At 40.1% G+C, this 288,358-nt stretch overlaps 5 protein-coding genes, 1 long non-coding RNA gene, 2 other non-coding genes and 3 pseudogenes across 18 annotated transcripts in view; 4 read left to right on the top strand and 7 right to left on the bottom strand.

The window, feature by feature from the left end:
• The first annotated feature begins 4,609 nt into the window (after positions 1-4,609).
• SH3D19 (SH3 domain containing 19) lies at positions 4,610-184,401 on the top strand. Of its 8 annotated transcripts, none has more exons than XM_059175561.1 (22): positions 85,679-85,752; positions 96,119-96,158; positions 130,058-130,098; positions 134,608-134,648; positions 135,988-136,030; positions 138,496-138,634; positions 138,773-138,935; positions 139,864-140,856; positions 149,655-149,774; positions 154,440-154,552; positions 160,519-160,580; positions 161,962-162,226; positions 164,492-164,560; positions 164,731-164,871; positions 168,814-168,886; positions 169,889-170,019; positions 172,052-172,110; positions 174,380-174,582; positions 175,053-175,105; positions 178,087-178,273; positions 178,669-178,766; positions 182,467-184,401. In XM_059175561.1, exons 4-22 carry the CDS (start codon positions 134,633-134,635, stop codon positions 182,581-182,583), a joined length of 3,045 nt encoding a protein of 1,014 aa, XP_059031544.1. In that variant the 5' UTR covers positions 85,679-85,752; positions 96,119-96,158; positions 130,058-130,098; positions 134,608-134,632; the 3' UTR covers positions 182,584-184,401. The 8 variants fall into 8 exon arrangements, with proteins under 8 accessions (XP_059031491.1, XP_059031499.1, XP_059031508.1 ...); XM_059175553.1 differs by lacking the exon at positions 85,679-85,752 and adding an exon at positions 94,252-94,410; XM_059175570.1 differs by lacking the exon at positions 85,679-85,752 and adding an exon at positions 94,253-94,410 and having other exon boundaries at positions 138,773-138,926.
• PRSS48 (serine protease 48) lies at positions 36,687-42,892 on the bottom strand. Its single transcript, XM_059153349.1, is given in 6 exon segments — positions 36,687-36,896; positions 36,899-37,159; positions 39,940-40,109; positions 40,828-41,093; positions 42,500-42,662; positions 42,832-42,892. Coding segments are annotated over 6 exon segments (1,131 nt in total).
• Positions 59,694-60,644, bottom strand: LOC131832504 (uncharacterized). The gene is made up of 3 exons (XR_009354074.1): positions 60,486-60,644; positions 60,033-60,287; positions 59,694-59,940 (listed from the first exon to the last, which is right to left on the bottom strand). It is a non-coding gene; the product is annotated as an uncharacterized LOC131832504 (long non-coding RNA).
• Positions 184,402-184,539: 138 nt separating the features above from the next.
• Positions 184,540-190,384, top strand: LOC131832501 (small ribosomal subunit protein eS4-like; annotated as a pseudogene).
• A 12,178-nt stretch (positions 190,385-202,562) lies between these two features.
• RPS3A (ribosomal protein S3A) lies at positions 202,563-206,612 on the bottom strand. The gene is made up of 6 exons (XM_059175606.1): positions 206,458-206,612; positions 205,643-205,746; positions 205,109-205,296; positions 203,599-203,807; positions 202,905-203,014; positions 202,563-202,735 (listed from the first exon to the last, which is right to left on the bottom strand). Exons 1-6 carry the CDS (start codon positions 206,517-206,519, stop codon positions 202,614-202,616), a joined length of 795 nt encoding a protein of 264 aa, XP_059031589.1. The 5' UTR covers positions 206,520-206,612; the 3' UTR covers positions 202,563-202,613.
• LOC131822992 (small nucleolar RNA SNORD73) lies at positions 203,238-203,309 on the bottom strand. Its single transcript, XR_009350444.1, has one exon. It is a non-coding gene; the product is annotated as a small nucleolar RNA SNORD73 (small nucleolar RNA).
• LOC131822991 (small nucleolar RNA SNORD73) lies at positions 204,449-204,521 on the bottom strand. The gene has a single exon (XR_009350443.1). It is a non-coding gene; the product is annotated as a small nucleolar RNA SNORD73 (small nucleolar RNA).
• Positions 206,613-210,331: 3,719 nt separating the features above from the next.
• LOC131819935 (10 kDa heat shock protein, mitochondrial-like) lies at positions 210,332-210,799 on the bottom strand. The gene has a single exon (XM_059155360.1). The coding sequence runs from the start codon at positions 210,765-210,767 to the stop codon at positions 210,459-210,461; it is 309 nt and encodes a 102-aa protein (XP_059011343.1). The 5' UTR covers positions 210,768-210,799; the 3' UTR covers positions 210,332-210,458.
• Positions 210,800-210,939: 140 nt separating this feature from the next.
• LOC131826052 (tropomyosin beta chain-like) lies at positions 210,940-212,545 on the bottom strand (annotated as a pseudogene).
• A 48,897-nt stretch (positions 212,546-261,442) lies between these two features.
• Positions 261,443-261,636, top strand: LOC131819942 (large ribosomal subunit protein eL38-like; annotated as a pseudogene).
• A 15,743-nt stretch (positions 261,637-277,379) lies between these two features.
• Positions 277,380-288,358, top strand: part of LRBA (LPS responsive beige-like anchor protein) — a 742,234-nt gene continuing 731,255 nt past the window's right edge. For 3 of the 4 annotated variants that reach the window (XM_059175618.1, XM_059175627.1, XM_059175636.1), the window contains exons 1-2: positions 277,380-277,851; positions 278,197-278,636. In XM_059175618.1, coding sequence (XP_059031601.1) covers positions 278,421-278,636 — 216 coding nt within the window. In that variant the 5' untranslated portion in view covers positions 277,380-277,851; positions 278,197-278,420. The remainder of the gene's footprint in view (positions 277,852-278,196; positions 278,637-288,358) is intronic. The other variant, XM_059175643.1, reaches the window with a different exon arrangement.

Below are 288,358 nucleotides of genomic sequence, written 5' to 3' on the forward strand. Positions count from 1 at the left end.
AGAGAGGGAAGCAGGCTCTCTGCTGAGCAGAGAGCCCGATGCGGGACTCGATCCCAGAACTCTGAGATCATGACCTGAGCCGAAGGCAGCGGCTTAACCCACTGAGCCACCCAGGCGCCCTCAGCTATGCATTTTAAATTCCAAATACTTTCTTTTTATCCAAGCTAAAGGACTTGAGACTCATGCCTTCTGGAGATTCAGCAGGAAAAAAAGAAATTATATTCATTTAGTCATTAAACAAGTACTTATTGTGTTATCTATTTGCCAAGAATTTTATGACATATTTATTGATATATTATATTCTTCTTTCTTTTGGTAGCATTTTTTTTTTTTTTAATTTATTTCACAGAAGAGAGAGAGATCACAAGTAGGCAGAGGCAGGCAGAGAGAGAGAGAGGGAAGCAGGCTCCCTGCCGAGCAGAGAGTCCGATGCGGGGCTCGATCCCAGGACTCTGGGATCATGACCTGAGACGAAGGCAGAGGCTTTAACCCACTGAGCCACCCAGGCGCCCCTTTTGGTAGCATTTTATTCAATATACCAGTTTATTACAGGCTGTATATCTAAAGTGAGAAGCAATGAACATTTTTTTTTAGGAAATGTTTCAGGGCTCTCTTCCGAAAAAAAAATTTTTAATACCTTAAAGCTTTGATGGTGAATCTTGTTATCTTAGTCTGTAAATTTTCATTCCAAGTTTCTTAACATCTTCCTTCTATGGGTTTGGCCTTTGTGTCACTTGGGTGGGTAGGATGTTTCACTATGTTTATTTAGTTGCTAGTTGGCCACACCTTTGGTTTTCTTTCATATGAGTAAATTGTCACTGCTTGTTACTCCCATCTGGTTTCTCTGCTTTAATATGATGACTTCAGAGTCCTCTTACTGGTCTTTGTTTCTTGTGTTTTTATGGTGATTTAGATACATATACTTATACATAAATATTTCAATAAATAGCCTTATTGACATATAATTTACATACCATAAAATTCATCTCTTAGTACATTCACAGAGTTGTGCAATTTTTGCCACTATCTAATTTTACAGTATTATCATGACCTCAGAAAGAAATCCTGTACCTATTAGCTGCAACTTCCCGTTCTCCTCTGCCCCCAGGAACCCCTAATATACTTTCTGTCTCTGGCTTAACCTACTCTGCACATTTTATATAAACAGAATCAGACATCATAGCAGTCTTTTTGTCTCTGATTTCTTTAACTCAGTATAATGTTTTCAAGGTTCATCTAAGCTGTAGCATGTAGCAGCATTTCATTCCTCATCATCACTAAATAATACTGCATTAATCGGGTATTCCACACTTTGCTTATCTATTCATCAAATGATGGACATTTGTATTCACTTTTGCGCTGTGAACATTCATGCGCAAATATTTGTATGGACATGTTCTCATTTCTTTTGGGTATCTACCTACAAGTAGAATGGCTGCATTAAATGATAACCCCATGTTTAACTTTTTGAAGCCACTCTGTTTTGCAAAGTGACTGTACCGTTTTACATTCTCATCAGCTACATATGAGGGTTGTAATTTCTCCACATCCTTAACAACACTTATTATTGTCTATATTTTTATCTTAGCCATCCAGGGAGGTGTGAAGTGATGCCTCAGTAATTTTTGACTTACATTTCCCTAATGACTAATGATGTTGAACATCTTTCATGTTCTTATTGGCCATTTATTTATATATCTTCTTTGAAGAATGTCCATTTATTTATTTTAACTAGGCTCCATGCCCAGTGTGAAGCCCAATGCAGGGCTTGAACTCACAACCCTGAGATCAAGATCTGAGCTGAGATCAACAAGACCTGGCTGCTCAACTGACTGAGCCACCCAGGCACCTTGAGAATGCCCATTTTAAAGTTGGGCTATTTTTTTTTTTAATGTTGAGTTGTAAGTTCTTTATATATTCTGAATACAAGTTCCTTATTATATATATGATCTTCAAACATTTTCCCACATTCTGAGGTTTGGCTTCTTAGTTTCTTAATGATGTCCTTTGAAGCACATAAGCTTTTAATTTTGGAGAGATCCAATTTACTTTTACTTTTGTTGCTTACACATTTTGATGTCATCCTAAGAAATGATTGTCCAAGCCAAGGTCACAGAGATTCAATCCTGTGTTTTCTTTGAGGAGCTTTATAGTTCTAGTGTTATGGAATCTGCATTGGATCCTGGAAGAACCTTGGAATCTTGGAAGAACCAAGCGGCACTCGGAGACCTTGGCGGATCAGAGGTTTAACACCAGTGGTCTCAGAGGAGAGTGATCTTCAAAGGTCTGATCCCTGAGCACAAACAAAGGGGGTAATTTATATCCTTCTGCTTCTGCATACTTGGTACTTTTGGCACCACTGGGAAGCAGAGCAGTGAGAAGAACCTGGAAGAGCCCTGGGATAGGGGCTGGAACTACTTTGCTCACTGGGTTGGCCATCTTAGAGCACAGATTTTCCTCATCACTAGGTCTTAAAATATAGATCTATGATCCTGTTTAAGTTTATTTTTGATACAGTATGAAATACGGATTCAAATTCATTTTTTAAAAAACATTTTATTTATTTATTTGACACAGAGAGAGATCACAAGTAGACAGAGAGGCAGGCAAAGGGAGAGGAGGAAGCAGGCTCCCTGCCGAGCAGAGAGCCTGATGCAGGGCTCCATCCCAGGACCCTGAGATCATGACCCGGCCAAAGGCAGAGGCTTAATCCACTGAGTCAACCAAAGGCCCCTCAAATTCATTCTTTTGCATATGAATATCATTTGTAAAGAAAATTCCTTCTCCAATGAATTATCTTGGCACTCTTTTCTGAGGTTATATCTCTATTATAAGATTTACCAAAGTTAGCCTTGTTTTGTGGTAAACTGGACAAATCTTTCTTTGTCTTTGGAGAATAGGGAGCATGTTTTGCTCATTTAAAAATGAGCAAATTGGGGCACCTGGTCGGCTTTGTCAGGGGAGCATGCAACTCTTGATCTCAGAGTCATGAGTTCAAGCCCCAAGTTGGGTGTGGAGCCTACTGAAAAACAAAAAATGGTTAAGATAGTAAATTTTATGTTAAAAATTGAAAAAAATGGGAAAACCTATATGAAGAACACCTACCATAGGGCCTGAAAGTAAATATTTCCTTCCCTCTTTTGAGTCTCCCCACAGCACTTAGTGTGGTATTTGGCACAAAATAGTTCCCATAAATGTTTGCTGAATGTAAAGTGGTCTTGAGCATGCACTCCAAAAGAAGCAGGTGGCTTCTGAAAACTCTGACTGGATGGGAGATCCAGAGCACCTTCAAGCCTCTTCAAACTAAGAATTTGAATAATACCAGAGACTGACTCCCAACAGCTCAGTGAAGTTGTGAAGTTGTCAGAGTAGGAGCCTTCAAGTGATTTCTCATCCTTGAAGGTAAGTTACAAACAGGCTTTCACTTAAAGTGAACCCAAGCACTTAGAATGACCTGACAGGTCCAGAACACTTTTTTCCCTAGTTCAATTTCAAATTCTCCAGATGTCTACTTATTTAACTGCTTATGCAATAATAACATTTTAACTGGTGGATTTGACCTCATTTCCACAAAATCGATTATGGTTCTTATCTGCCTAAAAGCAGAATGATTTTTTCAGGCAGCAACAACCACTATTGAAAAGGCAAAGAAATGGCACTCAGGTACAGCAGGCAATTCTATTTTCAGTGACCCTTTTCTCCCTTTCTTTTTCTCTCACATGCTGACATCAGGAACTCTCTCAATCTCTCAGAAATAGAGCACCAAGCTGGAGATAAAGGCCTGTTCATTCCACCAGGGAGTTTCCTACAGGTTCATGTCCAGACAGTGTCCCTGCCAAAAATATCGCTTGGATATTTTTCTGAGATTCTAGGATCTGCCCCTCTCTGTGAGAATGTTTGCATATGCAAGTCCTGAACTTAAGATGTGTACTATACAGATACACTTAATAACTTTCTCTCACCTTCTTTTCACCTTTGAAAAATGGAGGAGGTCTCATAGCTAAGTGCTTCAAATTACAGTTTCTCACTCCAGCGCCAAATCATTTCTTTGCAATTACTCAGGTACATGGTTCTTAAACACATTTTCTTCTAGGGCTTGTGGCCACTTCCTAACCCTAAGGTATATAGAATACAGCGAGGCTGGGAAAAAAAAAAAAAAAAACCAACCAACAACCAATTTTTAAAAATTATACTATATATTTTAGGTTCACAGCAAAATTGAGCTAAGACTGAGATTTCACATGTAACCTTCTTGCACAGCCTCCCGCATTATCAACATCTGGGAGAGAGGGATCCATCCATTTGTTATAACTGAGGAACACATCATAATCTTGACACATCACAATCACCCAGAGCCCACAGTTTACACTGGGGTTCCGTGAATGTTGTACGTGCTATGAATTTGGACAAATGTATACTGACATGTATTCACCGTTACAATATACAAAATCATTCCACTGCCCTAGAAATCCTGTGTTCTGGCGAGAGTCCATTTAAAAGGGTGCTATGAGAGGAAAAGAAGAAAAGCGTGCAGCCCAGAGGCTTGACCAAACTCCACGTTTGTTCCCAAGTTGAGGGCTCCCAGCCCACGGGCTCTCCAAGTCCAGCCAAGGGAAGGTTGCCCCTCCCCCCTCTTTGTGTAAGTGTCAAGCAAATGGGTTTCCTGTTGACACCCGAACGTCGTGAAAGGGCAGGAAGAGGCCAAGCCGCCTCCTCTTTCCCGGCTTCCTATCCCATTTATTTATTTTGTACACGTTTGTTTTGGTCGGGCGGGCGCTTCCAGCGTGTGGCTGTGGGGCGGCCCCAGCGGCGGGAACCCCTCCCCCGGGAGGCGAGGCCAGGCCACCCCCCGCCCCATCCCGGCTCCAACTCTGCGGGGCGGGGAAGGGAAGGAGGAAGGGGGGAAGAGTGGGAGACAGAAAGCGGGAGAAGGAGGCCGCTGGGGCGCCGCGAGGAGGCGGGGAAAGCGGCCCGCCCGAGCCAGGCCGCTCCCCCGCGGGCTGCAGGTGGAGTCCGCCGAGGTAGCCGCCGCCGCCGCCACCCCCGGGCCGGAGGGCGCTGGCGTGGAGCGCGCGGTGCTTGCGGACCCGGCGCCGAGGCCCACGGCTCGCCCGCCGTTCCCGGGCTGCGCCTCTGCGCCTTGTCCATGGCTGAGGGCCGGCGGCGGGAGGACGAGGAGGAAGAGCTGCGCGAGCGCCGCGAGTTCGGGGGTCCGCGCCGCGCCCGCGGCCGTGCGCTGTCGGGCCACTCGGCCGCAGGTGAGGGGCGCGGCCGTCGCGAGGGGCTACGGGGGAGGAGGGGACCGGGGGCCGGGCGCCCCGGGGCCGCGCAGGTCCTGCCCGGGACGGCGGCGGCCGCTCACCCGCCCGGCTGCGACCGGTATCTTTCACTCTGCGCCGGGAGACGCAGGAAGAGTGGCTTTTCCATCCTCGTCCTCACTTTGGGGCCGAGCCCCCGGGAAATCCAAAACTGGTCGGTACCTGCTCGTGGTGCTGGCGGCGAAACCACGGACGTTTCGTGCGCGCTAGTCTGGGAGCTGCTGGCTTGAACTGGGCGGCCCGGGTGACTGATGGCTTGTCTCTAGATGAGTCAGGGCCGGTGCAGAATTCTCTGGGTCCGGCAGTCTCGGGGGACGACCCCGCCCGATGGGTTGGCCTGCTCGGCGGCTACCAGGTGGAACCGTGTGCTGATAGTCGAAGTCTGGTTTCGTGTCTCTTGAACTTCGGACCTTTGATTCTGCCCAGCCCCCACCGCCCGAGTTCACCAGCTATGTCTCGCACTTGCTTTAGTTCCTCTGCGAGCCCTCCAGTCCAGCATGGGGCATGCCAGAAGGCAGTTCGTTTGGACCGAGACTCATTTCTGGGCCTCTAGTTACTTTTATGGTCTTGTGCTTTTGGGTGCACAAAGGCGGCTTGGCTCGATAGTTTGGAACTTAAGTGGAAGAGTAGGTAGATCCACACACCCCTTCTGTGTTCCTGGGGCAGCTTTTCAATCAAACGTAATGGAGAGGAAATTCTTTGGCCTTTGTTTAAAATGGCATTAGCCGCGTATCTGCACGCTGGAGGGAAGAACAAACTTAGGGAGATGACAACAGGAGGGAGATAGAGAAGTGAGAAAGATTTAGATGAGAACGAGTTTGTAGAGCTTCTTTAGAAAATGGACCATAGTAAACATTCCATCAAGTCATGGTGAAGCTTTTCTGTGTGGCTTAACCTGAGGGAAAATCGGAGAATTAAGAGAAAAGAACAGGTCTGAGGGGAACCAATGAGGGATAAAAAATGGGATGATGGGAAAGAATTTAGTGGAACATAAAGAAATAGTTAATTTGATGCCCTTGGTAGGATCTTGGAACCTTAAAAATAATTCTTGATGCCCATTACAGGGGCTTTTCATCAAAATAAAGCGTTTGACTTTCTTCATGGACACTAGACGTTTTGATAGTTTTGTTCGATATCATCCAGACTAATGAAATCATGGGCAGTTGTTAGATATGAATTAATATTTCTTGCAAGAATACAATGAAAAAACTTCACAAAGATGAACCTCCATTGATTTGCTGATTTAAACAGTGTAGGCTGCCTTGGATTCCTGTTATCTTCAGCAAAAAGCTTCACTTTCTCTTACAATGGACTGTAGTGTGAAGAATATTGGAGGTCGGACTAGATATGATCCAGATACATGTTCATCATTTAGTTGCAATATTTGTGTTTATTCCAAGGCTGGCAGAAGCTTTTCTAGGTTCTGTGATATTACTTTGCTGGACCTGACATTGTGTACGTTTTCACTCAGAAATTGGTGTTTGCGGTTTCTAACCATGTAATATGTCCTATTTCCATTAGGAAGTGAGGGATGGAAATACCATGGAGCAGGCAGAAGGTTAAACTTGCAACAATTGGTCTTCTCTGTTTTGCGATACATTATTTAATAGCTCACATTCCTTTACAAACTCTGCTCATTAGTTCACGTGTTTTTTAGACACCATTGCATTCCTTACCAAGCTTGGGCATTTGTTAGTTCTGTTTGTGTTAGATGCTGTTCTCTATCCAAGTGAGAATGTGAACTGACCCAGAGGCTTAGTGTTTCTTCTGCTTATCGTCTGTCTTTCTAATCTTTGACCTCTCCGGTTCTCACTGCTTCCTTCTTCCCCCACGATTTTACAATCTAAATTTTCTCTTTGATCTCACATAACTTGACACCATACATTTGGGGTTTATGGACTGGGGGAGTCTGTGAACTCCTTCTCTTCCTGCTAACCGTAGGTGTGGTTAAAAGGTGTGTTTATTTTTGCAATATACATTCAGAAGAGTGTATAAAGCCTATAAACTATAAAGTGAAACTCTTGTAACCTGTGTCCAAATCAAGAAATAGAATATTATCAGTTCCCCAGAAGCAGACTCTGATGCCTCCAGGTCATGGCCTCTTCTCTCCTCTTTTTTTTTTTTTTTTTTTTTTTAAAGATTTTATTTATTTATTTGTCAGAGAGAGAGAGAGAAAGCGAGCACAGGCAGACAGAGTGGAAGGCAGAGGCAGAGGGAGAAGCAGGCTCCCTGCGGAGCAAGGAGCCCGATGTGGGACTCGATCCCAGGACGCTGGGATCATGACCTGAGCCGAAGGCAGCTGCTTAACCAACTGAGCCACCCAGGCGTCCCCTCTTCTCTCCTCTTGAGGAAACTACTTTTTTGACTTTTGCAATTATTATTTCTTGCCTTTCTGTACAGTCTTACCTGTATGCATATGCATCCCTATACAGTATTATTATTTTACCTATTTTAAAACTTAATATGAGTGGAACCATGCTGTCTGTATTCTTTAGTGTTATGCTTTTTTCACTCAATATTGTTTGTAAGATTTATCCATATTGTTATATGCTGATGTAGTTTATTTTCATTGCATAAATATATCACCCTTTTTGTCTGTCATTTTTTATTGATTTACTGGAGTTCTTACAAAGGAATCTGAAGTTTTGTTGGTTCCATATGTTGCAAATATCTTCTTCCACTCAGGCTTATTTTTAAAAATTTTCTTTATGGTTTCTTTTGATGTGGAAATTCTGAATTTTAATGTAGGTGTATTTATGAGTCTTTCTTGATAGTTTGTGTACCTCTTCCCCCTACTGTATTGCTTGGTTAATAATGCTTTTCCTGGGCGCCTGGGTGGCTGAGTCAATTAAGTGTCTGCCCTGGGCTCAGGCTACTGTGCCCTGCTCAGCTGAGAGCCTGGTCGCCCCTCCCCTGCCCCCTTCGTGGTCTGCATGTGCACTCTCTTGCTCACTCTGGTTCTATCTCAAATAAATAAAAAAAATCTTGAAAAGAAATAAAGACAAGTAAATTGAAACTCAGAAATGTGAGAAGACTTAGTCTAAAATAATACAGGTGGAAGGTACAGCCTCACTTCAGTTACCTCTCTTTTTGTGTTCTAAGTCATAAACTACAGTTTTTTTGAGTTGATTCATGGGACATTCCAGGTCATATGGCCCAGTTTGCAGTTGTCTAAAAAGTTGAAGAAACTTATTTTAAGTCTCCTGGAAACTATGGACACATTTATATTATATATATATTATATATATATAATATATATATATTAAAGACCTGCATTCTCCAAATTCTTTAAGAAGACCTGTCTAGGGGTGCCTGGGTGGCTTAGTTGGTTAAGTGGTTAAGCGTCTGAATTCGGCTAGTCTCATGATCTCAGGGTCCTGGGATCAAGCCCTGTGTGGGGCTCCCCCCTCAGTGGGGAGTCTGCTTATCCCCTTTTCTCTCCCTCTGCCCCTCCACCCCCACTTATGCATGTGCTCTCTCTCTTTCTCTCTCTCTCAATTAAAAAGATAATTCTTTAAAAAAATATGTCTAGTTATCCTCTTTAGGATAATATATGCAAAATGGTATCGAAAATACAGGGAACACCAAGATTTATAAATAGGATCCCTGTTTTTAAAAGAACATGTCATAGAATTAAGGAAGGTAAGGCTAATACCCTTTATTTATTTTTGTTTTGTTTAAAAATAATTCTAGTATAATTAATGTAGTGTGATGTTAGCTTCAGGTGTACAGCATAGTGAATCGACAGTTCTGTACATTACTCAGTGCTCATTGTGACTTGTGTACTTCTTACTCCCCATCATCTATTTCACCTGCCCCCCCTTCCCCTCTGGTAACCACCAGTTTGTCACTATTTTTTTTGTTGTTCTGTATGTTTAAGAGTCTTTTTTTGTCTGTCTTCTTTGTTCACTTGTTTGGTTTCTTAAATTCCACACATGAGTGAAATCATATGGTATTTGTCTTTCTCTGACTGACTAACTTGATTTGGCATTATACTCTCTAGCTCCATCCATGTCATTGCAAATGGCAAGATTTCATTCTTTTGATGACTGATTAATATTCCACTATATATATATCTCACATCTTCTTTATCCAGTTATCATTGGTGGTCACTTGGGCTCCTTCCATATCTTGACTATTGTAAATAATGCTGGTACAAACACTAGGGTGCAGGCATCCTTTTGAATTAGTGTTCTAGTATCCTTTGGATGAATACCTAGTAGTGGAATTACTGAATCATGTGGTAATTCTACTTTTACTTTTTTCAAAAGATCTTTTTTTATTTATTTGACAGACGGAGACACAGAGAGAGAAGGAACACAAGCAGGGTGGGCAGGAGAAGGAGAAGCAGGCTTCCTGATGAGCAGGGAGCCTGTTGTGGGGCTCCATCCCAGGACCCTGGGATCATGACCTGAGCCAAAGGCAGCTGCTTAACGACTGAGACATCCAGGCACCCTATTTTTAATTTTTTTAAGTAACCTCCCTACTGTTTCCCACAGTGGCTCTACCAGTTTGCATTCCTACCAATAGTGCAAGAGGGTTCCTTTTTCTCCACTTCCTCGCCAACACTTGTTTCTTGTGCTGTTGAGTTTAGCCATTTCTGACATGTGTGAGGTGATATCTCATTGTGATTTAGATACACATTTCCCCGATTTTTAGTGATATTGAGCATTTTTTCATACGTCTGTTGGCCATCTATAGGTCTTCTTGGAGAAATGTTTATTCATGTCTTCTGCCCATTTTCAATCAGATTATTTTTGCTTTTTGGTGTTAAGTTATTAGAGTTCTTTATATATTTTGGATGCTAACATTGGATTGGTCATTTGCAAATATCTTCTCCCATTCAGTAGGTTGCCTTTCAGTTTTGTTGATTGTTTCTTTGCTGTGCAGAAGCTTTTTATTTTGTTGCAGTTCCGTTAGTTTTTTTGGGGGGGTCCTTTTGTGTGTGTGTGTGTGTGTGTGTGTGTGTGTGGGTTTATTTGCTTTTGTTTCCCTTACCCCAGGAGGCATATCTAGAAAAATGATGCTATGGCCCATGTCAGAGAAATTACTGTCTGCTCTCTTCTAGGATTTTTATGGCTTCAGTTCTTACATTAGGTCTTCAATCTACTTTGAGGGTTTTTTTTTGTGTATTGTATAAGAAAGTGATCCAGTTTCACTTTTTTGCATATAGCTATCCAGTTTCTCTAGCACCATTTGTTGAAGAGACTGTCTTTTTCCCACTGCATATTCTTGCCTCCTTTGTTGCAGATTAATTGACCGTGTAATCATGGGTTTATATCTGAGCTCCCTTTTCTGTTGCATTGACCTGTGTGTCTCTTTTTGTGCTAAACCATACTGGTTTGATTACTACAGCTTTGGTAGTGTATACTGAAATCTGGGATTGGGATTGTGATATCTCCAGTTTTGTTCTTTTTCTGAGTTTGCTTTGGCTATTTGGGTACTTCTGTGGTTCAATACAAATTTTAGGATCATTTGTTCTAGTTCTGTGAAAAATGCTCTTGGTATTTTGATAGAGATCACATTAAATCTGTATATTGCTTTGAGTAATATGGACTTTTTTTTTTTTTCTAAAGATTTTATTTATTTAACAGAGAGAGACACAGCGAGAGGGGAACACAAGCAGGTTAGCGGACAGAGGGAGAAGCAGGCTCCCCACTGAGCAGGGAATCTGATGTGGGGCTCCATCCCAGGACCCTGGGATCATGACCTGAGCCAAAGGCAGACACTTCACTGACTGAGCCACCCAGGCACCCTGGACTTTTTTTTTTTTTTTTTTTTTAAGATTTATTTATTTGAGGGAGAGAGCAAGAACCTGCAATCATGAGGGGCGGGGCAGAGGGAGAGAGAGAATCCCAAGCAGCCACCCCACTGAGCATGGAGCCTGCTGCAAGGCTGGATCGCAGCCCTGAGATTATGACCTGATCGAAATCAGGAGTCAGACGCTTAACCCAGTGAACCACTCATGTCAGACGCTTAACCCAGTGAACCATTCATGTGCCCCATAATAGGGACATTTTAACAGTATTTGTTCTTCTGGTCCATGAGCATGGAATACCTTTCCATTTGTCTGTGTCATCTTCAGTTTCCTTCTTCAGTGTTTTGTAGTTCTCAGAGGACAGGTCTTTTACCTCTTTCATTAAATTTTTACCTACTTTATTATTTCTGGTGTAATTGTAAATAGAATTGTTTTCTTAATTTTCTGCTACTTCATTATTACTGTATAGAAATACAACAGATTCCTGTGTTTTGATTTTATATCCTGTGACCTTACTGAATTCATTTATCCGTTCTAGTAGTTTTTTGGTGGCGTCTTAGGGTTTTCTATTTATAGTATCATGTCCTGTGTAAGTAGTGAAAGTCTTATGTCTCCCTTACCAATTTGGATGCCTTTTATTCTTTTTTGCTGTCTGACTACTGTGGCTAGGACTTCCAGTGCTATGTTGAATGAAAGTGGTGAGAGTGGACATCCTTAATTGTTCCTAATCTTGGGGGGAAAGCTCTGTTTTTCCCCTATTAAATATGATTTTAGCTGTGGGTTTTTCATATATGGCCTTTATTATGTTGAGGTATGTTCCTTCTAAACGTACTTTGTTGAGGGTTTTTATCATGAGTGGCTGTTGTACTTTGTCAAATGCTTTTTCTGCATCTGTCGAAATGACTATATGCTTTTTATCCTTTCTCATGTGGATGTGATGTATCAGGTTGATTGATTTGTGAATATTGAACCATCCTTGTATCCCGGGAATAAATTCCACTTGATGATAGTGAGTGATATTTTTTTTTCTTTTTTTTTTTTAAAATTATTTGACAGTCAGAGATCACAAGTAGGCAGAGAGGCAGGCAGAGAGAGGGAGGGGGAAGCAGGCTCCCCGCCGAGCAGAGAGCCCGATGTGGGGCTCGATCCCAGGACCCTGAGATCATGACCTGAACCGAAGGCAGAGGCTTAACCCACTGAGCCACCCAGGTGCCCCTTGTTGAGGATTTTTGCATCTAGGTTCATCATAGATACTGGCCTATAGTTTTTTTTTGTTTGTTTCTGTTTTGTTTGTTTTTTTTTTAAATAGTTGTCTTGATGTGGTTTTGGTATCAGGGTAATGGCTGCCCTCATAGAATGAATTTGGAGGCTTTCCTTCCTCCTCTGTTTTTCTTGAAACGTTTGAGAACAATAGGTATTAACTCCTCTTTATCTGTTTGGTAGAATTCATCTGTGGAATCATCTGGTCCTGCACTTTGGTTTATTGGGAGTTTTTTGACTACTGATTTAATTTCATTGCTGGTAATCAGTCTGTTCAAATCTTCTGTTTCTTCCTGCTTCAGTTTTGAGAGGTCACATGTTTCTAGGAATTTATCCCTGTCTTATTTTTTTAGGAATTTATCCATGCTTTTAGGCTAATGCACTTTATAATAAATAAGGTAAATAAGAATATAAAGTAGTCTATGATGCTTACCAAAGAGACTTTAGCAAAAGAACCAAAACTGTCATGGTTGATTTTTTTTTTTTTTTTTTTTTTTTTTTGGCTTACTCTCACAAAGTGTGTGACCTTGAACAGGTTACCTAACCTCTGTTTCCATTCCTTATTTGTGATTTAAATGGGAATATTAATAAAGTCTACTGCATAGAATTTTTTTTTTAAGATTTAAAGATTTTTATTTATTCATTTATTTGATAGACAGAGAGAGATCACAAGTAGGCAGAAGGCAGGCAGAGAAAGAGGGGGAAGCAGGCTCCCCGCTGAGCAGAGAGCCCAATGTGGGGCTCGATCCCAGGACCCTGAGATCATGACCTGAACTGAAGGCAGAGGCTTAAACCACTGAGCCACCCAGGCGCCCTACTGCACAGAATTTGAGGATTAAATGAGTTAGTATAGTTAATACTCTTAGAACATGGCAAGGAACGTAGTAAATACCTATAAAGTTACTTGTGTTTATTTATTTATACTTACGTTTTTGTTAAAATAGCTGACACTTAACTGAATCCACATTTTTCTTCATTTGGGAGAAGTTAATGGGATTTCACTTGGTGGAGAAGAAGGAGGTAAACCTGCATCTTCAGCATATTGTAATCTAATATAGTTGCTTTGCTTTGGAGTTCATGCATTTTTTAGAAATGCATCAATTTTACAAGACCTCCAAAGACTGAGCGGAGTTCTTCATTTGGCATTTCTTGTTCCATACAGAATTTCAGCATGTCTTGTATAGACCTTTACCTTTTATTTATCATTAAAAATGAAAAGCTCATTTTTGCTTTTCATTTAGTTCAAAGTTAACCATGGTGCATCTCTTTATTCTTCTTTTTGTTAAATTTTGACACGATTCATTGGTGCTTCCAACTTCATTGGCACATTATATTCTGAGGGCAACATACTCTGTTTTCCCTTAGATCATTTCAGCTTTTTTGCATTCAGTGGTACTTTGGAACTAATCCTCTGAACACTTGGGTTTTAATCAAGTCTCTCTCAATTAGCTTTGCTTAGCCTCTAGCAATTTACAGCATCTCTCTGGGCCTTGGTTTTTGCTTTATTAATTGAAAGGATGAGGCTTCCAACTTTACACTTGAAGATTCTAGGAGATGAGAAGAAAAGTAACTTTTGACTTGGTTTATAGATGTTTGCCAAAATGTGAGATAAGATTTTGGGCAATTTTCTTAGGGCTCTTTGTGAAGTGCTCTATTGATGAGGGAGAATCCAAAAGTGCAAAGCTCAAGAAATTGCCTCACCTGGAGAGAACAGTTACATTAGCTTCAGTTGTCCTGCATGCTTAAGACAGCGGCTCCAGGGTCACTTGGCTGGCTCAGTGGGTTAAGCCTGTGCCTTCGGCTCAGGTCATGATCCTCAGGGTCCTGGGATCGAGTCCTGCATCGGGCTCTCTGCTCAGTGGGGAGCCTGCTTCCCCCTTTCTCTCTCTCTGCCTGCCTCTCTGCCTACTTGTGATCTCTGTCAAATAAATAAATAAATAAAATCTTAAAAAAAAAAAAAGACAGGATCTCTACTGATGAAGTGATGATCTACTTTGACAATGGAAAACACGAGATGTGTTTTAAGGAATTTATAGTAAGGAGGGTCGGTATGATGGGAATATTATCAATTAAGTACAAGTTGCAAATATATGTTTAGTAGCTTTGGAGTATAGAGGGGGTTAAGGTTGGGGAGGAAGTGGAAAGAGCCTGACACAAAGCAGGAAGGTAGCCTACCTTCTGGTTTACAAGGAGGTGGAAATCAGTTCTGTTCTCTCATTAACTATAGGCCTCATCTTTAGGAGCTCTAAGCTTGCCTTTGGGTTGGAAATGGGTATATGGGGGATTGTTGGGGGGTACAGGCTGTAGACCATCTTATTTATTTATTTATTTAAAGATTTATTTATTTGAGAGAGAGAGCATGCATGAGCGAGAGAAAGGGGAAGGAAGGGCAGAGGGAGAGAATCTCAGACTCCACATTGAGCACGGAGCCTGAGGTAGGGCTCCATCCTACAACCCTGAGATCAGGACCTGAGGTGAAATCAAGAGTCTCAATCAACTGAGCCACCCAGGTCCTCCCCTCTTTCTTAAATAAATTTTGTTTTTAATTTTTTTAATTTTAATTTTTTATTTTATTTTATTTTACTTATTTGACAGACAGATTGCAAGTAGGCAGAGAGGCAGAGGCAGGCAGAAAGAGAGGGGGAAGCAGGCTCCCTCCTGAGCAGAGAGCCCAATGTGGGCTCTTGATTCCAGGACCCCGGGATCATGACCCGAACCGAAGGCAGAGGCTTTATTTTTATTTTTATTTTTTTCTAAAGATTTTATTTATTTACTTGACAGGCAGAGGTCACAAGCAGGCAGAGAGAGGAAGGAAGCAGGCTCCCTGCTGAGCAGAGTGCCCCATTCGGGGCTCGATCCCAGGACCCTGAGATCATGACCTGAGCCGAAGGCAGAGGCTTTAACCCACTGAGCCACCCAGGCGCCCCAAAGGCAGAGGCTTTAACCCAACTGTGCCACCCAGGCGCCCCTAATATTTAAAAATTTAAAAAAAGATTTTATTTTTTATTTGTCAGAGAGAGAGAGAGAGAAAGTGCATAAGCAGGGGGAGTGGCGGGCAGAGGAAGAAGCAGACTCCCCGCCAAGCAAAGAGCCCACCCGATGTAGTACTTGATCCCAAGACCCTGGGATCGTGACCTGACTTGAAAGCAGACACTTAACTGACTGATCCACCCAGGTGTCCCACAACTTTGTTTTTTAGGATAGTTTTAGATTTGTAGAAAAGTTGTGAAGATAGTACATAGAGTTCCCATATACTTATATCCAGTTTCCCTAATTATTTACATCTTAACCAGTGTTGATACATTATTAACTAAAATCCATACTTTATTCAGATTTTCTTAGCATTTACTTAATTCCTTTTTGTTTTGCAGGATCCTGTCTAAAATATCATATTACATGTAGTTATGGTATCTCCTTAGGTTCCCCTTGGCTCTGATAGTTTCCAAAGATTTTCGTTGTTTTTGATGATCTTGACAGTGTTGAGGGTTACTGGCCAGATATTTTTGTAGGATGTCACTCTTGGGATTTGTCTGATACGTTTTCTCATGTTTAGAGTGGAGCTTTGGGTGTTTGGGAAGTATGAATGTTTGCCACATGTTTATTGTATATTAAGTGTACATAATATTAACATCATTTATCACTGTTGATGTTGACCTTGATCATTCAGCTGAGTTAGTATATTTCAGGTTTCTCAACTTCAGGGTTACGCTATCCACCCCCAAACCCCTTTCTATCCTGTAGGAAGTGAAGGAAATCACTGTGCATGGCCCACACTTAAGGAGGCAGGAGTTACGCTCTTACTTCTTGAGGACAGAGTATCTACATCATTTTTTTTTTAATCCCTCTGCGTCAGAAATACCATTCTTTTTTTTTTTTTTTTTTACTGTTTCCTTCATTTCTTGAGGTTCTCTAAACATCTGCATTGGGGTTGTCTTTAGACCCTGCCTTGGGAGGAGAATGTAAGCTCAGTTCCTGAACCCTAATTCTGTCCAGAATATCTGGTATGTCCTGATGTCAGGCACATAATTTCATTTCATAATTAGAAAGGAAAGGCATAAAATACATATGTCTCATTGAGGTGTCCTGTGATTAAAAGTCATTCCTACTAGAGTATCAGCATGTACAAGGGGCTAATATGAGTTGTGTTTCAGTTTTGGATATGGAGAGGAAGTTAGAGTAGGAGAGAAATTTGGAAAAGCAGTGGACTCAGATAACCAAATAATAACCAGTTAATATTTATTGTGCATTGGGTGCCAGGTAATATTGTAGTTGTTTTACGTTTAGTCCTTGTGCCAATTCTATGTGGTAGATGTGATTTCCTTCACTTCTACAGATAGAGGAACATGAGACCTAGGAGGGGTAAGTTATCTACTCAAGGTCACACAGCTAGGAAGTGACAGAGACTCCTGTTGCCTACCCAGTATTCATCTCCTTCTTCCCTTAGTCAGTGGAACCCTGTATTGCCAAATGTGGCAGTGTGCCCACCTTGAAACTACTTCTACTAGCTTACTAATGAGATGCAAGTAAAAGTTGAGTGGGGTTTCTAGGAAAGTACTTTATTTATTTATTTATTAAAGATTTTGTTTATTTATTTGACAGAGATCACAAGTAGGCAGAGAGGCAGGCAGAGAGAGAGAGGAGGAAGCAGGCTCCCTGCTGAGCAGAGAGACCAGTGTGGGGCTCCATCCCAGGACTCTGAGACCATGACCTGAGCCGAAGGCAGATGCTTTAACCCACTGAGCCACCCAGATGCCCATAGGAAAGTACTTTAAAGAGGGGACTCAGGGGGACACCTGGATGGCTCAGTTGGTTAAGCCTCTCTGCCTTTTCTCAGGTCAGATCAAGCCCCACCTCTGACTCCCTTTATTTGAGAAAACATAAACTATTTGGTTAAAGCCACTGTTATCTTCGGCCTGTACAACTAGCAGCTGAATGCAATTCCTCACTGATACAAATTCTAATTTGATCTTATTTTCTCTCCTTATCACCAGGGTTAATGCATGGTAACATGGTAACAAGAATCTAGGTAACCTGAAGATACCTAGATTCTTGTTGCTGTTTTGTTCTTTATTGTCATGTGACCACTGAAAAATCACTTAGAGCAGCCCCCCCCCACAATCTTTTGAAAAGGAAATACTCATTTTTTTGTTTTAAGATTTTATTTATTTATTTGACAGACAGAGATCACAAGTAGGCAGAGAGGCAGAGAGAGAGAGAGGAGGAAGCAGGCTCCCTGCTGAGCAGAGAGCCCAATGCAGGACTCGATCCCAGGACCCTGAGATCATGACCCGAGCCGAAGGCAGCGGCTTAACCCACTGAGCCACCCAGGCACCCCAGGAAATACTCATTCTTAAACTGCTTTACAAGTGTATTCCAGGGAGGGTGCTAGTTCCCTTTTGTGATGTAGAGTTCTTCAAGAGGGTGCCAGTCCTCCTAGGACAAGTTGAAGGGAGCTGAAAAGGAAACCTGTAGGATCTGAAAACAGTTTTCTGATGTTGTCATTTTGCTTATTGCCAGGTCAGAATATTTCTTGGGGAATAAGTAAATGGAAGCTGTGATGGGAGGTGATTTTGTCCCTCCTTTGCTGCATTTGAGCAGGTTCACAATTGCATTGCTGATGAGCCCTACAATGCATGCCAGGCCTGCCACTTAGGATTCAGAGTTCATTTGAGTTTGATAGGGCTGCCTTCATTGTTCTGGAGCATTGTTTCCTGAAAATACATTAATCAAGGAATCACTATACTGGAAGATAACTTAAATGCTTTTTCTCTGAGAGCTGGCCAAGAACAAGGGGCACACAAGACAAGGTTTGCATAACCTGTGGAGAATTAGCTTTTCTCACAATAAGAATCATCATTTCCATACAGTCCTTTGAAACTAATAGAGAGATGTTCACAAAAAACTGGAAGGACCCCCAGCATGGGGCCACTCCTGTAGATGATCCCTTGTCACTACACCCCTTATTTCTTTATTTCCCTACAAGGACTCCTCCTTTAGACACACTACTAGCTCAGTGGAGATAACTAGAACTCTGGGATTATAAAGTACAGTTGTGTTACCCAGTTGAGGTATAACTCTTGCCAGTGGAAGGTGGAAGTGGAAGGTGGTTTGTAAGTAGAATTCATTTGGAATAGGGATTGCATTTGAATGTTCCTCTTAATAAGATGCCTAATAATGTGAAATGCCTAATACCACAAACATTTTTAGGTCTTACCCTGTTCTATTCCTATTTTTTCTTAGAATATTTTCTTGAGGAATTAAACTTTATAACACGGCATGGGTATTTTTCACAGTTCTGTAGCAATGGGTGCTCTAAACAGTGTTTCTCAAACTTTAATATGCCTATATAAATCACCTGGAGATCTTATAAAAATGTGATCCCTAATTTACTAGGTTTGGGGTGGTTCCTGATACTCTGCACTTCTGACAAGCTCCAGCTGCTGCTGCTGCTGCTCCCTGGACCACATTGTACCAGTGCCTACCTACAGTTACCTCTACACCTCAGTGCCAAGGTTCTCAACACTGGCTAGCATCAGAACAGGGGCAGAACTTTAAAAAAGAGATGTATGCTCCTGACCCCATCTTCAGATTTCCTCATTAATTACTTCTGGAATAGTTGCTGGGGAGCTGGGATTTTGAACTTTCTCAGTGTGAAGTGAGAGTCACTGCTCTAGTGTCCTATTAAAAAATGTGAGGCTGATCGGGGCACCTGGGTGGCTCAGTGGGTTGGAGCCTCTGCCTTCGGCTCAGGTCATGATCCCCGGGTCTTGGGATTGAGCCCCGCATCAGGCTCTCTGCTCAGCAGGGAGCCTGCATCCCCCCCCCCCTCTGCCTGCCTCTCTGACTACTTGTGATCTCTGTCAAATAAATAAATAAAATATTTTTTAAAAAAAAAGGTGAGGTTGGGTGGTATCAGCATGCTCTCTTGTAATTTGAACTGTTCGGTTTTTCCATCCTAAGTAATTCATATTGTGATGACTTGTAGTCAAACAGAAGAAATAATCAGAATCCATCATGTATTTTATACAGGGATTTTATTTAATCCCTTTATTATCTTGTAGCATAACGGGGCTGAACATAAATAATGTTGTAAGACACTATCATTGAAGTAACTGGAAAGCGATGTACGTGATAGTTATGTATTTTCAGAGTGCAAGAAATAGAGTCCTGTTTGGCTAACCTCAGCTGATGGAGGCTTATTACAGGGATAACACGGGTAAGCTGGAAGACACTAGAAATAGCCTCAGAAGTCATTTGGAAATACAGTGTACTCTGGGAAACTGATAGCAAATAGCGACTCCAGAGAATATTTCTTTCAAAGTTGGGATAACTGTTACTTGTATGTAGTGATACCACAATTTTTGTGATTTAGTTTACTTTTGTCTGCTTCCATGGCTTCTACAGGTACTGAAGAATTGGCTTTCTTGTTTTTCTTATAGTCAGCTTCTTCAAGAAAGAGGCTTTAAGTATGTTGGCCAGCTACTGTCCTGTACGCTTTTGGGCAGTTTACCTTACCTTTGGGCAGTTCTCAGGCCAGTTTACCTTAGAGGCTCAGGACAAACTATAGATAGCTACCTTTTTGGACCCATCTCAGATCCCTTTTCCTAGGGGAGTGTGGTACCTGCGTAGGACAGTTGAGAATCACCTACAGCTGTTTCTGTCACATAGGAGTTCAGATCTCGGGGATGTTATGAGGCTTATTAGAATGTGGAGGATAAAAATCGGTCAACTCCACGCATGACCTGAATGCTCTTGACTTCTGGCTATGAGTTCCGTAAGGGGAGAGACTTACTTTTTTTTATTTTTCCCTGGTGTTGTAGCCTCATAACTCAGAACAGTGTCTGGTACTTATGGTCAATACATATCTGCCAAAATAGAATAGAATTGAACTATTAAGAAGTGATTTAATGTGGTCTTTATTATTTTTGTTTTATTTTGACCCAGAACCTTATGTACACCATGATGGAAAGCAAATTCCTACTTTGTTCATGGATGAGAAGAAAGGATGTGCTCTGGCACTCAGAAACTTCACAGTTTTCCTCTTTCCTTTTCTTTGGTGACTCAGTTAAGTAAGCGTCTGCCTTCAGCTCAAGTCATGATCCCAGCATCCTGGAATCAAGCCCAGCATTGGGCTCCCTGCTCACTCCGTGAAGTCTCCCTCTGCCTCTACTCTCCCCCCGCCCCCACCCTTTCTCAAATCAATAAATTAAAATCTTTTTTTTTTTTTAAAGATTTTTATTTATTTATTTGACAGAGAGAAATCACAAGTACACTGAGAGGCAGGCAGAGAGAGAGGAGGAAGCAGGCTCCCCGCTGAGCCGACCCGATGCGGGACTCGATCCCAAGACCCTGAGATCATGACCTGAGCCGAACGCAGCGGCTTAACCCACCAAGCCACCCAGGCGCCCAATAAATAAAATCTTAAAAAAAAAAAAAAAAAAAGAGAAGAAGAAGAACTTTAGGTCGTTTGCCGCTTGGTGTCGTCAATACAGCTAGTGCCGGGCTCGGGTCTGAAAGGGCAGCAGATGGATGTCAAGTCCAGGGCTGGGAGTCCTTCCCCCATGGCCTCCCTTTGGGGTCTTCTTAGCCTGGGGCGGCAAAGCAGCTCCGTGGGGGCCTTGAAGTCGCGGGCGCCTTGGGCCTGCGGGCAGCGCAGCGCGGCCACCTCAGACGGTTGCGCGTCTTCTGCGGGCCAGGGCGCCGCCATCTTGGGTCCCCCTTGAACCTGCTTTTAACGTTCAAATGTGGATTTGGATACTTGGCCATGGAAAGGAGGCTGATTTTCAGGATACTTGGCCATGGAAAGGAGGCTGATTTTCAGGTAAGAAGAGTGACCCTGGGAAAATAGGAGTCACCCTTACTTGCAGCCGCCGCTGCTGCCTGAAAGCCACAGGCCCCTAGAGGGAGGTGTGGCCGGGCAAGTGACGGAGGGCGTGCAGGGCGTCAACGCAAGCAGCAGGTTCAGCGCCGCACAAGCTACCTGACTGACGTGGGAGGAGGAGTTTGCGTTCGACAGCCTCGCAGGAGAGGGGCGGTGGTAAGGGAAGTTTGGTAGGAAGTCTTAATCAGAGCATTTTGTAAGTGTAGAATGATGAGTTCTTTTTTTTTTTTTATAAGATTTTATTTATTTCTTGAGAGAGAGAGACAGTGAGAGAGAGCATGAGCGAGGAGAAGGTCAGAGCGAAGCAGATTCCCCATGGAGCTGGGAGCCTGATGTGGGACTCGATCCCGGGACTCCGGGATCATGACCTGAGCCGAAGGCAGTCGTCCAACTGAGCCACCCAGGCGTCCCTAGAATGATGAGTTCTTAATGTAGTACTTGGAACATACCTTTCAGTAGCTCATTGAGCAGAAGGATTCTGTGAACTTTTGTTCACTGAGGAGAGGGGAAGCACCGAAATAAAACAAAAGCATATATCTGGGGTCTTAGAATTGCAGTTCAAGGGAACACAGATTCGGGTAGCAACCCAAACTGTGCCCTGTTGACGTTTAAGAGCCAGGGGTTTTTATTAGCAGTTTGGGGAAATAGCAGGGAATTGAAGTGTTTTCCTAAAAATGATGATCGGGAGATGTAATTATATTTTACATTACAATAAATATTTTGAGTACAATTATTAAGAAACTATTTTCTGCAGTGTCCCATTTTTTATCAAGAAGGTAGGTATAATAATCTTGTGTCCGGTCATCTGCTTTTGCCCAGTTCAGTAGTGCAGTGTAGTTACTGTTTCAGAAAACAGGACAAAGTTTGAGTCCCTAAAGTAGAGCTGCTCATGTTCAGAGGTTTTACACAGGTTCACACTTTGCAGAAGGTGATTTGGTATTAATCACTTCGTAGGTTTCCAGAGAATGTTTAATGATAATGTGGAATTGTGAGTTTTTAATTCCAATATTCTTTAGTTCTTCGCTCATTTAATTGAAAACTAGATTTCTTAACTCCTGTAGTAGGTCTTTAAAAAGTATCAACTTTTTGGCATGTTTGAACAAAATATTTTATTTATCAGTCATTGTTTGATGCTTAATATATGCCAAGAACTCATAATCCCCCTAATAACACAAAGTCAGATTCTGTTTTTCAGATGAGAAAATTGAGGCAAAGAGAAATTAAGGGGAGCTAAGTTTTGAACCCCTGCAGTCTTCTTTTCTCTTTTAATTTAAGAATTTATATATGGGGGTGCCTGGGTGGCTCAGTCAATTAAGAGTCTACTTTTGGCTCAGCTAATGATCCTGGGGCCCAATCTCCAGTAGGTCTGGTCTGACTCCCCGCTCAGCAGGGTGTCTGCTTCTCACTCTGCCCTTCTCCCTGCTTGTGCTTGCTCTGGCTTGTGCTCTCTCTGGCTCATGTTCTCTCTCTCTCTCTCTCTCAAATAAAATCTTAAAAAAAAAATTATATACAAAAATTGACTTTTTGGGGGTACATACTTCTATGAATTTGAATACATGTTTAGATTCATGAGACTACCCCCATTGTCAAGATAGAGAATGCTTTCATCACCTTGAAATGCCTGTGCTTCCCCTTACATTCAGACTTTCCCTACACTCTTAGCCTCTGGCAACCACTGATCTGTTTTTCTGTGTCTGTAGTTTTAACTTCTCTAGAATATGGTATAATAGAAGCATAATGAATCTGACCTTTGAGATTGGCTCCTTTCACCCAACACAATGTCCTGGAAATTCATTTGTATTGTTATATTGTATCAGTAGTCTGTTCCCTGTTACTACTGAGTAGAATTCTGTGAATGTACCACAGTTTATTTATCCATTTACCTAATGAAGGATATTTAAGTTGTTTTCAGTTTTTGGAGATTTTGAGTAAGCTGCTATAAATATTCATGCATAGTTTTTTGTGTAGAAATTTTTATTTTCCTAGTATAAGTACCTAGATACCAGTTTGCTGGCTCATAGGGTAAATGTACGTTTACTTTTTTTTTTTAAATTTTTTTACTCTTTATTTATTTGACAGAGAGAGAGATCATAGGTAGGCAGAGAGGCAGGCAGAGAGGAGGAAGCAAGCTCCCTGCTGAGCAGAGAGCATGATGCGGGGCTTGATATCAGGACCCCGAGATCATGAACTGAGCTGAAGGCAGAGGCTTAACCCACTGAGCCACCCAGCGCCCCTGTTTAACTTTATATGAAACTGCCAAGCTGTTTTCCAGAGTGGGGCTGTACCATTTTGCATTATTGCTGTATGTATGGGAATTACATGTGTTCCACATCCTCATCAGCACTTGGTATTGGCAAGTTTTTCTTACTTGTTTTTGGTCTTCAGGTAGACGTATAGTAGTACTTCATTGTGGCTTTAATGTGCATTTGCTTAATGGATAATGATGTTGAGCATCTTTTCATGTGGTTAGTTGATATCCATATATCGTCTTTGCACATTTTAAAATTAGGTTGGAGTTTTTAAGAGTTCTTCATATATTTTGCATTCAAATCTTTTGCTGCATGTGAGATTTGAAGATAGTTCTCCTAGTCTGTAGCTAATTTTTTCATTCTGTTAGTAGTATCTTTAGCCCTTTGAACATCTTGAAAATAGCTGGTTTAAAGTGTCTAGTGAGTTCAGTGTCTGTGCTTCCACAGGAACCATTTATATTCTAGATTGTTGTCCACCCCCCACCCCCCGCCCTGTGTGTGGGCCATGTTTTCTTGTTTCTTTGTATTTCTTGTAATTTTTTTGTGGAAAACTGGACATTTTGAATATTACAATGTTGCAGTGCTGGAAATCAGATTCTTCTCTCGCCACAAAGTTTATTATTACTGCTTCTTTTGGGTATTGTTTGTTTAGTGACTTTTTGAACTCATTTTGTAAAGTATGTATTCTTTGTGATGTGTGGCACTGAAGTATCAGTTTCATTACCTTAGTGGTCAGTTAGTGATTGGATAATTTCCCTTAAATATCTAGAGTGCCCCCGCCTCCATCTCCCAGTCTTTGCAGTGGGCTCTGTGGGTGTATCAAGCATACCCTCAAGGCCCAGCCAGGCAGTGTGCAACTTGCTGTAGCCTTCACTTCCTGCTGGTGTAGAGCCTGAAGATCAGCTTGAGATGGGAGTTTAGGGCCTTCTCAGATCTTTTCTGAGACTGTCCTCTCCTCCCCCCTAGCCTCGGGGAATGCACAGGGCTTTCTAGATTCCCAGGAATATGGGGGAGCTTTTCAAAGTCCTTATTCCCCAAAGCTTTTTATTCTCCAGGCTTTCCTCCCAATGTCTTTGGTTAGTCTGTTTCCCCAACTGTTATCCATTGTCCCATATAGCAGCAACTAATATATTTATTTACCTGTAAATATTTTCAACAGACTTCTCTAGCTAGCCACCTTTTAGCACTTGGAGAGTTCTGAGTTAAGCAAGATAAAGGCAAGTCTTTTGTGCTGGTCTTTCAAGGCACCCATTTTACAGTTGACCGTTGAACAACACAGTTGTTTTTTGATCAGTGCAGTACTATAAATGTATTTTCTCAGTAACATTCCTTAGTTTATTGTAAGAATACAGTATGTAGTACATGTAACATACAATATATATATTAATAGGCTTATCAGTAAGGATTCTAGTCAACAGTAGGCTTTTAATAGTTAAGTTTTGGGGGAGTCAGAAGTTTTGTGTGGATTTTTGACTGCACGGAGGGTTGGCATCCTAAACCCTCATGTTGTTCAAGGGTCCACTGCCTTACAATTTGTGAATGAGGGTCTATTCTAGCCCCCCCCCTTTTTTTAAACTCTGTTTGATACTGGTACCAGGAAGACAAGCTATTTTTCAAGGCTACCCATTGAGTTGGAGAGTAGAGGATGGAGCCAGGGTAAGTTAAAGTGTTACAAAGCTTGTTACTTTAACCAAAGTTCAGATTGTTTTTAAGTGTTTCACTGGACTTAGGTGCAATAAGATGTTGTTGCAAGTTTTTGGTTAGTTTCCAGAGTTCCCAAAGAGTTGGTTCTGCCAGTTTCTGCCAGGTTTTTTAAATTGATTTTACAGAGGACAGACTTTTGGAGCTCCTTCCTCTGCCATTTTCACTGACATTACTCAAGTATGAATTTTTTAAGAATCTCATTGTCAGGTACGCCTGGGTGGCTCAGGTGGTTGGGTAGCTGCCTTCGGCTTGGGTTATGATCCCAGCGTCCTGGGATCGAGTCCCACATCGGGCTCCTTGCTCGGCGGGGAGCCTGCTTCTCCCTCTGCCTCTGCCCTGCCATTCTGTCTGCCTGTGCTCGCTCTCTCTCCCCCTCTCTCTGACAAATAAATAAAATCTTCAAAAAAAAAAAAATCTCATTGTCAATCTTTTTATCAGCAAGTTAGCCAAGTTTTCCCAATTAATACCAAAAGAGAAGGTGTGGACATTGTTACTCGTTTTGAAGTGTTGTGTATTGTACACATTATCAAAATATTTCAGGAGTCTCACTCATTGGGTTACTGTGCTGGGGTCAAGACCCTCCATTTAAACCCTGCATAGGCAGCATGCTTTTCTCAGTTTCAGGCCATAGACAACCCTTCATCTCTCTGTTGCTTTTTTTTAAAAAAGATTTTATTTATTTATTTGACAGACAGAGATCACAAGTAGGCAGAGAGGCAGGCAGAGAGGGGGAAGCAGGCTCCCCGCCGAGCAGAGAGCCCGATGCGGGGGCTCCATCCCAGGACCCTGGGATCATGACCCGAGCTGAAGGCAGAGGCTTTAACTCCCTGAGCCACCCAGGTGCCCCTCTCTGTTGCTTTTTTTAAAAACATGATTTCTAAGGTATATCTGGCCAAGGGAACTCTATATTCCTTCTGTTATTGAAAGAGAAAGTAGCTTTTTTTTTTCTTTTTTAAGATTTTATTTATTTATTTGAGAGAGAGAGAAAGACAGACAGAACATAAACAGGGGGAGCAGCAAGCAGAGGGAGAAGCAGGCTCCCCACTGATCAAGGAGCTGGATGTGGGACTCTATCCCAGGACCCAGTCCCAGGACCCTGGGATCATGACCTGAGAGCCAAAGGCAGATACTTAACTGACTGAGTCACCCAGGTGTCCCAAGAGAAAGTTTGATTGCACAGTTGGCACTGTTGGGATTGATATAAATCAGTCGTGTTAAAACTCTGGGGAGTGGAATTGATGAGGGCATAGAGTGTGTCATTATATATATTTCTGTATTGTTTGAGTTTCCTCCAATGAGTATTACTTTAAGAAATAAATTTAAAATACCATGTAAAATAATTGCCTACTGGTCTAGTGTATTTGTTGCTTATATTATGCCCTTAAAAAAAAATCCTTAAGATGAGTTGGATTGCAATGATCATAGCAATTGTTGTCCTGTTGTTAAGTGATTGATAAAGTGAGGACATGATAATAGGAAGGAGGTATATAATTGTGTTTCCTGTGAAGATCATTTTTCAGGCATTGGCTAATTTATCATTTGTTCACCTATTCAATCTTGTGATTTTCACTTGTTTATTGAAAGCCTTAAGTACTTGAAAGGCAAATCCTCATTTGTAACTAAACTGTTGAAAGCTACTTAATATAATCAAAACCCACCCTTAGCATTCTCTGCCTTATCCTTTCCTGTATATGTCATTTCCATCTTGTGACCCAGCAGAACCTTTTCTAGAGGACTAGATTTAGGAGACTGCATTCTGATGCTCATATTGCAGCTAGTCAATTGTATGACCTTGATTTAATCTCTCTGGGTCTCAGATTCATCATTGACAGTATGAAGGATTTAGGCCAGTGCTCTGGAAACTATATTTCTGTGGGCCAAATCTGACTCAGTGTTTTTATAAATAAAGTTTTATTGCAACACAGCCATGCTCATTCATTTGCATATTGTCTGTGGCTGCTTTTGTGCTCTATCTTCAGAGCTGAGTAGTTCTGACAGTCATGTGGTCCACGAACCTAACATACTTGCTTTCTAGACCTTTATGGAAAAAGTTTACTGTAACAGACTATCAAGTTTTCCTTCCAGTTTAAAAGTTCTTTTATTTTTGGAGTACTTGGGCCAACTTTTTTCTTTTTTTAAAACTATCCGCTGATTTCTTAGCAAATCAACAGAAAAATTCAGCTGGAAGAGGGGAAATAAGTCTTATATTGTTACTTGTTAGACAAATCTGTCATATTTTGTTGTTAATGCTGTGGTTATCAACAATCTCAAAGCTCAGTATCTTGTAACAATTATATTCAGTTGGTGAGGTATAGCTTAGCCTCACTTGTCTTCTTCATTCTGGGATCCTGGCTGAAGGAGCAATTCCTACCTGGGAAAAAGAACAATGGATAAATCATGTGCCACCTCTTAAAACTTTTATTCAGAAGTAGCTTCGTTTCTTTGGCCAACAATGTTAGTGGTATAGGGAAGTGTAATCTTTCTGCAGAAGGCCCCCGCAAGTTACCTGGCACCTTCAATGGGTGGATAATCCTTCTCCAGGGAGGGCTGTGAGTCCTTAGGAACAACATCGTTTACCACACCTTCTTTAAAATGTTTGCTAGTGAGGAGACTGGAACCATGGCAGAAACTTGGATTTTAGGATTCTTTGTGTGTTATTTTTTCATGAACTTTCTGTAACTAATAAGTAACTAGAAATTGGCCTATTGAGCTTTTGGAATATATTCTGATTCTCTCAACTGGCTTATTTAGTAAATGAACAATGTAAAAATATAATGTGTCTGTTTGGATTTCTTTTTTTTTTTTTAAATAGACTCTTGATGTTTTTAATCTATATTTCTCACCCTGAAACCTAGGTAAAGTTCTTAACTTCCTCCCCCACCACGATAACTTATATTTTTAAATAATCTCTTACCAAATTCTATTGAACATAAATTCCTATGTAGTCCTTGACTTGGTCCTCTTCTCTCTGTCCTCGCAGCTGCTACCCTGGTCCAGGTATTTTTCACCATTCGCAACAGCCTAGTAGCTAGCTTCTCTGCCTCCATACTTGCATTTTTGTAATTAATTCATTAAACATCCATCAAAGTGATTTTTCTTTTTTTTTTTTTTAATATCTTATTTATTTATTTGACAGAGAGAGATCACAAGTAGACAGAGAGGCAGGCAGAGAGAGAGAGAGAGGGAAGCAGGCCCCCCGCTGAGCCGAGAGCCCGATGTGGGACTCGATCCCAGGACCCTGAAATCATGACCTGAGCCGAAGGCAGCGGCCTAACCCACTGAGCCACCCAGGCATCCCCCAAGTGATTTTTCTAAAATGTAAATTGACCTTGTTATTCCCCAGCACTTTGTACCTTGTATCCTCCCCTTAAAGCTCAGATTTCTTAATGGGGCCTCGGACCTTTTTTTCCTGGGAATTCCCAGATATATCCTGTATGCTTAGCTTATTTCCATGACTGGAAAAACAGTGTTTGTCCAAGACAGATTTTTCTAGAGTCTATTTTATGAATTCACACAGTATTTGGTAGATGTTTTCCACTTACAGAGATTCAAACACTTGATGAAAAATATTGTGCAAAGTTGACTGGTGCAGGTTTTTTAAAAAAGATTCGAGAGCATCACGTGAATGGGGGAGGAGCAGAGAGGAGGGGAAAGGGGACAAGTAGAGCTCCACGAGGGGCTTGATCTCACAACCCTGAGATCATGACCTGAGCCAAAAACAAGAGTCGGAAGCCTAACGGACTAAGCCACCCAGGCGCCCCATTGACTGTGCACAGTTTTCAGCATGATCCAACAGCAAGGGTGCTCCTATTGTGATGCTCAAGAGACCATTCTTTCTTGGAAGAGCTTGGTTAGGCCTGATGAGCTGCAAAGAAAGGTAGATTGACATTCATTTTGTTTTGCTTTCTCTGTGACCTGCTTTCAGAAGTTTTAACATGTATCCATTTTAGATCTATCCATTTATTTGGCCTCTTTTAGTGACCTAACATATTTTTCCTTATGACCAACTCAGCAGCTTCTGAACAAAAGAATGTGGAAAAAAATACATTTTTAAAATACTGTCTCTGCAAGGTCCTTCATGTTAGGTCTCTATTTCAGAAGTAAAAATAGCTTCATTGAACTCACAGGGGGATAGGAGATTTCTCCTGACATTGAAATACTTGCCTTTGAAGATGAACTGGTGATTTTAGTTTTTAAAGCTAAATGTTTTCATTATTTTAAAAAATTCACTTTCAGAAAATTTCTTTGATCAACTGTTATCATGTCTTTTTATCTAGCCTAATTACATGGTATTATTAATAAAATGAATCCAATATCTCTCAACTCTGAGGCTTTGCAGGTTGTAACCACAACTTTGTGTTATTGTAAGCTAATTTTGAAAAGTAAGCTCAATTTTTTTTGTTTTGTTTTTTTAAAGATTTTATTTATTTATTTGATAGAGAGAGAGAGAGAGATCACAAATAGGCAGAGAGGCAGGGCAGACAGAGGGGGAGGGGGAAGCAGGCTCCCCACTGAGCAGAGAGCCCGATATGGGGCTTGATCTCAGGATTCTGGAATCATGACCTGAGCTGAAGGCGGAGGCTTAACCCACTGAGCCATCCAGGTGCCCCTCAATTTTTTTTAAAGCAAGGTTAAAAAAAAAACACAACTGTACATCTGAGTAAACAGTTAAAAAGAAGTCAGAGGCATCTTGACCACATCCTTAAGCATGAGGAGTATAAAAGGTGGTAGTGATGAATACAGTGGTTTACAGTGGTTACATGGAGGATTTGAACTTTCTCTGTTAGATATTTCTGTAATATTTCTATTGCTGGGGCCAGAACTCACAACCCTGAGATCAAGATCTGAGGGGAGATCAAGAGGTAGCTACCCAGGTGCCTCTCTCTCTTTAAATAAACAGTATTGGGAAACAAATTTTTAAAGTTTTTTTTTTGTTTTGTTTTGTTTTTAAATGAAGAGTTACTTGGTTTCCTCCTCCTTAGGGAGGAAACAGTCTTCTTATCAGGGTTAGAATAAGCTTCCTTCTGGCTACTTAAAATATTCTGCAGATTCTTTTTTTTTTTTTTTTTAAAGATTTTATTTATTTATTTGACAGAGAGAAATCACAAGTAGTCGGAGAAGCAGGCAGAGAGAGAGAGAGGGAAGCAGGCTCTCTGCTGAGCAGAGAGCCCGATGCGGGACTCGATCCCAGGACCCTGAGATCATGACCTGAGCCGAAGGCAGCGGCTTAACCCACTGAGCCACCCAGGCGCCCCAATATTCTGCAGATTCTATGAATAAATCTAGGAATGCCTGAACAGCTTGAATTTTCTTTGGGGTGTAGGGTTAGAGGGGTGTGGATAAGAGGGTCCGTATTTTAAACATTCTTGTGTGTCTATTTCTCTAGTCTTGCCCTCTCTGAGCTCCAGACTGCCTGCTTGGTATTGGTAGTTGGGTTATCTAATAGGCTTCTCAAGTCTGAGATGAATGTATTCCTTTCCTGTTGCTGCTGTAACAAATTAGTAAAACTTTAGTGCCTTCAAACAACATGAATCTTTTGTCCCACAGTTCTGGAGGTCACAAGTCTGAAATCAGTTTCACTGGGCTAAAATCAAGGTGTTATAAGTCTGCGTTCGGTCTTCAGGCTCTAGGGGAGAATCGTTCTTTTGCCTTTTTTAACTTCTGGAGGCTGATCACACTCCTTGACTTGTAGCCCCTGGCTCTATCCTCAGTTCCAGCAGCATAGCATCTTTGCTCCTCCTTTCCTTCTGCTTCAGTCCTTTTGTCTTCTGCGTAGTGGAGTAAACACCTCTGACTCTGACTCTCCTGCATTTGGTTTACAAGAAAATTTGTGATTCTGTGCGGCTTACCCAGATAATCCAGCATAAATTCTCCATCTCAAAATGTTTAACTTTGGGGCGCCTGGGTGACTCAGTGGGTTGGGCCGCTGCCTTCGGCTCGGGTCATGATCTCAGGGTCCTGGGATCAAGTCCCATGTCGGGCTCTCTGCTCAGCGGGGAGCCTGCTTCCTCCTCTCTCTCTCTCTGCCTGCCTCTCTGCCTACTTGTGATCTCTCTCTGTCAAATAAATAAATAAAATCTTAAAAAAAAAAGTTAATTATGTATGGAAAGTCTTTCTTTCTTTCTTTTTTTAACCAGGTAAGGTCACATAGTCAAAGATTCTGGGCATTACAACATTGACATCCTTGGGGAAATTCAGCCTACCACTGGATTAGGTAGCCCCTCAAATCTATTCCTCTTCCATCCTTCCTTATTTCATTGAATAGTATGACCATTCTGAGGCCAGTAAGCTAAGAGTCATTCTTGATTTCTCTTTTTAGGTCCTTCTCTTTCCTATCTTTGTATCCTAGTTACCATTCTCATCATCATCCACATCCAGTCCATCACATCATATCTAAATCCAATCAAAGTATTATCTCATTTTTACCCAACTGCATCTAGAATCTATCCTCTTCTCACTAATTTTCACGAAAATCAGAAGCTTTTAGCATTTTGGAGCCCTAGGCCCTAATCCTGTCTTACTCTTTTCACTCCTGGGTTTTCATAGTTAATTATGGAACAAGGTAGTGTGGGCGAGGTGTCATGTGCCACAGGACCAGACCCCAGTCACTTTCTTCCAACCAGTGGAGAGAGGAAGTGAACACTTATATGGTAGACGATGCCATGGAGAGAATTTGCGTCAGTCAAGGGTGATTATCCTGAATGACAATTAGAATTTCTTATTAAATATTTCAGTCTTTTTTATTCTTATGACAGATAATGTTTTTTCTCTTAATGTTGACAGTAGGGAATATAATCAGTCTAACCTCTGGTTATTCTGAGTGACTCCTTCCTCTTCCTCCCTTTCCTGAAGAAGGCATTTGTTTAATGAAATTCTCAGGTAGCTGATTTCCAGTATATAAATAAACTATGCATAATCAAATGTGGTGGGGAGAATAGTACAGCTTCAGAATTAAGTCAAACATCTGAAAAGATAAAAGAGTCACTGTCGAAATAATCTCAAAGTGGGGCGCCTGGGTGGCTCAGTGGTTAAAGCCTCTGCCTTCGGCTCAGGTCATGATCCCAGGGTCCTGGGATCGACCCCCGTATCGGGTTCTGCTCAGGGGGGAGCCTGCTTTCCTCCTCTCTCTCTGCCTGCCTCTCTGCCTACTTGTGATCTCTGTCTGTCAAATAAATAAATAAAATCTTAAAAAAAAGGAAAAGAAAAAGAAGAAAGAAATCATCTCAAAGTTCAGCCTCCACATTTTATTATTTTGAATTCTTTTTCCATAATGTCCCTAGATTTTGAGGGTGACTTCACAATTCAGTGAAATAAAGGAAAAATGGGTGATTACTTGAACTAGTCCATTTGTCATTAATAGAAGATCTGGAAATAGCTATATAATTTTTCCCCCACTTTTAGGGGGAAAATTGCTGATTGGATTTTCAGCAGCCTCATTGTACAGCTTTATTTGTTAAATGGGACCTTAAATCCCACCTTAGTTAAATTCCTCAAGATGTGAGAGTGAAAATTTGAGCATAAGTCAGATATTCCAAGGAATAAAGTATTCTACAAATTAAAATTGATTTTTAGAGCAGAAATGCTGCTGAGCCCCCCTCCAAAATAGAGTGTAAAGATGTCCCTGTTTATTTCTTCCCCATTTAGTCACTTGTGGTGTCATTGACTAAATTTGTTACCAGTAAGTACTTGACATTTTAGTTGTGTGAATACAAATGTTTATTGATTCCCCCCACCCCCACCCCGTAATGTATACCAGTTGCTGTTTCGTACTGGGTTAAGCTTTACATTTTGTGTGTTAGCATTTGAAACAAAAAATCTATGTAGTTAGTTTGAACTTTTTAAAAAAAAAAATACAGTTAAAGAATTATTTAGAAGATCCTAGAGTCCCAAATACATTACAGATGAATCATTTTTGTTTAATTTAAACAGAAGAAAAATTTCCCTGTTTTTTTAAAAATAGCATTGAGATATATTTCACACATCATATAGTTCACCCATTTTCAGTTAATTTTTAAAACCATTTCCTAGGGTCCTTTCAGTCTGCTTTTTAGATAATTACTGCCTCTTTTTCTTAATCAGTAGACAAAAATAAGTGGGTTGAGGTTTATGAGAGAAGGGTATATCAGAATAGAAGGCAGATAAATCAAGGGCTCAAGATAAAAGTGAGATGAAGGGAGGAGAAGAACATTGGTCAGGGTAAGAAGGGAAAAAGACAAATGGGAAGTTAGATTGGTGTCTTAATGATGAATTACAAAGTAGATGGTAAGAAACCTGGGCTTGTGCTTTTCTTCACCCTGGTTTGTGGGGCCCTATTGTAAGGGTAGTGCATATGGGGACTAGGGTAGACAACAACACACAGCCTTATGGAATCCAACCTTCCTCACTGATGCTCCAGGATACTGTATGCAGCCCTCGTGTTTTGCTCAATAGTACTTTGGTATAAGATTCTTATTCCCTCTGCTTTTTGAACCCCCTCTCTGTTACCCTATCCCCTCATAGCCTCCGCATACTCCCATGTGCTGCGGTATGGGATTTTCTGTTCTTCTCTTCTTTCATCACTCCCCTTGTCTTAGCCCTCCAGTGCCTTCTTGTTGCACTGAGAATAAAATTCAGAGTCCTTACCGGGGTCTTCCAGACTCCATAGGACCTGCCTTTGACACCCTCTCTGGTCACAGTTCGTCCCCTTCTCCCTCTTTGCCCACAGTGTTCCAGCATTGCGCTGACCTCTCTGTTCTTCCTCACATACACACCTTGCATACTTCAAACTCAGAACCTTTTACTCTATTCGATCTACCTGGAATGCTCTTTCTCAGGTTTGTCTGTTTGTTTGTTTCTTTCTTTCCTCCTTTATGCAGGCCTCTATATAAGGTCGACACCCCAGGGAAATTTCCCTGACCACCCTATCTAAAATGGAATCCCCCACTGTGATCCTCTATCTGCTGCTTCTCTTTTATTTTTATCAGACTTTCCCATACATGACATTATAATAAACATTTATTTTCCATTTGATTATTGTCCTTCTCCCCCACTGGAATGTAAGCTCCTTGAAGGCAGGCTTGATGTGTTGAACATACTGCATCTTCAGTGGCCAAAATGGTGCCTGGAACACCGGGGGCACTCAGTACTGTTGAGTGCATGCTGAATCCTATACGATGCATATTCACACTTCCCAGGAGAAGGGATCTGTTGGCTTGTCCAATGCTGAGTGCATCTGTCAGGTAAGGTTTTAGGCCACCTGCCCTATCATCTCTGGGCAGCTGTTTAAGCAGGGGCTTGCTTATCCCTGGTACATCCAACCAGTAGTGGCCAGGACAGTGAGGTCATGTGGTCCTCTTCTTTCATTATCTTATTCTTTCCCCCTTGAATGGTCTGGTCCCTCCAGAAGTTTTAAGTTTCACCTCTTGGTTCATGAGAAGAATTTTGCCAGATCCCAAGCTGCAGAACAGGTCTCCTTGAGAGTCTGGAGAAATGATAGGAAGCAGTGTTTTGGCCTTCTTGACCTTCTTTATGTCCTTGTGCTGTGTTGTCCTGGCCCATACTTTTGTGTGCTTTCTCTTCCTGTTTGTTTTGATTTTAGTCTGTGCTTTCTCCTCTACTTCCTTTCTTGCCCCTTTTTTCTCTTTTGTTCTTTTTTCTCAGTTGCCATTTTGCTTTGCCCTCTATGTCTTTCCAGCGGTTGCCTAATTTAAATTCTTGCCTACAGAAACCTTCCAGTTGGCCTGTTGTACGTGCTCTTTGCTCTCCTTCGTTTGCTATGACTGGAGAGAGACGAGAAAAGGAATGAGACTGAAATGTTCTTTTCTTCTTTTATTTAACTAATATTTGAAGGTCTATTTTGTGTAAGAGCTTGTGTCAGGTTCTGGGCCACCTTCTTGAACAAAATACCCATGTTCTTAATTGGGGAAACAAAGAGGTTGAATATTATTCATTCATTTGTTCAACAAGTATTTACTGCAACTAGGAGACAGTGGTTGGCAAAAACAAAAATTCTTCCATTTTGGTAAGTCAAATGTACTTCAACTAGACAATTACACAGACGAATACTCTATTAACAGCTGTGTTGCGTCCTACAAAAGAGGGCTCCATAATGCTATGAGGATATATACTGGGGGATTTGATCTGCTCGGGAGAGTTGGGCACAGCTTCCTTGAGGAAGTAAAGGGTGAGTTGAGATCCGAGGCACAGTAGGAATTAACTAGGCAAAGGCAGTAGGGGAGTGGGAATAGCAGATGCAGAAGCCCTGCGCTGAGAGGGGATTTGAAACACTTGAAGAATTGAAAACGTGGAGAGCGGGGTGCCTGGAGGCTGAAGAAGTAGGCGGATGCCCGCAGGGCTTTGTCAGTCCTCTTAAGGACTTTGGTCCTTACCCTCTGAGCAAGGAGATGTCTTTGAAGTGCTGAAGCAGGGAAAATGGGGGGGGAGAAATGTATTAAAAAACCTTTATTATTTTTTTAATCTTTATTTTTAAAAACCACTCATCTGAATGCTGTGGAGAGTAAGTGGCATTGAGCATAGGTGTGAGTGAGGGAAAGGGCGTGGGTGGCAGTGGCAGTCCAGAAGAGAGATGGGGTTAACAGCTAGCAAGGATTTTAAGTTTCCAAACCTACCCTCATTTCCTATTAAAGGTGTCTGTTTATCCAAAAAGTTGTTTTTTGAAAGTTGACTTACTCCGAAAGACACAGATGCAATAAAACTTAACGTTCACTCAAATGAGAAATGAAGGATGATTTAAATTAAAAGGGATGTGAATGAAATTGCACTCAATTATCTAGGATAAAGATAATGACTGAAATTGAGTATTTAACTTAGCTCTGAGCTCCTGGAAGCCTAGGTAAAGTAGGAAATAGTAGGTCATGGGATGGATTAGCAAAAAGAAGCATGCTAGTTAAGCAAGGGACGTTATCCTGTCCTTATTAAACATTTGAATATTTTATTATTGGAATAACATTAAACAACCTGGGAAGGTCTGGATTATTGAAACTTGAGATCATGGCATTAATCCATCTCTTGGTAGTAGGTCACATTGGTATTTCAAAAAGTTAAAATTTCAGAAAAACACAGAGCTGAATTATACATACACATTTTTTATTTGATCCCTTGCAGAGGCAAAATAGTAGAGGAAGTGAGGAATATAGACAATGAAGCCGATAATGAAAACCTTGGACCCAAAGTAAACTCTTTTTTTTCGTAAATTTGTTTCTTTTTGAGAGAGAGAGCATGCAAGCGCACAAGCGTGGGGGTAGCAGCAAGGAGAGGGAAGGGAGAAGCAGACTCCCCTCTGAGCAGGGAGCCCAATGTGGGACTGAATCCCAGGTGCCCCCAAAGTCAGCTCTTAATATATTTCCTTGAGGACTAACCCCCTTTGCCTTCACAGATACTTCCTTTCTTGCCTGCTTCTCCAGTAGCCATTTTATCTGTGTCCATAATTACTTATTCATAGAAGGCACCTTTCTTGCCTTGTAAGATTCATAGTCAGGGACAAAGAATGCCATGTACAAAACCGGCAGTCTCATTTCTCAGCTATTCACATTCCAACCACTAAAACATACTTTCAGAATAAAGAGCCTTGAAACAAAGGAATTTCTAATTCTTTTAATGAAGTGCTCTAGGGTTCCCAGTGACTCTCCTGTGAGTTCTCTGCTCCTGGGGCTTAATCTCTCTGTGTTCCAACCCCGACCCTATACTTGGCCAGTGGCTTTAGCTATACTGTCTACTACTCTCCTGGTAAAATGTTAGGCCCAAAGGCACAGAAGGGTCCCAGGAGAGCCAGAAAGAGCAGTACAGTAAGGTTCAGGAAGTCAGAGAAGTCCAAAATATTGGCATCTAAGACCTCTGCTCTTGAGATAGTGGTCTCAATCCATTTTTGATAGTAGATAATACTGGTGTAGACTCCAGGGAGAGATTTAGCACAGCCTAATCCCCAGCTTACCAGTCCTAGTTGGGTCCATACACCGTTAATATGACATGACAGAGGTCCTCCAGAATCACCCTGAGGAAAGATAAGGGTCATGAGGGTAGTGAGAAGGGACCTTGAAGAGGAAAGTGGCCACAAGAGGTGGAGAGTTCCTTAAATGGGGCAATGGAACCCATGGTGCAGGAGTACCCTAGAGGGAGCTAGGCTTCTTACTGCATTAGGGGAAGATCATGGGAATTCTAGAATCATAGAATTTGAAATTGGCAGAGATCTTAGCTAAATATATCAGTAGTTTCAAAATACTCACCTGTGATAAAGAAGAAAAATTAATGTGATGAATGTTTTCCCTAAAGGTAAATTTATTTCAATTTAATGAACAGTCCTTATTTTTCTATACTTAGGTTCTTATTGCCTTTTTAAATGTTAAAATAATCCTTTCTTATATAAAATAATAGTGATAGTAGTTGATGGTTTATCTCTCAATCTTGCTGTCTCTTTTCCTAACACCTTATTGAGATATGATTCATATACTATACAATTCACCCATTTAAAGTGTACAGTTCAGTGTTTTTTAGTATATTCACAATGTTGTTCAACCATCACCACATTTCCGTCACCCTTACAAGAAACCCCATACCCATTAATAGTCGCCCTCCTTTCTTCTCAGCCCTAGGCCAGCTGGTAATCTGCTTTCTACCTCTATGGATTTGCATATTCTGGACATATGAATCATAGGATATATGATCTTTTGTGTTTGACTTATTTCACTTAGAATACTTTTTTCAGGGGTGCCTGGGTGGCTCAGTGGGTTAAAGCCTCTGCCTTCAGCTCAGGTCATGATCTCAGAGTCCTGGGATCAAGCCCCGCATCGGGCTCTCTGCTCAAGCAGGGAGCCTGCTTCCTCCTCTCTTTCTCTGCCTGTCTCTCTGCCTACTTGTGATCTCTGTCTGTCAAATAAATGAATATAAATCTTTAAAAAAAAAAAAAGAATACTTTTTTCAAGGTTCATCCTTGTAGCATCTATCAGTGCTCCCTTCCTTTTTATGGCTGAGTACTATTTCATTATTTGGATAGACCATATTTTGTTTGTCTAGTTATCAGTTGGTGGGCATTTGGATTATTTTCACTTTTTGACTATTATGAATAATGCTGCTATGACTATTCATATGTAATTTTTTTCTGTGGACCTGTTTTTATTTCTCTTGGGTGTATACCTAAAATGGAATTCCTTGGTAATATGGTAACTCTGTATACAACCTTTTGAAGAATAGTAATTCCAAAGCAGCTGTACCATTTTTCATTCCCAGTGGGAGTATGAAGTTTCTAATTGATCCACATCCTTATCAACTCTTGTTATTGTCTGCTTTGATAATAGCCATCTGCTTTGATAATAGCCATCTTAGTGGATATGAAACCGTGTTCCACTGTTGTTTTATTGCATTAATGAATATACAGATAGGACATCTTGGCAGAATTAGAGAAAAGTATGTGCGTGCGTGTGTGTATGTGTGTGTGTGTGAGAGAGAAGAAGAAGAAGAAGAGGGAGAGAGGGAGGAAAGGGGAGAGAGAAAGAGAAAGAGAGAGAGGGAGGGAGGAAAAGGAAATAAAATCCAAGTGGTCATTCTAGGACTAAAAAATAAAATACGTGAAAATATGTAAAGAAAACTTTCACTAGATGACCCTAACAATAAAACATAGATGACAGGAGAGAGGCAATGATCTTGAATATAGATTAATTTATAAGTATCTAATTTAAAGAGGAGAGAAAGGTAAAAAACAAAACAAAACAAAAAAACAGTATCAGACAGTGTGAAAATATCAAAAGATGTAACCTACACTTTCTGTTTCAACTAGACAGAGAAATGAGACAATATTTGAAGAAGTCATGAATGAAAAAATTCTTAAGTTTTGGTAAAAAATAAAAGAACAGATTAAAAAAACAAAAACAGGGGCGCCTGGGTGGCTCAGTGGGTTAAAGCCTCTGCCTTTGGCTCAGGTCATGATCCCAGGTCCTAGGATCGAGCCTCGCATCGGGCTCCCTGCTCAGCCAGGAGCCTGCTTCCTCCTCTCTCTCTGCCTGACTCTCTGCTGACTTGTGATCTCTGTCAAATAAATAAATAAATAAAATCTTTTAAAAAAAACAAAAACCAAAAAAGCAAAAACAACGAATCCTAAATAGGATAGATGCAAAGAAAATCACTCCTAGCACATCATATTTAAACTCCTTTTTTTTTTTTTAAAAGATTTATTTATTTTAGAGAGCGAGCGCATGCACATATGCAAGGGAGGGGCAGAAGGAGAGAGAGAGAGAGAGAGAGAGAGAATCCCAAGCTGACTTCCCCTGACCTCAGCCAAAACCAAGAGTTGGATGCTTAACTTAACTGAGCCACCCAGGTGCCCTATCACATTCAACTTTCTGACAATCAAATGTGAAGGTAATTGTATTGAAAACAATCAGAGCAAAACAACACATCACACTCAGTGGAAGAAGACATTCTTCATTGGACAGTTATGATCAGGAGACAGTGGAATGACATCTTTTGAGTGTAGAATGCAATGTTCTTTTTTTTTTAGAATGCAGTGTTCTTACTTAAAAATAAAGTTGGCAGTTCTATGTCAACTTCTAAATATATTTGTAAAAATATACAAGTCCGTGAAAACCCCAGTAACCAATGATTAGCATTTCTCTAGATCAAAAGTGGAAGAGAATTAAATTCATCAGTAATTCAGCATAACACAAGAATTATTGTCAGAACCTTTGTCTCCTGATTCCCAATCTACTGTTGTTTACAAACTGGAAAACCCAGATCAAAATTAAAGTCTCATATTAAAAAAAATTCAGAGCAAACCCTAACCTTGCAACTGTCCTTCATTTTAGCTATATCACCAGCACATATTTCATCGTCTTGGATGACTGGCATTGATTCTGGCAGCATGGAACCAATTGGGTTGTAGAGTCGTTCACAGACCTGACGGTCAAAGACGGGTACTTCTGCTTCCTGGAGAATGGAGGGAGAATCAGGATCTGTAAAGACAGACAGGAATGAAAGGAAAAGCAATCTGGAAAGTTGCAAGGGTGACTTTCATTCATGATTAGCAGAAATGTCTGTGGGAATCCAAAAGCAGAATATAGTCACTTTGCAGTCATATTTGCTAATGCAAGAATATTTTTGGTAAATTTAATCTTAACACAATGGGTAGTTCAAAATTATTTCAGTTTGTCCTAAGGTTTTTCTGATGTGCCAAAGTGGGGCATTCCTCGTGTTCTAAATAAAGAGAAATTGGGATACAGTTTGATTCAGTAAAGATAAGAGTATTTGAAGTCCTTCTTTTCCTATTTTTCTGCTCCCAGATCATTTCTTGTCTTGCGTTCACGCCTTCTGGGAAAGAGCTGACCCAACACTTTAAAAACAGATTTTCAAAACCACTAGACTCTTCCAGGCTTTAGATCAAGTTTGTTAACCTTTGTTTCAAAGAAGTAATTATGTGTTCAAATTGTTAGTATCTGCTCTTGCAGCTGTAGCTAGACTCTAGGCAGGATCTAAAAGTAAATAAAATAAACGTAGTAAATGTGAAAAAAGATATTTTATTTGAAGACTTATAGATAATATCAATGGTTGGGTTTTATTAAAAAATATTTGCCATAGTAGTGGTATGCATAGAATGCAAATGTTCTGGAGCGGGTACAAAAAGAGGAGGATGGATAAAACAACCCCCCCCTTTTTTTTTTAACCCATTCTCACCTTCATCGTCCTTAACATTTCCCCATCCAGTCACCCAGCAAGAGGCTGGAATTTTCAACTGCTTTGTGATCTGGGGCAAGCAGATGGGCAGGATGGAAGAAGTAAAGGTGACTCTAGAGACCAGTTTCAGCAAGGCGATGTCTGCAGTAGTACGTTGAGTTTGGGGATGGGTGATAATTTTGAACACACGATGGTTCACACTTTGACTTGTCTGGTCTAGCTGAATGGATCCCAGCCGTACAGTATAAAACAAAGGAATCCAGCTCCTAAGGGGAATAGAAAAGGGAGAATAAAAATGGAGCATCCTAGGTGCTACAGTTGGGTGAGAACAAGTCTCTAGGGAAGAAAGGGTGGTAATAGACCTAGAATGAACCAGGCTTCTTTCAGCTTGGACTAGGGTTGATTTGTTGCTGTTTCTCCTTTCCTCTCTTCCTAATCACTCTTTCTTTTGTTGTCTCCTGTCTCCATGGTCTCCTCTTACATGCTTTATGGCCAGAGTTTTGTCCAGTATTCTCTTCCATTTTCTTGGGAATTCTCTTCTGTGTTGCGTCCCCTTTCCCCCCCTTGATTCCATGTTCTTTTTCTCTCCTTGATTTTACTGAAGCACATTCTCCCAAGGCTTCCTGAGAAAATGTGCATGAGAGGTAATATTTTTGCTGCTTTGTATATTTGAAAATGTCTTGTTTCTATCCCACAGTTGATCAATAATTTGTGTGAGGGTAGAATTCTGGGTTGGAAATAATTTTCTCCCAGCATTCTGAAGTTCTTGCTCTATCTCCTTTGAGCTTTTGGTATTGTTCTTGAAAAGTCCTGCCGTTTTGGTTTCTATATATATTACTTATCTGTTGCATAACAAGTTATCACAAATTAGAGGCTTAAAAAAATAAACATTTATCTCACAGTTTCTGTGGGTCAAGAATCAGGTGTGACTTAGGTGGGTGCCTCCAACTCCTCTCTTACGAGGCTACAGTTGAGCTGGGCTGCATTCATCTCAAGGCTTGATTCTGGGAGGATCTGTTTCCAAATGCCCTTATGGTGGCAGGTCTCAAGTCTTCACTAGCTGTTACAGGCTGGAGATGTCAGTTTCACATGAGCCTCTCCCTAGAACTACTTTCCACATGGCACCTTTCTTCTCTTACAGCAGTAGCCCTGAGCGAGAGAGCTCAGATTGTGTTTGTGATCCAGAAAAGCTTAAGACAGTTCCCTGGCTGATGTTTAGGAAATAATTTGGCACAAAGTAAGAGAAGTTTCTAATATAGTGCCTATCTCTGTCATTTCTTTTTCTACCTCTATGTCCTGTCCCTCGTCCAAGGTGATGTAGGGTTTCCTTCTGCCTCCTTCTCACTTTCTGTGTTTTGTATTTGTTTTTTCTTTGTTTTTTTAAAAGATTTTATTTATTTATTTTAGAGAAAGGGGAGGAGCAGTGAGAGAGAGAGAGAGAGAGAGAATCTCAAGCGGACGGAACAGAACGCTGAGCACAGAGCCCAACTTGGGCCTCAATCTCACGATCATGACCTGAGCCTAAATCAGGAGTCAGACGCTTAACTGACTGAGCCACCCAGCTGCCCCAGCCTGTCTTACCACTTTCATTTGTCTGTTGGTTCATTCATGAAGTCATTCAAGTATTTACTGAGAACCTGTCTTCATGCTAGTCACCAGAACTAGGACTCACATTTTTATGCAGTGTGCTGCTGTCAATATCCACCTGTCACTGACGAGAGACCCTCCACAGACATGGTTCTCGCCCACGCGCACGCTGACTTGCCAAGGCCAGTGCCCTTCAACAGCATCCTGGCCACCCACAATACGGCCTGAGTATACAGGTCGTCCACACACTAGAGAGAGAAGAGAGATGGACATGTAGAACCTCAGTGTCCTGCTCCTCAGGTCCTCATCTTATCATCCTCAAACTCCCATCTGTTCCTAGGACCTGAGTCCTCTCTTGGCTCCAGCCTCCATCCTATCCCAGTTCCAAACCCAGCAGTCCAGGTTGAGACCACTCACCTGATTGCAGATCTTTCTTTTCAGGGGAAGAGCTTGGGCAAGACCCTAAGACAAACACCATATTGTTAATATACAATAATACATTTTATGTCTAGATTCATTGAATGATGAAGCTTTCCACACATTTTAATTTCTCAGATTTATATTAAAGGCCAGATTTTTTTTTTTTTTTTTAAAGATTTTATTTATTTATCAGAGAGAGAGAAGGGGAGAGAGCAAGCACAGGCAGACAGAATGGCAGGCAGAGGCAGAGGGAGAAGCAGGCTCCCCGCTGAGCAAGGAGCCCGACGTGGGACTCGATCCCAGGACGCTGGGATCATGACCTGAGCCGAAGGCAGCTGCTTAACCAACTGAGCCACCCAGGTGTCCCAAAGGCCAGATTTTTATAAATGTCTGCCCATTAGTGAGAATCTCGAAAATTATATACTTAACCTGCCTTCTTTAGCAGCATACACAGAACGTAATTTAACTTTTACTGGAAGATTCAGGATTGTCATCAGGAATATCAGACATATTAGGTTTAAACACAATGATGTCTTCAGGTGCTTTTGAGGTTAATGAGCTGTTTTCTTTATCTGAATTGGCATTTTACAGTATCTGTGTATCTTTTCTGCTACCTGTTACCTTTCTCCTGCTCTCAGCCTACCCTGATTTTAAATCATCGTGGGCCAGAAAAATAAGTGAACAAGCTTATGCCTGAAATTGCTCAGAATTCCTGTTCCCTCTGCTTAAAATGCTCTTTTCCTAGATGCTCCTCGCTAAGTCACTCAGCTCCTTCAGGGCTTTGCTCAAATGATTCCACAGTGAAACTTCCTTGACTACTCTATTTAAAATTACACCACACCTCCTGCCCTGCACCCCTGCTGCCCCTTTCATTTCATAACATTTAGGACTTTCTAACCTGCTTTAAAATATATGTATTTAATAAATACCGTGATTACAAGCCCCACGAGGGCAGGGGTCTTTGTTTACTGCTTCGTGAATAATATCCCCTCAGGATTTCCCCAGGACACACTCTTCGTAAGTAATGTCCCATAGTGAAGTGTCCTATTATTTTATATGATAACTTTTTCAGCCGAAAACTTCTACCCTCAACCCCCCATCCCCCCGCTCGTGTCCCCCTACCCCTCAGAGGCTCACCCAGTAGTAGAGACAGTAGGAAGGTGCTGGCAGCAGGGCCCATGTCTTGGTCCTCAGAATGAACACTTTTTGTTTCCAAGGAGAGGCCAGCTGGGGGGTAGCCAGAGAAGGGGGACGGGACAGCTTCTGCTCTTGGATGTATTTCTCTGGTCCACCCTCTGCTCGTCTTTGGTTTTCACCGCAGAGCCAGGCAGTGAAGGGGTCAGACTTCAGAAATGCGTAGCAGGACCCAGGGGGAGGAGCTGGGGCCTGAGGCGCCCCCTACTGTCCAGGGAGAGCAGGATGTCTGGGGATCCTGCTTGTGGATTGGAGGATGCTTGTGGATTGACATAGATGTCTGCACAGGGCAAGTCAGAGGGCATCAGAAGGAACGGGACCCTTTCTCTAGCAAGAAAGTGGAAGATGGACAGGATTCTTCAAAAGCAAGAAACGGAAACGAGGAAATTACCTAGTACCTGGCTAATTTTTCCCAAATTTTTTTGGTGGTTTTGTTTTGTTTTCTTCTTTGTCATGGTGTTATCAGTTCTTGGCCTTTAGGCTAAGATCAAGGGTAGCATCTTTGTCACAGTGTTAGCCATTGAATATAGGGCAAGTCAGATTTTCTGGGAAGTAGATTAAGAGATTTGTGTGCAGAAGTTTATTAGGGAGTAGTCTAAGGATCAACACCTTGAGGGGTGAGTGGGGACAGAAGCAGGAAGGAAGCAGGATTGGGCAGAGGGAGAGTTGGACTGTAATTCACTTGCATAAGGGCCACAGCCAATCTCACAAGTTGCTCTTGAGCTGGGGTGGCTCTTCAGAGATGTCCTGAGTGGAGAAAAGAAGGCTGGGCCTTTGGACTTTAGTATGATTGGATGTAGGCTGCTGGAAAGGAACGGGCATTACCTTGGGTGAAGTGACTCTGTTGACAATTCTTGGGATAGAACTTAGCCGTGAGCTAAAAGCAGCCAACACTCCTGGTTGCTAAGAGAATGAATACTTTAGTCCTGAAAGGGGATCTTGGGTGCCATGGCACAGCATCTTCTACAGAATTCTCTGTGCCTTTTATGTTTCTGGTACCACCTGTTTATAGGGTACTAGGTCTGTGGAGATAGAATTCACTGAACTTTTAAAGCATGTTATTACTCTCTCATAGCTCAAACTCTTGGGAAGTTTGAAAGAAACACATGAATAATTAAATAATAGAAGACCAAAAAAGGTAGCGATTTTGGTAAGGTTTATTCAGTTGCAACCAACAAGACTCAGACTAGCATAAGTAAAGAGGGGATCGCTTTAAAGATACTGTTATGGGCTGAAATGTGCATCCCCCAGAATTCATGCACAGAAGTCCTAACCACAGAATGTGGGGTACCTAGAATGTGACCATTGAAGACAGTGTCTTTAAAGAAGTAATTCAGGTAAATGAGGTCATTAGGTGTAGGCCTTAACCCAATATAACTGGCGTCCTTACACAAAGAGGAAATTTGAACGCAGACATATACGAAAGGGAAATATGGCTATGTGCAAGCCAAGGAATGTCTTTTAGGAGGATCCAGCCCTGCTGACACCTTGATCTCAGACTCATCTTTAGAACCGTGAGAAAAAAACTTTTGTTTCTTAAGCCACCCAGTTTGTGGTACTTTGTTAAGGCATCTCTAGCAAACAAATGCAGCTATCTATGGAACAATAGGGAGATCAGAGTAACAAAGACATCTGGAGCTATCATAGGACAGATCTGGATGGAGACCAGAGTAGGAAGGTAGCTCGAGATTCACGATAACTCAGAAGCTCATCACGAGAGTTCAGGATCTTCATTCAGGTCCTCTGCCAGTTGTATGGCTCAACCATAGTCCATGACTTTTCTTTCTCTCCACTATACTCTGCCCAAGTTTTTCCTTATTTTCATTTCAAATTCCCAAGAATTTGAACAGATGGTCTTATCTTGTCAGGGCATAGTTCCTTGGCTATGAACTTCTTGTGTTCGGTGTGAGTGCTCTTTTGCATGTAGCGGGGAAGATGAGGATGCAGAAATGTGGCCAGCTTAGCAGAAGGGACTGTTGTAGTGGGACACAAGCCAGATTCACTGTATCTCAGGGTATTCCAGTTTATGTATGGTATCCACAGAAAATGGTACTATTTAGTCAACTCATGTAAGTATAGCTTTTTAAGAAGATCTCGGGATGAGATTTGCCTTCAAAGTCATGTTTGGAATAAAGGTAGTCCTTTGGCAAAGACACCAAAGCTCTGGACAGGTCTTTCTGTTGATTTATCAAGGGAACAAGAATTTGACCAGACCCTTTTTTTTCTTCTGGGAGACTTAGATCTAGCTGTCCTAGATCTTCGGACTTTTATATCCCCGGATAAATCTGAAGTCGCTGGTTAACTCTTTAGAATTAGTAGATTGCTTACGCATCTCTTCTTTTCCCTTTTGTTTAAATGTCTTACAAAAAATACATAGTTTATTTTGGTTCCAGTTTAGTTAGAAATAAGCTTTACTGGAAGTAGCTAAGACACCAGCTCCTTCCTCTGAAAACTGGAAGTGAAAGGAAAGTATTAAGTAGTTATCTTGCTTTTCCTGTCCAAATGGTGGTTCAGAGTAAAAAACAAACAAACAAAAAACAAAAACCAACAACAACAAAAAAAACAACCAGGGTGCTTAGTTGATGAGAGGGAAGAATTTCAGTTAATAAATGTGCTTGGACTGATGGAATTTGAAAATCACTGCTTGCAGCCCATCATAAGATCCTTGATTCGGGGGATGATTATCAGAAGTGGATAGTTTCAGATGAGAACTTGATAGAGTCTTCAGTCCGCTACCATTTGAATCCTCTGATCAATCTGAGCATCATGAAAAATAGAAAAAAGGCAGATGTGTGTCTCCTGATACGACAAAGTATGAAGCAATATTCAGTGACGTATTCAGATAAAAAAAGGTGAAACCCAAGTCTCTAAAGCTGCTTCTACTCATAGCACACAGAGAGGATAAAGAGTAAGTTTAATAATCAAATACAGAATGCAGGACATTATATAAAACAACAAACTGATGATTTCTTTATAATAAGCAAATGGTATGAGAGTAAAAAGGGATGGAAGTTCCTTTGGATGAAAAGAAACTTAAGAGACATATGTGTGGCCCTTGTTTGGTTTGTAACAAACCAACTTTATTTACTTGTCAGAGAGAGCTCAAGCAAGGAGAAGTGGAAGGTAGAGAGAGAAACAGACTTCTTGTTGGGCAGAGATCCCGATGCAGGACTTGATCCCATGACCCTGGGATCATGACCTGAGCTGAAAGCAGACGCTTAATCAAATGAGCCACCCAGGTGTGTAACAAACCCAACTTTAAAACGACATTTTGATACAGTCAAGGATATTTGATAATGAACTGGGTATTAGATAGTATCAAGGAATTATTCTTAGTCTTGATAGGTGTGATAATGGCATCGAGTTATTGAAGAAAATGTCCTCTTTTTCATTTCTTCTCTTTGTTGTTATTTTTTAAAGTTCAGGCATAATTGACATATGCTGTTATATTAGTTTCAGGTGTACAACAGAGTGATGTGACATTTTTACATCATGCAGAATGGTCACCACAGTAAGTCTGATTATTATCTGTCACCTTACAAAGTTAACACAATATTATCGACTGCATTTCCTGTGCTTTATGTTATATCCCCATGACTTTTTCATAGCTGGAAGTTTGTACATCTTGTTTTTCACTCGTTTTGCCCCCTACCTACCCAAATCCTCCTCCTCTCTGGCTACCACCAATTTGTTTTATATCTTTGAGTCTGGATTTAGTTCTGTTTTGTTTGTATGTTTATCTTTTATTTTCCACATATGAGTGAAGTCTTGTGGTATATGTCTTTGACTTACAATTAGCATAATGCCTTCAGAGTTTATCCAAGTTGTCATGGATAAAATTTCACTCTTTTTATGGCTGCATAGTATTCCATTAGATAGATAGATAGACAGACAGATAATCACATCTTCTTTATCCATTTATCCATCAATGAACACTTAGATTATTTCCATATTTTGGCTGCTGTAAATAATGCTGCAGTGAACATAGGAGTACATATGTCTTTTCAAGTTAGTGTTTTTGTTTTCTTCAAAATACCCAGTAGCAGAATTGCTGGATCATACGGTAGCTCTTATTTTTAATTTTTTTGAGGAACCTCCATACTGTTTTCCATAGTGGCTGCACCAGTTTACATTCTTACCAACAGTCCACAAGAGTTCCCTTTTCATATCCTCACCAGCAGTTGTTATTTTTTTCTCTTTTTGATATTAGTCATTCTGATAGGTATGAGGTGGTAGTTCACTGTGGTTGTCATTTGCATTTCCCTGATCATGAATGATGTTGAGCATGTTTTTATGTGCCCATTGGCTAGCTGCATGTTTTCTTTGGAAAAATGTCTGTTCAGGTTCTCTGCCAATTTTTAAATTGGATTGTTAGGTTTTTGTTGTTGTTGTTGGAGTTCTTTATATATTTTGGATATTGACCCCTTATCAGATATGTGATTTGCAAGTATCTTTTCCCTTTCAGTAGGTTGCTTTTTTTGTTTTTTTGATGGTTTCCCTTATTGTGGACAAGCATTTTTTAAAAAAATGTAGTCCTATTTGTTTTGTTTTTGTTTCCCTTGCCTTTGAATTGAGGTCCAAAAAAATATTGCTAAAACTGATGTCAAGGAGCTTACTGTCCATGTTTTCTTCTAGGAGTTTTATGGTTTGGGGTCTTACTCAAGTCTCTAAACCATTTTGTGTTAATTTTTAGATATGGTATAAGATAATGGTTCAGTTTCATTCTTTTGCTTGTAGTTGTCCAGTTTTCCCAGCACCATGTATTGAAGAAATTGTTCTTTTCTCATTGTCTATTTGGGCCTCCTTTATTGTAAATGACTATACATACGTGGGTTTATTTCTGGACTCTCTGTTCTGTTCCATTGATCTATGTGTCTGTTTTATACCAATACCATGCTGTTTTGATTACCTTAGCTTTGTGGTATGGTGTGAAATCAGAAAGTGTGATACCTCTGGTTTTGTTCTTTTTTCTCAAGATTGTTTTGGTTATTTGGGGGATCTTTTGTGATTCCATACCTATTTTAGAATTACACTATTTTTTCAAGGAATGACGTTGGGATTTTGTTAGGGATTGCATTGAATCTGTAGATTGGTTCGGGTAGTACGAACATTTTAGTAACATTAATTCTTTCAATTCATGAGCACAGAATATCTCATTTCTTTGTGTCTTCAGTTTCTTTAATCAGTGTCTTACAGTTTTCAGGTTATAGGCTTTCACCTACTTCAGTTAAATTTATTTTATACTTTCTGATGGGATTGTAAATGGGATTGTTTTCTTGAATTGTTTGTGATAGTTTGCTATTAGTTATAAGGAACAAATTTTTATATATTAATTTTGTACTCTTAATTTTATTGCATTCATTTATTAGTTCTAGCAGGTTTTTAGTGGAGTCTTTAGGGTTTTCTATAGATAGGATCACATCATCTGCAAATAGTGGCAGTTTTACTTCTTTACTAATTTGGATGCCTTTTATTTCTTTTTCTTGTTGGATTGCTGTGGCTAGGACTTCCAGTACAATGTTAAATGAAGTGGGGAGAGAGTCTGTTAATAATTTGCTTTATGTATTTTGGTGCTCTTGTTTTATTTGCATATATATTTATAAATGTTATATCTTCTAGCTGGGTATCATTATGTAGTGCTCCTCTTTCTCCTGTTATAGTATTTGTTTCAAAGTCTTTTTTGTCTGAAATGAGTATAGCTACATCCGTTTTCTCTTGGTTTCCATATCCATTGAATATCTTTTTTCATACCTTTACTTTTAGTCTGTGTGTGTCCTAACTTTTGAAGTGAGTCACTTGTAGGCAGTATATGAATGCATCTTGTTTTATTTTTTTTTAGTGCACTCAGCCATTCTCTGTCTTTTGATTGAAGATTTTAGTCCACTCACATTTACATTACATTACATTACAATAAGTATAAATACTTATTGCCATTTTGTTAACTGTTTTCTGGATGTTTTTATAGTTTCTCTGTTTCTTTATTCTTTTCTTTCTGTCTTCCCTCTGGCTTGACAACTCTCTTTAGTGTTATATTTATATGATTCCTTTCTAATTTTCTTCTGTGCATCTACTCTAAGTTTCTGCTTGGTGGTTAGGTTCACATATGTAATCATTTGTGTGTAAAAATCTATTTTAAATTGGTAATAACTTAAATTTGGACACATTCTAAAACTACATTTTTAAACTCCCCATCCCCCCTAGATTTTGCTTTTTGTTTGTTTATTTTGTTTTTAAGATTTTATTTATTTATTTGACAGAGATCACAAGTAGGTGGAGAGTCAGGGATTGGTGGGGGGGGGAGCAGGCTCCCTGCTGAGCAGAGAGCCAGATTCAAGGCTTGATCCCAGGACCCTGAGACCATGACCTGAGCCAAAGGCAGAGGCTTAACCCACTGAGCCACCCAGGACCCCTGCATTTTGTTTTTGATGTCTCTTTTTACATCTTTTTATTTTATGTATTCCTTAATTATTGTAGTTTTTGTTAATTTTACAATTTCTGCCTTTCAACCTTATTAGTAGCTTTGTAAGTGAATAATCCACTACCTTTACTACGTATTTACCTTTTCAGTAATTTTTTTTTTGTATGTTTCTTGTTATTAATTAGTGCTATATCTGTTTAGTTTAAGCCTTTTACTATTTCTTCTAAGAGTAGTTTACTAGCCTTTGGCTTTTGCTTATCTGGAAGATTCTTTATCTCCAAATCTGAGAGATAACCTTGCCTGGTAGAGTATTCTCAGGGTATTCGTGGAAATTTTTTCCTTTCAGCACTTTGAATATGTCATGCTACCCTCTTTTGACTTGCAAAGTTTTTGCTGAGAAATCTGCTGATAGGATTATGGAATTTCCCTATATGTAACAGTTTGTTTTTGTGCTTTTAATATTCTCTCTTTACCTTTAACTTCTGACATTTTAATTATAATGTATTTTGGTTTGGTTTTCTTTGGTTTCATCTTATTTGTAACTCTGGACTTCCTGGACCTGCATTGCCTGTTTTTTGTTTTCTTTAGGGACGTTTTTAGCCATTATTTTCTTCAAATAAGTTTTCTGTCCCTTTATCTCCCTGTTTTCCTTTTGGGACTCCTATAATGTGGATTTTGAGAGAGAGAGAGAGAGAGTTTAAGCAGGGGGAGGGCCAGAGGGAGAGGAAGAGAGAGAATCCCAAGCAGACTTTGTACTGAGTGCAGAGCCTGATGTGGGACTTGATCCCAAGACCCTGATATCATGAACTGAACCAATCTTGTTAAAATTCTCACTGTGTTCACCCATTCTCTTGAGTTAGGCAAGCATCTTTATGACCATTACATTAAATTATTTTATCAGATAGTTTACTTACTCAGTATCAGCAAGGCCTTTTTCTGAAGTATTGTCTTATTCTCTCATTTGGAACATATTTCTGTTTCCTCACTTTATTTGACTCTCTGTGTTTGTTTCTGTATAGTAGGCAAACATCTACCTCTCTCAGTCTCGAAGGAATGGCCTTATATAAGTATCCTTTTCATTCAACCTTGCTTTAGCTATCGGTTGTCTCTGAGCCTTTATGATTGCCTAAGCTACCTGAATTGTTTTTGATGTTCTTCCATTGTAGAGAGTGTGCCAAGACCTGTTTGTAATCAAAGCACCTGCTGATTGGAATCTAGACTCTCAGGCAGCTGCTTCAAGTATGCAAATATGTATAGTCCTGTGGGACCTCAGCTGTAATCCTAGCTGATCTTTAGATTAGTAGATTGGTGAGGGGGGGGGGGTCCCCTGGGTGACAGTTGCAAAAATTGGGGCTTCAGATGAGTATATAGGCTCCTTTCTGGGAAATCTCCTTGACTCTAGTGAAGCTAACAGGGTGTACAAGGATGATGTCTCCCTGCTTGTGTTCCCTGGGACCACTCCTTCGGGAAACCTGCCTACCCTGCAGGCTGAAGCTTCAGGCTAAGTGAATGGGTTTTATTCACGGAGAGACTGGAGTTGTGTTTCAGTGTGCTGTCTGTGTAGTGCCCTGGGGGTCGGAGCCTGCCCAGAACCACCTTTCCAGTTGTTATACAGTTCTATGGAGCTTTAGAACACCAGTCCTCTTGGTCACCAGGGCCAATCAAGGGTGTCTCTTGTGTGAATTGCATGTATCTGCTGGCTTTATTGAGTCAGTTGGAGAGTGTAGGGGCAGGGCACGGTCACTGGCTTCAGAAAGGCAGTGGGGAAAATGCCTTAACGGCATTTTGCATCTGTGGGCTTCAGTGATTCACTGGAAGTGCCTTTTCAGTTTGCCCCCTTTGGCTTTGGGCTGGCAGCAGGAGAATGCCACGACTGTTCACAGTCACCAGCCCCAATCAGGGCAGGAGAGTGTTGCGTTTGCCCACACTCACAGTCTTAGAGAGTGGGAGAGCTCTGTGATCTTGCCTGCCCCAGGCAGGGAGCCAACGGAACATTTCTCCTGCCCTCACTTGCCAGCCTTAGCAAGTGCTGTGACTTCTTGCCCTGACCTGTGCCAGCAAAGCAGCAGGAGGATACTGCATCCATTCTCACCTGCCTGTGCTAGCAGTAGTGGCCAGTAGTGCTCTGGTGAGCATCTCTGCTGTCTCCCACTCCTCCAGCCAATGCCCCGAGATTAGCAAATGAATCTCTGTCACATATAGCATAGGCACTTTTCAGATTTGTGTCTCAGGGCCCCCAAGATTACATGTGAGCCCTCTGAGAGGGGAATCTAAGTTTCCTCTAACACTTTGGGAACCCCAGCCATACCCTCACTGGTTTTCCAAGGCAGATGTTTTGGAGGCTTTTGTCTTCCTGTGGATAGCAGGGGTAGATTGCCAGGTATGGGGCACCAACCTCTCCCTTGCCCTGAGAGGAGTGCCTGTTTGGCGAGATCCCTCCCTGTTGTCTATCACCATGCCAGGGGTGGGGTTGTTTATGAGACCATATCTCTATCTCTCCTGCATATCTTGATTGCTCCTTTTATCCATTTTTGAGAGCAGTTCATCTAGTTTTCAGGTCTTCTGTAGAGGGAAGTGATTTGTATGTTGTAGCTTTAGATTTGTTGTGTCCATGGGAGGAGGGGAGTTTAGGATCTTTCAGTGCTGCTGTCTTGGACACTCTCCAGAAAATGTTCCTTTTTAAAGAGTTGGAACTTATGAGTCCTTTTTAAATCTAAGCTAATTTTTATTTTCACTTTTTATTATTACTATTTTTAAAAAGATATTTATGTATTTATTTATTTATTTGACAGAGAGAGGGAGAGAACAGCAAGAGAGGGAATACAAGCAGGGGGAGTGGGAGTGGGAGAGGGAGAAGCAGGTTACCCTCTTCTACACCCCCCTCTCCGCCAGTCAGGGAGCCTGATGTGGGGCTCTATCCCAGGATCTTGGGACCATGACCTGAGCCAAAGGCAGACGCTTAATGACTGATACACTCAGGTGCCCCTGATTTTTTTTTTTTTTTTAGATTATACTGGACAGATGCACTCTGGTTCTCAACCCACAATGACTATTCTTTGGTTTTCATGGGGACGGCTTTAAGATCTTAAGCAAGTCACTTTGTTCCTAAGGCCTGTGTTTTCCTATTCTGTGAAGGCATTGCAATCAGTTGATCTCAGGTTCTTTACAGATGTAACACTGAATTATACATGGCTAATTTATCTGTTTATTTATTTACCTTTGTCTATGCCCCAGCTGTCCCTCTACAATTATTTTCTTATTTTTGGTGTAGCAGTCAGCGGACATGTTGGTGTGCCATTTTACTGCTCCCTTTCTTCTCAGGTAAGGAAGTGCCAAGGACTTGGAAGCCTCTAGAGACTAGATGCCAGTGGCACTCCAGAGACTTCCTGAGATGGCTCTGGGAGCTTTCTTCCTTTCTCATTCTGCTCTGTTTCCAGGTCTTAGATTCTGTATTCCCAGATCATTACCCTAGTAACATTAGAATGCTCTTTAAGTACCTGTGCTCTGCACGCTAACTGCTGGTTTGGAAAAGGGGCAGTGTGATGGTAGTGATAGGAGCTTTATCACTTGCACGTAGCTGTGGCCAACTTAGAACTTTTACATCTTTGCAAAATAAAAATAATGATACCCTACAAGATTTTTGTAAAAATTAAATGAGATAAAGTCAGAGTTCTTAGGGGGTGCCTGGGTGGCTTAGTCAGCTAAGTGGCTGTCTTTGGTCTGGGTCGTGATCCCCAGGGTCCTGGGATCGAACCCCACAGTGGGGAGTCTGCTTGTCCCTCTCCCTCTGTCTTCTCCCCCTGCTTGTGTGATTGAGAGCTCGCTCTCTTTCTTTCTCTCTCAAATAAATAGAGTCTTTTATTTAAAAAAAAAAAAAAAAAAAAAAAAAAAAAAGAAAGTACTTAGCTTGGGTTTGGCCTATTTAAGGATGCAATAATAAATAGTAGCTGCAGTTTTTATTGTTGTTATTAAACTAATATCTCCCTTTTAAGTGCTAACTTAATTCTGGACAAACAACTCATCTCTGTGATGGCTTAGATTAATGTTGATGGTACCTGTGGATAAGAATGTCTCAGCATTGGCTCTATTGGCATTTTGGGCTGGATGATTTTTTATTGTGGGGTGCTGTCCTGGGTATTGTAGGATGTTAAGAAGCATCTCTGGCCTTTATTTTACTGGCGGTCAGGAGTACTACCACCTCCTGTCGTGAGTATTGCCAGATGTCCCCTGGGGGGCTGAATCACCTTCAGTTGGAAACCACTGTGGAAAGTGGGGATGCCACTTCAGGGATACAGTCTTCTCTTGAGCATCTGAGAATAAAACAGGGACAGCAGTAGATTTGCAAGTATTTGTAGCTTTTTGTCTGTATTTCCAGGAAGAGCAAATGGATTCTGTTGTCTCTTTTATAATTCAACCCATGAGATTGATGTATTATATTGGAAAATGAATAAATCCCCTTACAAAACTATCTTTTAAAGAATCATTGCTTACTCTGGCATTTTGCCTTTTCTGTCACCGCCACAATAGACCCTAGGCCTGTTAAAAGTTCTTGAACTTGTACAAGACATTTTTAGTCCACCTTTAGTTCCACTAACCAGTGTGTTCTAGCATTAGTCCATAAACTTGGCATCCATTATTTCAGGGCTAAGCCCTGGACAACTTTTTAGAGACCCCTTTTCCTCTTCCCAGCATACTCTATATAGTTTCCCTCTTCCGTAGTCACCTTTTCCACGGGACTGATCCTGTTCTGAGCGCCATCCTACTTGGCCAGGGCCCTGCAGCCTGCGCATCAGTCAGTCCCTCTTTGCAAGAGCTGTTGGTCTTGTTCTTTTGATCGCTAAGAGAAAAAATATTTCCCTTTTTCTGTTGTTTACTTGTTCTCATGCTAAAGGAATTCTTGCTGTGGTTTTGACAAATGGTTTTCTATCGTCTATAGCTCTCATTTTTTTTTTCAGAAAATAAGATTTGATGCTTTCTGTTTGCAAGTCTCTATATTATGCTGCTAGAAGGTCAAGAACATGAATAGGATAACTGGGTATTTTCTCAAGGATGTTCTTATCTATTCAGGAAAAGTAAAGTTGGATATACCTAAATAATTACAAGTGGAGCTAGGAGTATAGTAAGTGCAAATAACCAGGAAAAAGGGCAGTGTTATGTTGGCATAGTATAAAGACGAACCTTTAGTAGAGCCTTCTAACAGTGAGTGGAGGTAATCTGGTATAGTGAAAAGGGCCAGATCTTTGGAGTCAGACGGTCAAATGTTAGCTATGTGATCTTTGGCAAGAGATCTGAGCCTCAGTTGTGTTTATTGTGTGTGTGTGTGTGTGTGTGTGTGTGTGTGTTTTGATTGGTGAAAGCAGAATTAGTAATCCCTTCTTGAATTGTTAGGAACTAAGTAAGATAATATATAAAGTGATAACAGGATACCTGGGTGGCACAGTCAGTTAAGCATTTGAGTCTTGGTTTTGGTTCAGGTTGTCATTTCAGGGTGATGAGGTTGAGCCCTGCATTGGGCTTCGTGCTCAGCACAGAGTCTGCTTGGGACTCTTTCTCCCTCTTCCTCTGCCTCTCCCCTTTACCCCACTCTCATGGATGTACTTATACTCTTTCTCTAAAATAAAGAAATCCCTTTTTTTTTTTTTTAAAGGTTTTATTTATTCATTTGACAGAGAGACAGAGCACACAGCAGGGAGAGTGACAGGCAGAGGGAGAGGGAGAAGCAGGCTCCCCACTGAGCAGGGACCCCAGTGCGAGGCTCCAGGACATGAGGATCATGACCTGAGCTGAAGGCAGATGCTTCAGCTGAGCACTGAGCCACCCAGGTGCCCTAAAATAAATAAATCTTTAAAAAGAGAAATAAATAAAGTGATCAGTGTACTAGCTAATACGGAGGAGGCATAAAGTAAATATAAATTCCTGCTACAGAGATGAGGTAAAGATGCCATGTCACCCAGAGAGTCCCCCTTAGGCAGGTATTTCACAGGCAATGTGACTTTGCACAAGTCCTCTCAATTTGGGGCCTTAGTTTTTTAGCTTCAGAAATTCAAGGTTTGTCAGATCACCTAGAATACATCAAGTTCAAGAGACGGATTCACTAAATTTTAAGAGACCTGTGTATGAGCCAGAATGTTTATTTGCATTGAGGGCTATTCCTTTCTGTTATTTGGAATTTTCCTTTTTCCTAACCAGGACACATCTTGTTGATTTGAGTAGGGACAAATTAGTAAGTGGGTGGTGGTTTGAAGAGACTTAGATCTGAATAAATGGAAGTGGTTAATCTCATCTCATGAGCATTTCACTTATGAGGATGAAATATCCCTTCTTTATGAAAACTAGGTGAAAGAGTGCTTCTCCACAACAGAACGTATTTTTCTAAATAAATGTGACGTTTATATTCATCAAACTCAGAGTCTTTTTCCCCTTAATGGCCTAGGGTCTGATGAACTTGTATAGTTATCCGGCTTTTGCTGCCTTGGATTCCATGCTGACCTTTCCCTTCGGATTATGGTCAGGGCCTTGTGCTGTTGATTAGATTTAAGCTTTTCACTTAACGATTTCACGCCTCTTACGTTGCTTTGACCTTATACCCAGATCTCCAAGTTCAGCTTATTAAAACACAGAGGCATGTATTTCCTAACATTTTGGGAGGTTCTTTTTACAGACACTTACCTCATTCCATCTCGTGCATTATGTGTCAATTTTTCTGCTAAGTGTCCATTTTTTTGGAGCGTCCTGGTGGGAAAGGGGGACGGTGCCTTGTAGTGGAAATAGGTGCATTTTACGTTCCCAGCAGTTACTCACTTAGTTGATTTTCCAGTGCTGCTGTGTGAAGAAGGGTAAGGATTATCTACTGGATCTGTTCAATATAAGTAGACCTAGGCCTTGATTTGAGAGTTCTGTCAGGGAACTTGGAAGGTGCCTTTCAACAATTTATTTCCTGATCCTAAAACCTTTGCTCTCCTTGTTGGATTTCTTGGCTCTAGTATCTAGATCCATTGTCTTTTCTCACAACGTTATCTTTTATACTTAGAATCTCACATGTTTAGTGAGTTTATCTTTTGTCAGTTTTGTTAGTTATGTTCATGTGTCCCTGCTTGCCATTCTGTAGTGTTGTTGTCTGAAAAAAAATCCTGAGGAAAGTTATTAGCATGAATAGTGTCCCTTTGAGAATAAATTGTTATCATTCTTTGAATCCTGCTGGTACTTTGTATCATTTTTTCATTTAGAGAATTAATTTTTTTTCAAAGTTATCATTTTCATATGTACGGAAAGCTTTTTAATGGCCCAGATTTAATTTACGTATCTTTAAGTAATTATCTTCACAGTTATTAATGAAAATTTTCCATTTAAAGCAATGATTTTATTGGTATTTAATGAAATTTGAGCAAGGATTGTATGTCCACTTTTTGTTGTGCTTTCCACTGTCTTGCCAAACTTCTACCAATTATATTTTTAACTATCATTTGCCTAGTAATACAGAGAATCCTGTTTTTATTTTAATCAGCTTGTTATGAAATCCATAAATTAAGTCAGCATTGGCCAGTGTCTGATCCCACGTTTGTTCGTTCTTTTTTTTTTTTAAGATTTTATTTATTGCAACAGAGAGAGCACAGCAGGGTGAGCAGCAGGTAGAGGGAGAAGCAGGCTCCCCACTGATCTGAGAAGGGAGCCCAATTTGTGTCTCAGTCCCAGGACACCGAAATCATGAGCGGAAGGCAGGGGCTTAACAAATTAAACCACTCACGCTCCCCTCAGATCCCATGTTCTTAACCACTCTTTGTATACCTGCCGAGGAAAAGGACACAGGTAAAGCACCCATAGATTTCTTACATGAAGACATATTCTTAGACCACTCTTCAGTCAGGAAATTGTGAGTTGGAGATGTCTTTAATAAACACCTTCCCTTAACCCCAGGACACCTGAGAGTACAACCATGAAGTGCTTTCAGTGGGTGGGGGAAAGGCTCAGAGGGCATTCTTCTCTGAATATCTCTATTTAAACTCCTCCTCCCTCCATTTAATCCTCAACTACTAAATGCTGGTGAGTTTTAGCTTTCTAGCTCCTTAGGCCACACCCTTCCCTGACTCTATAGAAGGTACCCTTTAAAATCCGAGGCCCCAGCCATCCTTGCCTCCTGAAACTCAAACCTCGTTGATTCACTGTTTTAAAGACTAGAATACAGCAGGAGTGCCTGGGTGGCTTGGTTGGTTGAGCATCTGACCCTTGATGATTTCAGCTCAGGTCTTGATCTCAGGGTCATGAGTTCAAGCCCTGCTTTGGCCTCCATGCTGGGCATGGAGAAAGAAAAAATAAATAAATAAATGAATGAAGACTAGAATACAGTAGAAGTCATGAGATGTCAGTTATGAGATTAGGTTATGAAAAGACTGTGGCTTCCATCTTGAATGCTCTCTTTTACTTTATCTTGGTTCATTCACTCTAGGGAAAGGTAGTTGCCATGAGACAGCCCTACGGAGATGTGTGAGTGACCTTAGAAGCAGATCCTCTGGAGCCAGCGCAGACCTATGAATGAGCTTGACAGCACTCCTTTTCTAGTTGAACTTTGAGATGACTGTGGCTGATACAGCAGCAGCCCCTTGAAAAAACCTTGAGCCGGAACTACCTGGCTAAGCCCTCCCTAGTTATGGACCCCAGACGCTGTGAGAGAATCAGTGTTGGGAGTTTTCTCAGCTGTTAAGTTTTGGGGTGATTTGTTGCACAGGAATAACTAACACACTGCCCTCGGCTCTTCTTTCCTGCTGTGCTTCCACTGAAACCTCATCTTTTGACTCCTTGCTCATTCTTCAGAACCCAGTCTAGGCCCATATCGGATGATTTTCTTTTCTTTTTTTTTTAAAGATTTTATTTATTTATTTGACAGATCACAAGTAGATGGAGAGGCAGGCAGAGAGAGAGAGAGAGGGAAGCAGGCTCCCTGCTGAGCAGAGAGCCCGATATGGGACTCTATCCCAGGACCCCGGGATCACAACCCAAGCTGAAGGCAGGGGCGTTACCCACTGAACCACCCAGGTGCCCCCCATATTGGATGATTTTCATCTGGAATTCAGCAAGGGAAAACCTACTAATTTCTTTGGACTCCAGTTTCTTTCTCTGTGGAGTATGGGATTGGTTGGGCCAGGTGATCTCCAGATCTTTTTCAGCCCTAAAGTTCTGTGCTTTGGGATTTCCCCAGGCACTGTCTCCAGTTTCATCAAAAGAATGAATATAAGAAATAACAGTTGGAATCAACCAAACTTTATTAACACTGGGGATCTTGTTTTCCAGGTTGACTTGGGGATAAAAGGCAACAGACACGTTAGGCTTATGGTGACTAGCAGAAATAGCAGAACTGCATCTGTCTTGGTGACTCCTCAAAATCTCTAATCAAAACTATCAACTTCTAGGAGCACCTAGGTGGCTCAGTCGGTTAGGAATTCGACGTGATCTCCCCTCAGGTCTTGCTCGGTCATTGGGCTTCACACTGGGCATGGAGCCTATTTAAAAAACAAACAAAAGCCATCAACTTATTAGAATTTCCCGCCTTTTTTCCTCATTCTTAATTGTCACTTACTGTGGTTGTACTAACCTCAGCCACTTAAGGTAGCCCCAGGAAAATGAGAGGTAGAAGCATTACAGGGAGGAGCCCAGAGAAGTACAGACTGATGACAGCAGAAAAGTCAGTATGTGAAATGACTGACTTCTCAATCCAAGATTTATAGAAACTGATGTTTGTATATATTCCAGGATCATTGTTTTGGATGCAGTTTGACTCCCAGCTGACCACTCCTGCCAGGACCCAGAAATCCTCCACTCTACACGTCAGGGGATCACCTCTACTGCCCTGGGGAGAGAAGCAAGATGACTAAGCCTTGCACAGGGTAGACATAACTCTCTCGGTTGGTTAGTCAAGAACTGTGGAGTTAGGACCTCTCCAGGCACTGCTGGATTCACCCAGAGATTCTGAAGATAAGAGACATGGAAGATAAGAGATATGGGAAAGGGGAGGGTTCTAGAAGGTACCTACAGGATGGATTCTTACTATACACTGATCCGTCTGCCCCACTGGGAGCTTGGAGCAGATCATGGCTTCACTGATGATGGGCTTGATTCCACGCAGGTTTGCTTTCTGATAGTAGTCACTGCATGTCTGGAGATCCATAAGGGGCACTTCCAGCTCCTTCAGTATATAAGACGGCTTCATATCTGTGAGAACAAAAACAATCAGAGCTGTCTTAAAAATGCAGGAAGCAACTTTCAGCTAGGGATAGAGATTTCATGCCTCTGTTTATCAGGGATTTCAGCTCTGCTTTTAAATATTCTGCCTCCATATCAGATGGCATTCTGCTTTCCAGTTCGGGAAATAGCTGAAGGGCTGAGTTCCCTGGGTCTGAACAGGGCAGAAGGCATTTGTTCCCACTCAGATGCCACAAATAACAGAAAATCTTGTGACTCAGGAAAACCCAAAACAATAACACAGAATGACCTCATTTGGCCTTGGAATATATTGTTATATTCCATAGAATACGAAGAGGTAGTAGATCTAGCAGACTCTGAAGAATGAAGACCGTTGATTCAGTCATGAAGTTCTACTCTCCTCTCCTGACTTGAGACTTGCTGAGGAGCCTTACTTTTTTTTAATACATCTTCATGCCCGCTTCCCCTCTCCACCTAACCACATATACCACCCAGGTGCAGAGGGAAAGCTCTATTACATCTCAGACTGAGAGCTACCCTCTCCGTAAGCTCATTGTCTTGTCTTTATCACTTTGAAGGTCTTAGCACTACTGCTAAACAAGAGCAGAGGCAGACACGAATAAGCAAGAGAGATTGCAGCAGAAGTATGAAAGCAAAGGGGAGGGAACAAGGTCAAGGACAATTTGAAGTCTGTGGCGGAACAGATTAATTGCCTTGGAGAGTGCAGTATATGTGGAGCTAGGGCTGGGATAGGGAGCAGGGGTTAGAGAATGTCAGCTGAGGAAAGAGAGCTCAGAAAATCCACTTACCCTCATGTTGGTGCATTCCAGAATAGCCCCATCCAGTCACCCAGCAGGAGGTTGAGTTCTTGAGCTGTACTGCAGATGAGGGGAGGCAGATGGGCAGGACAACAGGGGTAAAAGAAACTGGGTAGGCCAGTTTTGCCACAGCGATGGCACTAGTTGTGTTTCCCTGGAGGTGAGGGTAGGGGATAATCCTGGACACAGGGATTGTCGTTGTTTTGGAGCTTGGGCGGTCAGAGACCTGAAGTGACCCTACCAACACATGGTATTTTCTGGTGTCCTTAGACCTGAAAAGAGAAGCAGAGTGGGGGGACCATGAGTTTCTTGTGACTCTGTCATGGGGTGTCCCTGAAAACCCCAGTTCTGGAGGTTGCATTTTTCCTCTGATTCTTCGTAAGCTTTTGTTCCTTCACTAAGTATTGAGCATTTCCTGAGGATATGAATGAGACTTAGACATGATCTGGCCCTCACAGGACTGGTGGATTGTGTGCATGCGTGCGTGTCTGCGCACTGCGAGTGTGTGTGAGAGAGGGGAGTGAGGAAGGGAGGGAAAGAAGATGGCCAAGCAACAGGCTAACAAGTACAGCCTTTTAAAGTGTGATAAATACTATGAAGAAAACGGGATTTTAAGTTAGAGAATAAAGGACAGGGGAAGAGTCTTTGGATTGGGCAATCAGGAAAGGTCTCACTGAAGAGATAAGTTCTCAACAGGGTCCCAAAAGACACGAGTTTCAGCCTTGAGGAGAGCTATCAGGAGAAGCATGTGAGACAGAGGGAATATAATGCAGACTGTGCAAAGACCTGGAGGGTGAGAAAGAACTTGGCAGTTTCTAGGAATCGAGGTGAACCTGGAGTAGAATGAGATGAGGTTGGGAAAATGAGCAGCTATCTGGTGATCCACAGCTTATTGGCCACAGTGAGGCAGCTGGCTTTTATTCTCTTGCCTGGGCATCCACTGAAGGATTTGAAGGAGGGAGTGACGAGATCTTACCTCTGACTTTTTGAAAAATCACTTTGTTATGTATATGAATCAAATAGCAAAACCTGTTATACTACTGCAGTGGTCTGGGGCCAGCTATACTGGAGTCAAAGTGTATTTTGGAAATAAAACTGACAGAATTGGCATATGGAGGGTGGGGGAGAGTGAGTTCATATTTCTGAGTATGGCTTGAGCAACAGGTTATGTTGTTGAATGAGACAGGGAAGATAGAAGTTGGTTTGGGGATGATGGTGGTGGTGAAATTGGAGCTCTGTCCTGCTCGTGTGACCTTTGAGGTACCAGTGAGACTTCCAGATGGAATTGGGGCAGAGCTAGAGCTTGGGGCTATTGATGTCCATGTGGGTGTTGCCAGCCAATATATGATATTTTTTTTTTTTTAAGATTTTATTTATTTATTTGACAGAGAGAGATTACAAGTAGTCAGAGAGGCAGGCAGAGAGAGAGAGGAGGAAGCAGGCTCCCTGCCGAGCAGAGAGCCCAATGCGGGACTCGATCCCAGGACCCTGAGATCATGACCTGAGCCGAAGGCAGCAGCTTAACCCACTGAGCCACCCAGGCGCCCCAATATATGATATTTTAAACCATAGGAGAGAATGAGGTCACCTGGGGTGAGTGAAGAGGGCTCAAGATTGTGCGTGCAGAGTGGTGTGAACACGTGGCATGCTGGACAGGGAGGATTCCCCCCTCAGGGAGTATCTCCTTGGGTAGCTGCTGAGTTGGGGGCACAGGGGATAACTGTTATTAGGCATTCATTTCAGTCAAAGTGATTGTCAAATATGAAGATGCCTGAAATCTTAAGAGTAGTTGTATTGACTAGAGACCTAGGGCAGGAAACATTTGGACCCTCTTCTAAGGCACAGGGTACCATATCGGGCAGTGCAAGGTAAACTCCTGTCTGCCCGTATCCCAGGACCTCCAGTCACCCGAGTCCTCTGACAGGTCTCTCTGAAGCAAGGCCCGCACTCACCGGAAGCAGCTTGCCATGGTCAGCACCCACTGCTTTGAGATGAGGGTGGCTGCACAGATGTGAAGCAGGCCCTGGCGGACGCTGACCTGCCAGGGCCACTGGCCCACGTTGGCCTCCCTGCCCGAGGCAATGCCAGATGAGACAGCAGGGCGCCCGCAGACTGCCAACAAAGAGGAGAAAGGCATGGGAGATCTGCCCAGAGACCTGCTCTTCTGCCCCCACCCCTCTCCCTCTGCACTCCTTTCCCAAACCGGTGTCCTCTCTTCAGCTTGGCACAAATGCCTGTCACTTGGTCCACCCAGTCCTGCTGCACTGGCTGGGGCCTCTTACTTGACTTCAGGAGATTCTCTGGTTCCTCCTCACTGGCGCCTAGGGAGAGAAAAGGGAGACACCCATGATGAATTCTTGTTGCCATAGGAGGTCCACAGCCCATGCCCTGAGCAGCTGTCCTGGGCTGAGCCCCTACCACTGCCTCGGACTCTCGTCACCCCAGGAACACTCCTGGGATCCCCAGCAGAAGGGGCAGCAGGAAGACACAACCAGCTGGGCCCATGTCTTTTTTTTCCCTCAGAATCAGCACTTCCTTCTTTCCGGACTCGGGCTCCCAGGGAGAGGCCAACTGGGGAGCCGCCAGAGAAGGGGGTCAACACCAGCTTCTCCTGCTTCACCTCCTCCTCTCCTTTGGTTTTCACAACACTCAGGCACTGACAGGACCAGACTTGGATGAAAGTAGAGTTTCAGGACCCAAGGGGAGGAGCTGGGGCCTGAGGCGCCCCCTGCTGTGCAGGAGAGCAGGATGTCTGGGGTTCTGCCAATAGGAAGAGGGGCAAGTTGGGGTGGGCACCAGAGGGAGCTGGGCTCAGTAAGTGCAGTGATCCTGGTGTGGAGCAAGGCCAGGCTCCCAGTCCTCCTTCTGTCCAGCCTGCCACATCTCAGGGACTTGCCCTACTTGCTCTCATGTAATTACCCTCTGGCCAAAGGTGAACCAACCTGGGGCGGATCCCTGTGCCCTAAGTCCTTGGCCTCCTGACCCGTTACAGAACTGACAAGAGAAAATAAAGAAAAGGAAATAAGCCAGTCAGATAGCTGACCAGTATTTTCTGCTTTGTCTCTTTCCCCTTTTTGTGTCGGTTTACCTGTTGTAATTTGTCCTTGGCCTTCCTAAAGCAGCAAATATTTATTAGATCTGTATGATGCACAAGGTAATATGCTAAATGTGGCAGAATGTATAAAGAAGCATGAATTATGGGGGCTCCTTGCCTTCAAGGTGCTGGCAATCTAGTTGGAGAGAAGTGGAATAAGGATGTAACTCAGGAGGTTTTTATTTATAATTGATCTCCTATTCATTAAAAAAAAGAGAGCCAGGGGCTCTAAAATCTGAATGGGCTTGGATATGGCACATAACCAACATACTGAGCAAATGTTGGTTGCTGTTTTCAAAACCATGGTGAGGAGGTTGAGGATGATGTTGACACAGTAATTTAGGCTCTTTAATTCCAGAGCTGGTGCTTGGCACAGGAGGGCAGTGTGGGTACAGTAAAAATTAGTGCAATTAGAAGGCCTACAGAAATCGGGGGTGGGAGGAATTTTTACTTATAAAAAATCAAGCATGGGATTATTAAAATTGAGAATTAATTTAACTTGAGACCAAAGGAGAAAAGGATGAGCTATATAGTTCACATCACCTGAAGCATATCAATGAGCATAATCAGACCCTGTAGTCAGGAGGTGACTTTCTCCGCCTTGGCAATAAATTCAGTGAGTTTGTTAGAATATTATAAAAAGTGCAGGGGTTAATGTAACAAGAAGTTTTCTAGAGGACTGAGAAACACACCTTGGTTTTTATATTCCCTTAATACACGCTAATGCCATCATTCTGAATCACGATTAAGGGATTTCTGTGAAGAACTAAACTAACTGAAATGAAGTATTTATTTTTCTTGTTATGTAACTTGAAACAAAAGTAGAATTTAGAGTAGATGCCTCTTTCCTCTTTCAAGTACCAATTTTTCCAGCTGTGCTTTGGCGAGGTCTGTATTTTCTAGACACCCTTCAGACTGTCTTGACATTTTATTGACATTTTATTTAATTGACTAAGGAACCTGGCTTGTATTTCTGTCTCTATGAGAGCCTCTCTCAGCTTTGTTTGGTTATGGGCTGCAGGAAGACAGGTGAGGAGGACAGTTACGGGACCAAATAAAAGTACCAAAGATCTCAACACACAAAGTTTCATCTCCCCTATTCAGAAGGGAATGGATAAGGTATGTCCTCCCCAACGCCAGACAAAAGCCCCAGACACCCTCTCTCCCTGGACAGCCAAGGGCATCTCAGGCCCCAGCTCCCCCCTGGGTCTTGCAGCCATACTTCTGAAGTCTGGTCCTTCAGTGCCTGGCCCTGGGTGAAATGGATAGAAAGCAAAAATTATTTTAGCCGTGATGCCCAGAAGTTTGACACTAGTATTAGGATACTAATGTGTATAATTAATAATGTAGGCACATTACAAATTGGAGAGAGGGAGAAGGGCAGTTTAAAGTCTTTGTTTATAGTTCAGGTTGTCCTTCTAGTTTACAAAGAGAATAAACTTTTTTTTTTTTTTAAGATTTTATTTATTTATTTGACAGAGAGAAGTCACAAGTAGGCAGAGAGGCAGGCAGAGAGAGAGAGGAAGCAGGCTCCCTGCTGAGCAGAGAGCCTGATGCGGGGCTCGATCCCAGAACCCTGAGATCATGACCCGAGCCAAAGGCAGAGGCTTAACCCACTGAGCCACCCAGGTGCCCAAGAATAAACTTTTGTCTAGCAGTGTTAACATTGATTTCTCAGTAGGTTAGCATGTGATCAGTTACTGGAGCTCGACACTATTTTCCATTTGCATAACATTTTCCTCCACATGGTGATTGGGAAGGTTTTCATTTCTGTTTTATAGATGAGCAAACAGAGGACCTTAGAGGTTAACTGATTTAAGTAGCTGTATTACTGTGCACTACAAACCTGGGAATTGCTTTCATTTCCTAGTGTACAATAGTAGTCCCCCTTCTTATCCCTGGGGCATGTTTTCTGAGACCCCCAGTGGAGGCCCAAAACCACAGATAGTACCAAACCCTATATGTACTGTTTTTCCTACATGTACATTCCTGGGATAAAGTTTAATTAATACGTTAGGCATAGTAGGAGATTACCCACAATACCTAATAGTAACTAAAACTGTTATAACACAACGCTCTAATAAAAGTTATGTGAATGTGGCCTCTTTCAAAATGTCTTACTGTACTATATCCACCTTTTTCTTGTGATGCTGTGAGATGATAAAATGCCTGTGTGCTGAGGTAAAGTGAGGTGAGTGATGTAGGATTTGGGACCTAGTAGGTTAGACTAGTACAGACCTTCTGATGACATCTGCTTCTGGACCACGGTGGACCAGGGGTGACTGAAACTGTGGAAAGCGAAAATGTGGCTAAGCGGGGGACTACTGTAATCAGATTCACATCCAAATCTCCTGATTCCTTGTCTGGTAATCTTTCCCTCCATGCTACGGCAGCCTCCCAAGTCCAGGAGACATTGTTTATTTATTCAGTGATCATTTTTTCATTGTCCATGCCAGACAGTGTTCTGGAATAGGAGGAGTAACAACATGGAAAAAGCCTCTGTCCTCATGGAGCTTATATTGCAGTTTTAGATCATGACAAATGCTTTGGGCAGAAAAATAGAATAGGAAAGGGATGCTGTGGTGGAGCTGTGGTGACTTTTAAATAATGGTGGTCAGGGAAGACATCACTGAGGTAATTTCTGAGCAGGTGTTGGAGGAAAGAGAGGCATTGAGCCAGTGGTCACCTGAGGGAAGAGGAGTTGAAGCACGAATGATAGCAGTACAAAGCCCCCCGAGGCAGGGGTGTATTTGGGCGTTTGAGAAACACTAAAGCTAGAGCAGAGTGCGTGAGGGGTGCCAGCAGTAGGAAATGAGGTCAGACAGGGAGTGAGCCAGACTGAGTAGGTCCTCATGGGGTGAGGACTTTGGCTTTTATTCTTGGTACAATGGGAAGATTTTGGTCTGACTTAAAGTTTTAAATGGATCACAGTGACTACTAGGTTGAGAATGGTGAGGTGTAGAAGCAGGGAAACAGTTAGAAAACTGTTGCAATAAATTGGGCAGGAGGTAATGATGACTTTGGACCAGAGCTGTGAGGGCAAAGTGGTAAAAAGTGGTAGATCCTGGGGGCACCTGCGTGGCTCTGTCAGTTACATGTCTGCCTCCAGTGTAGGTCGTGATCAAGCCCCACATTGACTCCCTCCTCAGCAGGGAGCCTGCTTCTCACTCTCCTGCTCCCCCTGCTTATGATCTCTTTCTCTCTATCAAACAGATAAACAAAATCTTTAATTTTTCGACCTGGGCCCCTGGAACTGTGGAATAACCACTTACTAAGATGGAGTACACTGTAAGACCTGGTTTTTAGGGGGTAGATAGGAAATTCATTTATGGGCAGGTTGAGGGATGTCCAGCTGGAAATGTCTGCTAGGCTATTGAATATATGAATGTGGAATCAGGAGATTGCCACAAACTGAAGGGCTGGATTAGGGTGTCACCAGCCCGTCAAAGTATTTAAAGCCTTAGAATGAGATAAGGTCACCTAGGGAATGAGTAGAAATGGAGCCCACTATGAGTTTCAAGGATTGACCACACCAAAGTTCAGATGAGATAAACAGGAACCAGTAAGAGACTTGAGAGGATCGCATGAGTTAGGCAGAGAACTGCTAGTAGTCTTCTGGTTGGCAGGTGAAGAATGTGTTTCAGGGAGGAGGAGGTGATTGGCTGCCAAGTGCTGCAGACAATGAAGAACTGACCATTGGATTTAGCCTCATGGACGGATTCTGTTGAAGGAGGTTATCAAGTAGACATGACTGTCCGTTGACCCATGAACTGGACCTGGGCATTCAGAGGTTCCTTACCCCCTCCTCTGTTCTTGGAATGTGGGTTCCATTTGCCTTTCATATTCCTAGAGGCTTTCCAAAGACACATCCCTGAGACAGTGATGTGGTGCTAAGACTGTCCAGACAGTATATGTGACTAGCCCAGTTAAGGCCTCTGTGTAGTTCTAATATTTGGCAGGTGAGGATAGATATCTGATTGTCTTGGTGATTGCCCAAAACAAGCCTTGTGTAAATTCCCTTCCTTATTAAACTACCAGTCTGGAAGTGGCCTGCTTCTTTCTTTGGTCTCTCCCTACCCTCTGTTTCAGATCACCGCTGGGAAGCTCCCAGGGTGCTTGCAACCCAACAGATTCAAGACAGAAAGGGGAAGAATTTGAGACAGCAAATAAGGCAATTTTTTAAGTTGTTTTACTGTTAAGAGAAATTGGGACGCCTGGGTGGCTCAGTTGGTTAAGCATCATGATTCCAGGGTCCTGGGGTGGAGTCCCATATCAGGCTTCCTGCTCAGCAGGGAGCCTGCTTCTCCCTCTGTCTCTGCCGCTCCCCCTGCTTGTATGTGCTTGCTCGCTCACTCTCTGACAAATAAATAAAATCTTTGGGAAAAAAGAGAAATTGAGAAACAGCTGGCAGAAGAGCCTAGGTGGTACAATTTTTTGTTCTTGCTCTAAGATGGGAGAAATTATTTCATGTTTGTGTGCTAATGGAATTACCTAGAAGAGGGAGAAATTGATGCAGGAGAGAAAGCAGGAGAATCGCTGCAGTGTCCTTGAGCAGACAGGAGGGGACTGAACCTAACCCTCAGCTGGGGCGTGAGGATGCTTAGATTGGAGCACAGACAGGTCTTTTGTACAACAGGAAGAACAGTAAGTATGTGCATACAGATGCTGTTTGGTAGGAGATGTGGTGGTAGAAGTTCTCTGCTGATGGTTTCCATTTCCTCAGTGGGAGAGAAATCATCTGTTGAGAGTGAGGATGGGAAGGGAAGTATTGAGGACCCAAGAAGAGGGAGTGAACTAGTCATCCACAAGTGTGGGAGATGAATGGGCCAGAGAAAGAATAGTGTGACTGCTGGACAGCAGAAAGCGTCCACTGGCATTTGAAGTGAAATTGCCAGACTTACGTTGTTCATGGGTAGTGTTTGGCAACATGGGTGGAGGCATAGAGAGGCAGAGTGGTGGCGGTACCCAGGCCAAGGTTCTCTAAGTGGGTACAATGACGGGGCCAGGAAAGGGAGTAATTATAATGAGAAATCATGAACTTAAGCTGGGAAGCAGGGAAATAAGGAATGAGGGGACTGTAGAGAGGAAAACAAGGCAAAAATCAGTGAGTTATATATCTTAATGGGGTTGAAAATGATTGGAATTGGCTTTCTTGCTCTCAGGAGTGCGGGAAAGACAGTTAAGTGTGCTGGGAAGTGAGATGCTTGAGGTTGAGGTCACAGAGAAGATGCAGTTATTGGTGATAACAAGGCTGGGGAAGATCACGGAGGTAGCATCTGAGGTCGGGTGATAGATCATTTAGTCCTGATGGTAGAGTATGGCGGGAGAGGCCCTAGACATCAGAGAGAACTGTCAGAAGCACAGAGAGGCCTCTGGCTGTCCTTTCTTTCACTTTTCTGAGACTTTCCAAGTACGGATCTGAACACCAAGACCCCAGGCTTAAGGACCACTGAAACTTGAGGCTGGGATGCGTCCCTCAGTCGTCCTCTTTGTTGACTGAGCCTCGCCTAGCGATTCAGCTCAAAAACCACTGTTTTCTTTGGCCACAGTTCCCCATTTGGTTCCCAAAACCATCATGGGAGACTTGACGTTAGATCTGGTGCTCCTGTGACCAGAGCAGAACGCCCTTTTTCTCCAGGCTGTCAGATGGAAAGAAATCTAGAGTTAACAATTATTATTAAAATCCTACTAAGTCTGGCTCCCTCTTCTGTTGCATGCGAGGCATAATATATAGTTGGTTTTTTTCTTTACAATTATTGAAAAAATTTGAACTGTCGAGAAATGAAGATATGGAGTAAAATAGAAAGTTTGCCTCCTCGCCCTCTTTACTTCTAGCACCTCTTGGGTGCTTTTCTGAGCATCGCTCCAGATGTCTTTCCTTCTTTTTCTGCCTGTGCATGTATATTTGTGCGGCTTCTGTGTATACATATCTCTGTGTATGTGTGTGTGTGAGTACATCACAGAAAAGTGGAAGTATTCTACATGCAATTCACCTTTCTCCCTCAGGTCCTTCCATACCAACATATACTGAGCTGAAGACTTTTCTTTAGCTCAGCTGCATAACATTACACAATGCAGAAGTAGAGCATGACTTTAAATTCATATGCACTGATGGGAACTTAGTGTTTATTTTTTGCTATTATAAATTATGCTGTAGACTATGCTAAGGAAATCTGTGTTCTTGGGTACCTCTGTACTTGCTTCGGTGTGAATTGCTCTTACATGGAATTACTAAAGAAATTACCTAGCTTTTTGTTTTTTGATTTTTAAATTTATTTATTTGAGAGAGAGTCAGTGAGAGAGCGTGAGAGGGGAAAAGGTCAGAGGGAGAAGCAGACTCCCCGTGGAGCTGGGAGCCCGATGCAGGACTCCGTGGATCATGACTTGAACCGAAGGCAATTGCTTAACCAACTGAGCCACCCAGGTGCCCAGAAAATACCTAGCATTTTAAGTCTGATCTCTGTTGCTAAATTGTCTTTCACAAAGATGGTACCGAGTTCTAGTGACTGAGAGCATCCCTTTTCCTGCCTCCTCATTCATACTCATTGTTGATTTCCTCAACTCCTCCACAGTAGCTCATCTGATGGGACTGTTAGGAGAAAACATTTTCACTAAACAATACTGTACTAATTTGGAGGGAGTAACTGAAATTGGGAATAAGAAAAATAAGAAGATATTTTATTCTTATTCCTTATGCAGGGGATGGAATATTAATACTTCTCCAAATTCTAAGGCTGAGCTTAAACAGAGAGGTCCTTAACTGAATTTTTAAAGAGGAAAGTGATCAGAGGCAAGGCTGGAGAGTAATGGAAGCTATCATAATAAAAGAGCAGACTTGATTTCTGTTTTGTCCTTGAAAATGTTGTTTTCAAAAATCTTTTTTTTTTTTTTAAGTTTATAAAGATTTCTAGTTCTCTGGTAAACCCTTATAAATCATTGATTCCAGGTTTTATCGGAGTTGAATTCTGAGTTTGTGGTGACTGAATTGGAAAGAAATTTTATATGAAGTTTTATTTATTCTACTTGATCGTGTTTTCAAAGTTTTGGCCTTTTTTGGAAGGAGAAACCTCTAATGGTTCATATTTAAGATTTAGTACTGCTTTTTCATTTTCTCATGCTTATTATTCTGTATAGAAATTCATATTTATGATCTCCCTCCAGTTAAAAGATATTTATTATTGATGCCTTATAACTGATAATTTCTTCAGAGAAACATTTGAAAACAAGTTTTAGGTATGAAACTAGAAGAGCTAAGTAAATTCTTTTTCTTTTATTTAACCAAGAAAATATTTTTAAATGTTATGGATGTAATGAGTGTATACCTAGGACAAAGCATATGTATAGACTCTGAAAATATGCCTGAGTGTATGTAGGTTTCGGATAACTTGATTGTGAATTCAAACCTGTCAGCAAAATAATTACATACTCTTGAGTGCTCTATAGTTGGGCTTTCACATAAGTACACATCTGTTTAAAACTCGAAACAATCTTTTAATACCCACTTAACTGTTTTTGAGGCTTACTTTATGTCTTTGATGAGAAGACAATAGAAAAGTAACAGATGGCCAACAAGGATATTAAATTGACAGGGAAGCAACTTAGTTTAGTTACTTTAGTTCCTGAGTTAAAGATAGATATATATAGATATATATATATATCTATATATATCTATATATCTATCTTTAAAACAGTATAAAGTCACTTTAAGAAAGTCCTGGGACTTTGTTTCCCCTGAAGTCTTTTGCTTGTGATTTGTCTCCATTTGTTTTGTTGTTGTTGTTGTTTGTTTGTTTGTTTTGTTTTTATAAGCCCTGGTGGTGGGTGGAGTGGGGTAAAAAAGGGAAGAAGAAAAAGATGGATTTGAACCCCTCTTTATACCAAAGTCAATGCTATTTCTGCTTCTCTGAGTCTGTTCCCCACGCCCCCAAGATTTTATTTATTTATTTGACAGAGAAAGAGATCACAAGTAGGCAGAGAGGCAGGCAGAGACATAGGAGGAAGCTATGAGCGGAGATCCCAGATGCAAGGCTCGATCCCAGGACCCTGGGATCATGACCTGAGCTGAAGGCAGAGGCTTAATCCATTCAGCCACCCAAGTGCCCCCTGAGTCTGTGTTCTTTTGACCTTTATCACTGGAAGAAATTCTCAATGCTCAAAGCAGTTTTTTCTAATCTTCAATCTAAATATGCTACTGACTGAATTATGCATGTTTGAACATGTAGAAAGATTTTCTTGTTAAATTAAGTTTAATCTTATACTTAATGTTCCCTATTATATGGGGAGAACTTTGAAGCAAGGATCTGAAATCAAATGACACTAATGCTTCCTAATGAGAGAAATCTCTATTCTGTGTTAATTAAAAATATATTGGCTGGACGTCTAGTCAGCTGAGCTTAATTCTCAGCACTCAGGTCCTGAACATTATGGAAAAAACACTTTGTCCAATTCAGAAATAGCTAGATTTTTTTCATACTTTCATTAGGAAAAATTAAAAAATGAAAGTAAGAAAATAATTTAAAACTATATTACAGTTGGACAATACAAAGTAAAGAAACATGGCAGTTTCTGATATGGCTGGAGGCAGGGTGGTTTTTGTGATCATACTTCAGGTTTTGCTTCCTATTGTTTGGCTGCCATTGGGGCATTTAAGAATACATGTTTATTGCAGTCTCAGTACTGAACATAAGAAAATAAGAACAATCATACTGTCTTTTATCCCCATAAATGCCAAGTAACTCTAATGAGCTATAAGAAAATGATACCACTTCTACATAGCACTAAATTAGTTTCCTAGAAGTAAATAATTTAATATAGTCACACTATATGCAATATATCCTAGATTTGACTCTTGTTTTATTAAATCCATATAAAACGAATCCATCTGTTCATACATGCATCAGGGTTATAGAGTAGTACAATTAAAACAGGTTGGAAGGGCTGGAGATAGCAGCAAGGATTGATTCCAAATGGGCATAAAGCATCTTTTTAGGGTGGTGGTAATGTTCTAAAATGACTGATGATTGCACAGATCTGCAATCTGTGAATTTACTAAAAACTGTTGAATTGTGTACTGCAAACAGGTAAATTTTATGGCATGTAAATAATATTTCAATAAAGCTATTGATTTTTTGTTTTTAAGTGAAAAGGAAAATATGTGACCATAGCCGACCTCAGGAGACATAGGACATCTAAAAAGACAGTTATTACTGATGGAATAGAGAAAATTATTAACTAGCTACCCTTCCTTTTCTCTCCTTCAAGTTTACAAGGTAATTCAACCACACCTTTAAGAAACAGGTGATTGCAGTGCGATTTTCAACTGTTTCAGAACGCAGAAAATGAAGGAAAATTTCCAAATTCCTTATTATGAAGGGAAAATAACATTAATATTGAAACAAGGAAGAGGTATGTTTCCTGAAAGAAAACCAGAGATCAGTTTTGGGTGTGAATATTGAAGCAAAAATCTTTGGAAGAAAAATTGTAATGCAGTATCTCCTTTGAAAAGCAATACACACAACAGCAGTTTGGTGTTGAATAGTTTGGGCTCTGGAGCAGGATTGGTTTGGAATCCCAGGACCCTCACCTCTAGCTCCATGATCTTAGCAAAGTAACTGAACTTCTTCCTTTCCCATCAGTAAATAAGAGAACTTCCTTCATAGAGTTCGTGGGAAGCTGAGTGAGTAAAGCACTTTAGGTAAGTCCTGGCAATAAATGTTGAATAGGATAATAACCACACAGTTTATTAAAAATTATAAATGTGTCAACATATGGTCATTTCTCTACTGTTGACCATGTGGACTTGCTATTGTAAAAGATAGTGCAATTAAATGTTTTCATATGGGTATTTCCCTCACTTTTCTATTCCTGAAGGTAGATTTCTAGAAGTAGAATTTTGGAGGAAAAGCTATAAACTTTAAAACCCCAAATAGCTCTCCAGAAAGATTGTACCCATTCCTACAGGTGGTAGGTAAGAGGGTCTCTCTACACTACTCAAAGCACTATTGAATATCACCATCGAACAGAAAATCTTAGGTAATGTGATAAGCCCAAAATAGAAAGTAACTCAGTTCATAGCCTTTAAATATTGAGAGCATAGAACAAAACCTTAATTCAGAATGTTATCACAAAGCACCTGAAACTCTGAGAAATAAAATATTGTCAGTGCTCCTTAGATGAATACCTGGAGTTGGGGTTTCTTTTCACATTCAGATATTAACATGATGTTAGGATATTTGCCTTTTGTAACTTTGCTTCAAGCGACTTAGTTTGATGGAGAAATTTTCCTAAAAACATCAGTTTAAAAATAATCTGCTGAGATGCCTGGGTGGCTCAGGGCTCCGGTCATGATCTTAGGTTCCCTGGATTGAGCCCCACATCTGGGAGTCTGCTCAGTGAGGAGTCTTTTTCTCCCTCTGTCTCTGCCCCCCCCCCACAACTCGTGCTTGCTCCCTGCCTCAAATAAATTAAAAAAAAAAAAAAAAAATTTACCCAAAACAGTGCCACCAGGCAAAAACAGTTTGTAGCCCTTTTTTTCTCTGTCTTCAAGATGGTTATAAAATCCTGTTGTTCCTTCTCCAGTTAAATCCATCCCAGTTTTTAAATTCTTTGGGAAGTGAGAATGAGTCAAATCCCAGTGAAAAACTCATAAGCCAAATTGGGCCAATGCAAATCCATTCTGTTCAATTTGAATTTAGATGACTTCAGCTAGATCAAACCAGGAACTTCTGTGATCTTTTATAGGGAATGTGTGTGTCTTCCTCAAAAACATCTAAAAGGGGGGGGTGCCTGGGTGGCTCAGTGGGTTAAAGCCTCTGCCTTCGGCTCAGGTCATGATCTCAGGGTCCTGGGATCGAGCCCCGCATCGGGCTCTCTGCTGAGCAGGGAGCCTGCTTCCCCCTTCTCTCTCTGCCTGCCTCTCTGCCTACTTGTGATATCTGTCTGTCAAATAAATAAATAAAATCTTTAAAAAAAAAAAAGAACATCTAAAAGGGCTCTGGGTATAGTCACCGCTAAAAGCTGGGAAGGTAAAAATAACTCATCTGTGTCCTAGATTTGTTCTCTGAAAACGTGGCACTGCTAAGGGAGGATTCCCTTTTCCTGTATTAAAACATTCACCTGAAATCTTAACAAATAGTGACATCCCTTTACATTTCCCCTAAAAAACAAATTAATAGAGGACTGTGTCTTGTTACACTATTTATTCAGGATTTGAGCAAATTAATGTTAATATACTAATGAGTTTAAAGACTAAATCAGAAAGGTCAGTAGTGATGAAAACTGCTTAGCAATTTAATTATTATTATAATTTAAAAAAACTTTATTTGAGAGAGAGAGAAGGCAGAGTGAGAGAAAACGAGAGCACAAGCGTGCGAGGGAGGAAGATGCAGACTCCTCACTGTGCAGGGAGCCCAATGCAGGCCTCGATCCCAGGACCCTGAGATCTTGACCTGAGCCAAAGGCAGAGGCTTAACCGACTGAGCCACCCAGGCACCCCGCAATTTATTCTTATATTTACTTGGATTCTGTACAGTAGAGATGCTTGCCTGTGACCTGTCGGTTTTGCTATGGCTGTGCTTTAGAGACAGCCACACCTATTGGCACTTGGTTAACATTTCAGTTCAACACTGGAGACACTTTTTCTGTACAGATTAATTATTTTAAATTAGGTGGCAAGATTGAGAGGCTGCCATAGTTCTGATGTCCATTTGCATCTTACACTTTCCCAGAACATACATTTCCCTTGACATGTCTGTCTTATGGTCTCTGACTATAACGTGGTGGTGTCAAGCCCTTTAAAAATAAGCATTGGGTTTATGTTTAAATCTCATTTTTAATATTGTTGGTTTTTTTTTAAAAGATAATTCTGAGAAGAAGCCATTCCTGTGATCCTCAAATATTGAAAGCAACAATGAGAGAATCAGATAATTATAGCATCGTCCTTTCCTGACTTTGTTGCAGTTCTGTTTTCCTTGGACTAACTTGAATGTTGAGCTTTCCTTATACATGCTGTCAGGGTTTTGACCCAATTTCTCTAAAATCTAAAGGTACAGTTCCCCCAAACTCATGTATTAGCTTGTCTTTGAGTTAAAGAAAACCCGTCTGCAGTTTCATTTTTCAGAGATGTGAAAAAAGACTCTGGTGTCACGGTAAGATGTGTGTGTCTTGTTTGCTCTAGACCTTTGAAGGTCAAATCAGCCATTGATTCCTAGTTACTAAGTTCAGGAGCTGAAAGCTATTTCACTAACCCGCAAAAACCACTTAGCCTCTCTACCAATCAGTGCCTGCTACTGCTCTGAAAAAGTATATGTTATACCTTAGAAATTCAGTTTCAAAATGAGTCTTGAAAATTGTGGATTATTTCATTCCTCGAAAAGGACATACATGGAGATGCACTCCCTGTTCAGTTCTCGCTCTGGCAAGGATTGGAAAACCTCTCTGTTTATAGTCTGTCTCCTTTTTAGCAGCTATTCTCAAGCCACATCAGTCTTCCCTGAGCTTAGAGCAACGAAAAGCAATTTTCCTTAGTGCTCAGGAAAAGAATAACAGATTGAGAATTTTTGAATGTTCAGCTTTTCTCCAACAGTTGTCCTGCACTGACTTAGGGAATAGCCTTGGAAACGCATGGGACAGATCCGATGTTTCATGTTGTGTTTCAGTCTTTCAAAATAATAGCATTAATGATTGCCATTTGTCCACCTCTTGTCCTTTTATGACTTAATTTCTGCCAGTAGGTAACACAATATGAATGCCTAAAACAGTTGAGAACTTCTGTTGTCAGTGACATCCTCACTAGAGACTGGAATCACTTTATTTACTGCCATGTTTGTTGAGGGTCTGTGACATCAGTTTATACATTTCCTCTCCCACATCTTAATGGTATTCACGGAGTGAATTAGAAATGGGACATTGTTTTTTCCTTTTTATCTCTTTCTTCAATTTATTTTCTCCTTTTATAGTATAAAGTCTCACCTTTTTATTTACTATTATACTTTTAAATTTGATCATATCAGAGTATGCTCTCAATCTAGATATAAAATGATTTTTCTTAATAAGTATTTGGACACAGATTACTAAAAGTATAAAAATTCCTGATTGCACATTTATTTGCTCTTAATTGATTAACATCATAAAGATCAAGGAGAGATAACTAGTAAGAGCTCTTTCCCTTTTACAATGGTGTCTATTTCTTGGGAAATGGAAGACAAATTTGGGTGTATTTTTTTTTTAAGATTTTTATTTATTTATTTGACAGAGACAGCGAGGGAGGGAACGCAAGTAGGGGGAGTGGGAGAAGGAGAAGCAGGCTTCCCACCGACCAGTGAGTTCCTAAGCAGGGAGCCCAGTGCAGGGCTCAGTCCTGGGACCCTGGAATCATGACCTGAGCCAAAGGCAGACACTTAACGACTGAGTCACCCAGATGCCTCAGAAGTTTGGGTGTATTCTGTTCTCTCTGAATCTTTTTATAGTTTGTTTAATAGTCAGGAGTATTTCTAGGATTATCACTGTGTTTGTTACTTGGAATTATTATTGGGAAATTTTTTCTGTTTATTCTGTTTTCCCTCTTGATTCCTGCAGCTTTGTTAGTTGTACTGCCAATGCCAAATCTAGTTCGACTTCTTATCTGTACCCAGGAGAACTTTCTTACAGCTTTTTAATTGAAAGATCATTTATCTTTTTTATTTCCCACATACCGTATTTAGGGATTAAGAATCTTATATTTCTAGTTAAATACAGCCCCCTTTATGATTGAAGTCCTCATACTGGAGATTTTATCTTAGAATATTATCATTAATTTCCCAATCAGCTATTACCCAAGGGCATAAAAGAACCATATAAGCTCATATAAAACCTGTTGTTCTAAATGCACCTTTGCCTTTATATTCCGTTGGACTTTTTCCTTTTAACAAATAAAATTCGGACTTGTTAGTAGAGATGTGGTGTTTTCAGTGTCTTTCACTGTTTCTTTATTTTTTAATATATTTTTAAAGTTTTTATTTATTTGACATAGAGAGAGATCACAAGTAGGCAGAGAGGCTGACAGAGAAAGGGGAGGAATTAGGCTCCCTGCTGAGCCAAGAGCCCGATGCAGGGCTCCATCCCAGGACCCTGAGATCATGACCTGAGCCTAAGGCAGAGGTTTAACCCACTGAGCCACCCAGGCGCCCCTCACTGTTTCTTTAAAAAGGCACATCAAGAATGTGCTGTTCTGAAAAGCCATCTTGAGTGTGGGATTGGAGTCAGACCAAGCTGAGTTCCAGTCTCAGATCTGCCCTTGTTGGTCGGTCTTGTGACCCTGCATCAATTACTTAACCCTGGGGAACTTCAGTCTGCACATCTTGAAATGGGAATAATTGCAGGGCTGTGACAGTTAGTTGATGCACATGGTACAGAGAATGGAAATGCAGCTCTGTTTATTACCATTACTTCTCAGTTTGGCATAGATTAGGTTGGCAGGCCAGTATGTGTAAGTCAGAAATATCTTTCCTTTTTAAAGTTTTATTTATTTATTTAGGGGGGGGGCGGGGAAGGGGCAGAGGAAGAGAATCTCAAGCAGACTTCCCACTGAGTGCAGAGCCCCCAGTGGGGCTTGATTTAACCACTCTGAGATCACTACCTGGGCCGAAACCAAGAGTCAGACGCTTAACCGAACGAGCCACCCAGGCGCCCCTCCGGTAGAATATTTTAAACATTCTCTTCTAGTCTCTAAATTCACTTTTGTTTTGATCCAGAATTGATCATTCATTTTGATCTTTACCTTTTATACCATTGCTTTTTCCTTAGATGTTTGCTTGGCATTGGTTGTAGGTACATGTTTATGAATGAAGACTAAATTGGCTGATAGAAGTAGTGGTTTTATTTCTCCAGAAGTGCTTTTCTCTGAATGACATCTTACTGTGTAAATGGTGTATTAATGGGTTATACTATTTTTTAAAAAAAGATTTTATTTATTTATTTGACAGAGATCACAAGTAGGCAGAGAGGCAGAGAGAGAGAGAGAGAGAGAGGTAGAAGCAGGCTTCCTGCTGAGCAGAGAGCCAGCCCGACTCGGGGCTGGATCCCAGGACCCTGGAATCATAACCTGAGCCGAAGGCAGAGGCTTTAATCCACTGAGCCACCCAGGCACCCCAATGGGTTATACTATTTTGGGTTTTCCTATAAGGGAGTTGGAAGACAAGCTCAGACCCTTAAAATTGCCAAGTTAAGAAAGTTGTTATTCTAGGAGTAAGATGTATCTTGAAATGGAGTGGTTTACTATATTTTACTTGTAGGACCTGTCTTTCCTCTTTGTCTCCCAATAATTTCTGGGTCTGAAGTTAATTTAAAGCCTAAATTACCGTAAACTATACTCTTTTTCCCTCATCAAGTCCCAGGTCCCCCACTGGGACTATCCCTTGGCAGATCACTAACTTCATATGGGTAGCAGTCTTCTCCCTTCAGCTCAAAAGGGAAACCTTGTCTGGCTTCTAGGTGTAATTTGTTGTGGAATGGGCTGAACAGTGCTGAGGAGTTTGATCTCTTGATCTGAATATAGCTTTAATTAGCTATCTTCATGGATGTCCAAGGGGCCAGTTTTTATTCTTTGGTTCAGAAAGAGCTTGCTAGAGAGAACTCATGTTTAACCTCTGATGTCTTTGACCTTGGTTTCAAATTTCTTAGGATGTCTGATTCATTGGATCACTCTCATTCTTGATTTGTTTTAGAGTTGTCATGGTTCTATCCAGGTTTTGTTTTGTTGTTGTTGTGTGTTTTTTTTTTTTAAGATTTCATCTATTTATTTGACAGACAGAGATCACAAGCAGGCAGAAAGGCAGGCAGAGAGAGAGAGAGGAGGAAGCAGGCTTCCTGTGGAGCAGAGAGTCCGTTGTGGGGCTCGATCCCAGGACCCCGGGATCATGACCTGAGCTGGAGGCAGAGGCTTTAACCCACTGAGCCACCCAGGCACTCCTCTATTCAGGTTTTTATTTCATTATCTTTCAATTTATAGGCAGAGGAGGTGGATATAACCACTGAGTCAAGTAAACATTTACATATGACTTTCTTTCTTTTTTTAAGATTTTACTTACTTATTTGACAGAGAGAGTCACAGTGAGAGAGGGAACACGAGGGAGAGCAAGAGAGGGAGAGGCAGGCTTCCCATCAAGCAGGGATCCCGATGTGGGGCTCAATCCCAGGACCCTGGGATCATGACCTGAGCCGAAGGCAGACACTTAACCAACCGAGCCACCCAGGTGCCCCTACATATGATTTTTCATTTAAAAGCCTCAAACCTGGCTCCATACTGTGCTGAACTCATAAATGTTAGTAGCATAAGATTCTTGATAGTGCTAAGTAGTGAATGTTACCCTAAACGTGGTATATTCCTACCCATTGTCTGATCTTGCTTTATTTCTAACCTCAGTTACTGGTAACATATACCATGTACCAAATCATTACTCCTGCTCCCTCCCTCAACACATATTGCCCATTCCTAATCCTGTCTGTTTCTACCCAACCCTCCCACTTTCATTTCCTCCTACTCTTTCCTTACATCAAGCTTTCTACCTGGTTTGTTTTTTTTTTTTTAAAGATTTTATTTATTTATTTGACAGAGAGAAATCACAAGTAGATGGAGAGGCAGGCAGAGAGAGAGAGAGAGGGAAGCGGGCTCCCTGCTGAGCAGAGAGCCCGATGCAGGACTCGATCCCAGGACCCTGAGATCATGACCTGAGCCAAAGGCAGCGGCTTAACCCACTGAGCCACCCAGGCGCCCCTCCACCTGGTTTATACTGTTGTTCATGGTCTCTCTTCTTTCATCCTCCAGCCCTCCACTGTAGTCCATTCTACCAGGCTACCCTTCCTCCACTTCTTGCACAAAAGTACAGATGCTAACATACAACATCCATAAATTGCTCCAAATGATCCTTAATTCATGTTGTAATACGATCTCCCAGTATATTTTCCTCACACTCTGGTATCTACCTGGATTACTCAGTATCATCCCTCAGTTCTTTGTGTTTTCTCTACTATTGTGTTGTATATAGTTCTCTTAAACTTAGATGCCTTTCTTCCCATATTTACTTCTCAAATTTTGCCAGCTTAAAGTTATGCTCAAACCAAATGCTATCTATTCTGGCAAGCCTTTAAGATTGTTAGTCACAACTAAACCTTCCTTGGGATGCCTGGGTGTCTCAGTGGGTTAAAGCCTCTGCCTTCGGCTCAGGTCATGTTCCCAGGGTCCTGGGATCGAGCCCCAAGTCTGGCTCTCTGCTCAGCAGGGATCCTGCTTCCCCCTCTCTCTGCCTCTCTGCCTATTTGTGATATCTCTCTCTCTCTGTCAGATAAATAAATAAAATCTTTAAAAAAAAAAAATCCTTCCCTTATATTCCTAGATTTTAGTAGCTCCTGGGCATTCATTTATTTAATATTCACCGTTTGATGGTTCAATAGAAACCCTGTAAGTTCAAGTAATTTTCATGTCAGCTGACGTTGGAATTTTTTATTCCTGCTGTAAGGCAAGTACGTGAATCCAAGTGGTTGATAAAACTGTAGTGAACGTTGAAAACACAGTCAACTCATGGTATACAGATATGCACAGGAAATACATGGATTTTGGTGAAATTGTTATTTGAGAGAGGTCTGGGAAGTTACACAAATATTTTTGTTAAAGATTTTGTGGATTCTTAAAATTCTCATGACATATCAAAGGTTCTTCTGCATTGTTTGTACTCACAGTATGCATTAGAAATGCAAGTTGGTGCAGCCACTTTGGAAAACAGTGTGGAGGTTCCTTAAGAAATTAAATATAGAGCTACCCTATGACCCTGCAATTGCACTACTGGGTATTTACCCCAAAGATACAGATGAAGTGAAAAGAAGGGCCATATGTACCCCAATGTTCATAGCAGCAATGGCCATGATCACCAAACTGGAAAGAGCCAAGATGCCCTTCAACAGACAAATGGATAAAGAAGATATGGTCCACATATACGATGGAGTATTATGCCTCCATCAGAAAGGATGAATACCCAACTTTTGTGTCAACATGGACGGGACTGGAAGAGATTCTGCTGAGTGAAATAAGTCAAGCAGAGAGAGTCAGTTATCATATGGTTTCACTTACTTGTGAGCATAAGGAATAACACGGAGGACATGGGGAGATGGAGAGGAGAAGGGAGTTGAGGGAAATTGGATGGGGAGATGAACCATGAGAGACTGTGGACTCTGAGAAACAAACTGAGGGTTTTGGAGGGGAGGGAGTGGGGGTTTGGGGAAGCCTGGTGGTGGGTATTGTGGAGGGCGCGTATTGCATGGAGTACTGGGTATGGTGCATAAACAATGAAATTTGGGTCACTGAAAAAAATAAAATAAAATGTAAAGTTAAAAAGAAGGGGGTGCCTGGGTGGCTCAGTGGGTAAAAGCCTCTGCCTTCGGCTCAGGTTGTGATCCCAGGGTGCTGGAATCAAGCTTCGAATCAGGCTCTCTGCTCTGCAGGGAACCTGCTTCCCCTCACCCCTCTGCCTGCCTCTCTGCCTACTTGTGATCTCTCTCTCTCTGTCAAATAAATAAAATTAAAAAAAAAAAAAAAAAGAGGGACTCTTGGGTGGCTCAGTCAGTTGAGCCACTCGGGTCTCCTCTCTCTGCCTCTGTCTGCCACTCTGCCTGCTTGTGCATACTCTCTGTCTTTGTGTCTCTCTGACAAATAAAATAAATAAAATCTTAAAAAAAAAAAAAAGAAGAAGAAGAAATTGTTTGCTCTTGTGTCTCAACATAAGTTGTAGGTTTGTTGAATGTAGCTTTTGTTGTGTTCCAGGAGTATTCCACAGTCTCTTATCCTCCAAGACAGTCAGCATTGTCTTTGATTCTTTTTTCTCTGGGCCAGAGCTGGGTAGATCAGAGAGGTCTGTACCTGAATACACTGAGCCAGAGAGTGGCTAAGGTTGATCTCATGCACCTGCATCTGCAGGTGTTTCATTCACAGCTCTGTGGGAAGAAAGCATACAACGCCTTACTCAGGTTTCTGATAAAGTAGAATTGGATCTGTACTTCATCTCCATATTACTAGAAGTGTCCGCTGTTTCTCAGACCTGTTTTTTAATTGCTTGTGGTGCATGGGTTAACTCAGCAATGATGCAAACAGACATTATTTCAGATGTGTCAGTGAGTCTGGGTGTGGAATAGTGTGGAAATCTTGGCTAGTGGATGACGGGCAAACCCATGATATCTGAGAGTCTGCTTTGCATAAATGACACATAAGCTGCCCCAGAGCCAGTTTCTGATATGTGGCTAATATTTCTTCCTCCTCGCTGCCCAGTGTTTGTATGTTTTAACTATCATTATTAAGAGTGGATTTTGGGGTACCTGGGTGGCTCAGTGGGTTAAGCCTCTGCTTTCAGCTCAGGTCATGATCTCGGGGTCCTGGGATCCAGCCCCACATCGGGCTTTCTGCTCAGCCGGGAGCCTGCTTCCCTCTCTCTCTCTGCCTGCCTCTCTGCCTACTTGTGATCTCTCTCTGTCAAATAAATAAATAAAATCTTAAAAAAAAAAAAAAAAAAAAGAGTGGATTTTGTGTTGCAATTAAAAGATGGCTAATTGTATTTGAAAAGAAAATCACCAATACCCAGATTGGTGTCGTACAAAAATTTAATAATTACTGTAGGTCATTTTATTCTTTTCTAAAAATTTCACTCTGTAAGTATAGGAATTAACAATAAGCAATATTCTCATAACTGTTTAATTTTATAATGAACTGTCCCTATCACCATGTAACTATTTCCATACTCTGTTGAACCCATAGATAAATGTTAGTGGCATAAAATTATTGATGGCACCAGGTAGTGAATTGGAGCTATTCTCCCAGTGCAGGGGTCTTGTCATAAGACACCCAAGGCAAAATCTTCTATATTTTTAGGAATTTATGAGAGGGTGTTTGTTTTGTGAAGCTGAAGAAAGCCTCAGAGACAGTTAGAAGGAATTTGAGGCTCTGGGTTCAGTCTGTAAATGACACACCGTCTGATACTGAAGTGTAAGTGTGGCTTATGGTGAACAGCATTTCTACATTTTTACCCTTGTAGTTTATCAAATGAGTGGGACCTCCAGCCTTCTAACCGAGTGGAAAGAGCAGGGACTTTGGGATTCTTCAGATCCAGGTTTGAAAATTCATAGTCCCTTTTTATTTAACTAGCTTCTCAGAGGCTTTGCTTTCTCATCAGTAAAGTGGAAAAGACTCATATCGTGGGAATTCCATGAAGAGTAAATGAGACTGTATTAGAATGCCTCTAACATAGTGAGACTCAGTGAATAATAGCTGTCATCGCTGTCATTGTCATTATGCTGATCATGGGCTCTGAATTTATCTCCACTGTGTTTTGTGACCTGGGAGCCACAGAAGGTGAATCCCTTGTGTAGCTTTGTGTGCTTCTCGTAATGATTGCATTGCTTTTGCTTTCCCTTAAATGGTGCATTTTTCATAACACAGTGTTTTGTGTTTTGTGAATCCTGCAACTCTCTGAAGCCGCACTTCAAAATGCTTTCATTCCAAATCAAAATTATTTGAAGTCTTTGCATGGTAATGCGCAATCTGTCTTCTCCATGAATTAGTAACAACTGCTCCCTTGCACCCCCAAAAGAAACAGTAGATGATACAAAGGCTTTTGTAGCTCTGCGGGTTCCCAATTTGCAGAGGTGTTGGCGAGGACTCCTACCGGTATGCTCCACAATAGATACTCGGGTTGTACCTACTGTGTGTAATGTGCTGTGCCAGCCATGGCAAGGCGCATAAATGCTCTGTCTTGAAGAAACTTACAAAGTGGAAGCAATGAGACGTAGATAAAGAGAATTATAAGGTGATTCAACATGTGGGAAGTGCTGACCGGTGCTAGGCACTGTGTGGTGCGGTGGTGGGGAAGCGATATTTCTGCTTGTGGGGAATCAAGTAAGGCTTCAAAGCTAAGATGGCAGGTGTCTCTCAGGTCTCTTAAAGATCCTATGTGTCTCTAGAACTGTGAAAAATCAGAACTGAACACTTAGTTCAGAGGCATTCTATGCAGCTGAAGAACACAATGAGACAATGGGGCATTCTCTTTGCTTGGGTCCCAGTAGCCTTTTGAAGGTGGTTGTGCAGATGGAAGGTTGCTGAGAAAGAGGAGAGGAAGGAGACAGGTGGGCTTGAATTTGCAAGAGGCAGTGTGGTGTTGTGCAAAGAATACGTTGTCTATCCCTAGGTAAGGTAATATGACACTGCCAGATATGGCTTTACCTTTACTTGATTAAAAGGGAAAAAGTCCTTCTAGATTAGAGACCAAGACTGCCCCACTGTGGCTAAAAATCTGTTTGAGGACTCCGATCAGAAAAATCCTTACCTGTGTAAGAAAGATTTCCACAGCCTAATGATCTCACCTCAGAGTGAGGTGTATGGTAATTGGAATATGGTGAACTTCCCTTTTTTCCCTGCTTTTTCTCCTTTTCCCTGCAGATGAAGGAGTCTCTGGTTAGAGTGGTTTCTGATATTTGCTCATTTTGTAGAGACAGGTGTGAAAAGGTAAAACTTTGTTATAACATCTGCGAATTAATCAAAACTAAAGGAATAAGGAGTGTAAGAATGGGCCTTTTTCCCGTTAAAGAAAAAAAATCATCATTTTTACTCTAACAGCTGAAAAAGCAACCTGTGGGTAGAGATGTTATCTATCCTTGACACCTGAAATAACAAATAACAATTTTTTTAAAAGATTTTATTTATTTGAGAGAGTGAGAGAGAGCGAGAGAGCATGAGCAGGGACTGAGGGAGAAACAGACTTCCTGCTGACCAGGAAACCTTATGCGGGGCTCAATCCCAGGACCCTGAGATCATGACCTGAGCAGAAGGCAGATACTTAACCAACTGAGCCATGCAAGCACCCTTGTTTTTGGATTCTTATAAAAGAAATCCATACTATCCTAAGTTAAGGAGGCAGATGTCAGTAATATATGTATATATACATATATTTACATACACATATAAATAATACTTTTAGTAACATATTATAAATAGAAATGTTTTCTCTATTTTGTTTCTTTCTTTGTATCACTCATTAATCCTACTCCAGAAATTTATTTTCGAGATCTTGGGTCTCAAAAAATGATTGTGAGGGTTTAATACCTTCAGGATGAACTAGAGATGGGGAAAGACTTCAAAGATGGGAGAGGTGGTGATTCTTGGTTGGCACAGTTTGCATCCTGAAGGCATTGCCTCTGTCTGCTTTTGAGTTCTCTCTCTTTTTTCTGCTGCTTACTTAGGCCTTATTTATCACTTCTGTCAGAGGCTGCAGTGGGAAAATGAAGAAAAGTTAAAGTCCAGATTTATTAATTTTTTATAGTTAGCCCTTGGTTCAGAAGGGTAAGAGGCTGGATAAGATTGGGTAAGAGGAGATTCAGAAATTAATTATTAGTACAGTCCTGTCCTCTTGACCAGTAATAAGCAGGAGAAAAAATTCCCACGAATTAAAAAAATCCATACTAGACAAAGGATAATTAACCTTTTTAGATCATTTGTAGTCACAGTATTATGAACTCTATATGCATATTGCTTCCCTGATATTATCATCATCATAATAAACATTTACTGAGCATTTATCCTAGTCAGCAATCATCCTGTCGTTTGTATGTATTTCTTCCCGTACTCCCCATTCATCTTGCTGAGACATGGGTACTCCTGTTACCCTTTCTTACAGAAGTGGATGCTGTGGATGCTGAGGCTTACAGTGCCTAAATATCTTGCTAAGGCCATTCAGGTAATAAATGGTGAAGCAAGAACTCGAAACAAGGCCGTTTGACCTAGACTGCCTGCACTTAACCTCTGTCTGGGTTGTCCTACTGAAGTAGTTGTCGATTTCCCATTACAGGTATGACGCAGTAGTAGGTACCTGGAGGCACTAAGTGCACTCATCTCTGTGGAACACATGATTCTGAGATGAACAAATTAACCTAAACAATGATAAAATCAAAGATCAATAAGTGAGGGGAATATAGAAAGGACATTTAATTTTTTATTTTATTTTTTTTTTATTACTTTGACAGAGGAATCACAAGTAGGCAGAAGTAGGCAGAGAGGCAGGCAGATAGAGAGGGAGAAGCAGGCTCCCCGCTGAGCAGAGAGCCTGATGCAGGGCTTGATCCCAGGACCCTGGGATCATGACCCAAGCCGAGGGCAGAAGCTTAGCCCATTAAGCCACCCAGGCGCCCCTAGAGAGGACATTTAATACCATGTTAAAAAGATCAGGGCTTGACCTGATAGGATTGGAATGGAGACTCCTATTTGCATACTGCAGCTGAGATCATTTGAGCCAGGCCACCTGCATACCAGGCTTGGTGCTGGCCTGGGAGCGCCTTACACCAAACTCTGTGTAAGGGACTTTGGTTTTCCAGGGGAGTGGATGGTGACGATAAAATCACACAATGTGCCAGGCTACCAGATACCAAGTATGACTTCATCCTCAAATTAGTTTGGGAAATCCTGTGTTAAACAAAGTTAAACAGTTTTTTGGTTTTGTTTTTTATTTTGTTTGTGTTTGTGTTTAATGGCAAGATTTCTCAGAGCCTTTAAGATAATAATATGCTTTATGACTATCCAAGAGGTTATTATAATTTGGGAAACACTGAAAGAAATACCTGTTATTGAGTCACTTTCTCAGGTTGCCTTTCTTATAGCATATCTTACTCATTCTAGTTAAAATTTATGACTTCTTTAGAAAAATCCTTAGGAATGACCTCATGTTTTGACTATGGCTCTAATATTTTTAATTTGGTAGTTGAGATTCAAATTTAACTAAAGAGATTCAAATTTAACTAAAAGGTCTTTTCATCTCTCTTTGAATCATGAGTTTCACTTGTAGAAGACGTGTGATTTTGTACCAAAAAGAGGTCTGAGAGTAATTATTAAGAAAATCATTAGGGAGCCTGAGATGGGAACAGCAAGGAGAGTTGATGGCACCCTGTTCGAAGCCTGGTTCCATTTCTCCTGCCTTTACCACCTTGCTCCCAGGACTGGAGTGGCACTGGTAAAATGTCCATCTTCCTGAAGTTGCTATCAAATGCACCTTGGGGTGAAGAGGGGCAAGTGTAGATGGTGGCTCTGATTTTTCATCTCTGAAACCTTAAAAAGCCTAGTTCAGTAGTGAGTTGCACTCAATAATCAAAATGATTCAGTTGAACTATTTTAAAGAAAAAAATATTTTAAAAATTGCAGTCTCTTGCCAAAGAGGTGATTCTTCTTTGAGTTCAAATGTGCTGTCGTTTCTTCCTCTATGTATGGTTTGGTTTGGTGAGAGCTACTTTGAGACATGAGTAGACCAAACGTGGGTCATTAATAGGGCAGAGGTGACTCTTGAATCACTACTGTGTTTATAAAACGTAAAATACACGTATGGGCATTCTTAGGAAGACACATTTTTTTCACCGGCATTCATTGGACTTTACCATCATCAACAAACATTTACAGATGTAAATATTTACAGTCTGCCTGTGAAGCAGAGTTTTAAGATAGAGTTCTGCAGGGGTGCCTGGCTGGCTCAGTCAGTAGAGCTTGCTACTTTTGATCTTGGGGTCATGAGTTCAAACCAACTCCCCCCCCCCCCTCCCCATAGAGCTTACTAAAAAAGAGTACCGCCCTCACTAGGCACCCTGGTTAGATAAGGGATAGACATGTGCCTGAAACTTTAAGTAATAAGACACATATGCTAAGTGTCGAGTGATACAGATAGTATGAGAATTCTGATGGGATATGGTAGGCAGAATAATGTTGCCCCCTCAAAGATGCCCATGTCAAAACCCTGGAATCTGTGAAGATGTTATTTTGCGTGGCAGAGAGGAATTAAGATTGCTAATCAACTGACCTTGATATGAACAGATAATTTTGGATGATCCTGATGGGCTTCTTGTAATCCAAAGTGTCCTTTAAGTGGAAAAGGGAGGCAGAAGAGGTCAGAGTGAGTGAGAGGAAGATGTAAAGATGCTGCGTTGTTGGAGGAGGGGTCCACAACCCGAGAAATGCAGGAGACTTCGAGAACAGATTCTTATGTTGAGCCCCCAGGAGGACAGACAGCCCCAAGGTGCAGACACCTTGACGTTCAGCTTATTGAGACCTGTTTTGACTGCTGGTCGTTAGAACTATAGTATAGTCAGTTTTTGTTTGTTTAAGCCACTAAGTTTTGGTAATTTATTACAGCAGCAAAAGGAAACGAAATACAAGGATGCTGAAAAGAAAGAGGAATCAGGGATAGTTTCATGAAGAAAGTGGTTTTGAGCCAGGCACTGAAGATAATTAAGAGCAATTGTAACAGGGTCATGGAATTTATGTTCCAGGTACTAAACTAAGTTCTTTTTTTCTTAGTTTTTAAAAATTAACATATAATGTATCATTTGTTTCAGGGGTCTAAGCTAAGTTCTTTATACCGTTGAATTCCTTTAGCTCACAATAGCTCTATCAGGATAGCATTTTTTCTATTGTGTAGATGAGAAAACCTAGGTTTAAAGAGACTGAGTAACTTGTGCTGTCACCAAAGGGCAGGACCAGTCACTACCACTAGTAAATAGCTGGCCTTTTCACAAGATGGCAGCTGACATTCATTGAGTACTTACTTTGCAAAGGCAAAGTGCTGAGGATGTCATGATATTAGCTCATGTAATCCTCTTAGACTCTAAGCATGAGGTGATTGATAATTTTTCTGAGGCACAGAGTTGTCTGGCCAGCAAGGTAGCTGAATTGGAGGAAAAGAGACTAGAACCAGAAAATCCAGTCAAGACGCAATAGTCCTGACAAGTGCTGATCAGAGCATAAAATACAGGTAAAGGGGTGCCTGGGTGGCTCAGTGGGTTAAGCCTCTGACTTCAGCTCCCATTGTGATCCCAGGGTCCTGGGATCGAGCACCGCATCAGGCTCTCTGCTCAGCGGGGAGCCTCCTTGCCCTGCCCCCTCTGCCTGCTTCTGCCTACTTGTGATCTCTGTCTGTCAAATAAATAAATAAAATCTTAAAAAAAAATACAGGTAAGGCAGTAGCTATGGTGGGGGTGGGGGGCAGATTCCACAGACAGTCTGCTTTGTTGAAACATAATTCCCTTATTGAAAAACACTTCCCATATTCTCCCTCTCTGTGTGATTAGGGTGCTGCATTTTAATGAGTTTAGACATTTTAGAATTAATAACAGGTGTCAGTATGGACCATGCTGTAGACTAAATTTTTCCACTTACCATAGACGCGTGGGTAGCAGTCACATAAACTCTATAATAAGCCTCCTGAAGTGGTAACTCACAGAGATTCTCTTTAATTTCTTGGTGTAGTAATAACTCGCTTAAGTTCAACAACAGCAAATATATATTTATTGAAAACCTGCTATTTAAAAGAGCAGTATACTAGGGTGTCTGGGTGGCTCAGTCGGGTAGACATCCATCTCTTGATCTGTGCTCAGGTCATGCTCTCAGGGTCATGATAAGTAGAGCCCCATTTCAGGCTGCCCACCAAATGGTGAGTCTGCTTTTCTCCCTCTCCCTTTGCCTGTCCCCCCCCTCCCCCAGCTTGTGCTCATGCTTGAGCTCTCTTTCTCTCAAATAAATAAATAAATAAATAAATAAATGGATGAAAGACCAATATACAGTTTACTATAGGAGTCTCCAAAATGACTTCTAGCCAATTTGGAGACATACCCGAATGAGGGTGGTGGAACGGACTGGAAGGAGGAGGTGAGGAAGTATTAGTGTGAGTAATTTTGTAGAATGAACCCTAGCTTCTTTTCAAGTCGACATATATTTGCAGTTTTCTTTGCCTAAATAAAAGAACCATTTAAAAACTTTAATAAAGCCTCTGAAAACTCTTATCTCATATATGTACAATTCCACCCGTGAGCTATTTGAGTGGAACTACTTCCCCAGTCTTTCCAAGAGTCGCCAAAGTGAGATTCATGATCCATGAATATCTTCCTCCTTCTAATGGATGGACATATTATTTTATTTTTTCTGTTTCTAAGTAATGAGGTAATGATATTGTTCCTGCAGGAAATTCTTTTTCAGAATGTGTGGATCCTTTGGTTAATACTGAATGGCATAGGGGTGTCTGGGTGGCTCAATCTTTAAGCATCTGCCTTCAGCTCAGGTCATGATCCCAAGGTCCTGGGATCAAGCCCCATATTAGGCTCCCTCCTTGGCGGGGAGCCTCCTTCTCCTTTTCTACTGCTCCCCCTGCTTGTGCTCTCTTGCTCTCTCTGTCAAATAAATAAATAAAATCATTTTAAAAAATGGCACAAAGGATTTCTGTAGGATTGATCCATTTTTTAATTAATTTATTTTTTAAGATTTTATTTATTTATTTGACAGACAGAGATCAGAAGTAGGCAGAGGCAGACAGAGAGAGGGGGAAGCAGGCTCCCCACTGAGCAGAGAGCCTGATGTGGGGCTCGATCCCAGGACCCTGGGATCATGATCTGAGCCGAAGGCAGAGGCCCAACCCACTGAGCTACCCAGGCGCCCCAGGATTGATCCATTTTTTAAAAGTAACATATACTATATACTCCCCAAGTTGGAATTTGATAATAATTCTTGGGAGTATGGTATAGAATCCCTTTATAGATAATACTAGTTTTAAAGATACTATTCATTTTAATACCCTAATATGAGGTAGAAGGTAGCTTTCATTATACCACTTCCTATTCTGTTGTGAGCGTGTCTGTAAGTATTCATTCATGTCAGCTTGAGTCTTCCTGCTAATTTCAAAGAATGATTTAGAACTTTCTACTGCCAACTTGAGTTAGTAGTCTAAGTTCCCTGCCCAATGGGGTTTGATTTTTCTGTCCAGTTAAGTGATCAAAGCCAAATCCTCAAAGCCTGAATGTCTTACCATGGATTCTAATAAGTTCTAAGTTGGCCATTCTTCATAGTTTTAATCAAAGCAAAGGATGACATTTGCATTTTTGTCATCTTCATTTCAAAGTGTTTGCCGTATTACTAGATTCAGAATCACCCTGAATAGTTGCACATCAGTAGACTCTGCCTAGCCATTCCCAAAAAGCTGTCCCTGCCAAAACAGGGGCCCATTTCTACCTAAGTGGAATATCACCTAAATATATAAACATTGGATTCATGTATGTCCAGATTATTTAGAATCACAAGTCATCAGGGCAGGAAATTTTGGGTAAAGAGTTCTCCTACAGAGTCACCAACCCATGATAATAACGTCCTCTCACTCTCTTGATCTCAGACCCCTTGATGTACCTGGGTTCCCCCATTGCCTCCCGATAACATTTACACTCACACAGCCAACAGCACCCTTTACACCAGTTCTGCCTCATGTTCTGCTTGTGTTCTGCTTGTGGGGTAGTCTTCCATTTCCTCAATTAGTTTTTTTAACCAGGACACATGGATGAATAGGAACAGGGAATGCAAGCATGTTTTCTTTTTCTCTCTCTTGCTTCACTGTGTGTGTGTGTGTGTGTGTGTGTGAGAGAGAGAGAGAGAGAGAGAGAGAGAGAGAGAAAGATACCTACAAAACCAACAGACTTTACATTGCTATCCGGCCACGCTGACCTTCACATTGAGAGTGTGCTGCTGGCCTTTGGTAGGCCCCTGGAGTCGTTGCACATTTGCTGTGGATGATGCACTGTTCGGCAACTAAATGTTAGACTTGGAGGCTTCTTATTTTTAGGAACTCTTTCTTTTCATATAAATGGTGAGACTTTTGTCTGGTAAGTTATTTGTATGATTCCTGAGTATGTAAAAGTTCAAGAAACCTTTGCAAGTATATTCTCTCCTAATTGTTTAAAAATTAGAAACTCTGAAAAAAAAATTGGAGGCTGGGGTTATATGCCAAGGAGTATTTGATTTGAAATAAATAAAATCCATATGCTTAAAGCACTATATATAGACAAGATGAAGTTTTCATATTCGCTATGAATCTGTTCTCGTTTTTCTTAACGGAGATCTATCCAGATGTTTCATTAGAGATGGCAAGATCCAGATCCCAAATCTGCCCTCGGTGCTTTGTTTTGTTCAGTCGTGGATTTTGAACCAAAATAATAACCATTTATTAATTTGCCAAAAATTCAGCATCGCCACTAGTGTTGTTTCTTGACAATTGCACAATCATCTTGATTGTCATGAAAATTACTTTGCTTTAAGTATGTAAAAAGTTGTGTAGACACACAGATACACAACAGATACATACTACATATATACATATTCAAGCTAAAAGATGGGTTATGGCAAAATGTGAAATCCGATTGTTTTTATACTTTGAGAAAAAATAGTAGGACAAGAACACCTTTTAATTTGTTTTCCATTGTCAAGAGCTGGGGGAATGGGGGTTATTGTGAGTAACAGATGATTTACCCTCACCCTCAAATTATGAAATATATGGGTCTTGGGAGTGTTAAAATGTTACAATCACTGTGCACATATATTTGCAAAGGAATATAACACATACAATGCAGAGGGAATTTGGGAGGGAATGTTAAAAATGTCTTCTAACAGATTATCAACTAGTTTGACAGAGAAGTATGGTGGGGAGGGATTTTATATCTTCTTAGAGCACAACGTATAAAATGACTGTAGAATTTCCTGTTTTAACCAAGAATGAAGGAGAGCTACGAGGCTTTTGCTTCCTGAGTGGACACATTCCAGCTGTGCAGATTGGTCATAGCACATCTGCCAATCAGAACAGGCCCTGGAGGGAAGCCCTCAGATGCTGAGTCTTGTTTACAGGCATCATGACTCTGTTTCTCCCCTCCTCCTGTGTGTTGTACCACTAGGGAGATTTGGGGGGGAGTTTGCTATTCCATGCCTAAATAAACTCTACGAAACTAGGATCCCAGCCACAGCAAATGGTATCCTGGGCAGATTTTTAGCTCATCGTTAGCCACAGGTAAGAGTTGTTGCTTTGTTATATGAGGATGGCTGATCTGCCTCCAGTTTTCCGCTTTGCCTTGAGATATTTTCCTTTTGTTAACAAAACTAGCAGCCTAAAGCTGAAGAAGAGCGATTGAAAAAAAATGATTAAAATGCGTGCTATCTTGCTACGACTTTAAATTTTTAGTGCTCCACAAGTGAAAAAAACATAATGTTTTTATTGAGGGTGGGTAAAACGAAGTTAAATTAAAACAAAAGTTTTCAAAGCGGCAGTAATACGAGGTCACTGTGGAGAGAAACTGGAACCAGAAGCATATTAACATTGTGCTTTTTGAGAGCAGTGTATCTATAAAAACATGTTTTATTGTGACTCTTCCTACATGTTAGTCTTTCAGAAAACATACTTCCTGTGTACTAACTCCTTGGTTTAGAAAACATTTCTTTTTCATTATGAACCTATTTAGAAAGAATTGATAAATACATTTAACTGTGTGAATCTTAATGCCTTTTCTTCCGTAGTTCTCCCGAGAAGTTTTATAGTATGTTTTTAGTATCTTTATGCTGTTCCACAAGCAGTAAAATTAGGGGGGAAAATACGTCCTGTCCAGTCTTTGTTTTGCCATTAAATTCTGTATTGTTTGTATTAATTCAGAAGAACTTCAGAAAACTGTATTTTAATAACATTGCATAGGATTTTATTGTGGCTTACACTTTGCTTTCTGTTTTAAGTTTTTCCAAAGCACTGAGACCTTTTCATTTTGTTTATTCTTAAGCATGTACTGAAAAAAATTATTTGGAGTAAAAAAAAAAAGACAACCTGTGGATTTTGTAGTCCTTTCTCTATTATACAGTTGTCTTCAGGTTAATTAACAGCCTTTTACAGCAGCCTTCAAAGAGGCACATGTGAAAACTTCAAGCAGCCATGTCCTTGTCTCTTACCCTGTGGCAAAGTTTCTCAACATCAGCTCTATCGACATTTTGGGTGACATAATTCTTTGTTGTAGGCTGCATTGTAGGATGTCTAACAGCATCACTGCTCTCTACCTACCAGATACCAGTAGCTCTTTCTCCCCCAGTTGTGACAACCAAAAATGTCTCCAGGCATTGTCAAGTGTCCCCAGGGGAAGGGGGCACTCGTGGTCCAGAATCTCTGCCCTCTATGTAGCACATTACACCTCATTATCAGTGAAATGTTGAAACCCAGCTTCTGAAAAGTTCTGGGCACTAGAGAGTTAAGGATGAGGCTGTCTGGGTCTTAGGGTGTTTGCAGATGTTGCTGTAGCTGACTGCTCATTTTTCCCCCCTCCCTATTCTGTTGGAAGCTTTTGCCAACCATGATTCATGGAATGATTTTTTTGAGCTGAGTAATCTGTGGCTTTTCAGTTTCCTTACTTTCTTTCCTTAGCTAAATTTGTTTGGGTTTTAGCAAAGTGTTCAAAACAGCAAAGATCTTTGAAAATGAAATAATATGTGTAATGATATACTTTCCAAGTAGATGATTTTAACAAACCATAAAAACTTTCCATGCCTATCTTTGTATCCTTTGTACCTCTTCTGTCAGACAATTCCTTTCAACTCTGATGAACAGCCTCATACAGGGGAAGACACAGCAACCTTTGAACAGTCCTTGGTGAAATCTATGGTATGGCAGCTGGCATTTGAGAACTTCTTTCCCAGAGCTTCTGAAGAGTATTTTGACATGTTACTGTCTCCTTCCTTTACAGATCGCAACGAACGAAATAAACCAGAGCATCGTTCTTCAAGGTATGAGTTTATGGTTTTTAATAATTCTGTATAACATTTCTTATTTGGAAAATATTTGGAGGCAGTTCAAGTATCCCTTATCGAGCTGCTGTATATTTGAATCTTCTGTGGCATTTAGAGAAGCTTCACAAGGGAAATACTGTTCATTTTCGGAACAGAAATTCTTTATGAAATTATTGACTACTTGATCATTCCTATGAGTGACAGCTAAATCTTTACTCCCCCCAAAATTATCCCTATTTCCTTCCTTTGGTGGTTTATTTTCTTCCCCTTTCTTTGATATTTTTATAAGATATATATATATATATATATATATATATATATATATATATATATTTCTTTTTTCTAATTATAAAACTAACATGGGCTCACTGTAGAAATATTTTAAACATTCTTTTTTATATAAAGCATTAAAAAAGCCAAACAGCCTGTCTCCATTAGCTAGAGATAGCTGGTTACTGCTAGAAGTTTGGTGTAATTCTTCTAGTTTTTCTCAGTATCTATGTATTCCAGTTGAATTCTTGAAGTCCTTGTTAGATAAATTCAAAGGCCGGAAGGGCTGTTTCACACATACCGAGAGAAGATATATTTCACAAGACCTTCACCAGCACTGAAGAGTATTTTTTAAAATCCTTGTCAAACTTACAGGTGGAAAATGATCTAACTTCTACTCATACACAAAAAGATAGGCCTGTGTTTGATTTTTTTTTTTTTAAGCCTAGTTCTATGAAGGATTATAATTCCTTTAATATTATTTTCACATTATTTCACAGTTCATCACTTATACTTTGCATTTTGTGTTGTGGGAACAGATTAAATGGTAATAATGCATTCACTGGGTTGACTGGGTTAGTAAACCAAACCCTGATGCTTTTAAGGGGCTCCTGGGTGGCTCAGTCATTAAGCGTCTGCCTTCGACTCCAGTCATGATCCCAGGATCCTAAGATCAAGCCCCACATCCAGTTCCCCGCTCAGCAGAGAGCCTGCTTCTCCCTCTTCCTCTCCCCCTGCTTGTGTTCTCTCTCTATCTCGCTGTCATATGATAAATTAAATTTTAAAAACAAAAGACAAAAAAAAAAAACCCACACAAAAACAAACCCTGATGCTTTTTCAAGGTATCAAACCCAGAATACATTGACCTCAAATGAATAAAAATACAAAGTCTATGAAAATTCCATTAGTTGGGTTCCTCCATTTTGCAGAAATTATTAATCAACATATATCAGTGAGGCCTAATCTGGGAGAAAGATACAGTGGAATATTTGGAATGTAAGGCTGATTTTTTTCCAGATATAATTCATATACTTTAAAACTCACTCTTCTTGGTGTATGCTTCTATGAGTATTGATGAATACATATAGATATGTAACCACCACCACAATCATAGAAAAGTCTGTGAGACTGATTTTTTTTATACTTAAAAATAATAACAGAAAAAAGGCAGTGTAAGAGAGAAGACTTTAACTGTGAATGTCATAAAATTGGAATAGTAAAAAAAAAAAAAAAACACTTTGTATGATAAAATCAGGATCCGTAAGACAATGAAGGTTTGGTAAATCAAGCAATAGAAGTTTTAATTAGAACAAATAGAAATCCTTACACTTGGCTCTGAAAGACCAACGGAACATAAGGACACAAGGGAGTTATAACTTAACAGTATGTCTGAAAAAGTCTTGAGGATTTAGTTCTTTGGAAATTTGTGGTGAGCCAAAAATATTAGGTCATTGCTTCCACCTCCCCCAAAAATGTGAGCTTCAGTTTATTTATACTAAAAGAAATAGAATGTCCAATAAAAGAAAAGTAGTAGCTCTAGACCATGCTTTTTGATATTCTATCTAATTCTGGATCCACAAGGCCTTGAAAAATTGATATCACTTGAAGAACTTAAAATAAAGAATAGAGTTCCAGACTCCACTCCAGAGAATCTTACTCAGTAAGTATAGGTGAGTGGGTCCTGGGAATCTGTACAGTAAAGAAGTCCCTCAGTGAGTCTGTTGTGTTGCCATGTTGGGAACCACTAGAATAGAACACAGCAACTGAGTTGAGACTGGGAATATGAAAGAGAAGACTAGGATGTAACTCAAAGTTAAGTCCCAGGAAGACTTGTGTAAAGAGTTTGGTGAATTTTTAGCCTAGGTGTGGAAGTTTGTGGGACAGAAGTAACTGGCTTTGAGCACCTGAAGGGCTGTTATGTAGAAGACTCTAGCATACTTGTTTCTCCTAAAGGCCAGTCTCCACCACCAGAAACCAGGGATCCTGGTTTGGAATGGTGGAATGGCTAATTTCGGGTCTGTGGAGTGGAAAGTACAGGGGAGTCCAGACTCATGGTGTGATGGAAAGATGGGAAAAGCTCAACTAATGGGTCATACCAAAAAAGCCTAGAAGGCAGTTTCAAGAACTTCCTGCTGGTCAAATCTGGAACACTTTGAGTATCAAAAAAAAAAAAAACCTTTAAGTGGTAATGGATTCTAACACATTGGGTTTTTAAAAATCCATGCAGAAGAACTTGTAGAATCAGAAAATCAGAAAATCATCATTTTATAATTCTTAGTTGATTCAGGCAAGGATCATCAAGTGGCTATTAAAAGTTGGGCAATAAATTGTTGGAGGAATGAATATTCACACACACTGCCTTAAAATTATTTTTAACTACAAAGGGGGAAATGTAACTTTTCAGTGAATAGTTCGGGTGATCGCATCCTTTTTTTTTTTTTTTAGGATTTTATTTATTTATTTGACAGACAGAGATCATAAGTAGGCAGAGAGAGAGGGGAGGAAGCAGGCTCCGTGCTAAGCAGAGAGCCCGATGCGGGGCTCAATCCCAGGGCCCTGATATCATGACCTTAGCTGAAGGCAGAGGCTTAACCCACTGAACCACCCAGGCACCCCTGGTGATCTCATTCTCAGTCAGGCAGTCAACTTACATATCATCACTAGTGAGACATCCTGACAGTGTATCTATATCTATATCGATATATCTATATCGATCTATCTATATAGATATCGATATAGATATAGATACTAGATATATAGATAGATAGATATAGATATACATATAGATACCACTGTTGTAGTACTAGTCCTGGCAGAAACAGGTAATGCAATAAAGGTACAAAAAGCCTTAAAAAAGTTCTAGATTAAAAGAGACTGAATTTTTCTTTAACCTGGAATTTTAAAATCCAGATTTCTTTTTAAAAAAAGGTACTTTGGGGGCGCCTGGGTGGCTCAGTGGGTTAAGCGCTGCCTTCACCTCAGGTCATGATCTCAGGGTCCTGGGATCGAGTCCCGCATCGGGCTCTCTGCTAAGCGGGGAGCCTGCTTCCTCCTCTCCCTCTGCCTGCCTCTCTGCCTGCTTGTGATCTCTCTCTGTCAAATAAGTAAATAAAATATTTTAAAATAAAAAAAAAAAAAAAGGTACTTTGGGGATAATTTAAGAAATTTTATTTTATTATTATTTTTTTTAATATTTTAAGATTTTTTTTTTTAAGGATTTTATTTATTTATTTGACAGAGAGAGATGACAAGCAGGCAGAGAGGCAGGCAGAGAGAGAGGAGGAAGCAGGCTCCCTGCTGAGCAGAGAGCCTGATGCGGGGCTCGATCCCAGGACTCTGAGATCATGACCTGAGCCGAAGGCAGAGGCTTAACCCACTGAGCCACCCAGGCGCCCCTAAGAAATTTTAAATATGAATTTTATTTTAGATAATATTTTATTAATAAAACTTTTCTTTGGGATATTTAAAAAATGTTGTTATGTGAGAGAATGTCCTTATTCTTAAGAGATATACACAAAAGTAATAGAGGTAATGTAGTCTTATGTTTGCACAATAACTCTCAGATGATTTATGAGTAAATAAAAAAGCAAGAGGTAGAACTGCAGAAACAGGAAAAGAGTAATAATTGGTGAATAGGTGACAAGCATATGGGCGTTAATTGTGCTGTTCCTTCAACTTTTCTATGGACTTGAAATTTGCAAAATAAAAAGCAGCAGTGGAAGCAACTGTTCTGTGTTCCATCGAGTCCCAGAGGGCAGAATGTGCATCCATGGGTGGAAGTTGAAAAGGGTTGTATTTCTGCACAGTGTGAGGAAGGAATGCCTACCCTATCTGGTCAAAGATGGAACAGGTTACTCTGTAAGGGAGCATTGCCAAGCAAAAGCTAGATAAGCTAGTGTGGGGAATAAAAAGATTCATACATGACTAAATTATTATTCTAGACGGTTCTCGCACTTCATTCATTCAGTAGCTTGTAGGTATTTGTTGAGGCCCTAATCTGGGCTCAGGGTACCACAGAAAATAAGAAAAAGTCTCCAGAGGCTTGGAGCATAGAGCGCCCATTGTCTGGGATTCATACTCCCAATCTCAGCCCATTTACTCGAAAGTCAACCTCCCGGTCCTCATCGCTGGACTTAGGCAATGCTAGTGGTAATCTTCAGGTTATTTGGAAAGTATTTTATCTTTGACCTCTAATTTATATTTTTAGATTCTCAAGGACCGTGCTCCTAGTTTTGGTAACCTTAGCACTTAGTATAGTGCCTGGTCCATGATAAGCACTTAATAAATAAATGCTTGTCGGATAAATGCCAATTATTGTTCAAAGAGAGAAGGGAAATGCCAGTGTCCTTCCTTTGCAAATTGGGAGGAATCTGACTGTCAAAAGCTCAGACTGTGTTTGTTACAGTACAGCAAGGAGTAATGCCCTAATAAGAAAGAAGAAATGTTTTTGCAGGAAGGACCATTGTGTGCTGTGCAGGGGGTCTGACCTGTTGTCCCCCTGCTAGTCTCAGCCGAGCAGGGCTACCTCACCAGGCCCATGTTGTGTCTGCAGATTCATACCTGCTGCATCAGCGGAGCAGAAAGAAGAGAATATAAACAGAAACCCCTTAATTTTGGTATTTTTGTTGGTTCTCTGCAGTCCACTCATTCGGCAGTAAGAATAGTGGGCTCACCGCCCAGCAAGGATGAGAGAGATGTGTTTCTTTTGTTTGTATTTTTATAAGGCTGGACACTCATATAGCTTTCCCTGTGACAAGTGAATAAATCTGGGATGTCTGCCTTTCATTTCATTGCTGATAGCAGGAAAGCATAACTCTTGTCAAGTTAAAGGGAGAATTTAATCAGGTATAGGTCAACACTAAGATCTCAAGCTAAAAAAAAAATACTGCTCAAGCGTCTGTAAAAGGTTTGATGGGTGTTTTTTGATTCATTTGTTTTTATGTTGGCATTCAAAAAATCTGCCTGTTGCTGATTGAGTTCTTTTGTCTTAGAATTTTTTTTTTAAGATTTTTATTTATTTATTTGACAGATCACAAGTAGACAGAGAGGCAGGCAGAGAGAGACAGAGAGGGAGAAGAGGGAGCAGGCTCCCCACTGGGCAGAGAGCCCGATGCAGGGCTTGATCCGACCTTGAGATCTTGACCTGAGCCCAAGGCAGAGGCTTTAACCCACTGAGCCGCCCAGGTGCCCCACTTGAGTTCTCTTGAAGTCAGAACTACCTGAATTCTTGTCTTTGCCTTGTTAGTTTAAATATATAATTTACCAAATTGATGTCCCATGGAACATTCTTATGTAGGATATTAATCAGTATACAAGAAATAAATACCCATGCACAAAAATGCCCATGAAATGGTGAGTTAAAACAAAATTAGACAAATTTCTTTGCTGGGATTCCACTAAGAGTCTTTGATACACTAAAGTGCATTCTAAAACTCCAAGGGAGAGATTTACAATACAGGATTTTAAAAATTTGTTTGCGGTTGTAACTTCTTTTCCCAGACACAGCTATTAATAACATCTAGAAAAATGTGCTATGAAATGACATTTTGGGAAAACTAATTGAGAGGGAAGTAGAGCTAAAGATAATAAAGAAAGTTAAGCCCTATGGCAATAGTGCCAGGAATGGAAAATTTGGAGCTCTTTTTGCTACCCTACCAGCTCTGAATAATAGATCCCAATGACTCATGGGGCTGAAAACCCAGCTACTTTGTCTTAAATGTTTTACCTACTACAAGGAAATAATTTACAGCAGCCAAAAGAAAAAAAAAAAGGCGTTGAAACAAGAACCTTAAATCTACTTCTTCAAAAATTATCACTTGAATCTTTGTCTTCCTGAAGCCTTCTGAAAATGACCTGTTATAACCCCCTTTGATAACTATTCTTAAAATTCCATGAAATTTCAGAAAAATCACAAAAACATTGTTTAACTCAACAAAATGACTCTGAAATTTATGAGGAAGAGCAAGAATAACCAAGGCAGTTTTGAAGTTCCAGAGAGAGAGGTTCACTCCTGCAAGTAATTAAGACAGTGTTTTGTCAGTAAACAGAAGTACAGGTCGAGGGAACAGACAGAATAGAGTTCACACAGACATAGGTGGATACACACAGTTCTAGAGGCAGCGTTCAGATGATGGGGGAAATGGACATGTAAGCAGATGGTCCAGCAACAATTGACAATCCATATTTTTATTTTATTTTATTTTTTAAGATTTTATGTATTTATTTGACAGAGAGAGAAATCACAAGTAGGCAGAGAGGCAGGCAGAGAGAGAGGGGGAAGCAGGCTCTCCGCTGAGCAGAGAGCCTGATGTGGGACTCAATCCCAGAACGTTGAGATCATGACCTGAGCCAAAGGCAAGGGCTTTAACCCACTGAGCCACCCAGGCGCCTGACAATCCATATTTTAAAAAAAATCTCAGATGGAATTTGTTTTATCATATGAGGTAGAATCTAAATACATAGAAGTCCAAAAATGAAAGTGAAAAATTTTGAAGAAATATATGAGAATATCTTTATGACCTTGGGGTAGGGAATGAGTTCTTTTTTTTTTTTTTTTTTTTTTTTTTTTTTTTTTTTTTTTTTAAAGATTTTATTTATTTATTTGAGAGAGATCACAAGCAGGCAGAGAGGCAGGCAGAGAGAGAGGAAGAAGCAGGCTCCCTGCTGAGCAGAGAGCCAGATGCGGGGCTCGATCCCAGGACTCTGAGTTCATGACCTGAGCCGAAGGCAGCGGCTTAACCCGCTGAGCCACCCAGGCACCCCGGGAATGAGTTCTTGAACAAGACTCAACAAGTACCACAAAGAAGATTGGTAAATTTAACTGTGAAAAGTTAAACTAGCAGTGGGGAGGGGCAGAGGGAGAGGGAGAAACAGGGTCCCCGCTGAGCAGGGAGCTCAGTGTGGGGCTGGATCCTAGGACCCTGGGATCATGACCCTAACAGAAGGCAGGTGTGCTTAACCAACTTACTGCTCCACCCAGGCGCCCTCCTGTAGCTCGTTTACTTGAAGCCTAGTTTATTGCTTTGTGGATTTTTATCTCATTTTGTCACTTAAGAGTTACATAAGTAATACATGTGAAAACATTTCTTAGTAGTACAGAAACCTGGTAGCTGCCTTTATTCCGTAGGCAACTATTATTAAGAGTTTAGTGGTTCAGGGGCACCTGGGTGGTACAGTTGGTCAGGCATCTGACACTTGATTTAGGCACAGGTCTTGATCTCAGGGTTCTGGGTTGGAGCCCATGTGGGACTCCAGGCTTCTCCCCACTATGTATGCATGTGTCTCAAATAAATAAATAAATAAATAAATAAATAATAAACAAACATACTTTTTGAAAAGAGAATCTAGTGGTTCAGTGTTTATCCTAGTCTGCTTTCTATGTGTATATGTATAGTATATATTCAAATTATATTTAGAATAAACAGGGATGTGTGTGTATAGTAAATGTGTGTATATATATTCATATATGTATATATTTATGCAAACTTGCCCTTTTCACTTACTGTATTTTAGAAAGTTTTACCATGTCACTTTCTACTTCATTATTTTTTAAACAGCTTAATAGAATTTTCTAAGGTAATATATTATTATTTATTTAATCCATCCTTTATTGATAGCGTTTGGGTTGCTTATCAATAGCATAGCAGAAGTGCTTTGTCATAAACACTTCTTTTTTTTTTTTTTTTTTTTTTAAGATTTTATTTATTTGAGGGATGCCTGGGTGGCCCAGTTGGTTAGGCGGCTGCCTTCAGCTCAGGTCATGATCCCAGAGTCCTGGGCCGGGCTCCTTGCTCGGTGGGGAGCCTGCTTCTCCCTCTGCCTCTGCTGCCACTCTGCCTGCCTGTGCTCTCTCTCTCTCTCTCTGACAAATAAATAAATAAAATCTTAAGAAAAAAAAAAAAAGACAAATATTTTATTTATTTGAGAGAAAGCACAAGTTGGGGTCAGGGAGAAGCAGTCTCCCCACTGAGCGAGGAGCCTGTTGAGGGGTTCAGTCCCAAGACCCTGGGTTCATGACCTGAGCCAAAGGTAGCCACTTAATTGACTGAGCCACCCAGGTGCCCTGAAATAAACATCTTTATGTTCACATCTTGTGCATACATGTATAAGATGTATACACATCTCTGTTGTTTATTTTAAGATAAATTTTTTTAAAGTTTTAATTTATTTATTTGAGAGAGAAAGAGAGAGAGAGCAAGAGCATGAACCATGGGGAAGGGCAGAGGGACAAGCAGACTCCCCACTGAGCAGGGAGCCCGATGCGGGATTCGGTCCAAGGACCCTGGGATCCTGATCTGAGCTTAAGGCAGAGCCACCCAGGTGCCCTAAGGTAGATTTTCTTTCTTCAAGTTTCTCTTGAACTCTTACTCTCATTCATAATTATCTTAAGTCTTGAAAATTTACATACCCTACATTTCTGTTTTCATCCTGAATCTCAGATTGCTTCATGATGGTTTGGTGTCACTCCAGATTCAGCAAGGGCCTCACTTCCACATAATTTGGCCTGAAATGTCACCCCACACAGGGAGGGACTCAAACTAAACATGCAGTAGGTCAGTACATTCAGCATTCATAATTGATGATGTTAAAAATCAGCAACCCCTTTATTGCTAAGAATTTGGAAGAGTCTTGGTTCTCTGCATTGGTACCCTGTTGACAAAGATGTTGAGGATTTTACTTGATCCTTTACCATCATCACATTATGGCTTAAATAGATTAGCAGGAAGCAAAAGATTGAACTTGTTTTTGATCTTCTCCTTTCTAAAATGTTTGTTAAAATGTCATGCTCTGCTGGGCTTAGTTTAACTACTATAATTCTGTAGCATTTCCCTGCCCATATGTTTTGATTCCTGTACCTCTATAAACTATAGCTTGTGTGTAATTACTTTGTGGCATTATGTTTTCTAAGCTCTAAGAGAAGCATTACTTCTGTTGTAGCATCTATAAATGCTATAAACGAGGTGAAAAATTAAAGTGTATGCAGGTTTTTTGGGGGGGGGTGGATCTTTTTGCAATGAGAAATGTGATTCTACAGAGAATCATTCTACAGAGAATGTACATTTATTATGTTGTTGTGGTTTTAAGCAACGTGACGTTAGCATTTGCCCCCAGAGTGATGAGCATGAAAATGAAGCATTTATATGGTTTATCAGTTAGGTAATTGAAAAGTTTTATCAGCTGGCCTACCACTGCCATAGTACTTAGTGTGGGGGCTTCTCTGAGGTTGTTTCGAATTAAACTGTCAGCAGGCAGTTAACTTGGGAACAGCTGCTTGTCCTGTATTCATTACTTTTTCTCAGGATGGGCATGCATGGCTACCCATTTCTCAGCACTCCAAGGAGGGAATGAAATGCCTAGACCTTCCACTTTTTCATTCTAATTCATTTCTCTCTTCCCCTTGGGTTAGTTACATTTTATATGCATCCTTTATTTTTCTGCAGTGTAATTTAGAAGCAGTTATTTACATAGTTCTACAGCATCTATGATAAATGGCCTTTAGTAGAATGAACTTTGTATACGTCTTTGTAGATTCAGTATGTTCCTAGGTTATGGTTCTACCCCAGCTAATAAATATCCTCATACAGCTGGACTTCAGTTTTTAATTGAAATCTCTTCCCTTAGTGGCACAGTATATATCACATTCTTCAAGAGCATTGATTAGGACTATAAACCACAGACACGTACTACCTAATTCCTGGTAGAATCTTTGTGCACACAGTATTGCTCCACAGTCACTCAGTATCCCAGTCACCACCTGTCTCATTAATAGTTAACGGCTATTGATCCAAATTCATTCTGTTCTTACACACCAAACCCTTCTCAAACCAGAAATCAGGCCTTGTCCAAAAAATATAATTTCAAGGTTGGGGGCTTCCCTTTTGACTACGTCCTCCTCTAGATAATAAATCAGGTAGAAATCAAGTTTTTGTCACTTTGGTTCTCGTTTGAGCTGTAGAGGACCTCTGCAAAGATGCACAGTGGACTTGCCCACCCTTGTGCAACACTTTGAACTAAGTGTAGTAGAAAGGAGACAGGTGTGCCCAAGAACAACTCACGTGTCTGTCTCTCCTTCCGGAAAGGAGGGTTGAGAATCAGTACCCTCCGGAAGTTAAGAAATTACAAGAATAAAGGGAAAATGTTGGTTATCTGATTGTCTGAAGGAATAGATTATGTCTAAAATACAAACATGACTTCCATTGTAAACTGGTTTCCTGTAGATAGTCTTGTCCCTGGCCCACTGCCTTATCCAGGGATGACAAGCAGGACTTCAAGTTTAGCCCTCTTTGTTCCCCAGTAGTTTCTCTCTGGTTACAGATTCTAAAGAGAAGTTCCAAATAGAAAAAATTCTTATTAGCAGGACTATACTGTTCAAAATTTTTCCATGTGGTGAATTCCAATATTTAACACCATTGTTTTTTTTTCCCCAATGAAATTGCATTCATTTGTTCTGATTATAAAGCAGATTATGTTCATGATAGAAAATCTGGGGAAAAAATAAGTATATAAAAGAAAAAAATCTATAATCCCTCCTCATAATCACTTACATTTTCATTTTTTTTCTGGTTTCTATCTTTTCAAATAGACACTAATTTTAACATAGAGGCTCATGAATACACTGCTTCATAAAATTATTTTTATTTAACATTATATCATGAAATGTTCCCATTTCACTAAACTTAGAAATTATGATTAAAACTTGTACTACAGGGATGCCTGGGTAGCTCAGTGGGTTAAGTCTCTGTCTTCGGCTCAGGTCATGATCTCAGGGTCCTGGGATCAAGCTCCACATCAGGCTGTCTGCTCAGCAGAGAGCCTGCTTCCCCCCGCCTCTCTCTCTCTCTGCCTGACTCTCTGCCTGCTTGTGATCTCTGTCAAATAAATTTTAAAAATCTTAAAAAAAAAACTTGTACTACAAGATAATAAATTTTTATTTTAGAAAGTTTATTTTATTTTATTTTTTAAAGATTTCATTTATTTATTTGACAGAGAGTGAGAGAGGGAACACAAGCAGGGGGAATGGGAGAGAGAGAAGCAGGCTTTGCACTGAGCAGGGAGCCTGATTTGGGGCTTGATCCCAAGATCCTGGGATCATACCTGAGCTGAAGGCAGATGCTTAACAACTGAGCCATCCAGCCCCCCCACCCCCGAAAGTTTACTTTTAAAAAGAAAAGAATTAAAATTACTCGTAGTCCAACCACTGAATGCTAACTTGGTAAATTGGTGGTTGTCTTATTCTGTGCGCATGTGATTTTATATAATATATAATTTTAAAATACATACATATATATGTATGTAATAATACTGTTACGTACTGTTTATCACAAAAAAATAGTTTACAAAATTTTCCTAGGATATGATTTTTAATGGTATTCCATCAGGTACGTATTTCCTATTGTTAGACATTTTGGTTCTTTCTAATTTCTTACTATTATCAACAGTACTATGATTAAGATTCTTTTTTTTTTTTTTTCTTTTAAAGAGTTTATTTATTTGACAGGGATCACAAGTAGAGAGGCGGTGGGGTGGGGGGGGAAGCAGGCTCCCTGCTGAGCAGAGAGTCCCATGCGGGGCTCAATCCCAGGACCCTGAGATCATGACCTTAACCAAAGGCAGAGGCTTAACCCACTGAGCCACCCAGGCACCCCAATGTGATTAAGATTCTTAAACTTGCATTCTTCCGGACCATCACGGATTAACCCCTTGTGATAAATTCCTAGCAGTGGAATTAATAGGTTAAAATTAGTGGAAAAAAAAATATTTTAAGATTTTTCTTAGTACTACCGAATTGCTCAGAAAAGGGTTTAGTTCTCACCAGGGCTGAAGATCATCCCTGGCCCTGCATTGTCGTAAATGGGTCAGAAGAAAATAAACACTAAGAATTTTGCTTCTTTCAATTGAACTCATTTTTCTGTTAGGATACTTAGGTTTGTTAAGCATATTCATTTCTGTAAGCTTTATTTTAGGCCCCAAATAATACTTTCCAAAGGAGTCTTGTACTAATCCACAGCCTCTGGAGATCCCCTTACCCAGAGCCTCTCAGAAGCCCATCCAAGGGCATTCGGGGCTGAGAGTACCTGGATTTGAGGTGTAGACATCAATGTTCATATCCCTTGAGCCTGTATTTGAAATCGGGAATTTCAAATACAAATTTTCAAATTTCAAGTTTGGGGAACCTTTTAGGGTACTCCAAAATGAACTTCTAAATAAACCTTTTTAGTTATTTAGGTTCTGTTCATACTCGTAGAATCATTCAGAAAGGCTGTGGAATAGAAGGTAACGTGTTTGGGTTCAGACATGGGTTCTGCCTGAGTTAGAATCCAGCTTTCCCACCCAGGAGCTGGGTTCCCTTGGGCAGGTTCTTATTTTTCTGTACTGGTTTCCTCATCTATTCATGGGTCTAACGGGTCTAATAATACCTGTTCCCTAGGGTTATTACAATGATTATTTAGTTGCTGTAACAGTTAAGGTTTAGTCAAAAAGACAGAACCCATAGGAGATGTGTATGTATCAAGAGGTTAATTGCAGATAATCGGCTTGTGTGATTATGAAGGCTGGCCAGGCAAGTCAGACACCCACAGAGTAGATCTCCTCCAAGCACATGCTGGACAAAGTGCATAGACTGAAGCTGCTCTCCACAAGCAGGTTTTCTTCAGAGAAGGCTCCGTTTTGCTCTTAAGGCCTCTCAGCTGAATCAGGCCCACTCAGATTCTCTAGGATAATTGCTCATACTTAAAGTCAACGGATTATTAACTTTAACCACATCCACACAGGACCTACACCGCAGCACGTAAATTAATGTTTGAATAACCAGAGACTGTAGCCTAGCCTAGCTGACACATAACATTGGCCATCACAGTTGCTTTGGATCTCTGTTAAGCAGATGAAACTCACCTGGATAGGTGTTTCATTGTTCTTTCTGCTTTTCAAGATCAGCACTCTTCAAGGTCTTTCATCCAGCAGTTCTGAGAGATCTGTTTGGTAAGTTTATCTGTTTTGTCCTAAGTAACTGTGCAGTTACATTATTTGTGACCCTAGAGAGTTTTTCATGCCAGAGCCCTGGTGTCTGGTCACGCAGGAGTCTACCCGGGAACATAACCTAGCCTCTGTGGAAACCCCCTGACCCGGACAGCATCTGCCCTTGACACCGCGAGGCGCAGTGGTGAGGGGGAGTAACTTACTGTAGTGTGTTTGCTATGCAGCCAGCCTGTGCTGGCGCCTCTGAGAACTGTCTCCCTGTGAGCGCGTTTCCACGTGGCCCTGCCCTCTTTGGCCGTAGCTGATGGACTTCTGACCTATATGCTGTGATCATCAACTTGTTTCTCTTGAAATTTTAGACCAAAGACAGAGCTGAGAGCCAGGATTTCTGGACTTAGAAAATTACTTAGATTTTGGCTCGGCGGGATGTACGTCCTGATGAATACTGCCGTGTATGTTGGTGAACAAGCAGTGAGAGTCCCACTGTAGCAGATGCGAGGAGTAAAGCAGCGACGGTGTGGACGCTGTTTGTGGGGATTTCTAAGATACCTTACGTCCTCATAGTTTAAACCTCTTTTATTTAATTTGAATTTAAAGGCAGTTCAGTTGCTTTTAAGCTCACAAGATAATCTAATACCATTAGAAGATACAACAAGAACAGTGTTGAAACTTAGAAATGAAAATTACATAGTTAGCACACATTGGCTTGAGGACTTTCCCAGACAATAGCCTTGATTTTGGGATTTATTTCCACATAGGTGAGGGCACCGTGAATATATTTAAAAAACAGAGCAGAGTAGTACTTTGTAAGGTATTTATGTACACACCAAATCCCATGTAGTATGGTGCATGAAAAGGGAAATACATTGCTTGTCTTATGAAAACTGACAAACCAGATCTGTGCCTCAGTAACAGAGGTCTCTATCGTTCTTGTCTTCGTCCACCAGCCAAAGGAAAAAACTCCCTAATATGGGACCTCCTCAAGCAACACAAAATACATCTAGATCCATGAATTTCCAGACATTTGTTTGCATATACTTCTTGACATACTACATATCATAAATAAATCCCAAAAGTGATGGAAGTCTTAAATCATTTTCTAATACTTTTCAAGACACCTTCTCCCTTCCTCCACTACCGCTTCTGATTTAAATCTTCCAGCCTTGGGCTGTGTGGTGAAAGAGAGCAAGTTCTCAAGGTTTCTTGGTAACTAATCCACGGTTCTCACTTGCATAAGTGTTTTGTGTATGTGTGTTTTCCCCATTTAAATTATAAACACCTTTTTTCCAATTGATAAATCTGGGATATAAATAGGACCTACCACTAGGAGTGGGTGTGTTGATCAAGAGAGTTGAAAGACGTGAAAAATTAGAGCAACACTCAGTCAGGTTTCATGGTCGTTATTCCCAGAATGCATCAGTTACCACATCTAACTCCCTTCCCTCCAAGTTAGATTAAGTGATTGATTCTTATTAAGTAGAACTGAAATTGGGATCTTGGTATTTTCTTAAGTTTGATATTAAAAAATTTTAGTATAGTGGGTAAAAGAGATCCAATCCAGTAATGTCATATTAGAGATGAGGAAATTTGTACCAAGAGATACGACTGTGCTCACAAGTGAGTAGTGACAGGGCTGAGACCAGATCTCACTCCTCTGAACTCTTCACACAGTCCACTCGCTGTATCTGACCACCATCAAAGGGACCCTTGGCCTAAGTCCTTCATTCTTTGTGAATTTACTTGTAGTCTTAATGAAACAGGTGCTTTCTGTACAAGGGTAGGTCACCTCTTACTTCTCCCTGGCCTTTTACTTGCATACAGAAGAGACTTGATCTCAGTATTTAAATAAAATACTACCCTTTCTTACTCTTAAACAGTGATTGTTGATTCTCAACAAAGCCTTCAGATCTCCCATAGATTTGTTCTGCTTAATCCTGAGGGAAAATCACAAATTATATTTGTGTTAGGCCTGATGTTGGAAGAATCATGACTAAAAAAATAACATCTCCATGAAACATTGAGGAATGCAAATTTGACATCAAACAGATGTATTGGGGGTTTCTGTACGATGACATATTTGAAAGTGGGATTCACTAATACTCAACAAATAGTTGTATGTGGTAAACACTCTACAAGGCACTGAGGTAGTTTATACTAAATTCAGGGAAATGGAACCCTAAAAAATAAATCTACAAAAATTTCACCTCATCCTAATTTACTTTAAACTCTGTTAAGGGTAGCAGTCTTCATATCTCATGAATTTTTTTTCCGTTTGCTGGTAAATTCTCTTATTCATAAAATACCATCCCAAATATCTTGTCTTAATATGGAGCTAGTCAAAGTGGCATGCCCCATGAATAGGCTTGACCTTATCTCAGTTTGGACCTAACTTAACCTTGAGAAGAAATGTTTGGGTTTTGACAGTGTTTTTGTTGTTCTGGTGAACAATGCTGTCACTCAGTGTTTATAGTTCAGTGTTACACCAATTCCTGTAGGAGATCTTTTCTAGAACCTTCTGTAATCTCTTACAACTAAAACATGGAAAAGTAGAGTTTACATGATCAGAGTGTTCAAAAACACATACATAATTGTGACAGATGTCACATACTAGTATAAGATGTAAACAGTAGGGGAAAGTAGGTGTGGGGTATAAGAAAACTCAACATTTCCACAAATCTGAAGCTATTACAAAATTTTACAATTTTAAAAGAGATCTTTCTCCACAAAACATAACGTACAAAATTACTGTGGCAGAATAAGTTGCAGCGATTCAATATTAGCAAAGTGAGCAGCTTTCCTTCTGCTTCACCAGGTGGTATAAGATGAAGTGATTGAGGCTGAATTACTTCAATGAGGGAAAGGTCGTTGTTCCTATAAAAAAATCCTAGTTTTAGAACGAACACTTCTGAAATGTTAGCGTTAAAAGGAAATACAAGTACAGTCTATGTTAAACTTACAATAAATCAGGACCAAAGTTACTACTTGAAACATTTTGAGATCACAAGGATTAAAATGGACAAACTGAAGATCCCTCCCTAATTACTTTGGCATAATTCTAGCTGGAGCACAGATCATCTCGTATTATAGTTTATATGTATAAGTCTGGCCCCCCGCACCGGAAGAATTATGCTCATCTTTGTGCCTTCAGGTTTGATACAGAACAGATGATAAGTTAATGTTCCTTGATTTGAGAGAAGGACTAGAAACACCTAGAAATCTGAGGAGCTCAAGAAATGTATTCCATTTTGAAGCTACTTGCAAAAATAAATAAGTGAGCTGGAGAAAACCTTCCTGATTTTTATTTGTGTGTTGGTTATCTTGACACACTGTTGTCTTCTCAGGCTGCCGAAATCATCTGGTAGCTCTGCTACCCTACCCCACTTCCCAGGATTGTTCTACATCGCTGGTGACAATGGTGGGGGAACGGTTGCTGCTGTTGTTGACTGTCCTTTCAGGGGAATTGCACCGAGTCTTTCTCAGACCCTTGGTGTCAGGGTTGTGGCTTGTGGGAATGAGGTAATATCTGGAGTAGAGTTTGAAAGCATGTCTTAGATGCTCAGCCTACCACCCACAGCTACATTTCTCTTTCCTTTTTTGTCTCCACCTTCTCTTCTCCAGATTCCACAGATAATCCCAAATATCATCTGACTGGGTTCACCTCAGCCCAGAACAGCTGTATATGTCTCCTAGGAGAGTTGTGGCCCCAGTTTTAACAGTGTCTATCTGGAAGCCAGGTGTGTAACTTCATGACAGCAGCTTCCCATGTTTGGAAAGGCTTTCCTCCCTCTGTCACTCCCATCAATAAAATAGGAAGGTCTTTGCTCCCTAGATAGGTGGGACCTGCAGGTACTACAAATTACTAAATAATGTATCTTCTTTTTCAAAAGAAATGTTGTTAAGAACAAAATTTATCCATCTATTTAACTGACCATTTGTCCACCTGCTTACCTGCCTGTCCATCTGTCCATATATACATTCATTTCAGTTGTCGGGAATCTAACAGGAAGGGCCTTGCTTTGCCCAGAAACAACTTGCATATCATACAGACATTCTTCAGGTGACAGCCATTGGTTATAGGTGTGAGCAGGATGATCTTGAGTGCAACTAAAAGTGTGATCTAAGACTGGGCCATCATGCCAAGCCAGTTCGGAAAATTCCGACACGCTGGACGAGCTGTGGGAGTTGGAGGAGTGACTCCGGCTTTGAGTGCTGCAAGGAGATAAGTGTTACTGTTCATAGCTGCACAGTCTTGCCATGGAGAATCTATTTTATTATTTTTTAAAACTTGGTTATATTTTACTCTCTCTGTCAATTGTACCTATTTGAATTGACATTCACGATTAGTTCAGTATGTGTGATATATATTTTAAAGATTCCAGATATCCTTGGGCTTTTACACATTTCCTAATCTGTATTAAATATTAGTCACTTAAAGACAAATTGGCTGTTTACTTTCCTGTCTTCTCCACTTAACTGGACCGGGGCTCGTCATTTTTACTCTAGTTGCCTGACACTGAGGAGAACAAAGAATACCCTGGAGCAAAGAATATGCTAAGAGAATAATAGTTACTTCAGTGATTTTTAAATTATCAATGTTTATATTCACTTAATTTGATTATTAGCTCCTTGGCTTTTTATTTTATGCTGTAGCAGTAGAGATTTGTGAAATACATGGCTTTCTTCTTGTAAATTGTTTTGAAGTTGTAGGCGTGCTACTGTTTGTGCATAGCATCTTGATTTGATCTCTGCCTGTGATTTCCAGAAGGTGATTGATTATATGATGGTTTGCATGCAACTTTAATTATTCAAGAGTCGTAAATTTGACATGAACCTTTTAAATTTAATCTTCTTAAGTAATATCTACGCCCAGTGTGGGGCTCAAACCCACAACCCTGAGATTGAAATTGTGTGCTCTACTGACCAAGCCAGCCAGGTCTATCACTCTTTGTTTTGTTTTTTGGTTTTTTGGGTTTTGGTTTTTTTTTTCTACAGCAAATCTCTTTTAAAGATAACTTATAAAAACAATAATGTTCATTATAGGCAGACAGAAAATCATAATTCTGTACCTTTTAGAAACAATTATAGTAGTTAACATTTTGGGCATTTGCAGTCATGTGCTGATAAATCAATACCTAACAACCAGCTCTTTGAGTGTAACTCCGTTGTGAATATTAGTTGATATTCTTGTTTATATTAATGAGTAGGATGAAAGTGAAACAACCAAAGCATATGTCGGGACTTCCACCCGTTTGGCTGATGACCCAAGAGGCTTCTTTGTGGATTCGGATCATAGTGTTCAAATATTGGGAGAATGTTTCCTCAGTGTTTTGTGATGTTCATAATGTAACCTCTACAAGCACAACATGCTTTTATGTCGAATCTGCATTATTAACATTTTCCCCCATCACTTTCTTAAATCGAAGCAATCAGTAAAATGATAAATTAAGCCCTGGTTGGCCAGGTTTTGTTTGTACACACACCACCTGTAGCCAGTTACACGCTAAGAACATGACAGCCCTGGTGGTAAATTGGAAAGGGTTGCTCAGTAGCACATTGTTGTAGAAGTATTTCCACCAAACAGACGTCATAGGCACACATAATCTCAGGAGCATAGATTATGGTAAAATAAGTGGGAAATAAGTTCTGAGTACTTACTACTTTTGTCTTTATGTGATTTGTTCATTGTAAGGTCATATAATTTCTGTAAGTTGATACAATTTTTTTTATTTTTTATTTTTTATTATTTTATTTTATTTCTTTGACTAGTTAATAAACTTTACTCAGAATGGAACAAAGAGTGTTTTAGTCGGTTTCCCTCTCCCTTTGCTTGCCACCCCTCCTGCTTGTGCTCTCTCTCTTCCCCCTGGAATTGAAAACTGGAACATGAAGCACAGGGCTTTTTCTCATAGACGGCCTCAGTATGTCAACTGTCTACATTCTCTTTAGTTCCTCACTCCTCCCACTTGAACAGCTGGCGCAAGACCTTCCAGGTTGGGGTCCTAAGAGTCTCCCAGATCTCGGTGGGACCTCCAAATGTTGTGCCTGAGTTTTCACGTCTGAGAAACCACCAAGGAGCCAAGCACCGATGCAATCACACGGGGATTTATTTGACAAGCTTAAGCTTGGGCCCAAGTATATTCGATGCACTGGAGTAGGGACTTGGACCTAAGTTGATACAATTTTTAATAATGGCTATGTCTAACAACTGGCCTGCAACATGTCTGAACATTTTTCTGTTCTCATAAGCTAGTTTGAAGTGGCTCTGGCCCACCACTGGGTGGATATGTTTCTCATTTTTCTTATATAAGTAAAAAAATATAGAAGTACGTATATAGGGCACCTGGGGGGCTCAGTTGGTTAAGTGACTACTTTTGGCTCAGGTCATGATTTTAGAGTCCTGGGATCGAGTCCTGCGCTCAGCGGGGAGTCTGCTTCTCCCTCTGACCCTCCCCCTTCTCATGCTCTCTCTCTCTTTAAAATAAAATAATAAAATCTTAAAAAAATACATATAATATGTATTTGTATGTGTGTATGTATATGTTTATGTATATGTGTGTTTGTATATACACATAAAAGTTTTTTTAAGTAAGATTTTTAAAATAAGGCATTTTTTAATTATGTGTTTTGTTTTTTGTTTTTTTTAAATGATGAGCTCAGGGACACCTGGGTGGCTCAGCTGGTTAAGTAACTGCCTTCGGCTCGGTTTATAATCTCAGGGTTCTGGGATAAAGGCCCGCATTGGGTCCCTGCTCAGTAGGGAGTCTGCCTCTCCTTCTTCAACACCTCTCCTTCTCCAGCCCCTCTCCTCAGTTCATGCTCTCTCTCTCTCAAAAAATCTAAAAAAATAAAAATAATAAAAACAATGAGCTCATACTAAGTATTTGGTTTGGGGATCTGCTTATCTACCTTACTGAAGTCAATTCTAATACCTTTTGGTCATGCTCTGTGTCTCTGCCACAGACTGCAAAGCCATGTCAGCCTTAAGGGGAACTTGGTCAGAGTAGTTGAATAAAATGTCTCTCCTCTCCAGTGTGAGTGCAGGAGGAGAGAATGAGTGGGGACAGGGGCAGCGTAAATCTCCTACATAGCAGGTTGTTTATTTCTAAGTGTGGTGCCAGTATGGGCTTCATCATTCCTCAGGCAGAGTCCTTATGGGAAGAGTGTTTGGAAACCTTCTTTTCCTCATCCTCCCGTGTGGTGCTCTGTCCTTGTTCAGCTGGACCCCAGACTTAGTTTTGTCCTACATCCTCTTCTGTTACTTTCTTGCTTCCCTTCTTTCTGCGTCCTTCTGATGCTTACAGGAGGCACATTGTACTCTCTCTGAGTCTTTTTTGAATCCTATAAATACAGAACTACCTGTTTGAGGGCAGATGGATTCAGTGCCTACAGTCTTAGTGAAGACATACCCTTAAAAGAAGGTATCCTCAAATACATAATAGGTATCCTATAATCAGCTTTTCTGCTCCCCAGCTTATACCTGTCTGTTGCTTTACCACTTTGGGTAATCTCATAGAACTGTTGATAGTCATGATTCTGAAAAACTTTAAAGTCCTTTAGGTACCATATATATTCTTGCTCTCCATTGCTAAAGTTTTCCAGTGGCTTTGCAAAAAATAGATATTTGCTGATATAATGGAGAGTTATTGAACATTTGAAGTAAAAGGTTCCATGCCTACTCAGTGTTGAAGTTTGTGTTCTGATTCTCAGAAAACAAATCCATGTGTTAGAATGAACTCAGCTGTTTCTGTATTCTGTCTTACATTCTTGGTCAAAGCCTTTGGCTTTAACAGAAAGTCTTTAAGAACTGCCTGTTTTTTGGGCACCTGGGTGGCTCAGAGGTTTGAGCCTCTGCCTTTGGCTCAGGTCATGGTCTCAGGGTCCTGGGATCAAGTCCTGCCTCGGCCTCTCTGCTCCGCGGGGAGCCTGCTTCCTCCTCTCTCTCTCTCTCTCTCTGCCTGCCTCTCTGCCTGCTTGTGATCTCTCTCTATCAAATAAATTCTTAAAAAAAAAAAATAACTGCCTGTTTTTGAAGGACTCAGTTAAATGAATTTTCAAAAAATTGTTTCTTTTTAAGGAAGACTATCTAGAGCCCCCAAACCCCTTTTTGCCTCAGCTCAGTAGATCTCTGTCATGTGTGTTCTTTGCTGCCAGCAAAGCAGGATGCCAGGTGCAAACTAGAACCCTAACTGCTAACCCCTAACTCCGAACACTGACCTGAACCCTAACGCTAATCCTAATCGTAATCTTGGCTCTAGCCCTAATACTAACCCTAAATCTGAGACAGGAAAAAGATGTGGTGTATACATGCAGTGGAATATCACTCAACCATAAAAAATGAAACCTTGCCATTTGCAATGAAATAGATGGAGCTAAAGAGTATTATGCTAAGTTCAGTAAGTCAGTCAGAGAAAGACAAATACCATATGATTTCATTCATAGGTGTAATTTAAGAAAGAAAACAAACTAGGAAGGAAAAAAACAGAGAAGCAAATCAAGAACAGACTCTTGGGGCACCTGGGTAGCTCAGTGGGTTAAACCTCTGCCTTTGGCTTGGGTCATGATCTTGGGGTCCTGGGATCAAGCCCCGCATCAGACTCTCTGCACAGTGGGGAGCCTGCCTCCCCCTCCCCCTCTGCCTGCCTCTCTGCCTATTTGTGATGTCTCTCTCTCTGTCAAATAAATTAAAAAAAAAAAAGAAGAAGAAGAACAGACTCATAACTACAGAGAACGCATTGATAGTTACCAGAGGGGATGTGAGTGGAGGATGGGTGAAACAGATGATGGAGGTTAAGGAGGGCACTTGTGATGAGCACTAGGTGATTCATGAAAGTGTGAATCACAGTATTGTATACCTGAAACTAATATTATACTGTGGGTTAACTGGCATTTGAATAAAAACGTTGAAAAATAATTTGCTTTTATTAGTAAAATAAAGACCTTCTTTAAGGCTCTTAATACATGAAATTACATAGATTAGATTTTGCTGTTGTGTATATGTTCATTGCTTCATTGTTGTTTTCTCCACCATTGATTCAAGTCCACGCTGCTTTAGCTATTACTTAGATTTGTGAAAAGATAGAAATGTGATGCATTTTATAAAAGGCAAAAGGAAGAGTTAGCGAACATAATACTTTTGATCAAGAGATTACAAAGGTGAGAAATGGGTGACCTACGCACTCTCCTTAGAAGATACTTTAAAAAATTACTAGTGTAGAAAAATCTTGTAGCATCCTATAACCTCAATTTATTATTTTTGTTAATAACATTTAATCCCATCTTTTTAAAACTATCTGCCTTGTTGTTTTTTGTTTCTAAGATTTTATTTATTTATTTGACAGACAGAGATCACAAGTAGGCAGAGAGGGAGGCAGAGAGAGGGGAGGAAGCAGGCTCCCTGCTGAGCAGAGAGCCTGGTGGCGGGACTCGATCCCAGGACCCTGAGATCATGACCTGAGCTGAAGGCAGCGGCTTAACCCACTGAGCCACCCAGGTGCCTCCGTTTTTAGATTTTAGAGTCAAGGTTTCCAACTGGCCTAATTTCTTTCTAACTTGTTGGAAGCATCACTTAATATTTTAATCATTTTCAGATGCTTAAAATATGTATTTGTTTTTGCAGTGAGAAACAGCAAGGTATCATCTCTTGAGGCAGTGTTATTTTAATTCCATAAAGAATGGAGAAACAGAAAATCATGTTTCTCACCTTTTTTATTTCTCTGCTGCCTTCTACCAAACCCTCTTGATTTTTTGTACATTTTTATTAATAGTAAGGTTTTATTTTTTATTATACTGGGACATGGACCCTGCTCATAGATGCTGAGTTTTAATGGAGACAAATTTGGTCTCATTGGGAATGCTAAGGTTAAGACATGTTTCCAAATATTCATATACACGCACACACCCCTTTGTTTTTAACATATTTTGTTGCCGACTCAGCTCCAAGTATCAGCTGCTTCTGGAACTTTTGAGTTTTAGTGCTGATTTTGGTTGCCACATCAAAGAAATACCAGGCACCTGTGCTATGCAGTTATGTCTTGTAGGTTTCAGTACTGAATGATTCAAAATGGGTCAGGAAGTTGTCAAAACAAAACCCAAAAGTATTGGTCTATATTAATTGTATCTCTGCTAAATAATTAATCTCCCCACTTTTACTTCGATGGACTTACCAGGAGTCTAATTCCACTTTTCATCTTTCCGTCCTTCCTACCCTTTCCTCTATCCTTTATATGACCTAAAATTAAAATAATTTATTAATCAGATATTGTCCTTTTCTTACCCATATATATGTTCCTTTGATTTTCAATGTCCCTGAAAGAATAGTTAATCTCAGGTTATTTTTAAAGTATTAGATTTGTTCCGGGTGCCTGGGTGGCTCAGTGGGTTAAGCCACTGCCTTCAGCTCAGGTCATGATCTCAGGGTCCTGGGATCGAGTTCCGCATTGGGCTCGCTGCTCAGCAGGGAGCCTGCTTCCTCCTCTCTCTCTGCCTGCCTCTCTGTCTACTTGTGATCTCCCTCTATCAAATAAATAAATAAAATCTTTAAAAAAAAAAAAAGAAAGAAATGTAAGAATTGAGAGAGCTCTTCTCCCTAACTCTCACATCGAGAGGGTTACATCTGAGTTCACAGCAGCAAGTGTGGGAGACAGTATCGGTAGGACTTTCTACATTCCAGTATCTTCTGTCGTTTTGCATCATAGAACCAAGGGAAGACAAAAGTAGATTATGTGTTTTGATGCTAACCATTGTATTGGAATATTTATATATGTATATGTTTAGTAAAAAACAAACAGCATAAAGCAGGTGTTTCCAGGTAGGTGATAAACTAGTAGGTTTCGAGAAACCTTTTCCTTTCTTTTCTCCTCGAGTATTCTTTCATCTTTGAACAGAGGGCTTTTTGACTTGATGTTTGTTTCTTATTCTATAGGTGTTAGGATTCCATATATGGACTGTGATGGACGGAACATCTTCTTTTAAATTTTCCTTCTCTAGTATGACCAAGTAACTCTTTGGATTTCTGCCAAACTTTTCCATGTTCTAATTTCTCTTGCCAAGTAGGATCCCATGCCAGTCTCTTGTGAGTCCTAGGACTTTATACCAGGTTTTCCTTGAATGTCCATAAGGAAGTCTCCAAAGGGGTGTGTCAGCCTTTTTAGGTAGAAGCTCTGATACATGTAGTTTTGGAAACCAGAATGATGGGTTTGAGAGAAAAGTGTGAGTTTTCTATTCTTTTTTTTTTTTTAGAACTTCTCTTTACATTCTTTTAAAAGTCATTGTTAAGTAGGATATAATTGGATGAGTCAGTTGTTTTTAGAAGACTTGTTCCTTATGTACGATCTAAAATACTATATGGCATAGACTCTGAACATGCCGAAAGGACTTTAAAAATTACTATAATTTTAAAAATTTGTCATAATTATTATTTTTTTTAATTTAAGGTTTAACATCATTCCAATATGTGCATTACCTGAGAAGGACTTTATAGTCTAGTGAGGAACTAACATACCAGAATACTTCTAATACAAGGTAGAAAGTATATGAATGCCCCAATTTTAAGAAAAAAAACACAAGCAGATCATAAGCCCTTCTGTTGTCTGTAGGCTTCTGACTAGACTCTGAGCATCTCATGGGCAGGGTCTATGTCCTAGTTGATCTTGTTTCTTTGGTACTTAGCATAATACCTGGAATAGCATAAGCATTAAATTTCCTGAAAATTAATATTTACTCTGAACAGTTAAGTGAATGTTTGTCTTTTGGTCAAAAATACAGAAACAACCAGCTAATAAAACAAAATTTGAAAAACCAGTCTCTGGATGTCATTGGCTTGTTTCAAACTGCAACTGCCTTATATTTGTCTAGTATTTTCTTATTCTCCCTACTTTTTCCTGGCACACAGTGGATACCCCTTTAGAACTATGCTATCCTGGGATGCTTGGGTGGCTCAGTCAGTTAAGCATCTGCCTTTGGCTCAGGTCATGATCCCCTGGTTCTGGGATCGAGTCCTGCAGTGGGCTCCTTGCTCAGCGGGGAGCCTGCCACCCTCCCCACTCCCCTGACTTGTACGCGTGCTCTCTCTTGTTCTCTTACAAATAAATAAAATCTTTAAAAAAAAAGCTATGCTATCCCTTTTTTGCCTTTTACCAACAAATAACTTCTAATCATAAAATTTAATCCTACTATGTTGCTGTATATCCAAAAAAGAAAGGATTAGATTTTAGCCCTTTTTGTCTACCTAGGTTTTCTGTTAAACTCTTTCTACAAATCACTTTAGGAAGGCTGTGGAGGAAATATATAACCCTAGAAAAAATACATTTTGATTATTAATTCCTTAATTTATTCAGTATATTTTATTGAACACAGTCACACTTCATATCATTAGTTTTCAACCTTTTTTGTGTTCACATTTGATGAGGTTAAAGATTCTGCTGTCCCATGTTACAGTAAATACCACCTTCCTTAGGTGCTGAGTAAATATTATGCCCTATATCTCCTCTCAAATTAGTTTTATTTGTTCTACATCATAAAACCCACTCAGATAAGTTTTTTCTGATTAATATCACTCTGTGTTATTGTATATTATACATGGTTTGAAATTTAGCACACCAGTGAAGATTTTGTGCTGCTTATTAGTTGGGAATTACCACGGTTTAAATATAATAAAGAGACAGGTTCTAAAGATAGAGTACAATGTAAATGTGTGATTAGGCAGACTGACCCCTGAAATTTCCATTAACTGACACTTGAAGTACAATGTTTATTGCCAAACCCGGTGCCATGTTGGAGTCTCAGGTACCATGTCCTAAGGCAAACCTTGTCAGTTTTCTGCCTCTTGAGTACCAGATGCTCAAGGTGACTTTTTGTATGAAAAATACCTCTTGTTAAATATTAGAGCCCAATACCCTTAGCAAAGTGAGCATACAGCAAGATGTAACTGGGAATAAAGACGGGCAGAACAAAATCAGCAGCAAAATTATTTGTGGGGGATTTGCTTTTGAAGTAAATTGTAGGTGGGATTGCTTGTACTATTCAAATTATGTTTATTTCTCTCTGTGAGTAGTATTGAGTTCACAGGAGTTCGGCGAGCACACGATAATTGTTCCACTGACTTGCACTATAAAAATGAGTAAAAGGCAGTCTCTTTCCTTGAGAAGTTGGCAGTCTAATTAGGAAGTCAAGACATTTATGTGTTGGGGAAAAAAAACAGAAAACAAAGAATTGGGAAGAACAGGGCAACATACTCTAATTTTAAATGTAGTGTAGTTATTAATAGTAGAGCTGAAAGTTTCTTCCAGGATCTTTGAACACTTACAGGATTTTTTTTGGTTTAATAGAGCTAAAGGAATATGAAACTCTTTAGAGCTACTCTTCACCGTGTCCATTTTGTGAAAAACATCATGGAAAGGGTGCTGGAAAGGAATAGAGATCTGTGTTCTTAGGAATTATACAGTGCTCACAAAAGCCTGTCAGTCTGTTTTGTTTTCTTGGCTTTGTTATTGCATCAACTTGGTAGGAGATTAGATATATGAGAAGTATGCATTGTGAACCTCAGAAGGGTTGCAAGTAGTGAATAATAATTGCAACTGAAATGCAAATGATCAGTTATTCGAATTTATAAGGTAGTGTTATGGTAACTGTAGGGTAACTCAACTGGTATCCTCAGGATAGTCCCCAAAATTTCAGCCTCATAATTATGGACTAGACAAAATTATGTATTGGAAAAAAAGGTAAGAAATATAAGTAACATTTTTTAAGGTTCTAATATGTGCCAAGCACTGTGCTCTATATTTTACGTAGTTTTTTTTCATTCAATCTTAATAACAAGTCATAAGATAGACAGTAGTATCCTCATTACAAAGAAAATAATTCTACCAAGTAAGTAAATTGAAATATGAAAGCAGGTATCTGGCTGGCTTCAAATTCTGTATTCTTTCCACTACAGTCATGATGCCCCAATAGACACATCATGCATCCTATTTGCTTTTTCTCTACCTGTCCTCCTCCATATTCTTTATGCTCACTGATATGACTGTTAATTTACAGCGTAGCCTGGATGGCTCAGTTGGTTAAGCATCTGACTCTTGAATTTGGCTCAGATCATAATCTCAGGGTCCTGGGATTGATCTCCACATTGGGCTCCCTGCTCAGTGGGCAGTCTGTTGGTCTCCCTCTTCCTCTGCTAGCCCCTTCTGTCTCTCTCTCTCTCTCAAATAAATAAATACATCTTTTAAAAAAAAATTCTATTTGTCAGAGAAAGAGAGCACAAGCAGGGGATGCAGCAGCCTCCCTGGTGCCAAAGGCAGACACTTAACCAACTGAGCCACCGAGGTTTCCCTTATAAATTTTCCACCAAAAAAAAACCCCAAAACTCATTTTACAAATTTATAATGGGTAGATATATTAATGAAAGCTCATTTAAATATGCACTGGCTTTATTTATTCTGAAACTGTGTAAATAAAGTTTGTACATATGATTTGCTTGCTTTGAAAAAGATTAAGTAGAAAAACTTCCTGTGTAACTTCATGTTGTATTATAGATCTTAATTACTATAATTGAGCTGTCAATGGTGATAAAAAAGTGAAATCAGAACTCCTATAACTCTTTCCCTAAAGCTTTCAGAGTATTAATAGAAGTATTTTGCAGTTTTGTTACAGTTTTTAACTTTAGCAAAAGCCATTTTGGTGGGATCTCAATTATTTTTCTTTACTCATCTTTATTCTCTAATTTTTTTATTTTATTTTATTTATTTATTGGACAGAGAGAGAGAGTCCATGAGAGAGAGAACACAAGCAGGGGGAGTGGAAGAGAAGCAGGTTTCCCGCTGAGCAGAGAGCAGGGAGCCTGATGTGGGGCTATATCCCAGGATCCTGGGATCATGACCTGAGCCGAAGGCAGACACCTAGCCACTGAGCCACTCAGGCACCCTTTTATTCTCTAATTCTTTTATTTATTTATTTTAATTTTTTATTAACATATAATGTATTATTAGCCCCGGGGTACAGGTATGTGAATTGCCAGGTTTACACACTTCACAGCACTCACCATAGCACATACCTTCCCCCTTGTCCATAACCCCACCTCCCTATTCTCTAAGTCTTAAGAAGAAATTACTCCCTTGCTATATACCCAAACTTCAAACTATGGAGGTTCATCAGAGTTTTAGAACTAACAGGTAATCTGTGTTCATTAATTTCAAGTAATACACTGTTCTTTGCTACTCCCTACAGCTTATCAGATATGACTCTACATATTATGATGATGATAGTAATTTAAGTATTATTAAAATGGCATTATAGCTCTATATTTGTTTCAGTAGCACACTATTATTTACTAACTCATACTTTCTTCTCCCATTACATAATATTACCTTACTTTAGCAGGTAACATAGGATGATAAAAGATTGAGTGAAACACAGTATTTGTCATGATATAGCATTATTGCTTTCTGTTTTGAGAAGCAAATCAGGGCTGACCTAAGGCTTTGTTTATAAAAGTACATATAAGGTATTTTAGGGTTTTCGTTTTTTTGAAATTGGAGCAACTTCAGAACTTTTGCTTATTGTAGTCCTGAAATAACTATCATGTTGTTTTTTTTTTAAGTGCAGTCCGTCCTTGATTTATAAACACCTGACCTAGGGATATTTTTCATAGAATGAAAAAATGTCCATCAGAAAAAGATTCATTTTTTCATCTGATATAACCAGAGTACCACTTTTCTAAAACTTGGTGCTAGAAATTTCTTTTACTTTTTTCCTCTCTCCTCATTGCCTTTGTCCTGTTCTTTCATATCCAGCCCCCAATTTTATCCCACTACTGCCACCATCAACTGGCAACCAGAAATGACAAAGTCACCTGCTTTTGCATCCATATAAACCCTATTGCTCTGTTTTGCCACTAACTTAGTGGTTCTCTAGTGCGGGTGATTCTCCCCTCCCCTGCCTACCCAGAGGACATTTGGCAGTGTCTGGAGACATTGTGGGTTGTCACAGCTGGCAGGGGGTGGGAGGAAATACACTCTTGGTATCCAGTAGATCGGGGACGCTGCCAGTCATCCTGTAATAAATAGGACAACCTCTCGTCCTTTACTAATGTCAGTCATGCCAAGGAGGAGAACTTGTATTAGCTCTATTCCAGCATCAGCTGTTTTCTCCAACTCCTTGTATAACATTTTTTTTTGGTATAACATTTTTTAAATCTTTTATTTATTGATTTTTTTTTTAAGATTTTTATTTATTTGTTAGAGAGAGAGAGAGAGATACAGAGCGCAAGCACAGGCAGACAGAGTGGCAGGCTAGAGGCAGAGGGAGAAGCAGGCTCCCTGCCGAGCAAGGAGCCCAATGTGGGACTCGATCCCAGGACACTGGGATCATGACCTGAGCCGAAGGCAGCCGCTTAACCAACTGAGCCACCCAGGCGTCCCTTATTTATTGATCTTATCAACATGACTGCATTCTTCTTGAGGGTGGTGGTTGTATATTCATATGGGTTTCCCCAGTCTGGGGTATGACACCAGGTACATAGTAAGTGCTCCATGGTTGAATAGTTGAATGCATAAATAAGACACCCCAGACTTCTCCATTGCCTTCCTGGCACTTTCAGAAACCTCCTCTTGCACACCTCTATCTTCCCCACCTCCACTCATTATTTATCTCATCAAATATTAGTGTGTCAGTCCTATCAACAGTATATTTAGTTTCTAAAAATGTGCATGTCCCACAGTGCCCATCTTTCCTGGACATTCCCAGCTAAGACATGAAACTGAGATCATGCTAAGGGAGAACTTCCATGAGGGATTCTTTTAAGACTATGGATGGAGGGACACCTGGGTTGCCTCAGTTGGTTAAGCATCTGCCTTCAGCTCAGGTCATGATCTCAGGGTCCTGGAATCAAGCCCCGCATTGGGCTTCCTGCTCAGTGGGGAATCTGCTGTTTCCTCTACCCTCTGCCTCCTCCCCATTGTTCATGCTCTGTTTCTGTCTCTCAAATAAATAAATAAAATCTTAAAAAAAAAAAAATACAGAGTGGAACCTTCACCTACAGCCTCTGCTTTGTATACAGATGGAGAAAGGGGGGTCTTCATTTGCCTCCTTTTTTATTTTCTCTACCACAGAACCTGTTAACTTAGAAAGGAGAACATTAGGGGCGCCTGGGTGGTTCAGTGGGTTAAGCCGCTGCCTTCGGCTCAGGTCATGATCTCAGGGTCCTGGGATCGAGTCCCACATTGGGCTCTCTGCTCAGCAGGGAGCCTGCTTCCTCCTCTCTCTCTGCCTGCTTCTCTGCCTACTTATGATCTCTGTCTGTCAAATAAATAAATAAAATCTTTAAAAAAAAAAAAAAGAAAGGAGAACATTAAACTTTAGAGTTTGGAAAACGCTGTTTTAGATATGATACTGATTGGTTGGTTGGCTGGCTGGTTGGTTGGTTGGCTGGTTGGTTTATAGAGCTAGCCTAAACATGATGCTATAAATCTTGAGAATTGTAGAACCTGGGATGACCTCAGACAGAATTCTGTTTTGTGCCAAGGTTCTACCACCCTTCTGTGCCCCCACCCAGCTTTCTATTGAAGTATAACATATATTTACAAAGTACGCAGCTCAGTGAATTAACCACATGTACTTGGCGCCCAGAAGACCCCACGTATATGTTTCCTAGGGCGCCCTATCAATGTGCCACAAACTAGGTGACTAAGAACAACAGAAATGTAATTCCTCACAGCTCTGGAGGCTGCAAGTTTGAAAGGAAGATGTCCTCAGGGCCACACTCCCTCCGAAATCTGTAGGGGAATCCTTCGTTGGCTCTTGCTTGCTTGTGGACAGTCTTGGGCATTACTCAGCTTACAGCCTTGTCACTCCAGTCTCTGCCTCATTGTCACCTGGTGCCTTTCCTCTGTGTGTCTCTCATGGTTTTCTTCTAAGGACAGCAGTCTTACTGGATTAGGGCACCACCCTATTCCAATATGACATCATCTTAACTAATTATGTCTGTAATGACCCTGTTTCCAAAAAAAGTCACATTCTGAGGTATTGGGAGAGGAATATTTCGACCCAGACACCCTTATATTCTACCCCAGTCACTTCACCTTCCTCCTTCACAAAGGTAACAGTGGTTTTTTGGTTAACATGGTAATATTATAGTAATACTTACAATATTATTATTTAAATAATAACATCCCACCAACCAGTGGTAATGAGCAAGGATGTAATATTCAGTTACATTCAGTAACATTCCATATGTTCTGCCTGGACATATGCATGAAATTGTGGCTTTTTTGGCCCTGCCTGTTAATTACTGAGTTTGAGTCTATTAATTACTAAACTTGAATCAGCAGATACAATATTAACATGCTGAGTCTCTCCAGTTTTGCACTCAAACCTCAACCTCAGCCAACCTATTTGCGTTTTATTACTGTTATTCTTCTGAGTGACCTTATGCTAATTTTTTCAAGTAGTTGTTTACAGAAAACCTTCAAGTACTCCTTTTTAAAAATATTTTTAACTTTAGATTTTATTTATTTAATTGAGAGAAGACAGAGCTTGAGCAGGGAGGAAGAGCAGAGGGAGAGGGAGGGAGAAGTAGGCTCATAGCTGAGCAGGGAGCCTGATGCAGAGCTGGATCCCAGGACCCTGGGATCATTACCTGAGCTGAAGGCAGACACTTAACTGACTGAGACACCCAGGTGCCCCAAGATCTTTCAAAAATGAGCATTTCTGGGGTGCACCTGGGTAGTGTAGTTGGTTAAGCATTAAACTCTTGGTTTTGGCTCGGGTCATGATCTCAGGGTCCTGTGCTCAACCTCTGCATCAGGCTCTGTAATCAGCATGGAGTGTGCTTGATACTCTCTTTCTCCCTCTCTCACCCCTTCCCACACATACTATCTCTCCCTCTCTCTCTAAAATAAATAAAATGAAAACAATAATAACATTGCTGGCTCAGTCAGAAGAGCATGCAACTCTTGATCTCAGAGTTGTGAGTTTGCACCCCATGTTGAGTAGTAGAGATTACTAAAAAAATAAACTTAAAATAAAAATGAGCATTGCTTATCCAACCAACACGGATGGATCTAGAGGGTATTATGCTAAGTGAAATAAGTCAGTCAGAGAATGATAAATACTGGATGATTTCACTCATATGTGGAATTTAAGACTTAACAAATAAGAGAAAAACAAAAAAAAAGGATTCTTAAATACAGAGAACAACCTGTGGCAGCCAGAAGGGAGGCTGGTGAGAGGATGGTTGAAGTAGGTGAAGGGGTGAAAAGTGCACTTGCTGTGATGGGCACTGAGTAATGTATGGAATTGTGGTATCAGTGTGTTGTACACCTGATACTACAACTTAATTATATGTGGATGTTTTTCTTTAAATCTAAGATAACAAAATCAGTATTGCTGAAAACACATGTTTTTATATTACGGTCCTAGTTTCATGACCTTGTAATTACCTCCTGTAATGTTTTTGTTTGGTCAGGCAGAACAGTATATTCTTAAAGTGTCTGCCATAAAATGAACTGATCTGTTACTGCATCTTCTCCAAGTTTTATCATATTTACCTAAGAAACAGCAAGAGGATTTATACAGATTACCAAAAGCACGAGTTTAATAAGATCAAAAATAAGTATAAATTTTAAGAGCATTCAGGGGAAAAAGTGAAGAATTTTATAAACAAGGCAGTTTTTTCCCCTAAAAAAATTATATCATTAATGTTTTAGGTTTGTGTATTTTTTCTAAATGATTCCAAAAGCAGTTAGGCCAGCTTGTTTGAATAAAATTTAAAACAAACAGCCTGGGGCGCCTGGGTGGCTCAGCCGTTAGATAGCTAGTAGCTAGCTGCCTTCAGCTTGGGTCATGATCCCAGGGTCCTGGGATGGAGCCACTTGTCGGACTCCCTGCTCAGCGGGAAGCCTGCTTCTCCCTCTCCCACTCCTCCTGCTTGTGTTCCCTCTCTTGCTGTGTCTCTCTCTGTCAAATAAATAAATAAAATTTTCCAAAAAAAAAAAAAAAAAAGCCCTACCAACTAGTGATTATAAACCTTTGCAGTTAACAACTTGATGGTGAGTGAATGGAGGCTCAGAAGGATTTGTGCTTGTTAACCCAAGGTCACACAGTCAGGGACACCCAGGACCAACCAGCCGTTGAACAAAACTCAAAGCAACCAGAAGACTTTCATTTTTAGGTGGTGATGTTGTAAGTTCTAATCTTAGGAAGAAATGCTGTGCGTTCTTAGGTCAAATTAACTATAAAAATGGTCTATTTTGATCTGTTGTGAAAAGACAGGAATTCCCGTGTCAAACACCAGAGACATATAGGGGGTCAGAACTCTTCTGATTACTGTGTAATTGCTGCCTGGCTTCAAGTGCTGTCCAAAGCATCACTGGAAGATGCAGTGTGTAGGTAGCTGTGAAAGCAATTTTAAGGCAGATTTTTATTTGCACTGCACATATACTTCACCAGCCTTCTCATTTCCCATAAAACATTTTATATCCAAGGCAATTTAAAAACTTTTTTTAAAATTTATGTTTTGTAAGGAGGATAAGCCAGTAACTAATACATCAAACTTGCTGCTTGGCGCCATATTGAGTCCCAGAAATGACCTGGCATTATGAAAGATTCTTCTTCAAAAGGATTAATGAATACAATAATGTTTTCTTTCTTTCTTTTTCTAGCCAAGGACCTTTGTCATCCATTAGAGCGGTAATCAAGAGATGTAAGTTTGTTTTTTCCTGCTCTGTATTTTCCTCTGTGGTATTTTAAATGATGGTTTAGGCTTCCAGCAAGTGATTGTATTTGATGAATCTTATAAAGAACCCAACAAAAGTAGCTTCCCTCTTCTCCTAAGGAATAATAAACCATTTCAGGCATTAGTTTTTCAACTTTTCTTTTCAACTTTCATTTATTGATAAGCCCATTCCTCAGAATAATATTTTCCACTCACAGAACTAAACTATTTTTAAAAATACGGATTTTATGGTCAATTTTTATGATCTAAAATAAATGTACCATTTTCTATAGGTAGAAACATCTGATGGGTCCCTGTCCTTTTTGATTCATTTGTTTCTGTAGTGTTTTTATTTAACTGTATAAATGCCTGTGGAGATCGGCTCATTTTCACATACAAGTACCAGAATAGAATTCTCTCCAAAATGGTGCATTCATACTTTTCAGTCTTACCTCTTAGTTAAAGCTTTAGCAAACCTCTTGGTTAAAACTTGGTTTTGGTGCAGAATTTTTACATTGTTTTTAACAGAAGAGTCTGCAAAGTTCCCTATAGTTTTAGGGAAACTAAACAGAACATGGATTACCTGTTTTAAATATAAGGAGGGGATTTTTTTTTTTTTTTTCTTTTTTAAACCAGCAGAATAGATTTCGTTCAGGAGTAGCAGAGAATTGTAATCTGGGACAAGCAAGCTACAGCAAAACCATAGGCAAGTGTGCAGAACAAAAAGAGAAAAACATAAAAACATTCTTTTAGAAAGTGAAGGGGGGAATTGGGAAGACTATTACAAACAAAAAGCCCATTGGAGTAAACTGGGGAGGTCAAAATACAGTGGCTTCTCACTGGCTGAGTTGTGACAGTCTCTCATTGGCTGAGGTTTTGCTACGGGAGAAGGAAAGCCCTTCTTCCTGAAGGCGGAGTATCACAGTATCTGCTGAGCTCCACCTCTCCCTGTTGGATCTGCAATTGGCGACAAGTGGTAGAGCATGAGAGCTCCCCCTGCCAGCCTCTCACCTCCTTCAGAATGAGGTTTCTGATAAGGTGGGGATTTTAGATGTTCTTTGCAGTATTTGAGCTGAGATCACCACCCCGAGGAGAATGTATCCTATTTTTGAAAACATAATTTTGTAGTACTGAGTATAAATTTAGGATATCCATGGATTGTGAAGAGCATGCATTTGAACCATTGCAGTGAAAATTTCACAAGGTGGCCATACAGAAGGATATTCTGCATTTCCCACGTTTTATATTTGTTGGTAGTGAATTATAAAGATATGGGAATGCCACAGTATATGTTGAAGGGAATTCGGATATGAAAATGGAAAATTCATGCCTTAGAGCCCTTTGAGGGCAGGGTGGTGTATGGAGATGATTGGGAGGGGGCACAGAAAATTTAAAAAAAAATCAGGGTCTGGGATTTAGGCAAGAGTTTTTTGCTAGAGATATAATTTGGGGTGGTCAAGGTTATAGGCAAAACCTAGGAGTAGCTGAACCCTTAAAGAGGAAACTTAGAGGCCAGAGAAGGTGATAAAGGGCAGAACCCTGGGAAATAATTGATGTCTGAGAGGCCACGCTCTGCCTTTAGGGTGCCATAGAGCAAAAGGTGAATGACTACCTGCCCCTCCCCCCAAATTCTTCCTTGCTAAGGAGGAGAGACTGAGTCCTGTCTGCTGGCTTCTTCTTGGATTTTAGGACCTCTTTGTTGGGGACTGTAATTTGAACCTGACTTCCCATAGGTCCTCTAGGATGGGTCTTGCTTCTACCTTGAGGCCCCTGTGCTGTGCAAGGCTTTTAGAGAAGGCAGACAAGGTAGAGGGGGCAAAAAAGAAAAAAAGACTGAAAAATAATGATCAGAAAATGGAAAAAAAAAAAAAACAAAACAGGAGACAACTGTACCTTAGAGGTTAAGGGAAGGGAGATTTTTTAAAAGGATAAGTGAAATGCAAATAGCGCTTAATGTTTCAGTAAGAACAAGCCGAAGGTGGCTGAGAATAGGTCATCATGTGTGGCCCTTAGGCCAGTGGTGACCTTGGAGAGAGCACTTTCAGTGGAACACTGACATTGGAAGCCATGCCTCAATTTAGAATATGTGGAGCTCGGGACAGCTGGGGTAGGCTACTCTTTTATGACATTTGGCGGTAAATAAAAGAAGGAAAGGCCGAGGAGTATCAAACAGAGGGGAGATTTGAACATGCCTATTCAGGATTGGAAGCTTGGAGACATTTGTAGGCAGTAGGGAAAGAATTTGTGGAGAGATCAGACTGGCACATTAAAAGAGGCATTTGGTGAAATAGCAGAGGAGGGAGATGAAAGGAGGGAAAACTTGCTTTGAGGTATCTTTTTTAAAAAAAAAAAAAACAAGAACAAAACTAACTCGGTTGTCTTTTAATTCTTATTGATCAGTTACTTTGCGTATACTCAGAGAAATACTTGTTAGTTGTATTATTCCTGGATGTTTAGGCAAGAAGATCAGACATCCTCATGTAATACCATGTAAATGCAGAATGAAGAATAACTGTGTCCTCCCCTTCTCTTTTGCACTTTTTGCCCATTCTGTAAGAAAAAGCTGTAAACTTTACTTAGTCATCCTTCTCCAGTAAGGAGGACTTCCATTACATTTGAAAAGCAAGGTTCCTTTACTGGTGGTATTTTAAATTCTTCCATAATGATACTGGTTCCAGTCAAGTCTTGAGATCCTTCTTTTTGCAGTCATTCTTGTGAGCCCTAAATATTATGGGTAAAGATTTTGAAGGATTATAATTGGATATATCTGGAATTTCATGCTTTTCCTTTCATTAACTTTTTAAGAGAAAATTATTCTCTGAAATTCAGATTCAGCTACTCTTCATTGCCTGGAGTCTGGAACTGCTCACATACATTATAAGACAGTGCTCCACATGGTAGATGTTAACCCCATTTTACAGACGGTATATCACTGAGTCTCAGAAAAATGAAATGGCTGCACAAGGTAGATTGGAGATGTTAATCCAAACTGCCTGACTACGAGGTCATTGAGCTTTGAAACTACAGATGTTCTTGTTACCACGTCAAACACGTGACTCATACCATCTCAAGGATATGTTAGGGAGGTGGGTTTTTTGTTTTTTTGTGTGTGTGTGATTATTGTGGTTTTCATTGGCAAGGTGGTCCTGTAGCAATGATGCTTATAATAATCCTTCTATGTGTTTATTTCATGTGATCATCATTTAATCAGTAATTTTGAATTATTTAGAATCAGGATTAGCTTCCGCCTCTCTTGGCTCCATGAGGAGTTAAACTGCTTCGAGGACCAAAGTTCTCCCAGCCCTTCTCATAATAGGCTGTGTGACCTGGGAGAATTCATTTAACCTCTCTGTGGCCCATCCTCTTCATCTGTAAGGTTAGAAAAGCAAGGTTAGAAAAGCAAGGATAATCACTGAGCGTCTGTCTGTGCTTATAATCCTGTTGGAATTTAGAAGGATTCCTTATTAGTAGTAATATTGCAAATCCAGATCTCTGTCTTTATTATAAACAGCTGAATATGAGTTTATTTTGTACTTAAGAATTTAACCATATGAACTAGACAAGTTTGAAAATAATTCTGTGGAAAAACAGGATAACTTTTAACTGTGGCCTTAATCCGAAAGGCACAGAAGAGTAGCTAGCAGTTTGTGGCAGGGTTCAAAGGAACATGTTGGTCTGTATGAGCGTCAGTGGCGAATTTGATCGTCCTGGCAACACCTACACCAAGTCTGTTTGATCTGGGAAAGCGAGAATGAGAGGAAGTGAATAGTTGACTTATTAGCAGGAAGACTGAGAGATGCTGTATGAAAATCTAACATATTTCTAGCAGCTAACCTTGCTCAACACTGGCAAAAAGAGTCGGTCATTCTATAAGGATCAATACATCAGTGAGTACGAAGGAGAAAAAGAAATTCAAAGCAGGAGAGAGGAAAGCAGTGACTCCCAAAGGATGTGGAAGAGATCGACAAGTAAGGCTGGGAGATCTCCTGTCCCTCGTTCTGCCCCCTCCCGAGGGGAGTATCCCTCTGCCAACCAGGGACTCCTGCCACTAATCACCTCTGCTGTGAAGGAGCGAAATCAAGTGAAAAGCCACTGATTTAAGAGAATGTAAATTGACTCCCGGGTTCCCCTTTAAGTACTATATTCATAGTTTAAAATTAATCCCTGTTAAAGTAGCATATTGATTTTTCAAAAATGGTTTTTAGGTTTTTTTGGTTTTGTTTTGTTTTTTTTGCAGTGTTGTTAAAAACTGTAGGTAGGTTTATTTTTACTGGGGTTATGTAGGTGAATGTCCTGGTCTGTAGAGATGTCTCCTTGTCTGTTTCTTTACTCTCTGAAACTGTGGCGCATCAACTTCCCTTTTCTGTCCCAGTGTGCAGATGGGAGGAAACTCAGCATGCAGAACAGTCCTGTTCCTGAATTCCCTGTAAAGCCTAGGCAACTGGTTCACTCCTTTTTTCTCCCTTTCCTCTTCTATAACCCCTTTTTTTCCCTTAGCACTCATGAATAGTGCACAGCCAAAATGCCCCGTGGAAGAGGTACGTTTGTGACAATGACATGGTATCTTTTTAATAGTGTTGTGTCTGCGGATTCGGGCTGTCGCGACGGTGGTGACATGATCATAGCACTCTCGTGCCTCTGTCTGACTTAATGCAACCGTTCTTACGAATCAGATACCCCTCTCAGAGCTTGAGCCTCTCTGTCCTCTCTTACTCCAGGAGACAAAACGTACCTCTGCTTGGTTTAGCTCTCAATAAAAATTCGACAATGCCATCGGCTAAGGATACACGTGTAGGATTCCTGATAGACCAGCCCAACAGTTGTCACAGCTCCCCCTACTCCAGCCTAGATTTCATCCCCATTGCCCACCTCCACCCCTGCACCCCGGCTTTGGCAGCCTCCGTCGTTGGAGAGGATCCAAAGTTAATAGGAGGAAGGAAGGAGGGATTCATGTCCTTAGCCTTCTCAGTCAGAAGAATGGAAAAAGTAGACTACTAGAGAGAGAGAAAGGCAGCTGGTAGAAACAGTTTATATCGGAAACAATTTCTCCTTTGTGTGCATATCTTTACAGTGTGGTACTTGAAGCTTTTCTTAAAGGAATTGTAAGAATGTGCTTCTTGAAAATAGGAATACTGTTCTCCATTACACATACGTGTAATGTGTGGCACCGTATGTGACATTTTCCAGATCATATGATTAAGACTTGATTTAATTTAAAAATAAATTTGGAAAAAGTCTGAACCATCTAGTTTTTTGAGTTTGAGGCTTAAAGGAAAACTTGGTGCTGGGTATACAGTAGTATGTGCTAGAAACATGTTTTATAAAAGTGTTATGAACAGTTTTTGCATTTCTTACCATTATCTTTGAATTTAAGTAATAAAACAATTTAAAGGTTATGAAATTCCAGAAATATTAGAAAATAGATGGAATTCAGATCTCTTTCACTTTCTTTACAATAGAGTTGTTAACAGCTATTGCAAAAGTACAGTCTCATGGATTAGAATAGATATTTAAAATTTTTTCTGCCCATTGTAAATTCATGTCATTGTCGTAATGCTCTTACCAGGCAATTTGTATTTAATAGTTGTCTTCTTTTCCCTTTCACTCTTCAAATTATTTTCAGAATCATGGGATGTGCTTTGGGGAGTTTTTGAAATCTGTGTTTTCTTATGCAATTCAAATATGTAAATAAAATTATTTTTATGCCATATAAAAAGATCAGTTTGATTTGCTTTTCTACTTATGGATGTTAAAATTCAGATATCCTCTATGATTTGAAGTATCAGCTAACTTTTTCCAATAATGTACCCATAAAAATTTAAACCTTAATTGAATGTACTGATTTTGTATTTTAACAGTTTATTCTTTCTTCTGTAGCTTCTCGGAGTTCTTTTCAGAGTGAGCTTCATCGAGATAGGAGGTATGACTATAACAGAGGTCATCTATTCTGCTAATAATGAAATCAAAGTGTGCTGCCCGTTAACAAGTTAAATATTTCTCTTTCATACGCAGTGTGTTTACATAAGCAGTGTTCTGCCTCATCAGTACATTTCCTGAATTAATCTGTAAGCTCGAATGATGAAAATTTTGGTGGGAAAAGAAGCAATACAAACCTCAGAATGTTCTTTTGGCAATAATTATTTACTGAAGTTAATTGTTTAAATGTTTATTAAGTGCTTTATGTAAAGAACTGTCATAACTGCTTCAAAGACTTGCTCAAAGAAATGTTTTGTACCTCCTCACTGCTTAGTAAATGTTGCATAGATAAAGATAGAAACGATGGAAGAATAGGAGAGGAGAAGAGGCAGGATGGATGGATAACTAATTGGATAAATGGCTGGATGACTGGTTGGAGAGGAGGAGGGAGGGAAGGAGGGGGAAGGGAGGGGAGAGTCGCTGGATAGACAGAAGGAAGTACCAGTAGACAGACAGATGGTTGAATGGATGGAAGCAGCATGGATAGGGGGATTTTTATAAGACAGGGTACCTGCTTTCACATTTCTTAACAGGGTAATATAGAATAATGAAGAATGAGAATTTTAGCATCAGACATAACCGAGTTCAAATTTTGATTTCACTGCCTTCTTGTTGTGTCGCCTTGGGCAAGCTGCTTAACCTTTTCTTAGCTTCTGTATCCCCATCTTTAAAATGTTGCTAATGAGGGAATGTGGCTGGCTCAATGGGTACAACATGCGACTCTTGATCTCAGAGTTTTAAGTTTGAGCCCCGTGTTGGGTACAGAGATTTACTAAAAATAAAATCTTTAAAGAGAAATGTTGCTAGTCATACCTATCTCAAGGCTGTCGTAAGGATTACTGCATGCGTAGTGCTTAATATTTATTAGCCAATACCTCATTAGTTAGACAAAAGCTTTTTTATTTATTTATTTATTTATTTATTTGACAGAGAGAAATTACAAGTACACTGAGAGGCAGAGAGAGAGAGAAGGAAGCAGGCTCCCTGCTGAGCAGAGAGCCCGATGCGGGACTCGATCCCAAGACCCTGAGATCATGACCTGAGCCGAAGGCAGCGGCTTAACCCACTGAGCCACCCAGGCGCCCATAGTTAGACAAAAGCTTTAAGCAGAGGTCTTTAGGTAATGCAATTCAAATTTAATCAATGAGCAGGTTCTACTGTTTCATGAGATAGCCGAGAATGTGTGAATATGCCCAGTTTTGATAATAGCAGGGCTTTTTCTTTTTTTTTTTTTTAAGATTTTATTTACTTATTCAACAGAGAGATAGAGCCAGAGAGCACAGGCAGAGGGAAGGGGGTGGGGGGGAGAGGCAGGCTCTGCACTGAGCAGGAAGCCTGATGCCAGGGCTCAATCGCAGGATCATGGGATCATGACCAGAGCCACCCAGGTGCCTCAATACCATGCCTTTTTTTTTTTTTTTTTAAAGATTTTATTTATTTATTCAACAGAGAGAGAATACACACAAGCAGGCAGAGGCAGCGAGAGAAGCAGGCTCCCTGCCAAGCAAGGAGCCCAATGCAGGACTTGATCCCAGGACCCTGGGATCATGACCTGAGCCGAAGGCAGCGGCTTAACCCACTGAGCCACCCAGGTGCCCCTGCAGTGCTTTTTTATTTTCATTTTCTGTAGAGTGCTAGAGAAGGTCAGGGCAGATCTCATCATCCCTGCTTGTTAGATAATAAAACCGAGGCTCAGAGAGGTTGATTGCTTGCTCAGGGTCACACAGTTGGTGTTTGTTAGGAAATGAGGTTGACTATAAAGTTTAAACATGAGAATGTAGAATCAGATTAAGAAAATGATGAAAGGAGCCGTGCCTGAGTTGCCTGAATTACTGTGGTGCCAGTATTAAAGGTTAGTTACCAGAGTCATATACCACACTGACTAGGAGCACAGACACACATAGCAGGGTCTAGAGATGAACATGCAATCTCTAAACACTTAGAGAAGACTTTGAATTGGGGCAGAGGCTGGGTGAGGAGGAAAAGGATATTGTTCTTTTTTGGTATCATGTCAGAGTATATAATTTATAATGGCAGAAAATGAAGCAGTTTTATTTGACCGGTGTACTTTCTGCCTTACCATATATTATTTATATTCATGGTATAGGCTGGATAGCAGAACCCTGGAATGAAGAGATTTGTGTGAGCCTTCCTTAGCCCTTATTCTTATCCAGCAAGGCAGAGCTGAGTATGCTTAAGGTACATCTCTAACTTTGAGCCCTGGAGTCCTGGAAGATGACTGTCCTCTGCTCCCTTGGTAGCCCAGGCCAGATAGGTCATTTCTAGGACTACGGTAATTCTTATGTAACTTTTTTGAGGCAATGGTTGTTTTTAGGAATCTTTGAATGTTTGAGGCAGACAATAGCTTGTTATCAACCTGCAAACCCTCACTGAGGTCTTATCTGCTAGGCGCCCAGAGATCACCATCGTGGCAGCTGAGCCCCTGAGGCCGGCCTCTTGGTTCCCAGGAGCCCCACCCCCGGGACTGGGATTTCCCCCATCTTCTGCAGCAGGTCCTTGGAGGCCCAGTGAGCTGGTTCCTGCTGAGGTAAATAAATATCACATTATCTCTCTGCATTTTATTTTTTTAAAGTGAGTTCAAAGATAAGAAGAGTGAGACTATTAATACATCAGTACTTTGGCTCTTGTCCATAGATGTCTAAAATCTTCATTCTTTATTTTGCAGCTCCCACCATCTTATGAACAAGTCATAAAAGAAATCAACCAAGTTCAAGTGAATACTACAAATAATAATAATGCTGCTGCCACTCCAAGGCACACAATTACTTCTGCAACTCAGACTGACTTTCCAGAAGAAATAGACAACCAGCTGCCTCAAAGTAATGCAAGTAATTTGTCTTCCCTAATTCTGACCTAGATCTAGGGGAGTTATCAGTAGGCATCTGGCCTTTAAAATGATTTGTGACTTGTGCATAATTCATTGAGCTCTGCTTCCCAGTCAGTGTGATCACTGTGTGCTTCCATTATTTTGATTTGCTGTGATTATCACAACAGATCACTCCCATGAGCTGCAGCCCCAGTGTCTGGGGCTCACCCCTGTTCATATTGCAAAAACAGCATTTTTTTTTTTTTTAAAGATTTTATTTATTTATCTGACAGAGATCACAAGTAGGCAGAGAGGCAGGCAGAGAGAGAGGAGGAAGCAGGCTTCCTGCGGAGGAGAGCGCCCGACGCGGGGCTCGATCCCAGGACCCTGGATCATGACCTGAGCCGAAGGCAGAGGCTTTAACCCACTGAGCCACCCAGGTGCCCCAAACAGCGTTCTTTTAACTCATGGTTGTATTACTATTGATCCCCTTTATGCCCACTGAGAAGGATGCTCTACTTAGCAACCTTAAACTTGATAGAGTGTAAAAGACGGGTTGTCCCATTAGGCTTTTAAAAAGCATCGTGTTTGTATAACAGATAAGAGTAAGTTCTTACTTTGGAAAAGTAAAGCAAGCAATGTTGGAATTCTGACGAGAGGGAAAGCGTTCATGTGTTAAGTCTGCTGGGAATTGAGAATTTAATGGTGTTTTAAAAATATTATGTAATGAATATTTCTCTTATGAATAAATACAACTTGAAGAACACTCCTGCGAGAAGCTGAGTGTAAACAGTTCCGCATTGATTTTGGAATTACTTTTTACTAATTAAGGAAACCAAGATCTCTTGATATTCTACATGTATATTTAAACAGTCTGTGTATCTTCTGGTTTTTTTTTTCTTTTAAATTACAATGTTGCAACTTGTGTCTGTGGGTTTTGGTCTTGTCAGCACTACAGGCACCTCTCAAGCCTCTCCAGCCTTCCCAGGTGGTCTCGGCCAGTGATCTTCCAACAAATGTTGCACCTTTAATAGTCTTTGATACTTCAGAGGAACCAGAGAACTCCAGTGCTACAAGATGTCCAGTGCCAAGACCAAGATCAAAAGCCAACCTCAGACCTGTAGCCAGAGACAGTCACATTAAAGAGCAAAATCACCAGAAAACCAGCCCCACAGCCACAGACAAGGAGTCCTCGCTGAGCCAGCCCCAGTCTTTGTTGGATAGTACCAACAACTTGGATAGTCAGGCAGTGATGAACATTATGAACACAGAACGAAGCCAAAATAGTGTCGTTTCAAGAATCAAAGCATTTGAGGGCCAGACAAATAAAGAAACCTCGGGACCACCCGTGAAACCAGAAATCACTCCCCGCACACTCCCCCCCAGGCCTGCTCTTCCCTCAGGGAAACCCTTAGTGGCTCCCAAGCCAGCTGCCAACCGAGCTTCTGGAGAGTGGGACTCCTGGACTGAAAACAGACTCAAGGTGGCCCCCAGGGAAGGGCTCACCCCACAGTCTCCACCACAAGAAGTAGGGAGCATCCCAGTAACCAAACCTGAATTGCCAAAGAAACCAAATGCTGGCCTTACACGAAGTATTAATCATGAGATTCTGGGAGGAGGGCCCATGGCTGAGAGCCCTGACGGTGGGAAGAAAGTCCCAACCCCTGCTCCTCGGCCTTTGTTGCCGAAGAAATCGGTCTCCTTAGAAATCCCCAACTCTACAGCTTTGCTGAAACCGGTCACCCTTCCTCCCCGACTCTCAGTGGCGTCACAGGCCAAAGCATTCAGGTCACTGGGAGAAGGGCCCCCGGCCGTCTCCCTGGCTGCAGCTCAGCAAAGCAAGCCTCCAGGGGACATTGACCTCATCAGTTTTGATGATGATGTTTTACCCACACCAGCTGGGAACCTGGTTGAAGAATCTCTTGGTTCAGAGATGGTTCTAGGTGAGTAAAAAGGAGAAGTGGGAGGGAGTGGGAACTCACCAGAGGGCATCTTGAATGGCACTTGCTGTTTTAGTTTCTAGGACATAATTTCTGGAGGGTGTGTGTGTGTGTGTGTGCGTGCGCGTGTGCGTGCTCATGCCTGTGTGTGTACAGAGACAGAAACACATTAAGAAACATGGAGCTGGGAGGTAGATGGAGACAGAGGGATAGGAAAATCTGGAATGGGGGAGATGGAGACAGAGAAAGCAGGAGACACGTGTAGACTACTACGTGAGCCAGAAATAAGCAGACTGAGTCTAGCAACTAAACCAGGTGTGAGGCTGGCTTCCTAACTCTGGCAGGTGGAGAGTCGAGCACTAGGGGGAGGCAGGGGAAACTTCTCATAGATGAGAAGTCAACAGTGTGGCCCCAGAAGGGCTTCGTAGACTGAGCCAGCCCCATGGGGAATGCCAGGAGAGGCGTCGACCCTGGGGACGACTCTGGCAAGAGCAAAGCCAGGAATGACGACCCAGCCATATGTAGCAAAAATTTTTTCGCTAATCTTCACAGAACATCTTCCCTGGGGAATGCAAAGTTTTGTAAATAAAATACAACAGCTGTACATTTCCTGCCAGGATCGGGACAATTAAATTTCTCAAGAGGAAATTCAGAGAGTATGTTTTCTTTGCTCACACTATTCAGATGGAGGCTATGATGGTAAACCTTATCTTTGATTTGTCAAAGTAAGCTGCTTTCCTTGTCGTTGATGATTCCTTTTACTGCTGTTTACTTATTTGGGTAGCATATATGAACATATGAGCTTAATAGTATTTTCAAAAGGTTAGCTGTCATCTTATAAATGTTTAACATGCATCAAAATGGGATAAGCTCTGTGATTCAAAACCAAATTCTGTACAGCACAGGTGTATTTTCAATGATAACAAACATTTATTAAATATGTATTATGCATACAACATGTTAGTGTGGCTACAGCATGCCTCTTGTCTATAAGAGGTAGGAGGAAAGACATTAGAATGTACTGAGCTTCTGCAGTGTTCCAAACATTTCGCTAGGTACCCAGACCTACAAGGTATTGGTATTGTTGGTCAATACCTCTGCAAGGTATTGGTATTGTTGGCCGCAGTTTGCAGAAGAAGAAAATGAGACTGAGAGAAATCAGTGGGTAGCTTGCCGAGTGTCATAACATTAGCAGCTTCCAAGGCATGATTCAAACTCCCATCTTTTTATTCTAGGTCTAGTGTATTTTTCATTATATGACATTGCTAACCAACATGGTATGAATCCTTAACCCAGGTAACACTTCAAGACTTTGTTACATCATTTTCTTATTTAAACCTTTTTGGTGTTACAAGGTTCACGGTGGGATAGGGATGGTAAAACCAACAACAGCAAGTTGTTAAGGGGTGGAATCAGCACAAGCCGAAGAAATACCACCTTTATTAGAAACTGCTAGATTCTGTGGGGATGGCAACTTGATTAATAACCGCTGAGACTTTATTCCCTGTCATCAAATGGATAATCACAGTCATCTTTCAAAAGAAGGTCAACAGTATACATTCAACATGAATATAGTCTCATGCCTCATACTCAGCCTTTTCTGTCCCTTGATTTCTACCACCTCGTTGCACAATATTTAATTATGTAGGCAGTCTCTTAGCGAAGTATGTAATTTGCTTGCCCTACCTGACTCGAACCATTGCTCTTGACTGTGGAGTCACTGAATGCTTACCTCATCATCTTTCTAAACCTGCTCCTTTTCCTATTTTCTGTACTCACTTAATAATGCCATCATGTCCCCCATCATGTCCCCAGCCTTCCTTGGAGAAGCCTAGAGATCATCTTCGAGTCTTCCTATGTGTCACGCTGTTTGTTTGGACTTGGGGTCAGGCCAGAATCTGCCACTTAATTGCTGTGTGACTTTGGGCTATTTACTTAACCCTACTGTGCCTCGATTTCCTCATCTATAAAACATGGTAATAATACTCCTCTTGGAGGCAGTGCGAGGATTAAATGTGATTGTGCAGGAAAGCCATGTCCCATTGTCTGAAACGTGGCAAGTGCTTATTAAGTAGTAATCATTGTTACTTCTTGCCCTTCACATCCAATTAGATAGCAACTCCTGCTGGTTTAACCTTCGAAGTAGTTCTTGAGCCCTCTCATTTTCATCTGCCTGTACTGCCCCACTTTGGGTCTTTATGCCAGATTACTACAGAGGCCTCCTACTTTGAGCCCCTGCTTTTGCTTCAAACCCATCATCCTCCATGTTATGGCTACCCAAGGGATTTTTCTAGAGTATACCCTGGACCTTGTTGCTCTCCCACTTAATGTCCTCCAGAGGCCTTTGGAATCACCCTGAATTCCTCAGCATGTAGAGAAGTTTCTGTTCATTTATCGATCTGGGGCTCCGTGACTTTTTGATGGTGTATCAGTAGCATTGTCTTTGTAAATAAGGAATCACGGTCTCTTTGTGAAACCTTACTTAATCATCCTGGCATTAGCCAGAAACTGAGATAGGAATGCGAAAGAAAGGAGAGGAACTCACATATACGTCTTTCCTCCTTTTCCTTCCCTCAAAAATAAAGAAAATCTAATGAGCTGGTTTTCATAAAATGAAGTTGCTGTATTAATCTCAGGAAATAGAGATCAGAAAATACTGAAGCTGTGAAAACATGGTAAAGATTAGAAAAATTATTAAGGGAAAACTCATAAAACAAGCAATTTAATATTGGATTCATTCCTTGGGTAGAATGCCTTCCAGGTTAATGTAATGGAGCTGAGAAGTATTAGCAATTCCTCTTCACACCTTTACAAATCCTACCCAGTTGTCAAAAAAAAGGGCAGAATGCCTCTGCTGTCAGCCCCATTACACAGACCAGAATAATAGTTTAGCAGCCAATTTCTGCTATTAACAGAACTCAAGGGAAAGAAATGACAGAAAAGCAAGCCAAGGATGGTGAAACTAATTATGATGACAAGCATATTATGAGAGACAGGTAATGGGCAGAAAACTACATTACCATCAGTGTTTTTCTCAGCCCAGTAATGAAGACCATGCGGATAGAAGTGTAAAAGCGGCCGGCTTGTTTGGCAGCAGGTGTGGAATAATTGGTTTGGTGCGAGACGCTGGAAGGAGGGCAGAGTAACTACTGCAAATAAAAGTAGAGAAAAATGCCATGGACATTCCTTAGTTTTAGATAGGCAAGCGTTTGGATTTTGTTTTGTTTTGTTTGTGTTTTTTTGTTTGTTTGTTTTGTTTTGTTTTTGTTTTTGTTTTTTGAGATGCTCTGTGTTTTCTCTTTAGAAGCCGGAGCAAACTCTGTGGTCCAGTCGTGGCACTGTGGTTCTTAACCCCTCCTGGGAATCACAGAACTCTGAGAATCTGATTATCCTGGGACTCTTTTTTCTCTCTTGAAAATAGCCCTTAGCTCACGTATGCACAATTTCCAGACCTTCAAGGGCCCATTCTTGGACCCCAAATGAAGCACTTCCACAGAATATTGCGATAACCTCCAGTGGACTGGTACGCCCATGCAGTGAAGGATTGTGTGCTAATTAAAAAGGAGGCACACCACCTATTACTTCCTGCTGTATTCCAATGCCCAAGATATCGTTAGGTGAAAAATGCAAGGTATAGTTAATATTCGTGGCATTTTAGCTACTGTTTGTGTTAACACACACACATATAGATATGTAGTATCTTTGGAAAAATATATAAAAAGCTGGTAACAAAGGTTTTCTTTATGAGGGAACTGGGTTGGCAGGAGGGGATGGGGAACCTGGTTTTCCAATAGCTAACCATAAGCAGAATTAGGATGAAAACCTGGGGGAGGGGCGCCTGGGTGGCTCAGTGGGTTAAGCCTCTGCCTTTGGCTCAGGTCATGGTCTCAGGGTCCTGGGATCGAGTCCCGCATCAGGTTCTCTGCTCAGCAGGTAGCCTGCTTCCCTTCCTCTCTCTCTGCCTGCCTCTCTGCCTACTTGTGATCTCTGTCTGTCAAATAAATAAAATCTTTAAAAAAAAAAAGAAAAGAAAAGAAAAAGAAAACCCGGGGGAGTTAGCGCTTGTCATCTTTGCCGCAGAGAGATAGCTGCTTCCCGCACTGACCCTCAGTCATAGGATGAGTAGAAATGTTAAAAATAATAGTATATGATTTTTCTAAATTGCTGTTATTAAGATTATAAATGAAAGCCTATTATTTTGAACTACATATGTGTAAATAAGACATTCAAAAACATGTGCATTAAATCCTATTACATAGACTCAAAAAAAGAGTTTTAATTTTCCATATAGCTTTAATTTTTCTAATTACCTTACGGAAAATTTTATGCCCATTATTGCCTTTATTTATTTATTTTTTTAAGATTTTTTAATTTATTTACTTGACAGAGATCACAAGTAGGCAGAGAGGCAGAGAGAGAGGAGGAAGCAGGCTCCCTGCTGAGCAGAGAGCCCAATGTGGGACTCGATCCCAGGACCCTGGGATCATGACCCGAGCTGAAAGCAGAGGCTTTAGCCCACTGAGCCACCCAGGCGCCCCCCATTATTGCCTTTAAAAAGCAACTAAGAGGACTAGAATTTTCTCTTTTTCCCCCTTATTTTTAAGTGATTTTTGGTTTGTTTGGCAGAGGAGTTATTTCAGCTTCATCTTGTAACTTTTTTCTTGTGGTTGAATTTATTTTACTGGATTTTTTCAGTTACAAAGTAACACATATTTGCTGTAACAGGTGAAATGATACAAACATTTACTAAAAGAAAAAAATTTTTATCTCTAGTCTGTCCATATCCTCAATGTTGTTTGTATATGGTCTTCTGTGCCTTTGGACATTTCAAACCAAAACTTACAAACATACATATATGTACTTTTTCCTACTTTTTACAAACATTTTCATCATACTATACCCTTGTTTGTTTGTTTATATAACAGTGAGATTTATGGACTTCTCAGTCCAGTCGGTCTAAATCTAATTCCTTGTTTCCTTATACCTGCCTAATATTTCTTAGTGTGAGTATATTGCGATTGAGTCAACATTTCCCCTATCCACGGACATTGCTAGTGATTTTTTGGATTTCTTTTTCCTCTACAGATAATGCTGTAGTAAACATTCATAAATATTGCCTCTCCTACTATGGCTCTTATTTCTGAAGGATAAATTTCCAAGGAGTGAGACTGCTGGGTCAGAGGTTATGAACTTGAAACATTCTCATTGTACCAGCGATCCAGTTTCCCACTTGGCAACGTCTGGAGTTCCCAAACATGAGATGCCACCTTTGCTTTATATGTTGCCCACTTTCATTTCTGTTAGAAAAAATACCCTGCTCATGAATAGACATAAAAAGTAGACTGCATACTGTTTAACTAAAGAGATTTGCACACCATCATCAAGATGGAAAACAGGCCTCCAGTTTTCCTCCCCCTTATTGAAGTGATGCTCTGTGCCCTCCCCACTAATCCGCACACCTCGTCTGGATTATAGCCTGGACAGCATGCAGACAGAGAGGCAGATGCTGAGCTCACTGACTCACTGAGCACAGCTGGGGCAGGTCATTAAACAGACCCACTCCTGCCAAACAGCCCGCTGTACTAGAACCCGAAGACTTCCTTGCTTCACTGTACGAAGAATTTTTTTTTTCCAGAGACATGTAGTAGAATAATTTTACATGATCTGAGTACCAATTATGAAAGAGTAGCTAAGGATATTAAAAATAAAGACCAAGAAAGAGAAAGAGTGGGTAGGTAACTAGGACACTTGGAATAGTTTGTTATATAAATTTTATCTATACTACTTCAATGTAAATCCTTTAGGTTTAAAAAAAAAAAAAAGTAACTGGACCCTTCCATGTAATAGGGGTGAGTTATGAACAGTGTGCAGGATTTGGAGCAGGTGTCTTGAGGGCAACAGCAAGCATAATTTGGATGCCCCTGTGCCTGGCCCCTCAAGGCATTGATGGGTGTCCTTTCTCCTTTCCCTGCGCCACCTTATGCATGCCGTCCCCCTGGAATGTGAGAGAGTGTAGGTGGTATTCTGGCTCAGAATATACTATGAGCTGGGAAATAATTGAAGTCATCCCATGCTCAAGATTCTCATCCCCCTCCATACCACCCCTCCAAAAAAACCCTCAACTAATAACCAAAAAATTATAGGTATCAGAAACAACTATTAAAGCAGAAATGCCACTTGAAAGGTAGGACACAGTGAAGAGTCACCAGCCTTAATCCTTTCCTTGAGTTTTTGGTCCTTTTCCCAACAGAAAAACAGACTCCCAACACAATGGGATGTGACAACCAAGACTGGGGGGAGGGAGGACAGCCAAGTCTCTGAACAGTCAAGTGTCTTCCACAGCTGGGAAAAGGAAGGTGGGTCCTTGGAAGTCAGTGGGATCCAATAAGGGTCAAGGAGGCAGAACAAGGGCAATAGTAGGGAAAGATGAATAGGAAGGAAAGATGAACACAAATGAAAGATACTATGTTTCTGTGTTTGAATAAAATGCATATCAGGATTACAAAGGCACTTCAAAATCTTTCACTTCAGCTAGAATCACTCAGAATAGATGAACGCTTTAGAGAGTTCACATTCAGATAATATTTGCAATAATGGGCTTTAATACAAATGAGCATACCCGTTTTTTACCTGCTGGCACTGCTGTTTCCCAGACACTGGTGCATATAATCCAAGTTGGAAGAACTATTAGAATATGTGAAATCTAGTTGTTGGAGAGACAGTAGTAGAGAACCACCCCCCCTCACCTTTGCACTCTTGTTTTACGCTGCATCCTGCTTTCAGTCTGCCCACACCTGGAATCTCTCACCATGCCCTACGTTTTCCTTTTTCAGTAGTACTTCTCACGTGGAATACCACATAAACTACTTACTATTGTATTTACTGTTTATTACTGCCATCTCCCTACTGGAATGTAAGTGCCGAGAGCAGGTTTCTTTGCTTTGTTCACTGAAGTATTCCCAGCAACACAGAACAGCATTTGCTTTGTAGCAGACATCCAGTCACTTTCGAGTGAAAAAAAGCAGATTACAAGGCAAGGTATAAAATCCTGGGGTTTTTGTTTATCAAAATACCTACATAATAATACATGTAATATAGTAAAAAAATCTGTAGGCAGATCACCAAAGTTTCATTATTACCGGAGAGATGGGATTACAGGAGACCTTGCCTCATAGATTTCTTAATGTTTCCCATTTTTATAATAAATACTACTTTTGAAGTAAAAAATGGTACAAGAAAATATAGAATTTTAAAATGTGGTTCAATCTAGAAGGAACTTTGTTTTGTGAGCTCGTAGTTTACAGTAGAAGAAAGTTGTATTATTACAACTTTTTTTTTCAAGTTTGATATTGTTTTGATAATCCCCAGTTGGTTTCTTGAACTTAGACAAGACTTTCCTCACTTGTGAGCTAATATGTTTCCATGAAAGGGTCATCTAATATATTATTTTTCTCAGTAGCCTAGTAGTAATTGTTCTACCTGGCACGCCACTTGAGGGCCATTCCTAGGTGGGAGATAATAAAATGGGATCGTACTTTACCACAGTATCTCCCCACCTATCACTGTTCCTGGCATGTGGTAGACATACACATGGGAGCAAGTGGCTGGTGAGTGATCGATGATGCCTTTGGTGGCATGGATAATGGTAGGGTTGCCTGCGAGCTGAGGGGCAAAGGGAAGGTCAGGTAACGGAGGGCTGGACGGCCTCCTTATCCTTGGCCCAGCTCTTCATGTGTCCTGAAAATAGCTGGTCAGCAGAAGGTGCTTCTGGAACTAGAGCTCATAATCAGCAGAATATGAACGCTGTTCATCACAGGAGCTATGGTGTATGTTGTTTTTACAGGGAGTATCTCCCTATAGTGAAGAGTGTAGAACAGGTGCAGAATTACAGCCTCTTGTAGAATTAAAGGCAGAGGCAGCTCAGGAGAGTCTGTGTGCTGCACAGAGTATCCATTATACAGCATTTATTTTATTTTTGCTGATCTAGTATTTTTAGATTTTTTCATCTTTAAGAAATTGTATGGTCATTTCCCCAAAGTACTGAAAAGAATATTTACATTAAAGAAAAAAAAAAGACTATTTCTTTCAGCTAAAAAAAAAAAAAAAAAAAGTTTGGTAATTATGTCTTTGTTTAAAATACTTTCTTTGAACATGTATTGTCAATTTTAAGTGAATCCGTTAAATGGAGAAGTGCCCAGCCCGGTGTCTTTGCCCCCAAATTAAATATTTGAAGGAAGATGTCTGATTTTATCTCCAGGATAAAACACTTTCCATTTTCACGTTGACTGAAGTGTGGTTTGACTGAACGACTGGCGCTCCTCCGCTGGGTACCTGCCCTGTGCCAGGCACGGTGCTGGGCAGGATGAGGGCCCTTGGTGAGCCCTGTGCATCAGTTTTCCAGTCCAGGCGCAGCAGTGTGGGGGAGAAGAGACCTCTTGCCTGGGGGATCTAGGAGGCCTCCCAGCAGGGGGCAATTGGCTCCTCTTTCAATTGCCCCTCATTTTCAGGCGACACTTATGAAATGATTGTACTCCCGTGGAAGATAGCTTCTACATAATTCAAGATTGTCCTGGATATCTCTCATCAGAGAGGAAGAAAAGCCAATGAATTATTTACAGAGCACCAACTTATTTCCTTTCATGAGCTCCGACTTTGTTTTTGTCTCTGCAAACTGAGATTCTGTTTATCCATGAATAGTTTTCCCTGGGGCATGAAAATATGACTCTTTAATTATGAATGAGATTTTTTGTTTTGAGTCCGTGTTAACTAAAACATGCAAAATAAACTGTGTTTTTCATTAGATCCCTTTCAGCTCCCCATAAAAACAGAACCAACAAAGGAACGAGCAGTTCAACCAGCAGTTCAACCAGCACCCACCAGGAAGCCCACTGTGATTCGAATTCCAGCCAAACCAGGAAAATGTAAGCACTAACCGGCCTTCTTTCTTTGCTTCTCAGAGCCTGGGAGAAATATAATACTAATTTGTCAATGTCTGCTTTTGAAATTATGTGGGATTGGCCATTTGCTATTATTTACAGTCAAAGGATATTTGAAAACAAGTTCTTTTTTCACAGTTCTTTTGACAGTTGGTATAGTAAATATGGATTTCATTTATCTATACCGTGGTTTTGAGGCAGAGAGTAGAAGGAAACTGAAACTCAGAAAAATTGTAGTGTCTTGTTAGTGCCTTGGGTAAAGGTGGTGGGAAAGTACAGTTGACCCTTGAACAACACAGGTATGAACTGTGTGCATCCACTTACATGCAGACTTTTTATAGTACAGTACTATAAAGGTATTTTCTTTATGGTTTCTTATTTTTCTTTTTAAAGATTTTATTTATTTGAGGGCGCCTGGGTGGCTCAGTGGGTTAAGCCACTGCCTTCGGCTCAGGTCATGATCTCAGGGTCCTGGGATTGAGTCCCGCATCGAGCTCTCTGCTCAGCGGGGAGCCTGCTTCCTCCTCTCTCTCTCTGCCTGCCTCTCTGCCTAGTTGTGATCTCTCTCTGTCAAATAAATAAATAAAATCTTTAAAAAAAAATTTAAAAAAAAAATACGATTTTATTTATTTGAGAGAGAGAGAGCAAGCTCAACTGGGGGTTGCTAGTGGCAGAGGGAGAGGGAGAAACAGGCTTCCTGCTGAGCAGAGAGCCCGATGTGGGGCTCAATCCCAGGGCCCTGAGATCATGACCCGAGCCGAAGGCAGACACTCAACCAACTGAGCCGCTCAAGCACCCCTCTTTATGGTTTTCTTAATAACATTTTCTTTTCTCTAGCTTAGTGTTGTAACAATACAGTATGTCATGTATATAACATACAAAATCTGTGTTCATTGGCTATTTATGGTATCAGTAGGCTGTTAATAGTTAAGTTTTGGGAGAATCAGAAGTTACATGTTGGGGTTGCCTGGTTGGCTCAGTCGGTTAAGTGTCCGCCTTTGGCTCAGGTTGTGATCCCAGGGTCCTGAGATTGGACCCCACATCAGGCTCCTTGCTCAACAGGTAGTCAGCTTCTCCCTCTCTCTCTGCCCTTCCCCAACTTGGGCTCTGTCAAATAAATAGTATCTTTAAAAAAAAAAAAGATGATGATACTTATGGATTTTTGGCTGCACCAGGGTATCAGCACCTCTAACCTCACGTTGTTCACGTCAGTTCTGATTGAAAGTGATAGCAAATAACGTTGTGTGTGTCTGCCTGGATACCATAGTCTAAGTATGTATGAATTATATGAAGAGCAGTAACCAAGAATTATGAAGACATAATAATGTCTAACATTTTTAAAAATCAGTGTAACTTTCCATTTTGATATTATTTGCCTTGATTTTTTTTAATGGTACAATAAATGATATTTCCTGTGAGCTTTTATAAGGACTGCAAGGAAATTATTTTAAGAGAGGCCAAGAAGGCCAGGCGCATTTATTTTAGACCCTGGAGATGGTTAAAAGTTGTGTGTAAAGGTGTGTGTACATGTGTGCGCATGTGCTTGTGCAGATTTCCAAAGCGGTTCCTGGCATTGCTCGAGGCGATCACGCAGTTTTTGCCAGGAGCGTCTGCTCTCATTTCATTTCATTCAGTGCCTTTGCATGGTCCAGATGCATCCTTGCCTCTAGTCAGTAGGAGATCCTGCCACTCTGTTGCTCCTGGTAGCAGATCAAGTGTCCCCGTCCTTCACCGGTCTGTAACATCCCCAGCCTATTCTCCAGGCATACCCTAGAATGCCATGAAACCCCTTTAGTTCAGGGGTTTGGTTTTTCTGTAAAAAAACTACCCAGAAGGATCATACTGGTTTTGGTCTTTTGAGTATTTTTTTATTAATTGATGGCTCTAAGCCACATAGAAGATTAAACAGTGACTATGAAGAATGCAGAGGAGAAAAAGTCAAGGGTACCAAATTCTGGTGGGTTCTTGCTTCTTAGGAGGTTATGTGGTAGGTTAAAGAACTGGTGGTATATTTCTTTTGACAGCATTAGATAGCCCGCAAACCAGTGGGCTGTATGTAAGTCTCCCAGATGATAGTTCAATGGGTTGTTTGTCTGTTTGCTGTTACCTTGTCAAAATGTATTCTGGATTTTAACAGGCCCAGTGAAATACAGTGAGCATAAATATTGCCTGACGCTCATGTAGGTTTTAAGTAATACAGTTTTTACATTTATTAAATTTATTCTCCTGTTGCACCAGGGTCCCCCAAAACCCCGGGTTTGACAATCCCTAGGAGGACTGGCAGGACTTAGCATTATGTTCACAGCTGTGATTTATTACAGCAAAAGTATACAAAACAAAATCAGCAACAGGAAACGGTGCATTGGGCAGAGTCTGGAGGAAACCTGGCACGGGCTTCTAGGTGTTGTCTCCCAGGGGAATCACAAAGGCTCTGCTTAACTCCCCCAGGATCCAGTTGTGACAACACAGGTGAAATGTTGTCAGCTGAGGAAGCTCATTAGACACTGAATACCCAGGGTTTTTTATTAGGGGTTGATCACGTAGGCACCTCTGGGAATTTGGGCACATTGTAAAATTCTAGATTCTGAGAAGAAAAGCAGGTATTCAGCATCAACCATATTTTTTCATTTTATCAGTTCTGGGGCTGGTGGGAATTCCCCAACTCCCAAATTCCCAGATGCCAGCAAGGACCCGCCCTGGAAGCAGGCCTTTCTATGAATAAGCAGTCCCAGGCCTGCATATTTACAAATTGGATTCATAGTCCTAGAATCCTGTAGTGGATGTATTGAGAAAGCACCTTTATTTATTATTCTGACAAAGTTCCAGGAACTCTTCGAAAGTTGGATTCTAACTGCCATAGATGAGAGAATGGACATGCCAGTTTCTAGAGCATTATTTCTATTAAAAACCAGTTCCCCAGGACTGTATTATTTTAGTTATTAAGCAATTCATATGTGCTGTGGAGGAAGAAAAAATTTCCTCGGTGTTGGAAGAACTTGGAATGGTCAAATGAAGAAAGGAAAGCTTTGTGGTGCAAGACTTCTTGGTCTTCTTTGAGCCTGTCAGATCTTTCCCCTTGAGGTTTGTTTCTTCTGACTAGGATGTCCTTTTCCCAGATAGGTGCATGGCTTCCTCCTTCACCACTCCTCCGGGTCTTGTTCAAATGCCACTTTTCTCATTGAGACCTCCTCTGACCACATGACTTGAAATTGGAATTCTCCACTTAGCCCACACACCCATGCCTGATAATCCCTATGTCCCGTCCTGCCAGTAAGGTATCTCCTCTCTACTTTCATGTTATTACGACTTTGTACCCTTAATGGTTCATCAGAGCAATACAGTATCCTGTGTGATTTATCGTTTCTTTATAAGAATAAGACAATTGTACCAGAGTGAGAGTCTTCAAGATGGCAGCTGAGTTGAAATGTTGCTGGTGTCTTCATTTCCAGAGCAGACCTGCTTCTCGCTGGGAATGCTTGTCTGTCTCTCTTTCGTTGTTTCCTAGTAGCTGGCCTGGGTATTTTCCTCCTTTAGAGAGTGTTTTCCTGCCTGTAGATAAAATAGGAACCTGACAGATCATCCTCTTGTTTATAGGTGTTTCATGTGAAATGAGAGTAGAGAGTGTTCATTTGAAAGAAGGAAAAAAAATCCCATCTCCTTTAAGTGTCTAAATTTGTGTGAATGGTGACTTTAGCCTCCTTCAGTATGTTAAGTCATCCGCTCTCCAAGTGTTTTTGCATACAGATTTTAATTAGCTGTCACTAATTAAATCTGATCTTTTTCTTCTTTTTAGAATAATGTTAAGGGGCCTATGCTATCACTGACTTAAGGATATGGTTTGGATGCAAAGATATTGTTTGTTAAAATGAAGGCAATTAAGTCTACTAATCTGGAGCTAATGAATTAGAAAACATTTAATTATTTGGGGGAGGGGGATATCTGGATTACACAACTTATTAGGAAGCAACATGCCATATTACAGTAGCACAGGCTTTAGGGTTCAAAACCCTGGATCTGACAATTACTAGCATTAAGACATTGAATGGCTTATTTATTGTCTTCTCAGCTTTGCTTTCTTCATCTATAGAATAGGTAAATTGTTATGTAGCGCAGTGCTGTCCAGTAGGACTTCCTGCAAAGATGGAAATGTTCCAGGACGGTGCTGTCCATGATAGTAACCGCTAGCCAGATGTGGCTGTGAGCGCTTGGCCACTGAGTGAAGGTAGCTAGTTCAGCCAAGGAACTGAATTTTTAATTTTGTTTAAGATGTAAGTTTACATCACCACATGTGACGACTAGCCAGAGAACTGTGCACATAGAGCACATAGATATCAGTTGGAGAAATGTATATGAACAAAAGGCCTTAACTTAGTGCCTGGCGCACTGAGGGTTCTCAAAAATGCGGGATGCTACTGCTACTATTTATTTGGTATTATTTTTACGCTGTACAACAGTCAGTAAAACTGCCTGATGTCTCCTAACCCATCAGTCTTCTGAGGCTTCCTAGCTCCTTCTCATTTACTTCGCTGTCCATTCTTTGTGTGGCTCTCTTAAGATGGTCTTTTTCCTGAGGAAACAAGCTGCAGTCATTTCATCTTTCAGAATCCCCAAAGGCCAGAAATTACTGATGAATTACTGTTATTTTTCCAGGTTTACATGAGGATTCACAAAGTCCACCTCCTCTCCCTATTGAAAAACCTATTGGAAATACTTGCAGTACAGTGTCTGGAAAGCTCAGTACTGTTGACAGAACTAGAAACTTGGTAAGTTGTCCTTATAAATTGTCTTAGATCAAAGACGAAGCTACTAATTTTAAATTATGATGTCTGAATTATTTTACTGTTGGTCACATAAAGACTTCTATTGCAAACCAGTTCTGAGCCCCAGTACTTATTTAATGTGATAATCAATATTTTTTTGAAGATTTTATTTATTTATTTGACAGAGAGATCACAAGTAGGCAGAGAGGGAGGCAGAGAAGCAGGGGAGGCAGGCTCCCCGCTGAACAGAGAGCCCAAAGCGGGGCTCGATCCCAGGACCCTGGGATCATGACCCAAGGGGAAAGCAGAGGCTTTAATCCACTGAGCCATCCAGGCACCCCTGTTGTTCAATATTTTTAAAATTCTTGTAGAACAAAAGAATTAGGCCAGTTCATTGTACTTCATCATAAAATAATTTGTCCTATGCTGTCCTATATTGTCTTTTATTTTATTTTTATTTTTTTTAAATATTTTATTTATTTATTTGACAGAGAGAGATCACAGGTTGGTAGAGAGGCTGGCAGAGAGAGAGAGAGAGAGAAAGAGGGAAGCAGGCTCCCTGCTGAGCAGAGAGCCCGATGTGGGACTCGATCCCAGGACCCTGAGATCCATGACCTGAGCCGAAGGCAGCGGCTTAACCCACTGAGCCACCCAGGCACCCCTATATTGTCTTTTAAATGGCACTAATAATGAGGAAGTTATTGACATCTCTGAAAACCTTTAATATTTGTGGAATTAGACTTAGTCATCAGTTTTATTTAAAATGTCCAACTAGTGACGTAATTTTAAGATAATTACCATAAGAAATTTAAGGAAAATAATTTTTTAAATAAAAAATAGTACTTTACCATGTACTTGTGAAACAATGGTAGTTAACAAGTATTAAATATATATATATATACTTTTTTTTTTCAATCTCAATACCTTTTCCCCATACTGTTTCTAATTCCCATATGCTAGATTATCTTTAAAGGTTTGTTAACAAGTATTGGCAAGGATGTGGGGAAAAGGTAACCCTCTTGCACTGTTTTTGGGCATGTAAATTTGTGCAGCCACTGTGAAAAACAGTGTAGAAGTTCCTCAGAAAATTAGGAACAGAACTACCATATGATCCAGCAATTTCACTTCTAGGTAGTTACCTAAAGAAAAAAAAAATGAAGACAGTAATTCAAAAATACGTGTGTACCCCTATGTTCATCACAGCATTATTTACAGTAGCCAAGATATGGAAGCAGCAGGGCTCCTGGGTGGCTCAGTTGTTAATAAGTGCTTGCTTTCAGCTCAGGTCATGATTCCAGGGTCTGGGGGTCGAGTTCCGCATGGGGCTCCCTGCTCGGCGGGAAGTCTGCCTCTCCTTTCCCACTCCTCCTGTTTGTATTCTCTCTGTCATTGTGTATCTCTCTGTCAAGTAAATAAAAAAGAAAAAAAAAGATGTGGGAGCAGCCTAAGTGTCCATCAATAGATGAATGGGTAAAGAAGATGTGCTGTCTATGTACAATGAAATATCACTCAGCCACAAAAAAAGATGAAATCTTGCCATTTGTGACAACATGGATGAACCTAGAGGGTATTAAGCTAAGTTAAGTAAGTCAGGCCGAGAAAGACAAGTACCGTATGACTTATTTATATGTGGGATCTAAAAAGCAACACAAACAACAAAATAGAAACAGACTCATAGATACAGAAAACAAACTGAGGTTGCCAGAGGGGAAGTGGAAGGGTCCGGGGGGTAGGATAGATGAAATAGGTGAAGAAGATTAAGAGGTACAATCTTATGCTTTTAAAATAAATAAAGATATGGGGGTGTAGTATGCAGTATAGGGAATACGGTCAGTAATAGTCAAAGAACTTTGGGGAACAGAGTAGAGAGCCCAGATATGGACCTGCAACTCTATGGGCTACTAACCTTCAACAAAGTAGGAAAAATATTCAGTGAGAAAAAAAGACAGTCTCTTCAATAAATGGTGCTGGGAAAATTGGACAGCCACATGCAGAAGAATGAAACTCGACCATTCTCTTACACCATGCACAAAGATAAACTCTAAATGGATGAACGACCTCAGAGTGAGGCAGGAATCTATCAAAATCCTCAAGGCAGCAGCCTCTTTGACCCTGGCCACAGCAACTTCTTTGAAGACACTCTCCAAGGGCAAGGGAAACAAAAGCGAAAGGGATTTTGGGGACTTCATTGAGATAAAAAGCTTCTGCACAGCAAAGGAAACAGTCAACAAAACAAAGAGGCAACCCACAGAATGGGAGAAGATATTTCCAAATGACAGTACAGACAAAGGGCTGGTATCCAAGATCTATAAAGAATTTCTGAAACTCAACACCCAAAAAAAATTAAGTCAAAAAATGGGCAGAAAACATGAGCAGATACTTCTCCAAAGAAGACATACTGTAATGACTTCATATGGGTGACAGAGAGTAAGTAGGTAACTAGACTTACTGTAGTGCCCATTATTTAATGTATATAAATATTAAATCATTCTGTTGTACACCAGAAACTAATACAATGTTATATATTAATTATTCAATAAGAAAATAAAAATTAAAAAACAAAATTTAAAAAAATTTTAAGGAACAAATTCTTAATGCCTTTGAACCAAATTTTCCATTAAAATTTCATAGTAGTTTTATTCTGTGCATTAACTATGCTTATTAGACATGCAAACCCATCTAATCATCTAGTGAAAAGATATTTCTTTGAAGGAGACATTAAATTGAATTAGCCAATATCAAGTTAATGAGATTTTCCTGTAGGCTGAACTAAAATTTAGTGATCATTTGCATTTTCAAAGTACTTGGTTATAAATTTTTATTAAAACTGGGCCAAGAAAGCCCAAAAGGGGAGGATAGGGTCCCTATAATACTGTTGAATAGGAGAGAATCCCAAATTTCCATGGAGGAAAATTTACTTAAGAAGGTTACTGGCTTCTGCTCTAAAGGGTTGTAAAGGAGAGTGAGAGGAGGATGAGCAGGCATATACCTCATTCAGGAAGTCGTGTAATGGGCTTCTGTAAACCGTAAAGCTCTATTAAAGTATTAGGTATTATTACATTGGGTGTTAAGCGGACCACGAAGCAACTCCCACATTCTAGAAAAACAAGAGGAGGAAGTTAGAATAAACTAGACCATCTGGAGAGGTCCTGTAATCACAATGGTACCTCACGTGAACAGGAAAATCCTGTCCTGCACTGCTGACGAAGGAAGGCCAAGCATTCCGTGCCGTGTTCTAATCAGTCCATACCTTGAGAGACGCACTGGGTCTGGAGCAGGAAGAGACAAGAAACAGACCGCAAGGGACAGGAGCCGGCTCAAGTCACACACACAGAATTCCAGGGCCAGGAAGTCCAATCTATGCCTGAGAAATTCCTTCTGTTTGAAAATTAGAATTACTGAATGAATAGTAGACCAGAGACCAAAAAGCCTTCAGATATCGGGGAGGATACCTGGAGAGATTATTTGACCCGTGTAATTACCGGTGGGAATAGGCCTGGTCTTCTGACGAGGCGCAAGACGAAAACGCTCCACTGTTTCTCCTGCCTTGAGAGCCAGGGAACTTCCCATCTTAGGACAAGAGAACCGTTACAGAATGTCACACTCGACTCAAGGGTAAGGACCATGCGGAGCTCCCGGAGCGAGAACGGGTGCTTCTGTGTGCCCCGTGCTCGCCGCAGGAACTCCTCAGGCAAGCTGCAGCCGGTGCAGGAGGAGGTAGGAGGCGCCCCCTGGCGTGGTTGAGGAATCCGGGCGGCCGCGCACACGCTGGCGCACACGCTGGCGCACACGCTGGCGCACACGCTGGCGCACACGCTGGCGCACACGCTGGCGCACACGCTGGCGCACACGCTGGCGCACACGCTGGCGCACACGCTGGCGCACACGCTGGCGCACACGCTGGCCGCGGCCTTCCGGAGCGAAGAAGTGGCCCCACTTCCTGGAGAAAGAACAGGAAGAGCATCCGTGGAGGCTGCTCAGTAGTTCCGACAGACAAGACTACCCCCTGGTCTTTTGAAGTTCTGCAAAAAACGGCGGGATTATTTTGATGTTAGGAAGTAAGAAGCCGTTTCAAAGCCGATGAACAAAAAGATGGCATCCGCAGGAACAGTACAAGCGGAAAAACCAACGTCTCCAGGCACTAAAATGCCTGTCCAGACACATCAAAAGCCAAAGTGCAGAGATGTCAGAGCTAAAGAAAAACTACAAAAAAGCAGATGCAGAGAGGCTCCAGTTAGGGGCGGAATATTGGAAAGGAGGGAATCGCTAATCAGTCGTCTTCCAGAGACTGTTGGCGGAACCGGGCGCAAAGCTGGACTCGAGCGAACAGGAGGACAGTCCCCTCCCCTCTTCTCAGTACTCACTGCGGATGCGGGACACAGCAGTGCCTGCACCGCGTGCCAGCCGTTTCTGGCCCGTGGGGGCGCTCCGTCCCCTCCCCGTTTTTTTTTCTCCTGAGTTAAAATTTCCTCAGTTAGAAAACTTGAGAAACTCAAAAGATACTTAGGATCCTCCATAAACAGAACACCACTGAGAGAAAATCGCAGCTCGTATTTGACACAAGATTAGGATTCTGTGGCGGGTCGTTACTAAAGTACATCCCCTATAACTTCGTCAGATTTCTCCGAATGTATTTGTTTAATTTGCCCTTAATTGTTAAGTTACCTAACAACTGTAATTTTAAAAAAAAACAAGAGTTCATGCCTGTCTACTAGATGGTTTTTCTGTTTGTTCGTTTGTTAATCTTAAAGAGGGCCAAAGATGTGAGTGAGTTTTTCAGAGTCATAGCAGTATTCGTCAGTGGGGGGAAATGGGCAGCCGTGTATTTATAAAGCATGGATTAGACTGGAATATTGCAGGGTTTATGCGCTGGTGACTCGCCTCACTACATTAACTGAACTCATTAGTGAAACCAGGTTTTAAGGGCAAGCTTAATTTGTTTTTAAAAATGGGATTTTGAAACATACGTAAATGATCACAGTTATTGGCAATTAATCATTTGGTATTTAAGGAAAAGTTAATATTCAGTTCAAATTAAAACACTGTGGAAGTGAATTTTAACTCATTTATCAGGTGAGAAGGAGGAAAACAGTCTAAATTAGCCCAAAGAACCCCAAGCAACAGTTCAATCTCCCTTTAAAAAAAGAGGGGGGGGCAGTGTAATTTTAAAGGACTAGCATTTTCCCTTTGTATTGTATTCATGTCCCCGTCCTTGGGCTACACCATGTTTGAAGAACCTGTTGAAACAACACGGTTTGATTCCTTTAGCCTAAAGAAATCTCCCTGTTGTTCTCCATGCTTCCAGTTCTTCCCCTCTGCTCTTAGGCATGTACATTCCTGCTCCACCTCTCTTTTCTTTTTCCAGGTATCCCCTTTTACCCTCTCTTCTTTCTTGGGCCTTTTCTATTCCGCTTCACATACTTTGCTTTCAGTCCATCCCTTAAGCTTCTTCTGTGTTCTCCTTCTCCCAGTTGAAAAGCCACCACATAAAGTATAAACCATCCAGCGATGTGAGATCTGCCTGTTCAAAGCAAAACAAACTAACTGCCACCTCACTTACTATATGTTTAAACCGAGGAGTAGTGCATACTTTATGTGTTATCATGGGATAAATAGAGGCCATATTTTTTTTTAATTCCCCAGTTTCTGCTTAAATTGCTGCTATATAGGATTTCAGCAACATCTTTCATACGTGGTGGGTCTGCTGCATGCATAACCACGTTGTCCACTCGGTTGCACTGTGGTCCACCTGCTGGTCTCCTCTCTGTTTTCACTTATATTAGGACTTGAAAACTTAGGTAGGAACAAGTAATGAGTTAATATTGCTTAAGACCAGAAACTCTTAAGCTACTGTCTATAACAGCTACATTTTCACTTAGAGATCTAGCCAACAAGTTGTCCATAATTCCTCTCGACAAGCTCCTGTTTCAGATTTACCTTAACTTAAAAGAATTCTCTGATAATTGTAGGAATCTGACCACACGGGTCAAACAGGAGGCTCTGTGCGGGGACCCCCAAGGTTGCCACCAAGGTAAGTAAAGTGTGGGAAAACTTGTAAAAAGTAAATTAAAGGGCTGCCTGGCTGGGTCATTCAGAAGAGCATGTGACTTTTGATCTCGGGGTCGTGAGTTCAAGCCCCACGTTGGGTACAGAGATTATTAAAAAAATAAATAAACTTTTTTTAAAAAGGTAAATTAGAGAAAAACTAATGATTCAAAGACTAGACTCTCTTTTCTGTTACCAAAACTGAGTGTTGGGGCACCTGGGTGGCTTAGTCAGTTAAGTGTCTGCCTTCAGCTCGGGTCATGATCTTGGGGTCCTGGGATCGATCCCCGCATTGTGCTCTCACTCAGCAGGGAGTCTGCTTCTCCCACTGCCCCCTTCATGTTCTCTCCCTCTCCATCTGTCTCTGATAAATAAATAAGTTCTCAAAACAAAACAAAACTGAGAGTCGTTGGTCTTAGATCTTTTAGAGATGCATTGAACTCACAAACTCACCCAGAGCAATAACCAACCTCTGGTCTGCTTCCCACGGCAGGTTGTAGGAATCTCTGCTCCTTCTTTCTTTTCACACAATCCCACAACTCCTAGAACACAGACATGGATCTTTATTTCTTTTCCTCAATTAAATAAACAAAACTGCTTTCTGAACCTAAAGCACCTCCACTTTTGGAATGTGTACGTACACACACACACACACACACACACACACACAAGCTTCCTGCTGTGAGAACTAGCCTGGATTTGGGAACTATCTCCAAAAGGAGACAGACTTTGTGAGCTCAGGGGTTCCCTGCCCTCCTGAGTTCCAGGGCTCTTTGAACAAAAAGCTAAGATGGAATGGAAGATGTTACTATGTTGGAAATTATTTTTATCATAGGAGTTAAGGGAAGGCTTTCAAAATAATAGTTGTCCAACCCCATTTGCAGAACTAGCTTGCTTTATATTAATCTAAATTGGGGTTTTAATAATAATTCCTGTAACACGAATATTGGAGTTTGATGTTCCTTTTGTAATTACGTCTAAGACCCCATAGATACACCTGATACCTTATTATTAGCTCTCATCTGAGACTTTGGTAGAAAGTGCTTAGTCTTCTGAAGTCATCATGGTGTGTTTCAGAGTAAATGGGGCCTTAGAGAGCTCATGATAGTAAAGCCTTGTTTGTCTGAAACTAATGAATCTCTAGTGCAAGATAAGAGGAAGCTGGAGCACCATGGCATTTCCTCTAATAATATAATGTTTAATGCAGCAGTCATTTGCTCAAAAATAGCATACCCTGCATGTTTTAGCAAATTATATTACACCAGCAAATACGAGTGTGTGTGTGTGTGTGTGTGTGTAATAAGAAAGTCAACCAGGACCCTAATATTTATCAAGCACGGACTTAGAGCTACCAACTTGAATTTCAGACCTGTAAATGGCAAAGCGATACCAGCTCGACAACCTCCTCACAGGGGAGCCCCTGAGAGACCACCTCCCCCCAAACTTTCTGCAAGCAGAGCATCCAGTAAAAAACTGCCTTTTAATCGGTCTTCTTCTGAAATGGATCTTCAGAAAAAGCAAAGTAACTTGGCATCTGGACTCTCAAAAGCCAAGAGTCAAGTATTTAGAACTCAAGATCCGGTGCTGCCCCCTCGCCCCAAACCAGGACACCCTCTCTACAGGAAATACATGGTAAATGTAGCTTTTAAAAATGTTTCTGGTCAAGAGATTTGTCCTGAAGTACATAAAAGACCCATTATTCCTTAGAAAAAGATGATGAGACAAATGTGGAATTGCCCCTTGAGCGCCAAGAAGGCTTGAGATAAGTAGGCCAGAGTGAAACCGAGGTCTTTCCAGCGGGGTTTCCTTATTAGAAGAAATGCAGGAAGAGGAAGTAGGGCAGACAGAGATTGTAACCTGCTGTCTGGCTTGACCAAACAAACTGAAAAACCTGACCCAGTGTATTATACTGATGGGAGTAGCTCTGACAGATGTTGTAGTTCATAACTTGATACAGTTTGTGTCTTACAGCTACCTTGCCCACAGACTAAAATTTAGATTACAATAGAAGGGAATTCCTCTTTAGGATGGGTGCATTCTTCCTCACTTTTCCCTTTTCTAAACCTAATTATCATGGCCCCTTTAACAGTCACTGGTTAGAAGTTTTTAATCGATAACTGAGATCATTGAGGTATTAGTTCTATTCTCTTTGAAGTTTTTTTTCCGTGTGACTTTAAACATTTGTCCAGTCCATTCCCCACACTTGAAAACAGAGCTGATGTGCTGTCTCTACTTTGGTCAGGTTAGCCTGATAAAATGCAAAGCAAATAAAAAGAAGGGGAACAGAACTGTTCGCACTTTTTAAACAATTATAGGACAATGGTTTTTGACAAGGATACTAATTAATAAGTCCATGTTCTACATTTCCATCATTATGCCAGAATCTGTTTCTACCTTAAGCCATTTAGGATTTTTTAGTCCCCCTGAGGGAAGGGTATAGACAGATAAGAAATAGGTAAGAAAGATGTAGTATATTCATTTTCATTTTCATTTAAACTGAGGAAATTTTAATGGCTAAAACCCAGAGATGTTCTTTGACTTAAAATAATAAACAGTGGTTGATGTATTAAGTACTTTTTATGAGCCAGATACTGTTGAAACGCTTTATGCCTTTTAAATAACTCATTTATTCATCACCCAACCCTGTGAAGTAAATACTATAATGATCTCTGTTGTACCAATGAGGAAAATAAGACACAGGAAGGTTAAGGAATTTGTTCAGGATCACAAAGCCAGTTAATGGTAGAGCCAAGATTTGAACATAGGTCAGCTGGCTCGGAGCCCGTGCTCGTAGTCATTAAACCATACTACAACAGTAGTGTTACTAACTGTAAAGTCTACTTGTTTTGGCCATTCCATGTTCAGAGTCTCATTTAGGAAGAACCGCATTTTGCTTATGGTTCTTAGCATAACTGTATAAAACATTTAGATGTCTCAAGTTAATAAATTTAAAGTGGTAGTAAAGTATCTCATTGTGAAATGATTCTTTAAATCTCTCATTTTTACCATGGCAACCTTTTCATTAAATTGCTAATCAGGAATCTGGTTACTTCAGGAGCCTGGGACTCTTCACAGAGATCCTGGGAATCAGCACCACCCAACCCAGCCTTACAGGGTCACACGTTCTTGCACTCTTGAGTCTTTGCTCCTGAGTGATCCAAGGGCCCAGGCAACCTCCTTTATCCTTGTTGGAAGTGAGCTTGTGTGCTCACATTTCCTGGGTATGCCTTTTATATTTTACAGGCCCTCTGATCTGCACTCACGGGCCTGAATTTACCAAAGGCTGGGAACAGAGTCCTCTGGCCAGAGGGGGCTGCAGATAGAAAAGCAGTGGGGTAGACCAGGAAGTGACTGGGGTCAGGCAGTGAACTAGGTTTACGTAGACACTTGGTGTCAAAGAGATTAAAAGAAAACGAGATGCAAGGCAGATGGAATCAGTCAGTCAAGCACTACAGAGGACACTCCAGCCCCCTGTCAGCCTTTAGAAGACAACCACTGAGAACCCTGTCCTGACAGAGCTTGAGGTCGGGTGCTGAGCATTGATCCATATGCCCAGGAGACATGGTGGGCCTTGTCTTGCACAGTGGAACTTGCAGGTTGTGGTTGTTAAAGGCAACTTGGGGCCACGTTAAGCCACCGTCCTGTGGGCTCAACTACACCTCCCCAGGGACTGTTGAGGGATCCATGAGAGTGGCAGGCCCCACCAGATCTAGAGCCTGAGGAACCCAAACAGCTGAGCTGCTGGAGACGTTGCACTGAGGAACCCAAACAGCTGAGCTGCTGGAGACGTTGCACTGTCCGCGCACGTCTGCACACATGTGAAATCTCCCATGTTATCAGCAGCTTATGAGTAGGTCATTTGATGGCGAATAATACTTTTGTGGGTTTGTGTTTAAGCTGTCTGTGCCTCATGGAATTGCCAATGAAGACATTGTCTCCCAAAACCCTGGAGAACTCTCCTGTAAGGTAAAGTAGAGCTCTTTCTTTACTGACTGATTAAAAAAAAAAAATCACTGGCCTCTGTTACTGCTTTACACGTTATTAAATGCTTTAGGCTCTGAAGATTAAAATGTGAAAAAAGTAATAATGTTTTATTAAATAATAATTGCTGCAGAGTGTGGTATTGTGCCTTACAGCGTGGGGACGTACTTGTGATGCTGAAGCAGGCAGAAAATAATTACTTGGAATGCCAAAAGGGAGAAGATACTGGCAGAGTTCACCTGTCTCAGATAAAGATTATCACTCCACTTGATGAACATCTTAGAAGCAGACCAAATGTAAGGAATTAATGCTGTACGGCCCTCGTATCACACATGGCAGCACATTTCATAGAACTATTAATTATATCTCATCCTCAGGTTTTTATTAGCACGTTTATCTTAACCAGAGTTAAAAATGACGGTAGCATTTTATTTCATTTTAAGAATAAATTACTTCTAAAAGACTTGCCTCTGCCATGCTAATCACTTTGCTACAGAGAATGACTACCATGTGTTTAGCCTTCTTCATCTCATGATGACTTAGAGCAAGGAGGCCACTCCGTCATTAATTTTCAACTGTGAGAGCTATTTATTTTTGAAATAATGTAAACATGTTTACCAAAGTGCCAGAGATTAGTTTTCTACCAGAATGGGTAATTATTTTTAAGAAGCACTTCCCTGTAAGATTGAAGCTTAGAGCAAGCCTCATTTCTCTCATCGTAGCTCAGAATAATGAAATGAAATATAATCCAACAACCTCAAGTCACAGGGTAGGCCTAACAAATTTGCGGAGCCTGGGAGAATGCGGTGCATGTTGAAGGTCATTTGTTTCGCCAGAAAAGTAGCACCGAATGATTTACAGAGGTCTGTTTGTAAAAGAGCTTCTTAAGTTACCCTGTTAAGTTTTCACTATCTGGTAGTTAACGTGGCACACATGAAAAATAATAGCCGCCTATCACTTAACACAAGGGGATTTATTTGATTGGCCATTTGTCCTGCTTTTTCAAAATCTAGTCCAATTCTTTCTTCCCAGAAGGCAGTTTGTCTTTTGAAGTTTGCTAAGAAACGTAAGAGATGATATTTCGGAGAGCAGAGAAGATATGTATGAAACGAGTCACCGCTAGGATACTGAAATTCTAAGTTTAGTCCGCATAGCTAGAGTTCCCCTGTTGCTCATTTTCCCTTTGTTTTGATACAGCATTATCCATCTGTCCCAGCTGTCTTTCCTCTCTCAGAACGCACCGATGGGTAATAGTGGGACTTGTACTGCCAAAAAGCTTTCCTCGATAAAAAAAACAAAAGCTAAAAAAAATTAGAAGTTATTCTTTTAGAACAGTCCAAAGTTTTTTCCACTTTATTTTTTAAAATATTTATTTAAGAGAGAGAGGAAGATAGCAAGAGAGAGCAGGAGCGGGTTGCGGGGGAGGGAAAAGCAGGCTGCCTGCTGAACAGGGACCCCGATGTAGGGTTCTGTCCCAGGACCCCAGGACCCTCACCCAACTGAGCTACCCAGGAACCCCAGCTTTTTCCACTTTAAACGTTACCTCCTTCCCCTTGTACCATAGAATTGAAGACACCCGGCCTCCTTTGGCCAACTACTCGTGATGCCACAATGAAGCCTCCTGTAGACTCTGGATTCATGGCTTAGCGTTACATTTTTCAGAAAAATAAAATTTACCTATTTGTAAGCCTAGTTTTAAGGTAAAGATTTCTACAGCTGAGTTCTACTCTCCCGTACCTTAATAAACAGAAAATAGTGAACATTATCAGTTGAGGTTGAATGTCTCAGATCATAGTTTCAGTTCACTGTACGTCACCAGGCCGTTCTTAACTTCTACCTTCATTTTTTTAAATGTGGGAAATAGGGGCGCCTGGGTGGCTCAGTGGTTAAATCCTCTGCCTTCGGCTCAGGTCATGATCTCAGGGTCCTGGGATTGAGCCCCACATCGGGCTCTCTGCTCAGCAGGGAGCCTGCTTCCCTTCTTCTCTCTCTGCCTGCCTCTCTGCCTACTTGTGATCTCTGTCTGTCAAAAAAATAAATGAAATCTCTAAAAAATAAATAAATAAATAAATATGGAAAATAGTTGTGATAACACCATAGAGGTTTCTTTAGAATTGATGTATTGTATGATTCCATTTTTATAAAAAGTCCACAAGAGGTAAATCCAGACAGTAAACCAGTGGTTGCCTAAGGGCCACGGGGACGGTGCAGGGGGAGTGACTGCTAACCGGGAGAGGGTTTCTTTGGGGAGTGGTAAAAATGGTCTAAACTTAGAACTAAAAATGGTCTAAATTCTCACTTTGGTGAGAGTTGCACGGTTCTGTGAATTTTCAAACTATGTACACTTTAAAGGGGTGAATTTTATGATCCGTGAGTGATATCTCAGAGATGTTTAAAAACTTAAAAGAACTGGGCGCCTGGGTGGCTCAGTGGGTTAAGCCGCAGCCTTCAACTAAGGTCATGATCTCAGGGTCCTGGGATCTCAGAGTCCTGCATCGGGCTCTCTGCTCAGCAGGGAGCCTGCTTCCCTCTCTCTTTCTGCCTGCCTCTCTGTCTACTTGTGATCTCTCTGTCAAATAAATAAAAATAAAATCTTTAAAAAAAAACTTAAAAGAACTAATTAATGCATATTAAGGTGTTTAACCTGGTGAGTAGCACATAGTGAGTAAACACAATGTTAGCATTTTTTATTACTCATTTGTGTCAGCATTTATAGTCCTATTAGGAAGAGCTTTGGAATATATTCCATGTACCTACCAGATACCCACCCGGATGACGTGGTCGGAGTCGTACTGACCCCTGGTGGCCAACCCTGTTCTCTGCCCCTCAGCTGCCAGGCCAGGTCCATGGCCTCACTGCTGGGGAAATCCTTGCATTGAAGACGGAGAAGGGAAACTAATTGGGAGGCTCAAGTTACTGTCCCACCTCATCTTCCCTCTCAGGCTTGGTAATGTTCAGATTGTTGGGCCCCTTTGAAGATTCTTGTTTGTGTTTGGTGTGGGGTAAGACTCTGACTTCATTTTTTTCCCAATGGATAGCCATCTAGCCTGACAGTATTCACTGAACAGTCATTCCTTTTTCCATAGAGGTAAATCAGAAAAAAAATGAAAATCATACAGATATACCTATAATAACTTAAGTGAATTTTTTAAAGCCCCTCCAGACTGCAGATACCTCACAGCTCCTTTCCTGAAATTCCCATCATGCTCATTTAGTTAGAGAAAAGCACTGAGCAGCTTCCAAGAAAATATCAGTGTTACTTTGGTAAGCTGTCTTGGCCTAAATTAGTATTTATGTTTACCTAACTTGAGAGAATATAGCATGCCTCGGGGGGGGGGGGTATTTTGATTGAAAGATGAGGTAATCTACATTCAGTTCACAAGTTTGTGAGTATTGAAGAGTTTGAAGTTATAACTCCAAATAATATCTTTTAGTCAGATTAGATGATGATGATGATAACTAATTCGTGTTAAACTAAGAGTAGCAACTGCTTGCCAATGAGAAAATGTCACTCTTCAACTTTACCTTCTCCCCTAGCCAATCTAGGAAGTTGGCTACATGAGTAGAGAGTGTTGAATTCTCTTTGCTAATTTACTTAAAATTATTGTTGAATAAACCATTTAGATTAAATAGAAAATCCAGACGAGGCATGGGAAGTAGTGTTGTTGGCCTTCAAATTAGAGAAAGCATTCTGTTAAGTGATAATAAATGAAATAGATTTTACTTTTTGTGAATTATACTTGTGTGGAAGTCATTAGCTCTTTTCATTATGAAAGGCAAGAGCATAAATTGCAGAGCTTTCTTCTTTTTCCATTTTAATGAAGATTCAACTTTTAAGGCTCTGTTGAAATTTAGTACTGATCGTAATTTAAGGAAAAAACGACCTTGGCAAGGTGCACAGATCAAAAACCACTACTTCGGAGGAGAATGGTACTAGTTTAAAAAATAATAATAATAATGATAAAAAGTTAATTCCCTTTTATTTTACTCTCTTGGTTTCAAAAAAGTGCTGGGGGATATTACAGTTGAGTGATTTCTCATCTCCCTTGGCAAGGACACATGCCTTTTCAACTTGATAATGATTCCCTTGTTTGGCTCAGCTGTGTGGTTTGCATCTTGTACTCAGAATGTAATTGTGTCAAGAGGATTCTAATGAGAAAAAAAAATGGTCTCAGAGTGACTGGCAAATCCAGCATCCATCCTGCACACTTCATCCACAGCCCTGTTTTCTCCCTCAGGATCCGAACCATGCCCAGAAGCCTGTTGACAGTAGTGCCCCTCATGCTGTTGTTCTTCATGATTTTCCAGCAGGTAAGCACATGAGTAATCAGGTGCTAGAGCCTTAGGATCGCCAGGCAGCCATCTTCCCTGAACTAACCTCTCAAGGACATCTTCATATTCTGTACCAGTGGAGTTCTGAATTGGAAAGGTCATTTTATCTATCGCCCTGCCTTCAAGAAAGGGTCGATTGGACCCAACCATTCCAGAGAGCTTAGCTGCATTCCCTTGCCTTTGAAACTCCCTGTGAGAGAGAGAGAGTGAGGGGAGGCAGAAAGGAGGGAGGGTTCCTTACAATGAACAGATAGCAAATTGCCTACCAACTGCAAACTTTTAACTCTTTAAAAACAGTGCATACCAATTAGCAATTATAATGAGATTAGTTCTAATTTAATAAGTGAAATAATTTTCTCCTAACAGTTGCAAAATTTGCACACATAGCTTAGCTATTATTTGCAAGATGAAAATACACATTTTTGTAATAAATTTTTAGATACCTTTTATATCTAAGATTACAAGACTACAAATAAACTCCTGATTTATTTAACATCTCTTCTGATCTGCTTGGTAGACTGATCTTTATTTTAGTGTGAGTACATTTGCTTGCTAAAGAGCTGTAGTAGTCCCTTAGTTAATATTTTGAGATTAAAATGATTTTTAAGCATGATTGAGAATAATAAGAATATTATACTATGTCTATAAAATCTTTCATTGTTCAATATGTATTCAGCAAACGTTTATATTGGCCCTGTAGGAACCGTTGGCCAGCACAGTATTTTTTTTTAACCATTTCCTATCAATCAATGCATGGTAAATGCATCTAATTTAGTCTTTAAAGAGGAAGCTCATAATAACAATACCCCCCCCAAAAAAAGAATATATTTTTAAGTCAATTTGATTGAACTAATCTGTTCTCAGAATCACTGGAACATACTGCCTCAGTGGACAGAAGTAAATGTTACTTTGTGCTCTGCTTTAATCAAATCTGCAACCAAGAGAATTCATCATATACGTAATTATAATTTTATGTTGCAGAGCAAGCTGATGACTTGCACCTCACTTCTGGAGAAATTGTTTATCTTCTGGAAAAAATAGACCCAGATTGGTATAGAGGGAGATGTAGAAACCAGACTGGCATATTTCCTGCGAACTACGTCAGAGTAATGGTAAGTGGGTAATGCTTATTTAAATTTGTCATATATTCTGTGTAACTTGCAGTTTGGAAAAAGACGGAAGCCTAGATTCTTACATTCTTGTTCCTGTTCTAACATTGATGCATCTGGTATTTGGAAAATTCGAAAAATAAAATTTTAACTAGATAATGATTAATTATTACTATATTATGTGGCGTGTACAACTGAATGCCTCAGTGCTGTCTGAAATCCGAAGGTGGGAAATGACTGCAGGTCAACAGGCAAACCAACTTGGAGGGGTGGGTAGGCACTAAACGATACTTTAGTAAACAACAGTTAAATGGTACCAGATAGTCCCAGAGGAATTTTCCCTGAGGTTATGGTGCCACTTACTTTCTTTGGACTACATATCAATTTTGGTTTCTTTTATTCTTTCCATTCCCATTTATTTTCATCTTAAAAAAATAAAAAAAAAAGGTTTGGGGTTACTAAAGTACTTTAATTAGAGGTAGTGGTCCATTCATGGTTTTTCACATAATAACTTCAAATCTGATTGGGAAACGTTAAAGTATCGGAATTTTTTACACCCTCCCAGCCTGCAATATATGAGTCCATATTGTAGAGCCCTCAGTGCTAGTAAGCCCAGATGTCTGTGAAACACGTACAGAAAATCAGAATGCCACTTGAACATTTATGTCAATAGGAAGAGTATGACTCAGTCCCTAATATAACTTACTGATACCGGAAGATATCAATAAAGCTAGCTTAAGTCGTTGAGCATTAACAGCTTATTTGAAGGGGAAAAAGCCAAGGATTTTCCATTACATCAGAAACCTAGGAAACAAGACAAACAAAAACAACAGAAAACCTGGGGCACCTGGGTGGTTCAGATGATTAAAGTCTGCCTTCAGCTCAGGTCATGATCCCGGAGTCCTGGGATCGAGCCCCATGTCAGGCTCCTGGCTCATTGGGGAGCCTGCTTCGCCCTCTGCTCATTCTCTCTCTGAGTGTATCTCTCTCTGTCAAATGAGTAAATAAAATCTTTTTTTAAAAAAACTGTATTTTTCAAAGATAAATGAGTTTGAGTCTCTTGAATTCCAAAATGAGGGTCTTAAAAATTGTGCAGTGTATTTATAGACAGATAGGTATCTCTATATGCCCTGACTCTTTAGAGAAATCTTTACTACTCTCTCTAAATTAATATTAAGAATAATGTTTGTTTTAGCACTCTTCCTTATTTTTCTTCTGCCCAATATGGCAGTACTTTAAAAAGCCCAGTAACCACAGTGAAATCAGTCACACCGAATCTGCCACTTTATTGGTATAAGTGCCACTTCGAAGCCTCCTAGTTTAAAAAATTGTTTTTGAACTTTCAGAATTGATCGGGAAGGGTGCTGATTTATTTCAAATAAACCTGAAAACCTTAATGTAGCTTTCAGGCGTAGTACATTATGGTCAAATATTTTATGACAACCCCGCTCTACTGAGCCTTGAAAATAAGGTATTCTGTAAAGTGCCTGCCATTTAATAGACGCTCACTGAGTCCTCACTCCTTACTTCCTTCCCCACTCACACTGAAGGAAAAGAAAATGGTCCAGAGTGGGGAAAAGAGAGAGAATCCGCGAGTTTGATTAAAATTTTTATTTGGGGGTCAGGAAAGTATGGCAGAATTCTACTAACGCTTTGAAATAGGCGGGCTGGTGCCTGAGTGCTTGCTGCCTAGTTTCCGTCTTCAGTCCTCCTCATCTGAAGCTTTCGACTTAGAGGATGTGGGAGAGAGAAAACGGAGTCCATTGTAGAGCAGTATCAGTGTGCTTATTCCAGCAAGAAAGAGGATTGATTGGCGATTCAAAAAAAGGCTACTGCAGAAAGACAGGTTACATATGTTTTTTCAAAACCTCAATTCTGGTTTTCTTACCTTTTAGCACCTGTGGTACAACTTCATCCGCTTAATACCTATGTAAATTGGCTCATTTTAGTCACATATTTCCTAATTACCGAGGCTTACATTTATCTTACTAAAATTTGAAAACATAAAATTGTTGCCTTGACGTTGTCTTTACAGGTTGATGTTCCAGAAGGAGGAAATGGGAAAAGAGAATCTGTTTCATCTCACTGTGTTAAGTAAGTTTGATTTGTGTTCTTTTGCACAAAATGCAAAGGAGGCATGCATTTATGTCATAAAGAATTACCAAACTTTAAACACTTCACATGTGTGATTATTCACCTTCTCCGTGTGTCTTTGTAATGATGAGGAAAACTTAACTTGTTTAAAAAGCCTTAGTGGTGGGGGGAGGGGGGCGCCTGGCTGGCTCAGTTGGAAAAGCATGTGACTCTTGATCTCAGGGTTGTAAGTTCAAGCCCCATGTTGGGTGTAAAGATCACTTAGAAATAAAATCTTTTTTTTTTTTTTTTTTTTTTAAGATTTTATTTATTTGACAGACAGAGATCACAAGTAGGCAGAGAGGAGGAAGCAGGCCCCCTGCCGAGCAGAGAGCCTGATGTGGGGCTCGATCCCAGGACCCTGGGATCATGACCCGAGCCGAAGGCAGAGGCTTTAACCCACTGAGCCACCCAGGCGCCCCAGAAATAAAATCTTTTTAGAAAATAAGTGAATAATAGGTGCCTGGGTGGCTTAGTTGGTTGGACGACAATCTTTGGCTCAGGCCATGATCCTGGAGTCAGGGGTTCTAGCCCCGCATCAGGCTCCCTGCTCGGCTTTTGCTCAGGCTCCCCCTGACCTGCTGCTTCTCATGCTTTCTCTCTCTCTCATTCTCTCTCAAATAAATAAATAAAATATTTTTTAAAATAAATGAATAAATAAAAATAAAAAGCCATAGTCGATTAAAATTCTGATAAATGCGACATGCCGATAGAAGCTGGCAGGAGCAATGCTCCATGTCATGCAGGACAGGCAGACAGCCACAGACTAACTCCTGCAGCTTTTCACACACAGCCTGGCCTGAGTTGGAGCAGAGACAGGTTCATTATCATTGCATTTTGTTTGGGCCTTCTGTCTGTCTACCAACAGACTATTCAGATATTTTAGTCACTGAAAATATTTTAACCTTATAGAAATAGGAACCCCACAAAAACTGCTAGGCATTTTATATTGTTTTGTTTTTAAGAGGAATGAGAAGCAAGTAAAGGAAGAGTTAAGGTGGAGGGGTCTGCCTTTATGCCTAAAGACCTTTCCGTGAATTTATATACCCTTTTACGCACCACCGTAACTCCTTTGTGATTTAAAACACTGCCATACTGCAACTTTATATTCCAGTAGAGGAGCAAATTAGTAGAATTCACTACCTGCTGAAGACTGTAAACCTGTCTTTGAATAGGTCAGACATAAGGAGATGCTCCCCAAGGACTTCAGAAAATAAATGCAAAGGTTACCACAAATAAAACTTCTGATGTCACAATAGTTGAATTCTATCTCGGTTCAATTTGTCTCCTATTTCTAAGCAGTGTTTACTGTGTCAGCAGGTTGAATTTAAAGTGGGCTTTCACAGCCGTTGGTCCATTGACCGGACTTAAATCAGACTTTGATTGGTGCCGAGACCGACCTTGTCTCCTCAGGCAGTTGTGTCTCCTGTGACTGTTGCTTCTGAGTCTCCGACTGAGACTTCCTTTCTGAAGCCTTATCGAAGGTTTGGTATTAAACCGTGCCTTCCGGAGACACTGTTTTATCTTTACTTTTACCTTGTTTTTAGTCACAATTGTAAATCATTGAAGGATTGTTCTTATTCTCAGAAGTGAAGCCTTTTTAAAGGTGATTACAGAAATCATCTTTTAAAGAAACCACATTAAGTTTACGTTTGTTACAATTTGCCCAGTTTCTGTTTTCTTCCAACTTCCTGGTTGTGAAGACCACGTATCCCCATAGACAACTCACGGATGAGTCACCACGTGTTGCGGTCTCCTCTGCCCAGCTGCTGCCCATTGCCTTCTGCCGCGGAAGTTCTGTGTCTTGCCCCGAGATTCTCAGGGTGGGCGCTCCTAAACTCAGCTCCTAAACCCTCTCCGATTGAGAGGGTTTGGATTAAGCCGTAGATTACTGTGGCCCAGGCATACACAAGCATGCAATGAAGTAAAGGGGACCAAAAGGTGACCAGTGTAGAGTGACCGCCCCCCCCCCCCGACCCTTGTTTGGAATTCTACATGTACTCTGTGACCCTGACTTTTTGAGAGTATAGGTTCATATCCAGAAAGTAAGGACTATCATTTAGAAATATAGCTTACTCTTTTCCACAGGAATTTTTAAATTATGCCTCGTGTATCTTGTTCCACAATAAACACAGAATACGTGTTTATTGAAAGACCGAGTGAAAGTTTTAAGGCATTTTGAAAGTTAGTACTCTCTAGGTTAACCCACAGCATGATCTTCTTTGTTCAGGGGCCCAAGATGTGTCGCTCGGTTTGAATATATTGGAGACCAGAAGGATGAGTTAAGCTTCTCAGAGGGAGAAATTATTATTCTTAAAGAGTATGTGAGTGAAGAATGGGCCAGAGGAGAACTTCGAGACAGAATTGGGATTTTTCCCCTTAATTTTGTAGAACTTGTGGAGGACCATCCCATCTCTGGAACAAATGTTTTCAGTGAGTATGGAGAATATGTGTTTTTATTATGTTCTATCCTAATTCAGCTAAACCAAATAATAGGATAATTCTTGAGCTGCTTAATAATTTATATTTTTTAAAGTAGAAAGAAAAATTATTTTTAAATGAGAATAATCATTATTGGGATAGCCATTATAGTGGTAATCTCTCAAGGATCTGGCATTGGTGTTTTAGGTAATTAGCAATTGCTTCATATCAGAAATTATAAAGAATCATAGACTATGAAACAGAAGTAGACTATCTAGTATAACTAGTGTGTATCCTCCACTTCTCAGTAAAGAAAACAAGGCCAGAGAGGATGGTACTGGTCAGAGTTAACCAGGACATGAAGAAACTGATCTAGAGTCCCAGAATTTTTATTCTCTCTCTGTGGTTTTTCTCCAACATCTATTGCATTTCCAATAGCAACATCTAAAGTTTTAACTTTTTTTTTTTTTCCTTAAACATAGGCACAAAGGTACCACCCAAGACCAAAAAAGAAGATTCTGGTGCAAATTCTCAGGTAGGCTGCTTGAATAGGCAACTGTAGTGAAAACTGCTTTCAACTCTGGGAGGAATATTAAAATCATAATTACCAAGAAAAAAATGTTATAAACCATTTTTCAATTCACAGAGCAAATGTTTGAAATAAATGGTTAGAAGGTTACTATCTTTATTCTGTATAATAGAGCTCATAAAGATGGGTTAGGAAGACATGCAAACAGGGTGCCTAGGTGACCCAGTCATTAAGTGTCTGCTTTTGGCTTAGGTCAGGTCATGATCCCAGGTCCTGGGATCAAGCCCCGCATTGGGCTCCCTGCTCAGCAGGAAGCCTGCTGCTCCCTCTCCCACTCCCCCTGCTTGTGTTCCCTTTCTTGCTGTCTCTCTCTGTCAAGTAAATAAATATTTTTTTTTAAAAGATGTGCAAATTTTTTTATAAAAACAAAGAGACATGATTAGAATATTCATAAAAGATATAGCATAAGTGACTGATACTAAAAAAAAATTTTATTTTATTTATTTATTATTTTTTTTTTTTTAGATTTTTTATTTATTTATCAGAGAGAGAGAGGACGAGAGCAAGCACAGGCAGACAGAATGGCAGGCAGAGGCAGAGGGAGAAGCAGGCTCCCTGCCGAGCAAGGAGCCCGATGCGGGACTCGATCCCAGGACGCTGGGATCATGACCTGAGCCGAAGGCAGCTGCTTAACCAACTGAGCCACCCAGGCGTCCCTACTAAAAAAAATTTTAAAGGGCTCCTGGGTATCTTGGTTGAGCATCTGATTCTTGGTTTCAACTCAGGTTGTGTTCTCAGGGTCGTGGGATTGAACCCCACGTGGGGCTCCATGCTCAGCACAGAGTTTGCTGGAGGTTCTCTCCCTTTCCCTTTGTCCTTCCCCTTGCTTCCCCACCCCCCAAGGAGGAAAAAAAAAGGTTTTCTTCACAAAGATGGTCATGGTGGTATTTGTATAATAGAAAAAAATTAGAAGCAACCTAAATTATATATATAGAAAATACATATAATTTATATATGTATTTAATATTTATATAATATATATATATAAAATATAACCTCCATTATTTGGAGGATGTTCTGAGACCATGAATACTAGACTTATAAAGTAAATGTCATGGGAGAAAAACATAGGGAAATTGAATATATAGCATAAAAAGACTAGAAGAAAATATACTTAAGTTGCTGTAAGGGGTAGTGTTTTTTCCCCAACTTCATACATTTTCTAACTTGCCAAATGTTTGGGAACATTTTATTATTTTTATAGTGGAAAAAAGAAAAAATATTAAAAATGTTATGCTATATAATGTGACTTTAGAGTGTTTAAATGGAATAGGAATGTGGGTGATTGCCATTGTTTTTATGACATATTTTAGAAGAGTGAGCCTGATGGGGTCATTGTTTATCAAAACGTCACTGGTAATTGGGCTGTATACCTCTAAATTCTTTGATCCCCGTTCACTGATAAAGTCAAACAGGAAGGATGGTGAGTGACTACAGTTCTCCAGAAGGAAATGTTCACATTAGTTGCCTGCATTTCTTGGGGGTTAAAAGTGCCATTCTTGAAGATGGGTTACTCAAGTTCAGGAAAAAGAGGGGGTTTGTTTGCTTATATTTTTGTTTTTGTATAGTAACCCATCAGTTGTGGCAAACTGCAGCTATGCTAGGCGCTGTGTCCAGCGTGCAACCTGCATTACCTCATTCCGTCCTCACAACACCACCGAGCAGCACTAACATGAATCTGAGGCTCGGTTCTAGAACCCAGGCCTGTCTGCCTCCAAGCCTTTGCCTTCGCACTTTCCTCTCCTCCCTGCTTGAGCTCCTCGAACATGGGGTTCCCATCCTGACTTGGCAGAGACACGTTTTGACAGAGCAAAACCTTCCTCTGTTGGGTGTGAGGTAAAAGCATTCTTGTTGGAGTGTTTCCTCATACTAGCCCACCATGTTTGGGTCATTACCGCGCCAGCCTTAAAGCTAACTATATACCTCGTAAAATTAAAAGTGTGAAGAATGAAGTCCCATGTGATGGAATCTGATAGCCTCTGAATCAGATCAAGATCTGGAATTAACAGAGTGCCCATTCTGAGCCTTCCTAATTTAGGTAAAGAAGAGCTTTACTGAAATTTATATGCTTCACCAGAATTTTTTCAAAGCATCATAAATACTATATGTAAACACCATATGCTGTTACCTAATGTTTTTTTTTTTTTTAAGATTTTATTTATTTGACAGAGAGAGATCACAGGTAGGTAGAGAGGCTGACAGAGAGAGAGAGAGAGAGAGAGAGAGAGGGAAGCAGGCTCCCCGCCAAGCAGAGAGCCCGATGTGGGACTCGATCCCAGAACCCTGAGATCATTACCTGATCCGAAGGCAGCGGCTTAACCCACTGAGCCACCCATTAGGTAACAAGCGCCCCTGTTACCTAATGTTTTTAATGTAACTCATGTTACAGATGTTATTTTAAGATCACAATTAGACAGTGCCTGGATGGCTCAGTGGGTTAAGCCTTTGCCTTCGGCTCAGGTCATGATCTCAGGATCCTGGGATCAAGTCCTGCATCCGGCTCTCTGCTCAGCAGGGAACCTGCTTCCCTTCCTCTCTCTGCCTGCCTCTCTGCCTACTTGTGATTTCTCTGTGTGTGTGTGTGTGTGTGTGTCAAATAAATGAATAAAATTTTTTTAAAAATCTCAATTAGAAAAAAGGTTTTGCTTAAGCATTGTATGTATACCTTAAAAGCTAAAAAGCTGCAAATCTCATCATATCTGTCATTTGGAATTCTATTTTAAGAAAAAAGTTATTGGAAGCTTTTATTTCTGAAAGTTGGTAGAAAACATAAAGTCTTGGGTGATGTAAAGAAGCCTTCAGGCTTTGAAATCTTTGAGCCCTTACCTTTTCTTCTTTTTTCTTTCCCCCACTACTTTTTTAAGCTTTGTAGGAATCAACGTCAAATAAAATCTCCCATTTCTTACCAAACCTGTGGTTTGTAACAGGATACTAGTCTTTCCGGAGAATGGTGTGAAGCCCTTCACAGTTTTACAGCGGAGACCGGTGATGACTTATCCTTCCGGAGGGGAGACCGGATCCTGATCCTTGAGCGGGTGGACGCTGACTGGTACAAGGGCAGACTGCGGGACAGGGAGGGGATCTTCCCAGCAGTCTTCGTGCGGCCCTGCCCAGGTACGGCAACTGCTGAAATGACTGTTTCTCTCCAAGGGGAGCCTGAGACCTTTAGAAATGGTAGATACTCCTTTCCCCTCTGGCCATGCTCAGTTTAACTTGCTTGCCTGTATTTGAAAGAGGTGATTCATAAATGTATGCACACTCTCTTGTTTTGGGGGGAAAATAAAGACAAAAATGCCTTCACTTAATAATGGCTAATTTTGTCTACTAAATATATGCTGTCTAGTTTTATTCCTGGTAAGAAAACATCATCTTTTTGCAAGTTAAATAAATACAGAATTAATTGAAATTATTCTGTCCCAGGAATGAGAAGGGGGGCTTCTTGAAATGTTTGATTTGTGTTTTAGTCCAGTGTCTCTCTCTATATATTTGGATTTTTGGTGTCTTCACAGCAGAGGCAAAAAGTATGTCTGCTTTGGCATTGAAGGGGAAGAAGGCCAAAGCCTTGTATGATTTCCATGGGGAGAATGAAGATGAACTTTCTTTCAAGGTAAGAATGTGTATCTTTTTGTAACTGCATTAAATGGCTCTAAATTTTGAAGTGTCTTCCAGTGAAGAGGGGAACATTTGGGTGGAGAACTGATTATTAGTCAGGAATGAACAGATCTTAGACCCTAACTTTAATGGATAGGATTAGAGAAGGTGAATAGGCACATTTAAATTATCAGCAAGGCATTTATGTACTTAAAACCTTACTGCCCCACAATCCCCAAACAAATTCCTTATTCCTGGGCCTTGTAACATCTGAGCTCAACAATACTGGAATTTTCATTGGTAGCCCTAGTGAAGGATAATTCTCTCCATGGCCTTTGCAGCCTGCTACTATCATGTCTCCGAAATCAATGGAAGAATCAGATGGTTCCTGCCACAGCTGGCCATGGCAGCAGGCTTCGTAAAACACTGGAGTCTTGTCTACAAAGATACTGACTAGACTTTGGGGAAATGATCCCAAAAGGTTATGCTCCTATGCGAAGGCTTATTTATTTATTTATTTAAGTCATCTCTACACCCAGCGTGGCACTTGAACTCACGCCCCTGAGATCAAGAGTCGCACAGTCTGGGGCGCCTGGGTGGCTCAGTGGGTTGAGCCTCTGCCTTCGGCTCAGGTCGTGATCTCAGGGTCCTGGGATCAAGTCCCACATTGGGCTCTCTCTTCAGCGGGGAGCCTGCTCCCCCCCAACCCTGGCCAGCCTGTCTCTCTGCCTACTTGTGATCTCTGTCAAATAAATAAATAAAATCTTAAAAAAAAAAAAAAAAAGTCGCACAATCTTCTGACTCAGTCAGCCGGTGCCCCTGCAAATGTGTTGTTTTTGTTTTTAGCAGCCTAAAATTCAATTTTACTTTCCCGAAGAAGTACCTCCTCTTTTTTGTTTGTTCTTTTTTGTTTGTTCTTTTTTGTTTGTTTTTTAAAGAGTAAGGAACCGCATATTTCCTCTGACCATGGTCAGAGGAAGGCACTCAGGACAGGACTTTGGGACTGTTCCAAGAGGAAAGAGGGTGGGTTTCCTTCAGTTGCCATCAGAGCAGCCTGCATCCAATGCTGGGAAGTTCTCTATCACCGGATGCTCGGCCAGAGGCAGAGTTGCCATAGAAAAAATTAAATCATCAGGGAGTGATTGGAGAAGATGAAACTTAAACCAGTAGGTACCCCACCAGCTATCAAAAACAAAACAAGGGAGATAAAGGTGATGCTGGGAAGTCGTAGAGTAAGGGGCATGCGGAGATAAGTCAGTAGAAAGTTGCTAACTTTCCTATTTTGTTATGGAGTTTTCCATTTTTCTAGGAATTTCTTTCTTTTCATATTAAAATGTCATTTCTCTAATAAAATGCTGTGAGTAAATACTATTTATTATGCAGAATTATAATTTGGTAACCGTGTATCAGTTCCGTTTTTTCCCTCCTTAATTTCTTGGTTCTCAAAATCCAAATGTTTGGAAACTGTTGCCCTCATCTTTTTCAGTCATGGGAATCAGTGGCTCAAAGTTAATTCTTTTTATTGTTACGTAAAATGTTACTGCAAGTGAACAATCTGGATTCAAACTTTTTGGATGTTATGTTGGCCTTTGTTTAAGTTATGTCAGTGTAAATAATAGAATTCACAGTATTCTCCAGAAAATAGGGTGTCTTCATTTTACAAATGACTGAATATAAACAGGGTAGTTCCTGAGGTTTTTTTTTTTTTTAAGCTTAAGGGATTCATTGTTAATCTTTAATATTTTATTAAATATTCACAGAATATTAGTAGAACTTTTTTTGAAAAAGAAATTTTCCTTGCCATCAGAAAACTGACATAGTATGTACATATAGACCAGAGCCAAAAAAAAAAGTTTCATTTAACTATTATGTTATAATTTAGAAACCAGAAAGAACTTATTTATAATAGAAACTTTGAACAGCCAGAATTTTTACAGATTTTGGCAGAGTAAAGTAAATTAATGACATTTGATAGTCAGCATTTTTCCCTTCCATTTTCCATAAAGAAAGGCCTTAAATCAAACCATTTTTACAGAGGGCAGTGTACTAGTGCTATAAATAAAATGCATTTAGCCTGATAAAGATATTCTTAAAAGTAGCCAGGGTCATCCTGAACCATTAAAGAATCTTAAGCCCAGATTCTAAGAAATGGTTAGAATCCATAAAGAACAAAATAGTTTCAAGAGAAAATTTCAAAAATGATGTCTTCATCTGTTGAGGAATTAAAATTCACGCATGAATAAGACACATAGTCCCTTTGACTAACTTGATGAGGGTAAATCAGATGTTCTGAGTCCGGGAGAAGCTCTTTAAAGACAGGAATGAATCTAAATTTGATTGTTAGACCATAGGAGCATGGAATGAACTAAATGGTAAAGGAGGATACCATTATGTGGAAGAATGATTGTACAGTACAAAATGCTCAGGATGTTGAGAAAAGGCAATGATAAAAGTAAAAAGTCCACTGTAAATTGTGATGGCCGTGTTCCCCAATGGTTAGCAACACTGGCCCTGAAATCACACTGGACTGGACTCCTGACCCTACCACTAACTAGACATGCAACCCTGGAGAAGCTGTTGAATCTCTCTGAGCTTCAGAGAGATTTAAAATGAAGAAGTCCATAAAAATATCTCTCTCATGGGGCACTGGAGTGGCTCAGTGGGTTAAGGCCTCTGCCCTCAGCTCAGGTTGTGATCCCAGGGTCCTGGGATGGAGCCCCACATCGGGCTCTCTGCTCCACGGGGAGCCTGCTTCCTCCTCTCTCTGCCTGCCTCTCTGCCTACTTGTGATCTCTGTCTGTCAAATAAATGGATAAAATCTTTAAAAAAAAAAAAAAACCTCTCTCAAACAGCAAAATAACAGTGTCAACCTCTAGGACTGTGGTGTTGTTCAAGCGAGTTAATTCCTTTAAAGTATACAGAGTAGAACTACCTATAGTAAACACATGGGCTCTCTTACCTTTAAGTCTGCTTAAATGTCACCTTCAAGGGGGTGTTCCCTGACTGGAACTAATGAGATGTGAACCCCACTTTCTGTCCTCTTGGGCCAGCTTATTTATTTGCCTCCCTACTCTAAAATGAGGTCCTTGGGGTGCCTGGGTGGTTTAGTGGGTTAAAGCCTCTGCCTTTGGCTCAGGTCATGATCCCAGAGTCCCGGGATCGAGCCCCGCATCGGGCTCTCTGCTCAGCAGGGAGCCTGCTTCCTCCTCTCTCTCTGCCTGCCTCTCTGCCTACTTATGATCTGTGTGTCAAATAAATAAATAAAATATTTTTTTAAATAAATAAATAAATATAATGAGGTCCTTATTCCTTCTGTGTCCGTAATACTCAGAACAGGGTCTGACACATGCTGGGTGCTCAGGAAGTAATTGTTACATGAAAAATCTATATATAACATATATGACATCTAGGACTGTTCTTAAAGAAGAATTTGAGATTAGGAGTAGTGAATTTGGGGGCCACAAAATGCAAGTGGGAAAATAAAAGTGCAGTAAGGGTGACAATAGTGAAGGAACGGGCTCTGAGAAGAGGCATACAAGCAGAGGGTGTCGTGAGGACTCCATCATCTGCGTGGCCCATCATGTAACCCACTGGGCAGATCAAGATCAGCAAGTGACATCAAGAGAAGATTAACCATGCCTCTTCAAGGAGGCTGCTTTCCACACTTAATTCGCAACAGAAAATAATCATTCTTTCCAATTTATGTCTTCTGACAGGCTGGAGACATCATAACAGAGCTGGAATCTGTAGATGATGACTGGATGAGTGGAGAACTAATGGGAAAATCTGGGATATTTCCCAAAAACTACGTTCAGTTTTTACAAGTCAGCTAAAGGTGAAGAATGACTGTGTTCTTTGGCACAAGCACTCACTTGAACTATTACTTTGACTATCAGATACGTTTTTGCACTATTTTTGTAAACTGAAATATCTGTGCTCTACATGGTACACTAGAATTTTCTGAAAGCAGAATATGTCCAGGTTCTGTAGTCCGCTTTCATTCACAGTAGAAACATGCACATGGAAACCTGTGAACCACCCTGGTATCCTACCAGGGAGGACGTCTGGTGGGATCAGCAAGGCAGGTACACACTTCCCCCAGGGAAAGCGTCAGGTGGCGTGGTGGCATGGGGAGGCTTATGAGCAGAGGTTGCACTTGGACATCTTGACCTCAACACCAGGAAATTAACCATGCTTCTTCATTTTTCACTTTAGTTTAAAAAGAGGACATTTGATAATTTGATATTCTCTGTGCTGTAACTGTCAGGACATGGTTGGTAATCTAAATTTCATTTTTGACATTCAAATTAGTTCTAACCATTTAAGCCCATTATCCTTATTACCAGGGCAAATCTTTGCTTCTGGTGGGGCAGTTTATTAACTAGCTGGAGCCTTTATAAGCACTTGGTAAATCAGCCCGTGCTTATCAAATGCTTCTTTTGTTACTAAGTATTTTTCCCTTTGTCCAAGGATTTAAAGGGGGTTAGAATTTGATGTATCTTAGTCAAAAGAACCAAAACCATCCTGAAATGCCTTGCTAATACAACTAACCCTTCCACATACCGGCCACACCTTCTTTCTTCCACATATATTTCATGCTAACAGGGTTATTATAAAGCACATTTTCTGAATCTGCAATCATTCTTTTGACAATTACTGGTACCCAAAGAGAAATTCATTTTCTTTGTGTTACCCCAGTAATACATAAAAACCTGTGTCTTGTTATACTGGTACATTATGAATCACATATATCTCATAATACAGAGCAACTATTAAGACAGAAAACACCAAACCCCCACAGCTCATTTCTTCCTTATAATCAGAATGAAAAATAACTGAAGGAGATCCAAGGCTGATACTTCTTTGGGTTTTTGTCCCCAGTTTATTCCTGCACAAATTATTAGAGTAAATTAAAAAACCACTTTCCTGCTATCCATTTGTTATGCATTCCAGACTTAAGATAAAAGTGGTTCTTTATGTGATTGAATCAATTACAGTTTATGGGCTTAAGCCAAATAGGTCGAAGACAATCTTCCAAACAGATCAATGGAATGGAATTTCATTGGAAATGTAAAACATTTCCCCAACAGCCCTCCCAGTTTTCTTCCATTTTTGAGAAGAGTTTCATATGCTTGGTCACTTTTTAGCTTTTGTCATTGTTTCCCACTATCCAAAAAGTTTGGCAGCCAGTTGTCAACCATTATTTGAACACCCTGTGGGGTTCTGTAAGGGAGGAGATATTTACTTTGTCTTTGATAGAACTTCATTTTTCAGTTACATGGTTATCATTGATTTTGGAGTATGGGAGCTGTTTTTCATACATTTTGGTTAGAGGACATTATAAAGAAAACTTGTCAAATCTCACGTAAGAGTAATTTCATGAGAAATGAATGGCTTAGAGTATTGTCTCAAGTAAAGTCTTATTTGCAGTAAGGTGCACAACAGCTGGAAGTGGGGGATGTGTCTGGAATAGGACATGAGGTATATTATTTTTGCCTATAATTGTGACATCATATATCAAAGATCGTGAAAGCCTAGCTTTATTGGAGAAAAATATCCCTCTTAAATTTTGGCCTTGTGTTAGCAGAATGATAAGTGCAATAGTTGTAAATCTACTTGACACTATAATAAACTGAACTGAACTTTTCAAAGTCCTTTTCTCATACTAGACTGAATTTTTTGAGAATGGAGGTGGTACCTTTGTGTCTCCAGCCCTTTGCACCATACAGGGCTCAATAAACGGTTGGTTGGTTGGTTGGTTGGATAATTCGTAGATTGGTTGGTTGGATGGAAAGATTTCACACACAGCAGTACTATATTGGATACACCAAGATCCAATATCTTAACCTCTTGAACTTGTTGACAAAAGTTTTTATTGAAACAAAATTCAGTTTTGTATCATTTCACTCCTTCAAGGCACCTTTTTTGCTTGCCACTTATTACCCACTCAACTGACAAGAGGCCAGGATGTTGCTCAGGATGGGTTTCAATAGGTACCTCCTTATTCTCTGTATTGATTGAACCTAATTTTCATACTCAGTGAATTTCATAGGGGAGAAATAAGAATGTATTACTTTTCCTTTCCATAATTTTAGATGAAATCTGATAGTGTACATCCAAAGCCTGCTCAAACTACAATCTTCAAATCCTTTGTCGTTAGTGGGTTGAAACTAGAGAAGTCATTTAATACATTATTCTCATCCTTTTGAAATACTTAAAGTAGATTTTTTTTTAAAAAAAGATGTCCTTGTTTACATAGCTGAGCGGGGTGGGGGGTAATGCAATGTATCTGTCGTTGTGCTTGTGGAAATCACAGGTTTTAAATATAGCCTGGAACATTCATAGTGGAAAAACCATCAGTGCATTTGTCAAGATTTTTGGTTAGAACTAGCATTTGAGAACAACAAAATACTCTTCTATAGTATTTGTTATCCATCAACTCTTAAAGGTAATTTTTTGGTTTTTATTCAGTTTCTTAGGCCTAGATACATATATCTAGAGAAATAGTGATGGATATTTGGGCTAATTATAATAGGAGATATTCATTATAATCATTAATGGTTTATTCCTTTTTATGGTTAATTCCTTTTAATTAATGCCAGATGCACATAGGCCTTATGATTCATAACTCAATGCCGTTTTGAATACTTAAGAGTGAATTTTTTCAGAACTAAGAGGAAATCGTTTTCTAACCTATGCTTTTTTACTTCACTGTAAGGCTAGAGGGGAAAAAAATACAAAGCCTAAATCAGAACAACAGCACCATCTAGGGGCCTCTCTCCTAATTGCAAGCTCGTCCCGTTAAACCACAGAAGAGTCTGTACACCAGAGCTCAACCTGCAGAGGGTAAATGATTTGCCTAAGGTCATACAGGTATGGCAGAGCCTAAAGCAAAACCTAGCTAGCTCTACCGATTCCCGGATGAGTACCTTTTCCCATTTGTTGTGCTAACATGATGCATTTCTCTCTAGCAATTAAATAAGTAGATCTGTTTTTCTTGTATACATAACTTCTCAGGTATGATACATATGATTAGAATGACTTGCCTAACGTGTTGTGATAAGCCCTGGGTGTTATGGGTAACTAATGAATCATTGAACACTATATCAAAAACTAACCGAATATAATAAATAAATACCAGTTTAAAAAAAAAAAAAAAGAATTGGGCGCCTGGGTGGCTCAGTGGGTTAAGCTCAGGTCATGGTCTCAGGGTCTTGGGATCAAGCCCCACATTGGGCTCTCTGCTCAGCAGGGAGCCTGCTTCCCACCCCCACATCCCTACGCCTGCCTCTCTGCCTATTTGTGAGCTCTCTCTGTCAAATAAATAAATAAAATCTTTTTTTTTTTAAAGTTGCAGAGAATAAATTACAGCCTTAAATTTATTTCTCTTCAAGAAAAAAAGAAAATTCCTTCTTGGCTTCTCAATTTTATGTAGACAGTTTATATTGATGGTACCTAAAAACTCAAACATAAACTGATCCATTAATGGGGTTTCCTTTTTGGCTTAATAGGGAATTTATGAATGCTTGAAACATCAAATCATGAAAAGGTGTTTCTATGGGCTGTGCTCTTGGTAAGAGCAAAAATTCCTAAACCTAAGTTTTCATGTAGTGCAAAACACTGTTATAGTATTTTGTAGTCTAATAGATTAACTCAGGCACTGTTAAGCCAATAAATTTAAATTTCAGAGTCTGAATTTCTTAAGGAATCTTAATTGCATATAAGCCATGGATTGTTTATCTTCAAATATTGCAAATTAGGTAATAACTCACTGAAATATTTTTCAGGAGAAATAGTGATTCAAATTCCTTTAGAATTTAGAAAGGAAAGGAAATTTAGAAAGGAAAATTACCTGTTGGTTGTCTGTCTTCTTTTAACAGGAATCAGCTGACAGTCTTAATACCAAAATAGCATTATTTAGTTCTTCTTTACAATTAAAATAAAAAGTACAGCAACATTTATTTCTCTAGTTGTATCTAAGTTTATTTATTCCATAGAGCCCTGACCCGGGACCACTGAGGCCCACCACAGTATTCTCCTGATCCCAAGTAGCAACAGCCGAAGGGCAGATGTACTTCCAAAGAGCATCAGAGCATGTCACTAACCCTTCAATTCAGTACTCTGCCTAAGATCGCTCTCTACAGAGAAAGCTTGGTAATATTGGAGGTTCATTTCCAGACCACTGCAATGAAGTGTGTATATCGCAACAGATCAAGTCAAATGAATCTTTTGGTTTCCCAGTGTGTATAGAAATTATGTTTACACTATACCATAGTCTGTTAAATGTGCAATAGCATTAAGTTCTTAAAAAGAAACAATGTATATACCTAAATTTAAAAATACTTTGTTGCTAAAAAATGCTAACCATACCTGAGCTTTCAGCCAGTCAAGTCATAATCTTTTTGCTGGTGGAGGGTCTGGCCTCAATAATGATGGCTGCCGATTGACCAGGGTGATGACTACCGAAGGGTGGGGTAGTTGTGGCAATTTCTTAAAATAGGATAACAGTGACGTTTGCCACATTAATTGACTCTTCCTTTCATGAACAATTTCTCTGTGGCATGTGATGCTGATTGATAGCATTTTACCCACAGTAGAATAATTTTCAAAGTTTGAGTCAGTCTTCTCAAACTAAATTTACAGAATGTTCGAAATCCTTTGCTGTCATTTCAACAATATTCACAGCATCCTTAGCAGGGGTAGATTCCATCTCAAGAAACCGGTTTCTTTGCCCAGCCATGAGAAGCAGCCCCTTATCCCTTCAAGTTTGATCATGAGATTGCAGCCACCCAGCCACATCGTCAGTCTCCGCTTCTAATTCTAGTTCTCTTGCTCGTCCCACCCCATCTGCAGTTACTTCCTGCATGAAGTCTGGAACTCCTCAAAGTCATCCTTGAGGTTTGGAACGCACTTCTTCTAAACTTCCGCTCGTGTCGATATTCTGACATCTTCTCATGAATCACAACTGTTCTTCGTGTCATCTAGAATGCTGAATCCTTTCAGAAGGTTTTCAGTTTACTTTGTCCAGATCCATTAGAGGAGAAACTATGGCAGCTATAGCCTTAGTAAATGTGTTTCTTAAATGAGAACACTCAAAAGTTGAAATTACTCCTTAATCCACAAGCCACAGAATGGATGTTGTGTTAGCAGGCATGGAAACATTGATGTTGGCCATCAGAGCTCTCGGGTGACTAGGTGCATTGTCAACGAGCGGTCATATTTTGAAAGGAGTCGTCTTCTCTGAGCATTAAGTCTCAACAGTGGGTTGAAAATATTCAGTAAACCATGCTGTAAACAGATGTGCTGTCATCCAGGCTTTGTTGTTCCACTGATAGAGCACAGGTACAGTAGATTTACCGTAACTCATAAGGGCTCTAGGATCTGAGGAATGGTAAATGGCTTCAGCTTGAAGTCACCAGCTGCATTTGCCCCCAACAAGGGAGTCAGCCTGTCCTTTGAAGTTTTTTGACTTCTCCTCTCTAGCTCTGAAAGTTCTGGATGGCATCTTCTTCCAATATACAACTGTTTCATCTCTGTTGAAAATTTCTTGTTCAGTGTAGCAGCCTTCATGAATGATCTTAGCCGGAACTTCTGGAGAACTTGCTGCAGCTTCTCCATCTGCACGTGCTGCTTCTTCCTGCACTTTGATGTTATGAAGATGGATTCATTCCTTAAACCTCATGACCCAACCTCTGCTAGCTCCAGACTTTTCTTCTGCAGCTTCCTCACCTCTCAGCCCTCACAGAATTGAAGAGACTTGGGGTCTTGCTCTGGGTTAGGGTTTGGCTTAAGGGAATGTTGTGGCTGGTTTGACCTTCTATCCAGACCACTCTAACTTCCTCCATATCAACAATAAGGCTCTTCACTTTTTAATCACTCTTCACTGGAGTAGCACCTTTAACTTCCTCGGAGAACTTTACCTTTGAATTCACAGTTTGGCTAACTTTCGTGCAAGAAGCTTGGGTTTTTGGCCCATCTCCGCTTTCGACATGCTTTCCTCATTAAACATAATCATTTCTAGCTTTTGATTTAAAGTAAGAGACACACGACTCTTCCTTTCACTTGAACACTTGGAGGCCATTGTAGAGTTATTAATTGGCCTAACTTCAACATTGTTGGGTCTCAAGGAAATGATATAATAGTAATATCAAAGATCACCGATCGGCATGCAGCCTCCAACCCTCTTATCTCCGGTGCCAGAAGGAGGCAGTCCTCTTTTCGTGCCTAGCACAGCCATGGCTTGTGGTCCTAAGAAGCATCTGAGGCGTGTAGCAGCGCCAAAGCATTGGATGCTGGATAAACTGACCAATGTGTTTGCTCCTCACCCATCTGCTTGTCCCCATAAGTTGAGAGAATGTCTCCCTTTCATCATTTTCCTAAGGAACAGACTTAAGTATACCCTAACAGGAGATGAAGTAAAGAAGATCTGTATGCAGGGTTTTATTAAGATCAATGGCAAGGTCCAAACTGATATGACCGGCCCAGCTGGCTTTATGGCTGTCATCAGCGTGGACAAGACTGGGGAGAATTTCCTTCTGATCTAGGACACCAAGCGTCGCTTTGCTCTTCATCGCATTACACTTGAGGCCAAGTACAAGTTGTACAAAGTGAGAAAGATCTTTGTGGGGACAAAAGGAATCCCCCATCTTGTGACTCACGAGGTTCGTACCATCCGCTATCCTGATCCCCTCATCAAGGTGAATGACGCCATCCAGATTGATCTGGAGACCAGAAAGCTTACTGATTTCATCAAGTTTGACACTGATAATCTGTGTATGGTGACTAGGGGTGCTAGCCTGGGAAGTACTGGTGTGATCACCAACAGAGAGAGACACCCCAGTTCATTTGATGTTGTTCACATGAAAGATGCCATTGGCAACAGCTTTGCTACCCAACTACCAACATTTTTGAAGTATCAAATACTGGCAAAGGCAACAAACTATAGATTTCTCTTCCCCATGGAAAGGATATCTGCCCCACCATTGCTGAAGAGGGAGACAAGACTGGCGGCCAAACAGAGCAGCCAGTAAAATGGTCCCTAGGTGACATGATTGGAAGTCTTCATACCTAATTAAAGGTCATACAGCACAATAAAAGGAAAAAAAAATCACGGATCACCAGCATTTTAAATATAATAATAATGAAAACGTTTGAAATATTGCAAGACTTACCAAAATGTGGCACAGAAACACAAAGTGAGCAAATGCTGTTTGAACAGTGGCATCAATAGGCTTGCCCGATGTGGGGTTGCCACAGACCTCCAACTTATGAAAAAACAAGAAAACAACAACAAAATGAGCTATACTTGTACTAAGGAGACCAGTGGTGTCTTCTCTTTAACATATGAAATGTCAGAGCTGTTAAAAAATAAATATACAGATCTTAAGGAAAGAACCTAGATGTCCATCAACAGACAAATGGATAAAGAAGATGTGGTGTGAGGGGCATCTGGGTGGCTCAGTGGGCTAAAGCCTCTGCCTTCGGCTCGGGTCATGATCCTGGTGGGGTCCTGGTATTGAGCCCCGCATTGGGCTCTCTGTTCAGTGGGGAGCCTGCTTCCCCCTCTCTCTCTGCCTGCCTCTCTGCCTACTTGTGATCTCTGTCAAATAAATAAATAAAATCTTAAAACACACACACACACACACACACACACACACAGTGGAATACTATGCAGCCATTAAAAGAAATGAAATCTTGTCATCTGCAACAATGTTGATGGAACTAGAGGGTATTATGCTGAGCGAAATAAGTCAAGCAGAGAAGGATAATTATCATATGATCTCCCTGATAAGAGGAATTTGAGAGGCAGTGGGGGCGGTGGGAGGTAGGAAAGGAAAAAATGAAACAAGATGGGATCGGGAGGGAGACAAACCATAAGACAAACCTTAACTCCCGAAACAAACTAAGGGTTGCTGGGAGGAGGGGGCTGTGGAGAGGGTGGTGGGGTTATGGACATGGGGGAGGTTATGTGATAAGGTGAGTGCTGTGAAGTGTGTAAGCCTGATGTTTCACAGACCTGTACCCCTGGGGCAAATGATACATTATACGTTAGTAAAAATAATTAATAAAAAATATACAGTGATGAAAAAAATTATCAAATTCATTTATATATACAGAGCACTCTCAGGGAAGAAGAATATTGGTGAGCAGACAGAGGCTTGCATCTTTGCTGGTCAGAGGGGTCTGGCTGGGCTATGAGAAGACTTAGTTTTCCACTGTAATGACACAGTTCGGGGCAAGGTCAGAAAGCAAGAGAATAGAGGGCACTAAAGCACCATGCATCCGGAAGACTAACTGCTAAGTGGGATGATTACCCTGGTGTGATGTGTCAGGCTGTTCCTGCTTCATCCGGCTGGATGGCTGCTACAGCACATTCTATTTGATGGACACGAGGAGGGACTACTTTATAAAGAGAATAAAGGCAAATGATGAGACCAAAGAAACAGTTCCTCTGGAAAGATGATACTCAGAAATTCACTCACAGATAGGGCTGCTGAGCAGACCTTGCACAAAGCCAGTAGCCAGATCACTCAAGCTGGTGTCCAAGTGCACAAAGTAAGATTTTCTTCTTTAGAATTTGGTAATAAGGACAACTGCTATCAGGCCATAGATGGCAGTAATAACCATAACCACTGGAATGTTGGACGTTGTGATCAGATCTGGCGTGGTTCCTGGAGATGATGCCCAAGCCTCGGTGCAGAGCTGTACATGGAGCCAAGGTCCTGAATCCTGGGGTGGCCCAGAAGCCTATGACAAGTGTATTTAGATTTGGTTCCAGACTGAAGTAGATATGAAGGAGGAAGCTCATAGAATGGAAAGCATATTCCAGAATGTGACAGATACTAAAATGCAGCAAGTCCATGACGTAGCTGGTTGAGATCCATTTTTTGTTGTTGCTGTTAATTTGCAGCATACTTTGCATAAAATGTGTAGAACTTAAGTATGCAATTCTGTACACTCAAAACCATCAGTAAATACATAGAACATTTCCATCACCACAAAGTTTCTCATGCCGCCTTCCATTCAATGATCACATCCTGCTCTCCTGTCCCACCCCCTGACCCCTGCAGAGGCAGTCACTGTTCTGATTTCTATTACTAAAGGTTGGTTTTGCCCATTCTAGGATGTCATAAAAATGAAATAACATAGTATCTACTCTTCTGGTTTCTTTTGCTCAACATATTTGAGAGTCATCCATGTTTTGTGTAATATAGTTGGTTCCCTTTTATTTCTCAGTAGTATTTCATCATATGAATACACCACAACTTATCCTGTTGATTTATTTCTAGTTTTTAGCTATTATGAATAAAACTGGTATCTGCATTCCCCTCCCCCAGCTTTATCGTTGACTAGTATTAACATTCTTAAGTCCTTTGCACACATAGGATTTCACTTCTCCTGGATAAATATCTAGGAGTAAAATTATTAAGGGGTGAAATAGGTACATATTTAATTTTATTAAAATCTGCCTGTCTGGGGCGCCTGGGTGGCTCAGTTTAAGGTAAGTGGCCAACTCTTGATTTCAACTCAGGTCATGACCTCAGGATTGTGAGATCTAGCCCTGCGTCAGGCTCCCAGCTCAGCAGGGCGTCTTTTGAGATTCTCTGACCCGCCCTCTGCTCACCTGGGCTCGCTCACTCGCTCTCCCTTTAAAAAAAAAAAAAAAAAAAAAAAAAAAAGGCTGCCTGTTTTCCAAAGTGTTGTACCATTTTACACTCCATTAGTGATATTTGAGAGTTCAGTTACTCCACTTCTTAACAGCATTTGGTTTGTCCTTTTTTTTTTTTTTTAAAGACACTTTATTTTGAGAAAGAGCAAGAGAGCACAAGCAGAGGAAAGGGGAAAGGGGAAGGCAGAGGGAGAAGCAGACACCCACACCAAGCAGGGAGCATGATGCAGGGCTCAATCTCAGAACCCTGGGTTCATGTCCCAAGCCAAAGGCAGACACTTAACCACTGAGCCACACAGGTACCCCAGCATTTGGTTTTAACAGTCTAATTGTATTTTCTGTTTCTGCCACTGTAGTGAATTATATTTTCTCTTGAACAGAAATAATTACCGTTCCACAAACAGACTAAGAGCTAATGATACCTGCAGTAGACTTTGTGAATGGTCTTAGCAAATGGAAGCTCACTACCCTTGCTTTCACACTTGCATTGCCTATCACAATATTCTATCCAACAGAGAATTAATCACCAGTTAAATTGGTGTGACTGGATATTTAATACTATTACGGAATTACTGAAAGTTAGAAATATGTTAATAGAATTGTGGTTATGTTTTTGTTTTAAGAAATTGTTTTAGACTCACCTGATGAAATATTTACATTTAATATCTGAAATTTGCTTCAAAATAATTGAGGAGAGAAAGTGTCAGGAACTGTGCTGTGTTTTGACATTTTACCCAACATACAAGCTGAAAAGTTAGCCTGTCACCATTTCATGGATGCTGGCAGAAGATATGAGACTCCTGGGTTAGAAATGAAAGGATTTTGCTATGCGTAAAAAAAGCCGAAGCTTCACGTTCATTTGTTCCAGTTTCCCATGCCCCTGAAATCCCACAGAGGCAATGCAAAGGGCCCGTCATATAGTGGATCGCATACTAAAAGAGGAACACTAAGATTAGCACTTGCGTAGTAAGTGGAAGCAAGCCTGCTCTTTTTCCAGGGGGAGACATCACATCATCCCTCAAGATTGGCCACAGGGATGCGAACACAAACCTGAGAAATGGCCCCAAAGAGCAAGCGAAGAACTGTATTTTTGGCTTACTCAACAAGCACATGCGGGGACACTTGGGCTCTATAGCAGACTGCTTCTCAGTTCACTCAGTGTGACACATTCATAGCCAAATTTGAATTTTTATATGAATATGCTTCTCCATCAACCACTCTGATTAATCAACAGAGGTTAGAATCTCACAGCACATAGCTAAGACTGTCATCAGTTAGACTTGAAGCAACAGATGAAGCCAACGTGTGGTATTAATCTCGTTCCCTCTACACATAGCCAACTGTGAATAAGCCCAAGAGGGTAGCAGTAGCTCTTACTTGAGGCAGCCATGATTGATTCTAAGGCCAGGCCTTTATTCATTTTAAAACTGTGCAAATAGGGGAGCCTGGGTGGCTCGGTGGGTTAAGCCGCTGCCTTCGGCTCGGGTCATGATCTCAGGGTCCTGGGATCGAGTCCCGCATCGGGCTCTCTGCTCAGCAGGGAGCCTGCTTCCTCCTCTCTCTCGCTCTGCCTCTCTGCCTACTTGTGATCTCTCTCTGTCAAATAAATAAATAAAATCTTTTTTTAAAAAACTGTGCAAATAAGTTTCAACTGATGGGCTTATCTTTGGAGTCATCATCAATCATTACAGGGGAGTAGATGGGCAAAAAGCAACCCCTGTCTCAGTGGACATGACCCATATTTTTTTCCCCCATCCAAAAATACAACCAAAAGGGCAAAGGTCTAACTTCACTTCAGATTTTGCTGTCAAGCGTGATTGGGATTATCATCACATTGGTTTGATTAAGTCACAGGGACAGTGTCACCAAATAGTTACAGCTCCAGTTGCCATTTTTGGCATTAACTGAAAGCCACTCAGACATAAAAAGCATGTGATCAGCCAGATCAAATCAAGGTTGTGTTGATCTGCCAGTTTGTACACATTTGCATTTGGGAGCCGCGGTTGATGGCATCAGGCATAGAATAGTTCAGGACCATACATGTCTATACAAGTTTTCTTGTTTTTTTTGGCACATGGACACAGATGAGAAACCCAGGAGCAGGTCAAACTGTTAGCTGCAACTGCCACATGATTTAGGTAGGAGTTTTAGATTAAGGTTAGCTGTTCTCAACTGGGAGCAATTTTTTTGGCTATTGGCAATGTCCAATGTCATTATTGTCACAACTAGGGGAAAGGAGCTACTGGCATCTAGTGGGCTGCGGCAAGTGATACTGCTGACCATTCCACAATGCACAAAACACTGAATTTTCTAGCCTAAAATATTAACAGTGCCAAGACTGAGAATGATCTAGGTAACAAAGAGTACATTGATTGCTGTGCTGCCTTCCCTCCTAGGATCTAAGGTGTTTTCTCCTCCAATGCCAGAGGAAACATTAATTTCATCTTTTCTCCAATCATCCCCACTTTCACCCAGATCTTTTGTCCTGATTATCACCCAGAAGGCAGCCAAGAGACGATCCTTTTCTGGGGACTGCCATATTCTGTGACCCCCAATTTCCTTACTCAGGTATGTAGAACCAGGAGGAAGTGAGGGTGGTAGAATCAGAAACCTGCTCCCAGTGCCCAGTGATGCTAGATATCTGTGGATGGCAGAAAGCCATGAGATATCCTTCAGACACTGTGCTAAGTGGCCTTTGTGACAAAAAGTGGCCCAACGTCAGATCGCGAGTGGTCTGAAAAGCTAAGAACGTGGCACGTATGGTATTAGTTTCAGGGGCTACAGTTGTATGGTCAGATGATCAGAGTGGAACAGCAACATCATAACCCATCAGTTGCCCTGAGTGGTGGCAACATAGTCCAGTGGAGTCAGCCTGTCAGTAGTCGGTCTGTGCCTTCATTCCCCTCGGGACACACGGGCCAGCTTTTGGCAGGAGTCACACATCTGGCATGCATGAGAAAGAGTTCTTTGCTGTGTGCACAGCCCTTAATGGTGAATGTGTTGCCGTGTGTGGTGGCAATCCAGGTGGTGCAGGCTTGATCAGTAGTTTGATTCTACTAGGTCATGTCAGAGCTGGCCTTTACCAGATGGCCCAATCAGTAGCTGCAATTTGTTCCCACAATTCACAGCCCTAAAAAAGGGATGTTTTTAATCTGCCTGAATATAGTCTTTAAAGTGGCAGACCAGATGGCTAGGCCGTGGGCAAAGAGTCAGCAAAGGGGACTGTTGATCAAGGGAGGGATTGGCAGGTCTGTGAGAACTGCCTCAGCTCACTGAGCAGTGACCATTCCCTTTAGTTCCACATTGGTAATGAGTACCATCAGCTTGCAGCTTGGCTGAGCCACCAATGATTGAGAGTGTGTATTTAGGGGATCTCTATGAAGTGGGGGCCCCCATGAGCTAGCAGCTATGCTTCAGCCAATGGGTTGGGAGACACGGATTCCCAAGAGTAACTGTCACAACCTCATGCAAAATGAAGATGCTAAAGCTGCTGCCATTTTTACTTGACCGGAAAGGTCCATTTACTGAGACGTATGCTTTCTCCAATACCCAAAGCCTCCAAGGAGTTGGGCCTCCTTTTGTAGCAGGTCAAGAGACCTGCCTTGATTACTAAAAGGATTAAATATTCTAAATCCACCCAAGCAGTCCCAAGAAACTACTTGGTGAGCAGGTCCTGTATTTTATTGGAGGTTTTCAAACACCATTGTTGATAAAAACTAGTCAAGGCCTATGGGATTAAGGATCCTCCCTTACCAACTAATAGGATATCTACAGAGTGAAAATACTGGCCATCAAAGGGTAGAGGCCCTTGTGTTAAATCCTAGCCCACCCACTGGTGGTAAATGGCAGGGGAGTTTGTCTTATTAACACTTTCTAAAAGTAGCAGTGCCCTGGATGGGATAATCTTTGAAACTCTACAAGCATTTATAGCACAAGCATGTATACATCGATCTCAGCCTTAGCAGAATATACAGTAGTATGCTGGACTGACCCAGAAGTACGTGTGTGCACGCACACACATTTATTCAGCAAGTATAATTTTTTTTCTCCATTGCAACTTTTGCCCAAACCCTGTCAGTTAATTTGAATGTTTTATTTATAGCGTAGGCCTTCTCTGTAAGGGGCCAAGGAGCAAAATTGAGGATACTATGTAGGCATAATGAGCAGAAACAAAATCCTGCAAAAATTTTAAGTAGAAGCTGTAACAGTTGAGTATTTTTTTTAAGTATTTTATTTGACAGAGATCACAAGTACACACAGGCAGGCAGAGAGAGAGAAGCGGAAGCAGGCTCCCTGACGAGCAGAGAAACCGATGTGGGGCTCAATCCCAGGACCCTGGGATCATGACCTGAGCCCAAGGCAGAGGCTTTAACCCACTAAGCCATCCAGGCGCCCTGAGTAAATTTTTTAATAATAGTTTAGTAATAGTTTTCTTTTGGGGCTGGGGGTGACATTTCCTTAGTGTTCAAGTCAGCAATCTCCGTAAACTGCCAATGTTCATCTATAAATGCTGATTTGTAATGAGATTTTTATGTCTTGCGCCTTCAAAGCGGTCTTTTCAGGTAGTTGTTAACTGTGTTGCTGCAGTGTGCACTGCGCTGCCCCTTAGTGTGAAGCAATGAGTGTGCCGCAGCTGGTCTGTCCCAGCTACTCAACTCTGCCACTGCAGGGCCAGAGGCAGTGACTGACGGTACCTAAAACTCAATGTGCAGCTGTGTTCCAGGTAAACTTTGTGTATACTGAGATTTGAATTTCATGTCATCTTCACATGTAGTAACTTTTTTTTTTCAGCCATATGAAAACGGAAAAGCCATTCTTAGCTTGCAGGCCATCAAAAAACAGACACTGGCCAGACGTAGCCCATGGGCAGTATTAGCCAACACATCCTACAAAAATACAATCTAAGGAGTTTATCACATGGATAGGTAGGCATTACAACAGCTGCCAGGTAATGACAGGCAAAGAAGTCCCAATAAAGGAAACCAATCAAGGGAACGGAACAAATGCTAACAACCTTAATTTATGAAAATTCTGCCTCCAAAAGAATTGAAATTACATATTTACAGAGTATACTGCATACCTGAGACTATTTGGTCAGAACAACTACCAAGATATATTCTATAAACTCACTGGATTTAAAAAAAAAAAAAATCTGGGCTTCTAGCAAAAACAGAAAGTGACTTATAAGGGAAAGAAAATTAGAAAATCATCATCAGACCCTCATTAGCAACGTAATATTTAATGGCAGAGGAAAATGGAGGAGCATATTTAAGATGCTCAAAGAAAAAAAAAAAAAAAACAATAAAAGCTACTTTCAGGAATAAAGACACAAACTATACTAAACATGCAAGAATTAAAAAAATAATCCCATGAGAACTTCTAGAGGAACTGACCAGAGAACAAGCTTCAAACAAGTTTAACTACATAGCTATCAATGCAAGAACTGGAAGTGGGCATTAAAGATATACATACTTGTAGCAATGAAACTACTTAAAGCCTAAGAAGGAGAATGTAAGTAATGGCTCTGTGCTCAAGCAATGTCAGGCCAGCTCTAAGAATTTACTGTGCCAGGGCTGTGGGGTGGTTCCGTCAGTTCAGCATTCAACTCTTGGTTCTGGCTCAGGTGGTGAGTTGAGCACCATGTCTAGCTGTGACTCAGTGCCTCAGTGTGGAGTTGGCTTTAGAACGGCTTCCTTCCCCTCCTCCACCCCTCTCCCCACTTGCACATGTGCACTCTTTTTAAAAACAAATAAATTTTAAAAATTAGCAGGCCATGTCACATTCTTTAAAAAACTGTCCAATAATTTATTTTGGTGGTGGTAAGACAACTGTGCATGCAATGTGGGATGAATGACATTCTATCATACCATTGTGACATGATTATGTCCATGTTTTTTCCAGCTTTCAGGTGTCACCCACTTCCCTTGGCCTATGGCCCTTTCCCCTTCAAAGCAAGTTAACAAAGCAGAATCCTCACGCTCCATTACCCGTCTTTCTGCCTCGTTTTTCCAGTTAAAAACCTGTAGAATTACATAATGTGCACCCAAATTATCTAGGATACTCTTCCAAGCATTTTTTTTTCCACATTAGTACACACTTTCAAATACCTCTCAACTGTACACATTCAAAAGCAAAAGCCACTTTAAAAAAAAGGGCAAAAGCCAGTTTAACGTCACCTGTTAGGTTTACTGCCTAATCCAATCATGCCTGAACACAAAGCTCTTCAGTAGCTTTTTTTTGAAGGTTCCTGTATCCCTGGTTACAGCAGCTGTTTTCCAAGGAAAGACCGAAGTGAAATTGTTCCAATTAGAGTCAAGCAGAGAAAAGCCACGTGTGAACACTTAGGATCTATGTATTAAGTTTATAAGATTTAAAAGGGAATGGGCGCCTGGGTGGCTCAGTGGGTTAAAGCCTCTGCCTTCAGCTCAGGTCATGATCCCAGGGTCCTGGGATCGAGCCCCACATCGGGCTCTCTGCTCTGCAGGGAGCCTGCTTCCTCCTCTCTCTCTCCCTGCCTCTCTGCCTACTTGTGATCTCTGTCAAATAAATAAATAAAATCTTTAAAAAAATAAAAATAAAAGGGAAACAGGAAACAGAATTACCCTTTACATATTTTCCACTGGTTGGAAGTTACCCACCTTCAAGCTGGCCAAGAATGTAACTTAATTAAATCCACCATCAAACAGGCTGAACCATTTTTTTTTTTTAAGATTTTATTTATTTGACAGAGAGATCACAGTAGACAGAGAGGCAGGCAGAGAGAGAAAGAGAGGGAAGCGGGCTCCCCGCCGAGCAGAGAGCCCGACGCGGGACTCGATCCCAGGACCCTGAGATCATGACCCGAGCCGAAGGCAGCGGCTTAACCCACTGAGCCACCCAGGTGCCCCAGGCTGAACCATTTAAAAAAAATCCAATCACATATTGTTTCTGAACCACTTTCTTTTTTTTTTTTTTTTTAAGATTTTATTTATTTATTTGACAGGGAGAAATCACAAGTAGATGGAGAGGCAGGCAGAGAGAGAGAGGGAAGCAGGCTCCCTGCTGAGCAGAGAGCCCGATGCGGGACTCGATCCCAGGACCCTGACTGAGATCATGACCTGAGCCGAAGGCAGCAGCTTAACCCACTGAGCCACCCAGGCGCCCCTCTGAACCACTTTCAAATGAACCCTTAAGATAAAACAGAACTATGCCAAGCCCTATATAGATGTAGCAGATTGGAGCTTGACTGATTAACACCAATAAAAAACCATTTAACTCAATTCCTGAACCCTACCCCCATTAACCTTTTTAGACCCAACTTCTGTCTGCCCTGGAAAGGAAGCCCCTGTATTTGAGATCCAAATGTACAACTAATGTTTTTCACTGAAAACATTTACTTCACCATAGGTATTAATAGGAACATCATTCCTTTTTCAACACTGAACTCTTAGGCACTAGAGGTATAGTGGTGAACAAGAACAAAAAGTAATCCTCATGGAACATTCTAGTAGACACAAAACTACAGAAAAAAGTTTAATGGGAAATTGGGAATGCTGGAGGATATGCACAATTTTTAATAGGCCAAGCCCATCATGGGGGTCTTAGAGATTTAGAGGTTAAGGAGCAAGTGCTGTGACATTTAAGGGGAGAGCATTCCAAGCACAGGGAGAACAAGTGCCAAATCCTTAAGGTTAACAATGTACCTAGCCCATCCAGGAATAGTGAGGGGAATCTGGCTAGAAAGTTAAGGAATGTAGAAATCAGGGACAATTCCAATTTGGGCCTTGAGTGGACAGACCATGGGCAATAACAATCTGGTTAGTAATGATGACAAAAGTGATCACAATGGAGTTGGTTAAGAAATGGTGAGATTCCAGATACTATTTTGAATAAACTGAATTGTCAAGGATGACCAGATTTTGGCCTAAAACCTAAGAGTAGTTTAAACTGTTAGGATCCGGAATACCATTTTAGACCTGTCAAATATAAAATGCCTATTCTCTATTCAAGTAAAGATATCAAGTAAGCAGTTGGATAGACAAACCTACAACAGTTCAAAGAAAGGTATAGGCTAGAAATAAAAAATCTGGAAGTCAGTTTAATATACTGAATAGTGGGCACCTGGGTGGCTCAGTGGGTTAAGCCTCTGCTTTCAACTCTGGTCATGATCTCGGGGTCCTGGGATTGAGTCCCGCATCGGGAACTCTGCTCAGCAGGGAGCCTACTTCCTCCTCTCTGCCTACTTGTGATCTCTGTCAAATAAATAAAATCTTTAAAAAAAAAAAAAAAAAAAATATATATATATATATATATATATATACTGAATAGTATCTAGGGAGAGTACTGGTAACTGTCCAAGGACTAAGCCCTAGGCCTCTCCAACAAGTCTGAGACGAACTAGTAATGGCTACTGACATAGAAGGAAATCTTTTTAAGATTCTCGAAGAGGGACGCCTGGGTGGCTCAGTTGGTTAAGCAGCTGCCTTCGGCTCAGGTCATGATCCCAGGGTCCTGGGATCGAGTCCCACATCGGGCTCCTTGCTCGGCAGGGAGCCTGCTTCTCCTGTCTCTGCCTGTCATTCTGTCTGCCTGTGCTCACTCTCCCTCTCTCTCTCTGACAAATAAATAAAATGTTTAAAAAAAAAAAAAAAGATTCTCGAAGAAAATCAACTGTCAAATGCCACTAGAGGCACATAAAAGGTCATAAAAAGACCATTTAGACTTAGCGACGAAGTCACTGTTAACTTTCACAGCCAACAGCTTGTGGATGTGTCTAACTGGGTAATTTTAAAAGTAAAATTAAGATACAATGAAAATGGTTTACTCAAACATCAAACAAAAAACTCACTTTCCAAGAAAAAGTATGTATCGTCAACTTTTTTGAGCTTTGCTCTACAAAGGGTTTGGGTAGGGTGCCACCTGGAAGGGTAAACTTCAGAATGTATGCTGATGGAAGGGAATGGTCAATAAATACCAATAAAGGTAAAAACTGCTAAAGCCATGAGCTTGATTAACCAAGAGGGAAGGCAAAAATGCCACTGTATACATACACGGCAGACTGGGAATTTGTCAAGTTCTTTTCTCTCATCTACTTTAAACTCTTCTAATGATTTTAAGGTCATCAGCTGATTGAAAATGAGAAAGCTGGAGGTGAGCAAGACTACAGAAAAGAATGGGTAAAAAGTAGAAAAGGAATTACTGGCTAGTATGCAACATCAAATACCCACTTATTAACAGGGATCAACAACCAATTTCTCTAGCCAAGTTCAACTCCCAGTACTAGTACACAATATGACATTTTGAGGCTTTAGGGAAAAAATCATTTAGATTAAAAAATAAAAGTTAGGGGCACCTGTGGCTCAGTGGGTTAAGCCTCTGCCTTCAGCTCAGGTCATGATCTCAGGGTCGTGGGATCAAGTCCTGCATCAGGCTCTCTGCTTGGCAGGGAGCCTGTTTCCTCCTCTCTCTCTCTCTGCCTGCTTGTGATCTGTCAAATAAATAAATCTTAAAAAAAAAAAAAAAAAAAAAAAAAAAGTTATGCCATTATTCAATCAGTCTAGCCTAGTGGTTCTCCAAGTATGGTCCCTCCCTGGCCATCACCATCACCAGGAAATTTTGTTAATTCAAATTTCAAAAAAAGGGCAAGTTTTCAGGTCTCACACTGCAATCGGTGTATCAGAAGCTCTGGGGCAGGGCCCTGCCATTATTTTAACAAGCCTTCCAGATGGTTCAAGAACCATTTAAGGGATGCCTGGGTGGCTCAGACAGTTAAGCGTCTGCCTTCCGCTCAGGTCATCCCAAGGTTCTGGGACTGAGTCCCAGGTCAGACTCCTTGCTCAGCAGGGAGCCTGGTTCTCCCTCTGCCTCTGCTGCTCCCCCTGCCTGTGTTCTGTCAAATAAATAAACAAAACCTGAAAAAAGAAAAAAAAATGTTAAAAACATACACCATGTTAAAAAAAGAAAAAAAAGATTTCCTTTTATTACCCCTCTATAGTACTTCCATCCAGATCACTACAACTTAAAATGGATCACTACCTTTTGCAGCTATTTAGTAACCCAGAGCAACGGATAAAATCCATTCAACAGTTCAGAAAAGTTTGCATCATCATCAGTTCAGAGTATCTGATTCACCAAGCCTACATTATTAAAAAGAATCATCAGAAATTAAACATCACAAATAAGATTTTTTATTTGTCACCATTTAATGTCTGAATTTTAAACAGATTCTTGGACTGGTGGCTCATATCCATCAGCTCGTTCCACTTTAGCACCGGTCTCATCCCCAGTAGCTTTTCCAGAACTACTACCTTCACCATGAAGCTCCATGAGCTTTCCCACTAAAAGAAAGAAAGAAAGAATTTTTATAGCACACCATTTTCTTAAAACAATGTTTTCAATACTATATACGCAGGACAGAAAAAAAAGATTATCTGGTCTCAAAAAAACAAGACACCAATATATCTTGCTGCACATTTTTCTCAGGAATCCTATGACTTTTTAACTTACATTCAAACTTGGGCTTCTTCAGCATTTTTACTTTTCTAACGAAGACATCATGGAGTGGATAAATAGACTGACAAGCTTTTTCTATATCTTTTCCAATGCTGTCTGGAATCCTGCAAACCAGTAAAGAAAGGATAAATATATACACATTAATACCCACCTCATTTAATCCACTCAAATCCTCTTGCAAGACAGTGCTCTTATAAGACAGTCTTGTAAGACAGTCCTTCTAAGGGTAGAGGTTAAATGACCTAAATTATACAGCCAGTTAGTAAGAAAGTTAGCATTTGATCTTTCTGCCTTTTCTATTCTACCCTCTCAAACCAACTGCATGGGAACATCAGAAAAATGTTAACAGTTTTATCAGTGGACATCATCTGGGACCGAAACATCTTGTCATCATCTATTCCCATACATCACTGACAGTAGAAAGTTTAGCCTTTTCAGTATATTTTCTAATTAAGACAAAAACATTTCCTATACTTCAGGTCTCACTATGAGATTGCTTCATTCAAATAAGGATAAAAAAACCAAATCACATTTACTGAGCACTTAAAATATTTTAAGGGACATATAGCCAGACAGTTTCACAGACAGGATTTAAACACAGGTCTGAGAAGTCCTTCATCAGAGGGATAAGAAGAGATTCATAAGAAGAGATTCATTGTTACGAGGTATGAGGAAAACAAACACTTACAATTTATTGACCACTTCTTTCAAGTCATTTGTCTGAACCTCTCGGGTCATGATCTCCATCATTTTTTTCCGAATTTGGCGGACCTGTTGATGCTGAGCATAAGAGGTCTTCCGAATCTGATTATTCCGTTTTTTAGTAAAACCAACACAAAATAGACGAAGCAAATAACCATCGGTAGTCTTGACATCAACATGAGCTTCAATCATGGTCTAGTGAAAAAAGATAGTCAGATGTACCAGGTTTTAATGTTATTAATTTATAGCCCTCAAATTCTAGTATAAAAATGCTAGAAATATCAAGTACATGATCATCATACAAACTACACGCCTAATTTACAGAATTAACTTCCTTGAAGTGAACTTACCCAGTTACTCCAAATCTTACTACCCTTCATGTCTAATTAAATAAATACCAAGTCCTCTCAACACCCCATTTCTTTTACATGCCAGACTTTTCCCCCACCAATCAACTATATACCTCTGCATCTAAGAAAACCTGTTCTGAGACTCTAGTCTACACTTAGGTCATTCTTTTTTAAAAAGTATTGTCTGAATAGGTGAAATACTACTACAACACTAAATGCATATTTTTAAATGTAACTTTTGTTCCAAACTAAAGTGTGATGATGATTAAATATTTAATTTCACAGCTAAAATGTTAGTAAGTAATCCACTAACTACTCATATTTTTGCCTCAAGTAAAAAATGAAAACTACCTTAGATAGCAACAAAAACAAATACCGTCTTTGCATTTTGTAAACTGTATACTTTAATTTAAAAAAATGAGTAATACACTTATAGCAAAAGGACGTTAGAGTATTTCCAGAAATTCAACCATAAAACCTTCAGGGAATGTCAGAAATAAATGTAACGGTATAATCAGTATGTATCATTTGGGACCGAAACATTTTGTCATCACTCATTCCCATATACAAAACATCCCAAAACCGAATGGTTAGCCAAACACATCTGAACCAATGTAATTATTATTTCCTGTAGTAACAATGCCTTCTAAATGCTTTGTGTCAAAGCATTGTGCATTATGCACAAATTCTGTGTATAAGCATGTTTTCATGGCTCTTTTATTTCATCTTTGTAACTCCCAAGAAGTGATACTCTTACCTACATATCATTTTAGATAAAGGAATCAAAGCCCAGCAAGCTTTAAGGTACTTGCCAAAGAGAACACAATTGGGAAACTGAGCAAACATTCCAACCTCACAAGAAGCTTTGCCACTCTTACCAACTCTGATAACCTAATTTTAAAAACTGGGAAAAAAAGATAATAAATATATCTTGAACTCCAGTTAAATACGATGATCATGGCTCACTCACTGCTTTACTCAAGTTCAAGAGTGCCAATCCCCGGAGTAAGCACTCGATAAAAGCTACAAAACGTCATGGATTTGAAATACAATTTACTTCAATCACATATGTTCCTTCTTTTCCAAAAAGGGCATCCTTGACCATGCACACTAGAACACCATGCACTAAGAAACTTCTGCTCTTACCTGCCATTTTTTGACCATGGAGCACATTTTGTCCCGGGTAAGATCCATTCCATGGAAATTGGTCAGGCAGTTTTTGCCCTGGACATCCTCAGTAATTAGCTTGAATTTTCTAAATGCAACTTCATCATTCTGCAGATCAGCAAGACTCACTTCAAATACACGACCCTTGAGGCCATCAGAAGCGATTTCTAGAAAACAATAAATTGTGTTTTTATCATTAAGAACCACATAAAGTCAAGCCAGCCAAGAACATTCATGCATAAGGTTGAACTTAGAAAGTTAATGTAAATTATAAAGACCCTAACTTTTGTTAGCCTAATTCCATGTGGACACCCATGACTTACTGACAATCCTCACAAGAAACTCAAATAATACCTAAGCACATTTTCTTAACTAATTCTCAAAGCACCACCTTCCTTCCCCAAGTGTTGTACCAAACAAGCACCACCGTGGCCAAAGCTGCGACCATTCTACTTAGTTCTCCCACCAGCAGGTGTATTTAAAAAACAAAAAACAAAACGAGAAAATACTCACTGGTTCCTTGAGTTCTTGTGACTAATGTTTTTCCAATATTTCTTATATTGAACATAGCTGGTGCTTTCACATCATACCAATCTTTCTTAGAAAATGGATCAACCCTGTATTTTAAAAACAAGTAAGTTGTTACCGCAGATCACGTAATTCTTACTGAGTTTTTAAAACTTTCCTCATTCTAAGGATCATAAATGGCTCATGTAAGCAACTGGAGTCTAAGAACCTACTCCCTTCAGGGAGGTGCAAACTTAGCTCTTCCCACGGTCTGCTTCACTGTACACAGACCGGACACCGAAAAAGTTACGCCATAAATGTACACACTTCCCACCCCATCGTTTCTTCGGCTTCACAAGAAGCACTGCCGCCAAGTTACATGCACGTCTCTTGAACCTTCCGGGTGCATGAAAACACGTAGTGGTAGCCCTGGCTCTGCAAGGACTCACACGAACCCAAAAGGAACTCCAAGGGTCCCACCTGGCCCAAGCGGAGGAAGGGGTGCGGGGTCTCGGGTGAACAAGCTCTCGGGAGTAGTACCATCGACTACCCGTGAAATTTACAATGCCAAGAAACCCAACACCCAAGCCCCAAAGATCATCGACAATTTCGCTCAAAAGCGAAAGGCCAAAGGAAAGAAACCAGCCCGTAGCGATGCAGCACCCATACCCCCCAGGCCGCCGTTCTGAGTTTACCAACTCGGTACGGCCCTCGCAATCCACTTGACATCCTCACCATCCGGCTCACACCACCATCCAGAACCCGCCTGCCGAGCCCAGCAAGACCCCGAAAAGCTGGGGGCCAGGACAGGAGACACTTACACTTTCTTCTTGGCTCCCTTTTTGCCGCCTTTCGTAAGGCGCTTGTTCTTGCCGACCGCCATGGCGCTGCTCAGGGAGCCAAAAGGGCGGAAGTAAAACTCACGCGAGAACTTAGGCGTATTGGGAGAGGCGTGCCATCTACGGGACCTTCGGTCTTGCGTTTTTCCGGCGTCAAAGATATCGCGACAACAGAAAGAGGAACTCCGACTGAAGCTGCGACAGCGCCCTCACGTGTGTGGAGACTGCGGAGCACGCCGCGGGCGGCTCTCCAGGACGCAGCGCTCGGGAGGGGCGGGCGCTGGCGCTGGCGGCCTCAGGTTCGAGCCAGTGGTGGCGTGTGGTTTCCGTGGCTCTGACGCCCGGAAGTAAGTGTCGGTGGCAGGAGGCCGCCTTTCCACGTTGTTAAAAAAGAACTTACCGGTTCGCTCATTTTTTTCTGGAGAGTGTGGGATTCAGAATCAGACAGCAGATCCAGGTTCAGATGCTAGTTTCAATATTTAGCTTGATGGCTTGTCTGTGCTTCAGTTTCCTTGTGTTTAAAAAGGAGATAGTAATATAATCTGCCTCATAAGGTTGTTAGTAGGATTAAATAAATTAGTAGGATTAAATAAATTAGTAGGATTTGAATACGCAGTATTAAATAACTTCAGAGATACTGGGAGTGTTCCGCATGTTGATAGGATTGCTGGTTAGTGGGGAATGGTCACTGGTGAACATCAAGTTACACACTTGTGCACTTTTCTGTCGGTTTATTATACATTAAAACGAAGTTAATGTGATTGTTTCCTTGAGGGACTATGATTCCACTGTCTTAAGATTCCACTATGATTCCACTTTAATTTACAAAATTAAAGATTTTAATTTTTCAAGAAAAGCTGAAAATCACCAAACTTCATTTTTCTGCAACTGATGCAAAAAAAAAAAAAAAAAAAAAAAAAAAAGTCTTTTTAATTCTAGGGTTTTAACAGAATACATCCTGGTTAGATGAGGCTCACAGCTTCAAGTAGTGCAGCCCTTGGAAAGCTGGCCCATACAGGCCTGGTACTCAGCCAGAGGTACGTTGAGTTCTGGTCCCTAACATTCCCTCTGGCAAAAACCCTGTGACCAAGCCAGAAACCGGTTCCCACTCACAAGGCCCCACAAACCTTTAATCCTGTAATCCCTTTCAGTCCTCCTAACCTCCATCCCCTACCTCCTACTACTCCCACCATCCAAAACAGTCTTCCTAAATCTCCAATCCTATTCTGAGATCTTTCAGTAATACCATTAATCTAAGGCGCTTACACCATAAAGTCCTTATTTTATAACAATACGAATATGTTTAACACTACTGAACTGTGCACTTAAGAATGGTAAAGATGCCCTGGGGCTAATAATAATTATATGTTAATTAAAAATTTTTTTTTAAATGGTAAATATGGTAAATGGCTTGGGTTTGTTTTTTTGTTTTTTGTATTTTGTTTTTAAGATTTTATTTATTTATTTGTTTGAGAGAGAGAGAGCAAGCAAGCAAGCATGGGGAGAAGGCAAGCAAGCAGACTCCCGCTGAGCAAGAACTGAATCCCAGGACCCCAAGATCATGACCGGAGTTGAATGCAGATGCTTAACTGACTGAGCCACCCATGTGCTGCATGGTTTGGGTTTTTTGTTTGTTTACTGCAATTTCACAATAATAACAACAACAAAAATTAAAGTCCGTAGCCAAGCCAACAAAAACTCTTTTATCTGGCCCTCCTCATCTCTTTTCATTATCACTACATCTTGGCCTTTACCAGGTCTCCAACCCCTGTTTAAAATTCCTGACCCTCGGGGTGCCTTGGGGGCTCAGTTATTAAGCATCTGTCTTCTGCTTAGGTCATGATCCCAGAGTCCTGGGATTGAGGGCTCCCTGCTCAGCAAAGAGTCTGCTTCTCTCTTTCTGCCCCGACCCCTGCTCGTGCTCTTCCTCTCTTTCAAAGTCTTAAGAATATATAAATAAAATAAAATTCCCTACCCTAAACAGTTTTCTCTTCCCTCATTCCTTTTCCCTCTGTGCATTTGTAAGACTGCTTAGCCTCATTTCTTCTTTTAGTAAGAGTTGGAGTCCCCAGACAAACCGGCTTTCCCTCAGACCCATTCCCAGAAGACCTAATACTACTTAACTTCTTAGTAACTATGGATTAAACCTGTTCCTTTCTTACTGTCAGCAGGAGTGACAGTGCGGTCATTTTCTTATTTTGTAGTCCTTTCACTTAGCACATCGTAGGCCCTCAAAATGTTTGTTGTATAAAAAAATAAGAGGTAGATAACATCAGTGGTTTTCCCAGTCTTTTGGACTTTATGGATCAATCCAGATTTTCAAAATAATTTTAGAACCAATAGAATTGCAATTTTTGAATTTTACCAACCTATTAAAAAAGATAACTGCCATTTATTATCTGTATCACTTCATTTTTAAGTTATATTTTGACCCCAAAATAAAAATAAAGAACATATCCTCTAAAAAGTCAGCCCTTTTATTTTTATTTTTATTTTTATTTTAAGATTTTGTTTATTTATTTGACAGAGAGAAATTACAAGTAGACGGAGAGGCAGGCAGAGAGAGAGAGAGAGAGGGAAGCAGGCTCCCCGCTGAGCAGAGAGCCCGATGCGGGACTCGATCCCAGGACCCTGAGATCATGACCTGAGCTGAAGGCAGCAGCTTAACCCACTGAGCCACCCAGGCGCCCCAAGTCAGTCCTTTTAAATAAATAAATCAACTTTATGAAAACCTCTTTAGATCATATTTTTCTTGTCTCACTGCAGGCTGGTGAAAACTAGTGACAATGGAAATCAATGAGTCCTTATAAATATAATATTGAGTCTAATAAACTCTATTAATTCTATACTTACAGTAACCCTAAATTTACTTCATAGGTGGCAGTTCACTAGTTTAATATCTTCCCAGTAGAAAATGTTATAGACCCCAAGGCTACCTATTCCAGAATTAAAATCAAACTTGTCTTCTTCCCAATCTGATTCCTCCTTCTGCCCAAGAGTAAAAAAGCCACAGAGGAGGCAGTAATGAAGTCATCTAGTTTCTTCTAGCAAAATCAGCACATAAGGGATTTGTCAGAGGTACATATTTGAATCCTCTATTTGTAATAAAAGCTTTAAAAAAAAATTATGTTCCTTGACATTGTTACATTAAATGGTGCAATTATCTGTTTTAATTTAATTATGATGAATAAAAGACAGCCCAGGGCATGTGAAATCAGGTTATTGGGTCTCAACCATCTGAGAATTTGAAAATTCAGATAGAATAAAATGGAACAGAAAAATGTCACACTGCATCAAACCTAGTAAAGTGTCAAATTGCTTCACTGATTTTCTTTTCATCTGTGACTAATCTCTTAAACTGATCTAGTGATTTTTAAATTTTGATTACTGTGCCTTATTTCTAAAAGGTCAACTTAGTTCTTTTTCAATTTATGTCACTTTGTAGTTTCTTATTCTTTGAAGGCAGTAAGCATAATTGTTCTATAGTCACTGTATGATAATTCTGGTATCTGAATTCTTTCTTAGTCTGTTTCTATTGTCTGTTTCTGCGCTGGTTCTTTGAGTAGAGTCTAGTTTCTAGATATCTTTGTGTACTGGCCATTGCATTTGAAAATTAATATTTGGGGCACCTGGGTGGCTCAGTCAGTTAAGCATCTGCCTTCAGCTCAGGTCACAATCCCAGGGTCCTGGTATCAAGCCCTACATCAGGCTCCCTGATCAGCAGGGGAGTCTGATTCTCCCTCTGCCCCTCCCCCCCACTCACAATCTCTCTTCTGTTCCCTCTCCCTCTCTCTCTCTCAAATAAGTAAATAAATAAAAATCTGAAAAAAGTGAAAACTAATATTTGTGGGAATAATTTTTTTTTTTTAGTTTGGATACTATTAGTTTATTATAAAAGAGACATGAAAATTATTTACATGATGAAAGATTTCACAACTTCACTGGAATGGGCAGCTTCACTTCATGCCATTTTAATAATGATTTCAGTCCACATACTTTCCAAGAATGTCACCATCTCTAAATAAGAAATAATCCTTGTCATCTAGAACTACTTTGGTGCCTCCATATTCTGGGAGAAGAACTTTATCTCCAACTTTCACACCAACTGGTTGAATCTCTCCACCCTTGCCTTTAGAGCCGGATCCAACAGCTACTACTGTTGCTTGCAACACTTTTCCTTGAGATTTTTCTGGAAGCATGATACCGCCTTTGGTTACAGTTTCAGCTGCACTCCTTTCAACTAAAACTCGGTCAAAGAGGGGAAGAAACTTTCTAAACGCCTGTCCTGCCATGACTCCGGCCGCCGCAGTCCATACTCCGCTCTAGAGCTCTGTGGGAATAATTTGAGGCTTGTGATGAAGATAGTCTCTTCAGATATGACTTTTTTTTTTTTTTTTTTTCTGAGTAACATCCATTTTATTGTGTTGGGGTGGGAGGGCAGCCTGGCTGGGAGCAGAGCAACCCTCACAGGTTGTTGAGTTCCAGCAGGGGCTGGTCGAGAGTCTGGTGAATCTCCACATTCTCCTCCTTGGCACTAGCCAAGGTCTCTTCCAGATCATCGATGGTCTTCAACTTTGCCACAGACTCTCGGCAGACTCAGCTCAGGTCTCAGCCTCTTTTAGCTTCTCCTCCAGCAGTTTGATCTCCTCTTCGTATTTATCTTCTTTGGTTGAATAGTCCTCTTTTGAGGCCATCAGGGACTTGAGGGCCTGGTCCCTGGTTCAGAGTTCCTCCTCCAACTGCCTGGCACAGCTCTCAGTCACCTCTGCTCTCTTTTCCCGGCGCTCCAGCTCTCCTTCCAGGATCCCCAGCTTCCTGGCCACCTCCTTATATTTGCGGGCAGACTCCTTAGAGATGTGCTTGGCCTCCTTCAGCTGCATCTCCTGCTCATCCCTCATCCCTCATCTCAAGCTCCATCTTCTCCTCACCCTTCATGGCTTGGTTTCCAATGACCTTCATTCCTCTCTCACTCTCGTCTGCTGACCTCCTCCAGCTTCCCTGGACCAGCTCCTCCTCCTCTACCAGCTGAATGCAGTGGTTCAGGGAGGCCACATCTGCCTCCATGTTGGTAGCCTTCTTGGCCTGCTCCAGTTTCTCCTGGGCATCCTTCACTGACTCAGAATACTTTCCCACCTCATCCTCTGTCCCCTTTCAGCTTCTGGAAGGCCTGCTGCTCCTCCTCCAGCTGTTTGCAATGGTTCTCAGCCAGCCTCTTATGGGCGTCGGCCTGCTCCGCATGGTTGATGGCATTCTTCTTGTCTGCATCTTCTTCTTGCTTGTGCCCATGGCTGTGGTGGGGGGCAGGCGGGCCGGCCAGCGGGCAGCGTGCATTGGATGAACTGGGCTGGCTGCGCGGCCTGGGCGAGGAGGACCAAGAGGAACTGGGATGTCCCAGCCACGGGGGCACCTAAAATGCTGGGAGGGGTCTGGCAGAGCTGGGGACCAGGACCCTCCCCCACTGCGGCCAAAACCTTTGTAGGGTCAGAAACTCAGCCGGGTGGGGGGTGCGGCCGCCCCAGCGCCCACCCCTCGGGACCATCACCCTCGAGGCCCCGCCCCTACCCCACAACTCCCCCCATCCCCACCCCACCCCGCCCCCAGCCCCAGAAGGTAAAGTAGCGGGTATAGTCCGCTGCTGGAGTCCTGCAGGCATGTAAACCAGCTTTTTTGGCTTTAGGCTTCCTGGGCAACCCAGGAGGTTCAAATGCAGATATAATTCTTTGTAGGTGTCCTACTTTAAATTCAGCTCTTAATGGTGTAACCCTTTGGGGTCACAGTTTGCTGAAGGGAGGACCTCCTATTAGAGTTCATACCTCCCATGGATCCTGGGATTGGATTTATGTCCCTGTCACCCAGAGTGGCTATCCAAGTGGGTGTACCTATTATCTGGAACCAAGAAATACACTTAGGGTAAAAGCAGTTTGGTATTTGTTTATTCCTCCCCCGTCCCCATCCTGTTTTGGACAATTAATTCCTTACTAAGAAGAAACAGTTTTTAATGATTTTATTTTTAAGGTATCTACACCCAGTATGGGGCTTAAACTTACAAACGCAAGTTCAGGAGTTTCATGGTCAACGGACTGAGGCAGCCCAGTGCCCCAAGAATAGCATTTTTTAAAAAATTTTATTTATGTATTGATTTGTCAGAGAGAGAGCGCACAAGCAGGCAGAGTGGCAGGCAGAAACAGAGAGAGAAGTCTCCCTGCCAAGCAAGGAGCTGGACATGGGACTCTATCTCAGGATCCTGGGATCATGACCTGAGTCGAAGTCATCGGCTTAATGGACTGAGCCACCCAGGCGTCCCAGGAATAGCATTTTAAGTAGAATTTTTGTTTAGAAGTTTGGGGAACAGTAGATCATTCATTTAATTGATGTTTAGAAATGTCTTCCATAAATGGAGAAAAATTGAGGAAATCTTACTTTGTTATCATCCTGACAAAATAATTGCAAGTTTGTGTTTTTGCAGATGAGGTTATCTTAAATGTTTAAATGGTATTACTAAATGCTAACCAGATTGCAGTGAAACTAGTGCTCTCTAATTCATACCTGTTGGTATTTTACAAAGATAAGCCACTTGAAAAGTAATTTGTCCATGTGATTCAAAAACCATCAGTGTCCTGCAAATATATCATAAGGAAATAAAATTGGGGAAAACCTGTATGTATAAAGTATTATTCAGTCTTAATCATAAAGTTAGAAGATGAGAAATAACCTAAATGCTTTAAAATAAGGAAATGGAAGGGATGCCTGGGTGGTGTAGACAGTTAAGCCTCAGACTCTTGATTTAGGCTCAGGTAGTACCCTTGGGGTCAGAAGATGAGCCCCACATTGAGCTCCACGTTGGGCTCCAAGCTCAGTCCAGAATCTGCTTAAACCTTTCTCCCTCTCCTTCTGCCCCCACCCCCCCCACACTCGCACACACACACACACACACACACACTCTCTCTCTCTTTCTCTCAAAAATAAATAAATAAATAAATAGTAAAAAGGGACGCCTAGGTGGCTCAGGTGGTTAAGCGGCTGCCTTCGGCTCGGGTCATGATCCCAGGGTCCTGGGATCGAGTCCCACATCGGACTCCTTGCTTGGCAGGGAGCTTGCTTCTCCCTCCGCCTCTGCCTGCCACTCTGTCTGCTTGTGCTCGCTCTAGCTCCTCTCTCTCTGACAAATAAATAAATAAAATCTTTAAAATAATAATAATAATAATAATAAAGAAATGGTAAATTATGATATACTCATTTGGTATACCATTACCCAGCTATTATAAATATGAGTATGAACAGTGTTTAGACAAATGGAAAATGCTTATGATAAAGTAGTCAATGAAAGATATAAAATTTATTTCCATCTTCATCATAACTATATAAAAGGCAGAAGGCAGTAAAAAAAAAAAAAAGACATATTGAACACAAGAAACTTGGGATAACTGGATGGCTCAGTTGGTTAAGCATCTGCTTTAAGGCTGGGGTAGTGATCCTGGGGTCCTGGATAGAGTCCTCTGTCAGACTCTTTGCTCGGCAGGGAGCCTGCTACTCTCTCTGCCTGCTGCTCCCCCTTCTTGTGTGGTCTCTCTCTCTTTCTCTCTGACAGATGAATAAATAAAGTCTTTAAAAAAAAAATAGAAGAGGGTCGCCTGGGTGGTTCAGTGGGTTAAGCCTCTGCCTTCTGCTCAGGTCATGATCTCAGGTTCCTGGGATCCAGCCCCACATCAGGCTCTGCTCGGTGAGGAGCCTGCTTCCCCCTCTCCCTCTGCCTGCCTCCCTGCCTACTTGTGAGCTCTCTCTCTGTCAAATAAATAAATAAAACCTTTTTAAAAATTTAAAGAAAAAAAAACACAAGAAATAACAATTTAAAATCTCTCAGGTTATTTTGTGAGCCCATCTATATCAGACTCAGAGGAAGTCAACATAGTTGTACTAGAGTGGTATTCCTTTTTTTCTGTTCTTGTCAAGTTTCCTATGACATTAAGTATAAAATGAATAGTTAAAAATTAAAATAAAATAACATATTGGTGGTGGTTGCACAACTCTGAATATACTAAAAACATTTAATTGTGTACCTTAAAAGGGGAATTTTATAGCTGAAAAAGCTGTTGTTAAAAAATTAAAAACATAATTTCTAAAGTGAATATTGCTTATGAAATATCCCAGTGTTTGAGCTTTTTAAAATATTTAATTTGTCAATCCTATAGCCTTATAATTAGATATTATTCTAACTTTAGTCTTCCCAGCTCCCTCCCCACTGCTACCAACACATCTATCCTCTTTCTCTCTCTCTCTCTTTAAAAGTTTTTATATATTTATCTGACAGAGGGAGACAGCGAGAGAGGGAACACAAGCAGGAGGAGTGGGAGAGGGAGAAGCAGGCTCCCTGCTGAGCAGGGAGGCCAATGAGGGGCTTGATCCCAGGACCCTGCTTAACACCTAACCCACCCAGGTACCCCAACTATCCTCTTTCTCATGAGACCTTCATTCTCTTTAATACATCTGTGACACTGTGATTTATAATTTAAAAAAATACATATTTACATCTTCCTCTGCATTGCTGGTAGAGAGCTCCAAAAACCCTTGGAAATTTCCTAAGGGATGAGATCAGTAAAGGTGTCTCTTGTTATGTTAATAGTTTTGGATGCACCTAAGGATGAGGGCTAGTTGCCAGAAGAGCCAAACCTGTATTAATAGGGTTGGAATTTTCTGTCCTACCTCCCTGAATCATCAATGGTCAGTGGTTGGTAATGCCCATGCAATGAAGCCTCTTTAAAAATCCAAAATGGCAAGGGAGTGCCTGGGTGGCTCAGTCAGTTAAGCCTCCAAATCTTGATTTCAGCTGACTGAAGTCCTGATCTCAGGGTCCTGGGATCTAGTTCCATGTTCAATGGAGAATCTGCTTCTCTCTCCCTCTCCCCCTCTTCCTGCTCACTCATGCACACTTTCTCTCTAAAATAAAATGAATCTTTAAAAAATAAAAATAAAAACCCAAAATGGGAGGGTTCCGAGATCTTCCAAGTTGGTGAACACATGCAGATGTGGGGAAGCTGGTGTGTTTGGAGAGAGCATGGAGATTTTGCACCCTTTTCCCATAGCCTGCCCTATGCATCTCCGCCATCTAGTTGTTCCTGAGTTTTGTCCTTTTATAATAAATCAGTAATCTAAGTGTTAACTTACTAACTTAGTAAACTAGTAAGTAAATCAAAAGTTAACTTACTTAGTAAAGTAAGGAAAATGTTTCTCAGAGTTCTGTGACCCACTCTATCAAATTAATCCAAGGAGGGGATCATTGGGACCGCAGATCCACAGCCAGTCAGAAACAGGTGATAGTCTGGACTTGCGATTGTTGTCTGAGGTGGGGTGGCAGTCTCAAAGGATGGAGCACGTCACCTGTGGGATCTGATGCTGTTCTTGGATAGGTAGTATAATAATTGAGTTCAGGGGCACCTGGGTGGCTCAGTGGGTTAAGCCTCTGCCTACAGCTCAGGTCATGATCCCAGCATCCTGGGATTGAGCCCCGCATCAGGCTCTCTGCTCAGCGGGGAGCCTGCTTCCCCCTCTCTCTCTGCCTACTTGTGATCTCTCTCTCCCTCTCTGTCAAATAAATAAAAATCTTTTTAAAAAATTTGAGTTCAATTATAGCACATCCAGCTGGTGTCTGAGAATTGCTTGGTGTGGGAATGACACCCATCAGTGGGTTCCAGGATCATTTAACATCATTTTCTCTCAGTCTGTAAATACGTCCTGATCTCATTTCTTTTTCCTCTCAGCTGCAGCCCATGGTTGCTCATTTGAGCAACAAACTTTCTCATCTTTGATGAGAAACTCTAAACTTCCGTATAGCCTTATTCTTGTCTGACCCTGCCCAGAAAACCCTAAATCAAGTTCATTGCGCAGTATACTTTTGTGATTGTGTAGGTCCCAGTTTTTTCACTCCTCCCTGTACTGACCTTGTTCAGTCCTTCCTACACTAACTGCTTGATCATGTGACTTGCTTTGATCAAGGGACATTAGCAAATGTGACTCAAGCCAATGGCTTAAAAAATGCTGGCATTGGGGCACCTGGACGGCTCAGTCAGTTAAGTGCCTGACTCTTGTTTTTGGCTCAGGTCATCAGGATCATGAGATTGAGTTCCCTCTATGCGTGGAGACTGCTTAGGATTCTAGATTCTATCTCTCCCTCTCCCTCTGCCCCACCACCCTGCTCATTTGTGCGCTCTCTCTCCCTCTAAAAAACAAAACAAAACAAACAAACAAAAAAATGCTGGCACATAGGGACCTTGCTGTCTGCTCTTTAGAACACTTCTTAGTTCACTAAGAAGGCTATTAGCCTGCTGGAGAATGAGAGCTCTTTTAAAGTAGAAATAAGTAGCCCCAGTTGAGGTCTCTCCAGAACAATTGTTTTGCTAATCATTAGGCATTTGAAGAAGTCCATTCTAGACCATTTTGTCCAACTAAGCCAGCCTGGAACAAAAGAACTACCTTGCTGACATTTAGAATTGTGATGAATAATACATATTTGTTGTTTTAAGTCATGGAACGTTGAGAGAATTTGTTCTGCAGCAAAAACTAACATGCATTTTCTCTAACCTTACATTTACCCTTACCTTCGTGGCATGAGTAGGGAAAACTGCATAGCTGAGGCTAGAACTGTTAGAAATTAATCAGATCACATCTCACCTGGGTTCTTGCAGTCCCTATCAGTCCTTTACCTGTCAGCTACCTTCCCCTACTTCTCAAAATGTCTGAACATTCCAGTCCCTCACCCTGATCCTCCCATCCCCAATTCAGTCTTATCGCCTGTCATTTTTAGAAAATAAGTTTGTTGCCTGCTCGAGATAATGTGGAGTTTGCAGGCTTCAGCAAGGACTCGGGTATTTTTCTGTATAGGCTAAAAAGCCGTTGGAGATTTTTGAGCAGTGGAGTGACACTCCAACTCTTGTGTGGAAAATACAATGTAATAGAGCAAGAATAGAATTAAGAAGTTAAAAGAGGTGATGGTGGGCGCCTGGGTGGCTCAGTGGGTTGAGCCGCTGCCTTCGACTCAGGTCATGATCTCAGGGTCCTGGGATCGAGTCCCGCATCGGGCTCTTTGCTCAGCAGGGAGCCTGCTTCCCTCTCTTTCTCTCTGCCTGCCTCTCCATCTACTTGTGATTTCTCTCTGTCAAATAAATAAATAAAATCTTTAAAAAAAAAATTTAAAAAAAAAAAAAAAAGAGGTGATGGTAGCTTGGTTTAGGGAGCTAGAGGAGGAGGTGCAAGAGGTTGAAGAATGGTGGGAACAGGACACCATTCATAGAGATTAACATGCAAATGACATCTCTGGAGTGGTGAAATGCAGTTGACCAGGGTAGAGGGATGCCTTGAAAATTCTGGTTATATTTTGAAGATAAGAACAGAATTTGCTGGGGCGCATGGGTGGCTCAGTGGGTTAAAGCCTCTGCCTTTAGCTCAGGTCATGATCCCAGCGTCCTGGGATAGAGCCCTACACTGGGCTTTCAGCTTTGGAGGGAGCCTGCATCCTCCTGTCTTTCTCTGCCTGCCTCTCTGCCTACTTGTGATCTTTGTCTGTCAAATAAATAAATAAAATCTTAAAAAAAAAAAAAAAAGAACAGAATTTGCTGATGAATTGTTGTGTGAGAATAAAAAGAGGATGCAAGGATAATCACATTGTATAATAATAATTTTTTTTACATTGGTTCTTACCTGCCCTACTCCCTCTGAGCAGAAGGCAGGCTCTGTCCTAAGTACCTTTCTTTGTAAACTAGTCTTGAATGAATGAATGAATGAATGCCTCAATTAAGGGATGAATCCTGTTTGAAATTTTTACATTAAAGCAGATTACCTTTTTTCTTTGAGAAAATAGCTTTCTCCTTGCTTTTCAATTTACAAAGAGAAAGTATTGTATAATAATGAGGTTCCATTGTATTCTAGATGGGATTATTAAAAAACACCCTACACTAGTGCTTCCCCAAATACAGCCATCAGAACGATTACCAGTCAACAAACTATTACCAGTAGGCAATGAGACAAGGAGTTGTTTTTTGGTTTTTTTTTTTGAAGATTTTATTTATTTGACAGAGAGACAGCGAGAGAGGAGACACAAGCAGGGGAAGTGGGAGAGGGAGAAGCAGGCTTCCTGCTGAGCTGGGAGCAGGGACCCGGATGCTGCAGGGCTCAATCCCAGGACCTTGAGACCATGACCCCAGCCAAAGCAGACGCTCAATGAGTGAGCCACCCAGGCTCCCCAAGATAAGGATTTCTTGACAGAGTGAAGTTGTGGTTGTTTTTTTACATTTTTTTCCATAGTAAAACTTTATTAAGGAAGTAGGACGCAGATTTGCATTCTAGCTTAAGCTCCTTATCTTGTTGCCACTGGCACTTTTTATTATACTACAACAAAGGATCAGCTGGATTTTCTGAATGCTATAGAATTTTTCTTGGACATGCCAAACATAGTAGAGGCCTGGTAAATTTCTTTAAGTCCCAAGATAATCTGCAGAGTCATATAGAGGGGATGATGTATTTGAAAATGAGAACATTGTTTTTGAAAGGATTTTTTTTTTTTTTTTTAGATTTTATTTATTTATTTGACAGACAGAGATCACAAGTAGGCAGAGAGGCAGACAGAGAGAAAGGACGGAGCAGGCTCCCCATGGAGCAGAGAGTCCTATGTGGGCCTGATCACAGGACCCTGAGATCATGACCTGAGCCCAAGGCAGAGGCTTTAACCCACCAAGCCACCCTGGTGCCCCCGAAAGAACTTTAAAATGTTAAAAGGCAGCAAGATATAATAGAAAGAACATGGATTTTATACTGAGACCTCGTTTCAAATCACTGCTCTGTCACCTGCCGTGTGACTATACTTTGTTTTGTCACAGCTTGGTGGAAGTAATACCTACCTCCCTGTGGTTATTGCAAGGTTTAAGTGGCACAATATACATTAGAAGCCTAGCACAGGGCTTAGCATGTAGGAAGTGCTCAGTAACTCTTAACTCTCCTTTTCTCTTTTCCAAAACAAATATCTACCCAGTTGCACTCTTGTCAACACCTCTCTATCATTAACCTTGTTAAATTTAAAGTGTGTTCTTGTTAGAGAAAGGGCTCCCCTGCTCACATGGTTTGTGTGGTTTGTTGTTGGTAGCAGATAGGAGGAACTTGTTCCAGGAAGCAGAGCAAGAGAACTGAGAAGGAAAATTGAGATTAAATCTGTACACAGGAGACACCTGGGTGGCTCAGTCGGTTAAGTGTCAGCCTTTGGCTCAGGTCATGATCCCAGTCCCAGAGAGAGTCCCCTGCTCAATGGGGAGCCTGCTTCTCCCTCTCTCTCTGCTGCTCCCCCTGCTTGTGCTCTCTCTCTGGCTCTCTCTCTTGTTCTGTGTCAGATAAATAAAATCTTCAAAAATAAGTGAATAAATCCGTACATAGGGATATTAATGTCATTACAAAAACCCCATGGTACAATCAAACTAGATTCCTTACAACTGCTATCACTAAGAACCAGACATTCAGAGGATACTCACTTTTTTTTGATACCCACACAACTGTTATTTTTGCTGTGGGGGTGCCTGGCTGGCTCATTTGGAAGAGCATGTGACTCTGGATCTCAGGGTTGTGAGTTTGAGCCCCATGTTGTGGAAGTAGAGATTAATTTAAAAAAATAATAAACTTTTAAAATAAAATAATAAGAAGGTGTGGAACACTGTAATAAGTATATGAAAGGTGCTGCAAAAATAACAGACTTGGGAAAGGGAAAAGGAAAAGGGAAGCACCAGAAACCATCTTGAATGTGCTGATTTTGATTAGAAGCTTGGTTCATAAGAAATGAGTAGAATAATGGAAATGTTGATGAGCAAATTCATGTGAGCAGCTCAAGGGACCCAAGATATGATCAAAATAACTGCAAGAATCACTTTGATCTTTCAGGTAGGGGATAAATCAGTGGTCTGGGGAAGAAAGGATCTTGGTTCTAGAGAGAACTGAATCTGGGTCTGGGTGGAAATATTTTGACTAACAAGAGAGAATAGTGACTGTAAATGTCAAAGGTCAGAAACAGAGAAGGGTGTTTTTGACAAAATGGGGAGTAAACAAAGGATGATTTTAAAGAAAGTGCATTCATTTATTCATTTATGTGTTTATTTACTCATTAATGGCAGGAACAGTGAAATCAGGGGGAGAAACATAGGATCTGTCCTCAAAAATTATAGTATGCTATGGCGGTTGAATAATATAGCCTTGTATATTTGCACAGTACCTAATCTATACATGTATTCCACTCAGTGACACCTTCAAATGTTATAGTAAGACAGCAATGTGCATATTACCATAAAACCCATGTATGGTCAAGTCAAATTATAAAGACTTCAAAAACATTATGCATGTTGTTTAAATTTTTGGTCAGAATGAATATCCACATTCACACTTCCTACCTTCTACTCCCAAAATCAGTATTACAAATAGCATAGGGTCTCCTCTTCAGTAGCATGGAGAACCTCTTAAATAGGGTTTTTTTTTTTTTTTTTTAAAGATTTATTTATTTGACAGAGAGAAATCACAAGTAGACAGAGAGGCAGCCAGAGAGAGAGAGAGAGAGGGAAGCAGGCTCCCTGCTGAGCAGAGAGCCCGATGCGGGACTCGATCCCAAGACCCTGAGATCATGACCTGAGCCGAAGGCAGCGGCTTAATCCACTGAGCCACCCAGGCGCCCCTTAAATAGGGTTTTTGCAATGGTATTCACTGCAACAAAATATTTCTTGCTAATCAGATATTTATTTATGCAATTTATGCAGTTTTCTAGTTACATAGTGATTTTCTAGTTACATAGTGACCTTTATCTGCTTCATAGGCTCTTTATTTTGAGGCCCTCTCAAAAATTGTGATATTATTATATTTGCAACTAATTGACATGACTTCAGTCCCAATTTCCCCACCAACATGTAATCACAGACAAGGCACTTAATCCCTCTGAGTTTTAAGTGTCTGTAAAATGGAGCTAGTAATGCCTACCTTATGTACCACACAGGATTATTGCCATGCTCTCAGTCAAAGTAAAAAATACATAGAACAATGATTTCTTTTTAATTGCTATTATTCCAGTCCTTGAGCATATACCAGTACCCAGGGTAGTATTTATTATTCCAGTCCTTGAGCATATACCAGTACCCAGGGTAGTATTTAAATTGCATCTAATTTTTCTGAGCACTTTGAAAGATGAGCTCAGGCTGGATTTCTCTTTCACTCTTTTACTACCACACAACCTCATGTTTTCTATTCCTATTCCTATTTCTGCATTTTTCCTTCCTAATAATTGCTGAAATGAGAAGTGGTTTAAAAATAATTGGGGCACCTGGGTGGCTCAGTGGGTTAAGCCTCTGCCTTTGGCTCAGGTCATGATCTCGGGGTCCTGGGATCGAGCCCCGTATCAGGCTCTCTGCTCAGCAGGGAGCCTGCTTCCCTCTCTCTCTCTCTCTCTGCCTGCCTCTCCGTCTATTTGTGATCTCTCTCTGTCAAATAAATAAATTTAAAAAAAAATAAAATAAATAAAAATAAAAATAATTTAAGCCCCTGGTAGTTATACTGAAAGTACTGAGAAAACAGTAGAGGCTTTTCTTATATTATAGTAATGGGAAAGAAAACTAGCATTAGGGAAGTCCTGATCTAGTAGTAGAATTATTTACATTATCTCACTAATCTTTTTTAGTCCTCACAATATTGTAGGATAAGATTGTTCTTGAGGAAAGTTGTTTAGTGACTTGCCCCAAATCACAGCCCTAAGTGTGGAGCTGGGATTCAAACCCAAGTTTGATCACCAAAATTAACTTTTTTCCTCTAACAAATCCCCAAGTGCAGTTGATTATGCTGGTTTGGAGTCCATGTTTTAAGAACCACTGGGCAAGACTCATGTATTTATCACCTAGAATCTATAATGCAAAATTCAATATTGGATTGGAAACCTAGGATATACTGGCTAGGGAGCAACTCAGGTTACCCCTCTTGAAACACAGTAAAAAACAAGGAATAGAGAAAAGAAAATTAAAATGGTAAGTGTAAATCTAATCCAATAGCATTACATGTGAATGGTATAACCAATCCAGTAAAAAGGCAGACAATGTCAGACTGGATTTAAAAAATCCCATTGGGGTGCCTGGATGGCTCAGTTGGTTAAGAGTCTGCCTTCAGCTTGGGTTATAATCCCAGGGTCCTGGGGTTGAGTTCTGCTTCTCCCTCTCCCTCTGCCTGCTGCTCTCCCTGCTTCTGGTCTCTCTCTCTCTGTCAAATAAATAAAAATAATCTTTTTAAAAATTAAAAATAAATAAATCGAACTATATACTGTCAACAGGACATATACTTTAGATTCCAAGATACAAATAGAAAGTAAAAGAATGAAAAAGGTTATATCATGCAAACAACAAAAGAAAGTTGGAGTTGATTTTACTACTGTCAGACAAAAGAGATTTAAAAATCAATTAACAAAAAATGTTCTTTGAGATTAAGAGGGACATTTTATAATGAATGTCAGGAAGCTATAACAATTGTAACCATACATACATCTAACAACAGATTGCCAAAATGCATTAAGCAAAAACTTATAGAAATGAAGGGAGAGTTCATTGTACAATATAGTTGGAGACTTCAATACTCTATTTTCAAAAATGGATAGAAGAATTGGATAAAAGCCAGCCACAAAATAGAAGACTTAAACAATGCTATAAACCAACTAGCTCTAATGGACATCCATAGAGCCCTTCAGGATAGACCATATGCTGAGCCATAAAAACAAACAAATACATTGAAGAGGATAGAAATAATGCAAAGTATGTTTTCCCACAAGAATGGAAAGAAATTGGAAATTGAAATCAGTAGCAGAAAGAATTCAGGGAAATTCACAAGTATGTTGAAATTAAACAACACACTCATAAATACCCAAAAGGTTAAAGAAGAAAGCAAAATGGAAATTAGAAAATACTGTGAGGGAGCCTGGCTGGGTCAGTTGCTAGAACATCCAACTCTTGATTTCAAGGGTGTGAGTTTAAGCCCTCAGACTTGAGTTCAACCCCAGGAAACTGAGTGTGGAGCCTCCTTGAGAGAAAGGAAGGAATGAAGAAAGAGAAAGAAAGGAAGAAAGAAAATACTCCGAGATGAATGAAAATGAAAGCACAAATGAAACTTATAGGATGCAGCTAAAACAGTGTTTAGAAGATAACTTATATCTGAATATGTGTATATTAAAGAAGAAAGATCTTAATCAGTAACTTAACCTTCCATCTTAAGACACTGGCAAAGGAAGAGCAAACTAAATAGTTAGCAAGCAGATGAAAGGAAGTAATACACATTAGAGACAAGATGAATGAAATAGAGAATAGAAAAATAATAAAAACAAAACAAAAGCTGGTCCTTTGATAAGATCAAAAACTGACAAACCCTGGAGCTCCTGGGTGGCTCAGTCAGTTAAGCGTCCTACTGTTGATTTCTGCTCAGATCATGATCTCAGGGTCCTGGGATTGAGCTTCACATTGGGCTCTGTGCTCAGTGGGGAATCTGCTTGAGGATTCTCTCCTCTCTCTTGATGCCCCCCTTCTCAAATAAATAAATAAACAACAACAACTAAAAAAAAAAAAAAGAATCCCTGACAGCTAGTATCCAAAAACTGTAAAGAACTTATCAAACTCAACACCCAATGAACAAATAATCCAATAAAAAAATGGCAGAAGAGGGGTGCCTGGATGGCTCAGTGGGTTAAAGCCTCTACCTTCAACTCAGGTCATGATCCCAGGGTGCCGGGATTGAGCCCGGCATCGGGCTCTCTGCTCAGCAGGGAGACTGCTTCCCTTCCTCTCTCTCTGCCTGCCTCTCTGCCTACTTGTGATCTATGTCTGTCAAATAAATAAACAAAATCTTTTTAAAAAATGGGCAGAAGACATGAATAGATATTTCTCCAAAGAATATATCCAAATGGCCAACAGACACATGAAAAAATGCTCAACATCACTTGGCATCAGGGAAATACAAATCCAAACCACAATGAGATCCCACCTCACACCAGTCAGAATGGCTAAACTTAACAAGTCAGGAAATGACAGAAGTTGGTGGGAATGTGGAGACAGGTGAGCCCTCTTACACTGTTGGTGGGAATGCAAGCTGGTGCAGCCACTCTAGAAAACAGTGTGGAGGTTCCTCAAAAAGTTGAAAACAGAGCTACCCTATGACCCAGTAATTACCCCAAAGATACAAATACTCCAAAATACTTTCGGGTATTTACCCCAAAGATACAAATGTAGTGATATGAATGGGCATCTGCATCCCAGTGTTTACAGCAGCAATGTCCACAGAGGTCAAACTATGGAAAGAGCCCAGAAGTCCATCGACAGATGAATGGATAAAGAAGATGTGGTATATTGGGGAGCCTGGGTGGCTCAGTGGGTTAAGACCTCTGCCTTCGGCTCGGGTCATGATCTCAGGGTCCTGGGATCGAGCCCCACATCGGGGGTCTCTGCTCAGCGGGGAGCCTGCTTCCCCTTCTCTCTCTGCCTGCCTCTCTGCCTACTTGTAATCTCTGTCTGTCAAATAAATAAATCAAATCTTAAAAAAAAAAGAAGATGTGGTATATATATACAATGTAATACCGCTTAGCAATGAAAGAAAGAAAGAGAAATTTGCCATTTGGAACAATGTGGATAGAATTAAAAGGTATTATGCTCAGTGAAATAAGTCAATCAGAGAAATACAATTATCATTTGATCTTTCTCATATGTGGAATTTAAGAAACAAAACAGGATCATAGAGGAAGGCAGGGAAAAAATAAGACGAAATTAGAGAGGGAGACAAACCATAAAAGACTCTTAATCACAGGAAACAAACTTTGCAAGACATACTGGCAATTTCTCAAAATGTTAGATATAGATTTCCCTATGACCTGGCAATTCCATTCCTGGGTATGTCATTTAAAGGATTTAAAAAAGGTGTTCAAACAAAAGATTGCTCCCAAGTATTCATAGTGCCACTATTCACAATAGCCAAAAGGTGGAAAGAACCCAAATAGTGTTTCAACAAATAAGTAGATAAACAAAAGGTGGTAGATCCATACAGTAGAATATTATTCAGCCATAAAAAAGAGTGGTGCATGCTACAGCATTCATGAACATTACAAACATTATTCTAAGTGAAGGAATTCAGACATATATTACATGATTCCATTTATTGAAATAACCAGCACTTCCAAATCTTTAAAGACAGAAAACAGATTAGTGGTTCCCCAGGGCAGGGAGAGCAAGGGTGGGTAGAGTAAATACTTGCCACAATAATAATTATAAAAAGACAAAACTCATATACCTACCATCCAGTTTAAGACAAATGTCAAATACAAAGAAGCAAACTGACTTCAACAATCAAAATGGGTTTCTAGATGTTAAAAAAAAAAAAAAAAAGCAAGTTAGAGCCTTTTACTTCATATGGCACACCAGGTACCAAAATATACAGTTCAGAGTTCCTTTGATCAGGTGTAGGAAGCCAAGTAAATTTATTGAGCAACAAAGTGACATAATCAGAACTGTACTTTAGGAAATCCATCTGGCACTACAAGGTTGGTTGGTGGGCGATGGACTACAGGCACGGACTTCTTGTAATGGTCGGAGACTTTTCAGACTTTAAGGTGGGTGTGGTGGGAATAGAAAGAAATATATGAATGCCTGTATTTGCCCTTTGGTCTTCTTTTATATCTACTGCACCAGCGATCCAATTTCTGTAGTAGCAGGAGTTAGCAGACCAGAGCAGTATCCTTCTAGGTATAGGCAAATCTAGAGCCTCCCCAAGGAAAACATCAGACCAGGAAATAGGCAGTCTGAAATGATTTTATTGTTAAGCAACGAGTTGACAATGTTTGCTTTCTTAGTCTGTCTCCAACGAGCCTAAGATAAGCAACAGCCATTATTTACTGATTATTTGCTAAGTGAATTATACATATTTGTGGGTTAGCTCATTTCACTCTTTTTTATAAGCCTGGGAAGTGAGTACTACTTTTGTCCATCTTATGGGTGAGGGAACTGGGGTTCAGAGAGAATAAGAAACTTGCCCTTTAGGGTAAGGAGAACTGGACTTCACACTTGACTCTGAAGTCTGTGCTCTTAAGAAGGAAGAAAGGAAGGGATTCTAAAATTGAGAAGCATGGTGTTTTTGCTGCTCTAATTATGTCTTTTCCATCTGAGTTTATTGTATTTCAGAAGGACCAGGGTAAATTCACTTTCTAGATGGTCAGACTTCTTTTTTTCCATCAGTCCTTTGGGGACTCACAAAAAAGAGTTTATATACATCTCTCCTAAGAATGTAAAGCTTTTGCCTTAAAGTCTGAGAAGGATAAACCCTCCGAGTAAGATCACGCTCCTGACATGGGGGTGAAGACCTCAACCAAAGATTTGGACTTTTACCGGGCTGAGTATTAGAGCAGAGGTAGGAACTGAAACAGGAAAGCAGAAACTAGACGGTCAGGAGGAGGAACTACAGGTACTTGGCTGGGAGCCACTCTGTTGTTTTCTTAAGAATTCATTTCAAGGCCCTCCTAGAAGGAAAAGAAAAAGACGACCTCTGCACCCTAGAGGCTGATGACCTAGACACTAAAGCTGAAAATAAATGAGCCTTATCTTAATAGAAGATTATCTAGGTTCCTATTACTCTTTTTGTTCATTTCCCTCTTGTTATACCCTCAGCCATTGATGAAATATCATTTGAATGTTTCAATCCGATTTATCTAATGGCCACAGGGAGTTGAGAGCTCTGCCCCCTTTAGACCAGAGGCTAAAAGTGACGAGTACATCCCCTTGAGGCCGGGTAGGTGGTGGCAGCATTGTGACCTCCCAAAGGGAAGGTAAAACTCAGACATCACAGTTGGGGGTTAAGCAGCCCAGACACTTCTTACCATTATCTATGGGATAGTCTCCTTCCCTCCACCACCTGTTAAAGAGGAGCAGAGGTATAATTTGTATTAAGGACCTCAGAACATTCTTCACCCATTTGGCTTAGGACAATGTTTTTCAAAGCACAGGTCAGTCCCATTAGTAGGTCATCAAATCAACTCACTGGGTGTCAGTCAGCACTTACTTTTAAATGAAATGAATAAAAACTATCACTTAGAAGGTTTAACTATTGCTTCGTGAGCTTTTGTTTCAGTTTTAAAAATACAAAGTGTGTGTTCGTGTAAAATGTGGATCTCACTGTGGATTATGATCAGAATAGTTTTAAAACCACTGTGACAAGTATACATCTAACAAAATCCATTAATCAAGGGGAAAAAAGGAGGTTCTTACAATTCACTGTATTTTTCTTTCACTTTAGAATTTGCACATGCAGGGATTTTTCCCTTTAACACATGTAAAAAATAATTCCCTTAAAAAATTATTTTGGGTGCTTTCATTCAGGAATTAGGCACTGTTTAATAATTCACAGGTCAACACCTTTGGCGTGCCAGGGATGAAGATACAAATGAGTTTAGGGGTGCCTGGGTGGCTCAGTGGGTTAAGCCTCTCTGCCTTTGGCTCAGGTCATGATCTCAGGGTCCTGAGATTGAGCCCCGCCTGGGGCTCGCTGCTCAGCAGGGAGCCTGCTTTCCCCTTTCTCTCTGCCTGCCTCTCTGCCTACTTGTGATCTCTCTGTCAAGTAAAGAAATAAAATAATAAAATTAAAAACAAACAAACAAATGAGTTTAGGTGCCTGGAAATCATGATCTTTGGTGGGAATTGAACTTCTTTAACCTCTTTACTTCTTTTAAGAGTGAAAGGTTTAGGCTTTCCTCTGCTGCATCTGTGGCACGATTCAGCCAGGCCTTTTGATGGACAGGGACACTGTGACTCTTCACCTGAAAGACCACCATTTGTAATCTCAGAGACAATGAACTACTATTTATAATCCCTCACTGCCTGGTCCCTGAGTCTTTATTGTGATGCTAGATAAACTCAAATGACACTGCATAATTTTACTGTCTGTCTTTCTGGAATCAAGAGAAGGTCACAATGCCCCTCTCATACCCTCTGCTGCCTCGAGTTCAATAGTATGTATTTATAGCATTAATTCTGAACTTAGTCATCCTGAATTAAATGTGACTAAACTGTTTCATATGTGTATGCCATAGTTCATGTGTATCTATTTCTCTCCTAGACATTTTTCATCATTTTATATGTTGGTTTACAAGCCAGCAGGGCAAATATCCATTTCCCTCAGTTATGGCTTCATGGCTTGAGGGGGAAAAAAGAGCTCTTTACCAAAACAGATGAGCAAATGATTAACTGATACATCTTTAGTTATACCATACACAAATTTTAACTTACAATAATATGTAGACAACTTACGGAGAAACTAAGGAAATCCCAACAAAAGCAAAAATCTGCGTAAATAGATGATATAAATAACTGACCCTGAAATTTAATCCACCCCAGATGACTAGTCTAAACTAGTCATAGTTTATTCTATTGCCTTACCAAGAACTGATTACAAATTTTCAGCCGACCAACTGGAAATATCTCCTCCTAAGAGTGGTCTTCTTTCTCTGGATGTTGGCATGTCTAGGTTGTGATGCCAGGAATTTCTGAACCATCTCTCTGTTGCCTGAGGATGATGCTGTTACCTATAAGGTGAAGCTCTTACCTGATAGATGTTGAAATAAAGAGATGGAAGAACCCTGGGTCTTTTCTGGCTTAGTCATGCAACTGCATCTATCTCTGATCCTTCCTATGAATCCCCTTGTTAAATGACATAATACATTTCCTTATTGTATGGGTAGTATTGATAGTATGAGTGGGGTTTGGTAATTATTTATAGTCAAAGCATTCCGACTGATCTACTAAATGTTAGCACCACTTGGTAACATTGATTTTCCCCCAGATGCTGATAGAATGCTTTCTTCAACTTATCCCATATTTTCCAGTGTAGTTTGAGAACACTCTGGGGAATATACATGGCTCCAGAATTTTAGAAACTCTCCCAGACACCCATCCTTCAATGTCTTGTCAGGATTCATTTCTGTCAGAAGCTACTATTCTCTTCCTTTCTGCCAGGTACCCCATTGACTTCCACTGCACATCCAGGCCAGGTTTGAGAATCCTTAACAGGAAGCACATAAAAGTTCTTTCCTTAATATAAAGCATATAAAGGTGTTAAGGTCCTGCTTTCTACTTTGTTTTTGACTGTTGCTTCAGCTCTTCTTAAGTTCTGAACTCTTTTGACTAGACGACTTGGAATAGATTTCTGCCTTCATTTGGCCTTTCTCCCCTGTGTGACGACACAAGTTAGACTTTCTCCAAGTTTACCGGAAAGAGCTCCCTTCTTATTTAAACCTCATCTGCTTACTCAAATTCCTGTTCTATTCCTTCTCTGGCTTTTGGTATCTTCATGTTTATTTAAAGGATGTTAAAATGTATTTACAAGAAGGAAATGAACAATCCAAAGTATAAGTATTTTAACAGGAGTGACTACAACAGTGGTTCATAGTGTCTTTATGCCCATTTTCTTTTTTGAGTTAAGGAGAATTTATAAGCTGTTAATTTTGTATGCTCCACATGAACTGTTGTAAAAGTTGCAGATGCATATTGAATTCAGTAGTTTGGGTTTTTTTTTTTTTTTTAAACTACCAAAAATTTCAAAGAGAGAAGAGAAATTAGCCAGAAAGGTGAACTTCAAGAGCAACTTTTATTAAAATATCATTAGTAACAGTTCAGTATATAAAGTTAAAGACTTCTTTAATATAGCCTCTTGTCATTTATAGACATCAGTCCATTAACCTAAGTAATCACCTCTGTTTTCAGGTCCACTTAGTAAGTTTAGGGGTAAGCACAGAGTTTTCTTTGGCTTGTGCTTATAAAATAATGTCTTGCAATCTGCTTTATGTGCACTTGCACATATTAAAAGATTCTAAATATATATCACAGAGCTTTTCCTCATATGTATTAACTATGTGAAATTTAGTTTCCTGCCCATTAAGATATTTTTTGTTTTAATTATCAGTTAAGCTCTCATGTTCTTCTTGTATTACACTCCTGAATTACTTTCCTACCTGCTATAAAATTTATTATATGTTAGGAAAACATTATTCTGGAACTAGATCTCTAAAGGCTTTTTTAAAAAGCAATTTATCATTAAAGTTAAAAAAAAAAAAAAAAGTCTTTTTAGGGCACCTGGATGGCTCAGTGGGTTAAAGCCTCTGTCTTTGGCTCAGGTCATGATCCTGGGGTCCTGGGATGGAGCCCCGTATTGGGCTCTCTGCTCAGCAGGGAGCCTGCTGCCCCTCCGACCCTGGTCCCTTACCTGCTTCTCTGCCTACTTGTGATCTCTGTCTGTCAAATAAATAAATAAAGCCTTTAAAAAAAAAGTTTTTTCTAAGACTAGTATCAAGAAACTAAAAAGACAACCCAAAGAATGGGAGAAAATATTTGCAAATTGTATATGATAAGGGACTTATCCAGAATATATTAAAAATCTGTACAGTCAGTAACAAAAAGGCAAATAACCCATTTAAAAATGGACAAAGTATTCAAATAAACATTTTTCCAAAGAAAATATACAGGTTTCCCAAACTATCTGAAAGGAAAGCATTCCTATGAAATCGTTTGTAAGCCAAATTGTCATAAAACAAAGAAGCAATTACCATTAATTTATTTAGAGAAAGAATTTGTAAAGATTTTATATAGGTATGCCTGGCTGGCTCAGTTGGAAGAGCGTGGGACTCTTGATCTTGGGATTATGAGTTTGAGCCCCACGTTGGGTGTAGAGATTACTTAAAAATAAAATCTTTTATTAAAAAAAAATTTTTTTTTAAAGATTTTATTTTATTTTATTTGACAGAGAGAGATCACAGGTAGGTAGAGAGGCTGGCAGAGAGAGAGAGAGGGAAGCAGGCTCCCTGCTGAGCAGAGAGCCCGATGTGGGACTTGATCCCAGGACCCTGAGATCATGACCTGAGCCGAAGGCAGCGGCTTAACCCACTGAGCCACCCAGGCACCCCCAAAAAAATTTTTTTAAATTAAAAAATTTTAAAAGATTTTACTTAAAATCTTTTATTTAAAAAATTTTTAAAAATTTTAAAAGATTTTATTTAAAATTTTTTATTTTTTTTTAAATTTAAATTAAAATTTTTTTAATTTTTAAAAGATTTTATTTTTAAGTAATCTCTATGCCCAATGTGGGGCTCAAACTCATAATCCCAAGATCAAGAGTCCAACTGAGCTCTTCCAACTGAGCCAGCCAGGCACACCTATATGGAGAATTTCTTGAGTCCAAATACCCCAAGAAAACCTCTCCTATTTCGGCTTTTCTGATACCTTAGGACACATTTTGCGAAAAGATGCACAAAAGAGAGGTAAAGCATAGGTGCTCACAGGCATGGTTCAGAGCTGTGGCAGCTTGATGGTGAGATGTTGAATGTAGTTCCGAGGGGAGGAACTTGGTTATGATGCTCTTGCCGCTGAGGGTGTGCTCTGCCTCCATAACGGCTCACTGCAAAACATGACAAATGTTATTTTTGCTTTTTGCCTTTTTACATAAAAGCAAAAATCCTTTCCAGATTTCTTTTGGTTAGTGAAAACAGGTATGAATGTAGATCTTTCATAAAAGCAGACCAACTGACTTAACTTGAGGATATCTGTACAAATGACCAACAAGGACATGAAAAGATGCTCAACATCATTAGTCATTAGGGAAATACAAATCAAAACAAAATCAAAATGAGATACCCTTTCACACCCAGTAGGATGGGTGACTATACTAAAAAAGACAGATAGTAACAAATGTTGGTGAGGATTTGGAGAAATTGGAACCCTCATATATTGCTGGCATGACTGTAAAATGGTGCAGCCACTTGGGAAACCATTCTTCAAGTGGTTAAACAGAGAGTTGCTATATGAGCTAGCAATTCCACTTCTAGATGTGTACCTAAGGGAATTGAAAACATGTGTCCACACAAAACTTGTACACAAGTGCTCATAGAAGAGCATTATTCTTAATAGCCAACTTCAGTGAAAATAATAGAAATGCCTCTCAACTAATAAGATAAACAAAATTAAGTGTATCCATACAAAGGAATAATATAGGGTCATGTTAAGTACAGAATATTTGTGCCCACACCCAGATTCCTATGTTAAAGCCCTTACCCCTATTGTGATATTAGGAGGTGGGGCTTTTGAGAAGTAATTAGGTTTAGATGAGGTCATAACAGTAGAGCCCCCATAATGGAATTAGTGCCCTTATCAGAAAAGGAAGAGGGGCGCCTGGGTAGCTCAGTTGATTAAGTGTCTGACTTTAGCTCAGGTCATGGGGTCCTAGGATTGAGCCCGGTATCAGGCTCCACATTCAGTGGGGAGTTTACTTTTATCTCTTCCTCTGTCCCTCTCTGCTGTGCCCCACCCACAAGCCTCAGGTAAATAAATAAAATCTTAAAAAGAAAAAAGAAAAGGAAGAAGCCCTGGAGCTTCCTCTCTCCACCACAGAAAGATATAGTGAAAAGGTGGCCAACTGCAAGCTAGGAAGAGGGCTCTCACCAAGAATCAAATCTGGTCAACACCTTGATCTTGGACTTCACAGCCTCCAGAACGATAAGAAATAAATGTCTGTTGGTTAAGCCATCCAGCCTGTGGCATTTTGTATTGCACCCCAAGCTGACTAAGACAGGTCATAAAAAGGAATGAAGAATCGATATGTGCTATACCCATGGATGAAGTTTGCAAAGATTACATTAAAGAAAAAAAAGCCAGACAAGGAAGTCCACATGTATGATTTTATTTACTTATTTATTTATTTTTAAAAGATTCTATTTATTTATTTATCTGAGAGAGAGTGCACAAGCAAGGGGAGCAGCAGCAGGAATCCTGACGTGGGGCTGAGCAGGGAACCTGATGCAGGGCTTAATTCCAGGACCCTGGGAACATGACCTGAGCAGTCATCTGACTGACTGAGCCACCCAGATGTCCCTGTATGATTCTATTTATATGAAATTTCCAAGATAGGCAAATTTAAAGAGTTGAAAAATGAATTAATGTTTGCCAGGAGCTGCAGAGAGACAAAGGAAAAATGGATATGGGGTTTCTTTGGGGGATGAAAATGTTCTAAAATTGGATAATGGTATGGTGATTAACTCTGAATATACTAAAAATTGCTGAATTTCACACTATAAAAGGGTGAATTGTATGATATGTGAATTATAACTCAAAAAATTTTTGATTTTTTATCTATTTGGGTCCTATTATTATAAGAAAACTTTTTTTTAAAAAGATATTTTATTTATTTGACACAGAGAGAGAGACAGCAAGAGAAGGAATACAAGCAGGGCGAGTGGGAGAGGGAGAAGCAGGCTTCCTGCTTAGCAGGAAGTCTTATGTGGACTCCACCCTGGCACCTTGGGATCATAATCTGACCTAAAGGCAGATGTTTAACATCTGAGCCACCCAGGCACCCCTATAAGAAAACTTCAATTTCACAAATACATTCTGAATCAAGGTAAGGAGTATATAGAAAAACATCAATAGTCAACAATGATTAGTCATATCCAAATTCATATTATACTCTCTCAAATATTTTCCCCATGATTTACAAATACATTTGTTTCCCCTGACATACTATTCTCTGCACTGAAATAACAACTACCTCTAGAGATCTCTTAAAATGTCCTTGAGGAGGTAAAGGGTACAACTAAAGTAATAGCCCATCTATTGCCACTGACTCAGGGTAAAGTCAAAATTAGTACTCATATTTTTTAAAAAGATTTTTTTTTTATTTGACAGGCAGAGATCATAAGTAGACAGAGAGACAGGCAGAGAGAGAGGGAGGAAGCAGGCTCCCCTCTGAGCAGAGAGCCTGATGTGGGCCTCAATCCCAGGACCCTGGGATCATGACCTGAGCCAAAGGCTTTAACTCACTGAGTCACCCAGGCACCCCAAATTGGGAAAGATTTAAAAGATTGATAATATCCAGTGTGGAAGAGAGTGTTTAGAAATAATCACTCTCATTTCCTGATGGTGAGAGAATGTAAACATGATTGTTTTGGATGGTAATATGCAATGTTGACTATAGTTTTAAATATATATATCCTCTGATTCAGCAATTCCATTTCAAAGAATTTATTTGGAGAAATATTTTTACAAGTGCATGAAGATGTAAGTATAAGAATAGTCACTGCAAATTTATTCATAATAATGTAAATTGGAAACAACTTAAATATCCACACAAGGGGTAACAAACATGTAGTAGTCCAAGATTATTCCTTAGGTGAAAAAAAAACTGGCTTAAATAGTATGTATTGGAAGAATAGGTGACTTCATTTCTGAAAAATTAATATTTATATGATTTTATATAAACTGAGTACATAATAGGTGCTCATTAAATATGTAGGTTAGGTTAGAACAAATTAATATGCAGGTTAAATGTACATTTAAAATCTATCAAATCATGGTAGACTTTTCTAAATTATAATTTTTGAAATATTTGAATTTCTTATAGAGATTATATGAATTATAATCCAAAAAATAATATCTGCTCTTTTTTTTTTTTTTAAAGATTAGTGACTTTAGGGGTACCTGAGTGTCTCAATCAGTTAAACATCCCACACTTGATTTCCAAGCAGGTACTTCAGGTTGTGATATAAGGATCATGAGATCAGCCCTGCTTTGGCCTCAGAGCAGAGTTGACTTGTCCCTCTCCCTACGCCTCCTCCCTCCCCTACCTGTGTGCAGGGTCTCTCTCTTGCAAATAAATAAATAAATAAATAAATAAAATCCTTAAAGATTAGTGACTTTAGGGGAGAGAAATACACTATATAATATTATAATGATGAATATATGCACTACACTTTTGTATAAAAGTTTTGGACAAAACCGAGAGAAAGCAAAACCAAGAGTGAATCCAAAGATAAACTATGGACAAAACCAAGAGTGAATCCAAAGGTAGACTATGGGTTATTTTGATGTGTTAATGTAGGTTCATCCTTGATTTAGAAAAAGAAATGTACCGCTTTGTTGAGTGATGTTGATAATGAGGGAGGCTGTGCATGTGTGAGGGTAGGGAATATATGAAATATCTGTACCTTCCTCTGAATTGTATTGTAAACCTAAAATTGCTCCAAGCAAGTCATGAAAAAAAAAAGAAAGAAAGAAAGATAAATTAAAATTCCAAAGTATAGTAGTGGACCAGGAGCCAGACACCACACATTTAATTTTGCCTAAGCTTCCCTTCTGTATAATTCCTTCATTTTAGGTTGAAATGAATATTCAAGGAAGTTGGTGAGAATGGTAAGAAATTCATAAAAACAGAAACTTTGTAATCTGAAAGAAACCTTGGTCCAACCACATCCTTTTACAGACCAGTAACCAAAATAAAGAGGAATTGATGACTGGTCTAAGATTATACCATACAGACAGTGAGTGCCATGTACAGAGCCCAGGTATTTTGACTATGAATAAAAGTTTTTCCTGTTGACAGAAGGAAAACCAATTTGAAACCTCTTTTTCTCCCATGTATCAAAAACCTACATAATTTTATTTGACTAGATTTCTGAGTCAGATCAGTGATTCTTAACTTGGAACGCACTTCCTTAATTTACAGCATACAACTGTACTATGCTACTAAAAACAGACATTCAAAAGATATTTATTTCATATTTTACAAACAATACAACACAGCTACAACATTTTTTAACACAGCTACAACATTTAAATATGTCATTTTATTCATACTTTTTAGTTCTCTTTTCTCCATAAAAAGAAAAAGAATGGTTTATTTATAATTACCTTCAATTAATTTAATGAAGAATGTTTATCAAGTTTTATAAGAGATGTTGAAGGCTTTTAAGGTACTGATTTACTGATTTAAAGTAGATGAGACAACTTTAATCCTCCTATCAAGGGATATCACAGGAGTTACTTAAAGTAAATTGGTTAACATCTGAAACAGTGTTTTAACAGACCTCTATTCTCTCAATAGGAATTTAAACTATAAGATATAGGAGGTAATTTTTAAAAAATGCACTAGCGATGAAATCAGAGATAATTCTTGCCTTAGATTCAAAGGACTAGGTGCAAAATCAATTGTTTTGTGAAAAAAACAATCTTTTTGTGTTTTAATTGACCAGAAGCTCAACATGAACCATTGTTATAAAGCTATTAGGTAACCTTAGGCTGCATTTATAGAAAGGTGATATTCACAACTGAAGCAGCAGCCTCTAAGATAGCCTCCAATGCCTCCAGATGTTCAATGTCTAACTATAATCCTATAAACTGGACCTAGTGACTCAATTATAACAGAACATGGCAGAGGTGATGGGATACTCATTCTGAATTATAAAGACTCTGGTCTTGCTCTCTCTCTCTCTCTCTCTTCCTCTCCACTCCTTCTCTCTCTGGGATCACTTGCTTTCGAGTGAGCAAGCTGTCATGGTGCCTTGCAATGTAAGCAGTCTTATAGAGGAGACTCACATGGTATGATGAGGAATTGAGACCCTCAAGTCAATGGCCCATAAGAAAGTTCAGCCTGCTAGCAATGACATGAATGAGTTTAGAAGAGATCTTTCAGGCCCAGTTGAGTCTTGAGATGACTACAGCCCTGGTCAATGACCTAACTGCAACCTGATGAGAAATTAAATCAGATTCACTCTGCCAAATCCTTTTCAAATTCTTAACTTCCAGAATTATGAATTACTAAATGTTTATTGCTATTTTAAGTTGTCAAATTTGGGGGTAATTTGTTACACAGGTATAGATAATTAATAAAGAAAGATGGAGGACTGGAACATGGAGCTCAAGACCCAGACCACATCTAGAACATTTATTTTCCTCAGTTCTGAGTACTGTCTTAAAGCATGTTGACAGTCTGGAGTCTATCAGGCAAGTACACTAAGGACTGTGGAGGAGCTAGAAACCATGTCACTAAGGTAATCCTTGAGTGAACTCAGGACCTTAGGGTAGGAAAAAAGTAAGTTAGGGAAGAATATGATAGCTACTTTCTGGCATTGTAAGATCCTATGAAAGAGCTACTAGAAACATGGAACTTAAATTCTACTATCAATATTCAATGGTCCAGTCCCTCATTTTATAAATCAGAATGGTAAGCCTCATGGTACCTGGATGTTGCAGTTGCTTGAGCATCCAGCTCTTGGTTTTGGCTCAGGTCATGCTCTTGGGGTGGTGAGATGAGACCTGAGTTGAGCCCCACGCAGGCTCCATGCTCAGTGTGGAGTCAGCTTAAGGTTCTCTTTCCCTCTTCCTCTGCCCCTCCACCCGTGTTTTCACTCTCTCAAATAAATAAATTTAAAAAAAAAAAGGTGAGACTCAAAGTGGTTATGATTTTGCCAATGTCACATAGCTAGTTACTGGTTGACCTGATAATGTAACTCCGGATGTCTGAATCAAAGACATTTGTGCTTTTGTAGTTTCAGGGATTTACGGATAAAAGGAATAGGAAAGCCAACTTTATTTTGTTAGTTGTGAAGAAAACCTTTCTAACCAATGGAGCTCTTTAAGAATGTGATGACTGGGGGCGCCTGGGTGGCTCAGTGGGTTAAGCCTCTGCCTTCAGCTTAGGTCATGATCTCAGGATCCTGGGATCAAGCCCCGTGTTGGGCTCTTTGCTCAGCGGGGAGCCTGCTTCCCTCTCTCTCTTTGCCTGCCTCTCTGCCTACTTGTGATCTCTCTCTGTCAAATAAATAAAATCTTTAAAAAAAAAAAAAAGAAGGTGATGACTGCTATGTGGTGTAGTGGGTTCCCTGATACTGTATGTGGTTAAAATAAATGACCTGGGTATCTGTGTAATTAGATATTGAGTTGAATCAGATTACTTCCAGGTTTCCAACCTAGCCTAATATGTGCTTCCATATTAATTTTAAGGTTTAATAGACTACAAACAGACCAATATTTACCATGGCAATAAAAACAGAATTATAGGATCTTAAAAGCAAATAAGAAATAAGCAGTGCATTTTCATTAATATGAAAATGAATATTAATATTCATTAATATTAATAATAAATTAAAATTAATATCAGAATAATGAAAAGCACAGCATAGTGAATATAGCCAATAATATTATAATAACTTTGTATGGTGACAGATGGTAGCTACACTTACTGTAGTGAGCATTTCATAATGTATATAGTTCTCAAATCACTATGTTGTATACCTGAAACTAATAAAATATTGTATGTCAGCTGGATTTCATTTAGAATAAAAAGGATACCAGGATAAAATGCAAGCACAGAAACCATAGCCAAAATGAGAGTAAAGTTGTGAAAACAGGAATTTTATCTTTCAAGAAATAAAAAGAGAAGAGAAAACCATATATGTTTAGATTTGGATTATTTGTAGAAATGGAGAGAGACACTACAGTGAAATAAATATACCCCAGGAAGTGGAGCAGAGAACATATTCTTGTCCCCTTTACATCATAATGAACAGGTTTGGGAGTTACTAGCGTAGGACAGTAGGTAATCATTGTGGAACTTCTATGTATAAGTTCTCTAAAGATAATTAAAAATCAGGAGCTGGGTAGTCTAAGTGATAATTCCTACAATTAAAGTGCTGTATAGACAGCACCAGCATGTGTCACCAGCACTTGAACACCCACCATAAGAACAGGACTTAAGCAGATCAACTAGAGCAAAGATTGTAAGTTATACTTAACAATTATATAAGAAGTACTGTTTTAAACAACCATCATGAATGTTTTTTCATTTATCAGATCCTCAGAAATAAAAAAAATTACACTCTGATCCAACTGGCTTATTACTTATAAATATCTCTCACCCATAAAATACTTTGGTAAGTAGTGATACATTATTTAGAAATAAATTTGTTGGGGTGCCTGGGTGGCTCAGTGGGTTAAGCCTCTGCCTTCGGCTCAGGTCATGATCTCAGGGTCCTGGGATCGAGCCCTGCATTGGGCTCTCTGCTCAGCAGGGAGCCTGCTTCACCACCTCTCTCTCTGCCTGCCTCTCTGCCTGCTTGTGATCTCTTTCTGTACAATAAATAAATAAAATCTTTTTTTTTTAAGTGCTCAGATTCTGAATATATTTTGAAGATAGAGCTGATAAGTTTAAGATGAGGAATATGACAAAAAGAGGACTTGAGGATAATTCTAAAGCAAACTACTGGAAAAATTCAGCTGCCATTAATGATAAATTGATAAATGTTGCAAATTTCTTTCTTTTTTTTTAAGATGCAGTCCTGATGCAGGATTTGATCCCAGGATCCCAGGACCACAGGATCAGGACCTGAGCTGAAGACAGACACTCAACAGACTGAGCCACCCAGGTGTCCCAGAATCTGACTACTTCTTACTACTCTCCATATCAGAGCCATTATTATCTCTTGTCTGTATTCTTCTAACTGGCCTTTGTACTTTGGCTTTTGCCCCTCCTTCAGCCTATTCACAATCCAGCAGCCAGAGCAACTCTTTAAAAATATATGCCAACCATGTCTATCTTCTGCTCAAGACCTCTAGTGACTTTCCATTGCATTCCTTACAATGGCCTACAAGGGCATTCATGATCTAGCTCCTTAATTTTGTGATCTCACCTGCAACAATCTTCATTCATTCCACTGTTGTAACACTGGCCTCCTTGCTTTTTCACAGATATACTAGACGAACTCTCATCTCAGGACTTTTGTACTTGCTCTTCTCTTGCGTAGAATGCCTTGTCCCAGAGAGCTTCAGGTCTCACGCACGTCCTTGCCACCTTAACTCTTCGCCCTTACCACTTTCTCAGTGAGGCCTTCCTTTACCACCCTAGTTAAAATCACAACTGTCATGACATACATATTCCTTGCCTATTATATTTCCCTCCACATGTCTTCATACCATTTTACATGCTATATAATGTACCTATATATTTTTGACCATCTTTCCCCTCATCAGAATATAAACTCTCTGAAGTCAGGGGTGTTTTTTTTTTCTGTTTTATACATACATGGATGTGTCAAAAGCAGTTACTTCAGTGCTTGGCATATAGCAAGTACTCAATAAAATTGTAATTAGTTAATTTGCAAGGCTTCACTTTTTATACTGAAGACTTTTCTACAAAAAGCACCTGTGCTATTGATAACTAGATAAAATGACTTATTTTTTGCTTTATTTATTATTTATTTATTTATTTATTTTAAAAAGATTTTATTTATTTATTTGACAGAGAGAGATCACAAGTAGGCAGAGAGAGAAAGAGGAGGAAGCAGGCTCCCTGCTGAGCAGAGAGCCCGATGCGGGACTCAATCCCAGGACCCTGAGATCATGACCTGAGCCGAAGGCAGTGGCTTAACCCACTGAGCCACCCAGGTGCCCTATTTTTGGTTTTAGATTGATACTTGCTTTGCAATTGCAGCACAAATTAGAAAAAGTAGATATAATTAGCATTTTTCAGGTATCAGATGAATTGCAGTTTCAGTAAGTGATGAATCAGACAACCCTGGGCATAGGTAAAAGTAGATATTTGCCCGAGGCAGTATGTCCAGAGGAAAATTAAAATTTTCTTAACTATAGCTTATATTTAGCCAAGCTAGAAAAATATTTGTGTTTTATGAACCTTTGTAAAATTGCTTTACTTCACCTTAGCAATGATTCAGGGTTTAAAAATAAAACAAACCAAAATCCAATATTACTGTATTTCAGGATGCCTTGGTGTTTCAGTCACTTGAGTGGCTGGCTTTTGATTTCTACTCAGGTCATGATCTCAGGGTTGTGAGGTCCAACCCCTCAAGGGGCTCTCTTTCTCTCCCCTCTCTCTTTCTGCCCCCCTCTTCACAATCCCGAGATCAAGAGCTGCACACACCTGCAACTGAGCCAGCATGCCTCTATACTTCGGTGTTTTATTTTTACTTTTTTAAAGATTTTATTTATTTATTTGACAGAGAGAGACACACAGCGAGAGAAGTACACAAGCAAGGGGAGTGGGAGAGGGAGAAACAGGCCTCTTGCTGAGCAGGGACCCCGATGCAGGGCTCAATCTCAGGACCCTGGGATCATGACCCAAGCCAAACGCAGATGTTTAATGACTGAGCCACCCAGGTGCCCCTTATGATTTTATTTCTAAGTAATTTCTACACTCAATGTGAGCTTGAATTCACAACCCCTAGATTAAAAGTGGCATGCTCTACTATACTTCAGTGTTTTAAAAAGTAAATAATACTTGAGATTGGTAAATCTGTGGTAACATTTGATCTTCTAATTTTTAATATACTTTTATTTTTTTTTTTTTTTTTTTATTTTTTTTTTTTTTTATTTTTTATTTTTTATAAACATATATTTTTTATATACATATATTTTTATCCCCAGGTCTGTGAATCACCAGGTTTACACACTTCACAGCACTCACCAAATTACATACCCTCCCCAATGTCCATAATCCCACCCCCTTCTCCCCAACCCCCTCCCCCCGGCAACCCTCAGTTTGTTTTGTGAGATTAAGAGTCACTTATGGTTTGTCTCCCTCCCAATCCCATCTTGTTTCATTTATTCTTCTACCCACTTAAGCCTCCATGTTGCATCACCACTTCCTCATATCAGGGAGATCATATGATAGTTGTCTTTCTCTGCTTGACTTATTTCGCTAAGCATGATACGCTCTAGTTCCATCCATGTTGTTGCAAATGGCAAGATTTCATTTCTTTTGATGGCTGCATAGTATTCCATTGTGTATATATACCACATCTTCTTGATCCATTCATCTGTTGATGGACATCTAGGTTCTTTCCATAGTTTGGCTATTGTGGACATTGCTGCTATAAACATTCGGGTGCATGTGTCCCTTTGGATCACTACATTTGTATAAATTGCCTATGTTACTAATATATCTGATGTTTATTTGATTAGCTTATAAAATACCTTATAGAACTATGAATTCTATATTCCTATAGAGCAAAGATTTTCAGATTTATATATATATATATATATATATGACCCTTTTAATTAAAGATTTTATTTGAGAGACAGAGCATGAGCAGGGGGAGGGGCAGAGTGAGAGACGGAGGGGGACAAGTAGAGTTCCTGCTGAGCGTGGACCTGGAGGCGGGGCTCCATCTCAAGACCCTGGGATCCTGACCTGACTGGAAAGCATGAGTTAGGCACTCAAGTGATTGAACCACCTAGGCACCCCTAATTTTTTATATTTAGAGTATAAAAAAGTGTATTGCCAGTCAGGGAAAACTTACATAATGCAAAAACATGTTTCTTTACGCTTATTTGAGAGGAAATTCCTTTTTTTTTTTAACATAACCTCAATATTGTATCATATGATTTCCTTTTTTTTTTTAAGATTTTATTTATTTATTGGGCACACAGAGACAGAGAGATATCAAGAAAGAGCACAAGCAAAGGCAGAGGCAGGCAGAGGGTGAGGGAGAAACAGACTCATGGCTGAGCAGGGAGGCAGATGCAGGACTCCATCGCAGGACCCTGGGATCATGACCTGAGCTGAAGGCAGATGCTTAATGACTGAGCCACCCAGGCGCCCCCCAAAAATTTCACATTGGAGTTGCCTCCGGAATCTGCAGATGCAGGACAAAACAAAATAAAAGTTGCCAGGTATGACATTTTGATATTGTCAAAATCAACAAGCAAACCATAATAGTTATTCTTAATCTTATTCATCTTTCTCACCTAAGAAAATCAAATTGGATCATGTTTTATTTATCATAATGAAACAGAGTCTAAAAAATATCTGTTTATTTATTTATAAAGATTTTATTTATTTGTCAGAGAGAGAGCACAAGCAGCAGGGAGGGGCAGGCAGAGACGGGGAGAAAGAGGCTCCCAGCTGAGCAGGGAGCTCTGTGTGAGGCTTGATCCAAGGACCTGAGCAGAAGGCAGACATTTACTCAACTGAGTCACCCAGGCGCCCCTCATTTGATTTCCTTTTGCTAGGAATGTTCTATGACTAGAGGATAGATGAGTTGGGGGTTTTTTGTTTGTTTTTTGTTTTTGTTTTTGTTTTGTTTTTGTTTTTGTCTAAGTTTTTATTTGAATCAGATAGTTGTACCAGGAGAGACTAAGTTTTGTTGTTGTTGTTTTTTTTTAAAAATATTTTATTTATTTGTGTGACAGAGAGAGATCACAAGTGGGTAGAGAGGCAGGCACAGAGAGAGAGGGGAAGCAGGCTCCCTGCTGAGCAGAGAGCCCAAAGCGGGGCTCCATACAGAGCTTGATGTGGGGCTCCGTCCCAGGACTCTTGAGACCATGACCTAAGTCAAAGGCAGAGGCTTAACTCCCTGAGCCACCTAGCGCCCCTGGAGAGACTAAGTTTTATAAACGCTTTGAATTTGGTTAAAATCTGAAATCAAAGTTGCTATAAAATAGAAGCATCTTTTAATGAAATGCAGTTAAATAGCCTTAATAAAATGTCTATTTAATTTTTTTATTTTTAGGTGTTCTATTATAAAATGTAGCATTTAAATGGAACAATGTATAAGCTACATATGCACATATGCATGGTTTTAAATAATCATGATAAATCCGTCTACCCCCCACTTGGATGAAGAAATGGCATTACTGTGTGCTCCTTCCCATAACATCTTCCTCTTTCTCCCCAGAGGCAACTATTATTTTGATTTTGTGTCCACTATTCATTTGCTTTGTCCCACCATCTGTGTATATATATCACCAAAGAATATATTATTTAGTTTTGAAAATTAGAGTAGCAATCACAAACCTAGTTGTATAAAGAAAAGGCAATATTCTCATCATTTGTTGAAGGCTATCGGGAGAAAATATACCGAATGAAGTCTCTGGGTCATAGTGTGGTTTCAGCTCCTCTGAGAGTTTATAAGAAATGTCTCTTTCCACAGAGACTCCTGGGAAATAGCTTATCAGAATCCACCCATCTGACACGTATGTAGTATGGAGTAGATACTGGTCACACAGTGGAAGCTTGCTCAGAGAGCGCTGTTCTGTAGTTTCTACTTTTAACTCCTATGGTCTCCCTCTAGGTCTGAGGACTAAGTCAAGCTCAAATCCTTTTGAGGTGGATTGATGGTCCTCAGATGAAGAGGTGAACAGAAACTTCATCAATACATGGTCAAGACACCCAAACCCAGGAAAGAACATGGGTCAGGCTCACCCAGGTACTCTATCATCAGATTAAAAGAGGATATAAGGCAGAGGATTTTGATGATGAGAGTGTTGATCATGATTCTTTAGATTCCCCACCTGACCTGGTTACCCTTATGTGTGGGGCACAGTTGTCATATGGGATTCCCTCTCCCTTGTGTCCTCTCTGTATTTCATGTCTTCCTCTTTCTTGTTTTTTTCTCTCATATTGATGAAGCACATATTCTAGTAGCTTCTTAAGAAAAAATACATGAGAAATAAATTGAGACCTTGAATGTCTGAAAATATTTTTGTTTAATCCTCATTCTTGATTGAGAGTGTCTGAGGAAAGGATTCTAGGATGGAGATTATTTTGCTCAGGATTTTGAATATATTTCTCTTGCTTCTTGAAAGCCTATTGCCTTGCTTCCAGTGCTGCTGTGGAGAAGTCCAAAGCTGTTACATTTCTTTATCCTTTATGTGTAACCTCTTTTACTTTTGCTCCTGAAAGTTAGTGGAATCATTTCTCTGCCCAGGTGTCCTAAAATTTCACAATGGACAACTTGTTTGAGTCAGTCTTCATCTGTCTTCCTTGGCACTTAGTGGGCTTTCTAAATCTGGAAGAATTATTTTGATGATTTCCTTTGTTCTGCTTTTTCTTTTCTTTTCTTTTCTTTTTTTAAAGATTTTATTTATTTACTTGACAGAGAGAAATCACAAGTAGATGGAGAGGCAGGCAGAGAGAGAGGGAAGCAGGCTCCCCGCTGAGCAGAGAGCCCGATGCGGGCCTCGATCCCAGGACCCTGAGATCATGACCTGAGCCGAAGCCAGCGGCTTAACCCACTGAGCAACCCAGGCGCCCTGTTCTGCTTTTTCTTTTTCTTCAGTTTTCTTTTTTTCTTTTTTTTTTTTTTAAGGTTTATTTATTTATTTATATGACAGAGAGATCACAAGTAGGCAGAGAGGCAAGCAGAGAGAGAGGAGGAAGAGGCAGGCTCCCTGCTGAGCAGAGAGCCTGATGCGGGACTCGATCCCAGGACCCTGAGATCATGACCTGAGCCGAAGGCAGCGGCTTAACCCACTGAGCCATCCAGGCGCCCCTTCTTCAGTTTTCTTATCTTTTTTCTCCTATTTCCCATCTTCGTTTTTTTTTTCTCCTCTACTTTCAGAACTGCTTTCTTCAACTTTATCTTTTTTTTTTTTTTTTTTTTTTTAAGATTTTATTTATTTATTTGTCAGAGAGAGAGTGAGAGCAAGCACAGGCAGACAGAGTGGAAGGCAGAGGCAGAGGGAGAAGCAGGCTCCCTGCGGAGCAAGGAGCCCGATGTGGGACTCGATCCCAGGACGCTGGGATCATGACCTGAGCCGAAGGCAGCTGCCCAACCAACTGAGCCACCCAGGCGTCCCTCAACTTTATCTTTTAATTCATCTTTTAGGGTTGTTGTATTTTTGATTTTGGGGTTTTTTTTTCTATCAAGCTTTTTTTTTTTTTAAGATTTTATTTATTTGTCAGAGATAGAGATAGAGAGAGAGCAAGTGGGAGAACACAAGCAAGGAGGGCAGCAGGCAGAAGGAGAAGCAGGCTCCCCGCTGAATAAAGAGCCTGATGCAGGACTCACTCTCAGGACCCTGGGATCATGACCTGAGCCAAAGGCAGATGCTTAACTGACTGAGCCACCCAGGTATTCCTCTATCAAGCTTTTAATTCCCAATGACTCATTTTTGTTCTCCGAAAATTCCTGGTCTTGTTTCATGGATGCGGTATGCTTTTTAAAAAATAACTCTAAAGATACTAATGAGTGTTTTCCTTTTAAAATTTGCTCCTTCCTTATTGCTTCCTTTTTCCTCTTTGTTTTTTTAAGATTTTATTTATTTATTTATTTGAGAGACAGAGAGTGGGGAAAGGGGCAGAAGGGGAGGGAGAGAGAATCTGGAGCAGACTCTGCACTGAGTGAGAAGCCCATCATGGGGCTCGGTCCCACAACCCATGAGATCATGACCTGAGATGAAACCAAGAGTCATATGTTCAACTGACTGAGCCACCCAGGCACACTCAGCCTGCTTTTTTCTGTTTGTATTTATACACTGTATCTTTCACATTAGAAACTTCCCTCAATGACTTGTAATCCTTAAGAGCATGACCTCATGATTAAGCATGAGGGACTAAAACACTCGTTGAATGTGTTGAATAAAGGGATTGCACTTTACTATCAGGTGACTTGGGTGGGCAAATTTAACCCTTGGGTTAGATTCACCAGGAAAGTTATGTCCAATACCCTGCTAGGGAGGTAAGTGCCTGTTTGCTAGCATTCTGGACACTAAGGGAGGGGGTGGGGTTGTTTTCTGCAATAAGCAATCAGTATGCATATTTGGTAAGTTCATCCTTTGGGGTACAAGACCTATCCCTTCAACTTCACCAGGCACTTCAATAGTCTGGAGACATTAAGTTTTACTTTTTTCAGAGAATAAATGTCTGATCTATCCCATGCTTGAAAATGAGCAATTGCTCCCCGGTTGAAAAGGGGAGATCAAACTGCTTGCACTCTAGTCTTCCTAACTGCAAGTCCCAGAAGTTCCTGTTGCCACCACTTCTCATGTCTTTTGAAGATCCTGTAGAATAAATTGAGTAGATTTTCAGTTTCCCTACTGATGTCTTGGAAGTCAGGTTGCTTGGATCTAACTCAGTTAACATGGCCTTTTATGTTTTCAACTTCCAAAATTTTGATATTGCTCTTTTCCCCATACTTCCTTAGTTTTGGTGGTATTTGGGAAGGAGACTAAAATTAATTTGGGAAGGAGACTGTTTGACCTGCCATTCTAACTCAGAAATTTAGGAAATATTTTCTTCTTTTTTTTTTAAGTTTTTTAAGTTTTTTTTAAGTTTTTTTTTTTTAAGTTTTTTAAGAGATTATTATTCTTAATAATCTCTACGCCCATCATGGGGCTTGAACTCATAACCCTGAGATCAGGAGGTACATGCTCCTCTAACTGAGCCAACAGGTGCCCCAGGAATAGTTTTCCTAATTCACTTAATCTCATTTAGTTATAATATTATACTATACTTTATTTGTTTATTTTATAGGAAGAGAACATGTATATTGCTAGGGGGTGTCTTGAAAGGTTGGGGAGGACGGGCAGAGGGAGAGGGAGAGAAAGAATCTTAAGCAGGCTCCATACCCAGTGTGGAGCCCCATGCATGGCTCAATCTCATGACCCTGAGATCGTGACCTGAGTCCAAACCAGCAGTTGGTTGCTTAATCAACTAAGCCACCCAGATACCCCTAGATTAGAGTTTATTTTATATTTGAACTAAATCTTTGCCCCTTTTATGCTATACATGGGAAATTTAGGGATTTGTCTTTTAGAATCATCACTTAGCAAAACACACAGTGTAAAGCTTAGGTGACACTAGTTGCTAAATTTCTTTACCTCTTTCCCAACTCAAAGTTACCCTTCCTTGGGATCAGAAGGAAAGAAAGATGGTGAAGCATTAATTCCTGGCTATACTGGGTCTCCACTTTTGTATAGTAAGAGGTGAGCTTTTTTTTTCTCCAGCAGTTTTTTTCTCCATAAAAACTTACCTATTATATGTATCATTTCTTTGTGACCATGGTGTCCTCTAGATGACATGAGCAGTAATGAATTCACAAATAAAATTAACAGGGTTTCTTACAGTTAAAATGTTTGTGTGCTAAGAAAACCCTTAACGACTAATCCCATTGTTGACTTTTGAGGTGTGGCAGAACACTGATGGGGAGATGATTTTGGTCCCATTATATCACGCCACGAATACGTAGGGTTAGGATATATTCAGACTCACTGAAACATTACTATTTGTTAATGTATCCCCAGATTTCACAAGGAAGAACTGAAGTTGTTTTTCCTTTATTATATTTTATCCTTATCTTTGTATAAATCACTTAAAAAGCATTAGTAAATTTACTTTTATTGCATAACATATAAAGAAATAGTACCAAATGCTTTTGTCATCCCTTATCACATGAAAATTCATTATTTTTTAAAAAAGTGAAAGTGACTAATTTTACAAAGCTGGGGATTTTGTGATCTGTGAGAAACAGAAACTGAAATGCTTATTTAGGGCGCCTGGGTGGCTCAGTGGTTAAGCCGCTGCCTTCGGCTCAGGTCATGATCTCAGGGTCCTGGGATCGAGTCCCGCATCGGGCTCTCTGCTCAGCAGGGAGCCTGCTTCCTCCTCTCTCTCTCTCTGCCTGCCTCTCTGCCTACTTGTGATTTCTCTCTGTCAAATAAATAAATAAAAATCTTTAAAAAAAAAAAAAAAAAAAAGAAATGCTTATTTAAACTGTATATTAGAGGCAAAGACAAATGCCTCTGCAAGGTGGCTTCTAAATATACATGGGGCACCTAGTTATTAGCGACGATCTGAGCAAGTTCAGTTCAAATAAAGCTAATGAGAGAAAAGGGCAAGGAGCTGTAAAGTAGAAATTTGTACGTTTCACATTTGGATTTCGTGTGTCTATTTCTGGATCAATTAGGAAGGAAGCATTTTGAGATAGAACACTTTTTATACTTAATACATTCTAGACAAAGAAAAAAGATGGACCCTTCTTTCTTTGACTTAATACCACCAAAAAGTTTCAACTCTCTCAAAAAGATATCTTAAGCCTAAGTGAATGCTTCAGTTTAATATAATAAAATTTTTCATTAAGACTTTCTCCTGATTATCCTTGCTTGATTTTTTTTTCATTCTGTAGGATCAAGTATTCTGAAAAAACTAAGAAATTATATATTATTATTTTTACTTTATTTGAACCTAAGGAAAAATGTGACTACATAAAAGTACACTTAACGTGTGTGTACCAGTTGTATGTGTACTGATGATCAATAGCCAAAACAAAACATAGATATCTCTCTTTGCAGTTTATAAGTAAAAATTTCCTGTAATAATCAAGGAGACTGATGTTCAAGTTATTCCAAAGAATAGAAATGTTGAAAGCTGGAGTTACTAGGTATCTATAAAACTGGTCTTATTTATACTTTGTACAATATTCTGCTGTTTAAAGGCATTTATAGAATTATATCAATAAAATAAAATGTATATCAGGTGTCAAACACAAATTAAAGTTAAACAAGCAGTCAGTAGATAAATACTTCTAGTTTTTATGAGTGAGGCACTTTTCTAGGAGCTGGGAATTAGCTGGGATCAAAATGAAGGCCAGGATCTCCAGGAAATTTCTTTTCAGTGAGGGAAGGCAGAATTCTTAGGATTCCTCCTTTTATTAATGAATACCTACTACTGAATACCTTTAATGAATACCTACTAATACCAGGACCAGTCTGTGCCCTGGGGGTGTCAAGATTCAAGACAAAGTCCTTGCCTTTACCTTGCTCACTTCCTTCTGGTTGAGTTAGAAACAAAACAGTAGTCTAAAGAGTTGTACCTGTCAACCTTTGAAAATCTCCAGATCCACTAATTCTACTCTAATTTGTGATTTCATCACATTATTCATCTGTGAAATGGGGGATAATATGACATCATTTATAGCTTTGTTGTGCACATTAAATAACATCATGTAGCAGTGTGGACCCTGGGCAGTCAGGCTCCTGACTGGCTCAGTGACTGTGTATCAGCAGTAGCAATCCTATTTCATGCCTCAGCAGACTGACAAATTACTACATGTCCTAGAGTTTCAGGGCCACTTGTGATATTTAAAACCTCAAATGTTAAATTGTAGGATGCGAGGTCCATGTGGTAAAGACTGTGTTTGGAGTAAAAACAGGTTGTCATGAGGGTATACAGAAAGGATGCCTGAGTGGGGAATGGGGTTGGAGCAGGGAATCCTGAGGTGAGGTCTGAAGCATTAGTCTGATGATGGAAAGAGCTGGTATTTAAAGCAGAAGAGATTAGGGAAGCAGGTAGAGGCCAGAGAAGGAAGCCTGGTATTTTAAAGGAGTCCCAGGTATTTAAGTATAACCAGACTCTGAGCAGGGATTTTAAGCCTTTTTTGTGTGCCACAGCCCACTTTGCCCATTTGGTAAAGCCAATGGACCCTACTCAGAGTGAAGTTTTTAAATACATAAAGTTGGAAACTATTATATTTCAGTGCCGTTATCCCCATATTTAGAATATAAATGTAACACGTGTATTCCCTTTCCTTTCCTCTCCTTTCCTTTCCTTTCTTTGAAAGAGGGGCAGGAAGGGGCAGAGAGAGAATCTTATTTTCTTTTTAATTTTTTTTTCTTTTCAGTGTTTCAGAATTCATTGTTTATGTACCACACCCAGTGCTCCATGCGATACAGGACCTCCTTAATACCCACCACCAGGCTCCCCCAACTCCCCCCCCACTCCCTCCCCTCCAAAACCCTCAGTTTGTTTCTCAGAGTCCATAGTCTCTCATGGTCTCCCCTTCCGATTTCCCCCAACTCCCTTCTCTCCATCTCCCCATGTCCTCCGTGTTATTCTTTATGCTCCACAAATAAGCAAAACCATATGATAATCGACTCTCTCTGCTTGACTTATTTCACTCAGCATAATCTCTTCCAGTCCTGTCCATGTTGATACAAAACTTGGGTATTCATCTTTCTGATGGAGGCATAATACTCCATTGTACATCTGGGCCATATCTTCTTTATCCATTCATCAGAGGGAGAAGGTTCCACACCTATTACGGAGCCCATCGTGGAGTTTGATCCTACACCCTGAGATCAGGACCTGAGCCGAAATCAAGAGTCTGATGCTTAACTGACTGAGCCACCCGGTGCCCTGTAACACATGTATTTCTTTATTAATCGTTAATAATAAGGTCTGGCAGTGGGTATAATAACTACTATTTCACAGTTGCAATGAGAATAAACAGTGTTTTGAGATATCTGCAACAACTGGAATGTGTTATGAAAATATCTGATTTCAGGGTGCCTGGGTGGCTCAGTCAGTTGTGCCTCTCTTGATTTCAGCTCAGGTCACGTTCTCAGGGTCATGGGATTAAGCCCCATATCCGGCTTTGTGTTCAGCAGTGAGTCTGCTTCTCTCTCTCTCTGTCCCTCTCCCAACTCTTGTACATTCTCTTTAAAAAAATACATACAATCTTGAAAAAAAAAAAAAAAAAGGAAAAGGAAATATCTGATTTCTACTGATCATAAAGTCACAGACATTTTTTTAAGGTTTATGTATTTATTTGAGAGAGAGAGAGTGAGAGAGCAGTGGGGAGGGGCAGAGGGAGAGGAGAGTCCCAGGGAGACTCTGCACTGAGCAAGGAGCCTGATGTGGGGATCAGTCTCATGACCTTTAGATTACGACCTGAGCCGAAATCAGGAGTCCAGTGCTTAACCAACTGTTCCACCCAGTGCCCCACAGACATTGTACTGTGGTTTAGTGCTTACATTCATAACAAGAGGAATTCCTAAATTTCAGTTAGGGATCAGTAAAGATAAGGATTTTTAAATTGTTTTATTTTGGGGGTTACTGAGTTTCCCTTGGTATCGTCCATCTATACCTGCTCTATACATTTTAATACATTTCTGTTTGTTTTCCTCTTGTTTAAAAAAAAAAAAAAGATTATTTTTTTTCTTATTCAAGTTCAATTTACAATAGGCTCCAATTTGTGAATCCGTCTCTTAGGCTGTTTAGCTTCTATACAAATCACCCTGCCTTTAGTCAGATCTTGTCTCTAATCCAGCATATGGTTTGGGGATACATAAATGTGATCAAACCATTTCCCTCCTTAAAATTTTTCATGGGTTCTCCTTCCCTTTAGTATTAAGTCTACATACTCTACTGTGGCTCACAAATCCCTCCAGGATGGGTCTCTCTCCAGTTCTTTACTTTTGATCTCTTCCCTAGCCAAACATAATTTGTCGAACACAATTTTTTCTTGCCTGCCTACATACTGTTTTTTTTTTTTTTTTTTTTTTTTTCTGATAGGAATCTTCTTCCTTAACTCTCCCCCTTCTCTGCTTGCTAAACCCCTTAGTCTTAGTCATCACCTCCTGCAGAAATCTGATTTATCTTCTATATGGTTCCTGGCCTCACAGGGTTTACATCACTCTGGGGAAGGCGGATAATTAAACATGTAATTATCACAATGTGTGAATTGCTTTGTTTACTCCTCTACCTCCAGGGCTTACAAAGTACCTGGACCAGTACCTGCTAAGTGCCTAAGTGTTACACAATTCCAGAGGGTGCCATTCACACCCTATTCTAAGTAAATGGTCTTCGCCCACGCTGGAGCTGTAGAATTATCAGCCCTGGCCTGATTGTATTTTATTGACAAATGAACGAATGAGTGGCCTCACCTGGGTGAGGAAGAGTGCTGCAGAGAGTGAAATTTGGATAGGAATCATTCTTGGATTTTGTGTACACAGTTTTTAAAATTAGCCATGCTAAATTTTTTTCTGTTTTTAAGAGTCTAGAAGAGATAAACATTTCAAAGTCTTAAAAGACTTGTTCTGATTATAAAAGTATTATAAGTTCATTTATAGGAAACTTGAAAAATGTGGCAAAATATAAAAAAATAAAATTAGGGGGGCCCGGTGGCTCAGTTAGTTAAGTATCTGACTCTTGATTTCAGCTCAGGTCATGATCTCAGTGTCCTGGGATTGAGCCCTGAGACTCCATGCTCAGCAGGGAGTCCGCCTGAGATTCTCTCTCCCTCTCCTTCTGCCCCTACACCCTCCTCTGTCTCTCTAAAGTAAATAAATAAATGAAAAATAAAACTAAAGTCCTCTACAAACAGTTTCATGACTGCATGGAACTATCTAGGGGTGTTTTATATCAGTGGGATTTGGGGGTACCTGGGTGTCTCAGTTGGTTAAGTGTCTAACTATTGATTTTGGCTCCGATCATGATTGCAGGGTCGTGAGAATGAGCTCCATGTCAGGTTCCAGGCTTAAGATTCTCTCCCTCTCCCTCTGCCTCTCCCATTCATGCTCTCTCTCTCTCTGGAATATATAAATAAATCTTTAAAAAATGAGGGGCAACTGGGTGGCTCATGGGTCAGGCCTTTGCTTTCAGTTTGGGTCATGATCCCGGGGTTCTGGGATCAAGCCAGCATTGGGCTCTCTGCTCAGCAGGGAGCTTGCTTCTCCATCTGCCTGCTGCTCTGCGTACTTGTGATCTCTCTCTCTCTCTCTGTCAAATAAATAAAATCTTTTTAAAAAGTCTTAAAAATATGGTATTTGAAATTGAGGATAAACCATATTGAATATATATTTAGACACTGATTTCTTGATTCCAAAAAGTCTAATTGTGGAAAAGTTATAGAATATAACTTATCATTGAGATATATCTGTGTGTAGGGGGGGTGTTAATTATTTCATTTAGCAAATATTTTCTGAACATAAAACATGAGTAAGACACTGGGTTTGACACTCTGCACAATAGAAAGATAAATTGGACACCACTTCCATGACTCAAACACTTATAGATTATTGGGAAGATCTCCATTTAAACACATGTTTAAAACCTTAATACAAGCCACTAAGGATATGTGACTCAAGAAAGCTGCCATTCATCAGAGTGAACTTTTTATAAAGGTAAATTAGGCCATATCATGTTCTTGCTTAAAATCTTTAATGAGTTCTCAAATTATTTTTATTTTAATTAAACAGTTTATTGGGATATAATTCACACACCATAAATTCACTTTTTATTTTATATTTTTCTTTTTGAGTTTTTTATTTAAATTCTAGTTAGTTAACATATAATATTGGTTTCAGGAGTAGAACTTAGTAATTCATCACTTACATACAACACCCAGTGCTCATCACAAGTGCCTTCTTAATATCCATCACCATCTAGCCCATCACCCACTGACCTCCCTCCATCAACCCTCAGCATGTTCTCTATCTTTAAGAGTCTGTTATGGTTTGTTTCCCTCTCTTTTTTCTTTTTTCCCCTCCCCATATGTTCATCTGTTTTGTTTCTTAAATTCCACATACGAGTGAAATCATGTTATTTGTCTTTCTCTGACTTAATTCCACTTAGCATAATACACTCTAGTTCCATCCATATCATTGCAAATGGCAAGATTTCATTCTTTTTGATGGCTGAGTAATATTCTGTTGTACATATGTACCACATATTCTTTATCCATTCATTGTTCTATTGATATTTGGGCTCTTTCCATAGTTTGGTGATTCCATAGTTCCATAGCTTGATAATGCTGCTACAAACATGGGGGTGCATGTGCCCCTTCAAATCTGTATTTTTGTAACCTATGGGTAAATACCTTGGTATAATTGCTAGATCATAGGGTAGTTCTATTTTTGTTTAAGATTTATTTATTTATTTGAAAAAGAGAGGAGGGAGAGTGGAGGCACACTCCTTGATGACTGAGGAACCCCACCTACGCCTCCATTTCCCAACCAGGAGATCATGACCTGAACCAAAACCAAGAGTTGGATGCTCAACTGACTGAGCCACCCAGGTGGTTCTATTTTTAACTTTTTTAGGAACCTCCATATTCCCATCAACACTGCGGGAGGGTTCCTCTTTCTCCTCATCCTTGCCAACATCTTGTATTGTTAATTTTAGCCATTCTCACAGGTGTTAAGTGGTCTCTCATCATGGTTTTGATTTGTATATCCTGATGATGAGTGATGTTGAGCATCTGTTCATGTGTCCTTTAGCCAGGTGGATGTGTTCCTAGGAAAAATGTCTATTCATGTCTTCTGCCCATTTCTTAACTTGATTATTTGTTTTTTTGGGTGTTGAGTTTGATAAGTTCTATATAGATTTTGGATTTTAACCCTTTATCAGATATGTCATTTGCAAACATTTTCTCCCATTCCTTAGGCTGCCTATTAGTTTTGTTGATTATTTCCTTTGGTGTGCAGAAGCTTTTTATCTTGATGAAGTCCTAATAGTTTATTGTTGCTTTTGTTTCCCTTGCCTCTGGTAATGTGTCTAGTAAGGAGTTGCTCCAACTGAGGTCAAAGAGGTTGTTGCCTGTGTTCGCTAGGATTTTTGATGATTTCCTGTCTCACATTTAGGTTGTTCATTCATTTTTATTTTTTCAAAAGATTTATTTATTTATTTATCAGAGAGAGAGAGAGAGAGCAAGCGCAAAGCAGGGGGAGCAGCAGGCATAGGGAGAAGTAAGCTCCGCCTGAGCAAGGAACCCAGTGGGGGCCTGGATCCCAGGACCCTGGAATCATGACCTGAGCCAAAAGCAGATGCTTACCCATCTGAGGCACCCAGGCATCCCCATTTGGAGTCTATCTTTGTGTATGGTTTAAGAAAGTGGTCCAGTTTCATTCTTCTACATGTTGCTGTCTAGTTTTCCCAGCCCCATTTGTTGAAGAAACTGTCTTTTTCCCATTGGATATTTTTCCAGCTTAGTCAATCAGTTGACCATATGGTTTCAAATTCACTTTTTATTTAATTTACTTACTTGTTTTCTAAGTAGGCTCCATGCCCAGTGTGGAACCCAAAACGGGCTTGAATTCATAACTCTGAGATCAGGAGTTGAACACTTGACTGACTGAGCCACCTAGGTGCCCCATAAATTCACTTTTTACAGAGAACTATTTACAAAGTTGTGCAAACATCCCCCATCGGATTTTATTTTTTTATGAAGTTTTATTACTTAAGTAGTTATAAATTCCAGTTAGTTAACAAGCAATGTAATATTCAGGTATACAATATAGTGATTCAACACTTCCATACAATACCCGGTGCTCATCATAGCAAGTGAACTCCTTAATCCCATCACCTGTTTCACCCATCACCACACCCACCTCCTTCTAATAACCATCAATTTCTTTTCTATCTCACTGGAGTTTAGATAAAATCTAAACTCTGAACAATGGCCTATAACTTTGTATAATCTGCCTCTTGTTTGCTTCTCTCCAATTATTTTAGGACACATTTGCCTTTGCCGCTGTTATTTCCTTACCCTGGAATACTTTTTCTACTTGCATCTAACATGGGTGGCTCATCTTGAGGGTCTCAGCTGAAATGATACCTCTGCAGAGAAGTTTTTCCTGAATACAATATTCAAAATAGCCTCCCATCTACCTAGTTACATTCTGTCACATCACTGTACTTATTTTCTTCACTGGATTTACAATCTCTCAATGGTTTTATATTACATATTTTTAGTGGTATATTGCTTGGCTTTCTCACTAAGATATGAATTTCATAGTAATCATTTCGTTAAGACAGGGTCTGTCAGATTGCTTCATTGTCAAAATACCTTTCCCCTTGACAGTTAGCTTGGTATTTCAACAACATGTGAGTATTTAGTTCTTCATAACCTTTCACCCTTTGGTTTTAGCATCTTTTGATAATTATTTTACAGGGGTAGTTGCAAAATAGTGATCTTTCTAAGGATAATCATCTTTCTGACCTCTTCACAGCTACATCCTCAGCTCAGAATAAGTTAGGCATTGAATAAAATTTGGTGAAGAAATGAAAATCTATGTTGTATATGATAAATCAGTCACAAATCTTGTCAAAATGGTAGGAACATGGTAGATTATTTTGGTGTTGAGGCTCAAACTTCAAAGTGCTTCTGAGTGAACTGTCTTTCTGTCCATTCACTGTATCAAGAGTCAGAAAACTATGGCCCATGAGCCAAATCTGGTCTGCTGTTTTTGTATGGTCACAAACCAAATACGAGTTTTTATATTTCTAGATGATTGGGAAAAAATCAAAAGAAAAATAATGTATCATGACATGTGAAAATCATATGAAATTCAAATTTCAGTGTCTATAAAGTTTTATTAGAACACAGCCCACCTCATTACTTTAGGTAGTATCAATGGCTCTTTTCCTGCTACAGTGGCAGAATTGAGTAGATGAGACAGAGACCATGTTGTCCACAAAGTCTGAAATATTTACTGACTGTTTATAAAACAATGTTTGCTGACCTGTGCATTCAATCTCAAATTCCTTGAGGGGACAGTGTTTTCCACATAGAAGGCATTCAATACATGTTTTTTGGGATAGCTGAAACTCTAAAGTCTCTTGATTTAATTTTTCTGACTTAAAATTCTTTGTCTGGATCTACATAACTACTATCCATTTGAATGGGTAGTAGTATCTTACTATAAAAAGTGGTTTAAGTATTTATTACAGTTTATTTATCCCTTACAGAGTAATAAGAAAGTCACGTATTTATCTAACAGTAATCATTGGCTGAACATGTTAAATTACTTAAGAAAGTTACAGCTTACATTTTACTGGCTTCAGGACAAAACAGAACACATTAAGCAGGAGCAATTGGGAAAAGATCTTACTGTTTCAGGGTAGTTGACACTGGGCTCTCAGATCAGATCGGAAGACCAAGAACAAAATCCTGGAGATGGGAAATCACTGTGTGTGGAGAGGAAATTGTAATATGGTTGGCATGGCTAGAGTGTAGAACTGTGGAGGTTGCTTATGTGTCATGGTGGACTGGAGCTCAATCCTGAAGGAATTTATTTCCTAGAAATAGGGTCTATACTCCCTCCCAACTATTTGTCACCACTCACTCACTCTCAAGCCTACAGTAATTTGGTTTTTCCTATCTCTTAATTGAGACAGTTCTACTGAAGGTCACCCCTAACCACCAGAAAAAAACAGTGGACTTTGATCATCCTCTTCCCTTCCCTACCTATCTGTGGCATTCAACGATTTAATCTTCTTTCTTTACGGAAACCTCTTCCTCTGTAACTCATTCTGATAATATCCCTTTTTCTGGTCCATTTTCCATTGACAGATAACAAAAATGAGCTCCTTTTAGGACACACCTGTCAATGGGAAACAGTAAGGACCTGTAACAGTCTCTACATATAACTTCTTTCATTTCAACACAAACTTATATGGAAAACATGCTATATGCAAGACACCATGCCACGTGTTGTAAGAGTGGAAAGACCCCTGGAATGTCCAATCTTGTGGGGGAAAGAGATTGATAAACAAGAAATTGAAACTCAAAGCAGAAAAAGATAAGGGTTGATAAGCAGAAGCAACATTCTGTGGATGTAAAAAGGAGAGGCAATTTAAAATGATCTTGAAGATAAGAATTATTCATATCTGGGGTGCCTGGCTGGCTCTGTTGGCAGAGTGTGTGACTCTCCATCTCAGGGTTGTTGAGTTTGAGCCCCATGTTGGGGGTAGAGATTACTTAAAAATAAAATCTTAAAAAAGAAAGGGGGGGGAATTAGGGACACCTGGGTGACTCTGTTGGCTAAGCTCCCAACTCTTGGTTTTTGGCTCAAGTTGTGATCTCAGGGTCAAGAGATCAAACCCTGTGTCTAACTCTGCATTCAGCATGGAGTTTTTTTTGTTTGCTTGTTTTTTTAAAAGATTTTATTTATTTATTTGACAGAGAGAGATCACAAGTAGACAGAGAGGCAGGCAGAGAGAGAGAGAGAGGGAAGCAGGCTCCCTGCTGAGCAGAGAGCCCAATGTGGGACTCGATCCCAGGACCCTGGGATCATGACCTGAGCTGAAGACAGAGGCTTAACCCACTGAGCCACCCAGGAGCCCCAACATGGAGTTTTCTAGAGAGTCTCTCCCTCTCCCTCCCCCTCTGTTTCTCTCTCCCACTCCAAGCATGCTCTCTCTCTCACTAATATGAAAAGAAATTAAGTCTTTTAAAAATAAAAAAAATTAAAAGTAAATAAAAAATAAAATAATTGTTCATATCTTTCCAAGTATGAGGGCATTTATTACCAATGCTCCATTGGTTAAAAAAAATTAAGTTATAAAGTTTGTGGTTTTTTTAAAATATTTTATTTATTTGAGAGAGAGAGAGAGAGAATGAGAGAGAGAGAACATGAGAAGGAGAGGTCAGTGGGAGAAGCAGATTCCCTGCCTAGCAGGGAGCCCGATATGGGACTCGATCCTGGGATTCTAGGATCATGACCTGAGCCGAAGGCAGTCACTTAACCAACTGAACCACCCAAGTGCCCAGTTTGTGTGATTCTTAAACAAAATTTGTTTTTCTCCTGCATTATTGGTTCATTTTATTACAAGTATTGAAACTTCCTTTTTAAGGCGATTACTATATGTAGTGGTAATCCTTTTCTCACTTGATCCTTAGAACAATCTTATTTGGTAGATATTATTAGCCTTGTTTTTCAGATGAAGAAGGTGAGACGCAGAGGAGTTAAATAAGAATGTAGGAAACTGACCTCAAATAGAATTAAACTCTTTTCCTCATTATTTAAAATGAATTTTTTAGGGAACTACATGCAGAACATTTATTTAAATATACATCTTCTGGGTTTTATAAGGTGGAAAAGTTAAATGCCAGCACTGAAACTGAAGAGACTCACAGACCTCCAGATTTAACCCAGGACACTCATTTTCTTCATTGGCAGAATGATCCAGCAATCAGGTGCTTGGGGACATAACAGCTCTCTCAATCCAAATGGGTAAAATTCAGTCTGTAGTGTTACTGAGAACAATGTAGCTCTCTAAAGCTGGTTTACATGGCAGTTAAAAACTGAAGTGTATTTTTTTCAGTTAGAAACTGAAGTGTATTTCACTGAAGTGAAGTAGTTGTTTGCAGACCTCAATTCAGTTTCAGCATTGGGAAATCCAAAGACTGATGTTATTTTGTATGTTCTCTTTCTTTCTTTCTTTCTTTCTTTTTAAAGAATTTATTTACTTATTTGACAGAGAGAGATCATAAGTAAGCAGAGAGGCAGGCAGAGAGAAGGGGGGGAAGCAGGCTCCCCGCTGAGCAGAGATGTGGGGCTCAATCCCAGGACCCTGAGATCATGACGTGAGCAGAAGGCAGAGACTTAGCCCACTGAGCCACCCAGGTGCCCCTGTTCCATTTCTTTCTAAAACTGGGGTAATCAGTCATCTTCAGGCAGTAAAACCAGTTTGATGGGTACCCTCCCTACTTCCCCCATCGTAAACTGGCTTCAGACCTTAGTGCCCATTGGCTGATGGTCAGAGCGGAGCAATAGGTGCTGCAGTGAAAAAAAACAAGCAAACAAAAAAACCAAAAAAACTTTACAAACTCCACAGAAGAGATTTTGTAAATAGAAATGAAGGCTGTGTAAGCATAGTACCTGTACTTTCTCTAATTCTCATCTGACACTAGGAACCTAGCAGAAAAAGATCACAGTAGACAACCCATAAGCCACAAAACAGAAATAGTTTGGGAGGAGGGAGTGGAGTGGAAATTTTATCTGGCTGCTCCTGCTTTTGTCCAAAAAAATCACCTGCTCAAAACTTTTGATTCAAGTAGCTCACATATTAGGAACCCTGAAGAATTTTCAGTAATAAAAAAGTGACCAAGACATGAGGGACAACTCTGTTCCCTACGAAGGAAGTCAAAATCATTCTTTGTTGACACATAAGCAAAAGGATCTGGTGCAGTTTGTAGGCTCTGAGCAGGTGGGGGCAGTGCTAGACGAGAGTCTGAGTTGGTGGGAGGTGTTGTATTAGGCAGGATGGAATTCAATACCTCTAGACTTGTTCCTAGATACCACATGAACTTTGCATAGCCTTCTCTCCTTTCACTACCCACAAAAAGTGTCAGGGTGCCTGGGGGGCTCAGTTGGTTGGGTGTCCAGCGCTTGATTTCAGCTTCTGTCACAGTCTCCAGGGTTGTGGAATCGAGCCCCGCCTCAGGCGGCTCTCAGCGTGGAATCTGCTTGTTCCGCTCCTTCTGCTCCCCGTCCCCGCTCATTCTCTCTCTCTCTGAAATAAGTAGATAAATCAATCTTAAAAAAAAAAAAAAAAAAAAGTGGCAGAGAAGAAGTGGGCAACACTGGGAGCTGAGCAGGACGAGCAGGAGTTTGTACCAGTTTCTTGTGTTTAGTACTAGATATTTTTTGTTATTTTGTATGATCTGGAAGAGTTGATTCTGAGATTCTGATTCTGAAAAAATCAATTAAATCATTTTGCTTCCTGGATTCCTAATGGTCTGAATGAGCAAAGAAGAACCCAATGTCAAGGGTTACCTCTTTTGGCTCTTCTGTCCTCCCTTCTTGCTGTGCAGGTTGCACACTCCCGTGCATCCTTCGTAACCATGCCTCACAGAATGGAACAAAACATGACTTTCTGCTCACAGCCAAATCTACCATGATCAAGAAAAACAAAGATAATAAACATTAAAGTTCAGTGCTGTGGATACCTTATCCCTTGGTCATCACAGACAAAGAGAAGGCAGGAAAACTAAAGCAGTCCCTGCCCTCAGGCTTGGAAGTGAAGGAGCTGAAATGAACCTGGCCTACTGATTTGAACGGTATTAAAGTTTTAAAATTAAAAAAATAAAAGAAGAGTTTCCTCTTTTGGTCCAAGAAATTAATGGAATTTGTGACTAAATCAAAGATTATATGGATATCCCAAATGCCAACCAGACTAGCTGGTAAACAGAATGGCAAATAGCTAAATTGATCAGGAAGGCTTTTATAATTTTTTTCAAAAAATTTAAGAGATAGTGATTTAATAACATATGCTTAAATTATTAAAATAATTATAGCATTTATTAAGCATTAATTTATTAAGCATTAACTGCTTTGGGGTGATATGGTAAGTACTTTAATCCTTAAAAATGGGTACACTTATTATAGTCATTTTATAGATGAGGAAATTGAAACTTAACTAATTTGTTCAGTAATGTCGTAGAACACACAGCCAGTAAGCAATGGAAATAGAATTTAAACCGGATGTATTAGATGTCAAAGTTTATACTGTTAACCAGTATCAGTTTTGCAATGTTTATAATAGCAAAACAGTGGAAGCAACTTGAATTTTTTAAACAATAGAAGATTGGTTAAATTATGGTTTAGTCAATAATGTAATAATGCAGTTATTAAAGTGATGCTTAAGGGGCACCTGGGTGGCTCAGTGGGTTAAGCCTCTGCCTTCGGCTCAGGTCATGATCTCAGGGTCCTCGGATAGAGCCCCGCATCAGGCTCTCTGCTCAGCAGGGAGCCTGCTTCCCCCCTCCCTCTGTCTGCCTCTCTGTCTACTTGTGATCTCTGTCTGTCAAATAAATAAAATCTTTTTTAAAAAAGTGATGCTTAAAACACTATTTGGTGACATGAAAAGTTGTTAATAATATATTTCTAAGTTTAAAAAAAAACAGATTACAAGCACTATATTTAACATGAGCTCAATTTTGTAACATTTATTTAGTTCGAATACTCACCTACACCAAATGTTAGAGATGGTATCTTTGGGTGTGGAAATTATGTGTGGGGTTTTTTCCCCCCCGTTTTTCAACTTTTCTACATTTTCTAACCTTTCTACAATTAATGCACATTACTTTTTAAGTCTGTAAGACCCTTCAGTGTTATTTTGTATAGAAGAGAGAAATTAGTAAGATCTGTCATCAGAGAAATTAGTAGTATCTGTCATCAATTTTATGACAGATAATGGAAAATTTGTGGGGAAAGAAGGGAGGGGAGAACTAAACGTACTGAATGTTGCTGTGACATAAATGCATGTTCTTTCATAGGTGTAGCCACAAGTGCAGATATGTCTCATAATTTTCCATTAGTCGATACCATATTAACCAGGGCCATGAGTAAGCACAATCATATCCTAATCATTTTCCTCCTTCTTGAATTGCTTTCCTCCCTTGGCTTCAGTGACTGCCTGCTCCTAATTTCCATGTACCTCACTGGCTTCCCTTTTTCAATCTCCTTTGCTAGTTCCTTCTCTTCTACCCACCACCCCTTCATTTCAAAGAGCCCTAGGCCTGGCCTTGGGTCTCCTCTTCACCACCCATTTCAGAGGGGGGGGAAAAATAGACAGATAGACAGACAGACAGACACACACACACACACACACACACATGCCTTCAGGAGCCCTGCCATAAACAAGTGAGTGAATTAAATCCTTGATGTCACTGCCAACTCTTTCCCTAGCTCAACACCAGTTATTTCCACCTCAGTTAATAGCTTATCCAACAATTGCTCAAGTCAAAAATCTAAATGGCATTTTTCACTGCACCCTTTTCCTCATCTTTAGCCCCTCACACACAGTATATCAGCAAATCCTATTGGTTCGATTTTTGAAATATAGCTTGAGTCCTTTTCTTTGCCTTCTCAGGCTCCATTTTTCTTCGGCTATTTGTTATTCTAAATTATCTCTTTGCTTTTATTTTTGCTTGGCTACCATCTGTTCTTCACACATAGCCAGCCATACTAATCTCTGGATTTGAAATTGAAAACTGAGAAGATGTGGCTCTGCTCTTTCATTTTTTTAACTGAAAAGTTAAGATTTACCGAACTTGTCTGATTTATCACAATTCAGAATTAATTTAATAGTACAAAAATTGCACTCCCTTTGGTTTCCTAGCAGTCAAATATTTGGGAACCTAAAAAAAAAAATGCTCATTTGTTCTGTTCACTTTGTACACCAACCACCACCTTGGTTAACAATGGTTCAGGGAGAATTGAAAAAAAGGAAAATTATATTCTATTCTTAATTCTCATCCATCTGTAAAGAACAAAACAGAAATGCTGAAATAAGTATGTATTATAGTCTGGGGAGGCTTACCAAACTTGTTTCCACTTAAGTTAGTCTTACCTCATTTTTCCAGGCCTTCAATAATTTGAAGGTTGTTTTTTTTTTTTTTTTTTTTTTTTGCCTTCTAAGTTTCTACAGCTATGACTCATGGAACTTGAACTAGATCAGCACTGCTATGTGCTACTTTCTATATTAGATTTTTCTCAACTGGTTAAAATTGATATAAGCAAAACACATTTTGTTCTTCTAAAGCTTAAACACAAAGTTAAACTGTCTAACAAACTTCCATTAATAGAAATTGGGTTTAGTAGAGGAATAAAGACTTCTAATTTTATTATACAACATAATTTACTCCAGCTATTTCTACCCTTTTTTTTTAAGACATATATAAAACCTTATGTTTATTGCATCATTATTCACAATAACCAAAATATGGAAGTAACTCAAGTGTGCACCAGCAGATGAATGGATAAAGAAGATTTGATACACACACAATAGATGGCTCAGTAGGTTAAAGCCTCTGCCTTTGGCTCTGGTCATGACCCCAGTGTCCTGGGTGGCTCAGTGGGTTAAGCCTCTGCCTTCGGCTCAAGTCATGATCTTGGGGTCATGGGATTGAGCCCCGCATTGGGCTCTCTGCTCAGCGGGGAGCCTGCTTCCTCCTCTCTTTCTCTCTGCCTCTCTGCCTGCTTGTGATCTCTATCTGTCAAATAAATAAATAAATAAATAAAATCTTTAAAAAAAAAAAAGAACATTACTCAGCCATAAAAAAGAATGAAATCTTGCTGTTTACAACAGCATGGATGAACCTAGAGGCTATAAAACCAAGTGAAATGATTTAGAGTAAGACAAGTACCTTATGAGTTCATTCACATGTGGAATTTAAGAAACAAAACAAATGAACAAATGAAATTTTTTTCATCAGTCTTACATAACACCCAGTACTCATTATATCATTTGCCCTCCTTAATGTCCAGCATCCAGCCCCTCCATCTCCTCACCCCCTCCACTCCAGCAACCCTCCGTTTGTTTCCTCTGATTAAGAATCTCTTGTGGTTTGTCTTCCTCTCTGATTTTGTCTTGTTTTATTTTTTCCTCTCTTCCCCAATGTTGTTTCTTAAATTCTACATACTAGTGAGATCTGTTTTGTTTTTTAAATTCCCCATACCGTAAGATCATATGATAATTGTCTTTCTCTGATTGACTTACCTTGCTTAGCATAACACCCTATAGTTCCATCCATGCCAATGCAAACGGTAAGATTTTGTTCCTTTTGATGGCTGAGTAGTATTTCATTATGTATATATCCACATATTCCTGATCCATTTATCTGCTGATGGACATCTAGTCTCTTTCCAATGTCCATAGTTTGGACATTGTAGACATTGCTGCCATAAGGATTGGGGTACAGGTGTCCCTTCAGATCACTGAAGTAGTGCAATTGCTTCCTCCTGCTATTTCTTCCACAGTTGCTGATTATAGAACTTCCATTAATCTCATTTAGATCCTGAAAGTTAGAGTACATTTCCTAAATGGTAATTTTTCATTTACTAACCACATTTTGTTCAAGAAATAGATTATTTTGGGGATGCCTCGCTGGTTCATTTGGTGGAGTGTGTGACTCTTGATCTCATGGTTTTAAGTTTGACCCCCACACTGGGTATAGAGATTGCTTTAAAAAAAATCTTTTTTAAAAAAAAGAATCTGGGGGCGCCTGGGTGGCTCATTCAGTTAAGCATCTGCCTTTGACTCATGTCATGATCCTGGGGTCGTGGGATCCAGCCCTGTATCAGGCTCCCAAGTCAGTGGGGAGCCTACTTCTTCCTCTCCCTCTGCTGTTCCCCTGCTTGTACTTTCTTTCTCTTTGTCAAATAAATAAATACAATCTTTAAAAAAAGAAAAAGGAAAAAAAGAAACTATTTTGGAGTTGTCACTATTTCTGTGTTCCTTTAACATGAAATCTAGCAAACATTACTTTCTTTTCTTTACACGAATTCTCAATTCTTCTACTTTCTGATTTATAAGACCATTGCATTTAATATAGAAATAATTTAAATGAGTGATACTAAGATATTTATACAATTTATTTTAATTAACATCAAACTCTTTATTATATATTTCATCAAAAGAGTATTATGAAGTAAAAAATTAATTAGTTCAGTGGTTATAAACTTTGGCTCCACATTGGAATTACACAGGAAGCTGCAAAAAATGCTGATGTCTGGGTCCTAATCAAGATTATAATTTAAGGGGCACCTGGGTGGGTCAGTTGTTAAGTGGCTGCCTTCAGCTCAGGTCATGATCCCAGGGTCCTGGGATCAAGGCCCATATCGGGCTCCCTGCTCAACGGGAAGCCTGCTTCTCCCTCTCCTACTCCCCCTGCTTGTGTTCCCTCTCTCTTTGTGTCTCTTTCTGTCAAATAAATTAAAAAAATCTTTTAAAAAATTATAATTTAATTGGCTTGGGATTGAGATTCATAAAAGGTTTGAGTGATTCTAAAACATGGGCAAGGTTGGGGTGCCTGGGTGGCTTGGTTAAACAACTAACTCTTAGTTTCACTCAGGTCATAATGTCAGGGTCATGGGATTCAGTGGGGCATCTGTTGGCTATTCTCTCCCTCTTCTTCTCTTTCTTCCCCTCTTCTCCTAAAATAAATAAAATAAATAAAATATTTACTTATTTCAGAGAGAAAGAGAGAGTGAGCAAGAAAGGGTGCACATGAGCAAGGGCAGAGGGAGAGGTAGAAACAGACTCCACTGCTGAACGGGGAGCTTGACACAGAGCTTGATTCCAGGACCGTGGGATCATGACCTGAGCTGAAGGCAGACACTTAACAACTAAGCCACCCTGGTGCCCTTGAATAAATAAATCTTTAAAATAAATAAATAAAACATGGCCAAGGTTAAGAACCAGAGCATTAGGCAATCACAGCTCCGAGAATTCTATATATTCCCATCCCCACCTTCCTTTTGAAAACATTTTATTTATTTGAGAGAGAGAGAGTGCATACTTACACAGTGGGGAGGGACAAAGAGAGAGGAAGAAACTTCAGCAGACTCTGCACTGAGTGCGGAGCCTGATGCAGGGCTCTGTCTCATGCCCCAGTGGTCATGAAACCAAGAGTTGGTTGCTTAACCAACTGTGCCACCCAGGCGCCCCCAAACTAACTTTTTCTTTCTTTCTTTCTTTCTTTCTTTCTTTCTTTCTTTCTTTCTTTCTTTCTTTCTTCCTTCCTTCCTTCCTTCCTTCCTTCCTTCCTTCCTTCCTTCCTTCCTTCTTTCCTTCCTTCCTTCCTTCTTTCCTTCCTTTCTTTTAAAGATTTTTATAATTTTTGATGTAATCTCTACATCCAGTGTGGGGCTTGAACTCATGACCCCGAGATCAAGAGTTGCATGCTTTTCCAACTAGTTGAGCCAGCCAGGTGCCTCCCCACCCCTTTTTTTTATGTGGTTTAAAACAACACAGATTTATTATAGTTCAGAGGTCAGAAGTTCAAAATGGGTTTCACTGGATTAAATCAAGGTATTGGCAGGGCTGCATTCCTTTTGGAGACTGCAGGTGAGAGAATCTGCCTTCTCACCTTTGCCAGGCTCTAGAGGCTGCCTGAATTCCTCAGTATGTGGCCTCTTCCTCTGTCTTCAAAGACATCAGTGTAGCATCTTCAAACCTCTCACTGACTCTAACCTTTCTGTCTCCCTCTTTCACTTATAAGGACCCATGTGATTACAGTGGGCCCACCTTTATAATCCAAGACTATAGATCTTCAAGATCCTTAATCAGCTGCAAGGTCCTTTTTTTCATGTGAGGTAATATATTCACAGGTCCTAGTGGTTAGGACTCAGAAAACTTTGAGAACCTATTCTAGGCCCACCATAAGCCCCATAGTGTGTAGTTGTTACCCCTTCTAACTTTACACACTTTGCTTGGTGATTTTTTTCTCATTCTAGTGATGATGCCACATTTCTATCTACAACTTCCGTTGCAAATATTCACTGGGTATCTCCCCTTGATATCTCATAGGCATTGGAACCCATGTTGTTTCTGACCTTAAGGTCTTTGCACACTTTTCTCTCTTGGTTTAGATACCTTTCTCTCCTTTTTTTTCATGTCACACTATCTCCTTTATCCTTTAAAATTCAAAGCATGTGTAACTTTCTCCAGGAAGCTTTTCTTTTTTAAAAATTGAGATGTAATTCACATATAACATCATGTAAATTTTATTTATTTATTTATTTTTAAAAGATTTTATTTATTTATTTGACAGAGAGAGAGAGAGAGAGAGAGAGTCATCACAAGTAGGCAGAGAGGCAGGCAGAGAGAGAGAGGGGGAAGCAGGCTCCCTGCTGAGCAGAGAGCCGGATGCGGGACTTGATCCCAGGACTCTGAGACCATGACCTGAGCTGAAGGCAGAGGATTAACCCACTGAGCCACCCAGGCGCCCCCATCATGTAAGTTTTAGATGTAAAACCTGTTGATATATTCATATATGCAATATGATTATAATTGTAGTGTTTACTAACATCTCTATCACATCATATAATTACCATTTCTTTTTCTGTGCTGAGAACAATTAAGATCTAATCTCTTGCAATTTTGAAGTTTCTAATACAGTATTATTGACTAGAACCATTATGTGGTACATTAGAGCTCTATGATTTATTTATCTACCAGATGCGAGAGTGCCCATGTTTGTACTCTTAAACAACATCTCCCTTAACTCCAGTCCCCGGTGACCACCATCTCAGTCTCTGTTTTTATGAGTACAGCTTTTTTAAGTATTCCACATATAGGTGATATCATACACTATTTTTCTTTGTCTGATGTAGCTCACTTAGCATAATGCCCTTCATGTCTATCCCTGTTGTTACAAATGGCAGGATTTTCATGGCTAAGTAATATTTCATTATATATGTATATCACATCTTCTATATCCATTCATCCACTGACAGGAACTTGCTTCATATCTTGGCCATTACGAATAATGCTGCAGTAGAAATGAAAGTGCAGATATCTCTCTGATACCCTGTTTTAATTTCCTTTGGATATATACTTATGAGTATAAGGAATTGCCAGATTATATGGTAGCTCTACTTTAAATTTTTTAAAGGAAACTCCATATAGTTTTCCAAAGTGGCTGCACTAATTTGCATTCCTACTGATAGTGTATAAGAGATCTCTTTTCTCCACATCCTCACTAACATTGTTGTCATTGGCTTCTTGATAGTGGTCAGGCTAACAAGTGTGAGGTAGTTTTGATTTGCATTTCTCTGATTATTAATGATGTTGAGCATCTTTTCATGGACTTATTGGCCATTTAAAAAATTTTATTTATTTTTTTATTTCTTTTCAGTGTGCCAGAATTCATTGGCCTTTTTCTTTTTTTAAATATTTTATTTATTTATTTGTCAGACAGAGATCACAAGTAGGCAGAGAGGCAGGCAGAGAGAGAGGAAGGGAAGCAGGCTCCCTGCTAAGCAGAGAGCCCAATATAGTGCTCTATCCCAGGACCCTGGAATTATGACCTGAGCTGAAGGCAGAGGCTTTAACCCACGGAGCCTCCCAGGCACCTCTCACTGGCCATTTTTAAAAGAGATTTTTTAAAGTAATCTCTATACCAAATATGGGGCTCAAATTCACAACCCTGAGATCAAGAGTCGCATGCTTTATCGACTGAGCCAGCCAGGGACCCCTCTACTGGCCATTTTGATGTCTTTTTTGGGAAAATGTCTATTTTGTTTGTCTGCTCATTTTAAAATCAGATTGTTTTGTTGTTGTTGTTTTTGAGCTATATGAGTTCTTTATATATTTTGGATATTAGCCCCTTATACAATATATGATTTGCAAATATTTTCTCACATTCTTCAGCTTTGCTTATTAATTTGTTGATTTGTGTGTGTGTGTGTGTGTGTGTGTGTGTGTGTAAGGATGCTTTTTAGTTTGATGTCATCCCACTTGTTGACTTTTACTTTGGCTGCTTGGGCTTTCGGTAAAAATACATCACCAAGATCAATGTCAAGGAGTTTCTTTTGTTTTCTTTTAGCTGTTTTTTTAGTATCGGGTTTTATGTTTAAGTCTTTAATCCATTTTGAGTTAATTTTTGTGAGTGATGTAAGATAGGGGTCCAATTTCATTTTTCATGTGGTTACTAGTAGCAATATATTTTCCTAGGAGTGTGTGCTACACACAGGAACATCAACCTTCCAAATATGTTTCAATTCAAGTATTTGTTTAACAGCTAAATAGTATTTATAAACTTCCATAGCTCCTCATCAGATAGCATGGTATCTACGGAGAGATAATCTACGAATTTTTTTTTTTTTTTTTTTTTTTAAGATTTTATTTTATTTATTTGACAGAGAGAGATCACAAGTAGGCATAGAGGCAGGCAGAGAGAGAGAGAGGAGGAAGCAGGCTCCCTGCTGAGCAGAGAGCCCGATGCGGGACTCGATCCCAGGACCCTGAGATCATAACCTGAGCCGAAGGCAGTGGCTTAACCCACTGAGCCACCCAGGCGCCCCTGAATCTTAACTTTATCTTCAGTTTCTCAATATTTTGAGGCAAAAGCCTAAAATGATGTACCCCCATTTAATGAATATGTTAATCGTCTCATTATCCCATACCATTTTGCACCTTTTAAAATGCAAATTATTTAAGTAATATAAACACTGTCTCCCACCAATGCTGTACAATGGATGATTCCACCCAAATATATATATATATAATGGAGTTGGGTAGCTAGCTGGGTAGTGATTTTTCTTAAGAAGCTGGTAAAATCCTATCACTTTATAGTTTGAAATCTGAAGGCATTAAATTCCCTTCATGGTAGAGCCCAGTCCTTGGCCTGGTTTACTTTGGTCCACTCCACCTCTCCAGCTTCATCTCTAGTCAACTTCTTATTAATAATCTACTTGCTTTTCCTACACTTACCATTTTCCTGTAACAATTGTAATTTAGGATTGGGAGTCTTGGTTATGCTAACCTAATTTTCATTCATAATAAAACCAAGAATGTATCATAATCTATTCAATCACCCTCCTGCTGCCTATTGTGTAAGCACAGAGTCAATTCTATTTCCCCCTTTGTACAGGGATAATAAACACTGTAATAACATTTTAGGCAATCACAATACCATCTAATGTCATGGGATGAGAGTTACCCACACGTAGATTCCTCATACACAAAGAATACCTATAAAGAGAGTGTGATCAAAGTGTGGGTGGTAGGATGTGTTTTTAAATATTTATTTATAAAGCAAGCTTATTGCTTCTCTATAGCTCTATCCAGAAGAAAAAAATCTATTATTTAAGAGTGACAATTGGACTAAATTATCTTTTCAGTCCAAAATGTCCAACCACTCTAGAGACTTTTCATATTATGGAATAACCTTCCCTGACTTTTTCATCTGGCTTATTCCTATTTATCCTTTAATATTCAGCTTTGGTATCACATTTTTCTTGAAAGTCTCTCTTTTAGGTTTTTGTAGGTTTAACATACTGCATTGTAATGTCAGTCTCAAAGACTAGCCTGAGACTCCCCAAGGCAGGGACTGGATTTTTCTTTTACCTAATGGTCTAATGAGGTGCTTAATATGTAGGATCATTCAGCACATTTTTTTTTGAATAATCTTAATTTCTTTGATTGAATTTCTTATTGCTTTAAATATCTTTTGGTCCTAATCAGTACCACATCATCAGTGGTATATGATGCAAAAAAGTAGAGTCCCCTGACTTAATGTATCATGAAAATATTCTGTGGTTATTAACTATTTCCAATGCTATTTTTAATGGCTACAGAGAATTCCATTATGTGGAAGAACCATAATTTATCTAGCTGTTTTTTTGTGTTAGATATGTAGATTCTAAGTTTTTGAAATTATAAATACTACTAAAATAAACACAATTTTAACTCTACCTCTGATCTACCGGGTTATATTCAGGTTAGGATACATTCCTCAGTGCAAGAACAGTATATTGCTTATATTGCTAAACTGCCTCTCAGTGATGTCTTACATTTGCAGCAAATGAGAGTGCACATTTCCCCTTTGCCAACACTGGGTACTATAAATATTTGCAATGAGAAGTAAAAAATATTATCTCATTATTATCTTAATTAACATTAAAAAAATTTTAAAGACTTTTATTTATTTATTTGACAAGGGGAGAGCACAAGGGGAGTGGGCAGAAGGAGAGGGAGAAGCAGGCTCCCTGCTGAGCAAGTAGCCTGATGTGGGGCTCAATCCCTAGGACCTGGGATCATAACCTGAGTCAAAGGTAGATGCTTAACTGAGTGAGCCATCCGACACCCCCATTTTAAAAATTATTAGTGGACTTGAACCCTTTTCCCCCTCTCTTAATAGATGTTTGCCTTACCCACCTGGTTGCACATTTCTCAGCAAAGAAAATAATTTGGTGTCTAAAGGAAATGGATGCTTTCTTGAATAAAATTAAATCTAACTCTTCAGCAATCAAGAGAAAACCTCCCTGGAAAATTTCTTGTGGACCTTATAACCCTAAATGTGATCCCACATAATTCCCCTTCCCTTGAGGATCTCTGCTACCATCCTCTTTAAGATATGGGCCCAGTTATAGGGACTCCAAATTACAACATGGATGTGACTAGGCTGGAATAGTTTATAAAAGTTTATACTGGGGACAGAAAAAAGTAATATGGTCAGGAGAGTAACCCAAAACTATACAATATGTTTTTACCTGATGTTGTTCTATCTATTGCCATGTAAGAAACACCCCTGAAACTCAGTGGCTTAAATTGACAAGTACTTATTATCTCTTATAATTTCTTGTGGGTTAACTGGATCCAACTGTGCTCTTCTAAACCATGTGGTGTTGGCAGTGCTGCAGTCATCTGAGGATTCAACCTGGCTGGAATATCAAAGATGGCTCACTCTAATGGTAGGCTGTTGGTTCTGGTAGTTGGCTGGGAACTCGGCTGGGAACTCAGCTGGGGCTGTTGACTGGAAGGCCTTGATTTTTCTCTATATAGCCTCTCCGCCTAGCTTGGCTTCCAAGAAGGAATGCTCCAAGTTTGCCTCCATATGACAGAAGTCATCTTTCTCCCCTCAGCTTGAGTACCAAGAGGAAATGAAAAGTTCAAATCCAGAGAGTAGGGACTCTCCGCCTAGCTTGGCTTCCAAGAAGGAATGCTCCAAGTATGCCTCCATATGACAGAAGTCATCTTTCTCCCCTCAGCTTGAGTACCAAGAGGAAATGAAAAGTTCAAATCCAGAGAGTAGGGACTGGAAAAAAGTAATTTCTTCTCCTATCTGCTTGAAGTCATTCTCCTGGTGTCTCATTTCCTATGTGAACACCCCCACTTTTACTTGATGACTTAAACAGTAACCTGCTACTTTCAGGGGACACACTGACCTCTCAGAGACCTCACTGGACAAAAATTCAGAATTTAGCTAACAATATCAATAGTTATTCTAGGGATATACACTTAAATAGATTGCAAAGGTGGGATTGGGTGGTGGTACATTTTATTGTAGTACATGACAACTGTTAACTTATCATAAGAGAACACTGCAAATGAGATAACCTATTTACATACTATTTAAGAACAAAACAGGGATGGGAAAGTAGAAAAGACAAATCAACCAACCTAGTCTATGTCCATGCCAAATACACTAACTACTGCATTAATATTTTATGTCTTAAAAAGTATGTCTTGGCTAGCATACTTGCTGAAAGTAGAGTTGCCCTTTACAAAGCCTCTACCTCTTGTGTGACATACACAAGGGAAAAAAGAATGTAAGAATTCCCAAAATGTAGTAAGTGGATGTGGATCATTTTGAACTTCTAGATATTAAGAAATTAATCAAGTATGCCTGGGCCCCACAGTCAGTTGAGCATCTGCCTTCAACTATGGTAGTGATCTTAGGGTCCTGCTCAGCAGGGTGCTTGATTCTCCTCCTGCCTGCTCTGCCTGCTGCTCTCTGTACATGTGCTCTCTCTCTCTCCCTCTGACAAATAAATGGATAAAATCTTAAAAAAAAAAAATCAGTCAATAATACTTTTAAACTTTTTTGAGTTTCCAACTATTAGAGAAGGTAATGTCTTTTCTTTTAAATTTAATTGTTCCTAGAATCTAACACCCAATAAAAATGTCATTAATAAAGACTACTAACATAAAAAATTTAGTTTACATTAGTAAGATTTAATGAATGTTTCATTTTATCACAAGGAGGGTGCTGCAAGCCAGGACCATATATTTCCAGTCTATCATACCATAAGCGATGAGAAATAACAATTTGAAGAAACTCCAAATCCAGAGATACACATCCAGGCTCATAGCAAATCATGTGGGTGGTACCTTTCCCCTAAATTATCATTTCATCTATACCCTAGCAAAATGCCAATAAGTTACATTTGGGTAGGTTGGGTATCCTTTCTGGTAGAAAGAAAATTCCATCGTATCTTTGCTATCAAAATTTTTTTTGTATATAGGAAAGGGTTTATAGATCAATAATCTTGATTTCACCATGAAATTACATTCTCTTTGCTTGAGCTTCTCTGAGTTATGCACAGGTTTCCTGTTCTGAATCTACTGTTTTTTTGTTTTTTTTTTTGTCCTGCTATGGTTTTTAACATAATGCTGAAGGCAAGTAAAATTATGAAAAATTTTAGTCCTTAATTCTGTCAGGATGGGATAGACAAGAAATACAAAGTCAATGAGGATAAAAAGAACTTTGAGCCTGGCTTTATAGGAGGTAATCCTTTTCCCTACTTTCTTCCTTTTTGTATAGCATTTGAACATATAATATAGGGATACAAGTAATGCAGTCCTGTAAACTCACCTTTATATGAAATCTTTTGACTAGAAACCATCCATTATAGTACCAAAAATATAAAAACGTTTTAACAACTGGTAAAACTGCTTTTCGTATTAAGATAGCCATTTATACCAAGATCCTGCCCTCTCTAACTGATAGTAGGTGTATAGATTCAAGCAAGGACTTTCACGTGAGAAAAATTAAAGCAAGTTATCTTTAGAGTTTCAACTCAACTTATATAATATGTATTGAGTAACTACAATGTTCAGGATGGTGCCATGAAAGAAGTTAAGAGTTGATGGATAGATAATTCACCCTGAAGAACTGATTCTATTCTTTTGACCTAAACAATAATCCACAGCTATTTTATTCTAAATGTGGCTAGAAGTGAAGTTTCTGCCTTCCATATGCTTCCTTCTGAACTCCCATTTTTTGTCAGGTATTATACTGTAACCAGAGGTAAAGTAAAGTAGGAGGCGGATAATTCTGAAAAACTATAAAAAATAGCTGACAATTTTGGGGGGGAAATATTTGGGTAATTGCCTTATGTCTCTTTTGTTTCAACAGAATAGCGTTAACAGTGAGCTGGCAAATCAAGGACAGCTACAAACCTTAGTCCCAGTCATTTAGATTGAGTAACTGTGACCACATTGTTACTAGGACATGTTCATTGTCATCTGCTTCTTCTTAATGGCAGACATTTATTTATTTAGCAAATACTTTACTAGCAATTATATGCCAGATATATTAACATACTCAATTTGCCCAACTATTTGCCCACATCTGGGGAGACAAAATGCTATAATAGAAGCCGTTCATTAATGCTTCTCTACCTCAAATGTACCTCTCTGTCTCCTTCCCTACATATGTGTTAAAGGTCAAGTGAAGTTTGTCTCTCTACTTCAGGCACACCCCACTCCCTCTTATTCCAGACTTATTCATTTAGCAATCTGAAATAAATAAATAAAAACTTTTAAATTATTTTTTTAAAGATTTTAATTATTTATCTGTTAGAGCACAAGCAGGGGGAGCAGCAGGCAGGCAGAGGGAGAAAGCAGGCTCCCCATTGAGGAAGGAGCCCAAAGGGGAACTTGATCCCAGGACTCTAGGATCACAACCAGGTGAAGGCATACTGAGCCACCCAAGCATCCCACAGTCTGAAATTTACATCTGAGGTGTTTAGTTTTTCGGGATTTAAGGCAAGGCAAGCCGTTGATGTGGCTTGCCCCTTACCCTGGCAATACATGAATCACCAATTCAGATTATGAGAAAAATGTCTGCCTCACCTTTGGAATATTTAAATCCACTTATATAAAACAAGCCTTTAACAAACATTTGCAACCAGATACGATTTGGTGAAGTCAAATTCATTTTAGTGTTTTTAAAAGGTGTACTGTTTTTTTGAAGAAGGTACGAAGATGCTTCTTGTCTTTTCTCATGTTACCTCCCTCCCTCCACAAATTTCCATGTGATAGTTGAAATTCAGTTTCCTTTTCAACCCCATCTCAAGTAACCGTTTCTTTAGGCAATTATTTCGTTTCTCAAAACAATATATTTTTTCTTCTGGCTCCTCCATGGGATTTCATTTGACCTCACTTTTTGCTTCACTTTCATTTTAGGGAACTACTAGTATATTAAACATCATTATTTTTTAAGGCCTTATGACTTCAAAGGGTACATAAGGGTGAAAACCCATTTTCTTTAACGATACCTGTTTTTCTCTAATGCATCAGGAGGCATACTTTATTGTTAATAGTGGGGGTGGAGGGGAAGGATACATTACGATGACCTGTGCTGATTTCAGTCCTAAGGTAACTTATCTTTTAAACTGATCTGAGACTGAGGCGAACCTAACTTTTACATTGGAAAATTTCAAGAGTGAAAAAAACCCTGAGATACTCAGGCAAAATTAACCCCGCCTCCACGCTGTTTGGAGCAACTGTCTCAGGAATCCTCCCTCCCTTAGAATGTGGGAGAGGTTTGGTGGGGCGGCAGCTGCAAAGCAAGGAATCTTTCCCATTCCTCGTGGACACGTCCCCCCTCCCACCCTCTTCCAATTGGTGGCAGCTGCTGGGGCATCCCAGTGGAAATCTCTCTCCAAGTCTTCGCCGAGCGCCGCGGGCGGGCAGCAGCTGAAAACAGTCAGGGGTGGGGACTCTCTGCTCCCTTTAGACAAGGAAAGCAGCCTCGCTGGCTCCAGCGCTGCCACTTCTCTGGCTCATCGTAGCAGTCCCTCAGGTGTCCTTCTTCAAGTCCAAGAAAACACCTTGGAAACCTGAGGCGGGTTCTCTCCGCGCTAGGATACCCTACGGTAACTTAACAACGGAAGAAGCTTCAGAATCACCTCAGCACTTGTCAAAACACCTTCCCAGGTCGGGGGGTGGTAGGTGTTATGTGTGCGTGTGTGGAGAGAGTCGGCTCCTGGAAGGAAATGTCTCTTCTTGCCGGTCCGAGAGACACATGGTGTAATCTGGGCAACGCTCCCGCTAGGGTGCCCACCCTCACACGTAGTCCCGCCTGCAAGCCCGCGCCTAGCACCTCCGCCCTTTCGCGCCCCCCTAGGCCGCCCGCGCTTCCCTACCCCGCCACACGGTTGCCCCCGCCTTCGCGGGCGCCCGCCCCACCGTCCCGCGCGCTCGCGCACGCGCACGCCGCGCCCGGCAGCCCTCGGCGCTGTCATGGCGGCGAGGAGTAGCTTCAGTGGGTACAGGGACATTCGTGCGAGCCGTGGGGGAGCGAGCTGTGGTAGTAGCAATCTCACCACCGCTGGCAGCCTCAGCCGGGGTGTCCATAGCGCCAGGGCGGCTGTTTTTGCAAAGGCTCAGCGCAGGGGTCGGGTGGGCCAGGAAGCCATGGAGTTCTGTGCAGCCGCGGACTCCCGGGGAGCGGACTAGGGAAACTTGGAGGCTGCGACCAGGTGCACTGACCTCTCTCCTCCCTCCCTTCCTCGCCTTCGCCGCCGGGCCTCTCCTCCCTCCTAGCCACAACACACACCTCCCCTCCTCTCGCCGTCGAACCTCAGGTGCTTGAGTGCTCCACTCCTCCCCCTGGGCCGAGCGTTGAGAGTAATCACCGCCCCCTTCCCCCGCCTTTTCCTGCCCTGGATCTCCGCCGCCACCTCCGTCTCGCGGCTCCCTGGCGGGGGGTGAGGACGAGTCCGGAGTATCTGGGTGAGGAGGAACTTTCTACTTATGTGGTAGCTTGGGGACCCCCTCTTTTCCTCGGACCCTTCATTTCCCAGCGACAGTTTCTCTTTCCGTGCACCTGTGAGGAGAGGTAGCCCTGCGCCTGGAACCTGCGAGAGTGTGGGGGAGGAGTGAACCTGTTCAGGGGCCTCTTGAACCCGCCTTCAGTCAGAACCTACCTCTTTGAGCCAGGGAGGGTAGCGGGTGGCTGGTAGTAGGGTCCCTTTAGCAACTTATTTGACAGTAACTATTTCCCTCCCCCCCCCCCCCCCCCCACGAAACCCTAAAACAAAACCTAGCGTATTTAACATTTATCTAATCTTCCAATAGGGTTTGGCGTTGTTGTCAGCCTCGGGGAGAGAGATTGGACAAATATTCTCCAAGAGGAGGAGGGCGACTCCAAGGACTTTCCCCATCAACTGCTTTTGGGGTTTCTCCACAACTTGGAAGAGTGACCCTTTTCCTGTTGTGTTGCGTGTGTGTGCTTATTCCTAGTGCTGCAACTGCTGTCCCGTAGTGACTCTGAGTTGTCCTTTCTCGCGAACTAGCTAGCAATGGCTAGTGAAGACAATAATGTCCCTTCCCCGCCACCAACAGGTGATGACGGGGGAGGTGGAGGGAAAGAAGAAACCTCTGCTGAAGAGGGTGCATTGTCCCTGAAACCAGGGCTCCCCATCAGGGGCATCAGAATGAAATTTGCCGTGTTGACGGGGTTGGTTGAAGTTGGAGAAGTATCCAATAGGGATATTGTAGAAACTGTCTTTAACCTGGTAAGTAGATACCTATTTTGTAAGCATATATTCTTATGAGTGGGTTGGGGAACTAGACGTTGAAGCTGGAGCCATGTGCTTGACTCAGACTGATGATGGCTTTTTCCATGGATAGAAGCACAAAATTCTGCTGACCTAAATGAAAGAATTTTTTGTATTTTTCAATTTAAGAGGAATTATGTAAATGTAGGTGCTTCAGGTTTTGTGAAACTGAACCGGTACCACTTTTGTGCTAAGGAAATAATTGTCGCTTGGAAGTATTTTGTGGGGGTTCCAGTGGGGAAGTTTTATTATATAAACATTGTCTTTTCTTGGGATGTATGTAACTAAGTCTGCATTCCTCTTCAACATTTTAAAGATATTTTTGTCTTTTTTTGGACTTGAGAAATAAATGCCCTATGTACTTACTTACTCTTTTGAGTTGGCCTAGGTTGCATTTTGCTGTAAGTTTTGAACATGAAAGTTTTGTTCATAGATGAACAAAGATTTGTTCATGATGAAAGATTAATTTGCTACAAAGTCAGTATTTATATTTTGATCAGTTTTATTTTAGACATAATTAACAAAAATTGAATTTTGGAATGGATTTGGGTTACATCTTGTGAAAATTGAATGGCAGTTTGAAAAGAGGATTGTGGCAGAATCAGTCTAACCAAATCTATTTCTTTAGTAAATGCATGTCTAACTATAAGGCATATTTGGTCTTTGGAAGCTGCTGGTTATACTCAGAACTTTGTTATTTTTGAAAGGTGGATATGCAATACTTTTTCTCTACTCCATTCTTAAAAATGGTTATTTCTAATGGGGGTGTTTTAGATTTCTGTACTGCAACTTCTGTTGCCCATCAGTTTATGGAATGAAAAGTAAGTTTGGCCTTAAAAATACTTCCACCTCTTCTGCCTACTTACCTGTGTTAGGAAGATAACGGATTGGAACAAATATGAATGTATAATGCTGTAATAACTATTTAGTACTCTTCCCTTTTGCTTCTGTGTTTTCAAGATTAGGCTTGTTTTATTCCAGGGCAGTTAATTATTTCCTTAACTAGACCTTTACTAATAGTCTGGTCACCTGCAGTACAACTTCTAGAATGAGAAAGGAGCTAAATGAAATTCACTTACTTTTGGAGTATAAAAACTCCAATAGGGTATTTCTCTACCATTTTATTTGTTTATTTAGAAAGAACAGACACATATATACACATTTTAAAAAACCTATATATTATGGAAATGTTCACATATATACAAAAACAGGATAGTTCTCTAGTATCCATTATCCAGTTTTAACAATTATTAAACTTTGGGGATCTAGTGTGTTTGTGGTCTTTAGAAGTTTGTAAGTCTCAAAGAGATAAATGGTAAATTGATTCACTCCTTTACCTCAAAATAGACTTGAAAATAGACTTTTTTTTTTAAGATTCCTTTTTCTGTTTCTAAACGTCATCTTCCTTGGATGACAGACAGAAATCTGTGGTAGTGATATAGCCCATGATTAGTTGTTTGTGTATGAAATACAACATTCTTCTGGCAGAAAGAGGATTCCAACTCCTTTAGAATGCCCTGTGTGAAGGTGGATCACCAAATATGAGTCATCTGCATTTTATTAAGGAAAATCCAAATCCTGAAGGAATGGTTTACTTATATGCTGTCTATAATTGTAGGCCTGTTAGAGATACAAGATTATTGGTTAAATTCTGCACAGCTGTATGTTTTCAGAGTAATAGGTGTCCCTTATAAAGGAGGGGGAAACTCTGTTCAGTTACACCTCTTCTTTACTTACGATCATTCTCTTCTTATGTAGAGCACAGAATTAGATTAGTTCCTCCCTTTTCCATTCTACCTTACAGTACTTTACATGTTCCTTCATGGATATGTATGGTCTTGGCCAGTCTTTAGAAAATCTTGAGAACTGAAGTTTTGGGAATCTGATAAGCTAGTCCATCTCAACATTGTTAGTTCTACAGCACCTAAATATTTCCTGATAGTTATCAGCTTTAATCTTAATTCTGCTTAAAGAAGGAAATATTAATAATCATGATTTTACAAACGTTATGATGTTTACTGTTTGCCAGGCAGTGGGTCAAGTGATTTACATATGTTTTTAAATTCTTTGAACAACTGTTTAATATATATCTCATTTTATGGATGAGTAGACAGAGACACTGAAAGGTTGAGTAGATTGCCTACTATTTGGTGATTCTTAGAATGGCCACCTTTCTAGGAGTACATCTGTCTGTTGAGTTGATATAGAATTGTTTGCTTCTCTGAGCAGGTATTTATAGCTCAGGTATAACTTTCCTCATATAAGGACACCTAATATTAATGATGAACTCTCCATCAGTATAATTCAATTCTTCTTCTTCTTCTTTTTTTTTTTTTTTTAAGAGAGAATGAGCATGAGCTGGGGGGATGGAGAAGGGCAGAGGGAGAGGGAAGGAATCTTCAGCAGATTTACCTGACTTGGGGATTGATCTCATGACCCCGAGATCATCATGTGAGCCTAAGTCAATCCAAGGCTTAACTGACTGTGCTACACAGGTGCCCCCCATTTCTTCCTCTAACATTCCAATAGCTTTCACAAAACTGCTTTAAAGAGTAAAACAAAAAACAGCTTTAAAGCAAAAACATTTTTCTGGCCATTCAGTTGTTTCTTTACTTGGCATGCAGATGTAGAAAGTTTATCATTACACTTTTTATAGTCAGTATATTGGATTAAAATGTATAAAATTGTGAAAAACTAGAATACAGACAGAAGAATATGTAATATGTGTAAGTTATTAAGTCTTACAATGATATAAGCCCTGTGAGTCTGGCTTACCTAGCCCAGTATATTACCAGTATGACTGAATCCTTCCTTATGTGTGTTCTGCTTTATTCTACTATCTTCACTGGATTTTTCATTAGTAAGTTTAAACTACTATTTATAGCAATTATAACTTTTTCCTATTTTTGATGCATTTTGTTAAAATAGATCATGTCCTACTGATTGTTTTTTTACTGATTACATGTTAGCTACTTAAAGTAATAATGTCTGTGCTGTTAAAATTAATAACTTCCCTTTCCCTGGAGTTGTCCAAATTAGTGGTTGAGCCATACATCCAGAGATCTTTACAAAGTGCTCTCTCCTAAATTTGCTAATGTAACTTGACCTTACTGTAACTTGACTAAAATTCCTTTGAAATTTACCACTGTTCTTATAATTTCTCTTGCAAATCTGTTTTAAAGGTTTTGATTAATAGTACACCTTTGTATTCAAGTGTTTCAAACTTCTAGGCAACTTTTACGTTTTTCTAGTTGCAGCTTTAAACCATTTCATTTTTTCTTATCTGTGTGCTAAACTAATTTGTCAGACATTTGGACCCAGAAAAATTAAGGTATTGGCATGTTTTCAGAGACTTGCTGCTGAGTTTAACTTCCATCAGGCCTTTAAAGGTATTCAGTTCAAGAAAAGTGTTTCCCATGGGCTAGTGACAAATACATGTTTTAATAAAACTTGTTTAAAAAGTATATTATTTTAATTAAAATGTTAAATCTTAAAAAGTGGAATATAATTTTTCATGACTCACTATATGTCATTTGATATAGGTCCTGCTAAAGATATTAATGGTGCAAACTTACAATAACTATAGGAGCTGAGCATATCACATAGAGGTTCCGTTCGTATTGACTGTCTGCAGAGGGTGTGCTTATAGACTTAGAAAGGCAGCTTCTGTTTCATTCTGGTTTGTTGTTGGACGATAGTAACATGGGCCCAAAGGTGTCATACCTTTTGATTTTCCAGGAAGAATTGGAAATTAATATTTAAAAAAATAACATTTTTAAATGTCCTATTAAAATACTGCAAACTACTGTGTGAGACATATAAAATTGCAGGTAGTTATTTTTCAAGCGTTTATATGAACATTTATTAGAAAGATAGTAACAAATTAGCAAGTTTAAAAGAATAAAAAAAAGATAATAGCACAAAATGCTTCTTAATGTTCTCCCCCAACCCCCATAAATTTGTACATCATGTTATAAGTAATAGGAAACTTGAACTGGTTTTAAACACAGTAAAAAGGATTTATAGGCTTATTTATCTCCAAGTCCAAAGGTAGGGCAAGACTTACGGTAATACAGTAATATTAAAGATCACTTTCTTTCCGTTTCGAAAGTTCTGCTTTCTTCAGTCTGTTGCTGTTCCTCTCATGATTGTAGGAAGGCTGCCAGTGGTGGTTGGGACCATATATATTTTTGTTCACATCTCTTGGGAGAGCCTCACTGTCCTAACATTCCAAATAAGGGTCTGGACCTGATTACTGAAAGAGTGACTATGGTCATTGAAATGGTTGATTGGCTTAAGCAAACCGGGGCCAACTACTATACCTAAGGATGGGGTTAATTTTCTCTGAACTACGTGGCCTGTCTGGTGAGAGGTGGATACGCAAATAAAAATCTGGGCAAGAGATTGAAAGGGTAGGGGTGCCTGGGAGGCTCAGTTGGTTAAATGTCTGACTTTGGCTCAGGTCATATTCTTGGGGTCCTGGGGTCTAGCCCTGAGTCAGTCTCCATGCTGGGTGTAGAGCCTGGTTGGGATTCTTTCTTCCTCTGCCCCTTGGATGCTTGCATGCATGCACTCTCTCCCTCTCTCTCTCAAATAAAATCTTTAAAAAAAAAATTGAAAGGGTAAATGAATAGTTGGATAAGCAACCGATAATGTCCACTATTCTTTTCAAAGGTATTTGTTTAAAGAGGAAAAAAGTCATTCATGAACTCAACATCCTATTGCGATTTTGAGCAAGTTTTAAAAAACTCTTTGTACCATAGTTTTTCCTCTGTACAAGGGGGAAACTACACTTAGGATTATATGAATAAATACTTGTAAAACATTTAAAATAATGTGTGGCACATTGAGTGCTGTTATAAGTATTTACTGTTATTTTAAGATCTGTAGTTTAGATAGTTAAATCATCATATTCCAACCTTAAAATTTTTTGTTTCTATATAGCTGTTACCAGCCTTATTGGCTCTGCAGTATACTATGTACTCCTTCTGAATTTATTTAATAGTCATTGTGATTTTTCAGACTTGTTTTTAAGTGCTTTTGTTGAGGTGTAATTTATGTACCATAAAAAAATCACTTGTTTTTAGTAAACAATTTAGTGATTTTTATTAAGTTTACAGAGCTGTGCAGGCATTACCACAATCTAATTTTAGAACATTTACATCCTGTGTTCAAGATGTTTCATAGTTTTAGCTCTTGCATCTAGGCCTGTGATCCATTTTGAGTTGATTTTTAAAAAAGGTTTTATATGTTCAAGTAATCTTTATACCCAACATGGGGCTCAAACTCACCACCTTGAGATCAAGAGTCCCACCCTCTGACTAAGCCAGACAGGTGCTCCCATTTTAAGTTGATTTTTGTATGTGACAGAATGAGATAGGGTCTAAATTCACCTTTTTGTATTTGGGTATTACCACTCTGTTGAAATAGGTATTCTTGCTGCTGAGTTTTGTCAAAAATTGGTTTACCATAAGTGTAAGGATCTATTTGGACTTTTTCCCTCTGATCTGTATTTCTGTTCTTTACCACAGCCACTCTGTCTTAATTACTGTAGCTTTGTAGTAAGTTTTGAAATAGGGATGTGTGTCCTTTTTATTTATTTATTTTTTTCAAGGTTGTTTTGGCTCTTCTTGGTTCTTTGCATTTCTGCATTAGTTATAGGATCAGCTTGTCTGTTTCTGTGAAAAAACAGGCTGGGATTTTGATGGGGAGGTGTTGAATCTATAGTTAACTTTGAAGAATATTGAGTTTTCTATCCCATGAATATGCACTTGTCTTTCCATTTCTTGTGGTTTTCCTTAATTTCTTTAATCAATGTTTTATAGTTTTCACTGTAGGAGGAGATGAATTATTTGAGTAAAAAAAATTTTTTTTTTTTTTTTTTGCTATTGATGCTTCTTTAGGTAGCTTTGTGCATTGAAATTTCTAGACGGGAATAAATGGTTCAAAGTATATGAACATTTATGTAGGTCATGAATAGATATTGTTAGCTTGTTTATTAATGTTTACAATCAAAAGACATGTAGGTGAACTGATGAATTTTAAAAGCTTCATAGTTTCTTGGAAGTGATAGGTTTGATCATTTAAGTCCCTGCAGGTACCCATTCATGTTTCCATTAAAATTAGTTCATTTTAAATTGAGAAATCATTTAGAAAACTGAAAAATCAGAATTTGTCTTTTATTTGTGAATAGAGAAAGCTTTTTGTTTTTCAAACTGACCTAGCCTAATTTATCTAGTATATCTAATTTTTATATTATAAAGTCTCTCTTTCCAAACATATATTCTTTAAAATAGTTTTAATAGGGGCGCCTGGGTGGCTCAGTGGGTTAAAGCCTCTGCCTTCTGCTCTGGTCATGATCCCAAGGTCTTGGGATCCAGCCCCACATTGGGCTCTCTGCTCTCCAGGGAGCCTGCTTACTCCTCTCTCTCTTTCTGCCTGCCACTCTGCGGTCTCTGTCAAATAAATAAATAAAATCTTAAAAAAAAAAAAAAGATTAAAAAAATAAAATAGTTTTAATAGTTTTTTTATATATGTGAAAGAAAAGTATTCAGAATGCATTTTTGTTTTATATACTTAGTAAATTGTCTTATCTTTGTACCTCTAGAATTTTTTAGTGTTGGTACTTCAAAAATGTTTGTTAAATGGAAATTTTCTAATCTTATCATTGATAAATTATAATCATTAGGAACCCTAGTTTTTTTTTGTTCTTTCCTGCAAAAGATATGTTGTTAAGACCTTAATCCATATTTCTTTCATTATTTCCTGACTATTTCTTATGAAGATAATTTTAAGGTAGCTTGAATTTTTCATTGTGAAATTTTGAGTTACCTCAATATCTGTTTAACCACTAAGAAATAATTTTGTTAGTTTATTTTCAGGATATTCTCTTATAACCTGCTTTAAAGTAGTTTTTTCTTTTCTCTAGTATTATGTCATGTAATGGGATATATATATATACTCAGAGACCTACTTGTATTTAGTGAGTGTTTCTAGTGAGTCTTGACTTGAAAACTGTTGGGACAATACACAAAGTGAAAAACAAAGAAACAATAAAGAAATGTAGAGAGTACATGAATTCTTTCTCATTTGCTAAACTAATTGCATCAAATACTACTCGTTTTAGATTTTAAAGGTGTTTTGTGTGTCTTTGTATATCTTTTCTGATATCTTTGTATATCTTTTCTCATGATTTAATTGGATTTGTATAAGGGTAATATATGCGACTAAAATGTGCTGTGTCAAGTACAGAATGTCTTGATGGAGTTTGTGGAAGTTTGCATATTAGGGATTTTTTAGTGCAGATTCTTACTATGGGTGGGAAATTGGACACCAAATGACTTTTAAGGTTATGTAACTATCTGATGTTCATGCTCTAGTTTTTGTTAGAAATTGCATCTGGGTGTTTGCATTTATTTCCCACACTTCTTTTTACCAGAGTTATCAGTCTTTTAGTAATTCATATTCTAAAAAAATTATAGTTTTAGAGAGAGCTGAGAGGCTGGATTTTCCATGTATATTCTTAGAGAAAGATGAAAACTAATGAGGTCTCAATTATTGCTTGGGAACTGAAAAAGATATTTTTTGTCTACTATCTTTATTCAACGAATATTAACTTCATTGGTGTGGTATTTTTATAAGCTACAGTAAATCTTAGAAAGCTATGAGAATTTAAAGTAATTAGGCCTCTGATGAGGTGTTTGGATTTTGTTGTTTCTGGGTGAAAATACTTTTCTCATAAGGTAATATAAATATGTAATCTTTTAAAAATTCTATTTATTTATTTATTTTTTTATGACAGCATGTATGTGGGGGATGAGTGGCAGAGGGAGAGGTAGAGAATCCCAGGTGGACTTCGTGCTGAGCCAGTCCTATGCCGGGCTTGATCTCATGATTCTGTGATCAGACCTGAGCCAAAATCAAGAGTTGCATGCTTAAAGGACTGGGCCACCCAGGCACCCAATACAAGTATTTTATATCTAGTTGAATCTAGATATAAAATACTTGTATAATATATAATAAATACAACTATTTATATGTAGTTGAATCTAGTCTTCATGATCTTTGGGCTTTAGTATCTTGAATAAAATTATTATATTTCAGAGCTTATAGATAGCATTTGTATATGAAGACGTTTTAACACGAAGCTTTTTTAAAAAAAGTGTTGGTTTTATGTTAATACATCAAACTTATAAAAACAGTCCTGATAATAATATGATAGTTAATCAGTTTCAAATGGGTGCCAGCAAATCTAGGGGTGCCTGGCTGGCTCAGTTGGAAGAACTTGTGATTCTTGATCGTGGGATTGTGAGTTTGGTCCCCACACTGGGTGTAGAGATTGCTTAAAAAAAACTTTAAAAACAAAAATCCAAATCTTTTTTTGAAATGAAGTAGGCATGGATTTAAGAGACTGATTGGTATATGAAATGCGGGAAAAATTTTAATTATTAAAGAAAATTATATAACGGTATTATAAAATGGTTAACATTATCACCAACTTATTTTCTTATATCAAATTTCTATGAAATTAGTAGACATAAAGCAGACACTAAATCCACGACATTTTATTTTATTTCATTTTTTTAAAGATTTTACTTATTTATTTGACAGAGAGAGAGATCACAAGTAGGCAGAGGCAGGCAGAGAGAGGGGGGGAAGCAGGCTCCCCACTGAGCAGAGAGCCCAATGTGGGGTTCGATCCCAGGACCCTGAGATCATGACCCAAGCCGAAGGCAGCGGCTCAACCCACTGAGCCACCCAGACGCCCCATAAATCCACAACATTTTAGAATAATGTTCCTTATTATAGGTGTCTGTGGATGGGCAAGGGGAGTGCCAGTGGTCAGAAGTGTGAGTGGGTAATTTTGTTAGTTTACTAAAACATCAGGTGGATTTATGGTTCTTAATCTATTTTTAAAGATTCTTTGGGTTCCTAGTTTTTATTTTTGGTGTTGGTGAGATGATCTGTGGCTCTTGAAGTAGGGGGAACATATGTTGATAATTGATATGTTTTTGAATTGAAATTAATGTTATTTTGAGTTATAATAGATAATAGCAATATTTAAGACTAACTGAGCGTGCCAGGTTCTGTGCGCTGTATTAACCCAGTTTAATTCCTATATTTCACACAGTTAGGCAGGTATTACGTGTTTCTGCCAAAATACCTTGTGTTCTGCAAAAGTGGACTAAATAATAGGATTTATGGGTGAAAAATAGGATTGGGGTGTGCCATTCAAAATCTGTGGCTCCTTGTGACCAGAATACTAAAAAAATCAATGATAATCCTGATGAAAATATTAGGAACATTAAATCTCTGCTGTATGGCTTCCCTTATTAATTCATTGTTTTAATACAGTGAGAAATATCTTTGCAGTTTTTTCTTTTGTACTTGCAGATTGTTGGATACTGAACATTGTGGAAAAAGTATACTAGTTCTTGAAGTTATTAAAACAGGTACTATTTGTGTTAAAGGAAAGCAATTCTGCAAATTTTTAGGTTTTCATAAGATCTTTACATATTTCCAAGTATTTCTTTTTAATTCTGTTGGAAAAAATTACATATAAACCAAGATCACATCCACACTTTTCCTACATTATTCTACTCTTTAACAATCCTGTAGGAGGTAATGCAAGACAAAGATGTAAGTTACAGCAGAACAGACTGTGCTATTAGAATATTCAC

This window comes from Mustela lutreola, chromosome 1 (assembly GCF_030435805.1).
Source record: "Mustela lutreola isolate mMusLut2 chromosome 1, mMusLut2.pri, whole genome shotgun sequence".
Lineage (NCBI taxonomy): Eukaryota > Metazoa > Chordata > Mammalia > Carnivora > Mustelidae > Mustela > Mustela lutreola.

Bases quoted from the DNA above. Each gene is read 5' to 3' on its own strand.
- SH3D19 (XM_059175508.1), top strand. From the start codon at position 4,655: ATGGGTTTCCTGTTGACACCCGAACGTCGTGAAAGGGCAGGAAGAGGC. The intron at 5,259-96,118 runs GTGAGGGGCGCG...CTTCCTTTACAG, and splicing joins GTCGGGCCACTCGGCCGCAG to ATCGCAACGAACGAAATAAA. The intron at 138,936-139,863 runs GTAATTTGTCTT...TGGTCTTGTCAG, and splicing joins GCTGCCTCAAAGTAATGCAA to CACTACAGGCACCTCTCAAG.
- RPS3A (XM_059175606.1), bottom strand. From the start codon at position 206,519: ATGGCGGTCGGCAAGAACAAGCGCCTTACGAAAGGCGGCAAAAAGGGA. The intron at 205,747-206,457 runs GTAAGTGTCTCC...TTTAAAATACAG, and splicing joins AAGGGAGCCAAGAAGAAAGT to GGTTGATCCATTTTCTAAGA. The intron at 203,808-205,108 runs GTAAGAGCAGAA...TTTTTTCACTAG, and splicing joins CCATGGTCAAAAAATGGCAG to ACCATGATTGAAGCTCATGT.
- LOC131819935 (XM_059155360.1), bottom strand. From the start codon at position 210,767: ATGGCAGGACAGGCGTTTAGAAAGTTTCTTCCCCTCTTTGACCGAGTT.